General features: G+C 35.0%; 9 protein-coding genes across 9 annotated transcripts; 4 read left to right on the top strand and 5 right to left on the bottom strand.

Moving 5' to 3' along the window:
- The first annotated feature begins 104,300 nt into the window (after positions 1-104,300).
- LOC133324346 (protein phosphatase 1 regulatory subunit 14B) lies at positions 104,301-257,804 on the top strand. Its single transcript, XM_061533192.1, has 5 exons — positions 104,301-104,545; positions 104,851-104,925; positions 109,579-109,620; positions 109,697-109,740; positions 257,794-257,804. The coding sequence occupies exons 1-4, from the start codon at positions 104,330-104,332 to the stop codon at positions 109,736-109,738; spliced, it is 375 nt and encodes a 124-aa protein (XP_061389176.1). The 5' UTR covers positions 104,301-104,329; the 3' UTR covers positions 109,739-109,740; positions 257,794-257,804.
- LOC133324341 (replication termination factor 2) lies at positions 136,469-137,513 on the bottom strand. The gene is made up of 2 exons (XM_061533187.1): positions 137,423-137,513; positions 136,469-137,350 (listed from the first exon to the last, which is right to left on the bottom strand). The coding sequence occupies exons 1-2, from the start codon at positions 137,489-137,491 to the stop codon at positions 136,484-136,486; spliced, it is 936 nt and encodes a 311-aa protein (XP_061389171.1). The 5' UTR covers positions 137,492-137,513; the 3' UTR covers positions 136,469-136,483.
- LOC133324342 (nonsense-mediated mRNA decay factor SMG8) lies at positions 138,587-144,548 on the top strand. The gene is made up of 11 exons (XM_061533188.1): positions 138,587-138,636; positions 138,700-138,838; positions 138,906-139,180; positions 139,237-139,367; positions 139,728-139,993; positions 140,054-140,227; positions 140,296-140,397; positions 140,455-140,501; positions 141,964-142,063; positions 142,229-143,297; positions 144,181-144,548. The coding sequence occupies exons 1-11, from the start codon at positions 138,587-138,589 to the stop codon at positions 144,546-144,548; spliced, it is 2,721 nt and encodes a 906-aa protein (XP_061389172.1).
- Positions 145,081-145,401, bottom strand: LOC133324345 (protein dpy-30 homolog). The gene has a single exon (XM_061533191.1). It carries the CDS (start codon positions 145,399-145,401, stop codon positions 145,081-145,083), a length of 321 nt encoding a protein of 106 aa, XP_061389175.1.
- LOC133324344 (uncharacterized) lies at positions 149,560-152,236 on the top strand (the record flags this gene model as incomplete). Its single annotated transcript, XM_061533190.1, has 3 exons — positions 149,560-149,977; positions 150,444-150,578; positions 152,172-152,236. Coding segments are annotated over 3 exons (618 nt in total), but the record flags the coding sequence as incomplete, so codon positions are not given.
- Positions 153,840-154,725, top strand: LOC133324340 (ER membrane protein complex subunit 3). Its single transcript, XM_061533186.1, has 2 exons — positions 153,840-154,035; positions 154,110-154,725. The coding sequence occupies exons 1-2, from the start codon at positions 153,887-153,889 to the stop codon at positions 154,723-154,725; spliced, it is 765 nt and encodes a 254-aa protein (XP_061389170.1). The 5' UTR covers positions 153,840-153,886.
- LOC133324343 (uncharacterized) lies at positions 155,089-155,977 on the bottom strand. The gene is made up of 3 exons (XM_061533189.1): positions 155,894-155,977; positions 155,643-155,834; positions 155,089-155,577 (listed from the first exon to the last, which is right to left on the bottom strand). The coding sequence occupies exons 1-3, from the start codon at positions 155,975-155,977 to the stop codon at positions 155,089-155,091; spliced, it is 765 nt and encodes a 254-aa protein (XP_061389173.1).
- LOC133324339 (nuclear pore complex protein Nup107) lies at positions 157,166-159,839 on the bottom strand. Its single transcript, XM_061533184.1, has 2 exons — positions 157,595-159,839; positions 157,166-157,530 (listed from the first exon to the last, which is right to left on the bottom strand). Exons 1-2 carry the CDS (start codon positions 159,771-159,773, stop codon positions 157,166-157,168), a joined length of 2,544 nt encoding a protein of 847 aa, XP_061389168.1. The 5' UTR covers positions 159,774-159,839.
- Positions 171,778-186,423, bottom strand: LOC133324348 (lipase member H-B). The gene is made up of 6 exons (XM_061533193.1): positions 186,215-186,423; positions 172,890-173,038; positions 172,589-172,704; positions 172,189-172,507; positions 171,921-172,122; positions 171,778-171,844 (listed from the first exon to the last, which is right to left on the bottom strand). Exons 1-6 carry the CDS (start codon positions 186,421-186,423, stop codon positions 171,778-171,780), a joined length of 1,062 nt encoding a protein of 353 aa, XP_061389177.1.
- Positions 257,805-263,342: the final 5,538 nt, after the last annotated feature.

Raw genomic sequence — 263,342 nt, 5'->3', positions numbered from 1 at the left:
CACCGTCCGGTCGCAAATGTGTGGACTCAGTCATTCGGCAACACTACCACTGCACATAATATAAGCTCTCCATTATCTACTAACAACAATGACGCATCACCAAACAATTTATTCTCTGAGAGAGAAATTACGTCTCTTACGTTTGACATTATTAATGGATTACAAAATTGTAAAAATAAACAAGAACAATTTAATGTTATTGCTCAGTTAGCAATTAAGTATTTATATAATTCTTATAATTAATGTATGCAGAATCTTTAAATATTATGTTCTGGAACTGTCGTAGTATCCGAAACAAATATGCTGAACTCTTTAATTCTCTTCAACAAAATAATATTGATGTTTGCTTACTCTCTGAAACATGGTTGAAATACTCTTTCAAACTGTATCATCCAAATTTTGTTTGCTTTCGCGTAGATAGAGAACACTCAAATGGGGGAGGTGTTGCCATACTAATTAAAAAATCTTTAAATCATAAAGAGCTGCCTGTAATTCCCACAGAAATTATTGAAAATGTCGGTATTGAAATTTATAATAATTCTAGTAGTATAAAAATATTTAGCACATACTTCCCAGGAGGTCTGAGTTCTACTTCGCGGAAATTTCAGTTCAAATCTGATTTACGGAAGCTTTGTAATATCAACGGACATTTTTTATTATGTGGAGACTTTAATAGTAAACACAGAAATTGGAATTGTACGAGAGCTAATTGTTGGGGAAATATTCTAAATGAATTCACTACATTTTACCCGATTTCCATTTTACATCCTGATGAACATACATATATTCCAACTTCTAACAGGTCGTCGACATCTACTATAGATCTAATAATAACAAATGCGCCCAATTATATCTCACAACTAGCAGTGAGAAATGAGCTTAGTTCCGACCATTTACCCATTACATTTATGTTAAAAACTGATTGTTCTTCAAATTTTCTTGGTTTTGATTATAAAAAAGCTAATTGGAAAGGTTTTAAGTCGCAGTTGTCATCCGATTTTTCTGATATTCCAATGTTAGTAAACGATTCAATAACTACTGACTTTATTGATAATAACATCACTTATCTAGAAGAAAAATTAATTCAAGCTGAGGAAAAGTGGATACCACATAAAAAATTACCTCAAAATTTCATCAAATTACCTAAACAAGTAATACAACTAATAAAACTTAAAAACTATTTTAAACGACAATGGTCTACTTATAGACATGTATATGATTATAATATGATGACGGGACTTACTTTTATTATCAGTCAAGCAATCTCTCAACATCGTAACAAATATTGGAATACTCGTTTATTAAATCTCAAAAAAGGTGACAAACCTTTTTGGAACATAAGTAAAGTTTTACGGAAAAAATATTCAGTAATTCCATTCCTCTATAATGCTGATAATAAATTATTTTCTAGCAAAGAGAAAGCTCAAGCTTTAGCCGATACTTTCTCAAGAAATCATAATATAACAAATAATCTTGGTGACCGATCCCACAACCAAATGATTTCTATTTTCATGGATAACTTTCGTATCACAGATTCACCTGGCTGTACAGCTGATTTTGTTGATTCTGAAAGTGTATTCTCCTTATTACAAACTACGAAAAAGAAGCAGTCCATGGGGCCAGATAACATTAAATTGGTATTGCTTTTAAACTCACCAAAAAATGTTATAAATTTTATAGCTTTTATCTTTAACTGTTGCCTAAAACTAAACTACTTTCCAACAAAGTGGAAGTCGGCTAAAGTAATCCCAATCATGAAAACTGGCAAGCCTCCTAATTCTATTAGTAGCTACAGGCCTATAAGTTTATTAAATGTAATTAGTAAAGTTTTTGAAAAAGTTATTAAAGAAAAATTAAATTTATTTATTGAAAACCATTTCATAATCCCAGATGAACAGTTTGGTTTCAGAAGCTTTCATAGCACTACTCAACAGGCAAAACGAATATGTAATTTTGTAAAAATGGGCTTTAAAAACAAGAAGTCGACTGGCTTAGTTTTATTAGACGTGGAAAAAGCTTTTGATACCGTTTGGCATGATGCTCTAATTTACAAGCTTGTTCAATTTGGTTTTCCTTTATACCTAGTTAAGCTTATATATAATTTTGTGACTAATCGTAAAATGTATGTATGTGTTAACAATGTAATGTCTAACGAGGTTACAATTACTGCAGGCGTACCCCAAGGATCGGTACTAGGTCCTCTTTTATATATAATTTTTTGCTCAGACTTTCCCAATTTGCCCAATTGTTCTACATCTTTATATGCTGATGATGTTGGAATTTTCACCTCCGATGAATGTCCCCAAACCATCACTAGTAATCTTGAATTTGCTGTTCAGACCATTAATTCATACATGCATAAATGGAAAATTAAGCTTAATATAAGTAAATCGCAGGCCATCTTTTTTACTCGAAAAAGAAAATCCTGCAACTTACCGAGCACTTCACTACGTATCTCTAATAATTTAATTCCGTGGTCGACCAGTGTCAAATATCTAGGTATAATTCTCGACCCAAAATTATTATTTCGTGATCATATTAAATTTATCAAGGACAAATTTAATATTGCGATCAAATTGATGTACCCTTTAATAAACAGACACTCTAAACTCTCCCTTAGTAATAAACTTTTAATTTACAAATCCATTTTTCAAGCCATCTTAATGTATGGTTCGCCTGTGTGGGGAGTATGTGCAAATACACATGTCCAAAACTTGCAAGTTTGCCAGAATAAATTGTTGAAATTAATGATGAAATTACCATGGCATTTTTCCACTAAAAGACTGCATGCACAAGCTAAAGTAAAAATGTTATCTTTAAAAATTTCTGAAGCTCAAAACCGATTTAGAGATCATTGCAGTATGTCTTCTAACCAACTCATATATAACATGTACATTAATGAATTTACTTAAAAATTTTTATATATGTTAATTATTACTATTTTTATAAATATTATATAATTTCTTCTCCATTCCACACATCTACATATCTTTAATTAAAAATTATATCACTATTATTGTATATATTGTATCTTCGCTTTTTCAGCCTATACCTCTTACATTATAATTTACATCTAAATTATGTATGTCTGAGTTCAATTTACTTAAATTCAAAGGTTTTTGATTTGTAGTATTTTCCTTTGCAATCTTTACTTCCTCTTCCATTTTTTTCCTACTTTTAATTTTTATAATGTTATAGAATTAAGGTTAATTCCGTTTCTTTACTTGCATTTTGTGAATAAATTGTAATATTTTACTACTTGAATAATAAATAAATAAAAAAAATCATGTGTCTATCTCGTTTCCTTTTGCCTGTTACAAACATATGCACAAAAATGTTCATTTAAAAATCCACGCCTATGTGGAAGGCCTTCAAAAATATTCTTCTTTAAAAAATCCACGCCTATTTGGAAGGCCTCGAAAAATATTCCTTTAAAAAATCCACGCCTATTGTAAGGCCTCTAAAAAATTCCTTTAAAAAATCCACGCCTATTTGGAAGGCCTCTAAAAAAAATCCTTTAAAAAATCCACGCCTATTGTAAGGCCTCTAAAAAATTCCTTTAAAAAATCCACGCCTATTGTAAGGCCTCTAAAAAATTCCTTTAAAAAATCCACGCCTATTGTAAGGCCTCTAAAAAATTCCTTTGAAAAATCCACGCCTATTGTAAGGCCTCTAAAAATTCCTTTAAAAAATCCACGCCTATTGTAAGGCCTCTAAAAAATCCACGCCTATTGTAAGGCCTCTAAAAAATCCACGCCTATTGTAAGGCCTCTAAAAAATTCCTAAAAAAAATCCTTTAAAAAATCCACCCCTATTTGGAAGGCCTCTCAAAAAATTCCTTTAAAAAATCCACCCCTATTTGGAAGGCCTCTCAAAAAATTCCTTTAAAAAATCCACGCCTTCTATAAGTCTCCCAAAAAATTCCTTTAAAAAATCCACGCCTTCTATAAGTCTCCCAAAAAATTCCTTTAAAAAATCCACGCCTTCTATAAGTCTCCCAAAAAATTCCTTTAAAAAATCCACGCCTATTGTAAGGCCTCTAAAAAATCCACGCCTATTGTAAGGCCTCTAAAAAATTCCTTTAAAAAATCCACGCGTATTGTAAGCCTTCCTAACATATTCATTTAAAATTTTACGCCTACTGTAATGCCCCAAAAATATTTGGTTAAAAATCCAAACCTCCTAAAATGTTTTGCATTTTTGTTTTGAGAAAATCTTCTTGTACTGAGTGGCGTACGATTATGGTCATATCTTAACAACACTCATACGTCATACTTCAAAGTAGTCTGGAAAAATAATAACAAATTATTGTTTTCCAAATGAACAGCAACACCTGTATAGGCAGATGGTGTAGGTTATTTATCTTGGCTCTAGAAAGTAAACTTGTTTACAAGCAAATCGAAGAAAAAATACACCACGCTTATAGTCTGCAGGTATGTAAAGGTTAACGACTGTGCCACATGTCTCAGTAATTTCTATGCATTTTTGAATGGTTAAGTGGGGGAGATTCGTAGACAGTCTCGACAGTGTCCAAATATATGAATTATTTTGCTAACATGGCTGAGGATTACAAACATAGATTGCCTTTAAGAATCACCAATTAGGTATTTAATTAAAATGTTATTTTGGGAGACTGACAAAAACAATAATTTATATTAAAAGGAAGCCCATAAAAAATTACACCACTCTGGAGAATTAAAAAACAAAAATGCACGTTACAGATTGAAGTGCTTTTAACAAAATTCCCTTTCACGTCTCGCTGCCAGTAGTGTAAGATATGACCTCGGCGAAACCAATTACCTTTGAATTCGACATAAAAAAACAACCTTTTACACAATAAGGCCATTTCAATTTCGGGTGCGATTCATTAGAAAATAATTTCTTTAGAATTTATTTTATTTCTAAAGAAAACAAATTTCTTTTATTTAGGCAGTGAAGTGGTTCATTACATTATTCACTTACCATTGAAGCAATTTTCATGGAAGCCATTGTGTTTTTCTGAAAAGAGAAAAAAATCATTTATTTACTTTTTTTAAGAAAATAAGGTCAAAAGCGATGTAAACGTTGCTTTATTTGACGCACAAAGGCCTATGAAATTAATTAACTTCTAATTTTTGGAGGATTTTTTAAACGAATATTCATTAAGAACCAACAATAGGCGTGGATTTTTAAAAGAAGAATATTTTTGGAGGGCTAACAATAGACGTGGATTTTTAAAAGAATATTTTTTGGAGGCCTTACAATAGACGTGGATTTTTTAAAGAAGAACATTTTTTGGATGCCTAACTAGACGTGGATTTTTTAAAGAAGAATATTTTATGGAGGCCTTACAATAGGCGTGGATTTTTTAAAGATGAACATTTTTGGATGCCTTACAATAGGCGTGGATTTTTTAAAGAAGAACATTTTTTGGGGGCCTTACAATAGGCGTGGATTTTTTAAAGAACATTTTTTGGAGGCTTTACAATAGGCGTGGATTTTTAAAAGAATATTCTTCGAGGCCTTACAATAGGCGTGGGTTTTTTAAAGAAGAGCATTTTTTTGGAGGCCTTACAATAGACGTGGATTTTTTAGAGAAGAATATTTTTGGAGGCCTTACAATAGGCGTGGATTTTTTAAAGAAGAGCATTTTTTTTTGGATTTTTAAAAGAATATTCTTCGAGGCCTTAAATAGGCGTGGATTTTTTAAAGATGAACATTTTTGGATGCCTTTTTTAAAGAAGAACATTTTTTGGGGGCCTTACAATAGGCGTGGATTTTTTAAAGATGAACATTTTTGGAGGCCTTACAATAGGTGTGGATTTTTTAAAGAAGAACATTTTTTGGAGGCCTTATAATAGGCGTTGATTTTTTAAAGAAGAACATTTTTTAGAGGCCTTACAATAGGCGTGGATTTTTTTAAAGAAGAACAGTTTTTAGAGGCCTTACAATAGGCGTGGATTTTTAAAAGAATATTCTTCGAGGCCTTACAATAGGCGTGGATTTTTTAAAGAAATATTTTTCGAAAGCTTACAATAGGCGTGTTTTTTAAGAAATATTTTTCGAAGCCTTACAATAGGCGTGTTTTTTAAGAAATATTTTTCGAAGCCTTACAATAGGCGTGTTTTTTAAAGAAATATTTTTGGGGGCTACAAATAGGCCTTTTTTTTTGGTAAAGAAATATTTTTCGAAGCCTTACAATAGGCGTGTTTTTTAAGAAATATTTTTCGAAGCCTTACAATAGGCGTATTTTTTTAAAGAAATATTTTTGGGGGCTACAAATAGGCGTGTTTTTTTTTTGTGGAGGCTTTAAATAGGCGTGGATTTTTTAGGGAAATATTTCTGGAGGCTACAAATAGGGGTGGATTTTTTATAGAAATATTTCTGGAGGCTACAAATAGGGTGGATTTTTTAGAGAAATATTTCTGGAGGCTACAAATAGGGGTGGATTTTTTAGAGAAATATTTCAGGTGCTTACGTATTCATATATTATTTAGTAACCCATTACCCCACTAGAGGGCGAAAATATAGCGCTGATCGCTTTGAAATTTTCCATGAGGATCCAGGTATGGTCAAGGACAACGTCTATAATTTTCGATGATGATCAGATAATAATATTGGGATTAAGTGGGCCGAAAAGTTAATGTTGTGTATTTTTTCGAGTCGATCGATCCGAACATCACAACACAAACCTCGGTGAAGGGAATATGGATAATAATATACGGAAAATATGCCAGTGTAAGGAAGATGTGCTGTTGACCTCTAATCGGGAAAGAGGGTGCAACTATCACGAAATATTGCTCAGAAAGTTAGACTTCCTTGGTAGTTGTGTAGGGTATTGTATGGCCGGCCCGTCCGACTATACTGCTCCGCTCACTGGTTTTAAGAATAATCTTAAGAGGCTCAAATAGGCGTGAATTTTTTCAGAATATTTTTTAGAGGTTCCACATAGGCGTGGTTTTTTTAAGAATATTTTTTAGAGTCTCCACATAGGCTTGGATTTTTTAGGAATATTTTTTAGAGCCTCCACATAGACGTGGATTTATTTATGAATATTTGGATATTTTTTAGAGGCTCCACATAGACGTGGATTTTTTAAGAATATTTTGGTATTCTTTAGACGTGTGAAGAATATTTTGCTGGAGACTAAACTGGCGTGAATGTTTTAAAAAATATTTTTCTGGCGTCTAAGTTGGCGGCAATTTTTTAAAGAATATTTTTCTGGCGTCTAAACAGGCGTCAATTTTTTAAAGAATATTTTTTTAATTCAATCAAGTACTGAGTAAATAATATTTCTAGGGTCTAAGAAAAAAATACAATCATGTGAAATCTTTGGCTCTATAAAAATTGGTCATCTTCTATGAACAGCGGAGACCTTCGTCTTCTGTAGACAAGAAAAGCCTTCTTCTTCACAAGACATAAGATGTCTCTCACTTCTATTGAGACCTTTTCTGTAAAGGCCTTTCATTTGTATATTTAAAAACCGACTTCATCTTATATAGGGAGAGATCTTCCTCTTCTATACAATAGAAGAAGCCTAACTTATATATGATAGAAAGGACCTTCCATCGTTTTTATATACCTTCATCTTCCATTTGCATAAAAGGGCCTTATAGAGATTAGAAGAGCCCTTCGTATTATCTAGATGGACAGAGGCCTTATTATTTTTCTTTTAGATTATTAAAAAATAATAATAAATTCCTTTATCTGATATTTACAAAAGGGTCCATCCTTTGAGAAGACAGATAGGAGGGAACCTCCTCTTCAATAGACTAAAAAAGGTCTGTTTCATTAAAGACTTCCCCTTTTTAAAGACTTCATCTTTTTCAGATAAGAACATTCTATTTTACTATTGGTGGGTCTACTTCTTTCATTGAGTCCTTTATCTTCTCTATAGAAGAAGCATTATTACACTGCCATTAATGCAACTTTTGGTCCTGTATAACGTATGAGTTATATTTACTGTTATTATTTATTACTTATACGTAATTTGCTCAGATATCCGCCATTCATAGTTTGATGTCTGCCAGCTAACCTGCGTTCTCGTGCACAACCAACTTGCCCTTTCAACCGATTAACTATAAATCGTTGTTTGCAGCAATTAAATCAGCCATTTACGGAATAGCTAACAGCTAACTGATTTTTCATGGAATCTTTTAGAACAATTATTGATTTTTATATACCCTATACCACAAGAAGTCATATTTTGAATTGTAGCTTTGTGTATGTCCAATATGGAATAACGTGTCAGAATATTTATTCAAAATTTATAATTATGGACGTTATAATACCAACAAATCCATGTCAAGGTAGTTGGGTCTTGATGATGTATTTTTCAAATATTAAACAAATTAAAACAAAACCTGGTCGCAACGAAAATAAATACATTTGAATCATTGCTATTCTTATTGTACATGCTTAGAGTAGGGAATCCTGGTAAAAGTACGAAGGAATGCTTTTAAAGCTCCAAGCAAAGAAATCATAAAATTAAGTGTCTAGTCACAGGGGACTTAAATCAGGATGTGTGTTCATGTGGAAGGTACAACCACATAAATCAATACACCACCTATGGGGTGGTGTTGAAATGCTATAATTTACAGTGTAAATACGTAAGACTAATAGCTTTACTATGTAGGAGTGTGCATGTGCGTGTTTGTTAGTTGGTAGCTATGGAGAAAAGTGCGACAATTTTGTTGTTTAAAGAAATAAACAAAAAAATATTCTTTTAAAGGAAACTATTAAACGTGATAATGATGAGCCGATTTTTTTTATATGAAACTCTGTGAAGATTTTTAGATTAAAACATTTAGACTTAAAAAAATTAGAATATTTTTTTAAAAACTATTGAGAAATTTAGGATAATGATAATGATTTAAGATAAAATGTTTTTTAACTCTTTTAGAAAAACAATTTATAGTTTCCTTAGAATGAAATTTAGAGAAGAGTTTGAATGCGAAATTTTTTAGGTTTTATTTTCCATTTTAAATTTATACAACATACGTTGAAATTCCAATCAAAAATAATATCCTACCATTGAGTTCATCAATAGAAATCTCTGTGAGTTAATTTATGGAAACTTATTTTAAGTGCACAAATTAACGATTCTCGGATCAAATATTTGGGGATTCTTATTCCCGCTGTGATTTGTCTCTGAGGAACCAACTTAAATAAAATTTCTAACCTTCAAAATTGCGTTACACAGTATAATTTATACTTCTCTAAAGAGCAGCCTATTATGCCTCAATAGAAACGGGCCGACCATGCGATACCCTACACAACTAGGGATACGTAGTCGAGCGCAAAAGTCGACTTTTAGACTTTTAGATTTTTGCCTCTGACCAAAAAGTCGATTTTTAGACTTTTCGATTTTTGCCTTTTACTAAAAAGTCGACTTTTCGATCTTGGATTTTGTCAAACATTTTCAAAATCGATTTTTGACTAAAAATTTAATTTTTTATAAGATTCGTTCCCAACAGATGAAAAAGTTCTGGAATGTGTAATTTTAGGACAATTTCGGCTTTGATAATAAAACAGGAATTTATGAAGAAAATCGAAAGTCGACTTTGCGATTTTCTCAAAGGTCAAAAGTCGACTTCGACTTTTAGACTTTTCAATACAAAAACTCGATTAATCGATTAGTCGAAAGTTGATTTACTTATCCCTATACACAACTACCACGGTACTCTAACTTTATTTGCACCCTCTTTGCCGATTAGAGATCAACAGCACCTCTTTCTTACAATGACATATTTTCCGAACATTCCCAATATTCAGTACATCCCTTCTAATTACTTGTCCAGATTCCCTTCACCGTGGGTTGTATTGTGATGTTCGGCTTGTGGCCTTTAGATCGACTCCGAAAACACACAAAAAATTAAGTTTTCGGTCCACTTAATACCAAATTGCTTATGTGATAATCACTGAAAATTATAGGCGTTCTCATTGACCATAACTGGAACATTTTTAAGCGATCAGCGCTATATTTCTGTCCTATTGGTGGTAATGGGTCACTAAATAATATCTGAATACGTAAGCAGCTGTAATTGTTTAAGTGTAACTCTCACATCCGAGTACATACGACAATATAATTGGTATCAATTTAAATACCATCCACTCCTCTTGGATAGACTATCAACTTCTCGGGTCTGTGACCTTCAGGAGTAAATACATACCCTATAGAATACAAATTTTGTCATTTTTCACACAAAAGTCAGGGTCCATTTGACCCGCCTAATATTTACCGATCTTTATCAAAACAATCCTGCTTTTCTTTGGCCCGATAATCAGACAAAAATAAACTTTTTGGTCCATTTCGTCCCCTAAATATTAACCGATCTTTAATAAAAACAATAGGGGTCTTCATTGGCCAGAACACACCCTTGATGCAAAATTTCGTGGAATATTGTGGTCTGTATCGTGTTTACAAATTATAATGGACAGACGGACGGACGAACACAAATGTCTAGATCGACTCAGCTAGTCAAGATATGACGATCGGTATACTTACAGGTGGGTCTAGGACCAATATTTCGCGGCGTTTCAAACTCTTGGGGCTGCACAAAGCTAGAATATCCTGACAGCATAGCTGTGTAGGGTAAAATTAAATTATAAAATTAATTTCAGCAACATTTTGACAATTTTGTGGAGGAGCTACAAGGGGGTTGGTCCGATAATCCACATCTTTGAACTTGAACTATGTTTGGAAGAAATATTACGATGTGGACAGTTTTAATGCAATCGGTTACTCCCTTTGAGAGTTATCGTGCCCAAGAGCCAGCCAGACAGATGGACGGATTTGGTCCAAAAAACATGGGGTTTAAAATCCATGTTTCGATGAGGTAAATTTTTGCCGCATCAAAGTGTATATACCCTTATTAGCCATAAGTCTGAGGGGTATAATTATACTATTATCTATAAGAATCTGGTCAAGTAATGAATGAATAATGAATGGCGTTTTAATTGGTCAATATTAGGGGAATATGGAGGCTAGGAATATAGACCCGCAAAAAGTTAGAGTCGTTTCAGATAGTAAAGCCTATTAAAACATCGGAATTTGTATGGCCGTCTTCAGTATGTATGTGTGTTGCCACAGTGCAATAGTCGAACTATTTTCGATCTGGGTTCATGTGACAGCTTCCATTGGGGTTATTACCTGTAACATGATACGGAGATGTTGCCATTTCTAATTAGAAAAATTTGGCAAATTTGTCACCCCTTGGAAGTATATATTATTGATCCTGAAAAAAAAACTACCAATTTTGTAACCTGAGAGTCTGTACTTTGATATATTGTTTTCTTCTGGCTGCACTTTACCTTATCCTAGCACCCATATAAAACCCGCACATTGAACTTAAAAATTTTTTATTGGAGGGGCACATTCATTTTATTTGCAGAAAACAATAAAGATTTTCAATAGAAATTCTCTGTTAGGCTGATTCTAAATTAAACACAAATCTAATAATTCAGAATTTATTTACAAATATTAGGTTGGGGAAAAATAAATCTATTATTTTTATATGAACTATATGACTTTATTTAACATGCTTCGGAATGTCCGATTTGTGCCAAATATGCACCGTTTTATTGAATGATTTGTTGCCATTTTAAAGGTAACTTCGTAATGTCTCTCTCATAGAAGTCCTGCCTTATATTTGCAAAAAACTCTAGTAGTCGATTTTCACAATCCTCCCTAGATACAAATTTTATTATCATTAAAGAAATTTTGCAATGCAAGAAAAATGCTTGGTGCCAAGACCGGACTGTATGGCGGATGCATTAAAACTTCCCAACAAAGCTCCCGAAGTTTCTGGTGAGTCACTGTAAATGTGTGTGGTCTAGCGTTGTCCCGGTGGAACAGGACACCAATTCTGGCCATTTATGGTCAATTGTTATCTCCAAACGCTCCAGTTGTTGACAGTAGAAATCAAAATTTATCGTTTGGCTATATGGAAGCAACTCAATATAAATAATCTCCTTTACAGAACCTTCCTGGCCGTTAGTCCTGGTTTGGCAACCGTTGAAGGTGCTTCAACGCTCTTTGAACATGATCGTTTTCACACAGGGTTATAGTATGTGATCCATTTCTCATCTCCAGTTACTATCAGTTTAAGAAATGGTTCTATCTCACTCCGTTCGGCCAAGGTTTCGCAGATGGAAATTCGATCCATCCAATTTTTTTCTGGCACACAAACATCGGGTTTCTTTTTGAATACATCTTTGGGTAAATGGTTTAAAAAAGTTTTATGGTCGATTTTTAGCTCCTGGGCCAAGTTAAGACTGCTAACATGCCGGTCAACATCGACCATTTTTTCGATTTTATAGACATGTTCGACGATCGGCCTAATGGATTTCTTTTTCCTCAGCCCAATATATTTGTTTCGTCTTTGTTGGGCCCTCTCAAGTAGGATAAGGTTTGAGTTCCTCAAATTATTTTCAACTGACTTCTCAAAGACTCGTTGAGCATATGAGCATTTTGCAGAAACACATATAAGTTTTTCCTAAGAAACAATAACTCGGAAGTAATTTCAAGCTATCTTTATGTACTCTTTTTGGGGACGATTTTAAAATCATTTTCTTTGGAAGAACTTGAGTTGTAAATATACCCTTTAGCTATTGAAATCCATGCCTTCTCTTTTGAAGAGCAACTTTAGGTTCGTCGAAGGCTTAATAAATTCATTGTTAACCCCTAATAATTTTCTGGGGACAATATTGTCTATTTAAATGACAATGAGATTATATCTACAAAGTTTGTTATCGAAAAACGAATCCGTCATTAGCTCCCAAAAAAATCATATAATTTTATCACATGCATATCACATTTGTTTCTAATGATGACAAATCTATATCTAACTGAAATAAAGCGATAACAGTAAACATTTTACATTGTATATACAAAATTCTCTCTCTCTCTCTCTCTTCCACTCTCTACATTTGTATTTCTCAGTTAACAACAGTGACATGTTAAAAACCGCAGCGAGAATCTGTAATGTTACCCTAAAATCGTAAATCGAAAATCAACTGAGAAATACACCACCGCAGCTTCCGTTTCAATTTCAAATTTGGTATGAAAAATATTTTCAAAACACCCCGAAATGAAAAGAATGCAAAACATCAACAGCAGAAGCATTTTATGCAGCAAGTGTGTATCTATAAAAGAGTGATGCTCTTCTTTATATATATAGGATTTTGTATACTCTCATACAGTGACCCCAAGGATGAGGTTTTAAACAATCCACTTTGGAAAAAAATTCTTTAAAAAATCCACGCCTGTATAGAGCTCGAAAACAATATTCTTTAAAAAATCCACGCCTTGTATAGAGCTCGAAAAAAATATTCTTTAAAAAATCCACTCCTTGTACGGAGCTCGAAAAATTATTCTTTAAAAAATCCAGGCCTTGTATGGAGCTCGAAAAATTATTCTTTAAAAAATCCACGCCTTGTATGGAGCTCGAAAAAATATTTTTTAAAACATCCACGCCTTATATGGAGCTCGAAAAATTATTCTTTAAAAAATCCACACCTTATATGGAGCTCGAAAAATTATTCTTTAAAAAATCCACGCCTTGTATGGAGCTCGAAAAATTATTCTTTAAAAAATCCAGGCCTTATATGGAGCTCGAAAAATTATTCTTTAAAAAATCCACGCCTTGTATGGAGCTCGAAAAATTATTCTTTAAAAAATCCAGGCCTTATATGGAGCTCGAAAAATTATTCTTTAAAAAATCCACGCCTTATATGGAGCTCGAAAAATTATTCTTTAAAAAATCCACGCCTTATATGGAGCTCGAAAAATTATTCTTTAAAAAATCCACGCCTTATATGGAGCTCGAAAAATTATTCTTTAAAAAATCCAGGCCTTGTATGGAGCTCGAAAAATTATTCTTTAAAAAATCCACGCCTTGTATGGAGCTCGAAAAAATATTTTTTAAAACATCCACGCCTTATATGGAGCTCGAAAAATTATTCTTTAAAAAATCCACGCCTTATATGGAGCTCGAAAAATTATTCTTTAAAAAATCCACGCCTTGTATGGAGCTCGAAAAAATATTCTTTAAAAAATCCACGCCTTGTATGGAGCTCGAAAAATTATTCTTTAAAAAATCGACGCCTTGTATGGAGCTCGAAAAAATATTCGTTAAAAAATCCACGCCTTGTATGGAGCTCGAAAAATTATTCTTTAAAAAATCGACGCCTTGTATGGAGCTCGAAAAAATATTCGTTAAAAAATCCACGCCTTGTATGGAGCTCGAAAAATTATTCTTTAAAAAATCGACGCCTTGTATGGAGCTCGAAAAAATATTCTTTAAAAAATCCACGCCTTGTATGGAGCTCGAAAAATTACTCTTTAAAAAATCCACGCCTTGTATGGAGCTCGAAAAAATATTCTTTAAAAAATCCACGCCTTGTATGGAGCTCGAAAAATTATTCTTTATGAAATCCACGCCTTGTATGGAGCTCGAAAAATTATTCTTTATGAAATCCACGCCTTGTATGGAGCTCGAAAAATTATTCTTTATGAAATCCACGCCTTGTATGGAGCTCGAAAAATTATTCTTTATGAAATCCACGCCTTGTATGGAGCTCGAAAAATTATTCTTTATGAAATCCACGCCTTGTATGGAGCTCGAAAAATTATTCTTTAAAAAATCCACGCCTTGTATGGAGCTCGAAAAAATATTCTTTAAAAAATCCACGCCTTGTATGGAGCTCGAAAAAATATTCTTTAAAAAATCCACGCCTTGTATGGAGCTCGAAAAAAAATTCTTTAAAAAATCCACGCCTTGTATGGAGCTCGAAAAATTATTCTTTATGAAATCCACGCCTTTTTGGGACCATGAAAAAATATCCTTTAGAAATCCACGCCTGGTATGGACCTTGAAAGAATATTTTTTAAAAAATCCACGCCTTGTATGGACCTTGATAAAATCTGGTCCATAGAGCCACTGTACATTTTTCTCTCTCCTCAACATATTTTCCACAATGACATTTGCATTTTTCTTGTTTTGTCTATGACATTGCAGTGGCATCGAAACGTGATTGTCGGCTGCACAGCCTGGGGTTATAACCAAAAAAAAAAAAAAAAAAAACAACAGCAACAATCATATAAGATATGTTTATCATAGAAACATAATGGTTGTGTGTGCCACCAGTTACCTACCATGGCAGCTAGTCATTCAGCCAGCCACCAATCCAACCCAACCAGCCAAGCATAAGACATTGTTCTACTTTGTCAGACATCATCATCAGCTATGGCATCGGTCGGACAACTTACTAAACAAGCCTGGGTATACCATGGAGCTACTCGTGCCGCTACTATCCGGCACAAATGGAATCATTGTAATCTTTTCACTGTCATGGACACGCCGCCGTTCGCTCTTGGCCAAATTTTTGAGTGTTCTCATCAGCATAGAGATTTGAAAAATTCACCTTCCATGCATGCACCAAGTCTGACTCACACACAGGAAGGCAAGCAGGCAGGCAACCGGACGGAGGGATTGGTTCGCTGTTTTGGTTACACAGTATTTTAGTGGAGTGCATTATCGTTTCGTTTTTCCTACCAGTATTTCCATACACGAGTTATTTTGTTGGTGTAGTTGTTGTTGTTGTTGTTGTTGTAGATTTTGTTGTAACATCAAGTCATTTCAAGTCGAGTTTCTTGTTTTCATTCATTCATTTATTTGTTGTTAGGTGTTCTTATCGAAATGTTGTATCTAAAGTTGAATTCTTTTCTATTTCAGTTTTGAACATTTTTTTTCAATTTCTTGGTCTCAACTGGTTGGGTTTTTGTTGTCGTCATGGTTATTTGTTTTTGTACCCTACACGCTATTTAATAGATACAGAACTAAAGTTCCCCTTCTTCAAATGCACAGTGGTATATAAGGTTGGATTTTTTAAGGATTATTTTTTCTAGGACCCACTATTTTTTTTCAAGGCGTGGATTTTTTAAAGAATATTTTTTCTAGGGTCCATCTAAGGCGTGGATTTTTTTTTTAAAGAATATTTTTTTAGGGTCCATGTAAGGCGTGGATTTTTTTTTAAAGAATATTTTTTTAGGGTCCATATAAGGCGTGGATTTTTTAAAGAATATTTTTTAGGGTCCATATAAGGCGTGGATTTTTTAAGAATATTTTTTCTTGGATTTTTTAAAGGGGTCCATATAAGGCGTGGATTAAAAAAAATATATTTTTTCAAGGGTCCCTATAACGCGTGGATTTAAAAAAAAAATATTTTTTCAAGGGTCCTACCAAGGCGTAGATTTTTTAAAGAATATTTTTTCAAGGGTCCTACCAAGGCGTGGATTTTTTAAAGAATATTTTTTCAAGGGTCCTACCAAGGCGTGGATTTTTTAAAGAATATTTTTTCAAGGGTCCTACCAAGGCGTGGATTTTTTAAAGAATATTTTTTCAAGGGTCCTACCAAGGCGTGGATTTTTTAAAGAATATTTTTTCAAGGGTCCTACCAAGGCGTGGATTTTTTAAAGAATATTTTTTCAAGGGTCCTACCAAGGCGTGGATTTTTTAAAGAATATTTTTTCAAGGGTCCTACCAAGGCGTGGATTTTTTAAAGAATATTTTTTCAAGGGTCCTACCAAGGCGTGGATTTTTTAAAGGGTCCTACCAAGGCGTGGATTTTTTAAAGAATATTTTTTCAAGGGTCCTACCAAGGCGTGGATTTATAAAGGGTCCTACCAAGGCGTGGATTTTTTAAAGAATATTTTTTCAAGGGTCCTACCAAGGCGTGGATTTTTTAAAGGGTCCTACCAAGGCGTGGATTTTTTAAAGAACATTTTTTTAAAGGGTCCTACCAAGGCGTGGATTTTTTAAAGGGTCCTACCAAGGCGTGGATTTTTTAAAGAACATTTTTTTAAAGGGTCCTACCAAGGCGTGGATTTTTTAAAGGGTCCTACCAAGGCGTGGATTTTTTAAAGAATATTTTTTCAAGGGTCCTACCAAGGCGTGGATTTTTTAAAGAATATTTTTTCAAAGGTCCTACCAAGGCGTGGATTTTTTAAAGAATATTTTTTCAAGGGTCCTACCAAGGCGTGGATTTTTTAAAGAATATTTTTTCAAGGGTCCTACCAAGGCGTGGATTTTTTAAAGAATATTTTTTCAAGGGTCCTACCAAGGCGTGGATTTTTTAAAGAATATTTTTTCAAGGGTCCTACCAAGGCGTGGATTTTTTAAAGAATATTTTTTCAAGGGTCCTACCAAGGCGTGGATTTTTTAAAGAATATTTTTTCAAGGGTCCTACCAAGGCGTGGATTTTTTAAAGAATATTTTTTCAAGGGTCCTACCAAGGCGTGGATTTTTTAAAGAATATTTTTTCAAGGGTCCTACCAAGGCGTGGATTTTTTAAAGAATATTTTTTCAAGGGTCCTACCAAGGCGTGGATTTTTTAAAGAATATTTTTTCAAGGGTCCTACCAAGGCGTGGATTTTTTAAAGAATATTTTTTCAAGGGTCCTACCAAGGCGTGGATTTTTTAAAGAATATTTTTTCAAGGGTCCTACCAAGGCGTGGATTTTTTAAAGAATATTTTTTCAAGGGTCCTACCAAGGCGTGGATTTTTTAAAGAATATTTTTTCAAGGGTCCTACCAAGGCGTGGATTTTTTAAAGAATATTTTTTCAAGGGTCCTACCAAGGCGTGGATTTTTTAAAGAATATTTTTTCAAGGGTCCTACCAAGGCGTGGATTTTTTAAAGAATATTTTTTCAAGGGTCCTACCAAGGCGTGGATTTTTTAAAGAATATTTTTTCAAGGGTCCTACCAAGGCGTGGATTTTTTAAAGAATATTTTTTCAAGGGTCCTACCAAGGCGTGGATTTTTTAAAGAATATTTTTTCAAGGGTCCTACCAAGGCGTGGATTTTTTAAAGAATATTTTTTCAAGGGTCCTACCAAGGCGTGGATTTTTTAAAGAATATTTTTTCAAGGGTCCTACCAAGGCGTGGATTTTTTAAAGAATATTTTTTCAAGGGTCCTACCAAGGCGTGGATTTTTTAAAGAATATTTTTTCAAGGGTCCTACCAAGGCGTGGATTTTTTAAAGAATATTTTTTCAAGGGTCCTACCAAGGCGTGGATTTTTTAAAGAATATTTTTTCAAGGGTCCTACCAAGGCGTGGATTTTTTAAAGAATATTTTTTCAAGGGTCCTACCAAGGCGTGGATTTTTTAAAAGGTCCTGCCAAGGCGTGGATTTTTTAAAGAATATTTTTTCAAGGGTCCTACCAAGGCGTGGATTTTTTAAAGAATATTTTTTCAAGGGTCCTACCAAGGCGTGGATTTTTTAAAAAATATTTTTTCAAGGGTCCTACCAAGGTGTGGATTTTTTAAAGAATATTTTTTCAAAGGTCCTACCAAGGCGTGGATTTTTTAAAGAATATTTTTTCAAGGGTCCTACCAAGGCGTGGATTTTTTAAAGAATATTTTTTCAAGGGTCCTACCAAGGCGTGGATTTTTTAAAGAATATTTTTTCAAGGGTCCTACCAAGGCGTGGATTTTTTAAAGAATATTTTTTCAAGGGTCTAACCAAGGCGTGGATTTTTTAAAGAATATTTTTTCAAGGGTCCTACCAAGGCGTGGATTTTTTAAAGAATATTTTTTCAAGGATCCACACAAGTCGTGGATTTTTTAAAGAATATTTTTTCAAGGATCCACACAAGGCGTGGATTTTTGAAAGATTATTTTTTTCAAGGATCCACACAAGGCGTGGATTTTTGAAAGATTATTTTTTTCAAGGATCCACACAAGGCGTGGATTTTTGAAAGATTATTTTTTTCAAGGATCCACACAAGGCGTGGATTTTTGAAAGATTATTTTTTTCAAGGATCCACACAAGGCGTGGATTTTTGAAAGATTATTTTTTTGAAGGTGGATTTTTGAAAGATTATTTTTTTCAAGGATCCACACAAGGCGTGGATTTTTGAAAGATTATTTTTTTCAAGGATCCACACAAGGCGTGGATTTTTGAAAGATTATTTTTTTCAAGGATCCACACAAGGCGTGGATTTTTGAAAGATTATTTTTTTCAAGGGTCCATAAAAGGTTCTAACCACTGTGCCTTGCTTGTAGTCTATTTATCTATTCAAGTACATGCATTAAGAAATCTGCAACGTTTGTGTCTACTCTTGTCTATTATTCGGCATTGTTCTTGAGCTTTATTTAAAACAAAACCCCAACTAAAATGAAAACAAAACTTTGACGAAGAATTAGCCTGCGGACTTAAATACAAAAACAGAAATGAAAATGTTGGAAAAAAAGAAATCCGTAAGGATGTTTAAAAATAGGATAAGAAAGTGATTTATAAATATGTATGCACTTTTTTAGTACAAAACATTTTTAATGGGATTTAAAGATGAATTTAATTGCCTTGAATGCAAAAATATTCTTTTAATGAAGTGTTTCGCTTTAATGTTCCACAAGAGACTTATTTTTATATCTGTCAGTTTTTAAGGAAAATTTCAATATTTTTTCACCCTTCTATATTAGAATTTCTGTCAAGAAAACTGAAGGGGTTAATGAAAAATATTCAGGGGTGACTTTATTAAAAATTACTTTGATGACATCTACACCACCCAATTAGACCTTTGCTGATAGCTTTCTTATTTGAAAATCACACTCTATTCCACCCTAATATTATATGTATGTATGTGTATACATATATAAGAGATTTCCAGTGATGCCAGAGAGTAAACAAATGATGGAGATAATATCATCTCTTAGTTGTAAAGCAATAAACAAAAATATAAACAAATTCTTTGTTAATGCAAATGTTTGGGAGAGAAAGACAATGGAGATAACAGACATCAGAATGACTCTCATTTATTATAGGCCCTGCTATGTTATATGACAAACACCCCCTGATGTTATTAACATTTCTAGGAAGTGAAGTCAATAAAAGTGGATTTTTAGAATATATTTTTAAGGGACCTTCATTAGCGTGGATTTTAGAAATAATATTTTACTGGGACAATAATAGCTGGGGCTTTTTAATATTTTTAGGCAACATCAACATTTAGGGAGCCACATAGGTGTGGATGTTTTTTCAAACACCAAGGCAGGCGTAGATTTTTTAAAGAATATTTTTTCAAACACCAAGGCTTACTTACATAGCTGGTTTGCTACAGAACGGTTGTTCCATAAGCCGAGCTTAAAAAAGATTTCCAAGCGTGCCGGTCTTGTGCTCATCTCCTCCAATTTGAAAGACCTCGTTCTAAGATGTAGTTTTCTACTTGGTCTTTCCATCTGATTCGTGGCCTTCCCCTTCTATGGGAACCATCAGTAGGCTCGCTTTTATATGCCTTTTGAGCTGGGGCATTCTCATTCATTCGCACAACATGGCCTAGCCATCGTAGTCGCTGCAGCTCAATACGACTGACTATATCACTGTCCGCAGATCGGCCCTTAGATCTTTCGGAGAATTTTTTTTTTATTCAAACACCCCAAGAGCTGCCTCATCTACTTGTGCAAGTACCCATGCTTCAGATCCATATAATAGCACGGGTAGTATCAGAGTCTTGTAGAGTGTGAGTTTGGTCTGTCGGGAGGTGACCTTGCTTTTGAGTTGTTTGCTCAGACCATAGTAGCATCGGTTGGCCATCACAATCCTCCGAATTTCAAAACTGATGTCATTCGTTTTATTTATGGCGGTACCAAGGTATATAAAATCTTTAACTACCTCGAGGATGTAGTTCTCAAGTTCGCGTTGATACTATCAGCTTGGTCTTCTCGCAAATTTACTGCTAGGCCCACTTTGGCAGACTTCTTCTCAATTTGTTCAAATGTGGCTGTTACCGCTCGCAATGTTCGACCCATTATATCGATGTCATCGTCTTAGGCGAGTAACATGTGTTGTTTGGTGTACAGAGTGCCAGTTCTGTTCACTTTTGTCTCTCGTATGACCCTTTCCAGCAGGATGTTAAAAAGATCACACGAAAAACAGTCACCTTGTCTAAATCCTCGTTCGGTATTGAAGGGCTCCGAGAGGTCATTTCCGACTCTAACTGCTGATGGCTTTAAACACGTCTGAACTGTTAGGGCTGTCGAATGCGGCTTTATAGTCGACGAATAGGTGGTATGTGTCGATGTGTTTTTCGTGGGTCTTTTCCAGGATTTGGCGCAGAGTAAAAATCTGGTCAATGGTGGACTTGCCAGGTCTGAAGCCGCATTGGTATGGTCCAATAATGTCATTGACCATTGGCTTCAGTCGTTCACACAGCACACTGGATAGCACTTTATATGCGATGGGTAGGAGACTTATTCCTCTATAGTTGGCACATATCGTCTTGTCTCCTTTTTTGTGCACGGAACACAGGATGCTGAGGTTCCAATCATTGGGCATGCATTCCTCTAGCCAAATTGTACTAATCAGCTGGTGCATGCTCCTTACCACCATCTGACCACCAGTCTTGAATAGTTCGGCTTGAACCCGTCGGCATCTGCTGCTTTATTATTCTTCAGTCGATTGATTGCTATTCTGACCTCATCTTGGCTCATCACACTCTATACACTCATCTATTATTGGTTCTGGAGTATTCTCTTCGCCGCTACTATTTGATACCAGAAGTTTTTCAAAATGCTCCTTCCAGGTCCTCAGCCCGCTGTCTGTACCTGTCACCAGGTTTCCTTCTTTGTCTGCACCAAAGCCTTCGGTTTGGTGTTTTACCCATTGGTAAAATTTTCGGACTTCATATTGACTCCTGTACCGATTCTCGATTTGTTTACGCGCTCACGTTTTTCTTGTTCTTTCTTCCTTTTTCTGAAAATAAGTTTCTCCTCTCTCCTTTTCTCCCGATAATTCTCCATCACATTACGTGTTACTACTGTCTGCAGGGTTGCCCTATACGCTGCGTTTTCCACATCAGTAGCATTACGACACTCCTGATCATACCATGGGTTTCTTGATGGTGTTGTTTTTGCCACAGTTTGTAGGGTGTGAGCAATTCTTTGCCATTGTGCTTCTATACTATTACCGGTACAAGAAGTGCTTTCGTCAAGCAGATGGGTAAATTGAGCGGAGTAGGCCTCGGTTACCTGTTGTGTTTGCAGCTTTTCGACATCGAGTTTTCATGTTGTGTTATATCACACCTTTGCTGCTACATTAAAACGGGTGCGAACCTTGGCTGGTCCGAATCGATATTCGCTCCTCGTATCGATCGAACGTCTAAAACACTGGACGAAAGCCTTCCGTCTATTACAACATGATCGATTTGATTTCTCGTTGTTTGATCAGGAGAAATCCAGGTGTACTTGTGTATATCAAGATGCTTGAATCTGGTGCTGCTAACTACCATGTTATTTGCCCTTCTGATTTTTGCATTAAAATCTGCTAGCAGAATGTTAATGTCTTGGCCGGGGCAGCGGTCATATGCTGTTTCAGGCGCTCGTAAAATATGTCTTTGGTCTGCTCATCTTTGTCTTCGGTCGGTGCATGGGCGCATATGAGACTGATGTAGAAGAACTTCGCTTTTATGCGGATTAACCATAAGACCACAGCCAAATTCATGTCTCGTTTCATGGCAGATATAATACAGGGCGTAATCATCTGATTTATTTACGCCAGTCCCTTTCCATCGCATTTCCTGTAAGGCAATAATATCGGCTTTGTATTTCTTGAGTACATCCGCCAAAGCGAACACTGCGCCTGTTCTGTACAACGTGCGGACATTCCAAGTGCAGATCGTGGTCCTTTATACGTTTGCGGGGGTCGTCAACATTAGGGGGGTTTGGTTTTCTTTTTCTTTGCCTTTTCATAGTAGGAGGGGTTTTCCGAGTGTGGGCAACTAACCCGACGCCTCAACTAATTTTTTATAGTTCTTATGGGTGAACTCGCGGCACATATTGGCTCACTATTTCATCGGGCGATGAAAATAGCTACCCCAGGTGGCACCGCGGGAGTGTCCACAATTGAGATAAAAGAGGGACCATGATAAGCCTGGACTTCGCCATGTTAAAGCCAATCAGAGCAGTTGCTTCGTATCTTTCACCCCCTACGCCACCTAAAAATTTGTCTTTTAAATTATTTAATTAATAACTATTGTATATGCAATTTATTTTGTTGAATTTTTTGTCTTAGTTTGTCAATATTTTTATTTAATTTATTTTATGGGTTTATTAATTATAGTTTTTGTAAGATTTATTTTATTAATAATTTTATTTAATTTATATTTTTGTTTTTAATGTATATTATAATTATTATTAAATTTGATTTTTTTATTAAAATTTTATTTATATTTTAATGTATTTTTTTTTTAAATATTTTTATTAATTTTAATTTTATTTATTAGTATTTTTTATTTAATTTTTTTTTAATATTTTTTAATTTCTTTTAGTAATATTTTTATTTAATTATTATTTTTTATTTAATTTAATTCAATCACTTTAATCTATTATTTTATTACATTTATTTTATTATCATTTAATTTACATTATAATTATTATTTAACAGAAAAACTCTAAATTAGCATCACTATTTCTCTTCGTTAACATTGGGGGACAATATTTTAACTTCCTCTGTTTACATTACAGCGTTTCCCATATCTCGCTCTCCCTCTCTCTCTCTCTGTTAAAGAAATCCAATTGGAGAACAAACATTTATGTTTTCCATTATGTCACTGTTAACGGTTTAACCAACAACAACAAAGACAAGGCAATGCAATAATACAGCCCGCATACACAGTACACACAAACACTGATGTACCTAACACGAGTGAGAGAGAGCTTGTGAGCTCCAATTGTACCCCACTCACGGAGAGTAGCACAAACAACATAACCATACGGTTAAACAGGAATCTCACACACAACACAGCAGCAGCATAGCAAAGAACACGACCGTAGCCCGACAGTCTGTTTATGGTGCTCAACGGAGATTGTTGGAAATTCTTTTAGTCATTTAGCCAACGATTGAAATAAAACAAAACAACGGTGCGATTCTTGTTTTTTATACTCAAACAAATAAACAACCAAAAAGGAAAAAATAGAAAACATAAAAAAATATATGTGGAAAATCATATTCTTATAAGAATAAAATAATAACAACAAATTTAATAAATTTCCATTTTTAGTGGAAAGAAAAATAATAAAAGAGCAAAATTTTATACCAAAAAAATTGCATAAAATAGTAAATATATAAAAATATAAAATTAAAATAAATTAAAAATAAAAAAGAAACTCGCGTTACTTTTGATCTCAAATAGTAAAAAAAAACAAAACAAAAATATTACAAAATAAGTTTGTGGTTTTACAATTTATTTTTAAAAATACAGAAGCTCTCGGAGTTTAATGTTTTCTTTTGGCATTTGTTCATGGTGTGGATAATTAATGAAGTTGGTCATTTTTTTCTCCGTGGTGTTTTGAAATTGGTGTTAATTGAAATTTAATAGAAAAAAATAAGTTTTTTTCTCGACATCACAACATCTTTTTCAACTTTGGTGGTATAATATTGGAAATCTAATCGTTTTCTTGGAGTATCTACATGGCAGTGGAGTCTTAATAAAGGAAATTTAATTTTTTGAAGGTAAACAAGAGTTTTATAAAAATTATTAAATTTTAATTACACATAAAAACGTACAAAAATTTGTAGTGTATATGGTTTATGTATAAAAAATTGCCAGCTATGGATATAAAAAGTAGGTTATTGCGGCTCCATTCAGAATTATTTTTTAAATCTATTATAAAAATTCAAAAAATATAAAAACTGTTTAGAAGTTATAATTTTAATGGGAATGAATGAAAGTAACGTATCGCTTTTCTTAAAACTCATCGAAATATTCTACACATCCATGAAAGTCGCATAGGTTTATATTTCGTAACTAAAATCTTCCAATGGATTCTAATAAAATTAGAGCTCTAAAAATGTATAAAAATTCACGGGATTTAAAGCAACTTCTGGTACAATTCTGCATCTTTGGCAGAATCTAGATGAATCTAGATAGGATAAATTAAAATTATTACCATATCCATGGAAGTCCGAATAGATTTTCAAAAAAAAAAAAAAAAATAAATAAATAATGCGTGTTATATGAGGGTAATCCACAATATTAGATTAGGAAAAACGTTTTTTTTATTTAGAACGAATTTTCTTTAATAAGTCAAATATTATTGAAGTATAAATAATATTTTTGTAGTGCGTTTTCACTTTCAGAAAAAAAATATTTTTTAGATTAGTATTGCGTATAAATTTCTCCCATATCTTCCATATTCTACCTATATTAATTGTTCTAATCCTTGTCGGACCTCAAACATCTGTTTCGAATCCAAAAATGCATTCACTGCATACACAGCAAGCTAAATAGGCAAAAATTTCTTCGATTTTGAATTGGAAGTCATATGGAGTTCATAAAAAGTATTCAAACCAAGTGTCTATGGGCCAAATCCGTTTCAGACAATATGGAGTCGATTTTGAAATGTCCGCCCGTCCACAATAACTCTCGAAGGGAGTAACCGATTTCATCCGAAATTTGCACAACGTAATATTTATTTTAAACTTAGTTCAAGTTCGAAGATGGGAAATATCGGTCCATTCCTTCTGGTACTTTCCCCACAAAATGGTTAAAATTGTACTTAAAATTAATTTTCTAATATCATCATGCGAACTTTGTACAACATATTGTCTTTACCAAACCTAGATACAGTTTGAAGATGGGACCAACCAATTGGGCCACTCTTTCTGGTGCCTCCCCCACAAATTGCCAACATTTTCAATATTTATAAATTCAATATCAGGCGAATGGAATGTCCGATTTGAACCAAATTTTACACAACCTATTATCATTGGAGAGCCTAGATCTAGTCCGAAAATGGGACCCATTGGTTGACACCTTCTTAAATTGAATAACCTATTTGATCAACATAAAATCCGAAATCTCTTTGATAAAACATATACTTAATATAGAGCAAAGATCTACTTAAATCATAGACTGAGGGTATACATCTGTCGGCTACACCGACTGACACTTCTTTACTTGTTTTACCTAACATATGACAGGCAAAAACTATTCCTTCTTGTAACACACCTGCAAATGGTAATAACTGTAATAAACCTAGATCATATCTGATTATGAAAGAGAAAGAGTTGGTCCACCCCATCCAAAATATATCTACCACAAAGCGTGAACATATGGACAATTTCTAAATTGTGTATAAAGTGAGTGGAGTATGCAAGTTGATATAAACATCATGATATTATTATCACTCCACTCTTTATAGTACCCCCACAAGATGGTAAAGCTTTTTGGAATTGAACTTTGTAATATTTTTTATTAAACTTCTTCTGATATCTTCCCAAAAAAATTTCATTTGAAACAAATGGGCAGAATTCATCATAATATTTTTACCAAAATAATATTATATCATCTCCTACAGATGATATATATCGCACGATCTAGATCATAATCGGTATTTTGAAATGTTTAGCTGCATTCTTCACGAAGTTGCTGTAATTTGGCATTACGGGTTCTGGGAGGGTGAAAACAATTTTTGAGAATATTCCCCATAAAAATTTTCCGTGCTATTTGGAAGATTTTAGACGAATTTCTCTACAGAAGTGATTGTAATTTGGAATTCTGATGGAAAAAACTCTTCTATCCAGAAAATATGAAATATGTACCCTTACTTTTTCATAACGCCTCATACAAAGGTCCTGCTTAATATGCTAGCCCAGTTTTCCAAACTCAATGGCTATAATTTTCACAGAGCATAAACAAACTACCAGCAGACAATTTACAAAGACACAATCCCCATATAAAGTACACGAGTTCTTTTGCTTAATCTTCGACAATAGGGTCATTGTACGTAATGATTTCTTGACAAAGAATAGTACGATCTATAAAGAATATTGGATGCATGTTATGCTGAACATTTGCGTTAAGGGGACCCCCCCCCCATTCTCGGGGTCAAAATTTTTGTTGATATAATTCGAATCTACACTGATTAAAGAATGTCTCTACAAAATTTCAAGTGAAAATCTCAAGAACTCTTGAAGATATAGCCGATTTATTGTGTAAGCATCAAGTGACGGCTGAAGGGCCGCTCAAACTTTAAACGCGTTTTTCTCTAAATATTTTTTTGCGAATGGCGGGCACGATAACTCAAAAACTAATAATCCAATCGGTTCCAAATTTTGCAACGTTTCTCTGGGAGTGAATAGCTCTAGGATAAAGCCAATCGGTGAAGAACTTCCTTATTTTTACTTGGTTTTTGGTAAAAAATCGGCGATATTCCAAAAATATTTTTTCAAAGGTCCACCATTTTGTTAATTTTAGAGCGAGCGTAGTTCATACGAGAGCCAGACATGTACTCTTTCTAACACCGTTGGAATTTTCGGATTCCCATGTTCCTGTGAGGAGTTATCATGCCCGCCATCAAAAATAAGGACTTTTCTTTAATTAGAAAAAAAACAACAACAAAATTTTTTCGTAAATTATTTTTCTTCTATTTTAAGTCTTCAATTATATATGTGTAAAGTTACAAACCTTAACAAGCATTGGTATTGATTTACCAGCCCATTGAAAATCTTGAAAAATTAAAATCGAGAATGGGTAGGGTTCCCTTAAATAAATCCGCAGTTTAGTCTTTCTCAAAAAAAAAAAAAAAAAATCCCTATTTAGTGGTTCAAGAAAAAATATTCTATTGTTATGGGTCCTCTGGGTAGACCATATGATACCCTACACAACTACCAACTCCTTTTTCTTTAAACTACTCCTTTTGGATATACTGTCAACGTATCCGTTCTAGGTCCCTCTTAGTAATAACACAGAATGCAAATTTTGTCATTTTTCATGCAACTGTCTGGGTCAATTTGACCCGCTAAACATTGACCGATCTTCATCAAAATAGCCATACATATGTTCTGGTCATAGTTTACATCTCTATAGCGACCAGAATGTCGACAAAAATTCAAAAATAATATTTTTGGTCTATTTGATAATAATAGGCAACCCATCCTATATGCAAAAGTTCGTGACAATTGGTTCATGACTTTAGCCTTTATCGTGTTTAAAAATTTTAATGGGCACAAGTGTCTAGATCGACTTAGCTAGTCGAGGTATGACGATTGTTATACTAAATGTTGGGTCTAGGACCAATACTTTGCGGCCACACAAAGCAATAATACCCTGACAAAATATCTGTGTATGGTAAAATTATTAAGAATAATTTTTTAAGAAAAATGTATCCATTTTTTGTCATAGATCCCATATAAATTTCCCTAGTCATTTTGAAAGTTTTTGCCGTTTTTCCCCACCGTAATGATTATAATTTGGAATTCTGATTTTCTGATAAAAAAACAATATCCACTCAAAAACGTCCATACAAAGGACCCTCTGTTTTTCCTATCATATTTTTCCAAACTCAGAGCCTGTAATTTTTACAGAGGAAAAACAACCTACTAGCAGACAATTTACAAAAGCATCGTACCCATATAAAGTTACGACATGATCGTTGGTTTATAAGGAATGTGGTTCCTAATAATGTTCTTCAAAAATACAAGCTTTTTGTGGATCCTGTAAAAATGCTTTTAAAAAAATCTATTTCAGAAATATCCTGTTAAAAATCTACTCTTATTATGAGTCCCCAAAAAATATTTCAAAAAAAAAAAACCCCAAAGCTTATTGGGTATCCTTAAATATCCACCCTTAATGGAGATCATAACTATATTTTAAGAGTGCAATAATAAAAATATTCTTGAGAAGTTTTACGCTTATTGTGGCTTCCTAAAACAATATTTTTAAAAACCACGCATATTTTGGCTCTCTTAAAATAATCTTTAATAAATTCACAACATTTATCTATCTCAGAAAAAATTCTCCCATTTTGGTGGTTCAAGAAAAAGATATTCTATTTGAAATCATCGCTTATTGGGAATCTGAAAAAATATTCAATAAAAAAAAAAACGGAATGGGAATGTGAGAAATATTTTTTAACAAATTTTCCATAATTGTGAGTCCTCAAAAATTTCCTTAAAAAATCCAGATCATAAAAAATATTATTTATAAGGCGACACCTATATTTGTTTTTATTTATTTTTTTTTTTTAAATATCCCAAAAACGCTTTTAACGATTATTGTGGGTCTTAAAAAATATTCTGAAATAATTCACAGGTTTTGTTCTTTTCAGCAAAAATGATCACCTTTCGATGCTCCATGAAAGAGTCCGCTCTTTTGTGGGTCCTAAAATATGCTTTAAAAAGGCTACGCCTGTTGTGGGTCTTGACAATATTCCTTAAAAATATTCTTTACTTTTGTCCATCCATATGTCCATACATATTTATTTTGGATTCCACGCATGTTTTGGGTCCTTGAAAAAGTGTTCTTTAAAAAATCCACGCCTTTTTTAGGACCTAGAAACAATATTCCCTATACGCCTGTTTTGTGTCCTAGAAATGATATAGTTTTAAAAATCTACGCCTTGCATATTGCGGTTCCCAAAAAAAAAAAAAAACATTCTTAAAATCTAAGCTCATTATATGCCCCTGTTTTAATAAACCTTTGATATAACCAGACATAGAAAATATATTCCTAAAAAAATACTCTGACTTAAGGTCATACAAATTTGCTTCTTTAATAACTCCATGTAACACACACACACCTATTTTTTGTCATTTAAAATTCACACTTTTTGTGGGTCGCATAAAAAAATTTTTACAAAGATCTCTTTCATTAACCCATTGAGAACCCTAAGTACCCAATTATTAAAATTGGAGTTGGAAAAAATCGTTTCCTTATTTTCCTCGGGAGATATCCCAACTAGAAGAAATATATGTATACATAGTATGTATGTATATGTGTGTATGTATGCATTTCAAGTTAATGGACAAGTTCATGACAATTCTCTGTTTTTTGATAGACGACGAACTCCTGCTGCTGTTCACTAAGTGGTTGATTAGGTTAACGAGGGCTCAGGCCATGACACTGTCGCCGCCAAAGATTTTTTTCCTTTGTCTGGACAGTCATTTCGGATTTTATTTTCTAAATGCATTGTGGTTGTTGTTGTTGCTATTGACTTGTTTTTCGGTTGACCCATGAAATGCGTTGGTCTTATCAGAAATTCATACATATTCAAATGAATTCGGAAAGCAAAAGTGGAAGGGGAGGGAGAGGGAGAGGAGGAGGGAGAACTACATCATATTTTAATTATGTTATTAGTAGGGCAAATATATTTTTTCGGTGATAAGAAAATCTTTTGAAGGAAAAATATATACATATGATTATTATCAGAAAAAAATTAGAAAGTGAGTTTAATGTTGTGGGGGTTATAGAAAATAAAATGCCATAAAATATTTAAAAGACGAGTTTTGTAATAATCTACTTACATTAAATTTATGTATTTTATTATTATCAATATTTTATTATCTAGCGGTAGTTAATTTTCTTATTTTAAAAAATCTACCTAGTTTCCCCCTCCCCCATTCCTACATTTTTATTATATTCATAAAGAAACCAGTTGTTTCCTTTTATTTCATGTTTCAGATAAATGTTTATGTCATGGATAATTTAAATCCGCATATATTTTTTTATTATAGAAACATTTTTTTATATAAAGAAAAAAACGACTCGAAATAAAATAAAACGTTTGACACGGGTTATTTTTAGTACCGCGTCACGAAATGTTTATGACATTTTTGTCCTACTTACGAGCCGACGACTGTTTTGTTCTTTTCTTGTTTTTTGGCAAAAAAATAAATAAAAATGTAAATACAGAACCCCAGCAATAACAACAAAAGCGATGTAATAAAATATTCTGAACGAAATATAATCGAAACGCTTATGACATATATAAACAATTTTAATATTCATAGAATTTGTCATTTTCGATTATGTTCAAGGTGGTGTATATTTTAATTATTAATTAATGGCAAATTTTGTTTGGTGTATATTTTAATTACTTGAAAAAATATTCTTTAAAAATCCACGCCTGTTTTTATGTCCTTGAAAAAATACTTACTTAGGTGGCTTGTGACAGAACTTTCGTTCCATACGCCGAGCTTAGAAAAGATTTCCAGACGCGTCGGTCTTTTACGCAGTTTTTTCCAATTTGAAAGACCATTTTCGGCGATGTTATCTTCGACCTGATCTTCTCCTTCTGCGTGAACCATCAGCTGGTTCGCTTTTATGTGCCTTCTGGGCTAGGGCATCTTCATCCATTCTCACAACATGACCTACCTAACGTAGTCACTGCAGCTCAATACGTCTAACAATGTCGATGTCCGAGAATAGCTGGTACAACTCATGGTTCATTCGACGGCGACATTCACCGTCAACGCAAATCGGCCCATAGATCTTTCGGAGAATTTTTCTCTCAAACACTCCAAGAGCTGCCTCATCTGCTTGCGTAAGTACTCATGCTTCAGATCATTGGGCATGCATTCTTCTAGCCAAATTGTACTAATCAGCTGGTGCATGATCCTTACCAGCATCTGACCACTTTTCTTGAATAGTTCGGCTTGTAACCCATCGGCACCTGCTGCTTTATTATTATTCAGCCGAATGATTGCTATTATGGCTTCATCTTGGCTAGGTGGTATACACTCTATACCGTCATATATTATTGGTTCTGGGGTATCCACTTCACTGCTACTATTTGATACCAGAAGTTTTTCAAAATGCTCCTTCCAGATCCTCAACACGCTGTTTGTATCTGTCACCAGGTTTCCTTTTTCATCTCTACAGGTGGATGTGCCTGCACCAAAGCCTTCGATTTGCTCACGCTCACGTTTTTCTTGCCCTTTCTTCTTTTTTTCTGAAAATACGTTTCTCCTCTCTCCTTTCCTCCCGATAGTTCTCTATCGCCTATACGCTGCGTTTTTCATATCCGTAGCATTACGACACTCCTGATCGTACCATGGAATTCTTGATGGTGGTCTTTGGTACCCAAGTGTTGCTTTTCCTGCTGTTTGTAGGGAGTGGGCAATTCTCTGCCATTGTGCTTCTATATTATTATCGGGATAAGGGGTGCTTTCGTCAGGCAGTTGGGTAAGTTGAGCGGTAGGCGTCTGCAACCTGTTGTGTTTGCAGCTTTTCGACGTCGAGTTTCTGTGTTGTGTTAGATCGCACCTTTGCTGCTACATTAAGACGGGTACATACCATGGCTGCCACAAGGTAATGGTCCGAATCGATATTCGCTCCCCGGATCGATCGGACATCTAGAATACTGGATGAAAGCCGTCTATCACAACATGATCTGTAAAGCAATAATATCGGATTTGTACTTCCGCCAAAACGAACACTGCGCCTGTTCTGTACAACGTGCGCACATTCCAAGTGCAGATTCGCAGATCGTGGTCCTTTATACGTTTGCGGGGGTTTGCTTTTTCATAGTAGGTTGGGTTTTCCGAGAGTGGGCAACTAACCCGACGCCTCAACCCATTTTTTATAGTTCTCATGGGTGAACTCGCGGCACATATTAGCTCACTATTTCATCGGGTGATGAAAATAGGTTCCCAGATGGCACCGAGGGGAGGTCAGTGTCTGCAATTGAGATGAAGGAGGGACCAAGATAAGCCTGGACTTCGCCATGTTAAACCCAATCAGAGCCGATGCTTGGTATCTAAAATCCCCTACGACACCGTTGAAAAAATATTCTATAAAAATCCAGACCTGTTTTTAAGTCCTTGAAAAATATTCTTTGGGTCTTTGAAAAAATATTCTTTAAAAAATCCACTCCTGTGTTGGATCATTGAAAAAATATTCTTTAAAAATCGACGCCTGTTTTTAAATCCTTGAAAAAAATATTCTTTAAAAATCCACGCCTGTTTTTAAGTCCTTGAAAAAAATATTCTTTAAAAATCCACGCCTGTTTTTAAGTCCTTGACAAAAAATATTCTTTAAAAATCCAAGCCTGTTTTTAAGTCCTTGACAAAAAATATTCTTTAAAAATCCACGCCTGTTTAGGATCTTTGAAAAAAATATTCATTAAAAAATCTACGACATGGATGGACCTCGTAAAAATATTCTTTAAAAAATCCACGCATTCTAAGGACCCAGAAAAAATATTCTTGAAAAAATCCACGCCTTCTATGGACCTCAAAAAAATATTCTTTTACAAATCCACGCCTTATATGGACCTCTAAAAATATTCTTTCTGAACTTTGAAATGTTATTCTTTAGGATCTTAGAAAAATCATATCGTGGATTTATTTCCTAATTTGTCTAACAATTATATTCCAATTAAAATAATTTTGTTTCCATATCGAAGAAATCAAATATCGAAACTTAATGCCAATAATTAATTCTCCAACAAATAATTGACATTAATGGCACGCAATTGTTGTAAAGAAAATGAAACTAAGTTGTAAATCCCAAAGATGGAAATATGAGTTACTGGGGCTGGAGCAAGTTTCCTAAACATCCACACTCACACAAACACACCAACACATAGACAATGGCAGCCAGGTAATAGGAAATGAAATTAACACTTTTGCTGCTACGAAATTATCCATAAAACAATGACTGGATGATGGCTTATCCAAAAGCGAGAGAGTGAAAGAAAAATAATGACACATGACATCTAAAGCGTGGATTGACAAGATCGACAAAGACGAAATGACGTCTTGCCAAGAAGATGAAATCGACGAAGAAAAAAGAAACTAAAATGCCGTTTATGTTTGGAGTTTCGCTTTGGAATTACAATAAGTGAAATCAGATTATTTATTTTCTAGGCAATTATGAAGTCTATACGAAAAAAAAAAATAATTTTGAGACTTCAGTAAAGAAAGGATAAAACTGGGCCGGCTTTACATAATCCAAAAAGAATTTGAACTAGTTTTGCGGAAGCTACTTCTAAGCCATGTATGAGGTTGTCTCATACCCCCAGTCGACAGATCAACTGGCATTGGTCCTAAAGCCCACACCTGCTGTCCTCTGATAACTGAAATTTAAATTAATGGTCACAAAATAGCAGCTTAAAGAAGAAAACAAAAAACGACAACAACAACAAAATAAAAAAAAACAAAATTTCAAGTAGAATCAAATGTGGCCTTAAAAATTATTTCCAGAGGCCGGTTGGCTGACTGGCTGGCTGGCTAGTAGTAATTGTACCACAAGTACAGCCAAGTAATTAAATGTGTATACGAAAATATGCTGGCAGCAATAATTACACCGGCGATGATGATGATGACGACGACGGCGGTGACGATGACGATGATGATCATTATCATCTTAATCATGATAATGGTATTTGGGCTACTAACACATCTGCAGCTGAAGCAGTAGCTTCCAGTGGTCATTGCCCACAGATACCCATTTCACTTTGGACAGTGAGCAGCGACTTTCGGGCCCTGGCAGTGAAGCGGAACACCCGGCTTTATTTTTGCGATTTTAATGTAACATCAGTGAGGAGGAGGAGGAGGCGTTAGCGACAGGCACACGAAATTCAGCTATCCATTTGTTTTTGTTTTGGCTGAAAGTTTACGCTTGAAGTGTTAGAATGACGTGCTCTGTGGCCATTTCCATTATTCATGTTTTAGGATAGACAATCCGATAGCAAGAATAAGAAGTAGAATGCGTCTATAAAAAGTTGTCAGAAAAGTCTCAAAAGAAAACCAACCATATGCGTGGATTTTTAAAGAACATTTTCCGAGTTCCACAGAAGGCGTGGATTTTTAGAAGAATATTTTTTCAATGGTCCATTGAAGAAATTGAATATTCAAAGGCGTGAATTTTTCAAGAATATTCTTTAGACGATCAAAGAATATTAAAAAAATCGTCGTCCAATGTAGGTCAGGATTATAAAGAATATTAAAAAATTCGTTGTCCAAAGTAAGCCAGGATTGTAAAGACGATTAAAAAAGATTCGTCGTCCACAGTAGGCCAGGTTTTAAAGAATATTTTGTTTTAAATATTTTTTTTGTCGTCCACAGTAGACCTGGATTTTAAAGAATATTTTATTTTAAATAATGTTTTTCGACGTCCACGATAGGCATAGATTTTAAAATAATTTCTTTTCGACATCCACAGCAGGCCTGGATTTTAAAGATTAGTTTTTTTTTCGAGGTCCACAGTAGGCGTGGAATTTAATTTTTTTTCGCCGTCCACAGTATGAAACCAATGAGCGGAGCAGTATAATCAGATGGGGCCGACCATACGATACCCTACACAACTACCACGGAACTCTAGCTTTCTGTGGATTTTTATTCCGAGCCTGGGCAATATTTCGTGATATTTGCACGCTCTGACCCTATTATAGATCAACAGCACCTCTCCCTTGCACTGACATATTTTCAGAATATTTCTAATATTTAGTGCAGTCCTTCTAATTACTTGTCCAGATTCTCTTCACAGGAAAAAACACAGGAAAAAAAGTTTTCGGCGCACTTCATCTCAAAATTATTATCTGATAATCACCCAAAAATTATAGGCCTTGTCCCTGACCATACCTGGATCCTTATGGAAAAATTCAAAGCGATCAGCGTTATACTTCCGTCCTTTAGTGTGGTAATGGGTTACTAAATAATATCTGAATACGAAAGCACCTGTAAATATTTAAGTGTAACTTCCACATCCGAATACAATAGGAAAATATAATCAATATCAATTTAAACGTCAAAAGGTCCTCTTGGGTATACTATTCTCGGATCTATGTCCTTCAGAAGTAAATACAGTAGATATCGGATATAAGAAACTCCAAAAAAGCCGGAGATTTATTTCTTATATGCGATTTTTTTCTTATATAGAATTATCGGATATAAGAAAGTATAACCTCGGTTTTTTTGATAATCTTTCTTATATGCGATTTTTTATATGAGATGTGCTTATATATGTATATACGCTATAGAATACAAAAGTTGTCATTTTTTACACAAAAGACAGGGTCCATTTGACCCGACAAATATTGATAGGCATGCTTATTCTTTGGCCCGATCCCCTTCTCCTAGTAAAATTTCACAATGTTTGGGCCATAATTAAGGCCTCTGGGGCCTCTTTTTTGGATAGAACCCATCCTACATGCAAAATTTCGTGAAGATTGCCACATAACTGTGGCCTGTATCGTATTTACAAATTATAATGGACCGGCGGGCGGACGGACATACATGTCTAGATCGACTTAAAGGTGGGTCTAAGACCAATATTTCGCGGCGTTACAAACTCTTGGGGCTGCACAATGCTGTAATACCCTGACTACATAGTTTTATAGTGTATAATAATTTTTTCCGATGGATTTTGAGGACCATATAAGTTGTGGATTTTTTAAAGAATATTTCTTAGAGTTCCGTTAAATGCTTGATTTTTTTCTTAAATATTTATTTTAGGTTCAAAAGACTTTGATATCATTTTTAAATATTTTTGGAGGTCCAAGTCATTTTTAAGAAATAATTTTCGAGGTCCATAGGAGGGCAGATTTTTAAAAAGTATTTCTTCTTTGAAATCAATATTGAAGCATAAAGATTACAACCCATTATTATTAAAATAATCTATTATTGTGCCAATAAACCCAATAAAACATTTTAATGAGCGACCGCAATTCACGCCCCCAATTTTTTCTTAATAAAAAATAACTGCAAATAATTTTTTCTACTCATTATTGAGGCATTTAATAGATTTTATGTAAATTTTTAATTACAAAACTCCTCTACTTTATTAAACCGAACAATAACTATTTTTTGGCTAATGAAATCTATTGCAATATATTTTTTGTTATTGTTTAGTAGTTGTACTTCTTTTGATTTATGAAGCATTGAGAAAATAATTAACCGAAAAAAACACACACAAAAAAAAACAACAACAAGATATAGGCGAATGAATTTTACAAATAAACAAGCACTCAGTCGGAGCAATTCGATAAACAATAACACTAAAAGGCGATGATGGTGATGAAGAAGAAGAGAAGTAAAATATTATGATAAATATTTCATCAAAATTGGTCGGTTCGGTTGTTCGCTTGCTTGGTATGTTGGTGGCTGTTTTTGCGCTTTTTAAGCACGGCACGGTAGCCACGCCAAACCATGCCACCAACAATCCACCACCACCACTCCACCACAGAAATACCAAGCAACGCCATCACCACCAACAAAATAAAAGCTTCCCCCAATTTCGAAAAAATAATACCGAAAAAAAAACACCCAAATCGCATTCCCCCACTTTATGAATGGATTTTTAATAAACACATTTTTTTTTAAAAAGTATTTTAGGCTTTGTTTTGTTTTTGCTTTTTTCACTCATTGTTACGTTTGGTTTATTTGTTTTGTGTGTGAGTGTGTGTGTGTATGTGTGTGCGTTTCTTTGGTTGCATTAATTGTACCCCTCTGTAAGTTAGCTGCTGGCTGCCTTGCTTTGCCATCCAACCATCAAACCAAGCACCAACCAACCACCAGTAGTACCACCAGCTACTCTCCTGCCACATTTACTAGGTGCTTCGGTGGTAGTAGTGGTGGTGGTGGCTAACACCAACCGGCAACAGTGGTATTTCATTATTATTACCTGATTTTGCTTCGTTTTTTTTTTTTTCAAAACTCTCTGTGCCGGTTGGGGTTTTGTTGATGGAATTGGCGGTATCGTAACACAAAAAATTAAAAAAAAATATTTTGCCGTGCTTTGTACTGAAAATGTGATGAATGGCGGTGGGGGATGAGTTGTTGGTTGGTTGGATGGCTGACTGACTGTCTTGGTTGACTGTCTGCAAAAATGCTTTTAAGGTGTACACTCATACACACCTGTGTGTCGTGTATGACTGAGTGACTACCTGCCTGACTGAATTGTAACATATTGGTTCAATGGTTTTTCATTTTTAATAAGTTTTACCCACATTTTTCATGTGAAACATGGCATTTTATTTTGTTGTTGTTGTAGTAGTTTTGCTTTTAAGTTTTTACAAAAGCAACAACAACAAAAAAATGACATGAAAAATACACCAAGGGATGACAAATGGGGAAATTTTTAAATATTCTTTAAAAAATCCACCACTCTTTGTTGGAGCCTTGAAAAAATATTTTTTAAAAAATCCACGCCTCTTTGTTGAAGCCTTGAAAAAATATTCTTTAAAAAATCCTCGCCTCTTTGTTGGAGCCTTGAAAAAATATTCTTTAAAAAATCCTCGCCTCATTGTTGGAGCCTTGAAAAAATATTCTTTAAAAAATCCTCGCCTCTTTGTTGGAGCCTTGAAAAAATATTCTTTAAAAAATCCACGCCTCTTTGTTGGAGCCTTGAAAAAATATTCTTTAAAAAATCGACCCCTGGGGCATCTTCATCCATTCTCACAACATGACCTAGCCAATGTAGTCGCTGCAGCTCATTACGTCTAACAATGTCGATGTCCGAGAATAGCTGGTACAACTCATGGTTCATTCGACGGCGATATTCACCATCAACGCAGATCGCCCCATTGATCTTTCGGAGAATTTTTCTCCCAAACACTCCAATAGCTGCCTCATCTGCTTGCGTAAGTAGCCATGCTTCAGATCCGTATAACAGCACGGGTAGTATCAGCGTCTTGTAGAGTGTGAGTTTGGTCTTGCGGGAGGTGGCCTTGCTTTTGAATTGTTTGCTCAGACCATAGTAGCATCGGTTGGCCATCACTATCCTTCTCCGAATTTCAAAACTGATGTCATTCGTTTTATTTATGGCGGTATCGAGGTATATACAATCTTTAACTACCTCGAAGCTGTAGTTCTCAAGTTCCACAGTTGGTCCGAGCCTACTGGGGGTCTTGCGAGCTGATACCATCAGCTTGTTCTCCTCACCGTTTACTGCCAGACCCACTTTGGCAGACTCCTTCTCAATTTGTTTAAAGGTGGCTGTTACCGCTCTCAATGTTCGACCCATTATATTGATGTCATCGGCGTAGGCGAGTAACATGTGTTGTTTGGTGTACAGAGTGTTATTTCTGTTCACTTTTGCCTCTCGTATGATCTTTTCCAGCAGGATGTTAAAAAGGTCATACAACAAACTATCACCTTGTCTGAATCCTCGTTCAGTATTAAAGGGCTCCGAGAGGTGGTGTGTTGGTGTTGGTGTTGGTAGAATTTTCGGACTTCATTCTGACTCCTGTGCATCTCGATTTGCTCATTCTCACGTTTTTCTTGTTCTTTCTTCTTTTTTTCTGAAAATACGTTTCTCCTCTCTCCTTGTCTCCCGATAGCTCTCCTTCGCATTACGTGTTGCTACTGTCCGCAGGGTTGCCCTATATGCTGCGTTTTTCATATCAGTAGCATTACGACACTCCTGATCGTACCACGGATTTCTTGATGGTGGTCTTTGGTACCCAAGTATTGCTTTTGCTGCAGTTTGTAGGGAGTGGGCAATTCTCTGCCATTGTGCTTCTATATTATTATCGGGACAAGGGGTGCTTTCGTCAAGCAGTTGGGTAAGTTGAGCGGAGTAGGCTTCTGCTATCTGTAGTGTTTGCAACGTTTCGACGTCAAATTTCCGTGTTACATTAGATCGCACCTTGCTGCTACATTAAGACGAGTGCGTACCTTGGCTGCCACAAGGTAATGGACCGAATCGATATTCGCTCCCCGGATCGATCGGACCTCTAGAACACTGGATGAATGCCTTCCGTCTATCACAACATGATCGATTTGATTTCTCGTTGTTCGATCGGGAGAAATCCAAGTAGCCTTGTGTATATCGAGATGCTTGAATCTGTTTTTTGCTGCCGCGAAGTCAATCAACCTCATGCAGCTGTCGGATGTTCCTCATGGAGGCTGAATTTCCGATGGTGGGGCCAAAGATATTTTCCTTTCCGATTTATGCATTAAAACCTCCTAGCAGAATTTTAATGTCATGGCCCGGGCAACGATCATATGCTGTTTCCAGGCGCTCGTATATATCGGCTGTGTACTTCTTGATTACATCCGCCAAAGCAAACACTGCGCCTGTTCTGTGCAACGTGCGCACATTCTAAGTGCAGATTCGCAGATCGTGGTCCTTTATACGTTTGTGGGGGTCGTAAACATTAAGGGGCTTTGGTTCTCTTTTTCATAGTAGGTTGGGCTTCCGAGAGTGGGCAACTAACCCGACGCCTCAACCCATTTTTTTATAGTTCTTATGGGTAATTTGCGGCACATATTAGCTCACTATTTCATCGGGTGATGAAAATAGCTCCACAGGTGGCACCAAGATAAGCCTGGATTACTCCATGTTAAAGCCAATCAGAGCCGTTGCTTGGTATCTATTATCCTCTACGCCACCCGATCTGCAAATAATATTTTTTTTTAATATCCATGCCTTGTATGGAGCTGGAAAAAATATTCTTTAAAAAATCCGCGCCTTATAAAACCCTGGAAAAAATATTCTTTAAAAAATTCGCGCATTATAAAGACCTGGAAAATATTCTTTTAAAAATCCACGCCTACGATTGAGTTCAAAAAACTTTTCTTTATAAAATCCACACCTTTTATTGAGCTCCAAAAATATTCTTTTAAAAATCCACGCCTACGATTGAGTTCAAAAAACTTTTCTTTATAAAATCCACACCTTTTATTGAGCTCCAAAAATATTCTTTAAAAAATCTACGCCTTTAATATACCAATTAATATTTTTTTTATTTTTATATTTTCAGGTACGTATCTTTTTGTTAATATAGAATATGTAAGTAGTGAGTGTTACATCTTTTAATTTTGTAAAATGTATACCTTCCCCATACTACTGTGCAAGTTGGTTTTACTAAGAGTTAGCCTGCAACCAACAAAAAACAAACCTCATACAAACCTCTTTGAAAGCAATCCGGCTATAAATTTGATGGATGGCAGACCGATGGTTGGGCCATCGGACTACAATTCGTCGTCGAACGTCATAGGGGGAGGACAGGGGGTTTATTTGAATCACATAAAATAGATATTCTTGCTATGATATCGTATCGTTCTTGTTGTTGCTGTTGTTTTTATAGCCTTCCATTCTCAATCATTATTAATAATACCTTTCTCTTCACAAACATAAATGTTTCACTATTGTGAAAAATGTTGTTGTTGGTGTTGTTCTGCAAAAAAGTGCTTATTGTCAATACACCACCACCAACAACAACACAACAGACCACGTTAATTGTTCTTTGTTGTTCGCAAAGAGGTGATTTTAACGTCATCATAACTTTGATGTTGTTGTCGTTGTTGTTGTTTTTATCGACCGAAGACAATGATGGATGACGACAGCAGAGGCTATTCCTTGTCTATATAAATGAGTCCATTTAATGTGGCTAACAGAGATTTATTTTATGAAAGGTGGTATTATAGAAAAAAATTTTAAAAAATACTGAAATTGATTTAAAATCGCATTTTCATTTATCGAACTCTGGCAGCTATTTACAATCTCGGGGCTCTTGAGATTATTTCCCAAATCCATACGCCATCTCTCCGACAGTCATTTTTAAGCTCAGGGGTCTTGAGATTATTTCTAAGTTTTCAAAACCCATGTGACGTTTGAAATATGGTCTATGCCGCATATTATTCACTGAACTAGTTCCATCCCCTTCCATCCCTGATAGTCAAGAATTATTTATTGTTTGTAGTTCTCTCTTTGAATAACCATCATTGTTCAACATGTTTTGTTTGACTTTTAATGTCATCACTTTATTTTTTTATTTTTAGTTTTGTTTTGTGCTCCTTTCAAACTGCAAGCGCAGTGACTGCGTCACTTTGATGAAGAATTATGTGAAAGAACAAGTTCGCATTCAATCAGTCAACCATGAGCTAGGCTCCTAGAAATTTATACATTAGGGTAGTTCTAAGAAAAAATAATTTTTCAAAACAACTACGCCTTCAAAAGCCTTCACAAAAATAAGTTAAAAACCAGTGAGCGGAGCAATACAGTCGCGCGGCCTTATGATACCCTACACAAATACCACGAGAATCTAACTTTGTTTGGTTCTATATTCTGAGCTTGGGCAATATTTCGTAACAGTTGCACCCTCCTTCCCGATTAGAGGTCAACAGCACCTCTTCCTTGCACTGACATATTTTCCGAATTACTAATATTCCGTGCAGTCCTTCTAATTAATTGTCCATATTCCCTTCACCGTGGGTTGTGTTGTGATGTCCGACATTTAATTGTGGCATCTAGATCGAATCGAAAAAAACCCAACAAATTAAGTTTTCGGTCGACTTCATCCCAAAATTATCAAATCATAACCGAAAATTATGGACGTTATCCTTGACCATAACTGGAGCCTCATGGAACATTTCAAAGCGATCAGCACTATATTTCCGCCCTCTAGTGTGGTAATGAGTTACTAAATAATATATGAATACGTAAGCACCTGTAAATATTTAAGTTATCTTCCACATCTGAGTACAATAATATAATTGGTATCAACTATCAACTTCTCGGGTCTATGTCCTTCAAGGGTAAATATATAGGCTATAGAATACAAATGTTGTAATTTTTCGCACAAAAGTCAGTGCACATTTGACCCACTAAATATTGACCAATCTATATCAAAACAAGCATGCTTATTCTTTAGCCTGATCCGGATATCCAGGTAAAACTTCGCGATGTTTGGGCCATAATTGCGACCTGTGGAGCGACCAGAAAAACTGACAAAAATTAAGTATTTGGTCCATTTCATCCCCTTAGCATTAACCGATCTTTACCAAAAACAATAAGGGGTCTTCATTGGCCAGAACCCAACCTACATGCAAAATTTCGTGAAGATTGGTACATAACTGTGGCCTGTATCGTGTTTACAAGTTATAATGGACAGACGGACACACATGTCTAGATCGACTCAGCTAGTCGAGATATTAGAATGGTGTACTTAAGGGTGGGTCTAGGACAAATATTTCGCGGAGTTACAAGCTCTTGGGACTTCACAAAGCTATAATACCCTGACGACATAGTTGTGTAGGGTATAAAAATCGTACTTATGTAAATTTGGTGCAAGTTGGATTTAGGTGAACAAATATAGCTAGAGTCTTCAAATTGGGAATTAAAATGACTGGCGAATTGAAGTAGTTTAGGAAATTCGTACTTATTGGTACGAAAAGTACTATATGTGGTACTAACTTTATTACAATTTCGATTTTGCTTGAATGGATAGAGCTGAAAACCTGAAACTTGGAATTAAGGTTATTGTTGAAGATTGAGCTATAGATACATATTTGGAAGTTCGTATTTATGTGTACGAAAAGTACTAAACGGCACTAGATTTGGTACAATTTGGATTTTGATGAACGGAGAGAGCTGGAAACACTAAATTTGGATTAATGGTTGCTGTTGGAATATAGAATTGTGATATGGAAGCATAGTACTTATGTGTACTAAATGGTACTATATTTGGTACAACTTCATTATGTGTGAACGGATAGAGCTAGACTTCAGATGGAAAACTTAAATTTGGAATGAAAGTTACAGGATTTCGTACTTATGGATACGAGAAGCACTGTGTGTTGGAAATTCAAACTCATAAATACGAAAAGTACTAAATGGTACAATTTTAATGTATGTAAACGGATAGGGCAACTATCCTGAAATTTATGATTAAAATTATGTTGAGACCCGTAAACATTCAGAGTTTACGCGAAGAGCTTACCTTTAAGGAACAAATTCATTCGGAATTTTTAGAAACTCGTGCTTACGTCTACGAAAAGTAATAAATGGTACTAAATTTGGTACAATTTGGATGTTGGAGTACGGATTAAGCTGTAATTTTTAAATGTGGACTTAAAGGGTATTGATGGAGTGCATGACTGAGGTAGTTTTGGAAATTCGAACTTATGGGTACGAAAAACACAAAATTTTGTACAATTTGGACTTTAGAGAACGGATAGAACTCGAATCCTGAAAGTTGCAACTTAGGTTACTGTACAGAAAAGTACAGTATGGTACCAAATCTGGTACAATTTAGTGAACAGACAGAGCTGGAATTCTTAAATGTGGACTTTTGATTACTATTTGAAAGCGGGTTTGGAATATTGAGGTTGGTTGATGGAATATGGGTACGAAAAGTACAGTATGGTACCAAATCTGGTATAATTTGGTTTTTAATTAACAGACAGCGTTGGAATTCTTAAATGTGGACTTACGATTACTATTTAAAACAGGATTGAGTTAAATTAGGAAATTTGTACTTATGAGTACGAAAAGTACTCAATTTGGTACAATTTGGACGTTGGTGGAATTATGCTTACTGTTACAGTGTAGGATTAATGTAGTTTTAGAATTTTTTACAGATGAGTATGAAAATGGTACTAAATGGTACTAAATTTGGATAATTTTGGATTTGGTTCAATCATTACATTTTGAATTTAGATTACTGTTGAAGTGTAGTATTAAGCTATGGCGACAACTTTGGAGACTCGTGAGGTGGAAACCTAAAATTTGGAATGTGGTACACTGACGGAGAGTTAGAAAGAAGTACCAAAGTGGTTTTTGTACTAACTAAAACATATAATTGAAATGCCGATCTATTTTTAATCTGTGTAATGGAAGTAGTACTAAATCGAAAACTGTAGTCCAACAAATTTACAGTATTCACGATTACATATGCAATATTTTCTTTCTTTTTTTTGTATTTCCTTTCCGCATACGAAGTAGCGGGCACTATATACACATTAATACAATTCTAATTAAATCCAAGAGAAACTATTAAGTTTCATCTAACAAGCATATTTAATAACAAACTTCTACAAACTTGGCTCCTATTATTATCATTTTTTTAGATCATAACTTAAACAATTCTCCTCCATCATGGCAATGTCTTTCAGATTTTATTTTTTTAAAAGTTAAATATAATTGCAGGTTTTATTACAACCAATATTTAGCAATGAATGTTTGCTTCTTTTTATGATTTAATGATGATTTCGAAAAAACAACACACTCACACACAAACACAATTACACAATGCTCGCTTTTCGTTGAATGGCGAAGGAGGGCAGCATCCCCACCATCATCATCATCTTCATCGACATCATCTGCCTCGAATGGAGTTAAACTGGGTTTTTAGTTGCTTCTCTTGTTTGCGGAATACACAGAAGCTGGTTTATTGTATATAGATATATAATATTTCTTCTGCTTCTACATGACATGGCCATAATAACTGACTGGATGAATGACGTTGAATGTAAAGTCAAAACGGTGGGGTTTTCAACTGAAGAACACTGCAGTAATAACCGGCAGCTGGAGAGACGACATCGTCGTCATCATCATAACAATAATGAGAATGTTTGTCAATAGCAAACAGCAGATGTCTTAACAAGGTTATAATAAGGGATGGCAAATATCACATTTTTGCGACAAAGACCCTTTGAAGTGGATAAAAAAATAATTTACCTAAGAGTTACACAAGTTCGGACAATCCCAAGACGATTTTTTAAGAATATTTTTTTAAAGGTCTACCACAAGGCGTGGATTTTTAAAGAATAAGAACAAGGCCTACTACAAGGTATTTTTTCAAGGCCTACCACAAGGTGTCGATTTTTTTAAGAATATTTTTTCAATGCCTATAAAGAGGCGTGGATTTTTTTAGGAATATTTTTTCAAGGCCTATAAAGAGGCGTGGATTTTTTAAAGAATATTTTTCAAAGGACCATCAGAAAGCGTGGATTTTTTAAAGAATATTTTTCAAAGGACCATCAGAAGGCGTGGATTTTTTAAAGAATATTTTTCAAAGGACCATCTGAAGGCGTGGATTATAAAAGATTCTTTTTTCAGGGTCTACCACAAGGCGTGGATTTTTAAAGAATATTTTTTCAAGGCCCAAAACAAAGAGGAGTGGGTTTTTAAAGAATATTTTTTCAAGGCCCAAAACAAAGAGGAGTGGGTTTTTAAAGAATATTTTTTTCAAGGCACACGAAATTTATTCCACGCCTTGGTTAGGCCCTTGAAAAAATATTTTTCAAAGGACCAGGCCCTTGAAAAAATATTCTTTAAAAAATCGACGCCTTGGTTAGGCCCTTGAAAAAATATTCTTTAAAAAATCGACGCCTTGGTTAGGCCCTTGAAAAAATATTCTTTAAAAAATCGACGCCTTGGTTAGGCCCTTGAAAAAATATTCTTTAAAAAATCCACGCCTTGGTTAGACCCTTGAAAAAATATTCTTTAAAAAATCGACGCCTTGGTTAGGCCCTTGAAAAAATATTCTCTAAAAAAATCCACGCCTTGGTTAGGCCCTTGAAAAAATATTCTTTAAAAAATCCACGCCTTGGTTAGACCCTTGAAAAAATATTCTTTGAAAAATCCACGCCTTGGTTAGACCCTTGAAAAAATATCCAAAAAAAATATATTAAAAAATATTCTCTAAAAAATCTTTTTAGTCCTAAAAATATATATTTTTTTTAATCCTCTCCATTGTTAGAGGTTAAAAAAATGTCTTCATAAAAATCCATTAAATGTTTATATTGGATTTTTTTATAGCTTCCATTAAAAATCTTTATTTATACATTAACCGAATCGATTCCCAACGCCCCTTAGCAGAACTATCATCACAAAAGATGTCATTATCCAAAGACGACGAAGAAAAAATCCATCACAGTATTTAAATTCAATTTTGTTTACATTGTCACTGTCTGTCAATAGACTTCGTCTTTTCATCCATCCATCCATCCACCTCCCCCAAATCCATCCATCCATCATCGATTGGATTCAAGAAATCAAATGAAATCTTTTTATGTAAACATTGGCATCTTTAAGATGACAAAGAACTGTTTATTATCAAGTTTTACAAATACACCCTACACCTCGGGAGGGGTAATATTGGTTCGAGTGTGGGTTGGAAAAAAAATGAGAAGGGTTGGAAAAAGAATGAGATTGAAATGCTTCAATATGCAATACAATAATGCAATACTGGAATTTATTGCTCCAATGTGTCTTTGGGGTATTGAAGGTCAAAGCTGTCCACTTGTCAAGGTTCTTTAGACCCAGTAGGCATACCGATAGCCCAAGTTTTTAAAAAAAATCTTTAATTATTGCCAAGATCGTTTGACCAACTAAGAAACCCCATTGCGGATCGTCCTTCTTTTAGCCAAAATAATGGCAGCATCTGGACCATTTTTTTTTTTAATTCTATCCCATTTTATTTTTTGTAGGGTATTGCCGATGTTCGCGTTTTTTATGGCTTTTCAATTGATGCATCACCTCCATTATTTTGAAAATAGCCCAAGAAATTGTAGAGAAATATTTATTTGTATTACGAATTTATTTATACTTTCAATGAGCACTCGACACTCAGACAATCAAACACACACACACGTACAAAGAATTACAAAAATATACAAAAAAATCATCAGAAAAACTCCATTCCAGTCATTCAGCCATTCATTGGCCTGCTGCTGCCTCATCGCGCTGCCATGTAGATGGTGGATGGATGGATGCATGCATCAGTTGTAGACAAAGTGGAAAATCACATCACATGGGCAATGAAAAGTCAATGGACTTTCTTTATTTCTTCCATTTCCATTAAAGCGGAGCGGAGATGGGCCAATGCGCCGCGGTACATGATGACTCCATAAAGAAAAAAACAAAATTTAGCCTAGAATGAATGCCAACCAGTCAGCTAGCTAGTCAGCCAGCCAATTTGCCGGGGCTTTGTATTTATGGTGCATCTGAGCAATAATAACAACAACAAAATGCAACAATAATAACAACAAATAGAGTAGTAAACAAGTTGCCTGGTATACTATCGAAGTGAAGTAGATTGAGAAGGAGAAATTGCTGGAAAAATAGCAACAACAGGCAGTGGCAGAATGGGCAGTAGAAGTAGCAGTCGTTGTTCAAAATCGACTGACACATACAACGACCAATAATAAGACCATCATTTATAGAGACCCCATAAAATTGTGCAATAATCGGGATGTTATTGGGAGTAGAGTTTGGTGTGTCTCCTCGTTTTTTGGAGAATCCAAATACTGTTGCATTTTAGGTGTTGTCGAAATCATAAACAAACAAAAAATTGAAAATGTAATAAAAGTTAGTGTGAAAAAAGGAATATCATTTTTTTTGTGGTGTTGAAATTACTCAATTTTTATGGTTACACTGGTTTTTCATTGACAATGAAAAGCAAATTATGTGTTTATTGCAGGCGAGAGAATAATTTTTTGGGAGGATATTTTTAGCTATTGCATCATTGAGATGAGAGACATATAGCACCAATTTGAAATACATATAAAATAATAATCAGAGTCGGAAAAATATTCTTTAAAAAATCCACGCCTTATAAGGACCTGGAAAAATATTCTTTAAAAAATCCACGCCTTATAAGGACCTGGAAAAATATTCTTTAAAAAATCCACGCCTTATAAGGACCTGGAAAAATATTCTTTAAAAAATCCACGCCTTATAAGGACCTGGAAAAATATTCTTTAAAAAATCCACGCCTTATAAGGACCTGGAAAAATATTCTTTAAAAAATCCACGCCTTATAAGGACCTGGAAAAATATTCTTTAAAAAATCCACGCCTTATAAGGACCTGGAAAAATATTCTTTAAAAAATCCACGCCTTATAAGGACCTGGAAAAATATTCTTTAAAAAATCCACGCCTTATAAGGACCTGGAAAAATATTCTTTAAAAAATCCACGCCTTATAAGGACCTGGAAAAATATTCTTTAAAAAATCCACGCCTTATAAGGACCTGGAAAAATATTCTTTAAAAAATCCACGCCTTATAAGGACCTGGAAAAATATTCTTTAAAAAATCCACGCCTTATAAGGACCTGGAAAAATATTCTTTAAAAAATCCACGCCTTATAAGGACCTGGAAAAATATTCTTTAAAAAAATCCACGCCTTATAAGGACCTGGAAAAATATTCTTTAAAAAATCCACGCCTTATAAGGACCTGGAAAAATATTCTTTAAAAAATCCACGCCTTATAAGGACCTGGAAAATATTCTTTAAAAAATCCACGCCTTATAAGGACCTGGAAAAATATTCTTTAAAAAAATCCACGCCTTATAAGGACCTGGAAAAATATTCTTTAAAAAAATCCACGACTTATAAGGACCTGGAAAAATATTCTTTAAAAAATCCACGCCTTATAAGGACCTGGAAAAATATTCTTTAAAAAATCCACGCCTTATAAGGACCTGGAAAAATATTCTTTAAAAAATCCACGCCTTATAAGGACCTGGAAAAATATTCTTTAAAAAATCCACGCCTTATAAGGACCTGGAAAAATATTCTTTAAAAAATCCACGCCTTATAAGGACCTGGAAAAATATTCTTTAAAAAATCCACGCCTTATAAGGACCTGGAAAAATATTCTTTAAAAAATCCACGCCTTATAAGGACCTGGAAAAATATTCTTTAAAAAATCCACGCCTTATAAGGACCTGGAAAAATATTCTTTAAAAAATCCACGCCTTATAAGGACCTGGAAAAATATTCTTTAAAAAATCCACGCCTTATAAGGACCTGGAAAAATATTCTTTAAAAAATCCACGCCTTATAAGGACCTGGAAAAATATTCTTTAAAAAATCCACGCCTTATAAGGACCTGGAAAAATATTCTTTAAAAAATCCACGCCTTATAAGGACCTGGAAAAATATTCTTTAAAAAATCCACGCCTTATAAGGACCTGGAAAAATATTCTTTAAAAAATCCACGCCTTATAAGGACCTGGAAAAATATTCTTTAAAAAATCCACGCCTTATAAGGACCTGGAAAAATATTCTTTAAAAAATCCACGCCTTATAAGGACCTGGAAAAATATTCTTTAAAAAATCCACGCCTTATAAGGACCTGGAAAAATATTCTTTAAAAAATCCACGCCTTATAAGGACCTGGAAAAATATTCTTTAAAAAATCCACGCCTTATAAGGACCTGGAAAAATATTCTTTAAAAAAATCCACGCCTTATAAGGACCTGGAAAAATATTCTTTAAAAAATCCACGCCTTATAAGGACCTGGAAAAATATTCTTTAAAAAATCCACGCCTTATAAGGACCTGGAAAAATATTCTTTAAAAAATCCACGCCTTATAAGGACCTGGAAAAATATTCTTTAAAAAATCCACGCCTTATAAGGACCTGGAAAAATATTCTTTAAAAAATCCACGCCTTATAAGGACCTGGAAAAATATTCTTTAAAAAATCCACGCCTTATAAGGACCTGGAAAAATATTCTTTAAAAAATCCACGCCTTATAAGGACCTGGAAAAATATTCTTTAAAAAATCCACGCCTTATAAGGACCTGGAAAAATATTCTTTAAAAAATCCACGCCTTATAAGGACCTGGAAAAATATTCTTTAAAAAATCCACGCCTTATATGGCGGACGAAAAAATATTCTTTAAAAAATCCACGCCTTATATGGCGGACGAAAAAATATTCTTTAAAAAATCCACGCCTTATATGGCGGACGAAAAAATATTCTTTAAAAAATCCACGCCTTATATGGCGGACGAAAAAATATTCTTTAAAAAATCCACGCCTTATATGGCGGACGAAAAAATATTCTTTAAAAAATCCACGCCTTATATGGCGGACGAAAAAATATTCTTTAAAAAATCCACGCCTTATATGGCGGACGAAAAAATATTCTTTAAAAAATCCACGCCTTATATGGCGGACGAAAAAATATTCTTTAAAAAATCCACGCCTTATATGGCGGACGAAAAAATATTCTTTAAAAAATCCACGCCTTATATGGCGGACGAAAAAATATTCTTTAAAAAATCCACGCCTTATATGGCGGACGAAAAAATATTCTTTAAAAAATCCACGCCTTATATGGCGGACGAAAAAATATTCTTTAAAAAATCCACGCCTTATATGGCGGACGAAAAAATATTCTTTAAAAAATCCACGCCTTATATGGCGGACGAAAAAATATTCTTTAAAAAATCCACGCCTTATATGGCGGACGAAAAAATATTCTTTAAAAAATCCACGCCTTATATGGCGGACGAAAAAATATTCTTTAAAAAATCCACGCCTTATATGGCGGACGAAAAAATATTCTTTAAAAAATCCACGCCTTATATGGCGGACGAAAAAATATTCTTTAAAAAATCCACGCCTTATATGGCGGACAAAAAAATATTCTTTAAAAAATCCACGCCTTATATGGCGGAAAAAATATTCTTTAAAAAATTCACGCCTATTTGGCGGACCAAAAAATATTCTTTAAAAAATGCACGCCTTATATGATAGTTGAAAAAAAAATATTCTTTAAAAAATCCACGCCTTATATGATAGTTGAAAAAAAATATTCTTTAAAAAATCCACGCCCTTTATGGCGGACGAAAAAATATTCTTTAAAAAATCCACGCCCTTTATGGCGGACGAAAAAATATTCTTTAAAAAATCCACGCCCTTTATGGCGGACGAAAAAATATTCTTTAAAAAATCCACGCCTTATATGATAGTTGAAAAAAATATTCTTTAAAAAATCCACGCCCTTTATGGCGGACGAAAAAATATTCCACGCCTCTTGTTGACCCTCCAAAAATATTCTTTAAAAAATCCACTCCCCTCGTTGACCCTCGAAAAAATATTCTTTAAAAAATCCACGACCCTTGTCGCCCCTCGCAAAATATTCTTTAAAAAATCCACGCCTTCTATATTCCTGGAAAAAAATATTCTTTAAAAAATTCACGCCTTCTATATTCCTGGAAAAAAATATTCTTTACAAAATCCACGCCTCTTGTTGACCCTCCAAAAACATTCCTTAAAAAATCCACTCCCCTCGTTGACCCTCGAAAAAAAATTCTTTATAATATCCACGACCCTTGTTGACCATCGAAAAATATTCTTTACAAAAATCCACGCCTTCTATATTCCTGGAAAAAAATATTCTTTAAAAAATCCACGACCCTTCTTGACCATCGAAAAATTTTCTTTAAAAAGCCAGACCTTCTATAGTCCTTAAAAATTGTATGTAAGGGTCACCTAAAAATCGATGCGTTTGAGGCTCCTTGAAACATGTTTTATGCAATCAAGCACGTCCTTTTCCAATAAATTTCAATAATTTCCTTATATTGTGTTCATAATACCATTCAAATTAGATGATTTATTCAAATATGTTGCACATATTACTTTTGGTGCGGAATATTAATTAGAAGGATAAAATGGTGCCATGAACATGGAATATTTTCGTGACATCAATTAATCAAAATTATAATGAAACTCCATGAGGATGGAAAAGGAGGAAGAAATACAAAGAGGAGGGGGTGTTTGGTCATTTTTAACGTGCAATGAATAAATTAATAAACAAATACCACCAATATAAATTATAATCAAATTCGGTGATGAAACATTCATTTCCATAAAGAATATGTGAACAATGTGTGGTTCAAGGCCATTAGCATGGAATGCAAAGAATATTTTTTTGTTTTTCTATTTTTTTAAAAGTTTTTTAAAATATGCGGTTTTTAAAAAATAGTATTAAAAATAATAGTTTTAATATTTAACAATATGTATTGGGCCTCCAATAAGCGTGAATTTCTTAATTTTCTTAATGAATAATTTGCCGTAGTTATATTTTTACCAAACGTCCTTTTAGCACTTCCATACTTCATATGAAGCGAATGGAGTATCCGATTTGATCTGTTATGTACTCATCGTAGTATTTTTACCAAACTCAGATCAATGTAAAAGATGAGACCTATGGGCCCACTCTTTTGGAATCAGGTTTACATTCGATATGTCATAGTCTGTATACATCTGTCAAAAATACCTTCATATATTTGTAACAGCAAAAGGAAACGAGATATACCCATGGTTCCTTTTGAGAATATGCATAGAATCACTTTCTGAGTTGATTTTTGTATGTCCGTCCATCTGTGTGTCCATGTTAAATTGTAAACAAAGTGCAGGTCGCATTCATTATCCAAATGAGATCAAATTTGGCGCAGATCATTTATTTGTCCCAAGGATGAACCCTATTTAAATTAGAAAAAATCGATTCAGATTTAGATATAGCTGCCATACATAGTTCCGTCCGATTTTATCTAAATGGTGCACAAACTCCCGATTGTCCGATTGAGACAAAATCTTGCGCACTTAGGTTCAGATAGTATGCGAAGTTTTGTTGAAATCGAATTACATTTAGATATTAATGCCATGTATATTTTCGTCCGATGTAAATGGTGCATCGAAGAGCCAGTGTTTATTCGATTTACAGGTTTAGAGGGTTTAGAGTGATGTGTATTAAAGTTGTAAAAATCGGTTTAGATTTATATATATTTCCCATATATATTTGTCTGACAATATTGACAAAAACTTCACAAACGCATTTTTACTTTTAAAAAAATTATCAGCTTCAAGGCGAGGCTTTCTTTCATAAAATAATAGTGAATATTTAAAAATAAAAAATCAGGAAAAATTGCAAAACCCAATTTTTTATATATTTTTACATTTTTTGTCTATGAAATAAATAACAAAAATTTATCTATATTTTTATGGAAAAAAATATGTCATTACTCAGCACTTACCTTGATTTATGAAACTCCGTTGGCGTTTGTTTGTATGGTTGGTTTGAGTTTATTTATTTCTTTATGCCAAGTTCAAGCAAGTCATTGACTTGTGATACCGATCAAATGTCATTTAACTCTAAAAAAATAAACAAAACAACAACAAAAAACAAATTCACTTAGACATAATAACTAATTGTTTGAATAAAAAAATTATAACATCTAAATATAAAAATTAGTAAGTATGGTTTAAAGAAGCACTGTTATAGCCATACTAAAAAGTAGCAAATTTTGTAAATTGAAGATCTTCGATAACTAGGGGATATCTATAATAAAAATTGGTTTCACCAATAGAACCCTTCTTTCTTGTCTTATATGAATAAGATGTCTTCAGGAGATCTTTTAATGGAACTCATTTTATTCTTAAGAGAAACATATTAGTTTATAAAAAAGAATTGCAGGTGGGCATTCCACAAACCTCATTACACCGTAATTTGCATAAATGAATGGATCTTAATGTTGATGTCCTTTAAAATGCATCAACAAGATTCGGAATTCTATCGAAACATCATTTGGACGAATGAGGCCAATTTCCAACTCAGTATCTACACCAACAAGCAAAATCGCAACTGGCACTCTAAAATTCCAAGAAGTTGTATCGAGAAGCCTCTTCGATTGGGTTATTTATTCGAAAATCATGCTGAATTAACAATTATTTAAAATCGAGAAACGATTACTATTTTTATGGTCGACGTTGGATTGTATTTTTCTGGTCGACGTTTATTTTAAGGATTATTTTCGGGATCGTGATCATATCTTTCCACAAAAATTTTGGGATCAAAAAACGAGTTGTACAATTTTCCGTTTGGGCCAAGATAAGGTTTATGACAAATCCCAGCGTAGATTACAGAATTTTACAATAGAATTCGTGAGGCTATTGAGGGCACAGGACAGCCCTATACAATTTGCGTAGGTAGGTCTCCATAAAAACGAGATGGTCCTGATAATTTTTAATGACATACATTATGGAATAAACATCCGACCATATATATATATATATATATATTACCAAATATTAGGTTGTGGTAGAGAAAAAATACATTATTTTAATATGAACTATAGGACTTTATTTAACATTCTACGGAATGTCCGATTTGGACCAAATATGCACCGTTTTGCTGTATAATTTGTTGCTATTTTAAAGGTAACTTCATAATGTCTCTCTCATAGGTGTCCTGCTCTCTATTTGCAAAATCCTCCCTAGATACCATTTTTCTTTATCATTAAAGAAATTTTGCAATGCAAGAAAAATATAATAATAGCTTGATGGACAGTATGGCGGATACATTAAAACTGTGTGTGGCCTAGTGTTGTCCTGGTGGAACACAAAATGTCTCCTGTTGGCCAATTCTGGTCAATTGTTATCCTCAAACGGTCCAGTTGTTGACAGTAGATATCAGAATTTATTGTTTGGTCATATGGAAGCAACTCATAATAAATGATCACCTTCCAGTCCCACCAAATGCATAGCAGAACCTTCCTGGCCGTTAGTCCTGGTTCGGCCACCGTTTAAGGTGCTTCACCGCTCCACGATCGTTTCCGCACAGGGTTATCGTATGTGATCCATTTCTCATCTACAGTCACCATCCGTTTAAGAAATGTGTCTATCTCATTCCGCAGATGGAAATTCGATCCATTATATTGTTTTCTGTTAATTGGTGTGGCACCCAAACGTCGAGCTTCTTTTTGAATCCAGCTTTGTGTAAATGGTTTAAAACTGTTTTATGGTAGATTTTTAGCACCTGTTATGTTACGACTTGCTAACAACTTCGATCATTTCTCCGATTTTATCGACATTTTCGACGAACAAATTTTTCTTTTTCCCCAACCAATATATAAGTTTTCCATGGGGTATCTATCGATAGATGTCCGTTTATAAGTCCACAGTAGATTGAAATTTTTTATTGATCTTCAAACAAATATAAGTCGCCCTTCTATATTTCGGTCATAAATAGTAGATCATCTACTGGACTTCTATAGATTATTAAAAAAAATACCTCAATTTATATTCTATTGATATAATATTGTCTATTACTCTTTATCGTGTATTATCTTTTAAGGAGAGTGCTAATAGAACCCTCTTCTAAAAATTACTTGTGACTCCGAGGTGTTACTAGCCAAATATTTACCTACGAATAATGACGTCAAATATCATCTGATCCAAAAACCGCACAAAGTGTGACCTTTTCTAATTATTCTTCTGATTATCATTTTAGTAATTTCATATTCTGGCTATTTTTATTTTTATATATTTTTAAAAAAGCGTGCACAAATACGACCTTAACATTAAAAATCTCGACCATTGATCATCGAGTCTTTTCCTTAAGCCATGCGATTTTTTTTATTACTTAAAACAACAACAAAAACAACAGAAAATATCCAACAAGGTGTTAATTAGCACTAAAAAAAGGTAAATCGTTAACAGGGCAAAAAAATAGCATACGAAAATTAATGTTAAAGGAAATGAAAAAAAAACAAAACAACAATAAACAACAAATTAAATAGAACAAAACGAAAAAAAAAATAGAATTTCAAAAAAATATATGAAAAAATCATATAATAAAAACAAAGCAGAAACAAACGTGCATATAAGCAAAAATTCCTCATTTCGGTGGTTGTGATGCCGCAATAATAATTCTTGTGAAATTTTTGATTTATTTTTTTGTTTCCTTTGTTCTTTTTGGGAAATTGAAATTATTTTTAACAATTTAGCACAAATTTTATTTGTTAGCTCAATTTAAATAATTCAAATCTATTTGTTTGTTCACCGAAAAAATTTCATTTAATTTTTTGTGCAAATCGTCCTAGTAATATATAAATATTTACTATGAAATAAATGTTGACAATTTATGTAAATACAAAAATAATGCATAAATTCGATTTGAATATTTACATACATAAAAATTCACATATTTAGCTAAAGCAGCGAAAATTTGTTACCTTTGTAAATATGTGTAAACTACTAAGTGAACAAAGCATAATTGTGTTTGAATTACACCTAAGGTGGCATTGGAAAAAACATTTGGTATTACAATTTTTTTATACGTCAATGATGGTATTCAAAAAATAAGGTGATGATAAAAAAATATTTTGAAAAATCAACGACTATGGTGGTATTAGAATATATAATTACAAAATACGCCAATGCTGATATTAGAAAAAATATTTTCTAAAAAATCCACGCCACGCCTTCGAAAAAATTATTAAAAAAAAACAGCTTTATTATTGTATTGAAAAAATATTTTTTTAAAATAATTTTTAAAAAAAGGGAAGCGTTTTTTTTATTTTCAACAATGAAGGCCTTAAAAAATTATTTTGTAAAAAACCACGCTTTCTTTGGCCAATAAAAATATTTTTTTAAATAATTCCATTCCATTCATTTGATGGATTAAAAAAAACACGTCTTATTTAGGCCTTGAAAAAATATTCTTTAAAAATCCACGTCTATATAAGAGTCCCAAAAACTGTTATAAAAGAATCCACGCCTATATCAGAGTTTCAAGAAATATTAAAACAAGTCATGCCTATGTTAGAGTCTCAAAAATATTTTTAAACCAGTAAGGAAAGTAGTAAAGTCGGACTGGACCGACTATATGATACCCTTCACCACTTTGAGTATATCTACATTGTCTCCTCACAGACGTCGACTTTTCGAAATAACATTGGCATGAAATTGGACGAAAGATATATATGGACTTTGGTGCACCAATTACCTTAAATCGGACGAAAATATATATGGGAGCTATATCTAAATCTGAACCGATATTCACGAAACTTAGAACACATCATTATACACTCAATGCAGTACGTTATGCAAAATTTCGTGCAAATTGAAAGATATTTAGGGACTTTTTCGCACCATTCACCTTAAATCGGACGAAAAAATATATGGGAGCTATATCTAAATCTGAACCGATTTTCACGAAACTTAACACACATCATTCTAGACTTAATTCAGTACGCTGTACCAAATTTCGTTAAAATCGAAATGGTACACCATTTACATTAAATCGGACGAAAATATATATAGGAGCTAAATTCAAATCTGAATAGATTTTCAGGAAAATTAACACACATCATTCTAGACCTAATTCAGTACGCTGTGCCAAATTTCGGGGAAATCAAAAGATATATAGGGACATTGGTACACCATTTACATTAAATCGGACGAAAATATATATAGGAGCTATATCAAAATCTGAACCGATTTTCAGGAAAATTAACACACATCATTCTAGACCTAATCCAGTACGCTGTGCCAAATTTCGGGGAAATCAAAAGATATATAGGGACATTGGTACACCATTTACCTTAAATCGGACGAAGATATATATGGGAGCTATATCTAAATCTGAACCGATTTTCAGGAAACATAACACACATCATTCTACACCTAATTCATTACGCTATGCCAAATTTCGTGCAAATAGAAAGATATATAGGGACTTTACATTAAATCGGACGAAAATATATATATATATATATATATATTATATTTAAATCTGAACCGATTTTCAGGAAACTTCATTCAATTCGAATCAAAAAATGCGACCTGTACTTTGTTTACAATTTAACATCAACAGACGGACGAACGGACGGACGGACATAAATCGACACAGAAAGTGATTCTATGCATATTCTCAAAAGGAACCATGGGTCTATTATATGCACAAAGACATAATATTCTGTTCCACAGTGTGGTGAAGGGTACAAACAAAATTCTTCGCCTGTGATGGTCTTTGAAAAAATATTTATATGAACACATGAAGAAATATTCTTTAAAAAATCACGCCTTAGATCAAAACTCGCCTTAAATCAACCCTTGCAAAAAAATATTCTTTAAAAATCCACGCCTTAGATGAACCATTGAAATCCAAGCCTTATATAGGCCTTGAAAATATATTCTTTAAAAAATCCACGCCTTATATAGGCCTTGAAAAGATATTCTTTAAAAAATCCACGCCTTATATAGGCCTTGAAAAGATATTCTTTAAAAAATCCACGCCTTATATAGGCCTTGAAAAGATATTCTTTAAAAAATCCACGCCTTATATAGGCCTTGAAAAGATATTCTTTAAAAAATCCACGCCTTATATAGGCCTTGAAAAGATATTCTTTAAACCAGTGAGCGGAGCAGTATAGTCGGACGGGGCCGACCATGCGATACCCTACACAACTACCACGAACTCTAACTTTCAGAGGATGTTTATTCCGAGTCTGAGTAATATTTCGTGATATTTGCCCCCTCTTGTCCGATTAGAGGTTAACAACACCCCTTCCTTACTTTTTTCGAATATTCAGTACAGTCCTTCTAATTACTTGTCCAGATTACCTCCACGGTGGGTTGTGTTGTGATTTTCGGATTATACTCTACTCGAAAACACACAAAAAATTAAGTTTTCGGTCCATTTCATCCCAAAATTTTAATCTGATCATCACCGAAAATTATAGGCGTTGTTCTTGACCATAACTGGAACTTCATGAAAAATTTCAAAGCCATCAGCGCGATATTTCTCCCTCTAATGTGGTAATGGGTTACTGAATAATATCTAAATACGTAAGCACCTGTTAATATTTGACTGTAACTCCCACATCTGAGTAGATACATCACTATATTTGGTATCAATTTAAAGGCCAACCACTCCTCTTGGATATGCTATCAACTCCTGGGGTCTACATCCTCCAGGAGTAAATATATATGCCATAGAATACAAATTTTGTCATTTTTCACACAAAAGTCAGGGTCCATTTGACCCGCTAAATATTGACCGATCTTTATCAAAACATGTATGCGTATTCTCTGGCCCGATCCCCTTCTCCATGCAAAAATTCGCGGTGTTTGGGCCATAATTGCGGCCTCTGGAGCGACCAGAAAAACCGACAACAATTTAGTATTTGGTCCATTTCATCCCCTAAATTTTAACCGATCTTTTCCAAAAACAATAGTGGTCTTCATTGGCCAGAAACCATCCTACATGCAAAATTTCGTGAAGATTGGTCCATAACTGTGGCCTGTATCGTGTTTACAAATTATAATGGACAGAGACGGACGGACGGACGGACGGACGGACACACATGTCTAGATCGACTCAGCTAGTCGAGATATGACGATCGGTATACTTAAAGGTGGGTCTAGGACCAATATTTCGCGGCGTTACAAACATTTGGGGCTGCACAAAGCTATAATACCCTGACAACATAGTTGTGTAGGGTATAAAAATCCACGCCTTATATAGGCCTTGAAAAGATATTCTTTAAAAAATCCACGCCTTATATAGGCCTTGAAAAGATATTCTTTAAAAAATCCACGCCTTATATAGGCCTTGAAAAGATATTCTTTAAAAAATCCACGCCTTATATAGGCCTTGAAAAGATATTCTTTAAAAAATCCACGCCTTATATAGGCCTTGAAAAGATATTCTTTAAAAAATCCACGCCCTATGGGAGCCTTGAAAAATATATTCTTTAAAAAATCCACGCCTTATATAGGCCTTTAAAAATATATTCTTTAAAAAATCCACGCCTTATATAGGCCTTGAAAAGATATTCTTTAAAAAGTCCACGCCTTATATAGGCCTTGAAAAGATATTCTTTAAAAAATTCACGCCTTATATAGGCCTTGAAAAGATATTCTTTAAAAAATTCACGCCTTATATAGGCCTTGAAAAGATATTCTTTAAAAAATCCACGCCTTAAATAGGCCTTGAAAAAATCTTCATTAAAAAAATCCACGCCTCTTTGTTGGAAACTTAAAAAAATCTTCTTTAAAAATCCAAGGTTAGACCGTTGAAAAAATATTCTTTATACTCTTTAAATCTTAAAAAAAATCTTGTGATTTACCACGTGAGTTCCCCCCTGCCACATTTCTCCGCCTACGATTAATTTCCATGTCTAATTCACCATTCAAAATGGTTTTTGGAGTCTGAACGATCTTTTTATTTCCAACACACAATTAACATATTTAATTTAGAGAAAAAAATTCTCTAAATAAAATCTCACATTAAAATAAAACTGTTTCAATTTATTAGGCGGCGCGTTCAAAAAACCAAAAAACTCTCTAAACAATCAACCTTAACCTGCTGACAAACAACTTCTCCGACTTTTACGGTGACACTCCCAAAAAAACATAAAAAATACAATTTAATAGGATTTGAGAAACAAAACAAAGAAAAAATAAAAAATTAGAAACGGTTTACAAAACTATCTGGTTTTTCTATTCTTAGCTGGTTTTTGGTTTTTATGATTCTGATTTTCATGGTTGGATGGCTGGTTGGTTGGTTGGGCAATTGGGTGTTAAACTAACTGCTAGGCCTAATAGAATTCTTTTATTGTTGTTTTTTTCTCATTTTTGGGTTAAGGCATTGTTTTTTAGCTCTCCACCTGACGACAGACCACCTACATCAATTAACATCTTTGTTTTTTTCTGTGAATTGTTAAAAAGCCCCCCACTCGCTCTGCCTAACCTCTCGTTAGTGTGTCTAGTCTAACACTTATCAAACATTTCCTGTTGACCAACTTGAATGAGGGTTTTCTCCGAAGTGTCTCAGAGAAAAAAATTAAAAGTGAAAATCTAAAAATGTTAACATTTCTTGGCCCGTTTGTGTATTTTTTGTTTTAGTTAATATTTGGGATTTGTTAGTTTTTTCTTTCCTAACAAAAAACCAATTCCAAAACATTTCCCATGAATTTGTTTAGATTTTTTTGAGAATTCTGGTATTATGTGTGAACAGATGAAGATGTATTATTTGAAAATTGTTTACACGTTATAACAGTAATAAATAAAAATAATTTAACTGTGAGATGGGTGGGGAGCTTTGGTGGTTCCTCGAAATAATTGTGGATTCAAAAAAAGGAAAAAATAAAAACTTAATTTTTTTCTAAAAAAAAAATAACGAGACCTTCAAAAATATTATTTTAAAATTTTACGATTATTGATGGTTTAAAAAAAAATAAGTATACAAAATTCACTATAAATAATAGTCCTTATAAATCCATGCCTGTGATGGCCTTTAAAAAAATTTTACAAAAAATAATCTTTAAAAAATTCAAATTTTAGAGAAATAATAATATAACCACATGAAAGCAGTAAGGAAAGTTCAAAAGTCGGACGGTGCCGACAATATGTTACTCTTCATATATACAAAAGGTGCTAATATATACAATATCCTGTAGATAGAACACACATAACATCGTTGAAAGACCATTGAGATTGAATCGGGCGAAATTAAATGTGTGATCTACATAGATATTTAAATCAATTAAAAAAAACTTCACTCTAAACTCAATTTAATACATTCTGCCAAATTTCGTGTAAATCGAACAAACATTGGCTGTTCGGTGAGCCATTTACGTAAATTTGGACGAACATATATATAAGACCTATATCTAAATCCGAACCAATTTTAACAAACAATAACACACATCATTCTTGACTCAATTGCATTCGCTATGCAAAATGTTATCTCATTCGAACAAATATTGGAAGTTTGGAGGTCCATTTACATAAAATCGGATGAAACTATATATGGGAGCTATATCTAAATTTAAACCGATTTTTACAAATCTTCGCATACATCAATCTGAACCTAATTCAGTACGTTGTGCAAAATTTTGTCTCAATCGGACAAATATGCAAAGTTTGGTGCATCATTCACATAAAATCGGACGAAACTATATATGGTAGCTATATCTAGTTCTGAACCGATTTCAACAAAACTTAGCATACATAAATCTGGACATAATTCAGTACGTTGTGCATTTTTTTTCTCAATCGGACAAATATTAGAAGTTTGGTGCATCATTCACATAAAATCGAACGAAACTATATATGGTAGAAATATCTATATCTGAACCGATTTCAACGAAACTTCGTATAGACCAGTCTGAACATAATTTAGTACGCTGTGCAAAATTGTGTCTTATTCGGACAAATATTGGGAGTTTGGTGCTTCATTCACATAAAATAGGACGAAACTGTATATGGGAGCTATATATAAGTCTGAACCGATTTCAACGAAACTTCGTATAGATCAACCTAGATCGAATTCAGTACTATGTACAAAATTTTGTCTTAATCGGACCAATATTGGGAGTTTGGTGCACCATTTACATAAAATCGGGCGAAACAATATATGGTAGCTATATCTAAATCTGAACCCATTTTCTCCAATTTCAATAGGCCAAATATGTGGCATGTGCCAAATTTCATCCAAATCGGATCATAAATGCGACCGGTACTTTGTTTACAAAAATACATGGACTGACATGCATAAATCGACTCAAAAAGTGATTCTATGCATATTCTCAAAAGGAATCAAGGGTCTATCTCGATTCATTTTGCCTGTTACAAACATATGCACAAAGACATAATACCCTGTACTACAGTGTGGTAAAGGGTATAAAAAGTTTTGGAAAAATACGAAAGTTTTTTTTTTAATTTTAGAGCTGCTGTAATGTTATCATTTAAGGGGACCCCCCCCCCCCATTCTAGGGGTCAAAATTTTTTTGATTTAATGCGAATCTACACTAATTCAAGAATTTCCCTACAAAATTTCAAGTGAAAATCTCAAGAACTCTTGAAGATATAGCCCATTTATAACCCAATCGATTCCAAATTTTTACACGTTTCTCTGTGAGTGTATAGCTATCGTATGAACTAGGATAAAGCCAATCGGTGAAGATCTTCTTTATTTTTTAACTTTGTTTTTGGTCAAAAATTTCCCAAAATATTTTTTCAAAGGTCCGTCATTTTGTTATTTTAGAGCGATGTCAATAATCCTAGTTCATACGAGAGCCAGACATGTACTCTTTCTAACACCGTTGGAATTTTCGGATTCCGATGTTCCAGTGAGGAGTTATCATGCCCGCCATCAAAAATAAGGAATTTTCTTTAAATACAAAAAACAATAACAAAATTTTTTTTGTAAATTATTTTTCTTCTCTTTTAAATCTTCAAAAATATATGTGGAAAGTTACAAACCTTAACAAGCATTGGTATTGATTTACCAGCCCATTGGTAAACCCATTGGGGGTTCCCTTAAATGACAAATTTCGAATGTTTAATTTTATATAGTCCTGATTTACAATTTTAATTGTCTCAATTCTGTATATTACAGGTGGGCGAGTTGGGGAAAATGGCAACCCTTCATCTTTCTCGCCAACAAACTGATAATTGCACAACAAAATTGCCTAATGTAATTTTTGTAATAATATATTAGTAGATCTAAATTTAATTTTTTTTACTTCCATTTGTGTTCTTCAAATTCTTTCCATAACATGACTAAAGAATTGTGACTAAGTCCACTTAGAAAAATACAATAATACATTATATCCAAATGTTGTTGATTCAGTGTTTCAAAATTGTTTATATTTTCTTTTGTGTAGATAGAGAACATATACAGCACTTAATCATTTCAAATAGCAGATGCAGAACATACATGCTATATATATTTCTAAGTATATGTCTATATATTTCCAACAACAATAGAGAATTGCAATTTTCGATAAATTTCAAGCTAAAAGAAATACAGCTGCAAAAATATAATAAATAAGAAATTATATTTATAATAGTCTGCACAATCAATTATTTCAATATTCTAAAAAGGATTTTTACATTTACAGAATATGAAAGATACATTGTTAATATAATATAGTTAATATATTCAAGTCTTCTCACTTATTTTTTTGAAATAAATTAAAAACGTAAATATTAATAAGTTAACAAGGATTACTTTTTTAATATAATATTTTTTTACAACAGCAATTCATACATAAATTAAAAAATATATATTTTTTGTTTGCGTTAAGTTTTTAAAATATGACCTATTTTCCGAAATCTCTTTCTTTTTTCCATTACACAGATTAAAAAGTGAACAGAATTTCAATTAAATATTTTATCAAATACCTACAGTTTCCATATTTAGCACTTTCAGCACTTTTCGAACACATAAGTACACATTTTCCAGACTACCTCCATACCACCACTAAATTTTGTACCAGGAAGTACCAAAAACCCTTTGGTACTTCTGTTTAACTCTCCGTCAGTGACCCACAATCCAAATTGTTCCAAATTTAATGCATTTTCTATTCTATTTTCTATTCGTACATATAAATTCGAATTTTCAAAGTTGTCTTCATAGCTAAATACTACAATTCAACAGTAATCTAAATTCCAAATCTTAGGATTCCAGCTCTACCCATTCATCCAAATCCTAATTGTACCAAATTTAGTACCATTTAGTACTTTTCATACTCATAAGTAAACATTTTTAAAACTACATCACACTCTACTAACAGCAATCTTAATTCAACCAAAGTACAAAAATGTACCGAATTTAGGACTTTTCGTACTCATAATAAGTAGGAATTTAAAAAAGTACCTCAATCTTACTTTCAAATAGTAATCGCAAGTCCAAATTTAAGAATTCCAGCTCTATTTGTTCACCAAAAACCAAATCAGATCAGATTTGGTACCATTCTGTGAAACCTATTTCAATCCTACACTCCCACAGTACCCTAAGCTGCATCTTTCAGAATTCCAATTATTCCCGTTCATCATAGGCCAAATTACTCTAATTTTAGTGATTTTCGTAGCCTGTAAGAATTTCTAAAACTACCTCTGTCATGCACTCCAATAATAACCTTAAGTCATTTAAGGATTGCAGCTCTCTCCGTTCACCAACATCCAACTTGTACCAAATTTAGTACGATTTATTACTTTTTGTAGACGTAAGTAGGATTTTCCAAACTCCAACATTTATTTTAATCATAAGTTTCAGGATCGCATCCCTATTCGTTCACATAGATCTAAATTGTACCATATTTAGTACCATTTAGTACTTTGTCGATAAAATCAAAATGATCGAAGTTGACCGGCATGTTAGCAGTCGTAATATCACCAGGAGCTAAAAATTGACCATAAAACTGTTTTAAGCCATTTATACAATTAAAAGAAAAAACAAGTAAAACCAGTAAGGAAAGTAGTAAAGTCGGACGGGGCCGACTATATGATACCCTTCACCACTGTGGGTATATTAAACAGATGAATCGTAACAGACGTCGCATTATTGAAGAACCATTAACATGAAATTAAACATGTCATTCTGCAACCTATACTAAATTTTGGTCAGGTATAGAGTTGCTTCTTACGATGGGACAAAATAATGTAAATAAATTTAAAGCGAAATATCGAAATATAGGTTACACTTATTTCAGTATGGTTTTTGCATTCGGCCACATTTTGAGTTCTTTATTTACTTATAAATCCAAATTTACTTATAAATCCAAAATCGGACGAAAATATATATGGGAGCTATATCTAAATCTGAACCGATTTTCACGAAATTTAACACACATCGTTCTAGACTTAGTTCAGTATGCTATGCGAAATTTCGTGCAAATCGAAGGATATATAGGGACATTGTTGCACCATTTACATAAAATCGGACGAAAATATATATGGGAGCTATATCTAAATCTGAACCTATTTTCACGAAATTTAACACACATCGTTCCAGACATAATTCAGTACGCTATCCCAAATTTCGTGCAAATCGAAGGATATATAGGGACATTGATGCACTATTTACCTAAAATCGGACGAAAATATATATGGGAGCTATATCTAAATCTGAACCGATTTTCACGAAATTTTACACACATCGTTCTAGACTTAATTCCGTACGCTATGCCAAATTTCGTGCAAATCTAACGATATATAGGGACTTTGGTGCAATATTTACCTAAAATCGGACGAAAATATGTATGGGAGCTATATCTAAACCTGAACCGATTTTCAGGAAATTTAACACACATCATTCTGGACCTAATTCAGTACGTTATGCCAAATTTCGTGCAAATCGAAAGATATATAGCGACTTTGGTGCACCATTTACATGAAATTGGACGAAACTATATATGGGAGCTATATCTAAATCTGGACCGATTTTCTCGAAACTTGGCAGACATCACTCTAGGCTTAATTCAGTACGTTATGCCAAATTTCGTGCAAATCGAAAGATATATTGGGACTTTGGGGCACCGTTTACATGAAATCGGACGAAACTATATATGGGAGCTATATAGAAATCTGGACCGATTTTCTCGAAACTTGGCAGACATCTCTCTAGGCTTAATTCAGTACGTTATGCCAAATTTCGTGCAAATCGAAAGATATATAGGGACTTTGGTGCACCATTTACATGAAATCGGACGAAACTATATATGGGAGCTATATAGAAATCTGGACCGATTTTCTCGAAACTTGGCAGACATAATTCTAGACCTAAATGATTAGGCTGTACCAAATTTCGTGCAAATCGAAAGATATATAGGGACTGTTTACATTAAATCGGTTAAATATATATATGGGAGCTATATCTAAATCTGAACCGATTTTTCCCAATTTCAATAGGGTTCGTCCTTGGGCCGAATAAGTGACCTATGCCAAATTTCATCCAATTCGGATCATAAATGCGACCTGTACTTTGTTTACAATTTAACATGCACAGACAGACAGACGGACGGACGGACGGGCATGCATAAATCGACTTAGAAAGTGATTCTATGCATATTCTCAAAAGGAACCATGTGTCTATCTCGTTTCCTTTTGCCTGTTATAAACATATGCACAAAGACATAATACCCTGTACCACAGTGTGGTGAAGGGTATAAAAAGTGTCAGTCAATATTGCCGACAGATATATACCCTCACCCTATGGTTTGCGGAGGTATCAGAAGGAGTGGACCGATGAGTCCCATTTTTATACTTGATCTAGGTTTGGTTAGTAGAATAGGTGCAAAATTGTGTTCAAATCGGACATTCCAATCGACTGATATTGGATTTATAAATATTGTACTAAATATAGTACCATTAAGTATGCATAAGAACTATTCTTTCATATCTCAATTCCACACTTCAACAGTAACCATTATTCAAATTTTAGGTTTCCCTGTCTCTCCGTTCACAAAAATACAAATTGTACTAAATTCAGTAATATTTAGTACTTTTCGTACCCATAAGTACGAATTTCCAAAACTACCTTAATCCTACACTCCAACAGTAATTTTAGTTCCCAATTTCAAGACTCCAGCTCTACCTGTTCACCTAAATCCAACATGTACCATATTTAGTACTTTTCGTATATAAATGTTCGATTATATATAGTGTACTTATATAGGTCGAAAGCACTTTTCCACATCTTTCGAATTTCCCATCAGTGACCCATATTCCAAATTTCAGATTTCTAGGTCTTCTCGTTTGCTTAATACAAAGGGTACCATATTTAGTACATTTCAGTACCTTTCGTACTCTTCGAATTTCAAGCCTACACACCAACAACATTTCAAACTTATAGCTTCAGCTCTTTCGTCTGGGCGATGATCTGTCAGTCACTCACTCACTTAACACTAAGCTCTTTTATATATTAGGTTGGGGAAAAAGAAATACATTATGAAAATGTCGATAAAATCGTCTATCCATTATAATTTGTAAACACGATACAGGCCACAGTTATGTACCAATCTTCAAGAAATTTTGCATGTAGGAAGGGTTCTGATAAAGATTGGTCAATATTTATAGCGGGTCTAATGGACCCTGACTTTTGTGTGAAAAATGACAAAATTTATATTCTATAGCGTATAGAACATACACCAGATAAGTTTATAGTATATCCATGGGTAGTGGTTGACCTTTAAATTGATACCTTTTATATTGTCGTATGTACTCGGATGTGGGAGTTACACGTAAATATTTACAGGTGCTTCTTATGTATTCAGATATTATTTAATAACCCATTATCAAACTAGAGGGCGGAAATATAGCGCTGATCGCTTTGAAATGTTCCATGAGGTTCCAGTTATGGTCTAGGACAATGCCTATAATTTTCGGTGATGATTAGCTAATAATTTTTGGGATGACGTGGACCGAAAACTTATTATTATTATTTTTTTTTTTTTTTTTTGAGTCGATGCCAATAATAGGCCGAACATCACTTCACAACCCACGGTGAAGGGAATCTGGACAATTTATTAGAAGAGCTGTTTTATTATTTTTCCTAGAACCATTTGTCAAAGATTATTTTTTCTAACACTGTCTCATTGTGGATTTTTTTTAACCAATTGATATCTGGGACACAGTTGGTCAAAAAAATTCTATGGATTATTTTTTACGATTCCCTTAAGAAAATAAAATTTCAAATACATTTAAAATATATGTAGAACACCTATTAAAGCGGAAATATTTTATGGCAAGTCAAACAAACAAAACAACAAAGCAAACAGCAACAACATAATAAAATGCAAATGACACATTTAAATGATGACAAAATGATATTTTTATTATTTTAACAAAATCACATTGATGGTGATGTTGTTGGTGGTGTTCATGGGGTAGATGATCTCCACTGGTTGTTATATGTATTATTTTTGGCCCACAAAAACCAAAAATTCATAGCAGAAAAATACCAAACAAAATATTTTTTCATCTCTCTTTCTGACAGATGCATTGCAAAAGTAAAGAAAAGAAAACTCAATTTTTTGTTGTAAAATAGTTTATTTATTTTTCATTTAAATTTCATTTTGTGGTTGTGTGATTGTGGTTATTTTTACATGTGATTTAAAGAAAATCTGTGTGTTTGTGTGAGTGTAGGTGTTATTTACAATGATATATCGGGTCTATATATCGAGTGTATAAAGATGGGTCGAAGGCTAATTTTTATATGAAAAAAAATATTATTTATGTTATGGTTATAATTATGTATTTTTTGTATTGTTAATGAAATATTTTAAATATTTCTTTGTAAGCGTTTAAATATTTACATTTTTTCAATGACGTGTTTTTTTAAATACTAATTGGATGTTTTATTTATTTTTTTCTTTACAGGTGAGAAATTTTAATGAAATATAATAAATATAAATGCGAGAAATTCCACGGAAGGTAAATATATTTATTACAATAAGATAAATAAATAAAAAAGGAGGAACATTTTTTTAAAAAGAAATATTTTTCAAGGATCCACCAAAGGCGTGGATTTTTTAAAGAATATTTTTTCAACAATATTTTCTCAAAGGTCCTCCCAAGGCGTGGATTTTTTAAAGAATATTTTTTCAAGTGTCTATAGAAGGCGTGGATTTTTTAAAGAATATTTTTTTAAGTGTCTATAGAAGGCGTGGATTTTTTAAAGAATAATTTTTCAAGGGTCCTACCAGGGCTTGGATTTTTTAAAGAATATTTTTTCAAGTGTCTATAGAAGGCGTGGATTTTTAAAGAATATTTTTTCAAGTGTCTGTAGAAGGCGTGGATTTTTTAAAGAATATTTTTTCAAGTGTCTGTAGAAGGCGTGGATTTTTTAAAGAATATTTTTTCAAGTGTCTATAGAAGGCGTGGATTTTTTAAAAAATATTTTTCCAAGGCGTGGATTTTTTAAAAAATATTTTTCCAAGGCGTGGATTTTAAAAGAATATTTTTCCAAGGCGTGGATTTTTTAAAAAATATTTTTCCAAGGCGTGGATTTTTTAAAAAATATTTTTCCAAGGCGTGGATTTTAAAAGAATATTTTTCCAAGGCGTGGATTTTTTAAAAAATATTTTTCCAAGGCGTGGATTTTTTAAAAAATATTTTTCCAAGGCGTGGATTTTTTAAAAAATATTTTTCCAAGGCGTGGATTTTAAAATAATATTTTTTCAAGGGTCCATCCATCTAAGGCGTGGATTTTTTAAAGAATATTTTTTCAAGGGTCCATCCATCTAAGGCGTGGATTTTTTAAAGAATATTTTTTCAAGGGTCCACCTAACCAAGGCGTGGATTTTTTAAAAAAATATTTTTCCAAGGCTCCACCTAACCAAAGCGTGGATTTTTTAAAAAATATTTTTCTAAGGCTCCACCTAAGCAAGGCGTGGATTTTTTAAAAAAATATTTTTCCAAGGCTCCACCTAACCAAAGCGTGGATTTTTTTAAAAATATTTTTCCAAGGCTCCACCTAACCAAAGCGTGGATTTTTTTAAAAATATTTTTCCAAGGCTCCACCTAACCAAGGCGTGTTTTTTTTAATATTGTAAATCAAATGGAGTATCCTTATATTTTTAATAAATCTCCATTTAATGCGAAGATGAGCCAGTACGACATTTTTTTACTTTTTAATATCCCCTTTATATGAAAGTTCAAAGGGCAATCACAAACCATTAAAAATGAAAATAAAAAACTTTTTGTCTCTCCTAACATTTTAATTAAAATTCCAAATATCTGAATATGACATTTTTCAAACTACAAAAGTGTTTTTACCTTTTTTCACCATTAAAAGGAAATTTTATTTTTCCATTTCCTTATTCCATCATCCAACACCACTTCTTTCCTTTTTATTTTGAAATTTTGTTCACAAGGAAAAAATAGCCTTATGTTACCCAAAAAGGAAAATAACTCGAACTCTTTACCCCGCCAGCAATCTCCAACCATTTCTGCCGATCTCAGAGTAGATGTGCTTCGAACATGAGCTGGTTAAATATTTTATCAGTGAACTCAAAAGGAAAATTTACTTTTTGGCATACGATTAAATTATGTACTACAACACCACTACTCGCCATGCTCCATGCTACTCAAACTATTCCAAATGTTTGTTTAAAGCATCGTTGGTGCTGGCAGCTAGGAGATGATGTTTCTTCGGCTGCTGCTGATGAAGTGAATGTTTACCCTTATGTTTGTTTGCTTGCTTGGCCCGACCCGTTCGCCTGTCCACCCATCCATCCACTTCTACTCCATATAATATAAACTAACAATTTAGCTCTTTTTTATTTTGGAAAATGACTACTTCAGCTGTTTTTTTGCCCATTTGCCCAGCATTCCAGCTGACAAAATTCTAATTTGGTTCAAGTTTTGTGTAAATATAAATTTTGAGTATAAGTTTTTTTGCCTACGGGTGGGTTGTAGTGGAGGTTAGGTTATAATTTTAATGATTTGGAAATAATTACATAAAATGTTGTGCTGGGCATTTTTTGTTGTTGTTTTAATAAACTAAGCGATTAATTTGAAGATTTTTACACAAACAAACACACACACACCTCCATGTATATTTTTGTAATTGAAAAATAAGGCAGATGAAAAGATTTGTTGCCTTAAATGATGTTGAATTTAAGATTAACATAATACAAATTACTCTATTAAAAATGTTAACAAAAACTATTATTAAAGTAAATTGCCGATTAAGTAGGCATTTAAATAATAATGATTAGCAATAGGCGATACAAATGGAAACATATAAAAATAATCTATAAAAAATCCATAAACATTGTTGGACTCTTAAAAATATTTTTTTTTAATCCACGCCATAGTTAGGACCTTGAAGACAAATTCTTTTTCAATCACGCATTTATTAGAACCTAAAAAATATTCTTAAAAATTCATATCTTCTTTGAGCCACAATAATATTTTTACAAAAAATGCAACCATTTTTGGGAAATATTTTTGAAAAAAAATCTCCGACTCCATTTGACGACCCTTATTTTTTCTTAATCCACGCCTCTAATGAAGGACCCTTATTTTTTTAACCCACACCTCTTTTTTGGAGGAACCTTAAAACAATATTTTTTTTAAAAAATCCATGCCTAGGTTAGATCCTTGAAAAAATGTTTTTTAAAAATCAACACCTCTTTTTTTTAAAAAATCAAGCCTTAAAACAATGTTTTTTAAAAAATCCACGCCTAGGTCAGATCCTTGAAAAAATATTTTTTTTTTAAATCCACGCCTAGGTCAGATCCTTGAAAAAATATTTTTAAAAAATCAACACCTTGATTTGACCCTTGAAAAAATATTTTTAAAAAATCCCCGCATTGAAAAAATATTTTTAAAAAATCCACGCCTTGAAAAAATATTTTTAAAAAATCCTCGCCTTGAAAAAATATTTTTAAAAAATCCATCTTATGAAAAAATATTTTTAAAAAATCCACGCCTTGAAAAAATATTTTTAAAAAATCCTTGAAAAAATATTTTTAAAAAATCCACGCCTAGGAATCCACGCCTTGAAAAAATATTTTTTTTGAAAAAATCCACGCCTAGTTTAAATCCCTGAAAAAATATTTTTAAAAAATCCGCGCTTTGGTTAGACCCTTGAAAAAATATTCTTTAAAAAATTCACGCCTTGGTTAGAGCCTTAAAAAATATTCCTTAAAAAAATCCACGCCTTCGATGGACCCTTAAAAAATATTCTTTAAAAATCCACGCTTTGGTTAGACTCTTGAAAAAATAATCTTTAAAAAATCCACGACTTAGGTGGACCCTTGAAAAAATATTCTTTAAAAAATCCACTCCTTAGATAGAGCCTTGAAAAAATATTCTTTAAAAAATCAACGGCTTGAAAAAATATTCTTTAAAAAATCAACGCCTTGGTTAGACCCTTGAAAAAATATCCACGCCTTAGTTGGAGGACCCTCGAAAAAATATTCTTTAAAAAATCCACGCCTTAGTTGGTCCTCGAAAAAGTTGTCTTTAAAAAATCCACGCCTTAGTTGGTCCTCGAAAAAGTTGTCTTTAAAAAATCCACGCCTTAGTCGAAGGACCCTTGAAAAATTATTCTTTAAAAAATCCACGCCTTAGTTGGAGGACCTTAAAAAAATATTCTTTAAAAAATCCACGCCTTAGTTGGAGGACCTTAAAAAAATATTCTTTAAAAAATCCACGCCTTAGTTGGAGGACCTTAAAAAAATATTCTTTAAAAAATACACGCCTTAGTTGGAGGACCTTAAAAAAATATTCTTTAAAAAATCCACGCCTTAGTTGGAGGACCTTAAAAAAATATTCTTTAAAAAATCCACGCCTTAGTTGGAGGACCTTAAAAAAATATTCTTTAAAAAATCCACGCCTTAGTTGGAGGACCTTAAAAAAATATTCTTTAAAAAATCCACGCCTTAGTTGGAGGACCTTAAAAAAATATTCTTTAAAAAATCCACGCCTTAGTTGGAGGACCTTAAAAAAATATTCTTTAAAAAATCCACGCCTTAGTTGGAGGACCTTAAAAAAATATTCTTTAAAAAATCCACGCCTTAGTTGGAGGACCTTAAAAAAATATTCTTTAAAAAATCCACGCCTTAGTTGGAGGACCTTAAAAAAATATTCTTTAAAAAATCCACGCCTTAGTTGGAGGACCTTAAAAAAATATTCTTTAAAAAATCCACGCCTTAGTTGGAGGACCTTAAAAAAATATTCTTTAAAAAATCCACGCCTTAGTTGGAGGACCTTAAAAAAATATTCTTTAAAAAATCCACGCCTTAGTTGGAGGACCTTAAAAAATATTCTTTAAAAAATCCACGCCTTAGTTGGAGGACCTTAAAAAAATATTCTTTAAAAAATCCACGCCTTAGTTGGAGGACCTTAAAAAATATTCTTTAAAAAATCCACGCCTTAGTTGGAGGACCTTAAAAAAATATTCTTTAAAAAATCCACGCCTTAGTTGGAGGACCTTAAAAAAATATTCTTTAAAAAATCCACGCCTTAGTTGGAGGACCTTAAAAAAATATTCTTTAAAAAATCCACGCCTTAGTTGGAGGACCTTAAAAAAATATTCTTTAAAAAATCCACGCCTTAGTTGGAGGACCTTAAAAAAATATTCTTTAAAAAATCCACGCCTTAGTTGGAGGACCTTAAAAAAATATTCTTTAAAAAATCCACGCCTTAGTTGGAGGACCTTAAAAAAATATTCTTTAAAAAATCCACGCCTTAGTTGGAGGACCTTAAAAAAATATTCTTTAAAAAATCCACGCCTTAGTTGGAGGACCTTAAAAAATATTCTTTAAAAAATCCACGCCTTAGTTGGAGGACCTTAAAAAAATATTCTTTAAAAAATCCACGCCTTAGTTGGAGGACCTTAAAAAAATATTCTTTAAAAAATCCACGCCTTAGTTGGAGGACCCTTGAAAAAATATTCTTTAAAAATCCACGCCTTAGTTGGAGGACCCTTGAGAAAATATTCTTTTAAAAATCCACGTCTTAGATGGATGGACCCTTGAAAAAATATTCTTTAAAAAATCCACGCCTTAGATGGATGGACCCTTGAACAAATATTTTTTAAAAAATCCACGCCTTAGATGGATGGACCCTTGAACAAATATTTTTTAAAAAATCCACGCCTTAGATGGATGGACCCTTGAAAAAATATTCTTTAAAAAATCCACGCCTTAGATGGATGGACCCTTGAAAAAATATTCTTTAAAAAATCCACGCCTTAGATGGATGGACCCTTGAAAAAATATTCTTTAAAGAATCCACGCCTTGGTTAGACCCTTGAAAAATATTCTTTAAAAAATACACGCCTTGGTTAGACCCTTGAAAAATATTCTTTAAAAAATCCACGCCTTAGTTAGACCTTTGAAAAAATGTCCTTTAAAAAATCCACGCCTTAGGTGCACCCTTGAAAAAAGAATCTTTAAAAAATCCATGCCTTAGGTGGACCCTTGAAAAAATATTCTTTAAAAAATCCACGCCTTAGATGGACCCTTGAAAAAATATTCTTTACTTGTTTGTTGGAAAAAACCTATCCTCGAAGTTTCTTATTCCTTAAAGAGACAACATTTAAAAAATCAATTTTGTATTCGATTTTTGTATCCTCTCTATCTATATTTCGACTTGACATATCCATTCGATACAATCTTTTGGCGGTATGATGATGATGATGTGACGATACATTTCCTATTCATGGCAAATTTTGTTTACAAATAATTAAAAAGATGGCAACAAGCAACAGCAATATTTATTATTCACACACATATACATACATGATTATTTGGCCAAGAATTTACATTGCATCCTTGCCCCTCAGTCGGACACTCACGGCAATGGGTAAATATGTTCAGATGTTACAACGACGGTCTTGATGCTGCTGCCTCGAAGAAAGATATGGGTTGGGAGGAGGTTGCATTGCCCGCCCGGTTATCGTTGTTGTTTGACAACGACATTCGAAATAAATCAAATAAAAGCTTAAAATAAATCAAATAAAGCTTCAGAACTGCTACACAAACTCAAGTGGTAAATAAAAAAAAAACTGAAAATTGCCATCATGACCTAAATTGAGAATGGCGCACAGCATAGCGACGACGAACGAACGAATGACTGTGTAATGGACAGACAGAATCCACTTGATGCTGTTTTGTTTGCGTGGAAAACATATAAGGATACCAGGCTATAGTCTATAGATTTCCACACCACCAGTACCCATAGATAGAAATGGGGGATGGGAGGTAGGTGTCCCCTATCCATCCTTCCCATCTGCATGGCAATTAAAGCAGGTTTGAGAAAAGGTATTCAGTGTTGTTGTTGCTGTTCTTGCGATTGTGGTATATTGAGGAAATTTTCCTACACTCACACAAGCGCACACATACACCCGAACACACGAGTACGTTTGGAGCACACTCATATTGTGGTCAAGTACCATTTAGTAGCTTCATATATATTTCGATATGTAAATATGTACATTATTATATTAAGCAGATATCCTTGTGTGCATATGCGATATATTTACAAACATATACACAAGGATATACAGGTGTATGTGAGTGTGTGTGTTTTGTTAAATGAGAAATACAAACATGGTCATAATATTAATAACAATCAAGTAGAGGGATATTAATGCGAATATATATGTATGTATACATACATATGTGCGTGATTGTATATATACATACGTAACATATATATCCTAATTATTTATTTCCTGTCAGACAGCACATGTGTGAATATAAAATATTTTGTTTGTGGGTTTTTTAAAAGAATGTTTGGGGTGTTTTCAGATGCAGGTAAAATTAAATAGTGGGAGGGTATGAGGGAAGATCTAAATTTAAGATTAAGGGACCAACGAATTGAGTTTTTATATATTTTCGAATCTAAGTGACTTTTATTGAATATCAATTTTTAAATCGAATATTTTTCATCATTACACGTGGCGTGGACTTTTTAAAGAAAAAATTTTTCAAGGCATAGATCACCCATAAGAACTATTCTACCATAAGAACTGAGTTGAGGCGTCGGGTTAGTTGCCCATACTCGGAAAACCCCTCCTGCTATGAAAAAGCAAAGTTGGAGGACCCTTAAAAAAATATTCTTTAAAAGTCCACGCCTTAGATGGAGCCTTGAAAAAATATTCTTTAAAATACCACGCCTTAGATGGAGCCTTGAAAAATATACTTTAAAAAATCCACGCCTTGGATGGATCCTTGAGAAAATATTCTTTAAAAAATCCACGCCTTAGATGGACCCTTGAGAAAATAATCCTTGGAAAACCCCTCCTACTATGAAAAAGCAAAGAAAAAGAAAACCGTACCCCCATAATGTTGACGACCCCCGCAAATGTATAAAGGACCACAATCTGAGAATATACACTTGGAATGTGCGCACCTTGTACAGAACAGGCGATGTGTTCGCTTTGGCGGATGTACTCAAGAAGTACAAAGCCGATATTATTGCCTTACAGGAAATGCGATGGAAAGGGACAGGGTAGCCATGAAACGAGACATGACTTTGGCTGCGGATTTATGGTTAACAGGAGAATGAAAGACCTCGTCTCCAGATTCACTCCAGTAGATGTGCGAATTGCTATAATCCGCATAAAAGCGAAGTTCTTTTACATCAGTCTAATTTGCGCCCATGCTCCGACCGAAGATAAAGATGAACAGACCAAGGACATATTTTACGAGCGCCTAGAAACAGCATATGACCGTTGCCCTGGCCATGACATTAAAATTCTGCTAGGAGATTTTAATGCAAAAATCGGAAGGGAAAATATCTTTGGCCCCACCGTCGGAAAATTCAGCCTTCATGAAGAAACATCCGACAACGGCATGAGGTTGATTGACTTCGCGGCAGCAAAAAACATGGTAGTTAGCAGCACCAGATTCAAGCATCTCGATATACACAAGGCCATGATCATGATCATGAACATGATCAATCAAATTGATCATGTTGTGATAGACGGAAGGCATTAATCCAGTGTATTTGACGTTCGGTCGATCCGGGGAGCGTATGTCGATTCGGACCATTACCTTGTGGCAGCCAAGGTTCGCACTCGTCTTAATGTTGCAGCAAAGGTGCGATCTAACACAACACGGAAACTCGACGTCGAAATGCTGCAAACACAACAGGTAGCCGAGGCCTACTCCGCTCAACTTACCCACCTGTATGACGAAAACACTTCTTGTCTCGATAATAGTATAGAAGCACAATGGCAGAGAATTGTCCACTCCCTACAAATTGCAGCAAAAGTAACACTTGGGTACCAAAGACCACCATTAAAAAATCCGTGATACGATCAGGAGTGTCGTAATGCTATTGATAAGAAAAACGCAGCGTATAGGGCAACCCTGCGGACAGTAGCAACACGTAATGCGATGGAGAACTATCGAGAGAAAAGGGTAGAGGAGAAACGTATTTTCAGAAAAAGAAGAAAGAGCAAGAAAAACATGAGCGTGAGCAAATCGAGATGTACATGAGACAGAATTAAGTCCGAAATTTTACCAACGGGTAAAACACTAAACCGAACCTGTTTACAGATACAGACAGCATGCTGAGGATCTGGAAATAGCATTTTGAAAAAAACTTGTGGTATCAAATTGTAGCGGTGAAGAGGATACCCCAGAACAAATAATAGATGACGGTATAGAGTGTTTACCACCTAGCCAAGATGAGGTCGGAATAGTAATCAATCGGCTGAAGAGTAATAAAACAGCAGGTGCCGATGGGCCACCAGCCGAACTATTCAAGACTGGTGGCCAGATGCTGGTCAGGAGCATGCACCAGCTGATAAGTACAGTTTGGCTAGAAGAATACATACCCAATGATTGGAACCTCAGCATCCTTTGTCCCATGCATAAAAAAGGAGACAAGACAATATGTGCCAACTATAGAGGAATAAGTATCCTTCCCCTCGAATATAAAGTGCTATACAGCGTACTGTGTGAACGACTGAAGCCAATGGTCAATGACATTATTGGACCATACCAATGCGGCTTCAGACCTGGCAAATCCATCATTGACCAGATTTTCACTGTGCGCCAAATCCTGCAAAAACCCCACGAACAACACATCGACACCTATTCGTCGACTATAAAGCCGCATTCGACAGCCCTATCCGTTGAGAGGTGTATAAAGCCATGTCTGCGTTTGGCATTCCTGGCAAAATTAATACGGCTATGCAGGATAACTTTAATTGGCACAAAATCAGCAGTTAATGTCGGAAAAGACCTCTCGAAGCCCTTTATTACCGAACGAGGATTCAGACATGGTGACAGTTTGTCGTGTGAACTTTTTAACATCCTCCTGGAGAAGGTCATACGAGAGGCAAAAGTGAACAGAAATGGCACTCTGTACACCAAACAACACATGTTACTCGCCTACGTCGATGACATCGACATAATGGGTTGAACAGCGAGAGCGGTAACAGCCACCTTTGAGCAAATTGAGAAGGAGTCTGCCAAAGTGGGTCTGGCAGTAAACGGCGAGAAGATCAAGCTGATGGTATCAACGCTTGGTTGATGCCATCAGGAAATTGAGAACTACAGCTTCGAGGTAGTTAAAGATTTTGTATACCTTGGTACCGCCATAAATAAAACGAATGACAACAGTTTTGAAATTCGGAGAAGGATAGTGATGGCCAACAGATGCTACTATGGTCTGAGCAAATAAATCAAAAGCAAGGCCACCTCCCGCCAGACCAAACTCACACTCTACGTTGACTGTGAATATCGCCGTCGAATGAACCATGAGCTTTATAATTTATACGCTGACATCGATATAGTCAGTCGTATTGAGCTGCAACGACTCCGGCGAATGAATAGGAATGCCCCAGCTCATAAGGCATATAAAAGCGAGCCTACTGATGGTTCCCGTAGAAGGGGAAGTCCACGAATCAGATGAATTTTTAAAATAATAATTTGTTAAGGCCTAAATAAGGCGTGGATTTTTTAAAGAATATTTCTTAAGGCGTGGATTTTTAAAGAATATTTCTTGAGACGTGGATTTTTTAAAGAATATTTTTTTCAGGGTCCATGGATTTTTAAAGAATATTTTTAAGATTCCATGAGCTTTTTTTAACAAAAAAAGTTCAAGGGTCCTCCAACAAAGAGTCGTGGATTTAAAAATTCAATCAAACATTCAGTAGTATATATTTAATGTTTGTATGTATTAGTGTGAGGATTACTAAAATAATTTAAAATTGCTATCAGCAAATTGAGGTTTATTACTGCAGAGATTCAGCTTCGTTCTCCAAAAATGAAAATAAAAAGGATTATTTATTCAACAAATATCCTTTGCTGTGTTGTTTTGGCAATAAGAGATGCCTTTAAAGATTGTGTGTCCGTTTGCCACACACACACACACACACCAGCATAACTAAAAAGGATAACAGATAAAAATATTCTCTAAAACACAATCAAGTGCGACCAATTGGATTAAAATTTTAGAAAATTATATAAGTTTTAAACCCCTAGTTAAATCTGTTTTTCATTTTGTGTGTTGACCTTCGAGAGAGCGAGAGAGAAGGAACCCCAAACAAAAAACTATCGCAATTTTCTGGTCGAGTGTTTGGAAATAGATTATCCTTGTAGTAGTTTTGCTTGTTAGAAATAAAAACTAGGATTATAACCACCAGTTTCTTGTCACTGGGGGATTCCATCGCAAATGCTAGGAGAAGGGGCAGGGGGCATGAAATGTGTTTTTGGTTGGTGCAAATGAACGCGTTACAAGCATTGCATGTTACACGCCAAAGAATATCTATCAACCTTGAAGTGATATATATTTATTTATCAAAAGGGGCGGGGGCCAACAACTGAAACGTTGAAGAACTCCCAACAATTCTTTTTTAAAATCGAAAAGAAAAGAAACTAATTAACCAGCTGCAGAGTATTTATTTTATTGTTTGTTTCTGCTCGCCTGCATGTAACACTATAAACCGATTTTTTATTATTATTAAATGTAAAATAAAATTAAGAAAAATTATTTTAAATTAAATGAATCACAAAATTTTATGATCGAAAAATATTCTTTAAAAAATCCACGCCTTGGTTAGACCCTTAAAAAAATATTCTTTAAAAAATCCACGCCTTGGTTAGACCCTTAAAAAAATATTCTTTAAAAAATCCACGCCTTGGTTAGACCCTTAAAAAAATATTCTTTAAAAAATCCACGCCTTGGTTAGACCCTTAAAAAAATATTCTTTAAAAAATCCACGCCTTGGTTAGACCCTTAAAAAAATATTCTTTAAAAAATCCACGCCTTGGTTAGACCCTTAAAAAAATATTCTTTAAAAAATCCACGCCTTGGTTAGACCCTTAAAAAAATATTCTTTAAAAAATCCACGCCTTGGTTAGACCCTTAAAAAAATATTCTTTAAAAAATCCACGCCTTGGTTAGACCCTTAAAAATGTTCTTTAAAAAATCCACGCCTTGGTTAGACCCTTAAAAAATATCCTTTAAAAATCCTCGCCTTGGTTAGACCCTTAAAAAAATATTCTTTAAAAAATCCTCGCCTTGGTTAGACCCTTAAATAATTACGTTGTTGTTTTTCTTTTTGTAATAAAGACGTAATGGGTGGTGAGTGGACCGGCATAGAAAATTCAATCTCAAAAATATTAATGATCACGGTCAAGTGCCGCAAACTCGGCCCATGCCAAGAGTTTCCCCCACTACTTCTACTAATTGAGTGATTTTTTTACGCTTCAATATTTTTTAAATATTTTTTTGTATTTTGAAAACTACAATTATTTCTCATTTTGTTTTGATAACTCAAAAAGTTTCGAATCGATTAAACGTGCATGTGATTTTTTTCTTCTGAGTGACTGTGCCTTCGTTCGTTCATGCAGATCTTCATTAAGAAAAGTTATTAAAAGTAATTATGAAAAAATAATATTTTTTCAGAATTTAATACAGTGGGACTAAAAGAAAATGAGTTGGAGTTAAATATATTATTATTTTAATTTTTATTTTTTTTTAATTAGCCCCACTGTGAAAAGATAAGAAATAAATTGCAACTAGATTTTTTCCATCGCCGTGTCACTTGGTGTAAGGGGTGGATTTGTGGCTGTATTTGATTCTGATAAGAAAATCAATAGTCAGCTATGTTTTCCTCTCGAATCCGGTTAGGAATTTTCCGACAAGCCATGCAAAAGGCAGAATATATTATTAATCATAATGAACAGCTGCAAATCAGCTGATGGTCGGGATACCAAACACGTGTTAGTGTTGTCTTGCAAATTCAATAAGGGTTTGAAAAAAAAAAAAATCACAAAGACCTCAGTGACCTCTTATTGTTACTACAAACACTTTTCGAACTACAATTTAAATAATTATTTTCCAAAAAAAAATACTATGACATTGAAGTTTTGTGTGTATGTGGTATTGAAAATAATAACCGGTATTATAAAAAAACCACAAACATCCAAACCTGACTGACTGACTACCCAACCAAACAGCAGCAGCAGAGCCACATCTTGGCTTAAATTGCCAAGCAAATTGACCATATTTGAAATGAATGAAATAAATTGATTGTTTATTTGAATTTTAACGGATTTTTAAGCGTGGGAAACAATTTTGCTTAACATGGCTAATTATTATGCGGAATATAATGTTGTCAAATAAACACGTTTGGAAATATTAAAATACCTGCCATGATGGAAAACAATGGATTTTTAATCACCCAGCAAACATTTTTAAAGAATATTTCTTCAAGGGTCCATCCATCTAAGGCTTGGATTTTTTAAAGAATTTTTTTTTCAGGGGTCCTTCTCAGGCGTGTTTTTTTTAAAGAATTTTTTTGTCAAGGGTCCTTCTAAGGCGTGGATTTTTTAATGAATTTTTTTCAGGGGTCCTTCTAAGGCGTGGATTTTTTAAAGAGTATTTTTTCAAGGGTCCATCTAAGGCGTGGATTTTTTAAAGAATATTTTTTCAAGGGCCCATCTAAGGCGTGGATTTTTTAAAGAATTTTTTTCAGGGGTCCTTCTAAGGCGTGGATTTTTTAAAGAATTTTTTTCAGGGGTCCTTCTAAGGCGTGGATTTTTTAAAGAATATTTTTTCAAGACTCTAACCAAGGCGTGGATTTTTTAAAGAATAATTTTTCCAAGGTTCTAAACAAGGCGTGGATTTTTTAAAGAATAATTTTTCCAAGGGTCTAACCACGGCGTGGATTTTTTAAAGAATAATTTTTCCAAGGGTCTAACCACGGCGTGGATTTTTTAAAGAATAATTTTTCCAAGGGTCTAACCACGGCGTGGATTTTTTAAAGAATAATTTTTCCAAGGGTCTAACCACGGCGTGGATTTTTTAAAGAATATTTTTTCAAGGAGGAATTTTTTAAAGTATATTTTTTCAAGGGTCCATCTAAGGCGTAGATTTTTTAAAGTATATTTTTTCAAGGGTCCATCTAAGGCGTAGATTTTTTAAAGTATATTTTTTCAAGGGTCCATCTAAGGCGTAGATTTTTTAAAGTATATTTTTTCAAGGGTCCATCTAAGGCGTAGATTTTTTAAAGTATATTTTTTCAAGGGTCCATCTAAGGCAAATCAACAAGATTCTTCATGCGAAAATAATTCCAGATATTTTTGTTTGCCAAAGAATGCCATAACTTCTGAAACAATACAACTTTTCTTCATGCTGCAAAAAATAATCTATGTTCCATTTTGTATCTAAAGTTGCAAAAATTCTTCCCAAAAATAACTAAGAAAACATGTTTTCATCTTCTTTTCTATTTTCTTTCTTGTTTTTCTTTTCAGTCACAAAAATAACTTTCCCACACACAACAACAAATTTATGGACAAGTGAATGGTAAGGAATCAAAAAAAAAACAACAACAAAAATTATACAAAAACAATTACCTCTGTGATTAATTACAACATTTATAAACATAAACTTAGTTTTTCCGAACAATAACAACAACCTTAAATAATATAGAAAAAGACTCCGTAATGCTATTATATCATAATGCATAAGAGGAGTTCGCCTGGCATACAGGTTCCTTTGGGGGCAAGTTTCGAAATCAAAGCACAGAAATGAAAAACTGTAATAAGACATGACAAACAACAAAACTGCAACAACAACAACAAAAAACAACATTTCACATATCCCGGAAATTTCTGGCATTGTTACACATGTTTCTTAACTTTAGATATTATCGGTGGCAAATCTAACCTGGACTGCCAGCTAGTCAGCTCTAGCTGAAGCTCCAGCTAGCCACCTTCGTCATCATCATCATTGTTGTTGTCGTCATCATTATCATCATGCATACATCCATATAGCCATCCGAACATTTTTATTATTACTATTATCTGACAATAGTGGCGCGCTTCTATGCTCTCTCACAATTGTTGTTGACTTTATCTTTAACAGCCTTTAGTCACGGAGCGTTTATTTATATGTGACCATGTGAACGAACATTTTTTCGCAATAACCCAGTGGTAAAAAGTGTGGTTGTTTATATTTCGGAATCATAAATTGTTAGGAAAATAAACCCGAAGGAGCTTGGGGGATTATTTATAGATTTGCATAAAAACAGCATGGAATCGACAGGTTTGGAATATCTTCTACAGCCTGAAACGGCTGAACCTTAGATATATTCCGAACACTTCGACCGACCAACCAATTGTCTTAATGGCAATATTGTCTATGATAAAAAATTGTGCCTAATTCTTTTCGATCTGAAAGTCTTCTAGAGACAGCAGGACATCTATTGTTCCCCTATAGAAAGGAAACCTTTGATAAATTGTCTAGAGACTGGAGAACTAATGAAGGTTAGATATTATTCTAAAAATATCCATTAAACAGAAAAACTTCTTTAGACAGGACCTCTAAGGGTATTTTACAGACAGTAGGCCTTCTAAAGGTTCTTAATAGGAAGGATACCTTCTGGGAGGCTTATAAAGACAGAAAACCTTCTGACGCTGAAGGTCTTCTAGAGAGAGAAGTCCTCTCTTAAAGCTCTTCTACCGACAGAACACCACCTACAGACAAAAGACCTTCTGAATGAAGACAGATAAGCTTTTGAAAGATCATTTAGAGATAGAAGACTTTCGGCAAGTCTTAAAACTTCTTTAAATTATTTCATATAACGAAAACATTCTGAAGAAGATATGACGAAGACCTTCTGTCTATATCAGAAGAATATTTAAAAGAATTCAACAGGTTGAAGGTCTTTTAAATACCTTCTATATACAGGAGATCCTCTTAGAGACAGAAGATAGAAATACATTTTTAAAAATCTCCTCTCCACAGACGACATTGTGAAGGCCATCCATGGACAGTCTGAAAGCCTTCTACAAACAGAAGATATTTTAATCAAGAGAGCTTCTATAGACCTTCTGAGGGTTCTGAAGTACTTTTGTAGACAGAAGATAGAAGATGGTCATCCGTGGACAGAAAAACATCTGAAGACCTTCTATAGATAGAATAACTTTTAAGGTCTTCAGCAGGTCTTCTATAGACCTTTTGAAGGCAGATGAAGACAGATGACAGAAGACAGATGAAAGATAAACTATTCTTAAAATAATCTACGCTTATTAAAAAAATCCAAGCTTATTGTTCAGAAGATTGAAAAATATTCTTAAAAAAACCCACGAATATTAGATGGATGATCCTTGCATAAATATTCTTTACAAAATATAATCGTGTTGGTCGAATGGTCCTTGAAACAATTTTACTTTAAAAAATTCAAGGGAAGCTTTTTAAAATCTGATTATCAAAAAATCTAAGCTCATTGTTAGGAAGGAAAGTTCTGTAAAAAAAAACCTACGCAAATAAAAAAAATCCAAGCTTATTGTTCGGAAGATCCAATTTTTCTAACGGACGGATGGTCATTGAAAAATTCACGATTATTGGACGGTTGATCCTTGAAAAAATGTTCTTCACAAAATCTAATATATCTGGTCAATAGGTCCTTATTGTTTCTGGGGCTCTTGAAAAAATATTTATTAAAAAATCTAAGACTTATGGTCGTAAGAAATAGTCTTTAAAAATTCGAGCTCAAAGAAATATTATTTAGAAAATATAGGAAATATAGGTTCATTTGTCAGATGGTCCTTGAAAAAATATTCTTTCTAAAATCCACACTTATGAGTCGAATTGTCCTTGAAAATTTTTGTTTTTTACAAATCCAAGCATATATCCTTCAAAAAATTAATGTCGTATATTCGCCAGTCATATAAGGTTGGGTCTTCTATAAACATTCGAAATTCAGAAGACCTTCTAGGAAGAGAAAATATTTTCAGGGTTTTCTAAACACCTCAAAAGACCTTCATTGGTCTTCTATAGGTAGAACATGCCCAATAGGTATTCTATAAAGGCTCCTCTCAATAGAAGACCTTTATAGGTCTTCTCTAAATAGAAGACATACACAGGTCATCCATTGGTCTGCTATAAATTAAAGACCACAATAGGTCACCTATAAATAGAAGGCCTATTGAAAACCGGAGATCATTAATAAATAGAAGACCTCAATACATCTTCTATGTATAGAAGACCACCATATGATGTGCAAATATATAAGACATCCATATGTCCCCTATATATAGATGTTTTATGAAATAGGCCCCTTATAAATAGAAGACCTCAATAGATCTTCCAATCGTGAAAGACCTCCATAGGTCACTTTATAAAGACCTATACATATAAAACATTCATAGGGTTTCTTTGTAAAAGTACTTGGCCTGAGCTTAACAACGTTTTTACTTGGTTAGGAATAAATTTTCCCACTATTGGATCGACTACTCTGTTCCATTCATCAGACCATCTTTCACTATAAAAATGTGAAGTTCATATTTTTTTTGGCAACGCTGTACATCTCCAATTATTTATAATAGTCCGCCAGTGCATCGTAATATTCCTTCTATAATTATATCAAATTCCAAAATTAAGGCTACCGATCTACTCTACCACAAAATCGTATATCGTTCTTTTGTACCAAACCTTGATGAAGCCCCCAGGGGGTTAAATTTTTAAAACGTTTTAAATCACAAATGTAACTACCTATGAAGGTGTTCTTAGTATAAACGGCCTATGGAAATTATTTTAGTACAGGAAAATGAACTATGGAGGTATATCAAACTTTAAGAAGTTCCTCTGTCATTAGAAGACCTTCAGAAGTTTTTTATGTTTCTAGTAGACCTTTGTCTCCTGGAATTCATTTTGCCTCAAAAGATCTTTAGAAATATGTTCTGCCCTTTACAAGGCATTAGAAGACCTTCAGGATTCTGTATATTCTCAAAATATATACCCTGTATCTTTAGAAAGATATCTTTAGAAAGATTTTTTACACTATAAGATCTCCGCTTTTTGTCTCCAGGAAACTTTCTGGACTCTGTATATTCCCAAGATGTAAACTCCCTCCTATACATTCCCCCACATAATATCAAAAATGTGTAAAAATGTGTATATTTTCTTCGAATAGATATTTTCAGTACAGGAGAACTATTTAAGTATTTTATTTATCAGAGGCATTTAGAAGGTCCTCTGCCTCTAGAAGCTATTCAGGTATTCTTTAGAAGGGTTTTTTTTTACCTCGAAGACCATTTTTCTTGTCTCTAAAACCAATACATATGGGTTTTCTGTCCTAAAAGACCTTCAGAAGACCTTCAGGATTCTGTATATTCTCAAGATGGAGGTATTTTTAGTATGGACGACCTATGGACGTTTTCTGTATATAGAAGAACTTTAGTAGGTATTTTGTCTCTAGAAAGCCTCCATATGTTCTTCTGTCTTAGAAAACCCCGTGCCTCCAAAAGATCTTCAGAAGCGTTTTTTCTCACATAAAAAACATTTTGTCTCCAAAAGATCTTTAGAAAGGTTTTCTGTCCTAGAAGAACTCCAAAAGTTTTTTAACTCTAGAAGATTCTGTATATTCTCAGAATGTAAGCTTCCCCCATAAAATGTCAAAAAATGGAGATCTTTTTAGTATAGGAGAACTATGAAAGTCTTCTATGTATCAAAGATATTTAGAAGGTCATCTGTCTCTAGAAGACATTCAGGTATTCTTTAGAAGGATTTTTTGTCTCTAAACACAACTACATATGTTTCCTGTCCTAAATGCCTCCAGAAGTTCCTATAAGACCTCCAGAAGACGTTCTGGATTCTGTACATTCTCAAGACGGTATACTCGCGTATATTCTATGGAGGTCTAGTTAGTTTAGACGACCTCTAGAGGGTATTCTTTAGAAAGATTTTATGTCCTCGAAAGATTCTATAAATTCCTAGAAGACTTGCAGAAAACATTCAGGTATATTCTATGGTGGGATCCCCTTAGTGCAGGAGACCTATTGAAATTTTTTTATTGATATAAGGGCTTGATAATTTTTTACCACTGGGCTATATTTTCATAGCGAAACAATGTTCCGCCATATCAAACAAAGACCTACAGTCAGTCAGTACAATGTAACGAATTATTTTCGTTAGGCTTTTCTAGCCAGAGACTATATGTGTGTGTGAAGGTATGTCGAATTGAGTTACCACGCTTGAACATTTAAACCGAAAAGGCAAAGATAATTTGATTTTCTGCCAAGGAAACCGAAAATAGAGGAAATACTCGAACGCACTCAACGACAAATAAAGACTGGGCAATTATTGTAATAGTATGCTTTTTCGCATATTGAGGGGGTCAGTATGAAAATTAAGGTAAAAGCGGGATTAGAGTCTTTGGAAAACATCGAAAATGGTTAACATCACTAAAAATCCTGCTGTATATCGAATGCCTTTAGATGCTCTCAATGTATTAAAACAATTGTGTATGGAAGATCTTTAAAAAACCTCTCGTTTTTTATAAGGCCCTTAGAAGATATAAATTTATATAGCCTGACGGGGCCCAAGGGAAATATGAACCTCTAGCAAAAGAACCTCTGGGATCCGGTCTAAAGGAAAAATCTAATTAGTCTAAATATCTTATTTTAGAAAATCTCTGATGTCAATGAAATCTTCCCGGCCATAACACCCTCGCTCTCCCACCTAATAGTTCCATGTGATTCTTTAATTTCTTGTGATTTCTCAACTATGGTTTTATGTTTTTTTGCGCCTTTCTTTGCAAATTTTCCCCACATTTAGCAGGAAAAAACAACGCAATATTTATAGGCATGAAACATGTTGCATGCCATTTTACTGTGTGTGTGTGTTTCTGTTTGTGTACATAATTATGAACATCTAATAATTATCATTCGTATTTTTAGTTACTGCATACACACACAAATAGATTGTGGCATTCTTCTTTTGATGTGAAGTATATTAACAGCAAAAAAAAAATACAAACAGCAGTAACAACAACAAGGTATTTATGCAAAGTGGATTTGCGGCGGCCTCTATGTCGGTTGGTCGTCGCATGCCTTCACAGCAGGTTGCCAGCAATGCAATGTTGTTTGTTGTGGTCTTCCATTTTTAAATTTTATATTCTTATAAGAGAAAAAAAGATATAGATTGATAAAGGCAACGATAAACAACAACTATTTCTTCTACATAAGGTGAATTAGAGTGGGCATAAACGACCTGTAGGTGACCTATAGAAGATTCTTATACTATAGAATACAAAAAAGTTGATGTTCGGTTTTTAGAAAATCTATTCTATATACAGACAATCTGCGAGACCTTTTTAATTATGCTGTGCCTCGAAGAGATCTTCTTGTTATCGAAAACCTGTTCAGGTCTTCTACACACAGAACATATTTTTATGTATAAAATGGATATGGAGGTGATTTTATTTATTGGAGAACCTATATAAGGCTTCTTTTTATAGAGAGATAATAGAAGATCTTCTATGTATAGAAGATATATGGAGTCCATTGGAGGTCGTCTATGTGTAGAAGACCTATGGAGGACTTCTGACAATAAATGAGCTAAGAATAGAAGACATATGGAGGTCTTCTATACACAAAAGACCTTTGGAAGCCTTTCATTTTTAGAAAACCTATGGAGGTCTTCAATCTATACAAAATCTCTGCAGGTTTTCTGTGTATAGAAGACACCTATGGAGTTCTTCTATATATGGGAGACCTGTGGATGTCTCCTATGTAAAGAATTCCTATGGAGATCTTCTAAATATCAGCGAAGGTTTTCTACATAGGCCTTACCTATTTAACAATACTATTAAAGGAAACCTATGTATGTTATTTTTATGGATCTATACCGCCTATATAGAAAACATATGGAACTATTCTACAGATCGAGTACCATTAGAAGGTCTACGGTTCATAGGAGATCTCTACAAGATTGTTTGTGCCTTGAATAAATAAAAAGGGCCCCATACGGCCCTCCGACCTTTTAAAAGACTTCGACCTGTGGAAAGCCTTCAGAGGGTTTTTAAGTATAATTTTTCAAGGACCATCCGAGTAATAAGAGTGAGGAATTTTGTTCAAGGATTATTCGTTCAAAAAGCGTAGACTTTTTAAAAATCTAGACCACAAAAAAATCTAGATTTTTTGATTTTAAAGAACCATCCGACTAAAAATTCGAATTTTTTGAAAATTGTTTTAGAATATTTTTCAAGGACCATGCGACTGGATGTTTGACGCTTTTTAAAGGTTTTTTGAACCATCCGACCAATAAATTTGGATTTTTAAAGAATATTTTCTGAAGCTCATCTGGTATGGATATTTTGAAGAATATTTATTCAAGGACATCTGACTAACAAGTTCGAATTTTTTGAAAAATATTTTTTTCTGTCAATAATACAGGATTTTTAGAGAATATTTTTTCAAGGGCCATCCGACCACTAAGATCGGATATTTGAAGAATATATTTTCAAAGATCAACCGATGTGAATTTTTTAAACAATATTTTTTAGAACCATCCAATGTGGACCACCCGACTAAAAAGTCGGATTTTTTGAAGAATTTTTTTTCGAGGAGAATCCGATCCGATATATTTAATCCATGATTTTTAGGAGAATATTTTTTAAAGGACCATGCCACTAGTTTTATTGACGATTATTTAAGTTTTTGAGGACTATTTGTTCAAGGACCATCCGACCAATAATTTTGGATTTTTTAAAGATTTGGATTTTTTTTAAATTTTATCAAGGGCCATCCGACGTGGATTTTTAAAGAATAGTTTTTCAAGAACCCCCAACAAGCTTGCATTTTTAAACAATAGTTTTCCAACGACCATCCGACAAAAAAGTTCGAAATTTTTAAAGAATATTTTCCAGGATTTTTAGAGAAAAATTTCGTTTGGTTTATTTTTTAAAGGATCATCCTGCCAAAATTCGTAGATTATTGAAAAATATGTTTTCTATATCGTGTCTGTCTGCTGCAGAATCTTCAGAAAGTCGTCTCTCTATAGAAGCTATTTAGAGGGGTTTCCCTATATACAAGACATACATGAGATCAAAAACCTGTTGAGGACCTCAAAACGTCGAGTGTTTATAAAAGTCCAAAACGACTTTTTATCGAAGATCTTCAGAATGTCTTCTCTTTATAAAAGACCTGCAAGAAGTCTTTTGTTTATAGTAGATCTTTAGAAGACATTTTTATAGAAGATCTTCAGAAGGTATATAAAAAATTATTTCTATCGAATATCTTTAAAAAATCTTTTCTTTAGAAGACATTTAAATCCTACCCACCTCTATAAGGCAATCAGAAGATCTAGCAGACCTGTAGAAGATCTAATGTGTTTAGAAGAATTTCATGAGGTCTTATTTCTGTAAAAAAAAAGCTTGCGAAGGTCTCCTATTTTTAGAGCACCTTTTGGAAGCCTTTTGTCTCTAGAATACCGATAGAAGGCCTTCTGCATGTAGAAGAGCTACAGAATATATTTTATATCAAGAAAACTTTCAGATGATATTTTGTCTGCAGAGAACCACCAAGCTATAGAAGAAGTATATTGGTTTATAGAAGTCCGTTAGAAGGCATCCTGTTTATGGGTCGTCATACTAAAGAGTACCTTCATAGGGTCTTCAAAAAGTCTTTTGTTTGTTAAAGGTTTTAGGTGGTCTTTTACTTTGGTGGTCACCTGACTAGGGAAGGCCTTCAAGAGGTTTTCTGCCTGCAAAGACCATTAGGTCTTTGGTGAAGTCTTTTGGCTATAAAAGACCTTTCGCACATTTTTTATATGTAACTGACCTTTGGAAATCCTCTTTTTAAAGACCTTCAAAAGGACTTCTGTCTTTAGAAGACCTTCAGATTATAGAAGGGATTCAGGATGACTTTTGTATTTAGAAAACTTTTGTCTCTAGGTCTTCTGTCTGTATAAGATCACCCGGGGACATGTTTGTTTATGGTTTATGGGAACTTCTAGAAGGTCTTCTGTCTACAGATTACCTATAGAAGATATACGATATGTAGAAGACCCTCCGAGGGCCGTCAGGTTTTTTCTATATAGAAGACCTGTCTCTATAAGACATTTTAAAAGCCTTAAATTTATAGAAGATCTTCGGAAGAACTTTTGTCTCTAGAAAAATTTTAAAAGGTATTCTGCCTATAAAAGGTCCTAAGGGAACGTTCTGTTTATGGAAGGCCTTCTGGAGGTCTTCCGTCTATGGAAGGTCTTCCGAGAATATTGTGACTCTAGAATACTCGAGAAGAACTTCTGTTTATAGAAAGCTTCGTGTGGTTCTAGATAAATCTGTAGAAGTTCTTCTATCTATAGAAAACATACAGTCTCTAGAAGACCATCAGAGGGCTATATGGGTTCTTATAGAAGACCTGCTGTCTCTGGAAGACTTATTAAGGTCTGCTGGAAGACTTATTAAGGTCTGCTGTTTATGGAAGGTCTGCTGGAGGTATTCCGGCGGAGTAGAAACCTTCAAAATATCTACTGTCTCCAGAAGACATTCTGGAGTCCTACTAAAAAGTCTTCCTATTATAGGGTATAAAATTTAATTATGCTTACCCCAAAGCAAGTTATCAACTACTTAATGAATTTATACCCTTCTGAGATAGTATTATCTCCAATCTCAGCCATCAGCTGTCCACAAAGTCCCCCTCCTTTAACACCAATTCTAAGCCATAAATGTAGCTTTTTGTAGGTCTCCACAGTAGACACAATTTTCTTCGTTGTTTTTGTTATTGTTGTTATTATTAATAATAATGTAACACAGAAAAAATATAGGAGGAACATAAATAAGTGGTACACGCACACACACACACTCACTCACACCCATACGTAAATGCAGTCGCATTTATGTTGCATTATTGTGTTATTGCTATTGTTGTTGTTATGATTACACTATTGCGGCCACAAACGGCGGCAACAGTTGTTGCTAAACAACAACATAATTATTTATTTGTTGTTGGCTAGTTGTTTTGTTTTCTTTGATGTTGTAACTGTAACATGTTTTCCCTATTTCCAGTAGCAAAAACAGCGTTTTCCACGACTGCGCTTTTTTGTTGTTGGTGGGTAATGGTTTTGGTTTTTAATAATAATGGAAACCGATTTCATAAAACATTGAGAACTAAAGATGGGACGATTTGATTAGGTTTTTAGGGTGCACAGTGGTTTGAAGAAAATAATTTATAAATTAGTATAATTTTATAATAGAGGAAATAAAGTTTAAAAGTAAACTATAAACAATTGTCAAGAAACATGTAAATTTCAGATTAGGCTTTATCCATTTTTAGGGTGAACATCCATGGAGTGAATTATAGCCTCCAAAGTATAGTAAAAGTATGGAGTATAGAAAATCTATAGAAGACCTAAGGGGGGTCTACAATGTATGGAGGACCTCCAAAAGTCTTTAATAAATTGGGTATATGTAAAATAATATGGTGGTATTTTTATAGAAAACCGTTGGAGATCTTCTATGTACAGAAGGCCTATAGTGGTCTACTAATAAAAGACATATGGAGGTCGTTAATTTAGATTTTTTCAATAATTTTTTTTTAAAGATCAACCCACCTTGGATTTTTTTGAAGAATATTTCTATTCGACCAACGAGAGTCGATTTTTTAATACTTCTTTCAAGGACCATCCGACTAACAAAAAACTAATGCCTGAAGAATATTACTCAGAAACAATACGACCAATAAGATGGATTTTTTGAATACTATTTTTTTTCTTTCCTCTGTCTATAGAAGAACTTCAGATCCTTCAGAAGATATTCAAAAGGTCCTAGAACATGTTGATAACCTTAAAAGGTCGTCTGTCTATAAAGGCCTCCAGAAGGTCTTCTGTATATTAAAGAATATCGGGAGGTTATCTGTCTATAAAGTAACGTAATCGGTTCTTAATCATCTATGGAGTGAACTGTATTCTCTAAGCGCTACATCTCACGGGGTACTTAGGTGCCCATAACAACCTTCCAATTTTGCAAGTTTTAAACTCAGTATTAAATAAACACTCTCTTGTACCTATTGCAAATATTGATATCGGAGTCAAATGCTGACGACTTTCCTCTGGCACATTGTTTAGGTTTGCGTTTTTTATTGAAAAAAGTTCCCATAATTACCAGCATGCAGGCAAAGTATTAAATAACAGCGAACTAAATATTAGATCAAATATCATTAAAACATGGTATTGTTGATATGTGTTCAGCATTAATATACACTCGAGGAAAATTCTTTGTGTTTAAGAAATCGATCGATATACTCCGATTCATGAGGATGCCATCTATCGTTGCTTATAAACAACACCGACTTGAAATTTGTGCAGTAGTGGAGTCCTTGCTTATTTTTTGTTGCCATTATGGTCTGGGTGGAGTTCTATCATTGTTTGTTGTATTTTGTGTTTACCATTCTGAGGTTGGTTATTGGAGTGTCATCGGGCTTCCGATGAATTTCATATGGGAGGTAAAAGCCTCGTTTATTGGGACCAGAATACAGTACCTTCGGAAGTCATTCGAAGGTAATCCATGACTTTTCGACTTTGATTTCACACATAATTTTACAAATATTCGAAAACCTCTATGAAAGAATTCTTCCTCCTCCGGTTTGTAGTCCGACACGTAAAGTATCTGTGGAAGCAATTCGAAAGTAATTCATTGGGGTTTTATCAACGATTTTACCGATTTGTTCTCTGCCCTTTTCTTCAAATGCAGTCTTTTTTCTCCTCTTGGGAGAATATGGCTCCATAAAGCATCCTCATCTGACCAGATTAGCCCTTGTGCTATTTTCTTTAACCATTGCTTTATATTCTAGCTATGTAAATTATTGGTATGATGTAGTCTCTCCTAGGTGATGGGACAGCCATCTATGGTTACCTAGAAACAATCATTAATTTTGGAGAGAAATAATACAATATATGCGGAAGTCATTCGAAACCAATTCGTCCTGTTCTTTTTTGTCAAAGGCACTCTTTTCCCTCGATTCGTACAGTTCATTTCATTTCATTTTACAAGATTGTTTTTCAAAAGGCGGATTTTTCACCATAAAGTGGAAAGAAAATTATAATTTTCTGAACTTTATCTAAATTTGGAAGGAAACCGTCAATGTGCAATGTATGGACCAAAACGGTTACACCCTTTGCGAGTTATCAGACCTATCAACCTGACATACTCTTCTATATGAACTCCTGAAACGAATTTGGTCTATGGTCTATATCAAGATGACCTTGTGGCTAAGGGTATAATGAATAGGAAAACAAAGGATGCATATTTTAAAGCCTGAAAATTAGGGGTTGCTGATTTTTTACTTTATATACGACATTATGGCTCGCGAGACAATATATAGACTTTCCTACGTCAAAAATTTGACTAATTGAAATGTTCTTCGAATTTTTTTTCGACCAAAAGCGATTGAGACAATTTCATCTAATCACAATTATGATGAAACCATTTGGAAAATTTGTAAATCAATAAGTAACCAACTCTAAGTAGCGGAATCCATACCTAATAACTTCTGATTGGCCCACATTTTGGAAAAAAGCAAGGTGCAACGACACCACCGAACAATAAACCGCACAAAGCAGCAGTAACAAGTTAAGGAAGATAGAGAGGCTTCTTTCTCAACAATAACTGTTGGGGTTTCCGAGCCTCAGATGCGACAACTTCTTTTTGTTGATGTAGCCACGAAGGTAAAAATGGATGACTTCCGTCAAAAAGAAGTGTCGATGGAGTTGCAGATTATGGTCCTTGAAAACATATTCCTTAGAAAGATCCATGCATATTTATGGTCCTTGAAATTTACACACAAAATTTCACCATTCACCATTTACATGAGATCTGACGAAAATATATATAACAGCTATGTCTAAATCTAAACCGATTTTTGCCAATTTCAATAGAGGTTGTCATTGGACCATAGAAATGCGTGTAGCCAAATTTCAAATTACGGGAAAAATTTTTTCGAGTTAGGGAACAGGCCACATATTTCGCCAGAACTTAAATGATTGTAATTTTTCTTCGAGTGTAAAAATTATACCACTTCAGCTAACATTATTCCCACAAAAAATAATAATACTTATAAATAAAATTTGTTGCGAAAGGCAAAGGAATGAATATGACAATGGGAAATGAACATTTTGTAATTTTTATGTTTATTTATTATTTATTTTGTTGTTGTTCGTTTAGTTTTAATGTTGAAGTTATTAGCGCTTGAGTGGGTTGTCACAATAATTTGACAATTTAATTGGTTTGGTGACAGCAATATCACTGTTACTACTACCGAAGTGATAGCAATGTTTCGTCAAGCCTCAATGCAACAGTTAAGGTATATAATTCCGAAAAGAAAAAACAAATTAATAAAAATAATTGTAAATTTTTGTGGAGGTCAGTCACCGGGAAAAGAAGAAAAAATAGAAAATATAGTTATAAATATGTCCCTGAATTATATATAAGAAAATCGAAATTTCTTGATAACAATGGAGGTGGGAAGTGAATATCTTGAAAAAGATTTTTAATTGATCTGTTATGGTAGCTACTCCTTTCTATTCAAATGTCATCTAAGAAACCACATTTATGACCCTAATTTATTAAACAAACGTGTACGATATATAGTCACCATATATAGTTTCGCAGACGAGTACAGTACATAGTTTTGGGATCTGCTATGGTAGCTATTCCTTCCCATCGCTTCTAACATAGAGAACAACAAGGAAACCTGAACAAAGGACCTATTTCAGTTTAAAACGCTCTAGAAGAACGTGGAAGTTTTTAAAGCTCCACTAAGTGAACAGATTCAATAACCCCTGAAGATTTCGAAGTTGTATCTACGGCTCAAAAGCTCTCAAATGTTTGAATTCTCACTGGAAAAAGAAAACAACCCATCAACATCATTGTTGCAAACTTGCCTACAAAACGTGTCATATTTATTCTGCTAAAATGTCAGGTACATAACTTTGTGAAATATGACTTCGTCATGCTAATATTTTTTTTTGTTCCTCTAAAATCTTCTCACAAACTCTAACTGCATTTTTCCATACCTCCAAGAAGTCGAGTGCTTTTTCAAATCTGATCTAGGGTGGGAATTTCATGACCATTGTTTTTAAAACACAAAAGACCTGCTAAGTTAGACAACTTGTTCTCCGATGGCGGTAATATTATAATTTAGTAGTAATTATTATGCAACACACCGCTTGTCGAAGTTGTAAATTTACACATGATCATGTTGTTGTTGCAACAAAATCAGGAGGTGGAGGATGTACCACAAAGTTTTCCCCTACTGCAATATAATGTCACTTAGTCAATCATCAAGTCAAGTAGTTGTTCAGAGTTATTTAAGATTGATTTAAGAGGTATGTATGTGTGTGAATAACACATATATTTACTTTCCGGCATACTAGGAGATTCTTTTGCAAGCGGTAATTGTTGCAAGTCTTAATTATTCCAAAGATATCGCAGCAAACAAATCATATTTGTTGCTGCTGCCAGGCTGGTTGGAAGAGTGGGTAACATCATCATTTAAAACATATTGTTTAACATCATATCATCACACAGAGTGGCTGGTGGGTTTAGGGATGTCGATTAGGAATGAGGAAATTAAAAAGCTCCAGAAAGTTTTGGGATATAAAACAATTCACAAACCAATGGATTCCGGGTTCTAATCTCTGCTGAGGAAGAACAAATCTTTTATAGATTTATCCCATATTTGTATGATTATGAATTACATATTGCCCACAGTGGCATCCTGCCTACAAATGCATCCGAAGATCTCTAACATTCTAAATTTGACATAAACTTTAACACATGAGGATAACACAACATATTAATGACAAGACATAGCGCCACGCAGAGGAAAATTAGAACATTAAATAAGTAAGGACTCCAACCACTGCACACAATTCATGGAACGTTGTTTCTAGATAACGGTAGATGGCAGCAGCCCCGCCACCTAGAACAGGCTTCAGCAGACTAATCATCTACTTAACTGAAATAAAAATGAATGAAGTAGCCATAGAATAACTGTCGAACCAGTCACATGTTCAAAAGCGGTCTCATAGTAAAGTTGACTTTTCGATGGTTTTATTTTCATGCCCACGGGGTGGATAGCGGTGGATAGTATAAACACGAGTGATTACAATTTCAATCTTTACTATAATACTCTGGTGTTTACAATATGAATAATAGTTTGGATGTGAGATAAGCTTTTATGTTGGAATCTGCTAATCAGTAATGGTAGCTATGGAATGTTTTACGGCTTTTTTAGTCATTGAGTAAAAAATGATGTCTTCGTAAAAAATTATTTGGGTTTGTTGTGGTCGGCTCGAAGGTGTACGGCTGGTTACAATCGTCTCGAAGGTACTCGGCTAGCTGATTTCGTCTCGTTGAAGATCGGCTGGCTACAGTCGGCTGGAAGATATTCGGCTAGCTGATGTCGGCTCTTTGAAGATCGACTGGCAACTTTACTATAATACTCAGCTAGCTTGTCGGCTCGTATGAAGAATACAGTCGGATGTGAAGATACTTTAGCTGCTGTCGGTACGTTGGATATCGGCTGGCTACAGTCGGCTCGGAGATACTCAGCAAGCTGATGTCGGCTCGTTGAAAATAGGCTGGTTACAGCCGGCTCAATCTTCGGTACGTTGAAGATCGACTGGCTACGGACGGCTCGTTGTTGATCCGCTGGCTGCAGTCGGCTCGAAGAAACTCGGCTAGCTGATTTCGGCTCTTTGAAGAACGGCTGGCTGCAGTCGGCTCAAAGATACTCGGCTAGTTGATGTGGGCTCGTTGATGATCCAGTGGCTACCCTCGGCTGGTTGGTGATCAGCTGGCTACAGTCGGCTCGAACATACTCGGCTAGCTGACTTCGGCTCGTTGAAGATCGGCTGGCTATAGCCGGCTCAAAGATACTCGGATAGCTGCTGTCGGAACGTTGGATATGGGCTGGCTACCGTCGGCTTGTTGGTGATCCGTTGCAAACGTTGGATATGGGGCTACCGTAGGCTCGTTGGTGATCCGTTGGCTACAGTCGCTCGTTGTAGCTGCTGTCGGTACTAGGATCTACCGTTGGCTCGTTGGTGATCGTTTTTCAGAGTTTTTCAGGGTTTGAGGGTTCTGTTAGTGGTTATTAGTGTGGAGCTAGCTATGATCGATGAGCTGGCAAAGAACGAGGAGCTTGCAAAGAGCGGGGAGCTTGTAAAGAACGGGGAGCTTGTAAAGAGCTGGGAGCTGGCTATGAGCGAGAAAAGTGGAACATATATCTGTATGGTACTATGAAGTGAATGAGAATTATTGTGTGCTTCAAGAAAATTGTCTGTCGATTAATGCACTGAAGTTGAAGAACACAGGTAATGATAACGGCTTAGGTTTATTTATTCACTACTAAATATTGAGATGGGTTTACATTAAGGAATCAAAATCAACGCCTTGGTTAGACCCTTGAAAAAATATTCTTTAAAAAAACCTCGCTTATCATGGTTCCTTAAATTATTTTTTTCTCCATCGTCATCCCTATTCACTTCCCACAATCTTACTAACTAGGTGGCTCGGGAACTGCCTCCTTGGCTCCTCATTGTTGCTTCTTCTTACTGATATGCTTTTTAGTAGTTTGTAGTTTACTGTAAATCTGCATAACAATTAGCAACAACACTAAGGTATTTTACAACAACTACAACTTGTTGCAGTGTGTGAAGTGTTCCTTGACTGCAGTTTGGTAATTGTGGCTTCTTCTCCTGCGGTGGTTCTGTGATGTTCTTGTTGATGACTAGCAGCCTGCCTGCCTATGACGTGTTCTTGCCACAATTAAATTTGCATAAAAATTTTATATTCAAAAAAATATTATATTCTCTCATTCTGTAATGTTATGGGCTGAGAAAAATGCATGGAATTTTTCCAGGGAAAATAAAAAAAATATATCATCATCGTCATCATACACGACATGTTAACAGAAGAAGGGGTCTGGAGGTAAATTTTAAATACGCTATGTAATGGCACAACAAAATGAGGTATAATAATGGGAGAGAAGGTTATTTTTCATTATGTCTAGGAGTCGATTATCCTTGCCAAAAATCGGATCCATGTTTCACTCTTCTGTCATCCTCTTTCAATTTGCCCCACTGTCGCCTTTTGTTCTTTTAGTTTCGCATTAAAGGAGTTTCCCTCTTTGTTGCAGGAAACCTGTTGAAGATTTTTTCGGAATGACTCACTTTCTTATTGTTCTTAACACGCAGCAGCAGTATTGGGCTCCAGGTTAATTTCTCTCCGCCTTCCAAAAAGTAGCACATAAAATAAGAAATGATTCCTTATTTATTCTCGTAATCTGCTGACTTTTGTTTCTGGTTTCCATATTTTTTCTTTTTTGAATGACTTGTGAATATTCAAAATTTTAGGTTGGAAGTGAATCGTGTTGACCACAATTGTGATGGAGTGACTCATTTAGTTAATGCGTGAGGCATATCCCCCTTTCGGCTTTCTTAACGTCCACTTCGTCGTCACCGTCATTGTCTTGTGGCCGGCCACAAGACCACTTGGCGGTGTTGGTGGTGGTGACATGCGTCTGTCTGTTTTATGTCTTGGCTTAATGTTTGTCGTTAACATGTCGTTTGACAGATATCGGGTATTAGTCACTGAAGTGACATGACGCCAACAAAATCAACAACACTGCTGCGCATAGATTTGTAAATAGGAAAACAATTTTTTTATTACCACGGTTTATTGTCAGATTAGGAGGAAATGAGAATAACAAAGAGAAGGGATTATGAGAAATTATTTTTGAGATGATGTGAAAGAAATGAGTCAGATGGAATCTTAAGAATCCTAAAAATATTTAAAAAACCCACGCCTTTGGTAGAGCCTTGGAAAAATTATTTTAAAAAATCCACGCCTTTGGTAGAGTCTTGGAAAAATTATATAAAAAAACCACGCCTTTTGTACTTACTTACTTAGCTGGGTTGTGACAGAGCTTTCGTTCCATAAGCCGAGATTTCCAGGCGCGTCGGTCTTTTGTGTAGTTTTTCCAGTTTGAAAGATCATATTCGGCAATATTGTCTTCCACTTGATCTTTCTATCTTATTCGTGGCCTTCCCCTTCTGCGTGAACCATCAGCTGGTTCGCTTTTATATGCCTTCTGGGCTGGGACATCTTCATCCATTCTCACAACATGAACTAGCCAACGTAGTCGCTGCAGCTCAATACGTCTAACAATGTCGATGTCCGAGAATAGCTGGTACAACTCATGGTTCATTCGACGCCGATATTAACCGTCAACGCAGATCGGCCCATAAATCTTTCGGAGAATTTTCCTCTCAAACACTCCATGAGCTGCCTCATCTGCTTGCACAAGTACCCATGCTTCAGATCCATATAACAACACGGGTAGTATCAGCGTCTTTTAGAGTGTGAGTTTGGTCTGGCGGGAGGTGGCCTTGCTTTTGAGTGGTTTGTTCAGACCATTGTAGCATCTGTTGGCCATCACTATCCTTCTCCAAATTTCAAAACTGATCTTATTCGTTTTATTTATGGCAAGGTATATAAAACCCTTAACTACATCGAAGCTGTAGTTCTTAAGTTCCACAGTCTACTGAACGTCTTGCGCGTTGATACCATCAGCTTTGTCTTCTCGCCGTTTATTGCCAGACCCACTTTGGCAGACTCCTTCTCAATTTGTTCAAGATGACTGTTACCGCTCTCAGTGTTCGACCCATTATGTCGATGTCATCGGCGTAGGCGAGTAACATGTGTTGTTTGGTGCCATTTCTGTTCACTTTTGCCTCTCGTATGATCTTTTCCAGCAGGATGTTAAAAATATCACACGGCAAACTGTCACCTTGTCTGAATACTCGTTCGGTATTAAAGGGCTCCGAGAGGTCCTTTCCGAATTTAACTGCTGATCTTGTGACAGTTAATGTTATCCTGCATAGCCGTATTAACTTTGCAGGAATGTCAAACGCAGACGTGGCTTTAAACACCTCTGAACGGATAGGGCTGTCGAATGGGGCTTTATAGTCAAAGAATAGGTGGAATGTGTCGATGTGTTTTTCGTGGGGTTTTCCAGGATTTGGCGCAGAGTGGAAATCTAGTCAATGGTGAATTTGCCAGGTCTGAAGCCACATTGGTATGGTCCAATAATGTCATTGACCATTGGCTTCAGTCGTTCACACAGCACTGGATAGCACTTTTTATACGATGGGAAGGAGACTTATTCCTCTATAGTTGGCACATATCTTCTTGTATCCTTTTTTGTGCACGGGATACAGGATGCTGAGGTTCCAATCATTGGGCATATATTCCTCTAGCCAAATTGTACTAATCAGCTGGTGCATGCTCCTTACCACCATCTGACCACCAGTCTTGAATAGTTCGGCTTGTAACAAATCGGCACCTGCTGCTTTAATATTCTTCAGCCGATTGATTGCTATTCTGACTTCATCTTGGCTAGGTGGTATACACTCTATACCGTCATCTATTATTGGTATCTTCTTTATCGCCACTACTTGATACCAGAATCATTTCAAACTGCCCCTTCCAGATCCTAAGCACACTGTCTTTATCTGTCACCAGGTTTCCTTCTTCATCTCTACAGAAGGATGTGCCGGAACCAAAGCCTTCGGGTTGATGTTTTACCCGTTGGTAGAATTTTCGGACTTCATTCTCACTCCTGTACATCTAAATTTCCTAACAGTTTCTTGTTCTTTCTTCTTTTTTCTGAAAACACGTTTCTCCTCTCTCCTTTTCTCCCGATAGTTCTCCATCGCATTACGAATTGATAATGTCCGTAGGGTTGCCCTATACGCTGTGTTTTTCATATCAGTAGCATTACGACACTCCTGATCGTACCACGGATTTCTTGATGGTGGTCTTTGGTACCCAAGTGTTGCTTTTGCTGCAGTTTGTATTATCGGGACAAGGGGTACTTTCGTCAAGCAGTTGGGTAAGTTGAGCGGAGTAGGCCTCGACTACCTGTTCTGTTTACAGCTTTTCGACGTCAAGTTTCCGTGTTGTGTTAGATCGCACCTTTGCTGCAACATTAAGACGAGTTCGAACCTTGGCTGCCACAAGGTGTTGGTCCGAATCGATATTCGCTCCTCGGGTCGATCGGACGTCTAAAACACTGGAAGAATGCCTTCAGTCTATCACAACATGATCGATTTGATTTCTCTTTGTTCAATCTGGAGAAATCCAAATGGCCTTGTGTATATCGAGATGATTGAATCTGGTGCTGCTAACTACCATGTTTTTTGATGCGGCGAATTCAATCAACCTCATGCCGTTGTCTGATATATCTTTATGGAGGCTGAATTTTTCGACGGTGGGACCAAAGATATTTTCCCTTCCGATTTTTGCATTAAAATCTCCTAGCTGAATTTTAATGTCATGGCCAGGGCAGCGATCATATGCTGTTTCTAGGCGTTCGTAAAATATGTCTTTGGCCTGTTCATCTTTGTCTGCGGTTGGAGCATGGGCGCAAATAAGACTGATGTAGAAGAACTTCGCTTTTATACGGATCATAGCAATTCGCTCATCTACTGGAGTGAATCTGTAGACGAGGTCTTTTATTCTCCTGTTAACCATAAATCTGCAACCAAATTCATGTCTCGTTTCATGGCAGCTATAATACAAGGCGTAGTCATCTGATTTACTTACGCCAGACCCTTTCCATCGCATTTCATGTAAGGCAATAATATCGGCTATGTACTTCTTGAGTACATCCGCCAAAGCGAACACTGCGCATCTTCTGTACAATGTGCGCACATGCCAAGTGCAGATTCGAAGATCATGGTCCTTTATACGTTTGCGGTCGTCATCATTGGGGGAGGTTGGTTTTCTTTATGGTTGCTTTTTCATAGTAAGAGGGGGTTTCCGAGTGTGTGCAACTAACCCGACGCCTCAACCCATTTTTTATAGTTCTTATGGGTGTACTCGCGGCACATATTAGCTCACTATTTCATCGGGTGATGAAAATAGCTACCCCAGGTGGCACCACGGGGAGGTCAGTGTCCACAATTGAGATGAAAGAGAGATAAACATCAGCCTGGACTTCGCCATGCTTGGTATTTATCATCCCCTACGCTTCTTATGGAATATTGAAAACAATATTCTTTAAAAAATCCACGCCTCTTATGGAGCCTTGAAAAAATATTCTTTAAAAAATCCACGCCTCTTATGGAGCCTTGAAAAAATATTCTTTAAAAAATCCACGCCTCTTATGGAGCCTTGAAAAAATATTCTTTAAAAAATCCACGCCTCTTATGGAGCCTTGAAAAAATATTCTTTAAAAAATCCTTGAAAAATTTGTTTAAAAATCCACGCCTCTTATAGGGCCTTGAAAAAAATGTTTAAAAATCCACGCCTTTTATACAGCCTTGAAAAAAAAATTATTTTAAAATTCCCCCAATCTGCTATTGTTCCATTTAATCTGCACCATATTGCCTCCATCAATCAATCACTCAGTTAATTAAATTACCAACCCAATATCGAAACTCGAATTCAATTAATTTTAATTTTATTTCCTCTTGTTTTTTTTTCTTTCAATTTCAGTTGAAATACAAATTGAAGTGGACATAAATCAGCATCAGGCCGCCCTCCCACACACAGACACACCACGAAAAATACTCAGCAGAGATATCTCCCTCGGAAGACGGAAGACTTTATAAAATAACAACAACGCCAACTTCTTTTTTAGACTAGAATTAATAATAAAAACAACAACACCAACAACAACTAATCTAGTTGTTGTCAAATCACCCCCAGTCTAAGAACAACAACAACACCAACAACCATACCAAAGATGCAGTGCAGTCTTGAACAAATGAACGACACTGAACGTTCACCAAATCGGACCAATTTGCGAGTGAACTTCAATGAAAAGGGCTCCGAAGTCAAAGAGCGTCGCGAAAAGTTCCTCACCGCCAAATATGGTTCACATCAGATGAGCTTGATACGCAAGCGTTTGGCCGTTGAAATGTGGCTGTACGATGAATTGCAGAAATTGTTTGATCCGCCGGTAGGTTTCAAAAAAAAATTGTTTGTTTTTTTATTATTTCAAATTGAGAGACTGGCGACATTTATACTTCATTGTCGTCTGTTGAACTTATTGTTGTTGTATTTTTTGTTATTGTTAATTTTTTACGTAAAGTTTATTTATTTACTTTTTTCGAGTTTTAAATTTGTTTCAATTTTTTATAATTGTTTGTTGGTTATTTTCCATAGTTTGTTGTATTTTTTTCTTCTTCCTCTTCTTATGTTTTGTCGCTGATGAATAATTGCTAATTGTTGTTTTTGTTTGTTTGGTTTTTTTTTCAATTTCAGACCGAAGCCATTGATGTGGATATTGATGAGATTTTAGATATGGACACCGATGATATACGAAGATCTCATTTAATAGTAAGTTGACAAAATTTTCGAAAAATATTCTTTAAAAAATCCACGCCTTGTGTGGATCCTTTTCAAAAATATTCTTTAAAAAATCCAAGCCTTGTGTGGATCCTTTTCAAAAATATTCTTTAAAAAATCCACGCCTTGTGTGGATCCTTTTCAAAAATATTCTTTAAAAAATCCACGCCTTGTGTGGATCCTTTTCAAAAATATTCTTTAAAAAATCCACGCCTTGTGTGGATCCTTTTCAAAAATATTCTTTAAAAAATCCACGCCTTGTGTGGATCCTTTTCAAAAATATTCTTTAAAAAATCCACGCCTTGTGTGGATCCTTTTCAAAAATATTCTTTAAAAAATCCACGCCTTGTGTGGATCCTTTTCAAAAATATTCTTTAAAAAATCCACGCCTTGTGTGGATCCTTTTCAAAAATATTCTTTAAAAAATCCACGCCTTGTGTGGATCCTTTTCAAAAATATTCTTTAAAAAATCCACGCCTTGTGTGGATCCTTTTCAAAAATATTCTTTAAAAAATCCACGCCTTGTGTGGATCCTTTTCAAAAATATTCTTTAAAAAATCCACGCCTTGTGTGGATCCTTTTCAAAAATATTCTTTAAAAAATCCACGCCTTGTGTGGATCCTTTTCAAAAATATTCTTTAAAAAATCCACGCCTTGTGTGGATCCTTTTCAAAAATATTCTTTAAAAAATCCACGCCTTGTGTGGATCCTTTTCAAAAATATTCTTTAAAAAATCCACGCCTTGTGTGGATCCTTTTCAAAAATATTCTTTAAAAAATCCACGCCTTGTGTGGATCCTTTTCAAAAATATTCTTTAAAAAATCCACGCCTTGTGTGGATCCTTTTCAAAAATATTCTTTAAAAAATCCACGCCTTGTGTGGATCCTTTTCAAAAATATTCTTTAAAAAATCCACGCCTTGTGTGGATCCTTTTCAAAAATATTCTTTAAAAAATCCACGCCTTGTGTGGATCCTTTTCAAAAATATTCTTTAAAAAATCCACGCCTTGTGTGGATCCTTTTCAAAAATATTCTTTAAAAAATCCACGCCTTGTGTGGATCCTTTTCAAAAATATTCTTTAAAAAATCCACGCCTTGTGTGGATCCTTTTCAAAAATATTCTTTAAAAAATCCACGCCTTGTGTGGATCCTTTTCAAAAATATTCTTTAAAAAATCCACGCCTTGTGTGGATCCTTTTCAAAAATATTCTTTAAAAAATCCACGCCTTGTGTGGATCCTTTTCAAAAATATTCTTTAAAAAATCCACGCCTTGTGTGGATCCTTTTCAAAAATATTCTTTAAAAAATCCACGCCTTGTGTGGATCCTTTTCAAAAATATTCTTTAAAAAATCCACGCCTTGTGTGGATCCTTTTCAAAAATATTCTTTAAAAAATCCACGCCTTGTGTGGATCCTTTTCAAAAATATTCTTTAAAAAATCCACGCCTTGTGTGGATCCTTTTCAAAAATATTCTTTAAAAAATCCACGCCTTGTGTGGATCCTTTTCAAAAATATTCTTTAAAAAATCCACGCCTTGTGTGGATCCTTTTCAAAAATATTCTTTAAAAAATCCACGCCTTGTGTGGATCCTTTTCAAAAATATTCTTTAAAAAATCCACGCCTTGTGTGGATCCTTTTCAAAAATATTCTTTAAAAAATCCACGCCTTGTGTGGATCCTTTTCAAAAATATTCTTTAAAAAATCCACGCCTTGTGTGGATCCTTTTCAAAAATATTCTTTAAAAAATCCACGCCTTGTGTGGATCCTTTTCAAAAATATTCTTTAAAAAATCCACGCCTTGTGTGGATCCTTTTCAAAAATATTCTTTAAAAAATCCACGCCTTGTGTGGATCCTTTTCAAAAATATTCTTTAAAAAATCCACGCCTTGTGTGGATCCTTTTCAAAAATATTCTTTAAAAAATCCACGCCTTGTGTGGATCCTTTTCAAAAATATTCTTTAAAAAATCCACGCCTTGTGTGGATCCTTTTCAAAAATATTCTTTAAAAAATCCACGCCTTGTGTGGATCCTTTTCAAAAATATTCTTTAAAAAATCCACGCCTTGTGTGGATCCTTTTCAAAAATATTCTTTAAAAAATCCACGCCTTGTGTGGATCCTTTTCAAAAATATTCTTTAAAAAATCCACGCCTTGTGTGGATCCTTTTCAAAAATATTCTTTAAAAAATCCACGCCTTGTGTGGATCCTTTTCAAAAATATTCTTTAAAAAATCCACGCCTTGTGTGGATCCTTTTCAAAAATATTCTTTAAAAAATCCACGCCTTGTGTGGATCCTTTTCAAAAATATTCTTTAAAAAATCCACGCCTTGTGTGGATCCTTTTCAAAAATATTCTTTAAAAAATCCACGCCTTGTGTGGATCCTTTTCAAAAATATTCTTTAAAAAATCCACGCCTTGTGTGGATCCTTTTCAAAAATATTCTTTAAAAAATCCACGCCTTGTGTGGATCCTTTTCAAAAATATTCTTTAAAAAATCCACGCCTTGTGTGGATCCTTTTCAAAAATATTCTTTAAAAAATCCACGCCTTGTGTGGATCCTTTTCAAAAATATTCTTTAAAAAATCCACGCCTTGTGTGGATCCTTTTCAAAAATATTCTTTAAAAAATCCACGCCTTGTGTGGATCCTTTTCAAAAATATTCTTTAAAAAATCCACGCCTTGTGTGGATCCTTTTCAAAAATATTCTTTAAAAAATCCACGCCTTGTGTGGATCCTTTTCAAAAATATTCTTTAAAAAATCCACGCCTTGTGTGGATCCTTTTCAAAAATATTCTTTAAAAAATCCACGCCTTGTGTGGATCCTTTTCAAAAATATTCTTTAAAAAATCCACGCCTTGTGTGGATCCTTTTCAAAAATATTCTTTAAAAAATCCACGCCTTGTGTGGATCCTTTTCAAAAATATTCTTTAAAAAATCCACGCCTTGTGTGGATCCTTTTCAAAAATATTCTTTAAAAAATCCACGCCTTGTGTGGATCCTTTTCAAAAATATTCTTTAAAAAATCCACGCCTTGTGTGGATCCTTTTCAAAAATATTCTTTAAAAAATCCACGCCTTGTGTGGATCCTTTTCAAAAATATTCTTTAAAAAATCCACGCCTTGTGTGGATCCTTTTCAAAAATATTCTTTAAAAAATCCACGCCTTGTGTGGATCCTTTTCAAAAATATTCTTTAAAAAATCCACGCCTTGTGTGGATCCTTTTCAAAAATATTCTTTAAAAAATCCACGCCTTGTGTGGATCCTTTTCAAAAATATTCTTTAAAAAATCCACGCCTTGTGTGGATCCTTTTCAAAAATATTCTTTAAAAAATCCACGCCTTGTGTGGATCCTTTTCAAAAATATTCTTTAAAAAATCCACGCCTTGTGTGGATCCTTTTCAAAAATATTCTTTAAAAAATCCACGCCTTGTGTGGATCCTTTTCAAAAATATTCTTTAAAAAATCCACGCCTTGTGTGGATCCTTTTCAAAAATATTCTTTAAAAAATCCACGCCTTGTGTGGATCCTTTTCAAAAATATTCTTTAAAAAATCCACGCCTTGTGTGGATCCTTTTCAAAAATATTCTTTAAAAAATCCACGCCTTGTGTGGATCCTTTTCAAAAATATTCTTTAAAAAATCCACGCCTTGTGTGGATCCTTTTCAAAAATATTCTTTAAAAAATCCACGCCTTGTGTGGATCCTTTTCAAAAATATTCTTTAAAAAATCCACGCCTTGTGTGGATCCTTTTCAAAAATATTCTTTAAAAAATCCACGCCTTGTGTGGATCCTTTTCAAAAATATTCTTTAAAAAATCCACGCCTTGTGTGGATCCTTTTCAAAAATATTCTTTAAAAAATCCACGCCTTGTGTGGATCCTTTTCAAAAATATTCTTTAAAAAATCCACGCCTTGTGTGGATCCTTTTCAAAAATATTCTTTAAAAAATCCACGCCTTGTGTGGAAAAATCTTTAAAAAATCTTGTGTGGAAAAAATATTCTTTAAAAAATCCACGCCTTGTGTGGATCCTTTTCAAAAATATTCTTTAAAAAATGCACGCCTTGTGTGGATCCTTTTCAAAAATATTCTTTAAAAAATCCACGCCTTGTGTGGATCCTTTTCAAAAATATTCTTTAAAAAATCCACGCCTTGTGTGGATCCTTTTCAAAAATATTCTTTAAAAAATCCACGCCTTGTGTGGATCCTTTTCAAAAATATTCTTTAAAAAATCCACGCCTTGTGTGGATCCTTTTCAAAAATATTCTTTAAAAAATCCACGCCTGGGTTATACCCTTGAAAAAATATTCTTTAAAAAATCCACGCCTTGTGTTTACCCTTGAAAAAATAGTCTTTAAAAAATCCACGCCTTGTGTGGATCCTTGAAAAAATATTCTTTAAAAAGTCCACGCCTTGTGTGGATCCTTGAAAAAATATTCTTTATAAAATCCACGCCTCTTTGTTGGACCCTTGAAAAAATATTCTTTAAAAAATCCACGCCTCTTTGTTGGACCCTTGAAAAAACATTCTCTAAAAAATCCACGTCTTAGGGGACCCTTGAAAAAAAAAAATAATTTGAAAATATATTTTTTTGAAAATAATTTTTTATTAAAAAAATTAATTTAATTATTTTTTTCATTTATTCTAGCGATTATTGTCCGTCTGCAAACGCCCGCAATCTGACATATCTGTAAGTAGTAATTGTCAAATATTTGATATCGTATTGACTTTTAATATCCTCCCTCTCTCTATCTCTTTGTTTACAGAAATTCATCAGCGATCTTCTGGATCGGGCCAAAACGCTGTAAACATCTCATCCAGTCCTTTGTCGTCTACAAATTATTTTATTTCGCAACAACTGATAAAAAATTAATCTTAAAAACAAAATAAAATAGAAATGAAGAACAACAAACAACAAAAACAAAAAAACCCAAAATCAAAGCAGTGAAAACAAAAATCATAAAAGAAAATCTAACACAGTCCCCCCTCTAAAGAAAAATCATGTCTATATTCTAATCTAGTTTAACATACCTTTCGTACATAAATATACATTTTTTTGTTTTGTTAATTTATTATTTTTATAAAATTATTTTATTTTTTAAAAAAAGTCAAGGAACAAAGCTAATAATTTAAGGAGAAAAATAAATTAAATGGGGAACCTCAATATCTAACAGGAATATTTTTTCACTGTTAAGTAGATTTTACTCTCCCCCTGTCTCACTCCCTCTCTCAATCTCTCCACCCTCTGTGTCTCTCTGTAATTAAGACAAAATCAACAACAACAACAAAAAATTCACATTGAACACATACAAAGATAACCAATTATATATGATTTTTAATTTTATTATTTTTAATATTTTTTAACTTAATTTTTAAGTTTAGTTTTAAATTGAAACAAAAAAAATTAAATAATATTTTTATATTAATCTAATTATTTTTCGTAGTTGTAGTTTTTAATTAAAAAAAGAAAAAAAAATTAGTGTGCTTTTTTCAAATTGATTTCTGAAAATGTTTATTTGTAACACCGTGAAATTGAAAACAAATTTCAATAAAACAAAATTTCCGCAAAACGAAATAATAGAATTGTAATTGAAATTGATCGGAAAACAAATAATAAAATTTTACATTGAAAAAAAAAAATTGAAATTCTATGAATTTTTTTTTTAATTGATTGTTTCGTCACTTTTGGTTTATTCAGGTTTTGGCATTTCAGCAGCAGCCGAATTTCATTCTATATTTTCTCATAGGGGGGTTGTGTTTTAGCAGCATTTCTGGAGTCCTTTCTACAGGCTCTCCCTCGATCCGACTTCGACACTACCTTGCCCTCCTTCATTGTGGAGGATGGAGAAGTCACCACCAACATCGTCCTGGTTGTTCTCAGACGTCACCTCTTCAATTAAGAAGTCCATCGCAATTTCATTCGGATATTTCCGAGAGAACTTCCGAATGAATTCGAGGTTACTCATAATCAGAAAGAATTTCTTGTCGGTAATAAAATCCATGTCCCGTTCGATAAACCGGTTGCAGAAGTTAACTGCTCTCAGGTAAATCATTTTTTTCAAAGATTTCTTTGGCACTGACCCGTTTGGCAGTTTCGTGTTCTGGTGATTCATCCGTCGTTCCGATGGGAAGGTCATTAGCATTAGTATCTACTTCAAAAGCCAGTTGCTTGAGAAGTATCTTCGCTACACGCCGTGGAAATAGAGATGAGATCTTCATCATCGCCAGCCATTGTAAAAGGCGGCTCCATAGAAAGTTTTTGAAGTGAGAACTTGAGGTCAGCCATGACATAGCCTCTTACCTTTGTAATGACTGGGAAGTTTAGCCTGAAAAACTTATTGATGCGCCCCGAAAGGCTCCGTTCAAATGCAGTCAGGCCCTTACTTCAAACCGTGAACATCGATGGACCTGAGGTTGCCTAATGCTTCGTTAGGAAAGCCTCATAGGAAATAAGTGACCTACGACCTGAGAATTGGATATTTGGTGGCGCCATTTTCGTCTCGTCAATCCATGAATACATAGGCTCTCGGTCATTTCCTCCGAAACTCTCCCAGGACCCGCTGATTGTCCGCGACTGATAATAATGAATAATATTGGGATTTCCATTATCGGCTAAATGTGCACGCGTCCGTTAACATTCAGCTCTGCTCCCGTAGGTGGAAACCCCCTTACATTGTAATTTATTTAATATGTTGCATTAAAATATCTTTAGCCTATAGAAGACCCATATAGGAAACAATATATATATACCATTAAAGTAAAAAAAAACTGTAATATCTGTAAATCGACCTGGACGATTTTACGACTGCTAACATGACCGCCAAATTCGATAATTTCTCCGATTTTATCAACATTTCCGACGACCGGCCTATCTGTGCGAGGTGCGTCTTTAACATCAAAATTCCTGAACGAAATCTACGAAACCAAAATTGGATGTTACAGTATCGGAACCATAAACATCATTGCATTTTCGCCTTTGTCAAAGAAAAACCTAATTTTCTCTTTGTTCAATTCCATTTTTAAAACCCTGTAGCTCACAACACAATGCAAACAAAACACATCAATATAATTTTTTACTGCGAAATGTCATCCTTCCAACGTACAGCCATCTGCTGAAAAAATAATGGATTTCTTTTTCTTTTCAGTGAATTGTGAATATATTGTTTCTATTGGCAGTATATATATTTTCTAATTAGAATTCAACTATGTTGTGCATAGACGACATTTGGAAATTCCTATCTCCGTAAATATATACGCTTGTTTCCATAGTATATTTTCCAATAAGAGGTGTTACTACGTCTGGTATTATACAGCTTGCCAGGCTAGCGAACTTTACGCACTAGCCAACCCTATACTTTTCTGATGATATTTAAATCGGGAGAATATGGTAACCAGGATCTCTCCACATTTTGGCCATCAATCCAATCTTTGACGAATCGTGCTGTATGGTTTAGAGCTCCAGAAAAAAAAACCTTTCTAAAACTCCTTTGTACGTTATCGCATTCATTTTGGACGAACGAAATTGAAGCTCAAGTGTTCCATAATAACTATTAGCTCCCCACATCATAACGCAATTTTATCTGCATCTGGGTACTCTGAATAAAATGTGTTTACATCGGAGAAACATTACTCTACACTACTCTCTAGTCCATGTAATATTTTTACGGCAGTCCCTTGAAATTGAAGCTCCATAACTAATGGCTCTACCACACCATAACGTAACCTAAAACGACAATGTAAACGATTTAAATGGTGTTCTTCCGTTTGAATATCATGAACGTAGTAATTATATCAACTGTATCCTTTTCATCGGTGAAAAATTACTCTGTGCCACTCTCTAGTCCATGTAATGTTCTTCCTTGCGGATCGTATCTAAAGCGTTTTACTGTTGATAAACTTAATACCAGAATTTTGCTTAATTTTCGCAGCAGAATAATGAGAATTCGAATGACACCTGAGTATGACTCTTTTATCTGCATCTGAGGATACAGTTTCAATTATCTTTTTTAAGTATATTATTGTGGTTCTTATTATCGAAAGACCAGATTTTATTGTTACACCGCTCGAAGGACCAAATGTAAAATTCAGATATTGAAACCCAACCGTATCTTTAGATACTGAACACTGCTTGAGAAGTACACTGATTACACACATACATAGACATCTTAGGGTATCTTATTACCAGAACTACTTTTGTGTCCCTTGCTGAGCGCATTATTATTATCACGCCATATTAATACCATTCAACATCGATTATACAAATAAATCATTTATAATCACTAAGCCTAACCTCATTTTTGAAAAGATGCGAACTTTTCCGAAGCCATGAGATTTTTTCAGCAATTTGGTGAATTGACAACCCTGTAGGCTATCCTATAGTTTTTGCCCTTCCTTCGTACTCAATAATTTAGGTCGGCGGATTTTTGCAACTATAACTTCGAAAAATCTCCATGGCAAATTTTGATTACCTCTTCGAAAGTTTTTCCCGTAAAAAAGAGCAATGGTTTCGTCGTTTGTGTTTCACGCCACGGCCACTTGTTGGAAGAAAACGTTGTCCAAATTAATACCATCCAACATCGACCATAAAAATAAATCATTAATAAGCTCTCATCCTAACCTCATATTTAAAAAAACGTGAGATTCAATACCCTGCAGGATCATAAACAGTACGCTGTGGTAGATAAGCTTCTCAACAGTAACTCTTGAGGTTTGCGGGCCCCAGATGCGATAATTACTGAAATTTCCGGTTCGATCAGTTTTTTCAGCAATTTGGTAAATTGACAACCCGTATAGGCTATCCTATAGTTGTTGCCCTTCCCTTCGTACTCAATAATTTAGATCGGCGGATTTTTGCAAAAAACATTATCCAAAAAACAATATCAACATCGATCATAAAAATAAATCATTTACAATTCTCATGTTTAACCAGTAAGGAAAGTAGTAAAGTCGGACGGGGCCGACTATATGATACCCTTCACCACTATGGATATATTAAACAGGACTATTAACATGAAATTGGATGAAATAAAATATGTGATATTTATCTAAATGTGAATCTACCTACATATATATCCATAAGTTATATAAATCGACTTCAATCAAATATAAATAGGTTATCTGTTGGGCTATGTCTGTACTTCTACAAAACGCAACTACGTAATTCTATGCTCAATGTTGTATGTTGTGCAAAATTTGATGTCAACCTGACTAGCATGAAGAGTTTGATGTCCAATTTACTTAAAATCGGGCGAAAATATATATGGAAGCTCTATCCAAATATATCGAAGGATATATTATGCCAAATTTCCTGCAAATCGAAAGATATATAGGGACTTTGGGGCACCATTAACATGAAATCGGACGAAACTATATATGGGAGCTATATCTAAATCTGGACCGATTTTCGCGAAACTGGGCAGACATCATTCTAGCCTCAATTCAGTACGTTATGCCAAATTTCATGCAAATCGAAAGATATATAAGGACTTTGGTACACCATTTACCTTAAATCGGAGGAAGATATATACGGGAGCTATATCTAAATCTGAACCGATTTTCACGAAACTTTGCACACATCATTCTAGACTTAATTCAGTGCGCTATGCCAAATTTCGTGCAAATCGAAAGATATATAGGGACTTTGGTACGCCATTTAACAAAAATCGGCCGAAACTATATATGGGAGCTATATCTAAATCTGAACCGATTTTCACGAAACTTGGCACACATCTTTCGTGGCTCAATTCAGTACGCTATGCCAAATTTCGTGCAAATCGAAAGATTTTCAGGGTCTAAAGTCCGTAAATCGGGCGAAACTATATATGGGAGCTATATATAAATCTGAACCGATTTTCACGAAACTTGGCACACATCTTTCGTGGCTCAATTCAGTACGCTATGCCAAATTTCGTGCAAATCGAAAGATTTGCAGGGTCTAAAGTCCGTAAATCGGGCAAAAATATATATGGGAGCTATATCTAAATCTGAACCGATTTTTCCCAATTTCAATAGGGTTCGTCCTTGGGCCAAACAAATGAGCTGTGCCAAATTTCATCCAAATCGGATCATAAATGCGACCTGTACTTTGTTTACAATTTAACATGGACAGACGGACGGACATGCATAAATCGATTCAGAAAGTGATTCTATTCATATTCTCAAAAGGAACCATGGGTCTATCTCGATTATTTTTGCCTGTTACAAACATATGCACAAAGACATAATACCCTGTACCACAGTGTGGTGAAGGGTATAAAAAACGAGAGAACCAACCCTCAGGATCATAAACGCACCAAGCAGTCATACATTGATATAGATAGGCATCTCAACAATAATTCTTAGTGTCTGCGAGCCCCAGATGCAATAACTTTGCTTGCTGGCGCATTCAACGAGTTATAAATCGGACTCATTAGTCAAGATGTGCATATCGATGAAATTCCGGATCATTTTCATCAAGGACCCAATTCAGCAAAGACACGACGTTTTGGTGATCAGATGGATTCGGTAAATGTATTAACTTCATAAGTCATAACACCAAGGCCTGTCAAAAAAATGGTGTAATATCGTTGGCGGAATCGACGAGGAAGAAGTAGAACTGGAGTTTCTTCACATTTCAGGGCTTTTACGGCAGAAATTATATATTATCACTAACTTTATCCCAAACAGTCAATTTTCCAACAATTTCTATGCCGGTTTTCGATACTCCCCGTATTCGAACCTAAACATACCACTTGTGCCAATAGAAAAATCCTAAAATCTTATTTTAAAGTACAAACATTCATCAAGAAAAATCTCTTATCATAAGTGGACTGTATACATAAGTAGATCCCTGTTTAACAAAATGTTCTCCCTTTTACACATTCACTGTGTTTTTATATGAAAACCAGGTTGAACATTTTAATATTTTCTTCTTTTTTTTTTTGAGAAATACTTACAAATGATTTATTTTTGTTTCCATCCGGTGGAATACATACCTAAAAAGAAAACAAATGTGGAAAGGCAATTAGTAAAAAATGCTAAACAAAATTAAGTAAAAACCAGTGAGCGGAGCAGTATAGTCAGACGGGGCCGACCATACGATACCCTACACAACTACCACGAACTCAAACTTTCTGAGGATATTTATTCCGAGTCTGAGTAATATTTCATGATATTTGCCCCCTCTTGCCCGATTAGAGGTCAACAACACCTCTTCCTTACTTTTTCGAATATTCAGTACAGTCCTTCGAATTACTTGTCCAGATTAGCTTCACGGTGGGTTGTGTTGTGATTTTCGGATTATACTCGACTCGAAAACACACAAAAAATTAAGTTTTCGGTCCATTTCATCCCAAAATTTTAATCTGATCATCACAGAAAAATGTAGGCGTTGTTCTTGACCATAACTGGAACTTCATGAAAAATTTTAAAGCCATCAGCGCGATATTTCCCCCTCTAATGTGGTAATGGGTTACTAAATAATATCTGAATACGTACACACATGTCTAGATCGACTCAGCTAGTCGAGATATGACGATCGGTATACTTAAAGGTGGGTCTAGGACCAATATTTCGCGGCGTTACAAACATTCGGGGCTGCACAAAGCTATAATACCCTGACAACATAGTTGTGCAGGGTATAATTAGAAATTTAAATAAAAACTAGTTAAATCGTCGTTAAATTCCTTTTTATTTATTTCTCTTTCGAGATGAGCTATGATCGAAGTTGCCACCATTATGCGACGCGTTTCGCCGTTGTCTAAGCGCTCATTAGGCATATGGAGCAAAGTGGCTTACAAATGTCGTTATATGATATGTTGTATTTATGTCGAATATAATTGCGAAATTGCACCAACGAATTATATTCAACCGTGTCAAGGTTCGGACATTTGGCATCACACCAGAACATCCCTTTTATATCAGATTTTTCTTGTAGTGACCGAATTTTTGTTCCATACAGTCAATATTTGTTCTTCTATGGTATACAACTGCATATTGTGCAACCTTAAGAAGAAAAAGAGGTGGCTTTGAACCCTAAGGCGCCGGACAACAATCAACAGATGCCATGGAAACCATGGTTAAAATCCCAGCCGGTCTCAAGCTGAATTTTTGAATTCCGCCGCGGCAAACATTTTAAAATATAACAATCGAAATACCTAAAGCATAGTATTTTGACGAAGCCTATGTGAAGCATTTTTGGTCCACTCCTTCAGGTACTTCTCCCGAAAAAGGTCAACGTTTTGAAATTATTGATGTCGCGGCTGAAACATAAAATGCCCTGTGTTCAAAAATAAACGTATTGTAAGAATAAAACAGGATGGGGCGGAGGCACAATACCTCTTGTTAGATAACTCTTAAATTAAAACCTTCAGCCCATAGAAGGCCCATAGAGTTTTCTATTCATTGAATCCTCAAAAAATTCTTTAATTGGTCTCAGATATATTCTACATTTATTCAAGCTCCCTTTATGTCAAATAGTATAAAACTCCGACAAACTTTTCGTAAAAGAACATTACTAAGTAAATGGATTTTGAATTTTATTTAATTTTTTTCATTTTCAAAATAATTCTCAAAATACCACAATCAAGTTCAATTTAGTTATATATAACAAACACATTATACATTACATATTCAAAAAAACATTTACATATTAGGTGCTAATTAAGTACATACATCAACTAATTTACGTATCTTTAGTTCTCAAAACAAATATATATTTTTACAAAAATAAATTTATTTTACAAATAAAATTTTGGTTAAGTAGAAATTAAAAAAAAATATATATTACATACATACATATTACTTAAAATATTTATTTATAATAAACAAAAAAACAAATAGTTGTAACAGAAACAAACACTTATCTTTTTTGAAAACAAAGAACGAACCAAATTTTGTGTAATTTTGTCATAAAACAATGAAAAAAGAAACATTAAATTAATGGAATAAATTAAAAGCTTTGCAAAAAAATACAAAAACATTGTATTTATTTTTAAAGAAATAAAACAACATAAAAACATGGTTAAGTGTGGCCGGACTGATCTTTTCATATTCGCCACTATGAGGTCGACATTCAAAATTCATAAAATCCATCGGAAGTTTTATATGGGAGCAATGTAAGGATACATTTTTTGGCAGGAAAATTTGACTCCTAAAAAGAACCCACAATACTGTCATATCGGTTGAAACCCATGTTTGAAATCCCTTTAATACCGAATACCCAGAAATGTTGGTCAATTAGTTTAAAGTACCTTTCTTCCCCCAGAGAATAAAAAATACCAGTTAAATCGATTTCTGAACCAATGTTGAGCGCTCATAAAAGTTTTGTCAGTTTTACCTTAATAGCTTGTTCGGATATATGCGGAAATAATTTCATTTATTTAAAAAAATATGTCAGGTTACACAGTCTACTTAATGGTTACAATATAAAATTAAAGACACTCTCCAATGACATACGATTTAGATTAAAGGAGGCTACTAAAATAATATATATCTAGCGTCACATTTAGAATGTTAAGTAACATCAGGCGACCATATTCCTTCGTCTCGCAGTTTAAGCAAAGCTGTATGGGGCAGGCGTTTCCTTCTAAGGATGGACCAAAGGTGTTCGTTGTATTCTGATTATTCCTCAATAAAATATTTTCCATAAATTAGCTACATTCCATATTTCACCATACAGATATCGATACGATTAAAATTCAAGGTTAAAAAAGTTGCAATCTTGATCGACTGCATCCAAAGCGATTCCGGAGACAGATGACTCGTATTAGCTGGGCAAATGAAGAGATGCAACGTAAAGTCCAAGTTCACATACAGGGCATGTGTTTGGTATCGTGCGGTCAATTTGGGCTTAACACGAGGCGGCAGCACCATCCCGATCTTAATTCGTTTAAAACCACTCTCCTTTGTCTAGGCTTCTGTCATTTTCCGAATCTATATGTGTGGTGGTTGCACTCCAAGAACTGCATTCAATTATGATCTAAGGGTTCTCTCTCCCATATCGTTGGACTTCTCTCTCCCTAGATCATGTGCATATTTCTCTACATACATGGCTGGGTCGGGAATCATATCCATAAGGTGATTGCATGGATGATTGCAGCGATAGCACCCAAGCAGGCACTTCATCGATAACATCCTTTTGCGACGATATACGGGTAAGACCATTGCCTCCTCGTATGAAATGTCCACTGGTGTCATAAGGAGGCACCGTGCCATAGTTTTCAGGTCGGCATTCTGACACATTTGAATGTTCTTCCACTGCGTATCGCTAACATTCGCAGACCACACTGGCGCCGTATAGCTTACAACTGACCAATCTATAGCTTTGTAGGAGGCCAAGAAGGTATCTTTGTCAACACCCCGAAGATCTGCCGCTGAGCGACTTGAGGACCAAAAAGCGGTGGCTAGCACGGATGACTTAAATAAGTTATGAAACGTTAAAAAACTTTGGGGTAGTTTGTGGTCGGTCGGTACACCTTCGGCCATGATGTTAAGCGGGAACTTAACGGATATATTCAAATTCCTCAGAAGGAAGAACTGTACTAAATAAGCTACATAGACATTTGATCGATAATGATCGTACAATCGACTTCGATTTCAATACCTGCCAATTCGAGAGGTATGAACCCTACTTGAGGAACTCCCTGTTTCACTCTTCGCATTAAAAAAAAACGCCAAAAGTCGAATATTTCGTGCAGGTTGATTCCAAGGTATTTTATAGTTTAGGAGATCATGGAACGTATCTCATGCTAAGGTTAACTAATCATAACTTTACCTCCGAAGAAAGTCCATTCAGATTTTAAAAAACCTTTGGTAGGTGAAAATCATTAATTTGGACTTCGATAGTACATAATCCACATGCCGGCAGAAGTCGAATATATTGTGCAAGATGAATTGAAGTTACTTTATCCTGTCAGACACTTTGATAAATTAATGTCTAATGTTTATTGTTGGAATGTATGAGGATGATTGGCTCAGGCCTTCTGATTTGGTGGATGGGGAGAGTAGGCGGTACAGCACTATCCTTCGATTGTGTTGTTGATAGATGGAAGACAAGGTGGACGAACAGTGACAAAGGGAGGGTGACGTACGAAGTTATTCGTGACGCAACGTTCGTAGTGGACCGGCAAGACTAACTTCGGCTTAAGTACTGGTTTCTTACTGACGGGGCATGGTTCTCTCAATGCTGTTCTGCATAAGTGAGGCCTGTCCCAGACGAATTTATGTGGGTGCAGGATGACTGACGCCTGGAAGCATATTCTCACGGAATGCTGTTACTATGATGACATTAAAGATTTAGCAAGTATGGGTAAAGCATTTAAGAGAAGGACGGTACTTAGTGGAGGTGCTCATCGTGCATAGCCCCCTTGCAGTTGGGTTTGGTCGGTTGCACCGGGTGGTGGTGGGTTGGTGCGCCGGTTGTTATTGCTGTTGTTATTGCTGCTGTGGTCTACTGTCGTTCCGCATCGTGGGAGGTTCGCGGTCTCTCTACTTCGCAGAAGTCACTTCTGCGGTTGTGGATGGCGTGTAGGATGCCCGTGAGGGCAGTTTCGTTGATTGTTTTGTCTTGTCCGATGCCGCGGTCCTTTGGGCCCTTTGTGCAGTCCGTGAGGACAGCGTTTTAATTGTTTGTGTTATGTGTATTTGTTCGACGTCGCCACTGCTTGGGGTAAGGTTTTTCCTTGCCGCCTGCGGTTTTTGAATGCTGTTGTATTTTGCTTTGGGATACCAGCCCGGACTTGCGTCGAACTGGGAGAGGCTTCGGTCTCGAGCCTGAGCGGAGATTTTCCGTACCGCGGGTGTCAGGTGCCCCTGGATCTGTTGATCCAGCCTGACAGTTGGTGTGGCCACCTTGGGAGCTTCGCGGGGGTTGTGGTTTCGCCCCTCACGAAGGGGAAGAGTATGCCTTCTGCATGCTCTCCAATTGGTACAGCACTTCGGTGCTGGTGGGCGCATATCCGCCTGTGGCTCAGCCACTGCGAGGTATGCCTATGGGCACAAAACACAAAAAACACTTCAAGATACTGTTGGAATGTATGTTCGGAAGCTTTTCGCTGTAGACTAGGGTTCGTCCTGGAAAAACACTGATATGCATCTTTCAACTTCGATTTTGAGTCTCAATTTGTTGAAGTAGTTGGGAAGAATTTCCATAGCGTCCTCGCAGTGCCAGTAGTACATCATCAGCATATGTTAACAGCAAACATCCTTCTGATGGCACTGGTATTTCACATAAAAACAGGTTTTATAGGTTCAAGGTGGGATTCCTCTGACATCCCTGCATTGACTCCTTCACGAAAAACTCGATCCTTGAGAAAATTTTCCTCCATGCTACAAGTTTGTTGATCGAATCCGAACAATTAAATTTTTAAAGAATGTTACTGTCATACTGTGTCAAATGCTTTGTCGAGGTCCCAGACAATTTCGATGGTTATCTGTATGGTTTTTTTGGTTTCATAGTTCTAGTGAAGTTTTTCCAAAGCATCCTCGTAGTCCCATTAGCTCATCATCATACTTTAAGTGACACATGTAGTCCCAGACGAATATATAGTATATGGAACCGGTCACCGGTAGTGATAAGCAGTTTTCGACCTTGAGTTTAAATCCCCATTTATTGAAGTAGATGAGAAGTGTTTCCAAAGCGCCCCTGCTTTGCGTATGTTAACATCAATCAGCGTATGTTAACATCAATTATCCTTCAGGTGGCCGTGGTATATCGAATACAAACAAGTTATATAGAACCGGTCCGAACATCGATCCCTGAGGCACCCCTGCCTTAACTGGTCGATGTTCAGTCATCTTGCCATGATGAGATGTGATGTGACAAATCCGAACGATTCAATTTTGTAAAGAATGCTGTGTCGAAGATGCTCAAAAGGTCGCGCAGAGTGGGTTTTTGTTTTCGTTTTTTAAACCAAAATTCTTAAAATGTTTTTTCCATAGGATTGATGGTGGAAAGGTTGGAAAACTCAATTCTATGGTCTGAATATTCCCGTGACATTTGTTTATGAATACTTTACTTTATGGAGTTAGGTTCATGTCGGGTTTCACCGACGTACAGAAGAATAGATTTTTCGGATACTGTAAGATTGGATTTCCTGGATTGCATTTCCATCTTCTCATGTTTCTTTCTTACAATTTAGTTGTTCTCTTGTCTCTTTTATTTCGTCCACATATTCAGAATATTGTTGGCATTACTGATTTCTTCGAAATGTTCTCTCCATCTTTGAATTTGTTCGTTATTGTTTGTTAGTAGCCTAACATTACCCGAACGGTAACGGCTGCAATATTTTCTGTCGATGGAATATTTCAAAGACATTTTATTACAAATTTAAACTTGGAAAGGGGTAGTTATCATTACGGAACCCATTCATTTCTGGAAAGAAAAAGTCGCAACTAACTAAAATATCGGTTTTATGTGCCTCTTTTAAAATTGGCGCCCAAAGTTACATACGCAGTGATCGAGGGAATCGCTTCAATCAACTGTAGTGTATTTGTACTTTTTACTTCGATGTATTACAATCGAAATGACAAATTAACAAAACCATAAACTGATTATTCCTGAAAGGAGAAATCAAATCGAAGTTCATTTACCGCAAGGCATTACAAGTTAATTTCCAGCAATTAATTTATTAGCACACTTATGTCATTATACGACAAGTTAAATCCGAAACCGGTTACATAAAAAATCGTATTAACAAAAAAATCATTTTCAAATATTTCAGTATAGTTTAGTTGCTTCAGATTAAAGGAACATTTAGAAGAAATTTATTATTAAGTTCGGAATTTTCGATTTCAAAAAAAAAAAAAAAATAAATAAAAGATGTCCTTGATTGGAGTGCTATTTTTGTTGTTATTAATTTTAATAATTCTAATTTTTCTAAAATATTGTGAGCGTGTTCTGTATTGGCGTAGACAAAATGTAAAAATTTTGAATATTTACTCATTGCTGAGGAGAACTAAAGAGAAACCTCTCTATCGGCTAATACAAAATGTCTATCAGGATATGTATGCGAAGCAGGAAGCCTTCAGGGTTATTGAATTGGTTTTTATGACGGGCATATTTGTGCAGGACCAAAAGGCCATCGAACAAATTCTCATAACACAATATGACAATTTTCCCGATCGCGGATTATATGTTAATCCCAATGACCCGTTCCTGGCGAATATGGGTCGTTTGGATTATGATCAATGGAAACCGTTGCAGAGGAAATTCCGTCCATGCTTTTCACCCAACAATACCAAATATATGTATCCCTTAATGAAACAGGTGTGTGGAGAACTTGTCCAGGTCCTCAAAGAGAGAATGGTGGCGGAGAGAACTAATGTTTTCGAAATGCGTGATATAAGTTCCAGATTTTCGGTGGATGTCATAGGAAGTGTGGGTTTTGGTGTGGAATGCAATAGTCTGCGTGATGTGGATGCCAAATTTCGGTATTATGGCGATAAAGCAACGGCTGAACATTTCAGACCTCTTCTACAATTTCGTACAAAATATTTGGATATTCTGAAATTATTTAATGTGAAATATCATGGGCAAGAGACCATCGGATTTTTTACACAATTGGTTAAGGAGACTATCGAATATCGTGAAAAGTTTGGTATACAACGTCCAGACTTTATGGATATTCTAATACAAATTAAAAATGATCCGGAAGAATCGAGGAACTTCGAATTGACACTGGATAGAATTGTGGGAGAGGTTTTTCTCTTTTTTGCGGCAGGTTATAATTCAACATCGGTGGCTTTGTGTGAGGCTCTCTATGAAATGGCGAAAAATCCGGAAGTACAAAATAAGGCCCGCGGGGAAGTGAAGGAAATATTGGCGGAATACAATAACGAGCTAACATTTGAAGCTGTAAAGCGAATGCGTTATATTAAGCAGATTATAATGGGTAAATATTTGTTTAAATAATTTCAATATTACTAATTCATAATAAAATGCAATATTAAAAAAAAAAAGAAATTTGAAAATATTATATTTTTTAATTTAATTTACATTCTCCCCTTCAGAAACTATCCGAAAATATCCTCTACTCTTTGCCTCTTCACGATGTAGCCGCAATGCCTGCACGTTACCGACAACCAGTGGTGATTCCCTGCACATTGAACCAAATACATTGTTAATTATACCCCTACATGCCATCAATAATAATCCTGAATTTTATCCTGATCCAGAAGCATTTCGTCCTGAACGATTTGATAAGAATGTAAAACGTCCAGCTTGCACTTTTCTCTCATTCGGCGATGGACCCAAGGCCTGTCCTGCAATTAATTTCAGTTATATTGAATTGGTCTCCTGCTTAGCTACTCTATTGAGTAATTTTCGCTTTTCACCTTGCGAGAAAACTCCCAAGGAATTGGTGTTCGACAAGGAGATGCTGCGTTTAAGTATTGATCAAATATTTTTAAAAGTTGATCCATTATAATAAAACTTTGAATTTCAAAAGCCATGATTTTCATAATGTGACATACTAAATTTAAATAAGGCCGTGTGAGCCGTCCGATTTGGTGGGGGTCATATAGGGTTAAAAATATAGACCAGTGGTGGGCATAACTAAGTGAGAGTAAGTGCAGGTGAGCGTACCTGAGAATTCATCTTCAAAAATGATTGAGGAAAAGTAAACAACTGAGAGTACGTTTTTAACCATTTACGCTAGCGTATGAAGAAGCTAAAAACCTCTGGTACATTTATGTAGAAGATCCCTTTTGGTCCTGTTATGGTAGCAACTCCTTCCCATTCAAATTTCAATTTCAGAAACAACAAATTATGGCCTTTTTATACAATTCTATAATGCTTATGTGTACGGTACACAACCACCCTAAATAAGTCCATTCATAGGTGCGGCACACATCTTCTACATATTTCTTTGGGTTCTGTTATGGTAGCTACTCCTTTCTATTCAAATTTAAATTTGTAGGATTTTTCTGTTGCATATGATAATGCACCAATCATAAGTACATGTCAGTAAAATATTAAAAAATACGTAGTATAACTAGACGTTGTGTCAACCAATCCCAAAAGCTGGAGCAGAGGCTACTCTACGTGGAAGCTAATATCGCTCTTTGGAAGATTGCTGTCTACGACACATGAACTACGTTATTGATAAAAGGATAATCCGTAGAGATTGTCAATTTGGATTTTGAGCAAAGCATTCAACAGCTTTCTCTACTTACGCAAGGTTTCAAACTGAAAGAGCGAACCATTGCAATTGTCTTGGACTTCGTTAAAGTCTTTGACACAATATGATAGCACGGCATTCTTTACAAAATTCAATTGTTCGGATTCAATTAACAATCCTGTTGCGTGGTGGAAATTTTTATAAAATAAGATGTGTGAGGTACCTCGGGGATCTAAAAACCTGTTCGTTTGTGTCATACCAGGACCACCTAAAGGAGAATTGCTCTTAACTTACGATGATCCTACGAGGGCGCTTTGGAAATACTGTGGAAAGAAGTATTTTTACAACCACTTCAACAAAAATCAACGTTGGAAAAGGCAAACTCATGTCTACTGCGAAGAACTTCCGAAAATATATTTCAACTATAAAGTTGGAAATGAATGCAAACGAGTATCAGGCAGGATAAGTATTGTGAAATCATTCTGCACCTGGCGACTTCTAACGCCATGTAGATTTTGTGTTATCCAAGGCCAAAAGCATGAACTTCGCCTGAAGAAACTCCTTCGAATGCTTGGAAGACTTTTTTCGGTAGGAAAGATTCCGATATGCATGGATGCTGCATGAGCCCTAAGGAAAAGGATTAGGATGTGGGAAATGAATATATTGACAGCATGGTTAACAATTTAATCTATAGACACAACAGAAGTATATACAATGATCTACACAATGGAATGTCACCTTAACTTTCTGGAAGAAGCCAGCTTATGAAAAAATTGGATAATGGGGTAATATCTGAAATACAAAGGGGAACTCCGGCATTATCAAACCAAACTATTAAAACAAATCCAACAAAACTTATAAAATACTACGAGCGCAGCAGAAAAATCGAAACTTTTATTCAATAAAATCCGCGAGGTTAGCTACAAGGAAGCCGCTTTGTCAAAGGAATACTTGTGAAGCTTATTTTATTTGGAGAAGTGGAACACTCACTCCGACAACGGCAAACATCTTGAGATCAGTTCTAAAGAATGAGTCTATATAAATTAAGTTGACAACTCTGTCGGTAAATGTATCAGTATGCTCGATAGGCAACATGATCTACGAACTCTCTTTAATAACGTTGAACCTCACTCCCACAGGCAGATACTTCCTGCCACGCTTGGGTGGAGGATTTAGAAAGATTCTCTCTGAAGTACACAAGCAGGTACAGCAACAAAAGCAACGATCGTACGATAATCTGCGTAGGTAACGATCTCAATGCTGTCTGGAGAGAATGGAATAACGTAAAGGTAGATGTTTAGATGTTTAACAGCTTTTAAGTATTGATCAAATATTTTTAAAAGTTGATCCATTATAATAAAACTTGGAATTTCAAAAGCCATCATTTTCATAATGTGGTATACTAAATTTTAAGAAGGCCGTGTGAGATTATGACTTCTTATTCCGAACTCCACGTACAATAGTTAAGGTTCTGATCAAATCATAGACTTATATATGTGGAAATGACGTGCAACGCTGCTGTTGTTGTGCTGTGTTGCTTACGGAACCTGCCTCAAGAGTATTCGCTACTGGTGACAAAAGTTAGATCGGTATGTAATATTTAAAAACCTTGCCCATTGTCCATGCCATGGGAACGATCTAGGTATCTACCGACAAATTTAGGACTTTAGTCAGATACTTAACTCCAGGCTCATTTGACATTACCATAGACATTTCTTCAGGACCAAAGCCATTAGATGTCTTAGCGGTAAGGATGTCAAATGCAATATCACCTATTGTAAACTGTGATGTTACCTCCTCGGCGGGAAGAAATCTTATACGACGTAGTACTCTTCCCTTCTTCCTGTCACTCTCAGGATGTTCGTCAAACTGTCGGTTAAAATAACTGCGCATCTCTTAGGATCAGTAACAGTTTCGTTTTGAAAATGGTTAGGAAGCGAGACTTAATCTTTACTCACAGTTTACTCACACCTGTCCCGATCTTGCAATACTTCCTAGCTCCAAACATTTATTCTGCTTATGTTCCGCGACTAATCTACTGACATTTAACGTGAGTTGCCTGACTCTGAGATCTGCTGCATTAGATCGACGGAGATCATTACGATCATTTGCTAGATCAAACTGCCTCTGCTAGGAAATTATGTTTCATTTAAGGCTGCCGCGAAGTCTCGAAATTCCCTTTCTGCTGGTGAACTCTCTTAAACCTTGCCAATTTGCTTTCCTATGGTTAAGGAAAGTGTGGCTTGTAAAGATGATGAAATGAGGCGGCAAATCATACGGTTCACAGCTATTAATCGGCGGTATGATAGATATCAAGGTATATTAATAAGATCATCCAGAGAAACCAGATGAAGGAAGAAGCATGGCTCGATCAATATTTAGCGGGTCGAATAGACCCAAACATTTGTATAACCATATGATATATAGGAAGTAAAATGGATTCAAAACTTTATCTTTGTTTAATTTTCAAGTCGCTCTAGTCTACACTTATAAGCCGAACATCAAAACACATTACACGGAAAAGAGAACCAGGGCAACTAATTAGGAGGACTGTTTTGAGAATGATCGGACAAGACTTTTCCGTGTAAAATGAATAAATTTGCATCTTATGGCGTAAATGCTCACCACGGGAAAACCAGATTTGGAAAATATGCCAGGGTAAGAAATAAGATCTGGTAATCGGTCAAAAAGGGTGCAAACATGGCACAATAAATAGGTAGTACATTTAGCGCAGCTGATGTATCGATTAACTGTCAAAGTGAATAATTTCTACTCGTATTCGATGTGCAATGTTGCCAACCATGTTAAATATTATATGGAAAATTTTGACAGATAATCGAGACAAAAACAAATGTTTTGGTTTTGATAGTTGTGTAGGGTATCATACGGTCGACCCAGCCCGAATATACTGCTCCGCTTACTGGTTTTTATTATTTCTTTCGATGTCATAAAGGAAAAAATGTAATCGCTGTCAAAATAGTAGATTCTTGCAGTGCGGGAATAGGCCATAGAGAGATAGTTTTGATATATGAAACAAGTACGTTGTTATGTGAGATATATTCTTTTTTTGGATCCCATTGGCGTGATTTACTCGTAAAATTCTGCTTTTATTGTGAGCCACTCGAAGTTGAATTGAATTTTGCATGGCCTATAAATAAGGTCACCAAGATAGCAATCGAAATCGGAAAACAGCTGTTTTTTCTCAAGTCTAATGTCAAAAATTTCGACTTTGTTTACGTTTTCATAATGGAAGTCAATTCACAATAATGCATTTTGACAGCAAACTTGAGAGGTATGACCTTATTTATAGGCCATGGAATTTTGTATTTATTACAAGCATCGTTTTTGCAATAGCAAACATCCTCCCCTCTAAACATTTCATATGTTCATCGATAAATATTATCGATTAGCACCGTTATCGAATTCTATATCCCTACAACGAATTTGACAGCTCGCTGGCAACAACAACAACTATAAACAAAACAACCATTGAATCCTTTCTAGTTTAGTTTTGCTTGTATTTTGTTTTTTAATTATCTATTTTTAATGAATAAAAGAAGCCGAAGCGGATAAATGCAAATAAAGGAAAACGTGTTCTCGATCATTCGAATTGTGTAACGACAACAAAAACAAAGAGATTTATTTAATAATATGTGCAAAAACTCCGCAATTCCCAATGTATTGGGGATTTGTTAATTATAACAAGAACAGCACACACAAAAGGACTTTGCAAATTGAATTTATTGAATTTTTTTTTGGTTGGAGTGTATACCAAGAAATTTGTAATACACACATTTTTCGCACAGCACATGAAGTGAGTAATGCAAAATTGGATTTTTATTGTTGTTAATAAATGAAATTAATGTAATTTTGTTAAATATGCGGATTTTTGAGTAAAATATTAAATCAATTAATGGAGAGGGTGTGGAATGGGTGTAATAAATATTATATATGTAGGCATACATATTTAAAAATGTTAAGTATATATTTATATATTTTTTGGGGATAACTTGTTTTTGTGTACATGTATGTTTGTTATAGTGTATTTTGGACTTTGTATAAGAAATAGCGCGGCAAATTGCGAATTTGTGGTTAACAAAGGATTTTATTGTGGTATGAATTAGGGTCTCGAGAAATATTTAATTGAATGACCATATATTTCGATAATTTTATTAAAATAGAAATAAATAAAAAAAATTAACTATTTTTTTAAATAAGTATGCATTTCAAGATTATTAAAGTTAATAAAATAAATAAACAGGAATATTTTATTTTTATAAAAATAAAAGAAAAAAACTAAAAGAAAGAAATCATTTTTATAAAATGTAAGTTTTATGCAAATACAATACAAGAATTTTCGTGTTTTTTAATAAGAGGACAACATGTTTCGAAATAAATATTTTCAAAAAAAAAAAAATGGACCTGTGAATTACATTTAAAAAGTCACTTCTTAGCAAGATTTATTCATAAGTAAGGTCTATTCATAAGATTATCCCGGCAGGCGATTTCACACCTTAGTCTTCCTCTTGCTGTCGCGAAATACCAACCAGAGGAGAATACAAATTCAAAATATATTTGAAACAAGTAAAAAAGTGTTTTTCTTTTTATTATTAGTTTTATATAAGGTATACCTATGTTTAATTAAAAATGTTTTGAATTTATGTTCATAAAATGTGTAATATTGACGACCCTTTTTGTAGGATGTAGCAGAGGAGAGGGCAGACGGGTCCCGCCTTCGGACTTGATCTAGGTATTGTAAAGATAATAGGTTGTGCAATATTTATTTCAAATCGGTCATTTCATTCGCCTAATATTGGATATTTATAAATCCAATATTGGGCGAATGTAATGTCCGAAAATGTTGATGTTGTGTGGGAGATACCAGAAGGAGTGAACCAATGGGTCCCATCTTCAAACATGAAATATTTTTAGTAAATATAATAGGTTGTGCAATGTTTAGTTCAAATCGGACATTATAAATACTGGAAATTTTGACCATTTTGTGGGGGAGGTACCAGAAAGAGTCCCATCTTCAAACTTGATCTAGGCTTGGTAATAAAAATAGATTGTGTAAAGTTTTGATCAAATCGGCCATTCAATTCCTCTGATATTGGATTCATAAATATTGAAAATTTAATAATTTGTTGGGGAGGTTTCAAAAGGAGTGGACCCATGGGTCCCATATTCCTACTTGATCTTGAGGCTCGGTTAAGATAATAGGTTACTTAGTTCTCATTATATTGTAAAATTAATTTTTTTTCCACAATTTTTACCATTTTGTGTGGGTAATACCAGACAGAGTGGACGGAACTTGTACTAAGTTTGGAAGTAATAATAAGATGTGCAAAGTGTGGATGAAATCGATTATTCCCTTCGATACTTATCGTGCACACCAGCCGGACAACGGACGGACATTTGAAAATCGACTCTAAATTTTCTCTGAAACGGATTTGGCCCAAAGAAACATGGGGCCTAAAACCAATATTTCGACGAGGCTCATTTTTAACGTATACGAGGGTAGTTCGGAAAGTTCTTAGCCTAGCACAAAAAACGCGGTATAAATTAAAAAAAGTTAAATGTTTTGGAAACATCCATCTTTGTTATAAAAACATGTTAAATTTTGTTTCGATCTGGCAACTCTTTCATATAGAAACAGGTGTTCAAAGGCCTAAATGCGGGCTATATATAGTTCACATATAGTTCATTATCGAACCTTACAAAATGATTTACTTATGAAGGACTTACAGCCTGTTTTTGTAAAATTCAAAACGAACGAATTCGAGTGACTTACGACCAAACTTTTGTTTATGTAAACAAATATTTTTTGATTCAAAACAAAAATAAATGACATATTTTTCAAAAACAAGGAGTTTGGCAGTAAGTCACTCGAATTCGTTCGTTTAGAGTTTTAAAAACAGGCTGTAAATTCCGAGAAGTGAATAGTATATCCAGAGGAGTTGTTGACCTTTGATTTGGTACCAATTATAGTGATATATTTATTTGGATGTGAGAGTTATACTTAAATATTACAGGTGTAATATTTACAGGTGTAACCCATTACTTCACTGGGGGCGGAAATATGGAGCTGATATCTAGGATTTTTTAAGAAATTTTATTTTAGGTCAAGAACGACACCTATGGACCAAAAAAATTATTTTTCTAGTCTATCTAGAGGCCATAATTATAATTCAAACATTAAAATTTTACACGGGGAAGGGGATTTGGTCTACTATGGAGAATGACTACTTTTATTATGATCGGTCAATATTTAGCGGGTCAACGGGAACATATGATTCGAATAAGATGTCAGGGTTAGAAAGATGAGTTGATGATCTCTAATCAGTCAAGAGAGGGAACGTTTCGAAAAATATTGTACTGGAAAATAGACTTCAGTGGTAGACCGCTCACTGGTTTTATTATGTATTCTAATATAAATTGCTAATTGTATACATATTTGCAATTTAAAATATTCAAATTGTTTTTCATATTAAATACAATATCCTTTTTCACCTTATATACTCCCCTACAGATCACACATTCATTATGGCCTTACAACTTAATTCACATCATCTGCACACAAATCACAACAATAACATTAGCAACAACAACAACAGCAGCGTCAACATCAACACAGCAACAACAACAAATAATATTAATAAAAATGTAAGTCTTCCCCTTACAATAATACCCCTCACCGAAGATGTGCTACAGCGACAACAGGCTTCCGTAAAAACGGTGATAAAACAAAATACCCCCGACCTGACATTTCATTGTATGTGTTGTGAGGAGTATTTTGTTAATCCCTTTCATATGTATGAACATTTGAATACCAAACATGCTGATCTGCCAGTGCCACAAGAAGAGTCCGAAGAAGAGCTGGAGGATGGTAAAGATTATAGTTGGGTATTTGAACCGGTGTGTGAACTGGTGGCAGAGGATAGTGGTGGTGGTGGCGATGCAGAACAAAGGCAAAATGGTCAAGGAGTGATGGGAAACGGGGATGAAGATGATTCGTCTTCGTCAGATTCGGATTCAGATGATGATGACGACGATGATGATGATTCAAGTTCCACTTCAAGTTCGTCTTCATCAAGTTCCTCCTCGGATTCCAGTTCAAATTCTAATCCAACGCAGGATGAAACGACCCGTGATGCCCCCGAGTTGCAACAATTCAATGTGGAAGAGGAACAAACCACCATGGAGGGAATAGAAGAGGGTGCATATGAGGAGGTTGAGGCTGAGTCACAGTACTCATCGAATTCCCATAGTGGTGGGGGTTTGAATGGTATGGCCATAAATGTGGGTGAACAGAGGGAATCGGGTGCTTCAGTTCTGCTATTAAATCCTGCGGCGAATACCACAATTACCCCTGTGATACCTGCCGTGAAGAGGGGTCGAGGTCGTAGAAGTGCTGCCCAACAGGCAGCCATTGAAATGTCCTCCCTGATTAGTGGTGAGCCGAAGTGTTTCCAATGTAGCCACTGTGAGGCCTCCTTTCCCAGTGCTGGAGATTTGTCGAAGCATGTCCGCTGCCACATTAGCAATAAACCCTTCCAGTGTTCGATTTGTGAGAAAACCTTCACCCATATTGGTAGCTTGAATACGCACATACGGATCCACAGTGGAGAGAAGCCGTATAAATGTGAATTGTGCTCGAAGGCCTTCACACAGTCGAGTAGTCTTATGGTCCATGTCCGCTCCCATTCCATTAAGAAACCGCATCAGTGTCATTTGTGTGATAAGGGATTTGTGAATTCCACCTCGTTGGCGATTCACCTGAAAACCCATAGTACCGGTGAGGCACCACTCAGCTGCAGCGAATGTGATAAGACATTTAAACATGAATCGCAGCTTAAGGAACATATGCGGATGCATAGCCTATCGATGGTGTATCAGTGCTCCATATGTCGGCAGGCCTTTGCCACTTCATCGGAACTGGTGCAGCATATGAAATGCCATATGGGTGAGAAACCCTTCACCTGTTCCATTTGTGATCGTTCTTTTACCCAGTCCGGTAGCCTTAATATCCATATGCGAATCCATACTGGAGAGAAGCCCTTCGTTTGTAAATTTTGTAATAAATCCTTTACCCAGGCATCGAGTTTGAGTGTCCATTTGAAAATCCATTCAGGAGAGAAGCCATTCCCCTGTCACATATGTGGTAAGTCGTATAGTCAAGCGGCATACCTCAATAAGCATATCCAGAATCATATGGCGGAGGGTCAAAATGCGGGAGGAGGTGTTAATGGTGGTGGTGTGGTAATAAAAACGGAACCCAAGGGGGAAACCCTATTGTGTATTGTGTGTGGTGAACTGCACAAAGATTCCAATTCCTTGGCCCTGCATGTCACACAGAAGCATGCAGCCCTCTTGAATAATATGCGGGAAACGGAAAATCTGGAAATAAGTGAAGAGGAGCGTAGAAGGCAGGAGGAAATGTATATGCAACAGATTCAGGCCTTGATGATGTTGCAGCAACAACAGCAGATGATGATGAGACCTTCAGAGGGATTACCAAGTCCAGCAGCGGGAAATATGGAAAATGTGAATGGAACATCTTTGCAGACTCATGAAGAAGAGGTGGTGGAAAGTGAATCGGAAGATGAGGAGGAGGAGCAGCAACAACAAGAACTAAGAAATGCCGAAGGACAAGATCAGCAAAGGGAAGAAAGTGGTGGATCTGAAGTAGAAGAAGAAGAGGTAGATGATGGTAATGAGAGTCAGAATTTGGATCAAGATCAAAATCATCATGAAATGAGCTCCAATTACAACAGTGATAATGAATACAATAATGAAGAGCAGCAGCTGCTGCATCATGAACAGAATGGGGAGCAGGAGGAGCTGCAACAACAACAGGACAATCTCAATACTGAAAATCAATTAAATTATGAGAGTAATTTCAATGGGCCACAATTAAATTTCAATGAAAATCATATGGCCCCCACAGAGGAAGAGGAGGACTATGATGATGGAAATGATGATGATGAGGAGGAGGCCTCAAATTATAGTGATGGATCATCGGAAAGTGAGCCAGAAAATGACATACCCCAACAATACAATCAAGCTCCTCCTGAAGATCACGAAAACACATACTACAATAATGGAGGTCGCGGCAGTGATGAGAGGAGTAATGACTACTTTCAAACAAATGGCCTTACAACAATGCAGAATTTATCCGATACCGATGAGGGTGATGAATACACCGATGATGAAGATAACCACAACAATCCGAATGAAGATGATGATGATGTTGCTGATCTACAAAATCCCGTTATGTATAATAACAACATACAAAATGGCATGTCATCGCCCGTTACACATGGCCTACAACAAATGGAAACCGACCACCACGAGGATCTCAATCAAGAGGTTGATGATTTGGATCATGATATTGAAATGTCCGATTATCCATTTATTGATGATACAAAATTTGATTTTTATGATGATTATGCGGCCGAAGAAGAAGTTGAAACGGAAGAGTAAAAAAACACATCTACATATATATTTTTTAAGGTTTTCTTTTATAAGTATTTATTTTTTAATTACAAATTAATTTCTATCAGTATTGTGAAAAAAAAAACAACAAAATGTTCCACAAATATTCCAATTTTTTTAAATGGAATTTTTAATTTTTGTTTTTATTAAGGCTGCTATTTTTTAATTTTCCAAAAAAAAGTATACATTTTATTTTAAGTTTTTAAAATAAAAATATAAAACAGAAACAAAAAAGTATTGTAAATTTAAGCATAGTTTTTAAAAATAAAAAAAAGTATTTTGAAATAAAACTAAAAACTTGCCTTATTTTTCGGATTTTTTTTAAATAGAGAGATTACTTTGATTAAAAAAAAAACAGTTTAAAAAATCTCCCTATCCAACATTTTATTGTATGTGTTGTGAGGAATCCCTTTGTTAAAACCTTTCATATGTATGAACATCTCAATACCAAACATACTGATCTACCTGTTCCACAAGAAGAATCTGAAGAAGAGCTAGAGGATGATAACGATTATAGTTGGGTATTTGAACCGGTATGTGAGCTGGTGGCAAAGGATAGTGACCAGGATGGGGGATTGTTGTGATACAGAACAAAATAAAAAATAATAAAGGCTATATCCAAATATGGGCCTATATTAAAAATTTGTTGCGAACCAGTTTTTTACTATGAACCCGCAATGCAAAATTACAGGAAATTACAGTTAGGACCATCAATAATCCCGGTACCTTTATATGGGGGCTACATCTAAATATGGACCTATATTAAACATTTGTTGCGAACCAGTTTTTACGTGACAAAACCTAAAATTTGGGCTGAAACTTTATATGAGGGTTACATTTCGGAACATGCGAGACTAAATGCTGAATTATTTTTATTAAAAAGGATTTCTTCACAGCTGTTTTGGTCTTAGTCGGTACAGCATCCGCTTGGGTCGCCGATGTTTCGCAGACGCAATTCCTTCGGTAGAGTGTCATGGTAAAGATTCGGGCAGAGGTAGTCACTGCTCACAAGGAAGGTATTCCATAGAGACCTTGTAAGGTAGCCCCTCTCTCGTTTAGGAGTTCTTATTGGTTGGTTTACAGCGTTTGTGGCATTGGAGACAACATGTCAAGGTAGCAAAACCATCATAAGTCGAAAATTTTGTTTTTATTGTTTTGGGGCGTTGGGTGAGTGGAGGATCCGCGGTCGACTGGCAAAAGACTTGGGAACTAAATCTAATACTCATGGGCTTTTGGACGTCCCTCCCGCAATTGGGGTTCTTTGTGACATGCCTGAACTTACGCTTTTAGATTTTATAGAAAAGCCTAGGAGACTAAGTCACCGGCCACCCCATCGTCAGTCGAAGATTTTGTTTTGGTTTTTTTGCGGTTTTTAAATATCCTGAATCCATGGGCGTTGATAAAGTGGAAGACCTGAGTTCGATCATGGTGAGGATTTGGTAACTAAAAGGGCTTCGCACTATCCGCAACCTGGGAACGCGTCCGATAGCATGTGGCTTCAGTTCATGAGTATGTATATACTTAATAGCCCATCAATAACATCCACGAGCGTCGAAGTCCTTAAAAGGGCTGATGATTTTTTTTAATGGAGTCTATGTTAAAACATGGACCTATATTGAAGTTTTCTTTAAAATACCAAAAATGTATGTATTTGTACCCCCTACAAATACAAGTATAAGGGATATACCATTTCTTTATAAATACAAAAGATCCTAGAAAAAGTAGAGAGATCTATCGAAAATTCGAAAAAAAGACAGACGGACATAGCAAAATCGATATTAATTTTTTTCAACGCGAAAATTTCGAAGTATTGACTGCGAAATGAGAAATTTATTATGCATTCCACCTATATGGTGGAAAGTTCTAACTTCACATCTTTTCGGGCTGTTTGCGTCACATTTAGAAAATAAAAAAAAACTTATTTAAAAAAAAAATCAAAACTAAACTACATTAAAGCTAATGCTAGTTATAGAACGGATTATATGTAACCCAATGGGCACGATTTTGTTCCTTTTCGCTTTTGTGCGATGTAAACAATGACTTGAAAACATCACTGGCCTTGGGATCTTTGGCCACACTATAATCCGTTTTTAAACGTTTCAATTCAGGATCCTGCATTGCCTCGGAAGCGGCACCCAGACGTTTGGGATTTGCCACCAATTTGGATTTTACGCCATTTGTAGCCGCCTTAACTCCATTTGTGCCATTTGTACTACTTGCTGTTTTACTGGTCGATGGCACATCATCCTTATTCTCCTCTTTAACTGCCGCAGTTTCCGTACCCGTTACCTTCTCCTTATTTTCCTTTTTCTCCTTCTTACTGGCCTTCTTTTTGGCCAAACGCATTTCGATTTTAGCCTGCATTAATTCCATATCATCATCATTGCCATTCAATACGATGACATCCTCTACACCAAATGGTTGCTGACAAACGGGGCATGCTCCCGCTGAACTGCCCTTGATTTCTTTAAGTGCCCTCTCTGACATGACACAACCACAAGACCACATACCAACAAACCGAAATTTACCCGACATTTCCAGACCGGTTAATTTGCAAATATAGGGAGCATGACTTGTGTCCAAGAGTCCTTCGGTTTTCTCCGTTTCAGTATATGCTGGGTTGGGTGTCAAATTCAGTTGCTTGATATCTTTGAGATTTTTAATATGTTTCGCCACATCAGGCATGGTTTCTTTTTCCAGTAATCGTTCGATAACATTTTGTTTGGAATACAGCCGGCCGAGGCCACACATCACAATTGGTTCCTGTAGACGTTGCTGGGTTATGGCACAATGTCGCCAGCGGAATTCACGTTCGGAATCTTTATCTTTCTGCAAAATAAAACACAAAATGTTAAACAATTATTAATTTCATCATTCCATGGTACTTCCAATTATACATACCTGTTCGGGTTTTTTCTTCAGGCGCACTAATTCGTCACGTCTTGGTATAGTTCCACCATCACATCCCATGTTGAATTTTTTGTAAGATAAACAATTTGTTTAAACTTTTTCTTTATTTTTAAATTATTTTTCTATATCGTGAGTCGTCTTTCGCTCAATCTACAACACACAGCTCACTAAAATTAAAATCGTTCCTCCATACACGAATAGAAGAGAAAGTAGAAAATACATAATAAAAAGGGAACTCAAAACAAAATGGCCGAGAAATACCAATATTTACGAATGAGGTGTGATGCACACGAGGCATTTAGGGATCTAAAATATCGACCAATTTCAACGTGCGAAGTTTCACAATTTACAGCTTTTATGTGCATCACATGAGCAGCTGGAGATGTCCAGTTGAAAACCCGAAGAATTCGCAAATATTTATTTAAAATAGAGCTCTGAAATTTTGCACAGGTATTGCTGTTTTTGGCTTAACTCTAGATTAGTAAATACAATCAGATTTTTCTGAAATTCTTTCCAGAGGTAGGTATTTTTACCCTAATTATGGGGATATATTTCTTCTTGGGGAACGTAGCCGGTTACCAAGTTATTTGACCCGGAAGTTCGGGTATCCGGTTATATCCGGTTCTACGAATGTGTCTACGCGACAGAATTTCCCTGTTTTTGTAGGGTTCAAAGGCCCATATATTTTGATCCATAACAGATACAGACACATATCGCAAAAATGCCAAACCCAATTTGCTATTGTCAACAATTTTATATTAGGACCACAACTTTATCAGGAATTCATTTGGACCAAGAAGATCGTTAGTGTGCGAAAGAGGCTACCCTTACAAGGTCTCTTGCATTAGCGGGAATTTTGGCGATTATATTCAGCCAGCGATTTTTCTCCATTTCTCGTTTTAAAAATTCTTCCTCTTTTCCTATTTCCATGTTTTTCTTTGAATTGGCCTAGTTGCCTTGTGTCTCAAGTCTGTTTAGTGCAATGTGATTTCATAGCAACCACCTTTTGTATGTATCGATATGAATGTAAACAAAATCACCTGTTGTAAACAATTCTCGGAGGAGTTGACTTCACATTTAAAAAGCGGTCACTTCTTCAGGTTACTTGAAATACAACGTTCCGGTACAAAACAAAGGAGCTCACATCAACCAAATATGCCGGAACATTTACATTGGTCATATCCGGATATACCGGAAGAATTTAAGTAAATATATTTTCATTTAAAAAAAAGGACAGCAATATTTTTATATCTCTCATATTTCCTTAGTAAGATACTCTTCCAAGATGACAAAAAGATAGTGGTTGTTGGAGTTATTGGTAAATCTGCATTTCCGGATTGCAATAAAATGGCTGCATTAGATGTACTGGGTTGCCATCCAAGTATTTTGAAACATGAACCCCAGGAGGTAATGTAGAGGGTATTATTGTTCTTTATTTGTTATCTAGAAATTAATCGTGTTTTTCTTTTCATAGGGTCAAATTCAATTTTATTACAATTCACTGGAATCAATTTTGTATTTGCATTTTGAGACATCCTACGATTCAGCATGTATGCAAAAAATGCTATTAGAAGATTTGGAAAATCAAAAATTTGAAGATTTCTTAACATTCAATCAGAAGGTGCGTAGCCGCTTTGCCCGCATGTTCCTGTTTGCCACACAGGTTTGTCATTTAATTGTTTTCGTGGAGCTGAGTGTTACCTTTGATGCCTCACTGCTGGGTGTCTTCAAGGCACTCAAGATAATAAGGTAGGGAAGGAATTGGGAAATCATAAATCATGACTTAATTTTGTGTTGTTTTACAGGGACCGTCATGTCTTGAAATTTTTTCCAAAGCTGCTAAAGAATTCCAATACTGGATTTATTTTGGGTAAACCGTCACGCCTGTGTTCACCGCGTGTTATATTTTTATTTGAAAATTTACCCGATGGTCATGGTGGGTATAATGAGAGATAGTTTGAAGTTTTTATACCCTACACAACTATGTTCTAAGGGGGTTATGAGTTTAGGTGGCCCCAAAAGTTAGAAATGCTACGAAATATCGCCATTAAGAAGTAGATTTTTTAAATAATAATTTTTCGGAGGTCCATTATGACGTAGATTTTTAAAAAAATAGTTTTTTCTGGACCAATATGGCATAGATTTTTAAAAGATTTTTTCGGGGCCTCCACAAAGCGTAGATTTTTTAAAGAATATTTAATTGTTGTGTAGGGTATCATATGGTCGGTCCTGTCCGACTAAACGCTGCTCCGGTCAGTAGTTTACTTCTGTATTTATTTAATTTTTTGTTTTGTAGAAAAAACCAAAGATGCAATTTCTAAATTTGAATTCGATGTTGAAGATAATATTTACAAAATGCTACGCAATGAATTTATTGTGGTGAATAACAGCAATAATTCTCTATTTTCAATACCGGTCAATCTGCGTTTTGTCTATTACAATTTAAATGAAAAGCTACGTGAAGATCCTTTGTTAAAATCTGTAAATTTATTACAAGATTTGTTGCACAAACCAACTTTTACCCAAGATGATGATGAGGAGGAGGATTTACTGCCCTATAAGGTACGTTGAGATCCGAAGATATATAAATAAATTTCTTCATAATTGTGTGTTTGATTTTAGGGCTTTGGAAAACCTCTATCATTTCCCAATGTTCCCACAAAATCCGAATCCTCCGAGGATTTATATGTGAAAAATCGCAAATTTTTCGATTTACTCAAGGATCATGTGGAACAGGCTTTCAAAACGGGGTTCAATGATAATCTCACCAAATTCAAGGGTAAACATCATTTTGTGGTATGTGTCCTGAGGAAATTTTTTGTGTTTTTGTATGTTTTTAATTTAGTAATTGTATGTTATTTCAGCTTCTGAACTTCAAATCATGGTATGAAATATTTAAAATGTTACATAAATTATTCGTTGAAAATCCCGATAATGTCGATTTTGAGGCCAATGATCCGGATTATGTAAGCACTCATAATTTTTTTCTTTGAAAATATTTTTTTCACTTATTTTAATTTCAGAAATCGTATTTGGAAAACTTTGATAAAATCTTAAATTATGATAGCGAGTAAGTAGACGAGGTCGAAGTCTAGTTTAGGTTCTTGACCCATACCATTTTCTGAGAGTTTTCCAATCACCGCTTTAGGCAGCTGCCCATCCCTTAAAATCCTTAAATGGAATTTTCGGAAAATTGTCACTACTGCTGGCACACGCTATATATCTGCTGTAGGAATACCCGCAGTAAGACCAAACTTCCCATTAGAGGCGACAGTATTAGCCAATGAACGTAACGATCTTCGCCGCACAACCATTGGGTGAGAATATAGAAAATACCAGTCACTAGCCATGATCGAATTGTCAGATAATCTATTATATGGACAATGGTCGTATGTGGAATTCTGAAACAGAAATTCGAAGACTTCCATTGTGAAATAGGCAGTTCTTTCAAGGAGGTGTAATTTTTCCGCAACTGCTAAACCTCAACTTTAACGACATTCCGCAATCAACAGACGGCATATAGATCCTAATGGATGCGAATGATTATAAGATCAAGGTATCCGGTTCCATGTAGGTCTACAATACTGATTTCCTGAGTTTCTTTCATCTGAGGTATATAAAAAATCGTTGCCACTAAATCAATTCGAAGATTCCGGTCACTAATGAGCTCAAGATGTTGAGTTTAATGTTCGACACCCCTCTCAAGTCGGAAGTCAGTGTTATATGTAATAACATGAGTGGCCCACAAAGAGACCTTGACTTATTATAAAGCAAATAGGTTGGTCAGTGGTAAGCTATGCTCCACCAGTGTGGAGTGGTTTTCTATGAGGCAGAAGACATTCGTGAGGTCTGATGTATAAAGACAACTTTGGAGAGGTCTTTCCTGTACAAATTTTGGAGTGATCTTCTATAGACATAAGACGTACTATAGAGTGGGGGTATTTTATTGAAGAAAACCTTTGAGAAGACGTCAATAGACAGAATACCGTAGATAGGACTATAGACATAATTTATTGGAGTGGACAGAAGGCATTCAAGAGGTCTTCTACATAAGAAAATTTTCTAGAGGCCTTTATGGTCAGATTTCTCAAGATCTTCGAGTGGTCTTCTACAGACATACATATAACATTCTAGGGGTTTTCAGTAGGCATAGGGTTTTCTATTGAAGATAACCTTTGAGAAGAATTCATTCTACATATCTTCTATTGTAGATATGAGTCTTTCGAGTGGTATTCTATAGACCGAAGACATTTGAGAGGTCTTCTATATGAAGAAAACTTTAGAGGCAGATTTTCCAATTTTAGAGACAGAACTTCTTCGAAAAAAATTAAATATATGTTTCAAAATTATTTGTGTCCTGACATTAACCTAGGCATGTTCCTAACTTCAATGTGTATGATCTGATATCGGTAATGTAGAAATGTTTTGTAACCTCCTTTCACCGACAATTAGATTCGGGTTGAGTACCTGAACTAGACTTTAATTTTCATATTTCCCGTAATTCCAAAAAAATAATTTCAATCATTTTATAGATTTTTTAAAGCCTGCTGTGATATTGGACTTCAAAAAGCCTTCGCAATGTATAACAATCCTACTTTGACATATTACAGTGCAGCTGTACACAAGAAATTGGTAAGTTCCAAAAAACGGATAGAAGATTGGGAATACCTCATGAAAATTTGGGGTGAAATGAGACATATGAGAAAGTCAGAAGAATAACTTGGCACCCTTCTGTAAAAAAATCGGAGTTTCTTTAAGATTTTCTAATTTATTTTTGCTCTTCTCTCCAATCTCCAGGTCGAAGAAGCTGTGGCTTTGTATATGAAATACGCTCGTGGCAATGACAAGACAACAAATGAGCTTAAACTTCGTGAAATGTGTGAGGCGTGTTGGCGAAATGGCAAGGAGCAATGTGAATATCCCAGTTTGAGAGGTAATCCATGTGCTAGACCAAAACATATTGCCAAAGATCCTACGGAGCATTCCAGTGGCTTAATATTTATATCAGCTTGTAATTGTGGTAAACTGCAGGGACGGCGTGAAGATCCCTATAGTACGCGACATGCGAACTATGAATTTTATGAATATATGGCGAGTAATTGTAATCTATGTGCCAAAGTGAAGCGAATCAATTTTGCCGTCTTTGAACCTTCGATAAATGATTATCGGGCGGCAGAATTTGAGCGGGGATTTCCTAAATTACCCATGCGTAAAAATCAAGATCTACAAGATGAACATTCAATGCACCACGCCTATTCAGATGATGAAGAAGAACAATTTCCCATAAATAATTCACAACCTTTGGCGGCATCACAGAGGACTCTTACCAATCTAAGCCTCTCCACGTCGATTGATAAAATGAATAAAATCGATAAAGATCAAGATAATGAAGATGATGATGGTGATGAGGAGAATAGTTCAGATGAATCCTTGAATGAACTAATTCTCAAGGTAAAAGAAACGGATGCCCTAAATGAAGAGGAAACCACAGAGCGTACAATTTATCGCCAGCCATCTACAACAGAATATTTACCCGGTATGATGCATACCCAAAGTCCTGTGGGATTATTACCACAATTTCCCAGCTGGTCATTGTGTTGTGTTGGCGCTAGTTCTGTTTATAGTCACAATCATGGTTTGCAAGAACATTTCCAATCGGGTTTTTTGTCAGGTTCAAATTTCCTTTTACCCTGGGATGTTCAAGTGCGTTTGGAACATTCAGCCCAATGGGCATATGAAAAGACCCGCTATCGTAAAATGGGTGAAGTTTTTGTATTGAAAATATTCGTTGGCTTTGAGTACGAATGTCCGAGGGGTCATCGTTTTATGATGTCGGCACCGGATAAGATTCTGAGAGGTGGATCAGGTGAGTACCTTTAATTGTAATTTTAAATATTCTCCGGGAAAGGTATTGTGTGTAGATAGGGGACCTGTCTATGAATTGAAAAGTTCCCTGTTTATAAAGTCGGCCATCGAGAGATCTTCTGATGCTGGAGCCTTCGCACCCTCAGACTCGAACTCTTCAAGGTCAGACATCAAAGACATATCCTCAGGATCTCTCTTTTGCCTCTAGTCCTGTTACTCTCGACGAAACTACTGTGATTAGCACTACGGTGACAAACACGGTAGTGGCTGCGACGTCTAAGCCCTCAGTACCTCCCAAGTGTAAACTGAGTACTGAGACATCTCAGACACCAGCATCCACGAAGACGGAGGGTAAGGGACTGTCGAAGTCAGTCCGACGGAGAGCCCGTAAAAGGCCTCCCTGAAGGATGATAAGACACAACCTCCCTCATCATGAAAATCCTGACGACCTTGTTCGAAAGAAGTCTGCCTATGACGGGCGGCGTTCCCGAAGATAAAACCCAAGCAGGTAATGCATCGGCAACACTTCACATGCATTCTCAATCCACACTGGAACTGCATAGCTATCCACTGACCAGTATATTGCTTAATAGTTTGTTAACAAGGTCTCCTTGTCTGCACCAAAGTGTGTGCCGCCTGACAGCGACTTGAAAATGTTGTCGAATATTACTTCCTAGGATATAGCCCACTTTGGGGAACTCCTCGTTTCACTCTACAGGTCTCCGGTATGTTGAAGTTCTTTACCGAATATTCCATTATTACTTTTGTACTTCGTTTTCTCAGAGTACAAAAAATCTCCAGGCAGAAAATTTATAATTTTTTTACAATGGTCGGCCCTACCGAATTTAATACCATTCTTTATTGTTTTTCTTCATTCTTTTTAGGAATTCTTCGTGACAGTGGCAGCAAGGTTGTCTACAACAATATGCCCCTCTACTTCCCATGCCCCTGTCGAACGAAAAAATTCGATGTTGCCCAGCTGATGCGTATTCATGTTGTAACGCCAAAAGCTCCCGTCAATGTTTCATTAGATCCAAAAGTACGCACCGGTGATGGAGATTATGTTTTTGTATTGGGTTGTGAACCGAAATTGACACAAAGCGCATATTGGATGTTACGTCTTCCGTATATCTATGAAGGTGATGATGGTCCCATACCAACGCCAACGGAAATAACAGCTGCAAATGCTTTGAATTATGGTTGCTTAATGGCTGGCATGTTCGGAGTTAGTGAAGTTGAGGCCGATGAATAAGACTTGAATAATTTAAAGTTGTGTAAAATGAGAAATTAATAAAAAAAGATAACATTGAAGAAAACATATTTTAATGCTTCCAATTTCAATTTGAAATTACACGGGCACGTGTCCTAAAGAAAGTCAGTTGATAGCAGAGTTATAATACGCTTCTTAGTGTTTCTACATTATTTGTATTTTTATTATAAGTTTTATATTCATAGGTCTTTTGTGTTTTTTACTACTAAACAAACATAAAGGTATGTATATATAGTCTAAGAGGGAATGAAGATGTGGTTGTTTAATTTGTTCCAACATATAAACATCTGCATCCTCCCTATTCATTTGTGTTACTGATTTGTCGGTACGGCAATTTGTTATTATCTTATTCTTCCCAAACAATGGTAACGACCACCATTCACAAAAATAGAGAAAAATATCTTAGATCTATTCAAACAGAAATTACATTCAATTTTAGGTATGTGTTGTGTTCTTCAGTTCTGCAGGTGCTGCTTCTTTTTTTTAGACTAGTTGCAATCTGACGATCTGATTTTTATACATTTTCCGGTATAGCTTCTTCACAGCGATTTTTATTCTTCAGTAGATATGAGGCAAGGAAACTAATTGGATCTGGTGGCCGTTCGCGTGCCAATGTCTGTAGACCGTGCAGTAAAATGGGTGCCACAGTTTGATCCAAATATTGTCGCGTGGGTAAGGAATTTAAATCGGCCCTGGGTTTCTTTTGTTGTGCATTATTGCCGGTATTCGTATTATTGGCATTTGTTTGGTTATTCGCATTACTATTTCCAGTTAATTGTGGTTCGGCAGGCGGTGCAGCAGCATTTTGATTGTTTTGACCAGCTTCCTTGTCCATAATCGTGTTTTGATGCCGTTTTTGTTTTACTAAATTAATGTAGCTATATATTAATTATTAGAAATACTTTTTATTTTGTAAAATTTCTATTTACTTCGTTAATTATATTGTATTTCAATGTTTTCCTTCAGGTTAGCTTTTTCCAAAATAATCAAAAAAATATATAATTATTGTTTTAAAAAATCGGCAATCGAACAATTTGAATTATCGGAATACTATTCGATTATTTGCAGACGACATCTGGCACATTTTGTTATTGTGAATTATTTACGATTAGCCACTATTTAGACAGGGGAATTTTGTTGACAAGGATAAATACAGCTTTACGTTATGATTTGTTATTTTATCAAAATTAATAAGAAACTTGTAGACTATACCACTGTAAAATTCTGCCACTATGATTTTATCCTCTGAGATTATTGAAACTGAGGTTGGAAAATTTGGATATAAACATGTCCGTTGATAATACTTGGTTCTTTATTGAGCATTTATAGGAAATAGTTTTTTCAATAGTAATAATGAATGCCAAACTACAATCTCTTTATGTTGTTATATTCGGCATAAGAAGGCCTACTTATGGTAAAAAATTTCAAAAGGGTCTGAGAGGTGCATTTGTTCCCAAACTATTCCCGTATCATAGGCTGGGTTAACTATATGCTAAGGAATAGATGGATTAGCTATAGCATACATGAAAAAATAGGCAAGGGAACACCACAGGGATTTTGTCACCGCTCTTGTGGGTAACTACCATAAATGGACTCTTAAGGAACTTAACCGATGAAGAATTTGAACCATTCTGTTATGCAAATGACTTTATAATACTTCTTTGGGCAAAGACTCCTAACTTACTATGCAGGAAAGCCGAAATGGTGCTAAAAATCGCATACGATATGGCTAAAACCGGGCAAAACGGAGATATGTCTTTTTACTAGAAAGACAAAAATAGGTCGATATGAAGAGCCCATCTTTCAAAATAAAGATGGATCTAGATAAAGATGCTACCTGGTGGCTCTTACATATCACTGCACGATCTTACAGGCGGAGGTTCAAGCCATAACAGAGTGTCTTATCTGGATAAGTTCAAACCAAGGACAAAAAACAATAAGTAATACTACGTATAGCAAACAAGCTATAAAGGCAATATCTTACTTACTTAGCTGGCTTGTTACAGAACGGTTGTTCCATAAGCCGAGCTTAAAACTTAAAGCGCGTAATCTTGTGCGCAAGTCCACCAACAAGCTATAAAGGCAATATCTTCCGAAACAGTAAAATCCAAAACTGTACTGGAATGTATAAATAACATTAATGATTTCTCACAACAAGGACCTGTGCGAATTATATGAGTACCGGGAAGGAATCATAGGCAAAGAGATAGCAAATCAACTAGCCAGGAGTGCTACAGCACTACCCAAAATAGATGCGAATACCGCCAAAACCTTTAGCGAAACACACCAAGAAATGAGGAAATGGGCGAATGAGACCCACAAAACCCTTTGGGAAAATGAGGGAACAGGAAAAATCACCAAAATCTTATGGGGTGACCCAAGTGAATACAAAACTAAGCAAATCCTAACGCTAAATAAAAAAGAAAAGAGCCGACTGACGGGTATTCTGACGGGACACCTCAGCCTAAAGGCAAATCTACTCAAGATTGGATGCAAAGGTAGCAGCATTTGCATAGCGTGTGGGGAAGGAAGACAGTGAAACGCTGGAACATTTCCACTCATTGACACTCTTCACGGACTAACCGATCTGAGGGGGTGTGAATGGAAAAGACTGAAGGAGTTAAAAAAAAACACGTAATTCCCAGATTCATAGGACATGTTTCTCCGGTGGCCTCAATTGGCTTATGTGTATGTCCCTCTAATTTGGACATGTGGTGGTATCATCCACCCCTCTAACCATTCGCCTAAATGAGCACAACCATTTTTTGTTCAGCAGTAATAGGGAATGCCAAACTACAACCTCTTCTACAAAGCCATATAAACCGTGAAGACTTGACAAAATGTGTTTGGAGAAAATAGTTAAATAGAAAGCTTCTGGCATAACAGAGGCAAGTTAAGAATAAAAACGTCAATAAGCGAAAATGTAAATGAAAATGTCCTTTTCTTTTCGACAAAAAATCCGAAAACAAAATGTCAGCCTACTCGGAATATGATTCTTAAATAAAAAAAATACCAGAAGTTATTTTTATATAGGTCTATACCAATTTTTAATCATGTCCGAAAATACCACTCTGTCAAAATTTTGAATATCCTATAAAGTGTATTGAGTATTCAGTTTGATCCAAACTTTATAAATGTTAATATTTATAATATTAATATTCTGATAGAATTCCGTAATATGTGCATGCACAAAAATGACATCGTCAACAAAGACTCAAAGTTGTCGATAATTGATCGGCTTGTGTTCTTCTGCTCACTACACTTCAGAAGCCTTAAAACACAAGCCTTTATGCGAAATACGGTAAAATAACGTTTGTGTAATTGGCAATTACTAAGAATGACGAGGAATGATAAAACTTAATGATAAACGTTTCTTCAGGGGTAACAATTATGAGACCATCTGCAGGGGTAACAATTATGAGACCATCATTATATACAAAAATGTACATATCAATAGAAATGTATTTAAAAACCATTTAGAATTTAAAACCAAACAGACCTAAAAGTTATTTCGTGAAAGAATTCAATAAGCCGACAAAAACAAAGATTATGTCTAGTTTAAGGCTTGATCTCTGATCATTTGAAATATATATCCAACGAGATATAGGCATCCAAAGTCCCGCAGTGGCACTTGTATTTTCCCGTTGCAAACTACAAGGTTCTTAACGGATCTTGGATTTCAAACCGAACCCCGACTGGACCTTAAACTAGGCTTGCTGTGGATTTAATTGGTAAATACATTTTTTATACGAAAATACAGTTTTTACATGAAAAATTAAAACAAAAATTCGCTGTGATAAATACAAAACTTTAATAGGTATTGACATTTGGAAAAAATCGAAAAATTACTAACCTTTGATGCGATTCCGATATTCATCCATAGGAACGAGATGCCAAAATATGTACGCACTAATATCTTTGAACCACGACTCACTTGTTTTAATAAATTAAGAAAAAGCAAGAACTTTGAATTTGTTTTAACGAACGCGACGACCCCGACAATTACCGTTTATTGAAAACTACAACCAGGGCTGCCAGATTTGACGATTTATCGTCATTTTGACGATTTTTTAGTCAAAAATTGAAAAATGACGATTTGACGATTTTTGCCCAGAAAATGACGATTTTTGGTGATTTTACTAATATGGCAATATTTGGGTTCTTTTTGTTATGGCAACAACAAAAATGTATAAAGCGAAAGAAAAAGTAAAAAGAAGATGAATATTTGGCATATGTGTGTTTGCGTGTGAGGTATACTTTTTATTGTTACAAAGCCAACAACAGTTTATGTTTGGATGAAAATACCAATCAGCTGTGCCGTTCTCTGGATAGACAGCAGCAAAACAAACGAATGTTAACGGTTTTTGTTTTTGACACGGGCAAATGAAATAAAATTGGTGAACGGAAAAGTTGATATATTAAATTTATTTCAATTTATACAAAGTTTTTACAAGTTCTTAATATTTGCTGGTTTTAAAGGAATTATGGACAAATTTTTAAACAGAGACGGTGGTAAGTGTCGGCTTTGGCAGATATCAGGAGAAATATTATATGGTTTTATAAAACATTTCAGCAAGAAACTCGAATAGTTCGACATTGGTAAAATTTAATAAATGCATTTATGAAAACAAAGCATTCAAATTCCAATATTTACTTTAGGATTGCAGAAAAAGGCGCAAGTTAAAGAATGATTGGATGGAACATCCAGACATTAAAAACTGGGCGCAGAAAAAAACCAACCATATTTTCTGTGGATTCTGTAATTGTGACCTTAAAGTTTCATCCGGAATAGCTGACCTTTTAGCTCATTCGCACACAAAAAAACATCAAGCTGCGGCCAGTTCTATTACACCAAATCAGAAAAAAATAGATGAAGTGTTTGTTCCCAATCAAAACGTTGGTATCAAGAAGGCAGAAATACGATTGTGCCTCTTTATTGTGGAACACAACCTTCCATTTCTAGTTGCTGACCACATGACCAACGTTTATCATCCATCCTCATTTGATTGTAATTAAATGTATATGTCATTCTTTAGCTTTATGCTCTTCATATGCATGTCTGCAACTACCTTCAGCAGTTGAGACATTGGCAAGGAATATTTTTAATTACATTTCCAACAGTCCTAAAAGATCCAACCTATATAAAGAAATCCAAAAACTGTTGGACATTCGTCCAAAAAAAATGTTGCATCCAGGTCAAACAAGGTGGTTGTCTTTAGAATCAGTTGTTGTCCGGATTTTGGAACTTTATGAACCCTTAAAAATTTACTTTTCATTTGCGGCCAATGTCGACAAAATTGATACTGCTAATATTATATTTGAAAACTTAAATGATACTAATGAAATTTACGTGTCATTTTTAAAATATATTCTAGCAATTATTAATAATATAAACAAAATGTTTCAATTTTGTAAAACATGACTTTTTAAAGACTGATCAGATATATTTAGTTGATTTTAATAATAGAAACAATTTCTTAGACAATGATCAAATATATTTGGGCATACATGCAAAGGAATTGTTAACAAAAACAAAACTTAATTCAAGTGAAACGAGTAAAATATATAATAACTGTATAAATTTTTATATTGAACTTTGTACACAAATTTTAAAAAGATTCGATTTTGAAAGCATTTTTAAAAGTTTATCTATGATAAGTCCCACGTATATTAGAAATGAAAAAAATAATTCATTTTTCGATATCCTTAAAGAATTTCCACATTTTGTAAACGAAGATGAAAAACAAAAATTGGATTCGGAATTTCGCGAACTAAGGTTGTTTGATTTTAATAACATTTGTGAAAATAATGAAACGGATTTATTTCGCTTTTGGAATGCAATATTTGATTTGAAACGTGGCGATGGTTCATATGTTTTTCCTATAATAACTAAATTTGTTCGGAAGATAATGGTATTACCCCATTCATCAGCAAATGTTGAGCGTGTTTTCAGTCAAGTAAACCTTAATAAAACGAAAAGTCGAAATTCCCTCAATAAGGATTCAATGGAGGGTATACTTTATACCAAAGATTATTTGAAAATTAACAAAACAAATTGTTATGATACATTAATTAAAACCGACATGTTGAAAATGATTAACTCAAATATTTATTTACAAAATGAATGACTTTATAAAAGTCGAAATGCCTATTCAAATATTTATTTATAAAATAAATTAATTTCTTGATTAGCTTTAAGTACAAACGTGTTTAATAAATTGAATACCTATTTTATGTTCCTTTTAATAATAAAAATATATTTAAATATATCTAAATGTTAATTTAGAAAAATTTCAATTTTTGACGATTTTTTGACGATTTTATAAAATGGGTTTGACGATTTTTGCTCAAAAAATCGTCATTTTGACGATTTTCCAAAAAAAAAATCTGGCAGCCCTGACTACAACACCGGAACACACACGTAACCTAGTATTATGAATTTTTTTAAACGAACGCGAGTAAACAACTTTTAACGAATATTGAAAACTACGACACTTTTTGCAATGTTGATTTAAGCAAATTATTAAAACCCCGAACGCGAAACTCATACGGAAAAGAGAAAATATTCCAAGTTATATATTATTTTGTTTTTTTTATTGTAACCAAATTTTTTAAAAAATTAACACACACATTAAATTATATTTTTCCATTCATAATTCTTTAAATTTGCTTTTCCAATAATTTTAACATATAATTTTATAATTTTCTATTATTTGATACACCTTGGTGAATACAGTTGTTGTTATTCACTTTGGAACATTATTTTGTATTCCTCGTATACTCTTATAAATCAGATAAAGTAATTTAACCAAATCTGTGCATTTCCTTGGGAAGCACTGAATTTGCAAGTTTCTGTTCCCGCCTTTTTTTCACAATCAAGACAGTAGAACTTGCACACCAAAAAGTCTTGTTTGATCAAAAATGTCTGCCGTAAGAAAAAAAGCCAACAATGAAATCAAACAAAACCGTTAGTCGAGAGCAAATATTTTTTTATGTTAGTTTTTCTATAGTTTTAAGTTATATTTTATATTGAAATTTATTTGTATAATGTAGCACAGATTATTGTTAACACTTTTTCACAGTTTATATTTTTTAGAATATAATAAAACTTTAAAAATCGTATTAAAACATAAGCGCACAACCGACACGACCGAAACGAAGAAGAACGATAACAGATGTAGTTGAGAGGCTGTTGATACCAATCATTTATCGATGATAGTGATGTACGTCAATGGGAGTTTGGTAACGATTACTTGTTGCTTTGAAATTAAGGAATGTATGCATTTTTGATTAAATTATTGTATTTTATTTAATAACAATTTGAGATAAGTAATTTTAAATTTTTTAAACTATTCACTGCCTTTATCACATTTTCTGTTACATCTATGATTTGCAAATTTTTAATATTTTTTATGATAATTTTTTAATATTAATTTTTGTTGTTTATTCTTGAAAGAGGAATGCATGAAACAAATGTTTTTACACATTAGTTAAAAATAACTTTTTTTATTTTTAACATCTTCCACAATGAATAAAAATTATAATTTTAAATTAGTTGTTTTATTTTAAATATTTTTTTAAATTTGAATTTTTGTTTCACATTAGTGACACAGTACAATTTAAAGAAGTTTTTAAAAAACCGAGACACTACAAACGCCACCACGCATTGAACACCGATAACTGAATTTGCAAACAATCGATAGCAAATCCGTTGGCGCGCTTTTTTACATGCAACAAAGTTTGTCATACACATATAAACGCCGTTTGATTAAAGTCCGCCTGCGACAAGAAAACAATAGGTCAACACTGACAATTGGAAACCGTTATACGTGAAATAAAACTTTTAATGAAAATTTTTTAATGTTTTCAACTACATTCACATTAAATTGGATATATCTTTTGTTCCCAACACATTAATAAGCACTTTGCAAAAGCTTTTATTATTTAAAACACAGTAAAAATTATACAATTTGTTAAAAACCGAGACACGATGAAAGCGACCGCGACAAAGACCTACGATAACTGAATTACAAACAATCGATACAATAAACTATCGAATGTGTGTGATGTACAAGAATGGATGGGTAGAGTGTCGAGTACTTGTTTATTATTCGTTATAAATTTAACGTTTCATTCCATTTCCGTATTATTTTTCCAGTCAAAAACATAAGTTTAAGAATCGAATACTTATTTATTTTTATTATTGTTAATTTTAAATATTTTTACATATTAAATCAATTCAATCAATTTATTTTTATTATAGGAGGTATAACGATATTTTTAATATACGGGAATAATAAAGTACATAGCACAGCAGATCTATGATGCAATGAGTTAAAAATTATGAACAAAAATCCAATTGGAAAAGGAAATGCTTCCTCAATTTACATCTCTTCTATTATGTGTTATTTTAGTTGGTTCCATTTTAAAATATTTAAACGTATATGTGGCTACTTATATTAAAAAAAAATAATTTTTAAATTCTCATTATATTTATTGCAGTTTTTTTTCTTTCAAATAATAATCTTCACCACCACCATAAATTTCTCAAATGAGACTGCCTCTGTAATTATACCATGGAAATAGTATACAACTTAAGTCACTGTTAATGGTTAAATGGTTAAATTTGGTTGAATCTGCCTTCACTTCACCAAAAAGATTATTTTCCTTAATAATAATGAAGTAATGTATTTTTAATAGTAATGTATTATTAATTCCACACATTATTTGTCTTTTCCCGTACTGGAAGAATCTACAACTTTTTACTACGATAACGAATTTTCCTTTATGTTATTGAAGAAAATAGTAAAATCTAGTAGATTCTTGCAGTAAATGTTATTTTTAACACACATATCCCGTTTGCAAATAAGATATATTATTCGCGCTTCTTCTTCTCCCCTGACTTCTCTTTGGCATGCAAAGTGAGATGATATCCTTTTGTTATTAATACTTAATAATTTGATAGCCTAGCATCACTAATCGGTAGCCTTGTTGTTGTGTTTTTGTTTCGTTTAGTAATAAAAATCGCAAATTAAATATAAAATTAGCTCCCGTACTTAAGAAATGATAAAAATTGTCAAAAAATCATAATTTCCCTGATGTAAATGTACCATTAGGGATTCATTTTGTTCATATGTTCCCAACAACAAATAAAATCATTGGCAACCCTACACACCACCATAATTGACGTTTGCTATTGTGATTGACAGGGGCAAACGTCACATTTTTGACATTAATTAGTGACTCTTATTTGCTCTGCTCGCGGAAAAATATTGTATAGGAAAATTCTGTATATTTTTGACGAATTTTAATAAATAAATATGACAGAATTACTTATCGATCCCAATATTCGTGTTTGGGTATTTCTTCCCATTGTCCTGATTGCGTTTTTCATTGGTATTTTACGGCATTATGTTACGATTTTGATAGCCTCACAGAAAAAGGCTGAAATCACACAGATACAAGACAGGTAAATTATAAATTATACGAAACACAATAAATTGGACCTTGTGACCTGAATTCCATAAATTTTTCCCATTACAGTCAAGCCATGATTAGGGCACGTCTGTTGCGTGAAAATGGTAAATATTTGACAGCCCAATCGTTTGCTATGCGTAAAAATTTCTTCAACAACGAGGAGACTGGCTATTTTAAGACCCAAAAGCGAGCACCTGTACAACAAAATTCCACAGCGATGATAACCGATATGTTGAAGGGTAATTTCGTTAATATGTTACCCATGGTGATCATTGGTGGCTGGATCAATTGGATGTTTAGCGGTTTTGTTACAACAAAAGTGCCTTTCCCATTGACGTTGCGTTTCAAACCTATGTTGCAGCGTGGTATTGAATTGGCCTCCTTGGATGCCGCTTGGGTTTCTTCGGCCTCCTGGTATTTCTTAAACGTTTTTGGTTTGAGATCAATTTACACCTTGGTGTTGGGTGAAAACAATCAGGCTGATCAGACCCAGGCTCAGGCTGATGCTATGACCGGTGCTGCCATGACAATGCCCCAAGATCCTAAGGTAGCATTCAAGGCTGAATGGGAAGCATTGGAAATCACCGAATATCAAAATGCATTGAAAAATGTCGACAGTGAACTGTTGCAGTTAACCGCACCCAGTGATGCGGTGGCTCAAGAAAATAGCATTAGACACTAAGAGGAGACAATGGGAATTTTTTTCCTCACATTTATTTTTGGGAGTTTTTCATGTCATAAGAATGTGGCTTTGGAACTGAAATTCATTTCTTCTTGTTTTATGGCCACTCTTCTTTTATGATAAAGGGGAAACTTTCTAAAATAAAGGCGAACAGAGCATTTCAGTTTTTCTTTCTTTTAAATCTTATAGTAAATGTAAACTTTTGATAGCAAAAGTTGAGGGATAACAAAAAATTATGTTCTTTTTGTTTGTGTACTAGAATTTTAATTTTATTTAAATACAAAAAATATAATAATTTTAATAAAAAAATAAAATTAGAAAATATACCAAATATAAATCGTGGTATTTTCGGTAAACAGACTACTAATCACCCTTTTCAGAAGCTGTTGTTGTTTGTGGCAAATCAAGCAAACCATCATCTATTGTAGCGGTCATGCCGCCAATGCTCCTAGTTTCGTCAGTTGTTTTGGAAACTTGTGGCGGCTCATCTGTTGCCTGCATTCGATTTGATAGGGGCGAAGGTGGCCTGGCTGCTGGTATTTTCCATATTAATGACTTTTTCGTTTTTGGCTTTTGTATCAATTGATATTCATTGGGTAGTTCATTTTCTTGATACAGACGATCGGTGAAATAGATACGACGTATTCTAACATTGGCATGTATTTGTAAACGTACAGTTTCCATATAATTTGTGCCATAGGCCCGACGTGTAAAATCGGCTAAATTAAAGTGAATTTGATTCCAACCCGCAGACATGCCCATTGGCATTGAGGTGCAAAATGGTTTCACCGATGTCTTGCTTTGGAAATTTGACACCCGAAAGCGGCGTAAAAAGCGCTGATCATCAATTATCTGAGGATATACAATATGGGAATAACATTGGGGTTCCATATATTTAATTTTGAGAGTCTCCTCACCTTCACTTCAAACGAAAAACATTTATGCATATTTTTAATTAGCAAAACCAGAAATGGTAACTTAATTCCCAATTCTTTCCTGGGATCTCGTGGTGAACTGATATACATGGTGGAAACATTGGTACCCATTATTTCAATAACCATGGATTTGATATCATCGTCCAAGACACGTTTCACATAACCATTTTGGGTCTGAATGGACATAATAAAATTAAAAAAAAATTGGTTTGAAATTTTGAACCTCTACTTACATGAATTGACCAGTTATCCAATGGGCTACCTCCCACACTATATAACACCGAAAAACAACCCTTTTGATAGACCGTGCGATACATGGAAAAAAGTGAAGTTATTTCTTTTAAATTCCCCAGTCAAATTGATAAAAAAAAAATGTAGAACTGATTTTTGTCAAATTATTCTATAACAAGTAGGAGAGTCTGAACAAAATCTACCGTGGCGTGGATTTTTTAAAATATTTTTTCTACAAGACTCAAAATCGAGTGGTGGATTTTTTAAAATATTTTTTTCAAGGCGTGGATTTTTTAAATATTTTTTTTAAGTCGTGGATTTTTTAAATATTTTTTTCAAGGCGTGGATTTTTTAAATATTTTTTTCAAGGCGTGGATTTTTTTGTAAATATTTTTTTTCAAGACGTGGATTTTTTAAAAATTTTTTCAAGGCGTGGATTTTTTAAATATTTTTTTCAAGGCGTGGATTTTCTTAAATATTTTTTTCAAGGCGTGGATTTTCTTAAATATTTTTTTCAAGGCGTGGATTTTTTAAATATTTTCTTCAAGGCGTGGATTTCTTAAATATTTTTTTTCAAGGCGTGGATTTTTTAATTATTTTCTTCAAGGCGTGGATTTCTTAAATATTTTTTTTCAAGGCGTGGATTTCTTAAATATTTTTTTTCAAGGCGTGGATTTTTTTAATATTTTTTTCAAGGCGTGGATTTCTTTTTATTTTTTTAAGGCGTGGATTTTTTAAATATTTTTTTCAAGGCGTGGATTTCTTAAATATTTTTTTCAAGGCGTGGATTTCTTAAATATTTTTTTCAAGGCGTGGATTTCTTAAATGTTTTTTTCAAGGCGTGTATTTCTTAAATATTTTTTTCAAGGCGTGGATTTCTTAAATGTTTTTTTCAAGGCGTGGATTTTTTTAAATATTTTTTCAAGGCGTGGATTTTTTAAATATTTTTTTCAAGGCCTGGATTTTTTAAATATTTTTTTCAAGGCCTAGATTTTCTTAAATATTTTTTTTCGAGGCGTGGATTTTCTTAAACATTTTTTTTCAAGGCGTGGATTTTCTTAAACATTTTTTTTCAAGGCGTGGATTTTCTTAAACATTTTTTTTCAAGGCGTGGATTTTCTTAAACATTTTTTTTCAAGGCGTGGATTTTCTTAAATATTTATTTTAAGGTCTCATTAAAAATATTCAAATCCCTTTAACAATTACATATTTTATTAGAAAAAATTCTTAAAATGTATACAAAAAAAGAAAAAAATGAAATAAGACAAAATAAATTATACTGTTACAGGATAACCCCATGGATCCAATTTCCGATTTAACAATTCCAATGAAGATTCTGCCAATTTGGATAATAATTCAGCCAACTTATGTTTGGTATATACTTTATATAGCTGACGATTTTCGGAGGCAATTTCATCGGCCAATTTAACACATCCTTGATAATCCTCGGATAAATGTAGAACTTTATGCAGTAACAGCGTTATTTCCGGTATACAAATACTACGAATTTTATCCAATTGTATTTGACGATTTTCCCAGGTGATGTGACTAATATTTGTGGGATCTTTGGGTGTGTCGGGATCAATAAGCCAACCTTTTTCGGGGAACAGCAAGACATTGAAAAGGGAATCACGACAGACTGGAAAAAGAAAAAGTCAAATTTATATTTTCATTTAATTGGATTTTTTTTTGATTTTAATTACCTCTAGCCTGTTCCTCCAGCGACACTTTCCAACGATTCAATTCACCGCGATAAACCTGCTCCTTGTGTTCCGAAGCCATGCGTTCTGTGAAGTTCGCTCCAGCTGTAACCAATTGGGGTTCCTTGGGACGATTGTGATATAAACGCGACCATTCATTAAAAGAATCAATCGCGGCCAAATATACTTTATAGCTGAGATACTCTTTAATGCTACAATCTTCACGGCAGGGGAAATTATCTTTACTTCCATAGATATTCAAAATATGACTAAGCGAATCTTGTGGTATCATATCATATACCGCCCGAACACATTCCATTTTATTTTCAGCCAAAAAGGAGCGAATCATAGCATTTCCCTGCCACAGCAATTCACCACGCTGTGTGGGTAAGAAGGTTAACCATTCCAAGGCCTTAATTTTATGTTGATCAAATGCTGAAATGTCACCATGCTGCAAAGGTTCCTCCTGCATTTGTTGTAGATCAGTTTCGAGGGGTTCCTTTTGACGTATAGTTTCCACTGTGTGGCGGGTAATGTTTTCAACATCAAGATGGGCCTGCATAGCCTCTTCCAGGGCAGCTTGACGAGCTGGGGTGTCATGTAAGGTTTCTAAAAATTTGGAATACAATGACACCTGCATATTACTCGGTAGGGCGGCCGTGTAAAATGCAACCAATTGGGCATCTTTCATCTGTATTAAACATTCAACATAGGCGGCAATTATGCGATCTGCCGTTTCCTCTTTATCCACCCTTCCGATTTGTCGCATAAACAACACAATATGGGTTAAAAATCTTAACATATGTGATGATACCGAAGGATCTTTGCTATCCAATAGCTGATCCTCCTCAATCCAACGACGTATTTGTTGCAGTAACTCCGTGACATTATCAAGTATCAAATATTTTTGAATAATGCCAACTTTACTTTGAGCATAATCCCGGACAGCGGCATCATTGTGTACCAAAAGTTCATCGAATATTTGTTCCATGGACATTTTGGCATTCCAATATTCTTCGGGCATTGGGTGATAGGGTTTAGGACAGTTGGCTCTTATTTCACTTTCCACACGTATATCAACCTGGACTTTGAGATATGCCCATAGGAGATCTTCCCAGGAATTAATTAACAATGATTTCAAAGATTCCAAGTGGCCGCAGAAGGTTCCAGCAATTGCCCGGGTGTATTCATCAAATTTCTTTGAGTCAGCCATCATCCAGGCATACTTCTTCCATATATCCCTTCGCGGATTACCTTCAATGGGTACCTTTTCCTTGGAGTTACCATGCATGGGTTCATAATTGGGATCTTCATGGAGACGCCAACCCTCCAAAATAGCTGCACGCCATGTTTGTCCACAGTACTTACACAATGCCATAGCCTCATCAATGCGCCCTTGGCGGATTTCTTCGAATATGCAACGCGACAGACGCATATTATCCTCCTCATCCAAAGTGTGCAGAGGTTTCTTTTCCCTTATGGGTGCATCAGGATCTAGAGATTTGACAATTTCCCCACCCGAACTAAAAGCAATCTGCTGTTGTTTTTTCAACTGAAACAGTGTGTTTTCCCAGGCCACAGTACGATCAGTTGTATGCCCTATCTGGGGTCCAGTCATTTTCTTTTCATAACATGCCTCCAACCAATCAATAATTAGCTGATATTCTCTCAGGGTGGAATTACAATTGTATAATTGTGAAATGACTTCCTTCTCCGATCCACCCATTGTAGGCATTTCATCCATTCCTTGATCCGTAGATTGCAATAGAATACGATCTTGATACAGGGCATATAGAAGTTTCCATGTTTTACATTCCAAATCCAACCATTCCACTTTGGATTTTGTACGGTTGTCACCACTCCTTTGGACATCTTTCAAACATTCCTCCAGTATGGCGGAACAAGTGTGTATCAGATCTTTGATGGTATCAAACACTTCGGAATCATTAGTTCGTGCCTGCAATACTTCCAAAAATTGTGGAAACAATGTATCGGCCTTTTCCTTGAACACATCCATTTGCTCAATAACTGAGCGATCACAAAGGCTGGTTGTATCACCCGCTCCTCCATGAAATGATGAACTAAATAGACCACTGTTATTCATTTGAGAATTGTCCAGCATTCTCTGTAACTCTCCGGGCAATAGCGAAATGGAAAAATTATGCGAATCCCCTTCGCCCATGGTGTCAGCACGTTCACGTTGTGGTGTCCGGGGTTTGATATTAATCAAACCACGTTTACCAATAAATGGACTACCAGTAGACATTTTGACCAATTGATTTTGCGAACTATGTATGGCTCAATCTCGAGTTTTTATTGAATTTATGCAAATTTTAATACTAAACAAAATGAAAACAAAAACACGATAATAACACGGGAGTAAAACGCGCAAAATATGCTACCGGTTAGTGATGTCAGTCTATCAATTACTTAAGGTATCGATAACAAAGGGCAATCATCTCACTATGCATAGCAAAGATATATAAATAGAGAAGAGGAAGCAGCAACTCTCTCACAATCTGGGCAATATATATTATTTAAAATAAAATTTAAATTGATATGTAAAATTAAATGTAAACTTCTTTAAAATACATGTTGGAGATGCATTTGTATCTGTTATTAATGAGGAAGATGATTTTTTTTTTTTTTTTTTTTTTTGGACTCGACAGTTGATTTCTCCGTCAAGAAGTAGTTGGTACCCGATACCCGAAGTATTCATGTACCAGTTGCTAAGTTATCGGTTATCGATTGTTAGTTCCTTTTATTGGTATTTTCTTCTAGTGGTGTGTGCGTATTATAGTTGTATGTTGTTTTTCTTAATGAATTTGCACAATTCATTAAAGTGTTCGCTGGAGAAGGTTTTGAGAATCGCTGGTAAGTCCGAGAAAATCGTGAAAAAATTGTAATTTAACCGCTCACTGTTGTATTTAGGACATACAAAGATTTGGTGATTGTCGGTGTTTGGTATATTGCAGATTTCGCATATGTTGGAATTTACAGCCTTTATTAAAAACAGGTAAGTTTTGCCATAGGTGTGTCCTGTGAAAAGACGATTAATGAGTTTTATGTTACCAGGAGTGAGGTTAGTGCCATAAAACCAGTGACGAGTTGGCGGTTCAGGAAAAAATTGGGAGAAGTATGTGCCTTTTCTTGTGATGATATTTTTGTAATTTTCATTCCATTCTCTCCATAGGTGTTGATAAACTAATGAATAGCCATCCTTTATTGCCAGCTTAGTGGTTATGGATGCCCCGACTTGAGCTGCGTATTTTGCAAAGAAGTCTGCCCTTTCATTAGCAGGGATACCAATGTGCGAAGGAGTCCAAATAAAAGTGAGTAGAGATATTTTACTATTGTTGACCTTTTTGATGATATCATTGGCTAGGTAGTTTTGTACCGTATTGTTTTTGAGAATTTGACACGCATTCTTGCTGTCAGTTAGTATGGTTGCCTTATTGATGTTGTCTTCAATCATTATATCAATCGCTTTGTTTATTGCATGTAATTCACCCATCAGGGAAGACATTTTTCTTGATATTTTAAACAGAAAATTTTGGTCCTTGGTGATATTGCACACTGCACATCCGGTCTCATTTATAGAAACAGAAGCGTCTGTTGCCCAAATGGAATGACCTGTGCTTATTAGATTTTGAAGTTTTTCTTGCAAGATTGCTCTAAAGTATTCATTGGGTTGTGCGTTTTTGGAAGAATTGAATAAATTCATAAAATAGGTGATATTTTTCCTGGGATGTTCGGCTTTGTTGACCACAATTTCATCAAAAATATGTTTAAATTTGGTGTAAATTAGTCCCAAGCTCGTTTTGTTTGTGGAGTTTCTGGTTATACTGTTGTACAGTTGTGGATTGTGACATTTAAATTTTATTAATTCTTTTGCAGTTAAGTATTGACTTCGTTGCTCGGGTGGCAACATAAGTGCTAAGGCATAAATTGTGTGTGTAGGAGTAGATGGTGTTAGGCCAAGATTCCTTCTTAATAATTGATTCTGAAAGGTGGTGAGTTTCTTATTTAGATATGCAGGCATATGGGCCATTGATGAAATGCAATATTCAGTTTTAGAAAAAACTAGTGATTTTGCTAGATTAATTGAAATATTGGGGAGCAGGCCGTGTTTGTTGTTGTTGATCATTTTTAGAGCGTTAATTGACGTTGTACAGGAGGAAATTACTTCGTCATAATGCTCTTTCAGGGATAAACTGTTTTTAATGTGCCTTCCCAGAAATTTTATGCTATTAACTGGAGTGATTTGTGTGCCTTGTAGTCTGATGTATGGAACTTTTTTTGGGCCTTTGGCTACGTACATGACGGCTGTTTTCTCAGCATTGTATTTTAGATTAAGTCGTGAGAGTAAGTTGTGAAACTCGATGGCTTTTTGTTGTAGATTTACATTTGCCGAATCAAAGTCTTTGTGAGCAGATAATAAAATAAAGTCATCCGCAAATTGAAAAAGATAAGTGTTGATGTTGGAAATTCCGTGTAAGCCCAAAGTGTATATGTTGAAAAGAAGAGGACTTAGACAACTGCCTTGGGGTAGTCCATTGTAAATTTCGAGTGAATCATCTCCCATTACGAGTATTCGACGACTTAGAAAGTTGATTATCCAATCTGTAACATCGGGTGAGCATTCGATCTCCTGCAGAATTTTGTGGAGTATTTCTATTTTGACGCAATCATAGGCTTTTTCAACATCCAAAGAAAGAATAATTACTTTTTCACCCATATTTTTGTGATGATTAATTGTGTGCAGAATGTTGTTGATACACATAGACGAGGACATGTGTTTTCTATATGCGTAAGTTGTGTGGGGCAGTATATTATTATCATGAATGAATTTTTGCAAACGTTCTTTAATTATCAGATTAATTATTTTTAGAGGAACTGAGATGAGAGCTATTGGTCTATAGTTAGTAAAAACATCCAGATTTTTTCCTTTCTTTGGTATTGGTACAATTTTGATTTTTCTCCAGTCTTCTCTTATTTTACATGTTTTCCATAACTGGTTTATTGCATTGAAAAAGGAAGCTTTCGCAGATTCTGATAAATGATTTATCATATTATAAGAAATACCATCCAAACCAGCAGCGGAGGGCTTCTTTTTATTTTTAAGGACTAGGAGAAATTCATCGATTATTAGATCTGTACGATTTGTTTCAGAAGATAAAGCAAACTTAATTGGAAGATTGTCAGGGACTTGTTCTCTGAGGTGAGATAAAAACCGCTTGTTGTTGTCAGAAGACCATTTGCTTTTGCTTTGAGTTGATAAAAAATTTTTGCAGCCACGAACAAACTGAAAAAGTGATTTAGAACTAGGTTCTTTGTTTAAATTTTGTACTTTTTCCTTGAAGGAGTGTTTTTTGGCATATTGAACGGCGTTTTTAAATTTTTTGATCATTTTTATTAAGTTTCTAGCATTGATGTCATTGTTATGCAGATCGTAAGTTTTTTGAGCTGCTAATTGAAGACGGTATTGTTTCTCTACATATGAGTCCCACCAAATTTTTGGTGTTTTTTGGTTTTCCTTTAAAGTGTAGGTAGAATTTTTAATTTCCGCTGTTATTTTTGATTGAATTTCATCGAAGTTGTCATTCAGAGACAATTTCCCCAGGTTTCGTAATAATTGTTTTTTAGCTAAAAATTTTTGCCCTTTATTTTTGATACTGTTGAAAGTTAGTGTTATTGGGAAGTGGTGACTTCCTCCAATCATAGCATTGAAAATTTTCCATTGTATTTGAAGGTTGGAATTGGAAAATGAAAGATCCAAAACAGAACCATTCAAATCCGTAATATTTCTTTTAAAAGTATATCCTCCATCGTTTAAGCATCGAAAATTCGTAGCATCAAAGATTTCTTTTATAGTCTTTCCACGTTGTGAGACATATATATCTCCATAAGCAGAATGTCTGGCATTAAAGTCTCCGCATATGAGAGTATTTGGGCGATTTTCTACCAAGGATATTAATTTCACTAGTTCATTTTTAATTGTAGCACATTTGACAGAATGTGGAAAGTATACAGACACTAAAGTAAAATTGTTTGTTAGGTTGGTAGTTTGACAAATTAGTATGTCGAGAGGAGTTTCAAAAGGAATCTTTTTGTATTGGATATTGTTTTTAAAGAGTATAGCTACTCCGCCGTAGTTATCACTTCTTTTTTTTGATATTATTTTATAATCTTGAAAAGTTGATAAATTTTTGCTTTCATCGATATTAAAAATTTCACTTAAAAAGCATATGTCTATATTTAGCTTTTTAAGGTGGAATTCAAGGAAGTTTTTGTTTTTGGTTAAGCTTTGTACGTTGTATTGTAGTAGATTCATATTAATTTATTTATTTATTAAAAAATTGCAGGATGTGAGTCGTCTGTGGGGACTGTGATTTTGGTTCCTGTAAATAAACTGTTTGCTGCAAATGGAAGCAGTGATTGCTGGAAACTTTTTAAAACATTTAAGCCTTCTGTGCTATTAAGAGATGTGAGTATCTTTGACATTTCTTTTGCAAAAAGATTAAGAGTTTTTTCTAATTCTGTGACTTTAGAGAAATTATCTTGGCTGAAGGTGGGCCTGGAAGGCGATATTTGGATTGGATCGGCAATGGCATGACGTATTTGAATTCTGGGTGAAGCAACTTGGCTATATTTTGTTTTTGTAACTCTTTTGTTTATCTCTTCATAAACACTTCTTTTTGGTGCACTGTTTTTTATTAGAGGGGGGAATGCATTATTGTATTTTTCTTCTGAGAGAATTTGGAAGCGATTTTGTGTTTCAGGGTACTTCTGAACAACTTCCTTTCTTGACAGATTGGAGAGGGCCATGATACTCCTTATATTTTTTTCGGATTTCCATTTTGGGCATTTATTAGAATCTGTAGCGAAATGATCAGTACTGCTGCATAGGATGCAACGCGGGGAGCTGCATATATCTTTGCATGTAGTACTTGAGCGACAATCTTGACATTTTTGTTCCTTTGGACAGTTATTGGGACAAATCATAGTTTTACCGCAACTTAAACATTTTTTCATTGACCTGCAACGAATAGCTATGTGTCCTAGACGTCCACAGTTCAAGCAGAGACGTACTAGTGGCACATACAGTTCCGGGGTTATTTTGGTACCACACATGAATATTTCGGTAGGTACACCATCGTATATGACACCGATTTTGATAGTTTCTGTATATTCCAGAGTATTATTTTCATTTTTCCTTGTGAAACGATAAACTGAGACAACATCCATATCGTTATTAGCTTCTATTTGTTGCTTAATTGTAATGGCTGAGATACTTTTTGGTACGTTTTTAATGATGTAAGAGCGCTGAACAAATCTTTCAGGAATGAATGCTTTTAGGCCTATTTGCTTTAAGTTCTTATTTTGCGCAAAATTGTTCGCTGAGTTAGCATTATTAAAAGTTAATCTGAATGTGTTATAACCAATGTTTTTGCAGGCATAATCCGTAATATTAATTTTTTGGAATTTGGCATAAAGGTGCAATTCGCAATTTTTCCTCCTTGTACTTATTGGAGTTTCTGAAGAAACTAGAACAAAAAAAGGGCCAGGATGATACGTTGGATACAAAATGGATTCCTTGTTTAGAGAATTGTAGTTGTATTCATTTTCATTGTTTGTAGGTAGTTGTGCGTTTGCATTAGTGTTAACAGTCTTAACTGGGGATCCATAATTGTTTTTAAAGGCTTTTGTTTCTTTGGCAATACTGCTGGCTTTTCTTTTGTTTTGCTCCCCCGGTGGAGGAGGTGGCGGAGGAGGAGGTTCCCCTACTCCCCCCATTTTAAAATTATTAAAATTATCTTTTTAATTTAAAGATGATGTAAAACACTTGTTTTAAATTAAAAGCGAAAACCGCGAAAAAAGAAAAAAAATTGTAAGTGTGTGTGTGTTTGCAGGTATTGGTTTGTTGTTGTTGATGTTGAAAATGAAAGTTAAGCGACCAGCGCGAGAAAGTAGTCTAATGTCAACAAAAGTTGAAGAGCGACTGAAGATGATTTTTTCAATGAAGTTAAAGCAGAGTTTAACAAATGTAACCATTTTACTGTGAATGATATTGTGGACTACTACACTACATTTTTAAGCTTATTTAAAAAAAAAAAAATATATAAATGTAAAATAAAAAATTACTATTAAAACACATTTATTTATAATATAAGTAACACTATAAACAATAAAATCTCTTAAAAAACAGAAAAATCTAAAAATAATAATAAAATAAAGTTAATTGGAAGCAGCATTTCCTTTTCCAATTGGATTTTTGTCCATATTAACTCAATGTTCTTGGATCGACAGTACAATGCATTTGATATTAAAAGAAAATTGATATTAAAAGTTCTACTTTTCGGCTAACGGTTTCGTGAAATTACAATGTTGGGCATTTGTTCTGTAGACGCAGTCTGGCTGTAATCAAACGCCGTTTGTGAGAGTACGGCCAACATTGTTATTTATATAAAAGTGCGCCAAAGGAAGTGCAAAATAAAGAGATAACAAATAAAATGTATTTAAATTCGCATTTTAAGGAAATGTATAGCAAATATGGTAACAATTAATAAAGAGAATAAAAATGTAAAATTATGTTTATTACCAAAAAATAATAAAATAATGTTTATTACCAGAAAAAGTTCTAACTCAGTAAAAAACAATGTTGTACAACAATAAAAATTTTAAATTATGTTTTAACTATAAAAAAATAAAAAAAAAAACATATTAAAATGTGCCTTTAGATTATTATCAATCTCATTGTCATCATTATTCATAGCGGAAACGGTAAAAAAATACGAATTATTAAAATTAATTATGATTACCAATAAACAAGTACTCGCCACTCTAACCGTCCACTCATATACATCATACAATCGATGGCTTATTGTATCGATTGTATGCAATTTAGTTATCGGAGTTCTTACTCATGGTCGCTCTCATCGTGTCTCGGTTTTTAACAAATTGTTTAAATTATACAGTGTTTTATCTAATTAAAACTATTGCAAAGTGTTTATTAATGTGTCGGGAACATAAAACGCATGAAATATAATATGAAATGTAGTGCAAAATATTAAAAAACTTGCATTAAAAGTTCCATTTCACGGATAACGGTTTCCAATGACCAGTGTTGGCCTTTTGTTTTGTTGTCGCAGGCAGACTTTAATCAAAAGCCGTTTATAAGTACATGACCAACTTTGTTACTTGCAAAAAAGAGCGCGAAAAAAATTGTATCGATTGTTTGCATATTCAGTTATCGGTGTACTTTGTCGGGTCTCGGTTTTTAATAATTTCGTTAAATTGTACTGTGTCTTATGTTAGGAAAGCTATTGCAAAGTGTTTATTAAAGTGTCGGAAACATGGGAATTGTGAAATTTAATACGAAATGTTGTGAAAAAGACTATTAAACTTGTATTAAAAAATGTATCCTTCGGCTAACGGTTTAGTGCAATTCCTATGATGGTGTTTTTTGTTCTTGTCGCAGACAGTGTTTAGCTTTACGCCGTTTATGCAGTTAGCGCCACCAACATAAATATCAGAAAAAAGTGATCCAACGGAAGTGAAGTGCAATAAAAATGGAAAATATATATTTATTTCCGTATTTTAATAAATATATGAAGGGAAACATAAATTCAAATGTAAAAAAATTAAGATAAAAAATCATACATTCAAATGTAAAAAAATATGTAAGCTAAAAAATCTAATTTAAAAAATTCTTCAAACCAATTATATTGTTTATTCATAATGGAAGCAGTCAAAAACAAAAAGCCGTTTTTAAATAATGTGTAAAAACATTTGTTTCATTCGTCCCTTCTCTGTAAAAATTACCAACAACAATTAATCATAAAAAATTAACAAAAATCCAAATCATAACGGTAAAAAAATAAAGGCAGTGAATAATTTAAAATTACTGATCTTAAATTTTTATTAAATAAAATATAATAATTTAATTAAAAATGCATACAATTCATTCATGTGCCGTCTTCAGCTTTAAATTTCAAAGCGACAAAAAAATCTAAATTAATTATATTGTTTATTCATATTGGAAGCAGTCAAAAACAAAAGCTTTAAATTTCAGAGCAACAGGTAATCGTTACCAAACTCCCATTGACATACATCACTATTATCGATAAATGAGTTATCAACAGCCTCTCAACTACATCTGTTATTGTTTTTCTTCGTTTCGATCGTGTTGGTTGTGCGCTTTTGTTTTAACAAGATTTTTAATGTTTTATTATATTTTAAAATATAAAAACTGTGGAAAAGTGTTAAGAATAGTGTGTGGTACATTTGAAAAATAAATTTCAATATTAAATATAACTTTAAACTATAGAAAAATCAACATAAAATAATACTTGTTCTCGACTAACGGGTTTTGTGCCATTTCATTGTTGGCTTCTTTTTTCTTGCGGCAGACATGTTTGTTCAAACAAGAATTTTTGGTGTGCAAGTTCGATTTTGTTATTTGTAACAAAAGGCGGCATGAAAATTTAGTGCTTCCTGGGGAAATACAAAGATTTGGTTAAATTACTTTACTTGATTTGTAAGACTATTCCGGGAATGATGTTACATACAAAACAATGTCTTAAAGTTCATAAAGCTGCAACAAATATTTGAAAAATATAAAAATATTGGAAAATAAAAAATTCAAGATTTTGAACAAAAAATTTTTCAAACTAATTAATGTGTGTGCTAAAATTTTAAATCCTTTCTTTCCAAATGAAAGTTGCAAGAAAAAAGATTACTTCGATTATCTCGTGTCGGTATAAGTATCGCGTTCGGTTTTTAAAAATTCGGTTAAAGGAACAAATAATTAATGTGTCGTAGTTTTCAATAATCGTTAAAAGTCGTCCGTCGCGTTCGTTTAAAATATGATTACATAATTTGAAGTTTCGTGTTCCGGTTTATGTTAATTCGTTGCATCAAGTGAGTCGCCGCGATTCGAAAACATGGATATCAACGGTAAGACATTTGAATTCTTTTTTTTTTCAAATTTCAATATTAAATTCTTTCATATTTTTTTCACAGACAATTCTTTTTGATGGGAGGGGCACACAGTATGTATGTCGATCTGGTTTGGGTATAAAAGTATATTTACCAATAAAATCCTACCGAAAATCGGTACTTCATTGTTGTCAAGCCTTCGGCCCGGACGCAAACCTTTTTGAACATAAGTAATAGTTCTAGGCCCACTGATTACAATGGTATACTTGTTTCGTATCCATCCGGAGATATGGTTTTCCAATATTCCGTTGAGCCACATGTATTTTCCCATGCTTTTTATAATTTCCTTGAGGCAATATGGTTCTTTTTCAATGCAATTGAAGTCCTGATTATGAGAACGTAATTGTACTATTATTGAAGAAGTAAATTTTAATATAGTTATTGTGTTCAATATTAACTATATCGTTAAAATCAGGGACTTATGACTATCTGTGATAGAAATTTCAAAGCGATGCCCGACCGGCCTCTAAACAGGACTTGTTCCGTCCTAGCAACACAACAATTTAGGGGTTTCCTTTAGTCGGCATATGGGTGAAGAACAAACATCCTAATTCTCAACTCAAAGTTGGGAAATAATCTTTAAAAAGCTCCCTAAAGTCCGATTAATATATACAAATGGATTTCGAAACAGATGGGTCATAATTTTTTGATCCTAACGATTTAATACTCCTACTTCCGGCTAAATGACTTTGAGTCAAAAAGCAAAAAAGTACCACTGGGTTTTGTCTCACCTTTTAAAAGTACAAAATGGTGGTCTCACAATTACACCACCTTTATTTAAAAGGCATACATGTTGATAAGACATAAAATCTAAATGTGAGTTTTAGACTCAAGTGGCATCGGACCATATACGTTCCTAATAAAGTGGAATATGCACAACAAGGATTTGATATTTGTTCAACAAGATCGATTGTAGTGAATTTCGGACCACCCTTCCCTTGACAAAATGTCCAACATTTTATTTAAATATAATTTTTTATCAAATCAGCGGATTTGACCCCAACATCTCACAATTTAATATTATGTCTGGATTGAAGTCGGGACTTCATACTAGCCTCAGCGTTTATTGAAAAATCTGTTCACCGTCATGCTCGAAATAACTTCTTCAACAGTATAGGCCTTATTATCCACAAAAACCGGATAATATAATTCTTATTATTTTGTTTGCATCGGTCCATGGTCCCACAAGTTAGTCACCCCATACCATGACGTTTACTCAACGTTCGTTCATTTGGCGCCTTTGAATTTTTTTGTCTGGAATTTGATTTGAAACATTTTAACCTGACTGCTGATATAACCAATGTAGGGAGGGTTCTTCACGCCGTCCACCTACTAACAGGTATGACGAGTACTAACGAAGCATATGATTATTATTTAATGACTAAGAAGTTAAGGAATGATAGATGTGAATTTTGTAAATATTATATTTATCAATGTCTATAAACATAAGAGAATAGGCGTGTATTCTTTAAGAAATGATTTTTTCAATGCCAATGACCTTCTGCAGAATGGGCGTGAATTTTTAAGGAATTATTTTTTCATAGTCTATGGCCTTCAAAAAATAGTCGTGGCTTTCTAAAGAATATTTTGTCAAGACCAACAGAAAAAAGGCAGGGATTTTGAAGGTATATTTTTTCAATACCTATGAATTTAAGAAAAATCGTTTTTCAATACAGTAAAACATTCGTGGATTTCAGTAAAACAGTCGTGGATTTTGAAAGAATATGCTTTTCAAAGCCTATGAATTTCAGAAAAATAGGCGTGGATTTTTTAAGGGAATATTTTTTCAATGCCTATGAATTTCAGAAAAATAGGCGTGAATTTTTTAAAGGAAACATTTTTCAATGCCTAGGAACTTCAGAAAAATAGGTGTGGATTTTCTACAGGAATTTTTTTTCAATGCCTAGGAACTTCAGAAAAATAGGCGTGGATTTTTTACAAGAAAATTTTTTCAATGACTAGGAACTTCAGAAAAATAGGCGAGAATTTTTTACAAGAAAATTTTTTCAATGCCTAGGAACTTCAGAAACATAGGCGTGGATTTTTTAAAGGAATATTTTTTCAATGCCTAGGAACTTCAGAAACATAGGCGTGGATTTTTTAAAGGAATATTTTTTCAATGCCTAGGAACTTCAGAAACAGGCTTGGATTTTTTAAAGGAATATTTTTTCAATGCCTAGGAACTTCAGAAACAGGCGTGGATTTTTTAAAGGAATATTTTTTCAATGCCTAGGAACTTCAAAAACAGGCGTGGATTTTTTAAAGGAATATTTTTTCAATGCCTAGGAACTTCATAAACAGGCGTGGATTTTTTAAAGGAATATTTTTTCAATGTCTAGGAACTTCAGAAACATAGGCGTGGATTTTTTAAAGGAATATTTTTTTAATGCCTAGGAACTTCAGAAAAATAGGTGTGGATTTTTTAAAGGAATATTTTTTCAATGCCTAGGAACTTCAGAAAAATAGGTGTGGATTTTTTAAAGGAATATTTTTTTAATGTCTAGGAACTTCAGTAAAATAGGCGTGGATTTTTAAAGGAATATTTTTTCAATGCCTAGGAACTTAAGAAAAATAGACGTGGATTTTTTAAAGGAATATTTTTTCATTGCGTTTTAAAGGAATATTTTTTCAATGCATAGGAACTTCAGAAACATAGGCGTGGATTTTTTAAAGGAATATTTTTTCAATGCCTGGGAACTTCAGAAACACAGGCGTGGATTTTTTAAAGGAATATTTTTTCAATGCCTAGGAACTTCAGAAACAGGCGTGGATTTTTTAAAGGAATATTTTTTCAATACCTAGGAACTTCAGAAACATAGGCGTGGATTTTTTAAAGGCATTTTTTTTTCAATGCCTAGGAACTTCAGAAAAATAGGTGTGGATTTTTTAAAGGAATATTTTTTTAATGTCTAGGAACCTTTGAGAATTATTTTAATAGGTTGTATTTTTTATTTCTATTTTTTGAATTTCTATTACAAAAACATATTTTTGGTTATTTTTATTTAATATTGTAATTCTTATTTTTATTTCTTTAAATATATTAAAATAAATAAAATTAGACTATTTAAATAACATTAACAAATAATATGGAAAAATACTTAAAACAATTACAATTAGCATGGTACAATATGTCAATGGAAGTCTGTTATTTTTTAACTCTATTAATACTAGTTTTAAAATCCCGGCTACGTCACTTCACTGAAGGGACAATGTCTGGCAAACGGCACATCGATGCAAACGCAACCTTGGGCACTGGACATGAAAAAAATTATTTAAATTGATTTAAGAAATATTTGAAGAAAACTATTAAAGCAAAAGTTTTTCTCACTTGTCTGGCGCATCATTTCCCAAATAGTATTCACGAATTTGTGATATTGCACTGAAGGGATTAGCACTTGATACCGGTAATCGTTTGGGACCCGTTACATCTACACAACCATTCGGACAGGGTACACCCAAATAGCGGCGATGTTTAAAAACGGCCGATGCCAGATAGCATATGCTTAAAAAGTGGGAACAGCGGGATCGTCCTGTGGAGATAGAAGGATATTAATTAATTAAAAATAATTTTTATTAGGACAATATGTTTTACTTACTTATCGGACTACCCTTACAGTATGGCTGAATTCTTCCACCATTTACACAATAATTCAAATGGCCGGTATTTTCTTGCTGTCCCAAATATCCGGCATTGGTGTGTATCACTTGAATGACATTGGCATCATCCAATGACAAGCGAAACTGATTACTTTTCTTGCGTTCTATCAAAGGTCTAGCCGGATCAAGACCAATAATGCGATATTGCTTCACATTCAAATGATTACTGACCATACCACAAATATGGGCGCCCAATGAGTGGCCAACACAGGTGATTTTCTCTCTGGCCGCACCATAATGTGTGAGGAATGAATACATCTAAAAAAGATTTATTTTGTTATTATATATTTTATTTAATAAATTTCACTATTTTCATTTTTTAATTAATGATCATCCTACCTGGGCCGTACACTGAGCTGTCAATCGTGTATTTATCAACGATTGCAAATAGCATGGATATTCAGTCAATGGCCTCCAGTCGACGGTAATGACATTAAAATCTCTCGATAGATATGCTTTAATAAAAATCATAGAAAAAATCGTAAATTTTTAATGGTTAGCCATCATCATTTCAAAAAAAAAAAAAGTTGTTTATTTGTTAAATTAATGAAAAAATAATGACAGTTATTTTGTTTAGCTAATTTGAAATATATATCACGCATCAGTGATAGCCATTGTGGCTTAAAGTTTACTCACTAACCATCCCTTAAAAACTGCAAATGTTTATCGGTGGCCGTCCCATTGAAGCCATGCACGATGAAAACAGTATCACGCTTACTGCTGAAACCACCTTGGAACAATGTCAACGGATTATGGATATTAATGGCAACACCAAAGCGTGACGTTTTCCTGAAATGCAAGAAGAAATGAAGAGAGAGAGAATCGTAATAAGTAATATGTCATCTGGAAAAGTGTGTGGTGGTTTATGTGATAATATTTGGAAAAATATAAATATATACAGAAAAATGGTGGATTTTTTAAAGAATATTTTTCAATGCCAAGGAACTTTAGAAAAATAGACGTGGATTTTTTAAAAGAAATATTTTTTCAACTTCAGAAAAATAGGCGTGGATTTTTTAAAGGAACATTTTTTCAATGCCTTGTCTATGGACTTCAGAAAAATAGGCGTGGATTTTTTAAAGGAACATTTTTTCAATGCCTTGTCTGTGGACTTCAGAAAAATAGGCGTGGATTTTTTAAAGGAACATTTTTTTAATGCCTTGTCTGTGGACTTCGGAAAAATAGGCGTGGATTGTTTAAAGGAACATTTTTTCAATGCCTTGTCTGTGGACTTCAGAAAAATAGGCGTGGATTTTTTAAAGGAATATATTTTCAATGCCTCGGCTATGGACCCCATAAAATTAGGCGTGGATTTTTTAAAGAAATTTTTTTTCAATGCCTCGGCTATGGACCCCATAAAATTAGGCGTGGATTTTTGAAAGAAAAATTTTTTCAATGCCTCGGCTATGGACCCCATAAAATTAGGCGTGGATTTTTTAAAGAAATTTTTTTTTCAATGCCTCGGCTATGGACCCCATAAAATTAGGCGTGGATTTTTTAAAGAAAAATTTTTTCAATGCCTCGGCTATGGACCTCATAAAATTAGGCGTGGATTTTTTAAAGAAAATTTTTTTCAATGCCTCGGCTATGGACCCCATAAAATTAGGCGTGGATTTTTTAAAGAAAAATTTTTTCAATGCCTCGGCTATGGACCCCATAAAATTAAGCGTGGATTTTTTAAAGAAAAATTTTTTCAATGCCTTGGCTATGGACCCCACAAAATTAGGCGTGGATTTTTTAAAGAAAAATGTTTTCAATGCCTCGGCTATGGACCCCATAAAATTAGGCGTGGATTTTTTAAAGAAAAATTTTTTCAATGGCGTGGATTTTTTAAGTGGACCCTCCCATTCTCGGGGATGAAAATCTGAATGAAAATCTCAAGAACTCTTGAAGATATAGCCGATTTATTGTGTCAGCATCAAGTGACGGCTGAAGGGCTTCTCAAACTTTAAACGCGTTTTTCTCTAAACATTTTCTTGCGAATGGCGGGCACGATAACTCAAAAACTTATAACCCAATCGACTTCAAATTTGTATACGTTTCTCTGTGAGTGTATAGCTATCGTATGAACTAGGATAAAGCCAATCGGTGAAGATCTTCCTTATTTTTTAACTTGGGTTTTGGTAAAAAATCGGCGATTTTCCAAAAATATTTTTTCAAAGATCCACCATTTTGTTAATTTTGTAGCGAAGTCAATAATCCTAGTTCATACGAGAGCCAGACATGTACTCCTTCTAACACCGTTGGAATTTTTAGGATTTCGATGATTCCGAGTAAGGATTTATCATGCCCGCCATCAAAAATAAGGACTTTTCTTTAATTACAAAAAACAACAACAAAACAATAACAAAAATTTTTTGTAAATTATTTTTCTTCTAATTTAAATCTTTAAGTATATATGTTGAAAGTTACAAACCTTAACAAGCATTGGTATTGATTTACCAGCCCATTGAAAATCTTGAAAAATTAAAATCTTGAATGGGTGGGGTTCCCTTAAAGAATTTTTTTTTCAATGGCGTGGATTTTTTAAAGAATATTTTTCCTCAATTTTTAAGGATTTTTTTTCAGAAAAAAGTCGGGATTTTTAAGGAACATTTTTTTGAGAAAAATAGGCTTGGATTTTTAGAGGAATTTTTATCTGAAAGAGGCGCGATCTTTATGTAAAATTAAGTAAATTAAGGCGTGAACTTTTGAATAGTATTAGGCATGGATTTTTTAAGAAATATTTTCCAATAGAGAAAAATTGGCATGCAATTCGGGCTAGGGTTACTGAAAAATAGGTGTAAATTTTTTAATGAATATTTGTGCTCAGAAAAACAGACAGGGATATTTGGGTCTATGGCTCCCGAAAAATAGGCGTCGGTCTTGGTCTATAACCTCCAGGAAAACCGTCATTAAAATTGGCGTGGCGTTAGTTGTATGGACTCCAGAAAAATTGATGTTGAATTTTTGAAGAAAATTTGGTTTTCAGAAAAATTGGCCTTGATTAGGATCAAAAAAATAACGTATATTAAAAAAATGATTAAATTGACATTGATTTGGGGCCTCCAGAAAAATAAGCGTAAGTTTTAAAAAAATATTTTTTTTTTAAATATGCCGAGGATTTGTGGGCTACGGCCTCCAGATAATTAGGCGTATTTTTTTAAGAAATATTGTTTTTTCAGAAAAATTTGCGACGATTTGGAGATATAAAAAATTGACGTGGAATTTAAAAAAAATAGTTTTTCTTTAGAAAAAATTGTCTGGATTGTTTAAAAGGAGATATTGGTATTGCAATTTGGTAATACATTTTAGTATAGCTCTCATACAATTGTAGCGCCCCTTTTCGTTATTTTGAAAAATGTCCCAACCGAAGTGTAATTTGTTATTTTAAGTTTTGGACGGTGAAGAAAATATTATAGATTTTGACACATTTCGGTATTATTTAGAATTTAATTTGGGAGAATTACAAATATTTTTGCTAAAACTATTTAGATTCGTACATAAATAAAAAAAAATCAGTTACGAATTTGGACTTCTGTCGATCAAGCCTTAACAAAAATAATATAAAAAATAATACGCGGTTGTGAGTCATGCTACAATTAAATTATATAAGTAATTGTTTTAAATATTTAAATTAGGGGGCAGGACGTATGCCATAATATTTTGAACAAATGCGCCTCCAATTTTGTTTGCAATATTAGCCGTTTTAGGTAATACCTTATTTCCGAACTACTGAAGCATAGCATGCTTCAAAAGCCTTATTTGATTTTCTCTTTTGCCAATTGTAATAATATGTAAATTTTTCTAAGCAAAACATGTTTTTATGTTCGGTTCAATGAGCTCAAATGTCATGAACTCGACATTGAAAGAAGGAATACAACTAAAAGAAATCGATTCACGTTTTCATGAATGGGCTGAAACATGCATTGCTTCTTAGTATTAAAAAAATTACAAGGAAAAAATCAAGCTACAGATGTGAGTGGTATTTTTTAGGCCGTTTTTTTAAATAAATATTTCTTTAAGCTATTACATTTCAATTACAATATAACACACCTTTACAATAAAATCTGTTAAATTCCGAACAACGATTAATTTTATGAGATACCCAATTTTCCTCTTACAGGTAATTGTTATTTGAAAGATATTTAACTTTTTCCAAACACCTTCACAACTTTACTTTTTTTCTCTTCAAACAACTTCCTAAAGCCATTGTCGCAAGTTTGTTGTTGCTGTCGTTGTTTTCATTGAGATTAATCGCTGAATTTGTTGTAAACATTACATTTATTTGCAATGAAAGTAAGGCCATGTGAAAAATCGCCATGAAAAACTTGATTTTTTTCCTTTTACAAAGGAGCTAGTATGCGGCAGTCAGCCCACCAGTAGCTTTTTTCAGCGGCAGATATAAGAGACACATTGCAATTTTTTTAGGCAAGTGCGCTATAACCAAAAGGAGGAATATTTGTGAGATGTAAAAGTTGAAGAGACAGCTTCCAGATGTTTGAAGATTTGTGGAGGTTGTAAAGAAAAATTAGTATTCTCTAAACAACAGGTAGGATTTTTTGTAAGAAAATTCTCAGCACCTCTTTTAAAAAAGCTGAAGGCCATTTACTTTTTAAAAGAAGAGGTAAAAATCGTTTGTATAGATGTAATCTTCTTTATAGAATACTATCAGTCTTCTTCTTATAAAACGGACGCGGTTTTAAGAAGACCAGAAAGTCCTATTCTTCAAAAAATACAAGAAGGGCTTCTCCTCCAAGAAAATCGGAAATTGTTGTTCTTTAAGATATACCTCAAGGTTTTCTCCTTCATAGAAGACGGGAAGATTTTATTTTTCCAAGACGCCCAAAACCTATTTTTTCTGAAAGGCCCGAAGGTCTTACTCATGGAAGTTCACAATATCTCTTATTTTATAATCCTTTACTATTATTGAGCACTTATTAAGGTATCTTGCTGTATAATCTTTCCCTAATGTTGTGTTTGCATATTCTTAAGTAAATATCTGAAGGTCACATAATTCCAAATTGAAAGGCTGAATTTCTTATTATTTATAGAATATCGTAAGGTCTTCTTCTTCACAGAAGAACTGAAGATATAGAAGAACAGAATGTCTTCTTCATAGATCTTCTGGAGGTCTTATTCATATTAGAGCTGATGTTTTTCTTCGTCACAGAGTTTAAGGTCTTCTTAATAGAAGAGTTGGAGATCTTCTTAATAGAAGCGATGGAGGTCTTTTTAATAGAGAGCTGAAGGTCAACTTCTTCATAGAATAGCTGAACGTAAGCTTCTACATAGAAGAACTGAAAGTCAGCTTCTTCATAGAAAAGGTCTTCTGTATAGAAGACCATAACGTTTTCTCTAAAGAGTACAGAAGGTCTTTTTCATAGAAGATCGGTAGATTTTCCTCATAGAAGAGCTGGAGGTCTTCTTCATAGAAGAACATTACGGACCAAAATGTATATTTATAAAAAAGCCAGAAGTTATTTCGTTACATTGACAAAGAGCAGTTAATCTTCTAATTTAGGATCAGAAAATTTTTATCTTCAAAATACTTAGGTATATAGAACAAGTGAGGGCTTTAGAAAAAGGGGATATATATCTTGACCTATCATCCAGTAACATTTTGTTATTTCCCGCCAAGATTTCTTAACCAAGGCTTGACTAAGAAGAAGAAGAGCTGAAGGTCATCTTCTTCATAGAAGAGCTGAAAGTCTTCTTCTTCATAGAATATCTGAAGATATTCTTCTTCATAGAAGAGCTGAAGGACTTCTTCTTCATAGAAGTGCTGAAGGACTTCTTCTTCATAGAAGAGCTGAAGGACTTATTCTTCTTCATAGAAGAGCTGAAGGACTTCTTCTTCTTCATAGAAGAGCTGAAGGACTTATTCTTCATAAAAGAGCTGAAGGTCTTCTTTTTCATAGAAGAGCTGACGGTCTTCTTCTTCAAAGAAGAGCTGAAGGTCTTCTTTTTCATAGAAGAGCTGACGGTCTTCTTCTTCAAAGAAGATCTAAAGGACTTCTTCTTCATAGAAGAGCTGAAGGTCTTCTTCTTCATGAAAGAGCTGAAGGTCTTCTTCTTCAAAGAAGAGCTGGAATACTTATTTATAGGAGAGCTGGGATATTTATTATAGGAGACAGGCCAGAAAGTATTCGTCATAGAAGGCCCAAAGGGTTTCCTCCTTGAAGACCAGTTGGTCTTCTTCATTAAAGACCCGGAGGTCTTCATAGAAGAGCAGAAGGTTTTCTTCCCAGAAGAAGAGGTTCAGGTTTTCTTCATAAAAGAACTGAAGGTCTTCTTTATAGAAAATATTCAATATTCGTCATTATGGACCAGAAGACATTTTTCTTTCATTATTTTAATTGACTATCGCAAAATTTTTTATTATAAAAGACCTACGTAAGTGAAACAAGCGAGGAATCCTCCAAAATTTTTTTTTTGGGGACCGCTAAATGAGGTCTCAGATTTGCACCTTCCACCAAGGCCTTTGAAATCGCATATATATAATATATATATATATATATATATAATGGGGCCTTCACTGCCTTCACTGCCATCACCAGGTTGAGCCAGGTGGACTCTGCTTTCAAAAAAAGGGGTAAATTGTTTTTAAGCAATATTTTTTTCATTTGGCACCCCCTTACAAAAAATAGGCGTGGATTTTTAAAGAATATTTTTTTAATTGGCCACCGCCTTCAGGAAAAATAAGCGTGGATTTTTAAGGCATTTTTTTTCATTTTGCCACCGCTTTCAGGAAAAATTGGCGTGGATTTTTAAGGAATATTTTTTCTTTTTGCCACCGCCTTCAGGAAAAATAGGCGTGGATTTTGAAGGAATATTTTTTTAATTTGGCCACCGCCTTCAGGAAAAATAGGCGTGGATTTTTAAGGAATATTTTTTTTCATTTGGCCACCGCCTTCAGAAAAAATAGGCGTGGATTTTTAAGGAATATTTTTTTTTTCAATTGGCCACCGCCTTCAGAAAAAATAGGCGTGGATTTTTAAGGAATATTTTTTTCATTTGGCCACCGCCTCCAGAAAAAATAGGCGTGGATTTTTAAGGAATATTTTTTCATTTGGCCACCGCCTTCAGAAAAAATAGGCGTGGATTTTTAAGGAATATTTTTTTTTCATTTGGCCACCGCCTTCAGAAAAAATAGGCGTGGATTTTTAAGGAATATTTTTTTTTTTCAATTGGCCACCGCCTTCAGAAAAAATAGGCGTGGATTTTTAAGGAATATTTTGTTCATTTGGCCACCGCCTCCAGAAAAAATAGGCGTGGATTTTTAAGGAATATTTTTTTCATTTGGCCACCGCCTTCAGAAAAAATAGGGGTGGATTTTTAAGGAATATTTTTTTCATTTGGCCACCGCCTTCAGAAAAAATAGGCGTGGATTTTTAAGGAATATTTTTTTCATTTGGCCACCGCCTTCAGAAAAAATAGTCGTGAATTTTTAAGGAATATTTTTTCATTTGGCCAACATTTCTCATAAGCCCCTTCTATTTTAATTTTAGAGTTCTTTATAGTGTACATTATAAGCTCTTCATTACCAATATCACACACACAAACTTTAATTTCCACAACAGCTGCACAGGACCACTCACTTTCTTCTTCAGCCAGCTGCTAAGCCGCTCACAGATGTTCAGTTCACATTGACCATGGTCAAGTTTGTTTTGTTTTCGTTTCGTAAAGTCGTCGATGCCATAATTATTAAACTATTTCGCTACTAATATTTACCCCGCCATATATGTCTGACTAGTTATAGATATATAAATTTCATTAAATACAAAATATTGGAAATACTGGTTGTTGATGGTAGTCGTGATGAAGAAGAAGTTTAAACGGCAATTGGCGGTTTTTTTGTCACACATCGCGTTGAAGTTGCCAACACAACTTTCCGCCTAGTTGTCAATTTTTGTGGGTCAAACAATTGAGAAGAAACCTGTTGAATTGTGTTTGGCATCGCTTTTTGTCGCCGAGACCGTGTGGATCCTTGCGTAAATTATATGACCTAGATTTGGAATTTCCTGAAAGATACTCATACACACAAGACTCTCGTGAGAGAGAAAATATTTTTTTGTTGTGGTTTGATTTGGAAAAGTTGTTCCGCGTTTTTTGTTTTTGTAGAATATAGAATTTGGTGAAAATCTAATTTTCATTTTTGATTTATGAACTTTCATTTCAATGATCTGCTGCTTAAGTTATATGTCAAAGATGATTTATGGCAAAATAAATGTATTAGGTTGTGGATTAAAATTTTGCAAATTTCATATTTCGTAATTTTTAACACGTTTCTGTGGGTAATTATCACTTTTTTAATAATTTTGAAATTTTGCAAATCAAATTAACTAAAATATTCACATGATTTATTAGCAAATATAAATAGTTATACCATGGATATTTATATCACATTTATGAACTTGTTAAATTTTTTTCAAACCTGATCAGAAGTTTTTTAAGGTCAGAAACAAATCATACATCAATTGGAAACATTACTCCTATACCCTCCCATTTTTATACCCTTCACTGTGGTACAGGGTATTATGTCTTTGTGCATATGTTCGTAACAGGCAAAAGGAATCGAGATATACACATGGTTCCTTTTGAGAATATGCATAGAATCATTTTCTGAGTCGATTTATCCATGTCCGTCCGTCCGTCCGTCTGTAGACGTTAAATTGTAAACAAAGTACAGGTCGCATTTATGATCCGAATTGGATGAAATTTGGCATAGGTCACTTATTTGGCCCAAGGACGAACCTTATTTAAATTGGGGAAAATAAGTTCAGATTTAGATATAGCTCCCATATATATATATTTAATGTAAACGGACCCTATATATCTTTCGATTTGCACGAAATTTGGTACAGCCTAATGATTTAGGTCTAGAATGATGTGTGCCAAGTTTCCTGAAAGTCGGTTCAGATTTAGATATAGCTCCCATATATATTTTCGTCCGATTTATTGTAAATGGTGCACCAAAGTCCCTATATATCTTTCGATTTGCACGAAATTTGGCACAGCGTAATGAATTAGGTCTAGAATGATGTGTGTCAAGTTTCCTGAAAATCGGTTCAGATTTAGATATAGCTCCCATATATATTTTCGTCCGATTTTAGGTAAATGGTGCACCAAAGTCCGTATATATCCTTCGATTTGCACGAAATTTCCTAAGTTTCCTGAAATGCTAAGTTTCCTGAAAATCGGTTCAGATTTAGATATAGCTCCCATATATATTTTCGTCCGATTTTAGGTAAATGGTGTATCAAAGTTACATTATTTCCTTTGATTTGCACGACATTTGGCACAGCGTAATGATTTAGGTCTAGAATGAAGTGTGTTAGGTTTCGTGGAAATCGGCTCAGATTTAGATATAGCTCCCATATATATTTTCGGCCGATTTTATGTACATGGTGCGAAAATTCCCTATATATCCTACAATTTGCACGAATTTGGATTTATAAGTAAATGAAGAACTCAAAATATGGTCGAATGCACAAAACACTGAAATAAGTGTAACCTAACATGTGACAAGTTTCGATGAAATCGGTTTAGATTTCGATATTTTCTAATTTTATCCTATTGTAAAATAGCAATGAACAAAATTTATTATTGGTTTCAGAATGACATGTTTAATTTCTTCTTAATGGTCCTTCAAAAATGCGAAGTCTGTTAGGATTCCATCTTTTGAATATACACAAAGTGGTGAAGGGTTTTATATAGTTGGCCCCGTCCGACTTTACTACTTTCCTTACTGGCTTTATGTAGGTTCGATTTCGGTCAGCCTGTTTTCTTAGTGGTTCTAGAGTCCAAGAGTTATGACTCTAGCACCACGAAATTTTACATTCTAAAACTTAGCGACGGTACCAGAAGGATTGGTCCGAATTTGGTCTAGGTCTGTTAAAAATACGATGTTCTAAATTTAAATCGAATCGGACTTTCCATACAGTAAAAATTGGATTTACAATTTTCAAAATATTGAAACTCTGTTGGAGGGGTACCTGAAGGGTTTGATCCATCTTCGGAGGCTTTGTAAAAGTATTGATCAGCCAGACGAACAGAATTTTTAAATTGATATAAAATTGCCTGAAACGAGCCAATATTTCACATTAAAATCGTCGCTTACAAAACTACAACTAAATAGGGTTATGGTTTGGGGTTGGAAAATTCCATTTGAGATTGAAAGTTCTTTTATAATTTATTTTTTAATAAAGGAGCGTTTTCATCATTTATTTTTAAGCGATTTCATATTCGGCTATTTTTAACCGGATGAACTGCTGTTTTTCTTCATAACTAATTTTCCATACAAAGTTTTTCTACAGCAGCTCTTTTTCCACACTTTCAATTCGTTTTGCTCACGTAGTTATCCGTCTATCTTAAGCTGATTAATCAATCATTTGCACTTAAAAATATTTCAGCTAAAGTGTTTAGAAAATACCTACTATTAAAGAAAATCCAAAGTAAAGTCAACATTATGACCTGCAGGAATACATCTGTGGAGGACTACTAATGCAGTTGGGCAGGCGATTAACCGGTTGACACAAACGGATGCAATTCAGTGCCCAAAAACGTTTTGGCTATTTATTTAATCTGCTTTTTTGTTGTTGTTGTTTTTTATGTCGTCTGAGATGTGTTTTTTGTAGAGACAAAAAGATTTGATGTTGAAAATTGGCAATGGTATTTGAGAGTGGCTATACTTTCACAAGACACAGTCATGGCATTGTTGTTGTTGTTTTACTTAAATTGCTTTGAATATGTTTTTCCCATCAGCGGTTACGAATAATATTATAAATAAATACTCCTCGGGATATAAGAAATACATTTGAGAAATGTTATAGTAAATGTTAAAGGGCTGGAGTAAATAGTCACAAAAATATAAGCTTTTGTAATCAATATAAAAAATCCACGCCATTCGTAATTTTCGGAAAAAATATTCTTTAAAAATCCACGCCATTCATAATTTTAGAAAAAATATTCTTTAAAAATCCACGCCATTCGTAATTTTAGAAAAAATATTCTTTAAAAAATCCACGCCTTTCGTAATTTAAGAAAAAATATTTTTTAAAAAATCCAAACCCTTCGTAATCTTCGAAAAAATATTCGTTAAAAATACAAGCCTTGTATTGGTCCTTTAAAAAATTCACGTCTTTCGTAATTTTCAAAAAAATATTCTTTTGAAAATCCATGCCTTGTATTGGTCCTTCAAAAATCCATGCCTTGTATTGGTCCTTTAAAAATCCATGCCTTGTATTGGTCCTTTAAAAATCCATGCCTTGTATTGGTCCTTTAAAAATCCATGCCTTGTATTGATCCTTTAAAAATCCACGCCTTGTATTGGTCCTTTAAAATCCATTCCTTGTATTGGTCCTTAAAAAATTCACGTCTTTCGTAATTTTCAAAAAAAATATTCTTTTGAAAATCCATGCCTTGTATTGGTCCTTCAAAAATCTACGCCTTGTATTGGTCCTTCAAAAATCCATGCCTTGTATTGGTCCTTTAAAAAACCATGCCTTGTATTGGTCCTTTAAAAATCCACGCCTAATTTGTGTTAATCCTTGAAAAATATTCTTTAAAAAAATCACGCCTTGTATTGTTTTTATTCTTTAAAAAATCCACGCTTCTTGAAAAAATATTCTTTAAAAAATCCACGCCTTGTATTGGTATTCTTTAAAAAATCCACGCCTTGTATTGGTCTTTAAAAATCCACGCCTTGAAAAAATATTCTTTAAAAAATCCACGCCTTGTATTGGTTCTTTAAAAAATCCACGCTTCTTATAAAAAATATTCTTTAAAAAATCCACGTCTAAAAAATATTCTTTAAAAAATCCTTCTTGAAAAAATCACGCTTCTTGAAAAAATATTCTTTAAAAAATCCACGCTTCTTGAAAAAATATTCTTTAAAAAATCCACGCTTCTTGAAAAAATATTCTTTAAAAAATCCACGCTTCTTGAAAAAATATTCTTTAAAAAATCCACGCTTCTTGAAAAAATATTCTTTAAAAAATCCACGCTTCTTGAAAAAATATTCTTTAAAAAATCCACGCTTCTTGAAAAAATATTCTTTAAAAAATCCACGCTTCTTGAAAAAATATTCTTTAAAAAATCCACGCTTCTTGAAAAAATATTCTTTAAAAAATCCACGCTTCTTAAAAAAATATTCTTTAAAAAATCCACGCTTCTTAAAAAAATATTCTTTAAAAAATCCACGCTTCTTGAAAAAATATTCTTTAAAAAATCCACGCTTCTTGAAAAAATATTCTTTAAAAAATCCACGCTTCTTGAAAAAATATTTTTGGTCCACGCTTAAAAAACCGATCATTATAAAAAATCCACGTTGAAAAAAATATTCTTTAAAAAATCCACGCTTCTTGAAAAAATATTCTTTAAAAAATCCACGCTTCTTTAAAAAATCCACGCTTCTTGAAAAAATATTCTTTAAAAAATCCACGCTTCTTGAAAAATATTCTTTAAAAAATCCACGCTTCTTGAAAAAATATTCTTTAAAAAATCCACGCTTCTTGAAAAAATATTCTTTAAAAAATCCACGCTTCTTGAAAAAATATTCTTTAAAAAATCCACGCTTCTTGAAAAAATATTCTTTAAAAAATCCACGCTTCTTGAAAAAATATTCTTTAAAAAATCCACGCTTCTTGAAAAAATATTCTTTAAAAAATCCACGCTTCTTGAAAAAATATTCTTTAAAAAATCCACGCTTCTTGAAAAAATATTCTTTAAAAAATCCACGCTTCTTGAAAAAATATTCTTTAAAAAATCCACGCTTCTTGAAATAATATTCTTTAAAAAATGCACGCTTCTTTAAAATATTTTCTTTAAAAAATCCACGCTTCTTGAAAAAATATTCTTTAAAAAATCCACGCTTCTTGAAAAAATATTCTTTAAAAAATCCACGCTTCTTGAAAAAATATTCTTTAAAAAATCCACGCTTCTTGAAAAAATATTCTTTAAAAAATCCACGCTTCTTGAAAAAATATTCTTTAAAAAATCCACGCTTCTTGAAAAAATATTCTTTAAAAAATCCACGCTTCTTGAAAAAATATTCTTTAAAAAATCCACGCTTCTTGAAAAAATATTCTTTAAAAAATCCACGCTTCTTGAAAAATATTCTTTAAAAAATCCACGCTTCTTGAAAAAATATTCTTTAAAAAATCCACGCTTCTTGAAAAAATATTCTTTAAAAAATCCACGCTTCTTGAAAAAATATTCTTTAAAAAATCCACGCTTCTTGAAAAAATATTCTTTAAAAAATCCACGCTTCTTGAAAAAATATTCTTTAAAAAATCCACGCTTCTTGAAAAAATATTCTTTAAAAAATCCACGCTTCTTGAAAAAATATTCTTTAAAAAATCCACGCTTCTTGAAAAAATATTCTTTAAAAAATCCACGCTTCTTGAAAAAATATTCTTTAAAAAATCCACGCTTCTTGGAAAAATATTCTTTAAAAAATCCACGCTTCTTGAAAAAATATTCTTTAAAAAATCCACGCTTCTTGAAAAAATATTCTTTAAAAAATCCACGCTTCTTGAAAAAATATTCTTTAAAAAATCCACGCTTCTTGAAAAAATATTCTTTAAAAAATCCACGCTTCTTGAAAAAATATTCTTTAAAAAATCCACGCTTCTTGAAAAAATATTCTTTAAAAAATCCACGCTTCTTGAAAAAATATTCTTTAAAAAATCCATGCCTTTTATCGGTCCTTTGAAAAATATTCTTTAAGAAATCAACGCTTAACTAGTCCTTGAAAAAATATTCCTTTAAAAATCCACGCTTCTGTTAATCCTTGAAAAAATATATTTTGAAAATCCATTTAAATTTTATCCTTAAAATATATATTTTTAATCGAAGTTTCAGTAATCTTTGAAATCCACTCTTTTGTTTATCTTTGAATATATTTTTTTTAAGTCCATACTTCTGTGGGTCCTTCAAAATATATTTTTTATTTCGAAAGGTCCGTTCACTTCAATCACTTACGGCGCATATAGACGATACATGATATATGGACTAGGACATATCCGATTATTCCTCAGCATGCAGCGTAAAACATTAACATCCCAGACACCACTTTGAACGAAATTTTTTAAATCCGTTTGACTGAATATCAACCCCTCCGAGGAGCTGCAGCAGAACATAAAGGTCAATGCCAGTGTTAGGGCACAGGAAAAATAAAATTTAGTTTGCATTTTAATTTTTTCGTTCACTCTTTAAATATTCACTATTTTATTTATTAAATTTAAATTTTTTCGCATATTCTTTCTACTTATTTTCGAAATTTCGAAAACAATAAACACCCCTCAAATCCTTTCACACTTTCATAATTTTCACTTTTAAATTTCGCATCTCCATTTTCTATTTATTTATTTTTTTTTCTTTTTAAATTCGAACGTTGTGATTTTTTTACGCTTGACTTCTAAAATTAGCTTGCATTTTTTTCCCGTTTAAATTTAGTTTTGATACCGCGTAAAGAAGCTTGCGCGCGCCACTTTCAAAGAGACTCGCTCGCTCGTGTGTGTTTCTTCCTTGAGCTACGGCTACGTTGTGTTGTTTACATTTCAAATTTTGTTACGATTAGCCAGCCAGGGAGCTAACCAGCCAGCCATTCATTCATCCGGCCGCGAGTCAAGCGCCAACCAGTCATTCAGCGAACCATTTATTCTGCAGTACTTGTCTTAAACAGCGCACTGTTGCTGATATCTGTTTGTTGTTGTTGTGTGTTGCACTTGAATTCCTTACAACTTTTGCGAGCCAACGATGGTTGGTTTGTAAATTTTAGGAAATTGACCAATTTCGAATATTACATAAATTTAATCGGCATATAAAAGATATGGGTCACCAAAGTATAAGGCCTATATAAGCTGTATATGACCTATCATTACCTATTGTTGACATGTAAACAATGTAAATTGGTTATTTTTGACTACATTATTTTTTGGCAAATAATAAATATTTGCTTGGGGAAATCCATTATTTTATATGAACTATATGACTTTATTTAACACGCTTCGGAATATCGGAAAGAGGCATAAAACTCAAAAATTCAGCTTGAGCCCGCTAGGATTTGAACCCTGGTTCCCATGGAATCTGTTGATTGTTGTCCGGCGCCTTAACGTGCAAAGTCACCTCCTTATCTTGCTAAACTTGCACAATATGCAGTTGTAGACCATTGAAGATTATAGTCTGCATGGAAAAAAAGTGCGTCACTACAAGAAAAATCTGCTCTGAAAAGGAATGTTCTGGTGTGATGCCAAATGTCCGAACCATGACACGGTTGAATTTAATTCGTAGATGCAATTTCGCAACAATATTCGACATAAATACAACTTATCAAGTAACGACATTTGTAAGTCACATTGTCCAATATGCCTGATGAGCCGCTTAAACAACGTTGAAACGCGTCGCATAATGGTGGGAATATAGTATCTCCCTGGCTTCCCTTTTCATTGCAACTTCGATCATGTAGCTCATCTCGAAAGAGAAATTAATACAAATATGCTCTGTTAGTTGTATGATTTGTTGCCAATTTAAAGGAAACTTCATAATGCCTCTCTTCACATAGAAGTTCTGCTTTCTATTTGCAAAAAAAAACTCTAGTAGTCGATTTTCCCAATCCTCCCTAGGTACCAATTTTTTATCACTAAAGAAATTTTGCAATGCATGAAAAATATGATAATCGCTTGGTGCCTAGTCCGAACTGACTGGCGGATGCATTAAAACTTCCCAACCAAGCTCCCCAAGTTTCTGGCGAGTCACTGTAGATGTGTGTGGCCTAGCGTTGTCCTGGTGGATGACGCCTCTCCTGTTGGCCAACTCTGGCCGTTTTTGGTCAATTGCTATCTTCAAACGGTTCAGTTGTTGACAGTGGAGATCAGAATTCAGCGTTTGGCCATATGGAAGCAACTCATAATAAATAATCCCCCTCCAGTCCCCCCAAATGCATAGCAGAACCTTCCTGGCCGTTTTTATTGGTTTGGCCACCGTTTGATGTGCTTCACCGCTCTTTGACCATGATCGTTTTCGTACAGGGTTATCGTATGTGATCCATTCCTCATCTCCAGTCTGTTAATTGGTGTGGAACCGAAAAATCGAGCTTTATTTTGTATCCAGCTTTGTGTAAATGGTTTAAAACAATTTTTGTGGTCGACCTTTAGCTCCTGAGCTATGAAATCTGGAAAGATATACAAAATGGGTTTCGGAAATACGACCTTTAAGTGTACGAAAAGTACTAAACTTTACTAAATTTAGTTCTAATTGTATATATGTATTGTATATAACCACAATCTTGAAATATAGGTTGTGATACTAAATTTGGTACTATTTGCGTTTAGTTGAACGTATAGATATGAAATCTTGAAAGTAAGAATTAGGATTGTTATTGTTGTACAGGATTGAGATAATCTTAAAAATCGTACTTTGGTGAAAAAACTACTAAATGGTACTAAATTCGGTACAAGTTAAATTTGAGAGCTGGAGTCTTGAAATTGGGAAACTGTTGGAGTGTATGATTGAGGTAGTTTAGGTAATTCGTATTATCGGTACGAAAAGTACTAAATGTAGTACAATTTGGATTTTGGGTGAACGGATAGAGCTAAAAACCTGAAATTAGGAATCAGTATTACTGTTGAGGATGAATCTATAGAGACAGATTTGGAAATTCCTTTTTATGTGCACGAATAGTACTAAACGGCACTAGATTTGGTACAATTTTTATTTGAGTGAACGGAGAGAGGTGGAGAGATGGAAGCATAGTACTTATGTGTACTAAATTGTACTATATTTAATACAACTTAATTATGTGTAAACGGATAGAGCCGAACATCAGAATTTTGGTATAAAAATTACTGTTGGAGTATCGGATTGTGGTAGTTTAGGAAATTCTCAATTATAGAAACAAAAAGTTCTAAATGGTACCAATTTGTTTTGGGCTGAACGGATAGGGCTGAGATCCTGATTTGAATTAAAATTACAGTTGGAGTGCAGGATTGAGATATGTCATTAGTTTTGAAAATTCGTCACTATGTGTTCTAAATGGTAGTAAATTTGGTACAATTTAGATTTGATTGAACGGATAGATATGGAAAACTTAAATTTGGAATGAAAAATTACAGGATTAAGGTAGAATGGAATGTCGTACTTATGGATATGAGAAGCACTAAAATTTTGGAATTAAAATTAAGACATGGATATAGTTATGAAAATGCGTAATTATGTGTACTAAATAGTACTAAGTTTATTACAATTTAGATTTAAGTGAAAGGAGAGAGATGGAAAACTTATATTTGAAAATAAAATTACTGTTGGAGTACAGTATGGAGACAGTGTTGGAAATTTGAACTCATAAGTACGAAAAGTACTAAATGGTACTAAATATAGTACAATGTGGATTTATGAGAACGGATAGGTTTTGGATCCTTAAATTTCAAATTGATATTACCGTTGGAGTGTAGACTTGTGGACGTTTTGGAAAATCGTACTTACATTCACGAAAAGTAAAAAATGGTACTAAATTTTGTTAAATTTGGATGTTGGAAAACGGATAGAGCTGGAGTCCGTAAATGTGGACTAAAGATTATTATTGGCGTGCACGACTGAGGTAGTTTTGGAAATTCGTCCTTTTGGGTACGAAAAGTACTAAATTTGGTACAATTTGGACCAAATTTAGTACTCCAAATTCACAATTTGGAGTGAACGATTTAGATAATTTTGGAATATGGGTACGAAACGTTCAGAATGGTACAAAATCTAGTACAATTTGGATTTTGGCGAGCAGATAGAACTTTGAAAGCATTTGAAAGCATGATTAAGATAGATTAACATAATCGTACTTATGAGTACGAAAAGTATTACATTTGGTACAGTTTGGGCTCTGGTGGTATTATGATTATTTATGAGTATGAAAAGTACTAAATGGTACTAAATTTGGTATTATTTAGATTTGGGTGGATGGATAGAGCTGTAACATAGATGTGATTTGTAACATAGATTAGTGTTGAAGTGTAGAATTGAGTTATAGAGACAGTTTTGGAAATTCAAATTTATGTGTACGAATAGTACTGAATGCACTAAATGTCCAATGTTAGGCGAATGGAATGTCCGATTTGAAACTAACTTTGAAAACCTTACCTAACCAAACCTATATAAAGTCCGACTATGGGGCTAATTGGTTCACAGCTTTTAGTACCGCCCCCCTCAAATGTTAAAAATGTTCAGTAAAGCGAAAGGATCGGAATTATCTTTACCAAGTCTAAATCAAGTCATCTTTGGTATCTCCCTCACAATCGGACACAATTAAACAAATAAATAATTAATTCACTAAGAAATCGACCCTACTCGACTCTCTGGACAGTTATTCCGTAGATCTCCACAAACTACATAACATATTCAGACATAAAAATATCATAGAAGACCAAAAGACTTTTCTCTATGTAAGACAGAAAATCAGTAGAAAGGATTGTGTGGGCGTGGATATTTAAAAAATTTATCTTTTTTTTCGGAAGAGAATGTTGTTTTCTAGGACTAGTAGGCGTGGATTTTCCAAGAAATTTTATTCTAGGACCAGAATAGGAGAGGATTTTTTAAGTTTTTTTTATAGGACTAGAATAGCCGTGGATTTTTAAATCATTTTTTTCTACGACTATAATAGGAGTAGATTTTCCAAATAATATTTTTCTGGGACTAGAATAGGCGTAGATTTTTCAAATAATGTTTTTCTAGAACTATAATAAACGTGGATTTTTAAAATACTTTTTTCTGGGACTATAATAGGCGTTGATTTTTCAAATAATTTTTTCTAGGACTGTAATGGGCGTGGATTTTACAAATAAAATTTTTCTGGGATTTTTTAAATAATTTATTTCTAGGACTGTAATAGGCGTGGATTTTTTAAATAATATTTTTTCTTTGACATTTATAGGGGCCAGCTGTCGATACATAGTGACATATATTCGACTAAAGTGTGTAATTTTTCTAGTATTACCATGTGTTATAAGTCACTAAAAACAACCATCCCTCGTAAAGTGAATGTTTGGAATGGAATAATACCTCCAACTAATTATAGTTTATTCATAATTTCCAATTGATTGATTGCTTGCTAAAACTTCCACAGCAGCAAGCGGTCGAATTGCCAAAATCACGTTATTCATAAACAGCAACTGTGTCATATTTTACTCTTTGTTATTTTGTTTTGACCACATCTTAATATACTTCCCCCCACTCGCAAGATTCGCAAATATAAAAATAAATATGTGATACACATGACCGACTGGTGCCAACGGGGGTTTGAGCATGTTTCCATTTCGCGACTCTGAAAACAACTTCAACTCAATTTCGCTTAAATTGGCTCAAATCGTTGTCTCGATGATCTTTCAATGGCTTTTATTTGACTTCTGAGTGAAGTTTCGTTTTTATTTTTTGTTGGATTTTGATTTAATAAAATCATGACCATAGGCAATACATGAAATGTTGAGTGTCTCTTGGGCATGATGACAGCAGTTGTTTGGGGTTGTCTCTGTGGCTTCTGTCATGTTTTTTAATTATTACATTTTGGTGTGATGTTGTGTTACTTTGCTCTTTAGCATGTTTGTAATCGGTGTACCTCCACAGTAGCTTTATGCTTTGTGATTTTATGTTTTAATTCAAATAGACATGTGTTTTAATTATGTTTCTTTTGTTGTGTCGGATTACATTCTTCTTCTTCTTCTCATTTATATTCCAACAAATGTGAATTGTAATTGAAAATGTTATTACGTGGGTTGCCAGCATTGGAGCCGCAGCAGCGCATATGTTGTAAACTATGTTGCTGTTGCTCCATATCAGGGTGGGAAATCGTTGTTTGGCTGTTGAGTGCATGTTCGTGTCTTAAGTCTTTTGATTTGCATTGTTACAACATTCGGGGTATATGTTATAAATTAATTAAAAAAAATTGTTCGAATTTAAAAAAAAAAATCGATGCCTAGCACAAGGCTTGGATTTTTAAGGAATATTTTTTCAAGGAGCAATACAAGGCGTAGAGTTTTTAAAGAACATTTTTAAGGACCAATACAAGGTGTGGTTTTTTTGAAGAATATTTTTTCAGGGACCATTAAAAGGAGTGGAGTTTTTAAAGAATATTTTTTCAAGGACCAATACAAGGCGTGGATTTTTTAAAGAATATTTTTTCAGGGACCATTACAAAGCGTGGAGTTTTTAAAGAATATTTTAAGGACCAATACAAGGCGTGGATTTTTTAAAGAATATTTTTTCAAGGATTAACACAAGGCGTGGATTTTTTAAAGAATATTTTTTCAAGGATTAACACAAGGCGTGGATTTTTTAAAGAATATTTTTTCAAGGATTAACACAAGGCGTGGATTTTTTAAAGAATATTTTTTCAAGGATTAACACAAGGCGTGGATTTTTTAAAGAATATTTTTTCAAGGATTAACACAAGGCGTGGATTTTTTAAAGAATATTTTTTCAAGGATTAACACAAGGCGTGGATTTTTTAAAGAATATTTTTTCAAGGATTAACACAAGGCGTGGATTTTTTAAAGAATATTTTTTCAAGGATTAACACAAGGCGTGGATTTTTTAAAGAATATTTTTTCAAGGATTAACACAAGGCGTGGATTTTTTAAAGAATATTTTTTCAAGGATTAACACAAGGCGGGGATTTTTTAAAGAATATTTTTTCAAGGATTAACACAAGGCGTGGATTTTTTAAAGAATATTTTTTCAAGGATTAACACAAGGCGTGGATTTTTTAAAGAATATTTTTTCAAGGATTAACACAAGGCGTGGATTTTTTAAAGAATATTTTTTCAAGGATTAACACAAGGCGTGGATTTTTTAAAGAATATTTTTTCAAGGATTAACACAAGGCGTGGATTTTTTAAAGAATATTTTTTCAAGGATTAACACAAGGCGTGGATTTTTTAAAGAATATTTTTTCAAGGATTAACACAAGGCGTGGATTTTTTAAAGAATATTTTTTCAAGGATTAACACAAGGCGTGGATTTTTTAAAGAATATTTTTTCAAGGATTAACACAAGGCGTGGATTTTTTAAAGAATATTTTTTCAAGGATTAACACAAGGCGTGGATTTTTTAAAGAATATTTTTTCAAGGATTAACACAAGGCGTGGATTTTTTAAAGAATATTTTTTCAAGGATTAACACAAGGCGTGGATTTTTTAAAGAATATTTTTTCAAGGATTAACACAAGGCGTGGATTTTTTAAAGAATATTTTTTCAAGGATTAACGCAAGGCGTGGATTTTTTAAAGAATATTTTTTCAAGGATTAACACAAGGCGTGGATTTTTTAAAGAATATTTTTTCAAGGACCAATACAAGGAGTGGATTTTTTAAAGAATATTTTTTCAAGGACCAATACAAGGCGTGGATTTTTTAAAGAATATTTTTTCAAGGATTAACACAAGGCGTGGATTTTTTAAAGAATATTTTTTCAAGGATTAACACAAGGCGTGGATTTTTTAAAGAATATTTTTTCAGGGACGGTTACAATGCGTGGATTTTTTAAAGAATATTTTTTCAGGGACGGTTACAAGGTGTGGATTTTTTAAAGAATATTTTTTCAGGGACTCAGACAAGGCGTGGATTTTTTAAAGAATATTTTTTCTGGGACGGTTACAAGGCGTGAATTTTTTAAAGAATATTTTTTCAGGGACGGTTACAAGGCGTGGATTTTTTAAAGAATATTTTTTCTGGGACGGTTACAAGGCGTGGATTTTTTAAAGAATATTTTTTCAGGGACGGTTACAAGGCGTGGATTTTTTAAAGAATAATTTTTCAAGGGTCATTATATAGCGTGGATATTTTAAAGAATATTTTTTCAAGGGCTCCAAGGACCAATTCAAGGAGTGGATTTTATAAAGAATATTTTTTCAAGCTAAATATAAGGTGCGGATGCATTAAATAATTTTTTTCATGCTACGTATTAGGCGTGGATTTTTTAAATAATTTGTCATGCTGTATGTTATGCATGCTGTTAGGTTAGGGTGACGTAGGGGATGACAGATACCAAGCAACGCCTCTGATTGGCTTTAACATGGTTAAGTCCAGGCTTATCTTCGTCCCTCTTGCATCTCAATTGTAGACACCGACCTCCCCGCGGTGTCACCTGTGGTAATTATTTTCATCATCCATTGAAATAGTGAGCTGATATGTGCCACGAGTTCACCCATAAGAACTATAGCAAAATGGGCTGAGGCGTCGGTTTAGTTGCCCAAACACGGAAAACCCCTCTTACTATGAAAAATCAACGAAAAAGAAAACCAAATCCCCCAATGTTGTACCCGAGAAGTACAAAGCCGATATTATTGCCTTACAGGAAATGCGATGGAAAGGCGTAAGTAAATCATATGATTACGCCCTGTATTTTAGCTGACATGAAAAGAGCCGTGAATGTGGCTGCGTATTTATGGTTAATAGGAGCATAAAAGACCTCGCCTCCAGATTCACTCCAGTAGATGAGCGAATTGCTATAATCCGTATAAAAGCGAAGTTTCTTCTACATCAGTCTCATTTGTGCCCATGCTCCGACCGAAGATAAAGATGAACAGACCAAAGACATATTTTACGAGCGCCTAGAAACAGCATATGCCCTGACCATGACATTAAAATTCTGCTAGGGGATTTTAATGCAAAAATCGGAAAGGAAAATATTTTTAGTCCCACTGTCGGAAAATTCAGCATACACGAAGAAACATCCGACAACGGCATGAGGTTGATTAACTTCGCAGCAGCAAAATACATGGTAGTTAGCAGCACCAGATTCAAGCATCTCGATATACACAAGGCCACCTAGATTTCTCCTGATCAAGCAACGAGAAATCAAATTGACCGTGTTGTGATAGACGGAAGGCATTACCGGGAGAAAAGGAGAGAGAAGAAACGTGTTTTCAGAAAAAAGAACAAGAAAAACGTGAGCGTGAACAAATCGAGATACACAGGAGTCAGAATGAAGACCGAAAATTTTACCAACGAGTAAAACACCAAACCGAAGGCTTTGAAGCAGGCACATCCTCCTGTAGAGTTGAAGAAGAAAACCTGGTGACTGATACAGACAGCGTGTTGAGGATCTGGAAGGAGCATTTTGAAAAGCTTCTGGTATCAAATAGTGGCAGTGAAGAAGATACCCCAGAACCAATAAGAGATGAGGTAGCAATTAATCGGCTGAAGAACAATAAAGTAGCAGAAGCCTATGGGTTACCAGCCGAACTATTCGAGACTGGTGGTCAGATGCTGGTCAGGAGCATGCATCACCTGATTAGTACAATTTGGCTAGATGAATACATGCCTAATTATTGGAACCTCAGCATTCTGTGTCCCGTGCACAAAAAAATTGACAAGACGATATGTGTCAACTATAGAGGAATAAGTCTCCTTCCCATTGCATATAAAGTGCTATCCAGCGTACTATGTGAACGACTGAAGCCAATGGTCAATGACATCATTGGACCATACTAATGCGGCTTCAGACCTGGCAAATCCACCATTGACCAGATTTTCACTCTGCCCCAAATCCTGGAAAAGACCCACGAAAAACACATCAACACATACCACATATTTGTCGACTATAAAGCCGCATCCGATAGCCCTATCGGTTCAGATGTGTTTAAATCCATGTCTGCGTTCGGCATTCCTGCAAAATTAATTGGGCTATGCAGGATAACTTTAACTGGCACAAGGTCAGCAGTTAAAGTAGGAAAGAACCTATCGTAGCCCTTCAATACAGAAAGATGATTCAGACAAGGTGACAGTTTGTCGTGTGACCTTTTACATCCTGCTGGAAAAGGGCATGCGAGACGCAAAGGTGAATAGAAATGACACTTTGTACACCAAACATGCTACTCGCCTACGCCGATGACATCGATATAATGGGTCGAACATTGAGTGCGGTAACAGCCACCTTTGAACAAATTGAGAAGGAGTCTGCCAAAGTGGTTCTGGCAGTAAACGGCGAGAAGACCAAGCTGATGGTGTCAACGCGCACGGCGTCCAGTAGTCTGGGACCAACTGTGGAACTTGAGAAATACAGCTTCGAGGTAGTCAAACATTTCATATACCTTGGTACCGCCATAAATAAAACGAATGACATCAGTTTTGAAATTCGGAGAAGGATAGTGTTGGCCAGCCCTCCTCCCGCCAGATCAAACTCACACTCTACAAGACGCTGATACTACCCGTGCTATTATATGGATCTGAAGCATGGGTACTTACGCAAGCAGATGAGCCAGATCTTGGTGTGTTTGAGAGAAAAAATCTCCGAAAGATCTATGGGCCGATCTGCGTTGACGTTATCTCCGTCGAATGAACCATTAGTTGTATCAGATATTCTCGGACATCGACATTGTTAGACGTATTGACCTGCAGCGACTACGTTGGCTAGGTCATGTTGTGAGAATGGATGAAGATGCCCCAGCCCAAAAGGCATATAAAAGCGAACCAGCTGATGGTTCACGCAGAAGGGGAAGGCCACGAATATGATGGAAATATCAAGTGGAAGACAACATTGCCTTGCAAACTGGAAAAACTGCACAAAAGACCGACGCGCTTGGAAATCTTTTTTAAGCTCGACGGAACGAAAGTTCTGTCACAAGCCAGTTAAGTAAGTAAGCGATAATCGTTATAAATAGACAACAGCACTATTTTCTGAAAATTTCGATATATCGACATTTCGTAATTGTTCATTTAGAAATTGTGCGAACATTTTTTTGTCTTGTTTTTTTTTTATTGCAGAATGCTTTTTTTCGATATTTCCATTGATTGTATTTAATTTATATAATTATTTTTTATTATTTGGTAAATATAGAAACTTGTTCATTCATTTCACATATTTTTTCCTATATAAAATTTGTACAGTTTATCTCACGAAAATCACTCAATTGTGCGAGACAACAGACCATCATTTGAACAACATGGTCGTGCTTGTGTCTTAAGTCTTTTGTTTCGTATGTGATTTTGTCGTTTACCGTAAATCAGTTATCTATCTTAACGTAGCCAACTTACTTGGAATAAAATTGAAACGTTAAATATTTATGCGGACATGCATCCGTTCTTAATAGCTGGCAATATAGCGGTTCGATATTTAAATGACGCTGTAGAAAGATATTCCAATCGGAACGATTCCAGACATAAACGTGAGCTGCAGACGACCACGGCGATGATGATGATGAAGATGTGAGAAAATAAATAAAGAAATCACACACAATAAAAATAAACTTTCTTTGGAGGATTATTTTTTTTTTATTTTTTTACCTTCCGCATTGAAAATCACAAAAAATGTAAAAAATTTCCACATTTTTTTCAAAATTATTTAAATTAATTTTCTGCTATATTGTAACTGCACATTTGTACTTTTTCTTCACACAGTTTATTGTTGTTCTTGTTCGATGTTTCACTGGTTATGGCAAACTAAAATCGTAATCCGCTGTTTTCTTTTGCTTAGAACAGATGGGAAAAACTTCTTCTTCTTCTGCTTCGTTGGCTGGTATTTGAATTCTTGTCAAGCCAGTTGTTGTCGTTGTTGGAGCGTTTTGAGAATGCGGACCATTGCGTCGGACAAGACAGGTAGTTCATGCCGCCTATGATTCCATGAAACTAAATTTTCAATGAAAGCGACTATGACGACGACGCCGTTGATGTTGGTTAACAGGACAACATGGGTTTCGCTGCGCTCCATTTTCATTTACTTTGTTTTGATTTGGAGTTTCACATGATCATTGCGGCGTGGTCATCGTTTGCATTTTTCTTTTGCATGCCTTCATTCCATTTCCTTGTAGTTGTTGAAGTAATAAATTTTGTTGTTATTTCATTGTTTTGTTCCTTTGTTCCCTCATTTTATTTGTTGGAAGTTGGTTCGTCTTTTCATAATTTAATAATTTACCTCATAAACCAATTATTCGGCAGGAAAATCGCAACAAGGAAAATAACAAAATTCCGAAATGCATGAACGATTTGTTCAAAACATATTTTTGTAAGTATTTTTTATGTAATATTATTTTAAAGTACCATTAAAAAGCCTATTGTATGAAAAAAAACATGTGCAAAATTGGGCATGTAATAAACAACAAAAATATTTGTTTTTTTATTGCATTACAGTTACACATTTCTTCATGGCAAAGGTCAAAAAAATAAAAACAAATCGTAAATGTTATACAAATTATGTGATGGTGCTTAGACGGTCTAATAGGCGAAAATAATTTTTTTTATATTATCTATGAAGTCATAGAAATGAAAAGTGTTGCACGATGTAAATCTATGCCAGCAGACATATTATCAACTTATCTATTTTTAAGTAATTTTACGCAAAAAAAAAACACATTTCTAATAACTCTATTTTTTTTAAAACTAAGTTCAAAGTACATAATTGACAATTTACAGTGGGGGAAAAGGGGGAATTCATTTTGAAATTAAAAAGAAATAATAATAAAAAATATATAAAAAATTGAAAAATTAATTTTATAATAATAATAGCATATGCCCGCTACTTCGTTAGCGAATGCAGGATATATTTAAACATGTATTAATATATTATTTTATTTTCACAGAAAACTGAATTTTTTCGAAAAACTAAGCTATCCACACATTAATATCGACCATAAATTAAATTTGAGTACCATTTGGTACCGAATTTCATGATTCGAACTCTAAAGGTTCACCCAAATTCAAATTGTACCAAAATTACCACACATTATTTCCAAGACCATCCAACATAACTTCCTGCATACCCCGATCCTACGCCCTCACAATGATTCCAAATTCAAATTTTAGGATTCCAAGTTTATGGTTCACACACAATTTAAATTATACCAAATTCAGTACACAATAGTACCCAAACCTACACCCCCTCAGTGATTTATTCTATCAGGATTCCAATTCTATCGGTTTACCAACAATTCAAATTGTACCAAATTTAGTACACAGTAGTACCAATTTCCAAAACTTCCTACTTAACCCAAACCTGCACCTTCACAGTGATCCTAAATCCAAGTTCCAGGATTCCAATTCTGTCGGTTTACCAACAATTCAAATTGTACCAAAATTAGTACACAGTAGTACGAATTTCCAAAACGTCCTACTCGAACCGAACCTTCACCCCCACAGTGTTCCTAAATAGTACGAATTTCCAATACTTCCTTCTTAACCAAAAACGTCACCCGCACAGTGATCCTAAATCCAAGTTTCAGGATTCCAATTCTATCGGTTTATCAACAATTCAAATTGTACCAAATTTAGTACACAGTAGTACCAATTTCCAAAACTTCCTAGATACCTCAATCCTACACCCCCACAGTGATCCTAAATCTCAATTTCAGGATACTAACTGTATCGGTTCACCCACAATTCAAATTGTACCAAATTTAGAACACCGTAGTACGAATTTCCAAAACTTCCTACTTAACCTAAATCTACACTCCCACAGTGATTCTAAATCCAAATTTCAGGATTCCAACTCTATGGGTTATCCCACAATACAAATTGCACCAAATTTAGTAGACAGTACTACCAATACAAAATGTTCTACATACACCAATCCTACACTCCCACAGTGATCCTAAATCCAAGTTTCAGTTACATATTTCGTTTCAGTTACATATTTCAATCTTACATCTAAACAGTGATCATGACTCCAAATTTCATGATTCTAGCACAATTGGTTCCCCTAAAAAAATTGTACCAAATTTAATACCATTTAGTTCCCATGAATATAAATTGCTTACACTGAAAATCCAAATTGTACCAATTATAGTACGATTTAGTACTTTCCGTACACATCAACAAACAATTTCCAAAACTACGTACATATCCTATTCCTACACTCCGACGGGATTTCAGGATTCCAGCTCGATTTATACCTCCAAAATAAATTTGCACCAAATATAGTACCATATAGTACTTTTCGTACACATGAGTACACGGTTTCAAAACCATCTGCTTAAATGAAATCTCATTTAGTACTATTCGTATCGTTCTAGTACGACTTTCCAAAAACCCAGCCTTACCAAAATTTCAAGATTCTAGCTTCAGCCGTTTCGTCTGGGCGTTGATGAATCGTTAAGTCAGTCAGTCAATTACTTCACTCTTTTATTAGCATAAATTTTTTCAAGGCCTACCAAAAGCGTGGATTTTATAACATTTTTTTTCGTGGACCAACACAAGGCGTGGATTTTTTAAAGAATACATTTTTCAGGGACTGCGATAGGCGTGGATTTTTTTAAGAATATTTCTTCAGGGACTGTGATAGGCGTCGATTTTTTAAAGTATATTTTTCCAGGGACTTCGATAGGCGTCGATTTGTTAAAGAATATTTTTTCAAGGACTGCGATAGTCGTCGATTTGTTAAAGAATATTTTTTCGATTTTTTAAAAAAAATCATTTTTATGCAGCCCCAATAGGCGTGGATTTTTTAAAGAAGGCGTGGATTTTTTTAATAAATTATTTTTAATTGTTAATAATAATTTATTTGTAAATAATTTTGAAATTATTAAAATTATGATATTAAACTTTTTTACATTATTCAACGTTACATTTGACAGTACATAGACGTCATCTAATTGTTTTGTTTCTTTTTCGAATTATATAAATTATAAACCTTCGTTTTTTGCATACCGTTGGTCTGTCATTTCCCCATATCCTCCTTGAAAATTATTATCTTCATATCATGAAATACTCTATTATTCAGCATTTAACATTATTGAAAAATGATCCAATTATATATTCTACTACTTCACAATACCAAGCGACTACTATCTTCTGGTAGGCTTTGTTTTCGTCGTTATTTGTAATTTGGCAAAATTTGTTTTTACAACAAAAAAAAATCACGCAAACAGAAGTGGGGGAAGGTAGTCGGGATTGGGTGTATGTTTTGTTGTTACTTTCGTGAGATTCACACACACACACACACACACATTTGCTGGGAGGCATCAAAACATTTACCACAAACATCACCAGTCCCGCTCTATAATTTAGAGCTTAATTTTCTGCACCCATTGTTGTTGGGGGAACGGCATTTAAGTATACCCTACGGTACTCTTGATAAATGTTGTAACTAACAAAACACGTAAGAAGAAATACCGGAGACTATAGGCACTTAGTCGAACGACAATATTTGCGAACATCAGACGTGGGAACAAAAATAGAGTCAAGATTTATTAAATAATATTTTTTAAGGAACACCAATAAGTGTGATTTTTTTAAAGAATATTTTAAAGACCATTCCAATGCGTGGATTTTTCAATGACTATTTTTTAAAGACCATTCCAAGGCTTGGATTTTTTAAGAATATGTTTAAGGCTCATCTAAGACGTCGTTTTTTCAAGACCATTGCAAGTTGTGGGCTTTTTAAGACTTTTAACCTTTAAAGACTTTTTCAAGGCGTGGAAATTTTGACAAAATACTTTATGATATTGTTACGTTCTTGGATTTTACTTAATCCCGTGTAGACGTTGTTTTATTTCCCAGTATAGTTTGTACCAAATAAAATGCGGGTTCTTTCTGATTACGAATATTACAATGATTTTATTGACTCAACTTTACTTTACTCGACGGTTTCAATTCGCGATCTGATTCACAACTGACTAACTGCCTTGCCATTTCCTCTATTTATATGAGCCTTGCCTGTCGCTAGAGAAGTTTCTAGACGATCTGGTAACACCTAGATTACGAACAATCTACCAATGCAACAAACACATACAAACTTACATTGATTGAACAATAACAACAACACATATACAGGCGAGGGGGTAACAAAGAAAGAGGAATTAAGCGATCATCCATGATGACGTTTAACAAGAATTGTACGTCAATAACAAAATAGAAAATGAAAGAGGAAATGGAAGGATGTAGAAAAATCTATACAGTAGTTGTTGTTGTGAAGTTATTCGAATAAACTGCGTAGTAGAAATTTACGTTACAATTCAAATTCTTAAATTAACGGAATTCATCTAAATTAACTTAAATCTAAAGTTATATTCGTAACAATATTCTATTAGACGAATAGCTAGTCTAGTCTAGGCCGGTCACCCCAAAAAAAACTATTCTATTTAACAAGAGATTCTGTCGCCTAGCCGATGTTGGTATCTGTCCATAGGAGAAAGTCTTAAATCCCCGGCCAAAGGCCGAATACAAAAAAATAATGCTATTTAAAAGGAGTTTCTGTCGCGTAGCCGGTGTATGTATCTGTTCATAGATGAAAGTCTTAAAATCCCGGCCGACGTCCGGCCACCCAACAAAAACCATGCTATTTAAAAGGAGATTCTGTCATGTAAATTGTGGTCTATCATTTGAGTCGGCATTGGAGAGGGGCTATAATGGACCCAAGTACGACGTTTAGGAGTTTTTCAAAAAAAAAAAAAAAAAAAAGAAACTGGGACCAAAACCCAGTTTTTTGACTGTATCTCCAAAACGGTTTGAGGTAACCCCATTATATCACCACTCAATGGAAAGGTATTTTTATAACCTTTAAATTGATTTTTTATTAACCGGGTCCGTAGAACCGGATATAACAGGGTACCCGTACCCGAACTTCCGGGTCAAATAACCGGGTACGTCCCCCAAGAAATAAAGATATCCCCCAAGAAATAAAGATAAATCTGAGTCGGGATTGGAGAGGGGCTATAATGGACCCAAGTACGATGTTTAGGAGTTTTTCAAAAAAAAAAAAAAAAAAAAAGAAACTGGGACCAAAACCCAGTTTTTTTACTGTATATCCAAAACGGTTTGAGGTAACCCCATTATATCACCACTCAATGGAAAGGTATTTTTATAACCTTTAAATTGATTTTTTATTAACCGGGTCCGTAGAACCGGATATAACAGGGTACCCGAACTTCCGGGTCAAATAACCGAGTACGTCCCCCAAGAAATAAAGATATCCCCCAAGAAATAAAGATATCCCTACCTCTGGAAATTCAGAAAAATCTTATCGTTTTTACTAAACTAGAGTTGTTCCGTCTGGACTTCTATGAACAGAATTTCTGACCTTCTATATGAAATGTCTATAATAAGTTTCTCCTTCTAGTTTAACTGAATTCTACAAGAACATGTTCGGATCTGCATTAATAAGACTTTCAGAACTTCTATACGGAGTGACGTAGGGTTTGATAGATACCAATCAACGGATCTGATTGGCTTTAAAATGGCAATCACTTACACTTCATCATCCGTTGAAATAGTGAGCTGATATGGGCCGAGAGTTCACCCATAAGAACTATAAAATTGGGCTGAGGCGTCGTGTTAGTTGCACACAATCGGAAAACCCCTCCTACTATGAAAAAGTAACGAAAAATACATTGTCTTCATTCACTATAGTAGATGAGCGAATCCGTATAAAAGCGAAGTTGTTCTACATTAGTCTTATTTGCGCACATGCTCCGACGGAAGAAAAAGATGAACAGACTAAAGTAATTTTTACGAACGCATAGAAATACCATATGTCCGCTGCCCCGGCCATAACTTTAAAATTCTTCTGGTATATTTTAATGCAAAAATCGGAAGGGAATATATTATTCGCCCACCGTCGGAAAATGCAGCCTTCATGAAGAAACATCCGACAACGGCATGAGGTTGATAGACTTCGCGGCAGCAAAAAACATTGTAGTTAGCAGCACCAGATTCAAGCATCTCGATATACGCAAGGGCACCCGGATTTCTCCTGATCAAGTAACAAGATATCAAATTAATCATGATGTGATAGAAGGAAGATATTCATCCAATGTTTTAGACTTTCGATCGATCCGAGGATCGAATATAGATTCCGGCCACTACCTTGAAGCAGACAAGGTTCGCACCACCCTACACCGCTCAACTTACCCAACTGCTTGACGAAATCACCCCTTGTCCCGATAATAATATAGAAGCACAGTGGCAGAGAATTGCCCACTCCCTACAAACTGCAGCAAAAGCAAAAAAGACCACCATCAAGAAACCCGCACTACGATCAGTAGTGTCGTAATGCTACTGATCTGAAAACTACTGATTCGCAAGTATGAATTTGTTAAAGAACATTTGTAAGGCCCATCGAAGGCGTGAATTTTTTGAAGACAATTTCAAAGGGTGGATTTTTTTCTAGACCATTTCAAGGCGTAGATAATTTCAAGGCAGATATTTCTTATAGACCAATTCAAAGCGTTGGTTTTTTATATACCATTTCAAGGCGTGGATTAAAAAAATGTAATGGGTCAACAAGAAGCATGGATTTTTAAAAAAAAAACTATTTTTCGTGGGTCTACAAATAACACATTCCTCAATTCAGATCTTTCTCAGTAGAGTGTTTTAATTTCGTCGCCTCCTCACATTGTGTTTTACATCTAGCTTGAGAAAAGTAAGAGTGATATTATCACTACCAAGCCCCCCAATTGTATAAAGCACAGGTGAACTTGACTTGAAAAGAAAAATGCAGCGTTTACAATTTAAATAGCGCAGCGGAAATAACGTCTTGGTAAACAATAGCAGCGACATCGTTTTCATGATAACAGACAAAAGAATGGAAATTGTTTTATTGTAGGTTTACCACTTACAAGAGACATTGACATGTGTTAAATTATCCGGAAAAACTGTAACATTGAAATTGAAATTTTTTGAAGCCAAAATAAGTGATTCAATGGGTATTTTTTATTTTATTATGTATATTAATTTTCAAGATATTGTTTTTTTATTTTTAAAATATTTAAAAAAACCTTTTTTTACAAACAAATTTAATTTTTTTCTTTCAGGTCCAGGCGCCGTTGAAATATCTCGAGGTGAGTTGTTCAAAGTCATATTAAATATCTCCCTTATTTCGTTTTATATTATGGGAAGGTTTTTTTTTAAATTTTTCAAGAACTTTCAATTTTAAAACCTCTCTTCCATATCGACAAGCAAGTTACTGACAAATATAATTATCCATTGCATTGGGAGTTTTGCATTAGTATTACAGGTGTGCCGCCACAATAAATCGGACCACATATCATACCCTGTGGGTATGCGAACTGAACATGATTTAGTTTTTTTTTCTTTGAGGAGAAAGGTCTTCTTATTTTTATAACGTTTTTTGCTTTTGTTTCCTTCCTTCTTTGGTTTCTTGGTTGGTGTTGTACTTGTTATTGACGACTTTTTAGCTCTACCAGCCAGCCTGCCCCCCCTGCTGTTCATTCATTCGCTTGTTCGCGCTCCATTCATATTTCTTCTCTGGTCTCTTGATTTTCATTTCGCTTTGTACTTTCAGATGAGGTAATTGCATTCATTGCCATGAATTATGAAATTTGTTGGTTACGCTGCAACAACAAAATGTGGATGGGTGTTATTGTTGTGTTACATCGTTGTTGACGCGTGATATTGAACTTGTTTCAACTTGTTCGACGAAATTGCAACAATCCGGCATGGAAGCCCAAAAATGTATATATGAGTATGCGGGAAATACTTTGACTTTTTTAACTAGACCTTAAAGGAAATATGGGTGGATAGATGTGAAATTATAGGGAATTTGTTAATGGCATTTAAGCGTTGTGTTGTTGTTGTTGTTGTGGTATGTTTGAATAAGGATGAAGGTATGTTATTTTGATTTGAATTTTAGAAGACCATGTAACGCAAAGATAGCGATGGTTTTTTCAAAGTGAATGGATTTTGAGAGCACAAACCTTCCACCCATAAATTGTTTACCTAAATTGTAATTTTTGTACATTTGTAGTACAGATTTTCAAAAACTATTGCAACTTTTTTTAAGACAAGAACCTCTTCTTGACCAAAAGGTATTCTTATAGAAAAGAACCCGAATTCCTATAGATAACCCAGTGGGATTCCTATTTAAGACCAAATTGTCTTGATTTTTAAGACCCGACAATAAGAAGATCCAAATAAGAAGCCTAAAGGACTTCTTACAGAAGACCCGACAAACTTCCTATTGAAGTACAGAAGGTCAACCAATAGAAGACCGATAGATATAATTGCAGGAGCCAGAAGTTCTTTGAAGAAGACAAGAAGGTTTTCTTAATATGAACCAGACAATCGAAGAAGAGGAGCTCGTCGAAATCCTCGTAAGGAATTTACGTCCTGATATACGACACGAACTGTTATACGTGCCTATTTTGTCTGTAGCTCACTTGCGAAGACTCGTTCAAATGCTTGAAAATTTGTTATCTGCGGATTCGTATAAAAGCATTTATATGAACAAATCTCAAGTAGGTCCTAATTTACTAGCTCGTAGAAATGTCGCTGAAGTAGGAGAAGAGAATTTTCAAAAAGATTCCCCTTTTGATTGCGTCGAGGCAGTAAATCAACCGACTAAGGTCTATCATTGATGGAACTGTGACGGAACAGATCATTTTTGGGGTGATTGCGTTCAGGAACGTAGAGTTTTCTGCTATGGCTGTGGGGCCAAGAATATTTACAAGCCCAATTGCCATAAATGTTCCGCTAAGAAGGTCTCAAAAAACTTCATGCGCCAGAATTCCACAATAAATCCTTCATATACCACAGCTCTGAATATCCTTCAAATTCCAAACCCCCAGATGAGTCCAAAATTAATATTCTTCCTCGTGAACCCAGTACTGGTTATCCAACCAAGATATCCCTTTACCCAACTAGACCATACCACGAACGATATTATGCCTATATGAAAAAACGAAATGAAATTTTTAGTGTCGGAATTTGTGCTTTAATTAAGCCTCAGAAACGTTCCACCATTCGACTACGAAATTATTTTAAAAGGCGTTAAAAGTCCTCAAAATATCCTCTATTGTCAATAATCCAGCTGATCGTACATTTTATGCCAAAATCCAGTTTTTGAATTTCACCGAATTAGGATTGCTAGAAACAGGGGCTAATATATCCTGTATTGGATCCACTTTAGCTACCGAAGATTTTTCTCAAATTGTTGGATTTAATCCCTCAAAATCCTGTGTCCGTACCGCGGATGGTAACTTCCAAAGGATTACAGGATCCATTGACGTAGATGTTAATTTTCGTAACCAAACGAAACGTTTAAAAGACCTAGACCTAGAGGCCTTCTTATAGAAAACATGTCTTAATATAGGTGACAAGAAGATCTTCTTATAGGTGACAAGAAAAGTTATTTGTATACCTGTAGAGCTACTGAAAGCATTCTTAACCCTTTGAGCCCCGAATTGTTTTCCGTAATCGTAGAACAATTTTCTATTCACAGATTTAATGCAACTATCCTAGCTAGGATATGGACAAAATTTGACACGCTACGTCCTTGCATTCTGGAGATACAGTGCATTCTTTCTGAAAAATAAAAGTCCAATATCAAGAAAACCAAATACAAAATCGACGAAAAAATCGACGTTTTAAATTATTCTTTATATTCTGTTTTACAAGAATCAAAAATAAATCGGATGGAAGAATTCGTTCATTTCGAATACGGAGCGATTGAAATAAATTGGACTGTATACACAAATTTGTACTGTGCACATTTTTACCATCTTCTCTTGATTAAGAAGCTCACTCAAAACTTTACCAAAAATTTATTTTTTTAGATTTTTCTTGTGATAATCCGTATATAAATATAAGCTATGTATATCTACTAGCCGTATAATAAATATAAGCTCTGAAACATTTTGTTGCCTGTGGGCAACATTGGACCATAAAGTGTTAAAGAAGATCGGTATATCTACTTGTAGAAGGCACAAAATCTTCTAAATAAGATCGGAAGGTATATTAAAAACCAAAATGTCTTTATGGAACACAAGTAGGTAGGTTCGGTTCTTTTACAGAAGAGCAATAATTGTTATTTTCATACAGAACACACAGAATGTTTTCCTATGGAATACCACAAGGTCTTTTCTTCTTACGGAAGACAAAAAAATCCTTTAATAGATGTTCAGAAGGGTTTATCAATGAAGAAACATCTATATGATTTCTTATGGAAGACACTCGGTTTTTCTTTTAAGAAAAAAATACATAGTCATCATACAGAAGACTTCCTATACAAGACCAAAGACTCGATTAGTCATTGAGTTTAACAATGTTTTTTATTTCAGCTATGTAGATATAAACATATTATGGACTGCTGTAGCATGTCCTTGATGAAGGGTCTGCCATCTATCGTAGTCTAGAAACAACACCTTCATGAATTTTGTACAATGACTGAGGTCACAGCTTATTTAGTGTTGATATTCTCCTCTTGGAGGCGCTCCTCCAAGTCATTCCTATTTTTTGCTATACTCATATACTGATACCGAAGTTGGTTATTAGAAGTTATTTCACCACTAGAAATCCTTATGGAAGATCAGAAGACTTCACATAAAAGATTAAAGCCTGCTGAAATCCTAGCTTATTTAGTGTTGCTATTTTCCTCTGTGTGGTGATATCTGCTTCTATTTCTATTTTATGTTATCCTTATGTGTTGATGCCGAAGTTTGATATTAGAAGTTAGACTAACGATTTTTGAAGAAAAACACAAAGAAGAATAATGTAGAATCCTTATTACAGAAGACTTATTATAGAGAGATGATTGACTGCTGTAGTCTATCCTAGTAGGAGGGTTTCCATCTATCGATGTGTAGAAACAACGCCTAATTTTTTGAAATGGTTGGGATCATTGCTTATTTAGTGTTGCTATTTTCCTCTGGGATATGCTATCTGCTGCCATTTCTATTTCATGTAATCCTTATACTCGTATGTCGATGCCGAGATTGGTTATTAGAAGTTATCTTATGGAAGACCGAAAAAAGGGTTTCTCAAAGAAGAAATACCAATAGGACTCCTTATGAAAGACCAACGATTTTTCTTGAAGAAAGACACAAAGTCTTCATATAGAAGGCTACCTAAAACGCTTCCTAGGTGATGGTTCTGTCATCTATCGTTGCCTAAAAACAACGCCTAAATTTGAGTATAGACTTCAATAAATATTTAAATATTAAATAATATTTAAAAATAAATATTTAAAGCTACAGCAATTAGCAGCACACAATAAATATTGTTTACAAAACTCCACGCCTGTTTTTAAATCCACGTCTGAGGATAGACCACAAAAAATATTGTTTTTATACCACGCTTGAGAATAGAGCTATTTTTTTATAAGCCTATATAGTACCTACTATAAGACCTTAGACCTTAGTTTCTAAAAACATAATGCTTCTATGCTATGAAATCCTCGTCTACAGTAGCTGTCTTGTAAAAAATACTCGTCTATATGTAGACCCTAAAATATAGATTTTAATATAAATTAGCCTGCGATTTATTATTAGAAACTTAATTAGTTTTAATTAACAGATTTTGTTCCATAAAACAGCTTGCGCTTATCTGGATTAAATTGTATTGATAATACATACATCCAAAGCGACATCTATATATGAAGTGGTTTATAAATCAGTATATGTATATCTAGCTAAGACATAAACCTAAGTCACAATAGTACTGATTGTGAATGGAAACATATTTTCATCGACGTTATTTTTCAACATTCATGACAATATATTGAAAAATTTTTAGCAAAGTCCCGCTCCATAAATAACTTTTTACATTTACCAACACTTAAGGCAAATGGTGTATATCGTCCCCTTGCAATATTCGCAATTTTGGAGATGTTGAACAAGAAAGACGTGAGCGGGAGCAAATCGAGTGTCAGAACTAAGTCAAGGAATTTTATCAACGAGTAAAATACCAAACCGAAGGCTTTGGCGCAGGCACATCCTCCTATATAGATGAAGATGGAAACTGGTGACAGATACAGATAGTGTGTTAAGGATCCTGAAGGAGCATTTTGAAAAGCTTATGGTATCAAATAGTGGCCGTGAAGAAGATACCCCAGCACCAAAAAGATATGACGGTATAGAGTGTATACCACCTAGACAAGATGAGGTCAGCGTAGCAATTAATCTACTGAAGAACAATAAAGCAGCAGGTACCGAATTATTCAAGACCATTGGTCAGATGCTGTCCAGGAGCATGCACCAGCTCATTTGTACAATTTGGCTAGAGGAATGCATGTCCAATAATTGGAATCTCAGCATCCTGTGTCCCGTGCACAAAAAAGAAGACAAGACGCTATGTGCCAACTATAGAGGAATAAGTCTCCAATCGCATATAAAGCGTTATCCAGCGTGCTGTGTGAACGGTTAAAGCCAATGGTCAATGACATTATTGGACCATACCGGCTTCAGACCTAGCAGATCCACCATTGACCAGTTTTTCTCTCGGAGCCAAATCCTGGAAAAAATCCACGAAAAACATATCGACACATTGCACCTATTCGTCGACTATAATGCCGTATTCTACAGCTCTATCCGTTCAGGGGTGTTTAAAGCCATGTCTGCTTTCGGCATTCCTGAAATTTAATATGCAGGATACGTAGGATAACTTAACTGGTATAAGGCCAGCAATTAAAATCGGAAAGGACCTCTCAGAGCCCTTCAATACCGCACGAAGATTTAGACAAGGTGACAGTTTGTCGCGTGATCTAACATCCTTCTGGAAATCGTCATACGTGAGGCAAAGGTGAACACAAATGACACTCTGTACACCAAACCACACATGTTATTCGCATATGACGATGAAATCGATATAATGGGTCGAACATTGCGAGCGGTAACAACAACCTTTGAACAAATTGAGGAGTTTGCCAAAGTGGGTCTGGCAGTAAATGGCGAGAAGACCAATCTGATGGTATCAACGCGCAAGACGTCCAGTAGACTCGGACCAACTGTGTGAACTTGAGAACTTCAGCTTCGAGGTACCTCGGTACGGCCATTATTAAAACTATTGACATCAGTTTTGAAATTTTGAGAAGGATAGTGTTGGGTAACAGATGCTACTATGGTCAGAGTAAGAAACTCAAAAGCAAGACCACCTCTTGCCAGATCAAACTCACACTCTACAAGACGTTGATACTGCCCCTGCTGGTGTATGGATCAGAAGCATGGGTACTTGCGCTATCAGATGAGGCAGCTCTTCCAATGTTTGAGAGAAAAATTGTCCGAAAGATCTACGAGCCTATGTGCGTTGACGGTAAATATCCCCATCGAATGAACCATGTGTTGTACCATTTATTCTCGGACATCGTCATTGTCAGACGTGTCGAGCTGCAGCGACTACTATGGCTAGGTCATGTAGTGAGAATTGATGAGGATGTCCAACTCAAAAGGCATATAAAAGTGAGCCAACTGATGGCTCACGCAGAAGGAGAAGGCCACGAATTAGATGAAAAGATCAAGTAGAATACAACATCTTGGAACATGGTATTTCTAATTAGAAAAGCTGCGCACAAGAACACATGAAAGATCTCTGTATTTTTGTCAGATAGATGCATATATTTCGAATCTGAAAGGTGTTAGGAATGATTTCTTTATCAACCTTTCAATGATGATCCCCTGCTAAGTGGGTAGCAAGCGTTAAAGAGTGGTGTGGTATTAAAAATGACCGTAAATGGGATGACTTATTAATGGTTCTAATGATTGTCATGCCTTGCTGGTAGGTGGTCATATAATAAATATAGGCGTGATGGTTAACTAAAAAAAACCGTAAAAAGGAAGGACCCTGAATTCAAATCTGAAAATATTTGAAAGGTATATCAGATTTTTTTTTATCGGAATGGAGACTTAAAGTACCTTGCAACAATGATTTTTTGGTAGATTATATCGAATGATTATTGAGTGGTGGTTATAGCAAATTCGGATGGAAATGTCGGATAATGGATCTTGAATATGTTCCTTAAAAAATCTTACTGGGTAGGATTTTTTAAGGAACATATTCAAGCCGCTTAAAAATACCCTCTGTCTTATGGCAAATTAGAGCATTTACACTTAGATACAGCAAAAATGTACATAATCGAAATATTGGTTTTGATCCCATGTTTCTTTGGGCCAAATCCGTTTTATGCAATTTGGAGTCGATTTACAAATGTCCGTCCATCCATTTGTCTGGCCTGCTGGTGCGGATGATAACTCTCCTCATTATTATTTTATTTATTCCAAACTTAGATCAATTTTAAAGATGGATGATATCGGCTCACTCCTTCCGGTACCTCCCCTACAAAATAGGCAAACTTCTCTATTTTTTTTTAGATATCATGCGACTATCCGATTTGAATAAAACGTTGCACAACATAATATTTTAACCATGACTGTGTAATGTTGAAAGATGGGACATATCGATCCAATCCTTTTAGTACCTCCACCACATAGGATCAAAATTTTTAAAACTTGTACATCTCATATGAAGCGAACGGAAATGCAATTTCATCGAAGTTTTTTACGTCATAATATGTTTACTTTACCTTGATTATGCCCGAAGATGGGACACTTCGGTCTACTCCTTCTGGTACCTTCAAAATTTTTCAAATTTGTTAATCCAATATCAAGCGAATTGAATTATCCGATTTGATTCAAACTTTGCAAATTGCAATACTCTTACCAAACCTAGATCAAGTCCGAAAATGGGAATCGTTCCACTCTCTACCTCCCAAAAAACCTGACCTCTGCAGACCATATACCAGTCGGCAACACCGACACATACTTTTTACTTCTTTTTGGCCCTTTTCTTTGTAAAATGCAAGCTCTTAAAAAAATAAATTCGAAATATTTTTTTTATATTTTTTATCGTAAATCCCACTCCACATTTAAAATATTCCATGCAATTCATAAATCTTGGGGGAATGAAACATTGTTGAACATATCGTTTTGAATTAAACACGCCATTGCCCAAAATGTGCCCTTTCATTTCTTTTCCTTTTTGTTTGGAATTTTCAAAAAGTCATTTACAATTACCTAACACAGAAAAAGGGTTCAGAACCACAACAACAGCAACAACACTTAACATATTGTCCTTGTAAATATTGATCAGAACAATGTTGATGGTATCTGGCAGCAGAGGCATCAACAACACACAAGTGATTGCACATAAATCTAAGGAATTTTTTGAAAAGGCGAGAGAGAAGGAGGTCAGTGGTAGAAATAGACAGCAGAGAGAATTACAAAGTTAATTAACACTGACTTACATGTGCTTGGTGTTGTATGGATGCGAGTGGGTGTGTGTATGTGTGTGTTTGAATTTTTCAAATTGAACCCTTTTTCTGGCCCCCCAAAAATAGATGACATTGACAATAACATTGCAACAAATAAATACATAATAAATTTATCCAGGAGATTCTGAGAGGGTTTTGGGGAGAGAGAGTTTTCACTTTCTGGAGGTAACATGGAAATATTTTTCATGTCTGTTGGGCCATTTTGTATTTACAGCCCCCCGCCATCCTATTCATATTTTTTGTTGCCTTTTTGGTTGTTACTTCTTTTTTTTGCATTTTAGAATTGAATTGCCCTTTGGGTATCTTTTTAGCCATTCATCCACATCCATGTCTGTGGATGTTCAGCTTAGTAACAACAGCTCGGCTCAGGTTTGATGCTGTCTATGTTAAAATGAAAATGTCACTACAAAGATTTATTGGATATTATGCCATAAAATGGGATTGAGATTTTGAACACAGGAATCCCAGCAGTTGTTTATCTGCGTTGGCAGTCGATGCATGGGGATGTCGAAAAATCGGAAGGGAGAAGGATGTGATATACATTTGAAATCTCCAACAAGGGGAAGGAGGGTAAAGGCAGGTCGTCAGTTTGAGTAACCCATTTTTAAAGGTCTATGACAAGTAACCCATTTTTAAAGGTCTATGACAAGGCGTGGATTTTTTAAAAATATTTTTTAATGTCTATGTCAAGGCATGGATATTTTTAAAGGCCTATGTCAAGGCGTTGATATTTTTAAAGGCCTATTTCAAGGCGTGGATATTTATAAAGGCCTATGTCAAGACGTGGATATTTTTAAAGGCCTATGTCAAGACGTGTATGTTTTTAAAGGCCTATGTCAAGGCCTGGATATTTTTAAAGGCCTATGTCAAGGCGTGGATATTTTTAAAGGCCTATATCAAGGCGTGGATATTTGTAAAGGCCTATGTCAAGGCGTGGATATTTTTAAAGGCCTATATCAAGGCGTGGATATTTGTAAAGGCCTATGTCAAGGCGTGGATATTTTTAAAGGCCTATAACAAGGCGTGGATATTTTTCAAGGCCTATATCAAGGCGTGGTTATTTTTAAAGGCCTATATCAAGGCGTGGATATTTTTAAAGGCCTATGTCAAGGCGTGGATATTTTTAAAGGCCTATAACAAGGCGTGGATATTTTTCAAGGCCTATATCAAGGCGTGGTTATTTTTAAAGGCCTATATCAAGGCGTGGAAATTTTTAAAGGCCTATGTCAAGGCGTGGATATTTTTAAAGGCCTATGTCAAGGCGTGGATATTTTTAAAGGCCTATGTCAAGGCGTGGATATTTTTAAAGGCCTATGTCAAGGCGTGGATATTTTTAAAGGCCTATGTCAAGGCGTGGATATTTTTAAAGGCCTATGTCAAGGCGTGGATATTTTTAAAGGCCTATAACAAGACGTGGATATTTTTCAAGGCCTATATCAAGGCGTGGTTATTTTTAAAGGCCTATATCAAGGCGTGGATATTTTTAAAGGCCTATGTCAAGGCATGGATATTTTTAAAGGCCTATGTCAAGGCGTGGATATTTTTAAAGGCCTATGTCAAGGCGTGGATATTTTTAAAGGCCTATGTCAAGGCGTGGATATTTATAAAGGCCTATGTCAAGGCGTGGATATTTTTAAAGGCCTATGTCAAGGCGTGGATATTTTTAAAGGCCTATGTCAAGGCTTGGATATTTTTAAAGGCCTATGTCAAGGCTTGGATATTTTTAAAGGCCTATGGCAAGGCGTGGGTATTTATAAAGGCCTATGTAAAGGCGTGGATATTTTTAAAGGCCTATGTCAAGGCGTGGATATTTTTAAAGGCCTATGTCAAGGCGTAGATATTTTTAAAGGCCTATGTCAAGGCGTGGATATTTTTAAAGGCCTATGTCAAGGCTTGGATATTTTTAAAGGCCTATGTCAAGGCTTGGATATTTTTAAAGGCCTATGTCAAGGCGTGGGTATTTATAAAGGCCTATGTCAAGGCGTGGATATTTTTAAAGGCCTATGTCAAGGCTTGGATATTTTTAAAGGCCTATGTCAAGGCGTGGATATTTATAAAGGCATATGTCAAGGCGTGGATATTTTTAAAGGCCTATGTCAAGGCGTGGATATTTTTAAAGGCCTATGTCAAGGCGTGGATATTTTTAAAGGCCTATGTCAAGGCGTGGATATTTTTAAAGGCCTATGTAAAGGCGCGGATATTTTTAAAGGCCTATGTCAAGGCGTGGATATTTTTAAAGGCCTATGTCAAGGCGTGGATATTTTTAAAGGCCTATGTCAAGGCGTGGATATATTTAAAGGCCTATGTCAACGCGTGGATATTTATAAAGGCCTATGTCAAGGCGTGGATATATTTAAAGGCCTATGTCAACGCGTGGATATTTATAAAGGCCTATGTCAAGGCGTGGATATTTTTAAAGGAGTATGTCAAGGCATGGGTATTTTTAAAGGCCTATGTCAAGGCGTGTATGTTTTTAAAGGCCTATGTCAATGCGTGGATATTTATAAAGGCCTATGTCAAGGCGTGGATATATTTAAAGGCCTATGTCAAGGCGTGGATATATTTAAAGGCCTATGTCAACGCGTGGATATTTATAAAGGGCTATATTTTACGAAGATCTACTAAAGGTTTCCTATGTATCTGAAATCCAGGTTCTTTAATCTTCACCTCAATAAAAAAGTACTTTGAAGTGCAATAAAAATATGAAAAACTACCGCATCTGTTAAAAATGGCTCCGCCATTTCCTTTCTGGCCACAAAACAAAAGTCATGGCAATATGCTGCTAAATTTTGTCACAGATACGCGTTCCGCAGAAAAAAAGAAAATAAAAACCAAAATGGAGAATTGTCACACCATAAAGTTATAGTCACCTCAATAATGGCAACGACCAGGCCAATGGCCATTCATGGTACTCCTTGTTACAATGCAATGGAGTTTTGACACCCAACTCAACTCTCGACTGCTGCAAGTCCTTTTGGAATCTATCCTTCCTTCCATGAGTATGGAAATATTTATTTATTTGTTTTTTTCCCTGCACCACAGCATTGACGATGTGCTGCGGTTGTTCTGTTATCTTCACATACATACGTCTACTGTGACTATGCTTGGAGCTTTTGGTTTCTAACGTTATCACACACACACAAACACGTAGACACGCATACAGTCATAAAAAAGGGGGTTTAAAAACAAAGTTTTGTATATTCAACAATCAGCCAGGACAACAAATCCTGGATACCAGCATTTAAGCGCAGAAGGTCACAGTCGAAGGCAAGGTAGCCGATTGGATGATGCAAATTTTACAAAACAGTGGTGGTAGTGGTAGTCTCAGGAAAAAATATTCTTTAAAAAATCTACGCCTTTGGTAGTCTCAGGAAAAATATTCTTAAAAAAATCTACGCCTTTGGTAGTCTCAGGAAAAATATCGCCTTTGGTAGTCTCAGGAAAAATATTCTTTAAAAAATCTACGCCTTTGGTAGTCTCAGGAAAAATATTCTTTAAAAAATCTACACCTTTGGTAGTCTCAGGAAAAATATTCTTTAAAAAATCTACGCCTTTGGTAGTCTCAGGAAAAATATTCTTTAAAAAATCTACGCCTTTGGTAGTCTCAGGAAAAATATTCTTTAAAAAATCTACGCCTTTGGTAGTCTCAGGAAAAATATTCTTTAAAAAATCTACGCCTTTGGTAGTCTCAGGAAAAATATTCTTTAAAAAATCTACACCTTTGGTAGTCTCAGGAAAAATATTCTTTAAAAAATCTACGCCTTTGGTAGTCTCAGGAAAAATATTCTTTATAAAATCTACGCCTTTGGTAGTCTCAGGAAAAATATTCTTTAACAAATCTACGCCTTTGGTAGTCTCAGGAAAAATATTCTTTAAAAAATGTACGGCTTTGGTAGTCTCAGGAAAAAATATTCTTTAAAAAATCTACGTATTTGGTAATCTCAGGAAAAATATTGTTTAAAAAATCTACGCCTTTGGTAGTCTCAGGAAAAATATTCTTTAAAAAATCTACGCCTTTGGTAGTCTCAGGAAAAATATTCTTTAAAAAATCTACGCCTTTGGTAGTCTCAGGAAAAATATTCTTTAAAAAATCTACGCCTTTGGTAGTCTCAGGAAAAATATTCTTTAAAACACCCACACCTTTGGTAATTACTAGCTTAGCTGTCTGGTAACCGAACGGTTGTTCCATAAGCCGATTTCCAGGCGCGTCGGTCTTGTGCGCATCTCCTCCAATTTGAAAGACCACTTTCCAAGGTGTTGTTTTCTACTTGGTCTTTCGATCTGATTCGAGGCCTTCCTCTTCTACGGGAACCATCAATAGGCTCGATTTTATATGCCTTTTGAGCTGGGGCATTCTCATTCATTCGCACAGCGACTGACTATGTCGATGTCCGCGTATAAATTGTAAAACTCGTGGTTCATTCGATGCCGATATTCACCGTCGACGCAGATCGGCCCGTAGATTATTCGGAGAATTTTTCTCTCAAACACCCTAAGAGCTGCCTCATCAGCATGCGCAAGTATCCATGCTTCAGATCCATATAACAGCACGGGTAGTATCAGCGTCTTGTAAAGTGTGAGCTTGGTCGGTCGGGAGGTGGCCTTGTTTATAAACTGCTTACTTAGACCATAGTAGCATCTGTTGGCCATCACAATCCTTCTTCGAATTTCAAAACTGATGTCATTCGTTTTATTTATGGCGATACCAAGGTATATAAAATCTTTAACTACCTCGAGCTGTAGTTCTCAACTTCCACAGTTGGTCCGAGTCTACTGGACATCTTGCGCGTCTTCTCGCCGCTTGGTCTTCTCGCCGTTTACTGCCAGACCCACTTTGGCAGAGGTGCTCCGATATGTCCTTTCCGACTTTAACTGCTGACCTTGTGCCAGTTAAAGATATCCTGCATAGCCGTATTAATTTTGCAGGAATGCCGAAATGCCGAAAGGGCTGTAGAATGCGGTTTTATAGTCGACGAATAGGTGGAATGTGTCGATGTGTTTTTCCTGGGTCTTTTCCAGGATTTGGCGCAGAGTGAAAATCTGGTCAATGGTGGATTTGACAGATCTGAAGCCACATTGGTATGGTACAAAAATGTCATTGACCATTGGTTTCAATCATTCACACACAGCACACTGGATATCACTTTAGATGCGATGGGAAGAAGGCTAATTCCTTTATAGTTGGCAAATATCTTCTTGTCTCCTTTTTTGTGCACGGGCACAGGATGCTGAGGTTCCAATCATTGGGCATGCATTCATCTAGCCTCAAATTGTACTAATCAGCATGCATGCTCCTGATCAGCATCTGACCACCAGTCTTGAATAGTCCGGCTTTATTGTACTTGAGCCGATTAATTGCTTTTATGACCTCATCTTGGCTAGGGGTATCTTCTTCACCGCCACTATTTGATACCAGAAGCTTGTCAAAATGCTCCTTCCAGATCCTCAACACGTTGTCTGTATCTGTCACCAGGTTTCCTTCTTCAACTCTACAGGGGGATGTGCCTGCACCAAAACCTTCGGATTGGTATTTTACTCGTTGGTAAAATTTCCGGACTTCATTCTGACTCCTGTACATCTCGATTTGCTTATGCTCACGTTTTCTTGTTCTTTCTTCTTTTTTCTGAAAGTTCTCCATTGCATTACGTGTTGCTACTGTCCGCAGGGTTGCCCTATACGCTGCGTTTTTCAGATCAGTAGCATTACGACACTCCTGATCGTACCACGGGTTTCTTGGTGGTGGTTTTTGGTACCCAAGTGTTGCTTTTGCAGTATGTAGGGAGGGGGAAATTCTTTACCATTGTGCTTCTATACTATTATCGGGACAAGAAGTGCTTTCGTCAAGCAGGTGGGTAAGTTGTAGGCCTCGGCTACCTGTTGTGTTTGCAGCTTTTCGACGTCGAGTTTCCGTGTTGTGTTAGATCGCACCTTTGACGAGGTCTTTTATTCTCCTGTTAGCCATAAATCCGCAATCAAATGCATGTCTCGTTTCATGGGACACCTCTCCTTTTCCATCGCATTTCCTGTAAGGCAATAATATCGGCTTTGTACTTTCTGAGTACATTCGCCAAAGTGAAAACTGCGCCTGTTCTGTACAAGTTGTGCACATTCCAAGTGCAGATCGTGGTCCTTTATCCGTTTGTAAGGGTTGTCAAAATTAGGGGCCTCAACCCATTTTTATACTTCTTTTGGATGAACTCGCGGCACATATTAGCTCAATATTTCAGCGCGTGATGGAAATAGCTACCCAGGTGACACCTTGGGGAGGTCATTGTCCACAATTGAGATGAACAAGGGACCAAGATAAGTCTGGACTGCGCCATGTTAAAGCCAATCAGAGCCGTTGCTTGGTATCTATCATCCCCAGGAATAATATTAATCAGGAATAATATTTTTTAAAACATCCACGCCTGCGGTAGTCTTAGGGAAACTATTTTTTAAACGCCTGTGATATTCTCAGAAAAAATATTCTTCAAAAAATTCACGCCTGCGGTAGTCTCTGGAAAAATCTACCATTTTCGAAGATCCTTAAAAATTATAATTAAAAATCCTCCATTGTCCACTGTGCACCAATGATACTTAAGCTCCAGTAGGACTGACTACTGGCATCTGTAACAAAATGCCATCACCAGCCAGCCATCATATCCCGAGTCATGCTCATCATTTGGTTTATTTATTTTTATAAGTTTTTTTGTTCTTGTTGTTGTTATTTTTTGTTGCCGTATCACAAACGTGTGCAATTGTCATCCAGCCGTATTGCTGCTTCATGGCTATAAAGTCAGTTTACCGGTGTTTACTTGACAACTCTGCTTTCTGTCTGCCAGCCAAACAGCCAGCCGGTCCGGACTGTTGAATGTGGTTCATTATACCCACCTAGCCTCCCAAATTCGTGAACCAGTTAAACGTGTACTTAATGTCAAGGTTTAAGTACCTTTAAGCGTGTTTTTATTTATAATTGCAATGCAAAAATAATTAAAAACATTTTCATCCCGGGCGTGTGGCAGATAGACGGTGACAGTCACTGGAAAAAGGAGCTATAATGGATTTACTTCGCTACGGGATGCGGCTGCTACTGCTGAAGTAGACGGGGCACATTTTTATCATCCAAAAGGCAGTCGGCTCCTCTAATGTCGCTGTTGAAGTTCCTGGGAGATGACAATGCTCTACTACCGATGTCATCAACTCCCAACCTGATGATGATGATGTTGACGAGGAGGACTACCATCTCCACCTCAAGGCAATGAAATTAACGATAGTTTAAATAGTTTCATTTTACCAAGGAGCTGTTGTAAACTTGAGATGAGAGAAATATTTAATAATGGCTTTCTTGTCATCATCTTCATCATTATGTCCCTCCATCAAATTCATCTTCTTCTTCTCCTCTGTCTCCACTTCTTGTTGATGACTGAGTTTGTCGTTAAAACTTCCTTAATGACTTTTCGTTAAAATATTACTTGTAAGTTTGTGGGTGCGTTTCTGTTGATGTCATGTTTTTCGTGTAAAGGATTGTCCTGTGTTTTCCAAGGATGTTAATTAGAATATCTACCAAAAGAATTATTAGTAGGTTATTTTGGGGGCGAAGCAGGGAAGAAGCCGAAAGATTTAGATACTTTTATTAGTATCATGATGGAAAGTGATGAACTTGAAGGATAAACTTTCTCAGATTTCAGCTTTGCAATGATGATCCTTTATTAAGGGAATTTTTGGCAGGGTAAACTATTTGGGAATTTTGTGAAAGTTTTTAATAAATAAAAGAGAACGTAAAATAAATATGGAATGAAGAATGTAATATACAAAATTTAAAAATTATAAGCTATAAATTATGAAAAATAAACTATTAATTACTCTAAACTCTTTTTGCAGGTAGGGATGATAAAGTTCTTTAAAATCTAAGATTTTCGTCAACCAGCTTTGTTTAAGAATACATGCAACTTTTGTGATGGTGTTAGACACAAGTCCATAGTTTTTTATGCTAATTTCAAGTCCAAAATTGCGAGTGAGTCTCTTCAGGTCTTTTAATCTTGCCTTCATCTTGGATATCTTGTGAAAGAAGACAGATATGAACCACATTATCTACAGGGTTGCCCATATTCGACGTACCCATAACTTTTGACAGATTTCACCTCGCTTAATGACATACCGCGTTTGAAGCGACAGTCCAAGCAGATTTTTACCATGAACCAATGCACGCCACGCGAGCTCTATGAAATATTTGAAATTTACATTCAAAAGAAGAAGTCAATTGTGAAAACTCAACGTGCTTTTAAAACATTAAAAAATGTGAGAGGAGCGTCGTCTAAGAACACCATTAAGCGTTTATACGAAAAATTTTTGACTGGTAAGGCTCTTTCTAATCCGAATAGGCCATATAAAAGTCAACCAAGGCGATCGGCCGAGAATATCGCTGCAGTACGAGCCAGTGTTGAGAGGTCCCCAAGAACATCCCAAAAACGCCATTCTCATCAGTTGGGCATGTCTCGGTCCACTTTACAACGGATTATTCGCATTGATTTGCATTTGTTCCCGTACAAAATTCAATTGACGCAAAGAATGTTGCCTGCGGACAAGCCTCGTTGATTGGAATGGGCCCAAAGAGTCATCGAAATGGCCGAAGATGACGAGCAATTTTGGAACAAAATTATCATGTCCGATGAAGCCCATTTCACATTGATTGGAACCATAAATAAGCAAAATTGCCCTTTTTACGCCACTGAAAATCCTCAGGAGATTCAAGAATTGCCTCTTAATGTCGAAAAAATCACAGTTTGGTGCGGCGTTAGTGCGAAAACGGTCATTGGGCCGTTTTTCTTCCAAAATGAAAATGTCCATGCTGTTACCATCAATCAGGAGCGTTATCGCGACATGATGACCAATTTTGTGATGCCAATTATTCGTCGAAAGCGCATGAGGCAGTTCTAGTTTCAACAAGACGGCGCTCCACCGCACACAAGTCGCATAACAATCGATTTTCTGAAGAATTTGTTTCCGGGCCGTTTGATGTCGAAAAGTGGTGATTTGGACTGGCCACCGCGTTCGCCCGATTTGACTGACGCAAAGAATAACTTCTTCTTCTTCTTGTGGGGATATTTGAAGTCAAAGGTTTACGTTAACAAGCCAAAGACCGTAGAAGAGCTCAAGGACAACATTCGTGAAGAAATAGCTGCTATTCCGCCCGAAATGTTGGCAAAAACGATGGAAAATGCAGCAAAAAGGGCACAATAAGTAATCAACGCCAGAGGCGGCCATTTGAGAGATATCATATTCAAAAATTGATGTAAACAAATCTACTTGGAACAAATTAAATGATTAAAATTGCCAACCGCCAAATTTTTATTTTTTTCTATGATTTAAAAAAACATGGTCGAATATGGGCAAGCCTGTATGTTGTCGCGATATACTCCTCTTTTCTGAGAGCAGACGTCATTCATTATTTCATCCAGTACACTTGTGAACAATAGGGTTGACAGCGGGCATGCATACTTTACTCCAGATCTTGTGCAAAATGGATGGCTTATGTTCCTGTTGTGAAGAACTGAGATTGCTGCATTTTCGTATATCATAGTCCAAGTTTTATTTATATTAATGAATAAGTCCAGCATTTCGAGCCAGCCTCTACAGGTTTTTTAAATTTTCATTTCATGTTCGATACCTTGTGAGTGAGAAGAAAAATATCATCCGGCTAAGCCTTCGAGTTGTAGAAAGACACACCATTGTAACGTTCAAAAGTTGTGAAAATTCATTTTTGACCACAAACTTTTAACTTTCATTAAAATTAATTTGTAATCGAACGGTCAAAAGGCCCCCTAGTGGTCATAAAAGAAACTGATCTTCAGTTACAATGTTGAGAACCTCTAGCGTCAACAGTCTACATTAAAACTTATTACTGCGTCGTGTTATGAGGTGGTGAAGTGAGGTTGTGTCAATGGTTTCAAAAAAGAAGGAACCGTAGCCATTAGACTTCGCCAAAGCCTTCGACACTGTTTGCCAGCATGCACTGTTTGCCAGCAAAATGCAATCGTTTGGATTCTATTGCATTTTGCATGGTAGCAAGTTTTCTCAAGGATCGATTTTATCGCGTCAAATTACAAGATAAAATGTATGAACAGCGACCAGTTAAGGCAGGGGGCCAGTCCTATACAATCTGTTCATACGATATACCAGGATCACCTGAGGAGGATTGCCGCTTTGGAAGAACTGTGGAAAGAAGATTGAATGTGTACATGGAAATACTTCACAACTACTTCAACAAATGTGGACTTAAACCCAATGTCGGAAAGTAGTATGTATCGGTGTTCTTCAAGGACAAGCCAAAGTTCACTGCATTCAAACTATTGAGATTGGAAATTAATTCATAGGAGTGTCAGGCAGAATGAAATACCTTGGAATCATTCTGCACGAAAGATTCGACTTCTGTCGCCCTGTGAATTATGTGCTTTCAAATACCAAAAAAATAAACTTTGCCTATCAGATGCTCTTACAAATGCGGGGATGACTTTCTTCGGAGATAAAGTTGCTAATATACAAGCAAGTGATTCGTCCCATCCTCACCTACTCCTTTACTGCATGGGCAGACATATCGTCAGCCCAAATGGAAAGGATTAGAGTGTGGGAGAGAAGTATATTGGCATCATGCGTAGGAATGAGACACTAGATAGCAATGGAATTTATAGACATCCGGCCAGTATCTGAAAGTGTTTTATGCGAGTACCTGCCCATAGGCCTACCTCGCAGTGGCTCAGCCACAGGCGGATATGCGCCCACCAGCGCACCAAAGTGCTGTACCAATCGGAGATCATGCAGAAGAAACCACAACCCCGCGAAGACATCCGGCCAATAGGAACATCTACAATGCAATAGACTTCAACCGAATCTATGTCTGCATGATGAAATACGCCCGAACGCTCGAAAGGAATCAGCTTGTGAAAAAGCTGATACATAGAAGGAAACACCTCCCCCTGCAGCTTTGTTGAAGCTGCGAGACGCAGGCATCCTATAGGATGAAGATGACCTCTGATGTACTATAATCGGAGGCTCCACAGATTTGACGCCGATATTGAGCGTGTATATAGCACAACTCAATGAACCAGAAATTGTAAGTAATTTAATTGTAAGTTAAGATTTAAGGTAGTTTTAATTTAATTTAAGTTTGACCTATTTTATAATTCTTTAAAGCATGTGGAATTTTAAGAATATCTGTATAGGTACTAGTTTGTTTAAAGATTTACCTAGCATTCGAAATGCGGCACTAAATATAATGGATTGGGGTTGCGAAACGCGCCCCGACTACCAGTGGATGTAGGTGCGGAGATTTCGCGGTCTAATCGAGTGGGGTTGAAAAACGAGCCGTCAAATGGAATAACGTTAATGCATCGTAGCCTATAGAAAACGTGCTTTAAAAGTTCCTAGCAGTATAATAGGTCTCGAGTATTGATGAGCATATCCTTACTTTTTTTTAAGATTGGGAGATTGTAGATTTTTCCGGGAGAAACTCGTATTGCCTTTTAGAAAATATCCTGTTACGCAAATGGCTCCACTGAGTCAGCATATATAGTCGCTTGTAGGAGGATGGTGATGCGGATTTTGTTTTGTTTTCAAAAGCTATCACATGGCGCAGATTTTTTAAATAAGGTTTTAGAGATTTTTTATTCAAGGACTACTTCGGTCGTAGATTTTTTAAAGAATATTTTTCCAAGAGCGTGGATTTTTTAAAAAATATTTTTCAAGGACTTGAACCGCTGGACTTTACATTATCTAGATCATGAAGGTCTTTTCTGACGGGTCTGGAATTTCGTACATAAGGCTATGATACTTACATCCTCATTCCACTAAGAGCTCAAAACGGTGGCGACCGTTACAACCAATATCATCGGGTAGTTGGGGGTCGTTCTCCATCGGTCATTATGTTCAGCGGGAGCTTCATTGCAATATATAAGTTATTATAAAATATACGCTTATAATTTATGACTGATTGTCTGCCACAATTGTTCGACTCCCAAATTACACCAATCATCTTTAAGTTTATCTTCCGACTTCCGCTGGACAATAGAGCGACAAATAGCTGCATCTAATTTTCATTCAATTTTTGTAACTAAGACTGGAGGAAATGCTTTCATCCTTTGTTTGATTATTCCACAACAATTGATGGTATCTCCCCATACCTCCCCAACGAATATGGGGGCCAATGAATGAGATTTTTCTAAGCTCATTTAAAATTCCATTCAATTTCGTGTTTGAAATACCAAAACCGAAAATGAAAAATATTATTTTGATGATCAAAGCAAAGATTTCGAAATTATGATTTTGAAAAATAAATGCGTTGCAGTTCGTAGGAAGGAGCTGTTGCTGTATGCAGTAAATCTCCAAAAAGATAGAAAAAACTGATTGTATGGGTGTGTGGGAGGTTTATCAGCAGCAATAAAACATAAACGGCAATGAGCCGTATGCATCATAGATTTCCGAAAATGAGCTTTTTACTAGCACACAGACCACCTCTCCTTCTCTCCTCCCTTGCTGCACCGACAACAGTATTCCACAGCTAAGCAAGAATCGAATAAACGAAACGGTAATTTATGCGAATTTCAAATGCAATTTATTATCGAAAAAATGCAACAACAATAGCGAAAAGAATATGAAATGAAACGAAAAAGTAATACTGAGGTTTACCCTCTCTTCACGTTCTATGGCTATAAAACGGAGCAATTCTTTTAGCCGCATCCAAGCAGCCAGGCAGTTAGCATCCCAAACATACAGCTATGGTAATAAGAGTTGTTGCATTTTTATGCCAAATATGAATTATGTTCAGTAGTTGTAGCTCCCGCTGCACCCCTCCCCCGCTCTCTATCAGTCGGTGTCTATTGTTTGTCGCTAGGTTTATATATTTTTAGTGTTGCTTTCCTGCATTTCAAGTGGAAAATAAATGTTATGAAGCAGGAGGAGGATACAACTCAATTTAAATGCATGAAAGAAAGCTTCCTGAACAAAGGCATAATGCAAACCGAGGGGTTCTCGGAGAGGTCCATAGGTTTTTCAAGGTCCGAAACAAGGTGTGGATTTTTTAAAGAATATTTTCTCAAGGCCTACCATAAGGCGTGGATTTTTTAAAGAATATTTTTGAGAGGCCTACCATAGGGCGTGGATTCTTTAAAGACTATTTTCTCGATTCCTTATACAAAGCGTGGATTATTTAAAGAATATTTTTGAGAGGCCTACCATAGGCGTGGATTCTTTAAAGACTATTTTCTCGATTCCTTATACAAAGCGTGGATTCTTTAAAGACTATTTTCTTGATGCCATATACAAAGCGTGGATTCTTTAAGGACTATTTTCTCGATGCCTTATACAAAGCGTGGATTCTTCAAGGACTATTTTCTCGATGTCTCATACAAAGCGTGGATTCTTTAAGGACTATTTTCTCGATGCCTTATACAAAGCGTGGATTCTTTAAGGACTATTTTCTCAATGCGTTACACTATCGTAGGCCTCAAGCTCTAAGAAGGCGTGGATTATTTAAAGATTCTCAATATAAGATCGTATGATCTTCAATATAGGATCTTTTGATCTTCAATATAAGATCTTATGATCTTCAATAAAAGATCCTATGATATTCAATAAAAGATTTTCAATATAAGATACGGTGATCATCAATAGGTGTGATGATCTTCAATGGAAGATCTGGTGATCTTCAATAAAAAATCTGATGATCTTCAGTAGAAGATCTGATGATCTTCAGTAGAACATCTGGTGATCTTCAGTAGAACATCTTGCGATCTTCAGTAGAAGATCTGGTGATCTTCAGTAGAAGATCTGGTGATCTTCAGTAGAAGATCTGGTGATCTTCATTAGAAGATCTGGTGATCTGCAATAGAAGATCTGGTGATCTTCAGTAGAAGATCTGGTGATCTTCAGTAGAAGATCTGGTGATCTTAAAAAGAAGATCTGGTGATCTTCAAAAGAAGATCTGGTGATCTTCAGTAGAAGATCTGGTGATCTTCAAAAGAAGATCTGGTGGTCTTCAAAAGAAGATCTGGTGGTCTTCAAAATAAGATCTGGTGATCTGCTTTAGAAGATCTGACGATCTTCAAAAGATCTGGATTTCTTCAAAAGAAGATCTGATGATCTTCAAAAGAAGATCTGGTGATCTTCAAAAGATGATCTGGTGATGTTCGAAAGAAGATCTGGTGGTCTTCAATGGATGATCAGGCGACATTTAATAGATCTGGTGATCTTGAATAGAAGTGTTGGTGTTTTTCAATAGAAGATCTGGTGATCTTCCTTATAGTGATCTGGGGATCTTGACTTAGGAGACCTGGCGATCTTCTCTCTTTTGATGATCTTCTCTGGAAGATTTTGTGATCTTTTCTAGATCCTGGAAATATTCAGTAGAAGAGCTTGTGATCTTTTATAGAAGTTTGGAACTTCACTAGAAGATCCAGGCATCTTATGACCACCACCAGAAGATCAGAAGTTCTTTACCGGAAGATCTGGTTATATTCACTGGAAGAGCTAGGCATCTTAGGATCTTCTCCAGAAGATCAGGATATCTTCACCACAAGATTTCGATTTTCTCTCTCGAAGATATGGTCTCCATAGTTTATGTAAAGATCTTCCTTAGATGATGTGATTATCGTCTCTAAAAGATCTGGTAGTTATGTTGATCTTCTCCAGAAAATTCTGTTGACATTCTTAAGAATATATTTTAAGTTTTCTGTGAGATCAGATGGTCCTCTTTAGATGATCTGGTCATTTACTGATATATTATTATCTTCCTGAGGATCTGGCTTTCTTTTAGAAAATCTGGGGATTTTATCTGGTGGATCTGAGAATAAACTCTATTAGATCTGATATTCTTCTCTAGAAGATGCGGCGATCTTTTGTAATATATCGCATTATCATCGATAGCACGTCTGCTTATTTTCTCTGGATTGCCTCTAAGAGGTTTGAGCATCATCTGCGGGAGGTATGTAGATTTTCTTCATAAGATCTTCTTTAGAAAATCGGACGATATTCTAAAGCATGATGTTCGTTCGTTAAAAATCTGAAAATTTTCTACACTTCTTATTCAAAAAATCTCATCTGTAGAAGATGTGATAAGTTTTCGAGGAGATCTTTACTAGCAGAATTCTTTCTGGGGGATCTGATAATCTACTTTAGAAAATTTGACGATCTTTTTCAAGGGAAGTGATGATGGGGACGTAGTTTCAAGATATTTTCTGAAGGATTTGAGCTAATTTTCTTCTCTAGAAGACCTTCCTTAGAAGCACTATTTTTTAATTTTTTGTAGAAGTGTTCTGTAGGACTCCTCGTAGAGATCTGCCCCATTTGTCGTTTCATATAAAAAACGCATCTTCATGAAACCCTAAATAATAAAAATTGCCAGTTGTTGCTATTTTCTGCACCCTCAAGAACGAGAGGAGAACAAAAAAGACGGATAACGGGATGAAATATAAACAATAATGATTCTAGCAGAAGATAATATGAATTTTGTATTATTTGATTAACTGTTATTGCCACAAAAGGAAAATAAGTGGAAAGGACCCAACAATCGAAATGAAACGATGGCAGACAAATATTCCTGTGATGGCAATAACCATGACGACAAAGGATGTGGAGTCCTGGCATCGAAGTAATTTCTCTTGCTGCAAATGCTAATTTCAACAGAAAATTATAAACGCTGATTTATCAAAAGCTTAGACATGATAAATACATTTTAAAAATTGCTGACACTTTTTGGGTAAGGACTTTCTTGGTGGCAATAGGTTAGGCAGGATATTTCTGATCGGGAGGGAAGGAAGAGTTTTGCACAAAAGTGTTGCTGCTTCGTTTGTCTAATATTCGCACTTAAAGTTCGAATTTGTTTGTGTACTCCCTGGAGTACACTAAATTACATTTGCCTTGATTAAGTTGGAAAGCGTTCATTCATTCCAAACACCAGCCAGGCAGACAGACAGTCAGCCGGACAAACAAAAGTATACGGTGTTTGTGGTAATTAAGTGTCAAACGGAGGTTTTTTGCGTAGAACTTTTCACAATGAAGGCATTGGATTTTGCGGAGGGGGGTTTTTGTTTTTTCGCATGGAAATCAAATGAAATGGAATAGCACCTTGCCCCAGCTCCCCAAAAAAATGGAAAGCTTTATTTTCAATTCCTCTTTCTTCCCGAAAAAATTCGTTGGAACAAAAATAAAGTTTGGCAGATTTTTCCCTTTCCGGCTTTTTTCTTTGTGAGGAGATTCTCACTTTTTTGTGTTCTGCTAGCTTGGCAATTGTGCATCTGGGGAGCATTTCCGAACATTTACCTTTCAAACTGCCGTTAACACTCTGCCACTGTGGTGTACGGTTTGTGAAATTCATGCAGGGGTTTTTTCTGTGACAGTCACGCATTTCGAGGTGAAACTTTGTAACGGTGATGCGGCGGCTGTGTGTTCTGTAAAAACTGAAAGTGGTTTTTATCAATTTTTTAACGGGTCTCAGAACCTGCAGATTTTTTTTTCCCGAATGAAAACTTTTAACCGTGGAAACTTTGTCTTGCCTTTCTACCTCCCTTTGGGGGCTCAGGGAGGCTATATTCACGGTATCTGTGTGAATCTCCTCCAGCCATTTGCTGTTATCCTGTGGAAGAGGACACCGTATGGCTGAAAAAAAAACTCAATTAAACTTAAACATGCAACAGAGAGTTCTGTGGCATATTGGTGGCTTTTGTTTGTAACATTCACAGTTTACGCAAAATTTTCCAATCGAAGGATGTGTGATGGGGTGTGCTTGGTGCAGATGGATGGATGGGAACATGCATCCACTAATGGCCAAATTTCATGTCTGCATTTAATTGTTAACAAATTTAAGGATATACGAAATCCACAGGCGTGGATTTTTTAAAGAATATTTTTCCTGAGACCAACACAGAAGTGGATTTTTATAGAATATTTTTCCTCAGACCAACATAGACGTGCACTTTTAAAGAATATTTTTTCAGGACTAACAAAGCGTGGATTTTTTAAAGAATATTTTGTCAGGGGTCACAAAAAGCGTGCATTTTTTAAAGTATATATATTTTTTTAGGGGTCACAAAGGGCATGGGTTTTTGAAGAATATTTTTTTAAGGGTCACAAAAGGCGAGGATATTTAAAGAATATTTTTTCAAGGGTCACAAAAGGCGAGGATTTTTAAAGAATATTTTTTTCAAGGGCCACAAAAGAATATTTTTCAAGGACCAATATACCAAGCAACGGCTCTGATTGGATTTAACATGGCGAAGTCCAGGCTAATCTTGGTCCCTCTTTCATATCAATTGTGGACACTGACCTCTCCGCGGTGCCACCTGGGGTAGCTATTTTCATAACCCGATAGTTAGCTAAGTGCGAGTTCACCCATAAGAGCTATAAAAAAATGGGTTGAGGCGTCGGGTTAGTTGCCCACTCTCGGAAAACCCAACCTGCTATGAAAAAGCAAAGAAACGACAACGGCATGAAGTTGATTGACTTCGCCGCAGCAAAAAACATGGTAATTAGCAGCATCAGGTTCTTCTAGCATCTCGATATACACAAGGCCATCTGGGTTTCTCCTGATCAAGCAACGAGAAATCAAATTGATCATGTTGTGATAGACGGAAGGCATTCATCCAATGTATTAGACGTTCGATCGATTCGAGAAGCGAATATCGAATCGGACCACTACCTTGTAGCAGCCAAGTTTCGCACTCGTCTTAATGCTGCAGCAAATGCGCGAACTAACACAACACGGAAACTCGACGTGGAAAAGCTGCAAACGAAACAGTTAGCAGAAGCCTACTCCGATTAACTTACCCACCTACTTGACGAAAGCACTTCTTGTTCCGATAATAGTATAGAAGCATAATGGCAAAGAATTGCCCACTCCCCACAAACTGCAGCAAAAGCAACACTTGGGTACCAAAAACAACCACCAAGAGTGTCGTAATTCTACTGATGTGAAATTCGCAGCGTATAGGGCAACCCTGCAGACAATAGCAACACGTAATGCGAGAGAGTATTATCGGGAGAAAAGGAGAGAGGACAAACGTATTTCCAGAAAAAAAGACAGAAGAAACAGAGCGTGAGCAAATCGAGATGTACAGGAGTTAGAATGAAGTCCGAAAATTCTACCAACGAGTAAAACACCAAACCGAAGGCTTTGGAGCAGGCACATCCTCCTGCAGAGATGAAGTAAGAAACTGGTGACAGATACAGACAGCATGTTGAGGATCTGGGGTAGAGTGTATACCACCTAGCGAAGATGAGGTCAGTAATCAATAGTAATCAATCGGCTGAAGAATAATAAAGCAGCAGGTGCCGATGGGTTACAAGTCGAACTATTGAAGACTGTTGGTCAGATGCTGGTCAGGAGCATGCACCAACTGATTAATACAATTTGGCTAGAGAAATGCATGCTCAATGATTGGAACCTCAGCATCATGTGTCCCGTGCACAAAAAAGGAGACAAGACGATATGTGCCAACTATAGAGGAATAAGTCTGCTTCCCATCGATTATAAAGTGCTATCCAGTGTGCTGTGTGAACGACTGAAGCCAATTGTCAATGACATTATTGGACCATACCAATGCGGTTTCAGACCTGGCTAATCCACCATTGATCATATTTTCACTCTGAGTCAAATCCTGGAAAAGACCCACGAAAAACACATCTACACATTCCACCTATTCGTCGACTATAAAGCCGCATTCGAAAGCCCTAACCGTTCAGAGGTGTACAAAGCCATGTCTGCGTTTGGCATTCCTGCAAAATTAATTCGACTATGCAGGATAACTTTAAGAGGCACAAGATCCGCAGTTAAAGCCGGAAAGGACCTCTCGGAGCCCTTTAATACCGGACGAGGATTCAGACAAGGTGTTAATTTGTCGTGTGACCTTTCTAACATCCTGCTGGAAAAGGTCATCCGAGAGGCAAATGTGAACAGAAATGGCACTCTGTACACCAAACAACACATGTTACTCGCCTACGCCAATGACATCGGTACAATGGGTCGAACATTGCGAGTGGTAAAAGCCGACTTTGAAAAAATTAAGAAGGAGTGTGCCAAAGTGGGCCTGGTAAAAAATTGTTATAAGACCAAGCTGGTGGTATCAACGCGCATGACGTCCAGTACACTCGGACCAACTGTGGAACTTGAGAACTACAGCTTCGAGGTAGTCAAATATTTTATATACCATGGTACCGCCATAAACAAAACGAATGACAGTTTGGAAATTCGGAGAATGATTGTGATGGACAACAGATGCTACTATGATCTAAGTAAGCAGTTCAGAAACACGGCCACATCCCGCTAGACCAAACTCATACTTTACAAGACGCTGATACTACCCGCGCTGTTATATGGATCTGAAGCATGGGTACTTGCGCGAGCAGATGGGCAACTCTTGGGGTATTTGGAAGAAACATTTTCGTAAAAATCTACTGGCCGATCTGCGTCGACGGTGAATATCGGTGTCGAATTAACCACGAACTTTACAATTTATACGCGGACATCGACATATTCAGTCGTATTGAGCTGCAGCGTCTACGGTGGCTAGGTCATGTTGTGCGAATGAATGAGAATGCCCCAGCTCAAAAAGCATATAAATGTGAGCCTACTGATGGTTCACGTAGAAGGGGAAGGCCACGAATTAGATGGAAAGACCAAGTAGAAGACAACTTTTTGGAATGTGGTCTTTTAAATTGGAGAAGATGCGCACAGGACCGACGCGCTTGAAAATCTTTTTTAAGCTCGGCTTATGGAACAACCGTTCTGTAACAAGCCAGCTAAGTAAGTAAGTATAGAGGCGTGGATTTTTTAGAAAACTTATTTTTTAAGGACCAATCAAGGCGTGGATTTTTTTAGAAAAAAATATATTTTCAAGGATCACAACAAAAAAATATAATTTTTTCAGACTATCTATCTTTGACTATAAAATTTCATTCCGAATGAAAATATTAAAAACCAATGAAAAATTACTTTTCATTGTTTCACCAACGTTATGAAAAGAAAATCGATTTTCCACATCTTAATTTTGCAGTAACAAAAGATAAATAATCACATCATGTCGTGGAGGATGAGTAATCATTAGACAGCTTATGGTTAGAATTTAACAAAAAAAAAAAAAGACACATTTTCTGATTAAAATTCTTATCATATTTGCTTGCAGCAATGGCGAGAGACAATAAAGCTCAACAGCAAAAAATCCATATCATACCCAAACAATCTGCCAGCAAGAAAAAAAAAAACGAAACGAAAATTAAACAAAACATTTCCAAAAAAATGTTTAAAAATAGTGACACGTTCCTTAACTTGCCACAATCTCCATACTGGTGTAGACGCCAAGTTATGTTGCAACGTTTGGTTTATTTTTTCATCCAACATTGACTTCAATGTTTCATGAGTGTTAACAAAACATTCAGCAAGTCATCATCATCATCGTCGTCAGTGTGGAGCTGCGACTGGTGCCCGAAAAAAAACCTCCAACGTTTTTTAAGGTCTTGTCCTTGTCCTAGCCCCCCCAAAAAAAACTCCACTACATGACAGTGTCGAAAAAAATTGAAACGCCAAAAATGTAGTAAAAAATGATATCCATAAAAAATTAACACAACAGAACGCAACAAAAATTACAAAAATGTTTTGTCACTTTGCATCCTCCAGCCCAGTCTATTTGATATGGATTGAAGCTATCGTTTGGCATATGAAAAAGGAGGATGTTTAAAACGGCGTTTTGTTGTGTACGACCAAAACAAAAAGGTTTGATAAAAAAATAAACTTGGAACAGGAAAATAATTTCGCTAACATGACCAACTGGAATAACTGCGCGTCTCCCGACGAATGATTATAGAGTGGGGGATCTGTGTTTGCCAACAGAAATGTTTTTGGAAGATTTTTTTACACATAAAGTATCTCGAATTTATGACATTCACGATGGACATCATTGGATGGTCCTTAAAAATCCACGCCTTATATTGGCCCTTGAAAAAATATTTTTTAACTAGCATATGCCCGCAACTTTGTTAGCGAATGTGGGAAATATTTAAACAGAAAAAACAACCCACACATTAATATCGACCATAAATTAAATTTGAGTCCCACTTAGTACCAAATTCATGATTCAAGCTCTAAAGGTTCACCTAAATCCAAATTTTACAAATTGTAGTTCCATTTAGCACTCATTATTTCCAGAAGTACACTCCTCAACCATCTAACAAAACTTCTTGCATGCTCCGTTCCTACACCCCCACAATGATTCCAAATTCAAATTTCAGGATTCCAACTTTATCGGTCCACCCACAATTCAAATTGTACCAAATTTAGTACACAGTAGTACGAATTTCCAAAACTTCCTACTTAACCCAAACCTACAACCCGACAGTGATTCTAAATCCAAGTTTCAAAATTCCAACTCTATCGGTTTACCCACAATGCAAATTGTACCAAATTTAGTACACAGTAGTACGAATTTCCAAAACTTCCTACTTAACCCAAACCTTCACCCCCACAGTGATCCTAAATATATGTTTCAGGATTCCAAAACCACCTACTTACCCAAACCTTCACCCCCACAGTGATCTTAAATCAAAATTTCAGGATTCCAACTCTATCGGTTCACCCACAATGCAAATTGCACCAAATTTAGTACACAGTAGTACGAATTTCCAAAAAATCCTTCTTACCCCAAACCTACACGCCCACAGTGATCCGAAATCTAAATTTCAGGATTCCAACTCTATCGCTTCACCCACAATTTAAATTGTACCAAATTTAGTACAGATTTCTAAAACTTCCTACATATCTCAATCTTTCAACTCATCGGTGATCCTGACTCCAAATTCCCTGATTCTAGCTCTATTGGTTCACCTAAAATTCAAATTGTACCAATTTTAGTACCATTTAGTGCCCATAAGTAATAATGTCTTAAACTTAGTCCTCGCCCCAAATCTACATCCCTAAATGATCCTGACGCCAAATTTCACTGTTCGTGCTCTATCGGTTCACCCAAATCTAAATTGTACCAATTATAGTACTATTTAGTACTTTTCGTACACATAAGTAAAACATTTCCAAAACTACGTACATATCCCAATCCTACACGCCGACTTACATACTTACTTACTTAGCTGGCTTGTGACAGAGCTTTCGTTCCATAAGCCGAGCTTAAAAAATATTTCCAGGCGCGTCGGTCTTTTGCGCAGTTTTTCCAATTTGAAAGACCATTGTCGGCGATGTTGTCTTCCACTTGATCTTTCCATCTTATTCTTGGCATTCCCCTTCTGCGTGAACCATCAGCTGGTTCGCTTTTATATGCCTTCTGGTCTGGGGCATCTTCATCCATTCACACAACATGACCTAGCCAACGTAGTCGCTGCAGCTCAATGCGTCTAACAATGTCGATGTCCGAGAATTGCTGGTACCGCTCATGGCTCATTCGATGGCGATATTCACCGTCAACGCAGACAGGCCCATAGATCTTTTGGAAAATGTTTCTCTCAAAAACCTACAAGAGCTGTCTCGTCTGCTTGCGTAAGTACCCATGCTTCAGATCCGTATAATAGCACGGGTAGTATCAGCGTCTTGTAGAGTGTGAGTTTGGTCTGGCGGGAGTTGGCCTTGCTTTTGAGTTGTTTGCTCAGACCACAGTAGCATCGGTTGTCCATCACTATCCTTCTCCGAATTTCAAAACTGATATCATTCGTTTTATTTATGCCGGTACCATGTATATAAAATCTTTAACTACCTCGAAGCTGTAGTTCTCAAGTTCCAAAGTTGGTCCGAGTCTACTGGACGTTGATATCAGTTTGGTCTTCTCGCCGTCATACTGCCAGACCCACTTTGGCAGACTCCTTCTTAATTTGTTCAAAGGTGATCGGCGTAGACGAGTAACATGTGTTGTTTGGTGTACAGAGTGCCATTTCTGTTCACTTTTGCCTCTCCTATGACCTTTTCCAGCAGGATGTTAAAAAGGTCACACGACAAACTATCACCTTGTCTGAATCCTCGTTCGGTATTAAAGGGCTCCGAGAGGTCCTTTCCGATTTTAACTGCTGATCTTGTGGCTGTTAAATTTATCCTGCATAGCCGAATTAATTTTGCAGGAATGCCAAAAGCAGACATGGCTTTAAACACCTCTGAACGGTTATTGCTGTCGAATGCGGCTTTATAGTCGACGAATAGTTGGAATGTGTCGATGTGTTTTTCGTGGGTTTTTTTTCCAGGATTTGGCACAGAGTGAAAATATGGTCAATGGTGGATTTGCCAAGTCTGGCCCAATAATGTCATTGGCCATTGACTTCAGTCGTTCACACAGCACTTGATATGCCATGGGAACGATACTTATTCCTCTATAGTTGGCACATATCGTCTTGTCTCCTTTTTTGTCCATGGGACACAGGATGCTGAGGTTCCAATCATTGGGCATGCTTTCCTCTAGCCAAATTGTACTAATCAGCTGGTGCATGCTCCTGACCAGCATCTGACCACCAGTCTTAAATAGTTCGGCTTGTATCCCATCGACACCTGCTGCTTTAATATTCCTCAGCCGATTGATTGCTATTCTGACTTCATCTTGGCTAGGTGGTACCGTCATCTATTTTCGTATACATGAGTTCACGCTTCCAGAACCATCTCCTTACATAGACTCTACATCTCAACCCTAATTCCAAATTTCATGTTTTTAGCTCTATCCATTCACATGCTACAAAATTGTACCAAATTAAGTACATTTTTGTACTTTTCGGATAGTTTTATTTCGAATTTTCAAAATAACTCTTCAAATTTCAGAGTTCTAGCTCTACCGATGGTATCACATTTGGTGCTTTTTAGTACATTTCGTACCGTTCTAGTACGAATTTCCAAAAACCCAGCCTTATCTATCACCTTTTGGACCAAGAGTGACCCTCACAGAAAATTTCAAGATTCTAGCTTCGTGTGGGCGTTGATGTATTGGTCCTTAAAAAAATATTTTTTTAATAAATACACGCCTTGTATTGGTCCTTAAAAAATATTTTTTAATAAATACACGCCTTGTATTGGTCCTTAAAAAAATATTTTTTAATAAATACACGCCTTGTATTGGTCCTTAAAAAATATTTTTTTAATAAATACACGCCTTTTATTGGTCCTTAAAAAAATATTTTTTAATAAATACACGCCTTGTATTGGTCCTTAAAAAAATATTTTTGTAATAAATACACGCCTTGTATTGGTCCTTACAAAATATTTTTTAATAAATCCACGCCTGGTATTGGTCCTTACAAAATATTTTTTAATAAATCCACGCCTGGTATTGGTCCTTAAAAAATATTTTTTAATAAATCCACGCCTTGTATTGGTCCTTAAAAAAATATTTTTTAATAAATCCACGCCTTGTATTGGTCCTTAAAAAAATATTTTTTAATAAATACACGCCTTGTATTGGTCCTTAAAAAAATATTTTTGTAATAAATACACGCCTTGTATTGGTCCTTACAAAATATTTTTTAATAAATCCACGCCTGGTATTGGTCCTTACAAAATATTTTTTAATAAATCCACGCCTTGTATTGGTCCTTAAAAAAATATTTTTTAATAAATCCACGCCTTGTATTGGTCCTTAAAAAAATATTTTTTAATAAATCCACGCCTTGTATTGGTCCTTGAAAAAATATTCTTTAAAAAATCCACGCCTTGTATTGGTCCTTGAAAAAATATTCTTTAAAAAATCCACGCCTTGTATTGGTCCTTGAAAAAATATTCTTTAAAAAATCCACGCCTGTGGTAGTCCCTGAAAAAATATTCTTTAAAAAAAATCCACGCCTGTGGTAGTCCCTGAAAAAATATTCTTTAAAAAAATCCACGCCTGAAAAAAATTTCTTTAAAAAAATACACGCCTGAAAAAAATTTCTTTAAAAAAATACACGCCTGTGGTAGTCCCTGATAAAATATTCTTTAAAAAAATCCACGTCTTGTATTGGTCCTTGAAAAAATGTTCTTCAAAAAATCCACGCCTTGTATTGGTCCTTGAAAAATATTCTTTAACAAATCAACGCCTTGAAAAAATATTCTTTAAAAAATCCACACCTTGTATTGGTCCTTGAAAAAATATTCTTTAAGAAATTCACACCTGTGGAAGTCTCCGGACAAATATTGTTCAAAAATCGATGCCCTAGTTAAATTAAATAAATTGATTTACTTTCCCATTTCCTTTCCCAATCACCCCTTAGGCAGGTGTCGAAGATACATCCCCGTGAACCAACAAACATTGTGTCCACGAAGGAAAAACTAATAGTCATTGTTAAGGAATTACCCGAACATCTAATAGCAATTAACAATCATTGCAAATCATTTTACCTTCGGGCGGAAGTAAAAACACTGCTGCTTAATCTCCTTAAGCCTCTTGCTTACTCCCCATTACTTTCTTCTTCGTCTAATTCCTTAGTATCAATCATCCACCCCTTTGTTGTTCGCACACAGAAGCCATCCAGCAGCCTAATGGTGGATATTGCCGAGTAATAAATAAAACGAAATCAATGACTGTGTGTGGCGTGAGTCACACTTTGTCTTTGGCGATTTTTGCCTAAAGCCGTGTCTTCGTTCGTATTTTCCCATTTGATGATTATTTATTGCATACCTTAAGGCAGTTAAGACCCCCGTTTTCTTTTTTTTTGCATTTGTCGTAGTCCCAACCCAACACAAGAAGGAAGGAAAACTACAGCCGCCGATATTTACTTACCATTACTTTTTTCTTGTTTTCTATTACTGGATTTTCCCTCTAAATATTTAAATGCCATATTCCCTCAATATGTTATGTATGTGTGGGGGAAGATGCTTTTAAAGACAGTGGTTTACCTGTCTTGTCGAGGAATACACCAGTCATGGATTTTAAAACAATATTTTTTTCAAAGCCCAACACCAGGCCTGAATTTTTAAAGAATATTTTTTCAAGGCGTGGATTTTTAAAGAATATTTTTTCAAGGCGTGGATTTTTAAAGAATATTTTTTAAGCCGGGAATTTTTAAAGACTATTTTTCCAAGGCGGGAAATTTTTTAAAATTTTTTTTCAAGACGTAAATTTTTAAAGAATATTTTTTCAAGGCGTGGATTTTTAAAGAATATTTTTTCAAGGCGTGGATTTTTAAAAAATATTTTTTCAAGGCGTGGATTTTTAAAAAATATTTTTTCAAGGCGTGGATTTTTAAAGAATATTTTTTCAAGGCGTGGATTTTTAAAGAATATTTTTTCAAGGCGTGGATTTTTAAAGAATATTTTTTCAAGGCGTGGATTTTTAAAGAATATTTTTTCAAGGCGTGGATTTTTAAAGAATATTTTTTCAAGGCGTGGATTTTTAAATAATATTTTTTCAAGGCGTGGATTTTTAAAGAATATTTTTTCAAGGCGTGGATTTTTAAAGAATATTTTTTCAAGACGTGGATTTTTAAAGAATATTTTTTCAAGACGTGGATTTTTAAAGAATATTTTTTCAAGGCCTATCACAAGGCGTGGATTTTTAAAGACTAGTTTTTCAAGGCCTATCACAAGGCGTGGATTTTTAAAGACTAGTTTTTCAAGGCCTATCACAAGGCGTGGATTTTTAAAGACTAGTTTTTCAAGGCCTATCACAAGGCGTGGATTTTTAAAGACTAGTTTTTCAAGGCCTATCACAAGGCGTGGATTTTTAAAGACTAGTTTTTCAAGGCCTATCACAAGGCGTGGATTTTTAAAGACTAGTTTTTCAAGGCCTATCACAAGGCGTGGATTTTTAAAGACTAGTTTTTCAAGGCCTATCACAAGGCGTGGATTTTTAAAGACTAGTTTTTCAAGGCCTATCACAAGGCGTGGATTTTTAAAGACTAGTTTTTCAAGGCCTATCACAAGGCGTGGATTTTTAAAGACTAGTTTTTCAAGGCCTATCACAAGGCGTGGATTTTTAAAGACTAGTTTTTCAAGGCCTATCACAAGGCGTGGATTTTTAAAGACTAGTTTTTCAAGGCCTATCACAAGGCGTGGATTTTTAAAGACTAGTTTTTCAAGGCCTATCACAAGGCGTGGATTTTTAAAGACTAGTTTTTCAAGGCCTATCACAAGGCGTGGATTTTTAAAGACTAGTTTTTCAAGGCCTATCACAAGGCGTGGATTTTTAAAGACTAGTTTTTCAAGGCCTATCACAAGGCGTGGTTTTTTAAAGACCAGTTTTTCAAGGCCTATCACAAGGCGTGGATTTTTAAAGACTAGTTTTTCAAGGCCTAGTAAACACTGTACATTTCTGTATTTACCTTCCAATATTAATACGAAAAATAAAACAATCTTCAGGTTCCTAGTTATGTTTGAGTTAGATACGCTGACAATTGCAAGATTTATGGTGTTCACGATATCCATGTGTACAATGGCTATGGGCGCATATGTCACATTCGCTACAGTTCCATATCTCGGTATTGAAAATTCACGTTGTTTTTGGAATTGTTTTTTGTTGTTGTGATGCTATTTTCTTATTTGTTTGACTTAGTATGGGTGATTGTTCTAAAAAAGTAAGGAGTACTGCATATGTTTGTGAGGACGATTTTTTTTTTCAGAAGAAGGGAATTAGTTTTTCATATAGAAAAAACCCGTTCCCATTTACTGAGGACTAATTTTCTATAGGAAAAAATTATCTTTTGTACTGAGGACGATTTTTTCTGTGTAAAACGGTCCTCGTTTGATGTCCGTGAAGATAAATTTTAAATTTAACTAGCAAAGACACAAACCACAAAACTGGTTCACATAGGGTTAAGACAGAGAGAGTGAGAGAATGCGAAATTGCAGATCTAAATCGAGATAGAGAGTGTGTGAGCGTAACTGAGAATGTGCCACAATTTGCAGAACAGAATTGTGCGCAGTATGTGAGCGTATTTGACAATGCGCCACCAATTTGCAGAACTAAATTGCGGCCGGCCTTATGCAAATTTCATATAAAATACCCCATTGTAAAAAAATTAAAAAAAGCTTCGGGGTTGAGGGTGGGGCTCAAACGAAAGGTCTAAGAGTGTACTTTCAGAATATGTGGACCATATAGGCAAAAAGAGTTTCGGAGATGGGAATTTTTCCGATTTTCTGAAAATTTTTAGGGTAACTTAGTTTGATTTAGTTCTGCAATTTCGCATTCTCTTACACTCTCTGTCTTAACACTATGTGAACCAGCGAAAAAGGTCTAAGAGTGTACTTTCAAAATATGTGGACCATATAGGCAAAAATAGTTTCGGAGATGGGAATTTTTCCGATTTTCTGAAAATTTTTAGGGTGACTTTAGGGTAATTTCCGATAAAATCGGCCACTGTAAAAAAATTAGGAAGGGTTCGGGGTTGAGGGGGCCTCAAACGAAAGGTTTAAGAGTGTACTTTCAGAATATGTGGACCATATAGGCAAAAAGAGTTTCGGAGATGGGAATTTTTCCGATTTTCTGAAAATTTTTAGGGTGACTTAGTTCGATTTAGTTCTGCATTTCCGCATTCTCTTACTCTCTCTGTCTTAACACTATGTGAGCCAGCGAAAAAGTTTGGTGGTTTGTGTCTTTGCTAGTTAAATTTTAAATTTATCTTCACGGACATCCTCGTTTGTTGAGGATGATATTTTTTTTTGGAAAAAAACAGCCCACATTTAGTCAGGACGAATTTTTGTTAAAGAAAAAAGTCCTCATTTACTGAGTACGATTTTTTTTCTATAGAAAAAACGTCCTCATTTACTGAGGACGATTTTTTTCTATAGTCCTCCGTATCTGAGGACGATTTTTTTCTATAGAAAAGACGTCCTCATTTACTGAGGACGATTTTTTTCTATAGTCCTCCGTATCTGAGGACGATTTTTTTCTTTTGAAAAAGTCCTCCGCTACTGAGGCCAAATTTTTTTAGAGGAAAATCGCCGATTTACAACATACAAATTCAATACATATTACCACACTACAAGTGATTTAAGCAGAACGCTTGGTTACCAATGCAATACATATCAGACGAGAATAAATACACAACAACAAAAAACTACTTCCTCCAAAAAATATTCTTCACATCTTCAACTAAGTCAAAAACATTGTACATTTTTCTTTAGCTGAAAAATAAATCCGACAACACCAAGTCAAAATCTTAACAGGGAATTTTAAATGATAACAACTGCTGTTAACGTCTTTTCCAGCAGCGAATGCATCTTGAACACATCTTCATACAAACTCACACGCTTTAAGACGGGAAATTGCTTTTGAATACATATCCTCGAAGAAAGCATCATCTCCTTCAACAGCTATAGTGAACTCCTTCGAGTAGAGTCCTTATGTTAGACATATAACACCTGAAGTGTTTGTATTATTGTTGAGAACCTGATTTTTTTTACTCATGTTGGTGTTTTCTTCTCTTCTATTTTTTTGGGATACCAGCTAATCTTTATTGGTAAAAACCAAGCAGAAGCAAGCTCTGTAAGTCACATCCGATACTAAGTAGCTTATCACCGAACAAGTGAATACCAAATGACTTTTTATGCACATCCACAGAAGAAGAGGATGGTGACGAGAAGAGAGCTCCAGCTTACAAATGGAGATATTTGTAAGACACGATAACTACTAGGTGTTTTAAGTATGTGTAGTGAAAAAAACACACACACACATATGTTTGTGTCTCCTACACATGGATAATGATTACAGGAGTTTAACATAAATTTTGAAAACAAGGATGTGATAACATATTTGGTGTAGCATTTTTTGTTGAGATAGTTACTGCAGGATTTAAATGACATTAACTGCACATTTGTGAATTTTTTCGGATTTTCTTTTTAATTTTCTAAAAATATATATTTCCAGGACCATATATGCGTTGACTTACAAAAAGTCAAGGGCCATAAAAGTGTAATTTTTTAATAATCATTTTTTCAAGGACCTTTTAGGCATGGATTTGTAAAATATTTCTTTCAAGGATCATAAAAATGTTTGTTTAAATAAAATTTTTTTAAATACCACATAAGCGTAAATTTTTAAAAACAGTTCTTAAGGACCATTGTATATTCTCAAAAATGATTGTTTTAAAGGGCATGGAACGGAGGACTTTTTTCTTTAAAAAAAATTCCACTTCAGCAAAGGGGGAAAATCGTCCACAGTAAGGGGAAGGACTTTATATATAAAAAAATGGGGATTTCCTATAAAAAATCATCCCCAAAAACGTCCTCAGTAACGGATGACTTTTTCTATAGAAAATAATTCGTTCTTAGTAAAGGAGGGAGAAAAAAGTTCTACCGTACTAAGAACGAATTATTTCCTATAGAAAACCAGTAAGAAAAGTAGTAAGTCGGACGGGGCCGACTATATGATACCCTTCACCACTGTGGGTATATTCAACAGATGAATCCTAACAAACGTCGAATTTTTAAAGGACCATTAACATGAAAATGGATCCATAAACATGTAATTCTGCAACCTATACTATATTTTTCATTTGGTCAGATACATGGTTGCTTCAAGCTACGTTATATCTACTTCAGTACGCTGTGCCAAATTTTTTGTCAATCAGCCTACCTTGGGGTCTTTGGTGAACCATTTATATATCGGACGAAAATATATGTGCGAGCTATATCTAAATCTGGACCGACCCACATCATTCTAAACCTAATTCAGTACGCTGTGTCAAATTTCGTGCAAATCGAAAGATATATAGGGACTTTGGTCCACCATTTATATAAAATCGGACGAAAATATATATGGGAGCTATATCTAAATCTGGACCGATTTTCAGGAAACTTAACACACATCATTCTAGACCTAATTCATTACGATATGCCAAATTTCGTGCAAATCGAAAGATATATAGGGACATTGGTACACTATTTACCTTAAATCGGACGAAAATATATATGGGAGCTATATCTAAATCTGAACCGATTTTTCCCAATTTCAATAGGGTTCGTCCTTGGGCCAATTAAGTGACCTGTGCCAAATTTTATAATCGGATCATAAATGCGACCTGTACTTTGTTAACAAAAATACATGTACGGACGGACAGACGGACATGCATAAATCGACTCAGAAAGTGATTCTATGCATATTCTCAAAAGGAACCATGGGTCTATCTCGATTATTTTTGCCTGTTACAAACATATGCACAAAGACATAATACCCTGTACCACAGTGTGGTGAAGGGCATAAATAGTCATCCGTTACTGAGAACATTACTGGAGATGATTTTTTATAGGAAATTTCCAATTTTTTTTTTGTAAAAAGTCCTTCCGAGGACTTTTCCTCAGTAGAGGAAAACTTTTTCTATAGAAAAAAATTCGTCCTCAGTAGAGGAGGACTTTTTTCTATAGAAAAAAATTCGTCTTCAGTAGAGGAGGACTTTTTTCTATAGAAAAAAATCGTCTTCAGTAGAGGACTTTTTTATAGGAAAAAAATTGTCCACAATAACACAGGAGGACTTTTTTCTAATGATAAATTTTTTCTGTAGAAACGAATTCGTCCTCAGTAACGGAGAACTTTTTTCTATAGAGGACTTTTTTCAGTAGAGGACTTTTTTATAGGAAAAAAATTGTCCACAATAACACAGGAGGACTTTTTTCTAATGATAAATTTTTTCTGTAGAAACTAATTCGTCCTCAGTAACGGAGAACTTTTTTCTATAGAAAAAAAAATCGTCCTCAGTAACGGAGGACGTTTTTTCTATAGAAAAAAATTCGTCCTCAGTGACAAAGGACTATATTTGTCCTCAATGACAGATAACGTTTTTCTGAAAAAAAAAGACTGGGGGACTCCTTTCTATAGAAAAAAATTGCCCTCCGTAAATGGGGAATTTTTTAAATAGAAAGAAATTCGTCCTCTGAAACAGAATACACTCTTCTGCGGAAAAAAACGTCCTCAGTAACGGCGGATTTTTTTCTATAGAAAAAAATTCGTCCTCAGTAAATGAGGAATTTTTTTCTATAGGAAAAAATTGTCATCAGTAAATGAGAATTCGTCCAAGAGGAGGAGGACTTATTTTCTATATAAAAAAATCGTCCTCAATTGAGAGGGACTTTTTTCTATAAAAGAAAATTCGTCCTCAGTAACAGAGGACTTTTTCTATTGAAAAAAATTGTCATCTGAAAGGAGGACTTTTTTTCCTATAGAAACAATTGTACTCAGCAAAAAATCGTTCTCAATAACGAAGGACTTTTTTTCTATAGAAAAAAAATCGTCCTCAGTAATGGAGGACTTTTTTTCTATAGAAGAAATCGTCTTCAATAAAGAAGTATTTTTTTAAGGAAAAAAAATCGTCCTTATTAACGGAGGACTAATTTTGGTTAAATTAGAACTTTTCTGTATAGGAAAAAATCGTCTTCAGTAAATGAGGACTTTAAAAAAAAATATTTTTTTAGAAAAAAAATCGTCTTCCGTAAAAGGAAAGCGCGAATGTAGAAAAAAATCGACCTCTGTAAATTATAACTGTTTTTATAGAAGAACGGTCCACTATTGCTTCCAATTTCCATTTTTATTTTCTTTTGTTTGTGGCCGACCATTGTTCTGTTTTTTGTGCTCCTTCATTGTTAACTATCCCGTCTGATATTCGAAACTATGTTTTGTTTGCAACATCTTTTGTTTATTTTTGCCTCGGTGGAGGTATTCTGGTCAAGTGCACCATAGATCGCAATAAGCAAATATGGACCAACAGTTTGTACTTTGTGTGGGACTGCATTTGCCGTTTTTTTGCTCTATGCTGCCTTCATGTGCATATGTGTAGAAGCTTATGTGGCTTTTATTGTTTTCTTCCCTAAAGTGCTAAAGTAATTTAAATATTTTATGAGAAAACCAACTGACGTTAACAATGGGTCGTACCGGAAAAATTAATAAACACAATTTTTTCTCAAATAAAAAAAGACCCGTTCTTCTTTTATAGGGTATATAGAAGCTCCATTGGTCGTCTATAAGAAGATCTATTGTCCATCTGTGCGAATACATATTATAGACTTCGAAAATAAAACCTGAGGTTCTTATAAAAAGTATTATATAAGAAGATCCATTGGTTTTCACCAAAAAGACCGAGGAAAAAGTCCTTATTTACTGACGGCGAATTTTTTTTATAAAAATGTCCTCATTTACTGAAGACGTTTTTTCTATAGAAAAAAGTCTTCGTTTACTAAGGACGATTTATTATAGAAAAAAGTCCTCCGTTACTGAGGAATCGTGAAAACGATTTTTTCTAAGAAAAAAAGTCCTTCGTTACTGCAAGAAGGACCGACCTATTGATTGACCCATAAGATTGCCCATTGGTCTTTTACATTCTTTACATCCCAATATTATTCACCCTTTTGTTGTCTGTTTTCTCTCTATAATGTTTTGTTTTTTTCTCTTTCGTACGGTCTACTTATGCAAACTATTCAAAAGTAATGTCTCTGTTGGTGCAATGAATTTTTTATTAGAAATTTCTATATTTTCAGATGTTAGTTTTTCTGTTCTCTATGTGGAAATAAATACAAATGTTTTTCCAGCATATTTACATTTTTCCACACACACACATTCATATCTATATCTGTGTTAGTTTTATGTTCTTATTTTTATTTTTCTGCTAAACGAATGTTCATTTGAATATAATTATTATAATTTTGTTTGTTTTCTTTTTCTCATTTCAGCAATTGTACTCAAGGTAAGCCAAACTTTTTTAAAAACATTTATTACTTAATAATATTAAATTAAATTTGCATTAGTTTTCGTTAATTGGATAACAACTAACAAATACGGAAAATGGACCTGACTCTTATATGAGTGGTATGATAAAGCATGGATCATATATGATTTTCTGCATTCATATACGAGTATTTTTACCCCAATGAAACCGAAATGTCATATTATAGCCACTTTGGTGGGAACAAGCGACAAAAATTTCAAATATCCGAAAATTGCCAGCGGAACCTAGAGAAGAAAATAGAAAATACATATTGAGATTGGAATCCCTATACTTTTAGGAAATCTGCGCTCCTACTGAAGACTTTCCGTCTTTGTCGTCTTTGTAAGAATGAACAGTGGCATGAGAAATGCTCAAATGTTCGTTGTCTTCCCCGCCACAATGCCTGTTAGCAGAGACGTAAGCAGGGGTGTCTAAACTTACTCGAAGGGAGTAACCGATTTCATCCAAACATTGCACATCGTAATATTTCTCCCAAGCATAGTTCAAGTTCGAATGTGGGAAATATCGGCTAACTCCTTCTGGAACCTCCCTCCCCCACTATAATGTCAAAATTGAGCAAAACAAATTCGAAATAAAAAAATGACAAATGACTTCGACATTTGTAATACCAAATCAGTTGCTCGAGTAAACAAAAATTGGATAGAGGGTCAACATACACCAGTAGAAGTCAATAGGACACTGATAAGATATTGCTGAAATAATCAGGTTAATTAAAATATGTTTTTAGATAGAATGATGTCCATTTAATCGATTCAGCCTATTCGAAAGAAAAACTTTACATTCGGTCAAAATTTAAACAATTTGAGTCGATCAGCAAGATCTTAGCTGTGTGCTATAGACTTATCCATGATCCATTTATCCATGATCAAACTTTAAATGGTAAATAAATCGAAAACAAATTATTTTTTTTTTACAATTCTCCCTTAATACTTTTTCGTAGAACTATAAGTGGTAAAAAAAAAATTTAGAGCCTCCAGTTTTTAACTTTTGAGATAAAAGACACAAAAGAGAGGTCACTCACGCGACTTTAAATACACATGACTTTAGACACCATTGCAGTTGGCATTTTTTCAAGGTCGTGAATTTATTAAAGAATATTTTTGAGGTGTGGATTTATTAAAGAATATTTTTTTGGATTTTTTTAAAGGAGTATAATAGGCGTGGATTTCTTTGGGAATATTTTTTCAAGGACTATGAAATGCGTGGAGTTTTTAAAATATTTCTTCAAGGACTATCAAAGGCGTGGATTTTTTAAGAATATTTTTTCAATGGCTATCATAGGCTCCTTTTGATTTGATGCTCCTTTATTACATTTTTATTTAATCTATTTATTATACCCTTCACCACACTGTGGTACAGGAAAGGAAACGAGATAGACCCATAGTTCCATTTTGAGAATATATGCATAGAATCACTTTCTGAGTCGATTTATGCATGTAGGTCCGTCCATCTGTCTGTCAGTCCGTCTGTTGGTGTTAAATTGTAAACAAAGTACAGGTCATATGATTGGCCCAAGGACGAACTCTATTGAAATTGGAAAAATCGGTTCAGATTTAGATATAGCCCCCATATATATTTTCCTCCGACTGGTGCACCTAAGTCCCTATATATATTTCGATTTGCGCGAAATTTGGCATAACGTACTGAATTGAGTCCAGAATGATGTCTGCCAAGTTTCGTAAAAATCGGTCCAGATATAGATATAGCTCCCATATATAGTTTCGTCCGATTTTATGTAAATGGTTCACCAAAATCCCTATATATCTTTCGATTTGCACGAAATTTCGCACAACGTACTGAATTTAACCTAGAGTGATGTCTGCTAAGTTTTGTGCAAATCGGTTCAAATTTAGATATAGCTCCTATATATGTTTTCGCTCGATTTAATGTAAATGGTGCATCAAAGTCCCGATATATCTTTCGATTTTCACGAAATTTGACAGTCTTTAAATTAGTATTTATGCTAAGAACAACAGGAAAAAATGACAAGAGTGGTCTTTCTTAGTATTTTTTTTCCTTTACTTTACGTACTTAAGCACAATTAAAAAACAAATTCTTCGACATTGGTTTACCTTTTGCCGGAAATGTCCATATGCAACATTACAAGGATCATTAAACGCACAAGGAAGTTAAATATTCCTGATCACTGGAAATGATGAATCTCTGTGGGAGGTTGTCCTTTTTTCCTTCTCTAATTGTATACATTTCGCATGTGTTTGAATATAGATTGGGGAACAACTCTAGTTTAGTAAAAACTATCAGATTTTTCTGAAATTTTTTTCCACAGGAATGTATTTTTACCCTTATTATGGGGATATCTCTTTTTTTCTTGGGGGATGTACCCGGTTACCCGGTTATTTGACCCGGGTACCCGGTTATATCCGGTTCTACGGATCCGGAGATATATTCATTTTGGAGATATATTCAAAAAACTGGGTTTTGGTCCCCGATTTTTTTGAAAAACTCCCTAAACGTCGAACTTGGGTCCATTATAGTCCCTCTCCAACCCAGACTCAAATGATAGACCACAATTTGCCCTTTCCAAAATGGTGCGATATGGGGCTGTATCTGTTGTGTATCAAAAGGTATAGGCCTTAGAACCCTAGATTGGAAATTGACCCCTTTCCTAGTGAGTATTTAAACATTTATGAGCTTTTTCGTAGTCATTCAGAGCCATCGATAGATCATTAAAATCTTTAGCTGACAGCTGATAAGAATGGTATGATAGGTCTTTGCAGACTTTTGGGATCTGCTGCAAATGTGCCAAAGAATTTTCACTCCTCCCAATGAAGTGGCGAAAGATACGGACATTAAAACAAATTAGAACCTTTAAGTATACCGTCATATCTCGACTAGCTGAGTCGATCTAGACATGTGTGTCCATCCGTCTGTCCATTATAATTTGTATAAATTTTGCATGTAGAATGGGTTCGGCCCAATGAAGACCCCTATTGTTTTTGAAAAAGATCAGTTAATATTTAGGGGATGAAATAGACCAAATACTAAATTTTTGTCAGTTTTTCTGGTCGCTCCAGAGGCCGCAATAATGACCCGAACATCGTGAAATTTTACATGGAGAAGGGGATCGGGTCAAAGAATAAGCATGCCTGTTTTGATAAAGATCGGTCAATATTTAGCGGGTCAAATGGACCTGACTTTTGTGTGAAAAATTACAAAATTTGTATTCTATGGCGTATTTATTTACTCCCGAAGGACATAGACCCGAGAAGTTGATAGCATATCCAAGAGGAGTGGTTGTAACAATTATATACCAATTATATGGTCGTATGTACTCAAATGTGGGAGCTACACTTAAATATTTACAAGTGCTTACTTATTCAGATATTATTTAGTAAACCATTGCCACAATAGAGGACAGAAATAAAGCGCTGATATCTTTGAAATGTTCCATTAGTTTCCAGTCATGGTCATGGACAGCGCCTATAACTTTAGGTGATGATCAGATAATAATTTTAGGGATGAAGTTGCCCAAAAACTTATTTTTCCGTGGTAGTTGTGTAGGGTATCGTATGGTCGGCCCCGTCCGACAATACTGCTCCGCTCACTGGTTCGTACAAGTTTTTATAGTTAAGTATCAGAGGACAATAACAAGCCATAACTTTTTTATATATGTTGAATAAGTACTGACATATAGAGCTCTAAACATAAAGAGCTCCATGTGCCCCAGTCTACCCTACATATTTCCAAAACAACTTCCATATCTCAACATTACACAACATCAGAAATTTAGCTCTATACTAATTTTGGTACAATTTATTACCATTCGTACTCTTGTATTTACAGTAATTTCCAAAACTAATTCGAAATTTCATAATTCGAGCTCGATAGGTTCACCAAAAATTCAAATTGTACCAAATTTAGTACACATAAGTACGAATCTTCAAAGCTACTTATATTATACAATCAATGGAAATCTTATTTCCCGATTTCAGAATTCCAGACCTATCAATTTGCCTGCATCGAAATTCAAGATTCCAGCTCTATCGGTTCAACCAAATCCAAATTTGGTACCATTTAGTACACAAAATTAGTACGAAATTTCAAATCTTTGTGCATACCCAAATCGTACACCCCAACAATGATCCTAACTTTAAATTGAGGGATTCCAGCTCGATCGGTTCACCGAAAACCAATATGTAATAAATTTAGTGCACATTTGCAAAATATTCTACATACCTCAATTCCTGCAATGATCGTAACTCCAAATTTTAAGATTCTAGCTCTATCGGTTCACAAAAAATTATAATTGTACCATATTTAGTACCCATAAGAATGAATTTCCAAAACTACATTTATACTCCATTACTTATTTCCAAATTTTAGTGTTCCAGCTCGTTCGCTTCACCCAAATCCAAATTGTATCCATTTGCAGTAAATGTACTAAAACTTTTCGTACACATAAAATAAAAAAGTTCCAAATCTACCTACATATCCCAATCCTACACTCCGACGGTAATGTTAATGTAAAATTTCAGGATTCCAGCTCCATTCGTATCTCCAAATCAAAATTGTACCAAATATAGTACCATATAGTACTTTTCGTATTCATGAGTACATACTTCCTAAACCTCCACCCTACTACTTCGACACCTTGATTCACATTCCAAATTTCAAGTTTTTAGATAATTTCCGTTCACATGCTACGACAAATTTAGTACATTTTAGTACTTTTCAGATACTTATAGTTCCGTTGGATCCGACCGTGAAAACTCGTGGGATTATGAATTAAAAAATAAAATTAATAGATTACAAAAATTCTATTTTTAATTTTAATACATTAATTTATCGGCTCAAGAACAACAAAGCAGCAGGAGCCGATGGGTTACCAGCCGAACTATTCAAGACTGGTGGCCAGATGCTGTTCAGGAGCATGTACCAGCTGATTAGCACAATTTGGCTAGATAAATGCATGCCAATGATTGGAATCGCAGCACCCTGTGTCCTGTGCACAAAAAAAGGAGACAAGACGATATGTCCAACTATAGAGGAATAAGTCTCCTTCCCATCGCATATAAAGTGCTATCCAGTGTGCTGTGTGAACGATTGAAGCCAATGGTCAATGACATCATCGGACCATACCAATGCGGCTTCAGACCTGGCAAATTCACCATTGACCAGGTTTTCACTCTGCGCCAAATCCTGGAAAAGACCCACGAAAAACACATCGACACATACCACCTATTTCTCGACTATAAAGCCGCATTCGACAGCCCTATCCGTCCCGAGGTGTTTAAAGCCATGTCTGCGTTCGGCATTCCTGCAAAATTAATACGGCTATGCAGGATAACTTTATGTGGCACAAGGTACGCATTTAGAGTAGGAAAGGACCTATCGGAGCCCTTCAATACCGAACGAGGATTCAGACAAGGTGACAGTTTGTTGTGTGATCTTTTTAACATCCTACTGGAAAAGGTCATACGAGACGCCTACGCCGATGACATTGATATAATGGTTCGAACATTGCGAGCGGTAACCTTTGAACAAATTGAAAAGCAGTCTGCCGAAGTGGGTCTGCCAATAAAAGGCGACATGAGCTGGAACATGAGAACTACAGTTTCGAGGTAGTTAAAAACTTTATATACCTTGGTACCGCCATAAATAAAACGAATGACATCAGTTTCGAAATTCGGAGAAGGATTGTGATGGCCAACAGATGCTACTATGGTCTAAGTAAGCAGTTTAGAAACAGGGCCACCTCCCGCAGACCAAACTCACACTTTATAAGACGCTGGTACTACCCGTTCTATTATATGGATCAGAAGCATGGGTACTTGCGCAAGCAGATGAGGCCGCTCTTGGAGTGTTTGAGAGAAAAATTCTCCGAAAGATCTACGGGCCGATCTGCGTCGACGGTAAATATCGGCGTCGAATGAACCACGAGCTTTACAATTTATACGCGGACATCGACATAGTCAGTCGTATTGAGCTGCAGCGACTACGGTGGCTAGGCCATGTTGTGCGGATGAATAAAAATGTCCCAGCCCAAAAGGCATATAAAAACGAGCCTACTGATGGTTCCCGTAGATGGAAAGACCAAGTAAAAAACAACATCTTGGAACGTGGTCTTCCAAATTGGTGGACTTGCGCACAAGACCAAACCGCTTGGAAATCTTTTTTAAGCTCGGCTTATGGAACAACCGTTCTGTAACAAGCCAGCTAAGTAAAGTACATTAATAATTTTTCTAATATATAAAATCTAAAGCATACTTTCAAGCAGTTGTATATATTAATATATCATTGCATACTTTTAATGTATGTGTGTGTGCGTGATGATGTGTGATGACAACATTTAAAATTCATGTTCTACCATATGTTAATTTATTTGTTTAACAAACAAAAACACAATCATGTATAATTATGATATCATTATTTTTATATTTAAACAAAACTTGATGATATTCATGGTCATGTATCGTTCCCCCTCCCCCTTCTCCGCTCCCGTCTTTCCGGCCATCAGCCAATAAATAAAACAAATAAAGGCCGGGTTTTTGCAATGTGAAAGGACAAACAATTTTAATACAGCTAACAATGACAAGAACAACAACGACAACAACAACACCACCATGAAGAATATGAGCAATTATAACAATAACACGCATGTCATCTGTCAGTGACAAACGGTCATCAATCAAGTTGTAGATGGAAATCCCTTTGGTCCTTTCGACTTTTGCGGGTCATTGCAAATCGTCAGAAATTGAAACGTTTAACCCCACAAAAATATTGGAACATGAAAAACGAGGGTGTGGGGTGGGTGGCCGAGTGAGTGAGCCAATCCCAAACTGTTCATTACAGAACAACCATTGATATGTAGTCGGCCGTCAGTAAAAGTCATTTAGTTAAGTTTTTGACCATAACCAAAAAAATGTTATACCCTTCACCACAGCGTGGTACAGGGTATTTGTCCATATGTTTGTAACAGGCAAAAGAAAACGAGATAGACACATGGTTCCTTTTGAGAATATGCATAGAATCACTTTCTAAGTCGATTTATGCATGTCCGTCCGTCTGCCCATTTTAAATTGTAAACAAAGTACAGGTCGCATTTATGATCCGAATTGGATGAAATTTGGCACAGCTAGTCTATTTGGCCCAAGGACGAACCCTATTGAAATTGGGAAAAATCGGTTCAGATTTAGATATAGCTCCCATATATATTTTCGTCCGATTTCATGTAAATGGTGTTTCAAAGTCCCTATATATCTTCCGATTTTCACGAAATTTGGCATAGCGTACTGAATTGAGCCTAGAATGATGTGTGTTAAGTTTCATGAAAATCGGTTCAGGTTAAGATATACCTCCCATATATATTTTCGTCCGATTTTATGTAAATGGTGTACCAAAATCCCTATATATCTTCCGATTTGCACGAAATTTGGCATAGCGTACTGAATTGAGTCTAGAATGACGTGCGCAAAGTTTCGTGAAAATCGTCCGATTTTATGTAAATGGTGCCCCGAAGCCATATATATCTTTCGATTTGCACGAAATTTGGCATAGCGTAGAATGATGTACGATAAGGTTTGTGAAAATCGTGAAACCGTGAAAATCGGTTCAATGAAATGAAATTTGGCATAGGTCCCAGAAAGGCATAAAGATCTTATAATCAAGTTCGTTCAATTTGATGTCAATGTTCTTTCGAAAAAGGCGGAGTCTGTTAGGAGACATATGCAGAATATACCCAAAGTGGTGAAGGGTATTATATAGTCGGCCCAGTCTGACTTTACTACTTTCCTTACTGTTTTTTTTTTCTCTGATAAATCTCTCCGAATAGAGAAGGCCATTTAAGGTTTTTGGGTTGAATAAGTTTTCGTATTTTTCGGGTGGGGTAAATATACAAACACACATTTCTAGAAAAGATATGACCCACTTTTTGATAAAAATAAAACTTTTAACAATTTATTCATGCCATTTACCACAAAACAAAAACAATGGAAAGGAAATCAAAAAGTTTTGTTCCATATTTTCTCTGGCTGGTTGATATGAAATATTTTTTGTCGTCCATAAACAACTATGGCACATTTAATTGCCACTGGTCAAAATTGTTGTTATGATTTCTTTTTTGGAAATCTCTCTTTTATTATTTCTCTTATCTGGTGGTTACTTAAAAAAAAAAACTCCGAAATGTCCCATATATATGAAACATATATTTTTGAATCATAAATAACAACCGAGGTCGAACGTCATCATATGTGTCGTAGTTCCGTTTGATGTTTCCTTTCTACGGCCACTACTATCTGTCTATCCGCCTGCCTGCCTGTCTTTCTGTCAGCAGTTTCTTGTTCGTCATAACTCTGACGACGAACAGATTGCCAAGGGGATTTCGGAATGAAATTGTTGTGAAATGTTAATACATTTGGGAAATTAATTGTTATAAATTCACACGGACACTCACACACCCATCCGTACACCTACACAACCACAGCAATTAAACATTTAAGGAAAACCAACAGCCGCCGCTACACACAACAGAGACAAATGACATAAATTGAAATAAATGACATTAAATTAATTGCATGTGTGTGTATGTGTTTAGGCTTGTTAATTATACGTGCTGAAACTGGACATTAAATAATATTCCAATTAAATTATTTAAATATATAAGAATTTAATACAATTTTTATTTTTTTTTATAATAAATGGAAGTTACTAAAAATAAAAAACAGTCGAGGAAGCATCTAGCCAAAAATCTCCACCAGACAATAGATAGCCTCACAAATAGAAGGTATACCAGGAGACAATCCATAAAATATCGTATCTGGCAACCTTTGAAAGAAATCAATAACTTAAAAAATGCCAAGAAAATTATCAATAGCAGAGATACTTAATATTATGTGGGTACCTACCATGCGGCCATACTCCACGGTGCTGTAAACACCAGCTAAATACAAAGCGTCAACCAACGTCCCCACACCAAAATGCAGGTACCAATCGATCACATGTATTTGGACGTTATCATGAGGAGCGGAGTCCAAAAAAAAAACTCCTGCCTTTCAATGGGGTCAAGCACCCGGTTGTAATGCAACTCCACACCGAGCCGAAGCTCTTCCCTCGATTTGGCTATAAACCACTCACAGTGCGATGCTCCCTGAATGGCCAACACCAACTGCCAGGCTAGATCCGCAAACCTAACACTTGTGCTACGGAAACCTTCGATCAGGTTCATAGTCGAAGCTGTTGCGAGTAGAACCCCAAACAGTTCGAGAGGGGAACCCTCATACTATATAGCCTCCGCCCAGCTGCATAGCCGAAGCTACTACCATTAGAATTAATATTTCAGGCTCTATACAATGGAACATTCGCTGAAAGGGGCTTAAAAGCAAAAGTGACCACCAACATTGGATCTTATCAATGCGGTTTCAGTCCTGGCAAATCTCTGCGCCAAATCCTGAAAAGGCCCACGAAAAATACATAGACACATTTTTGTCGACTACAAAGCCGCATTCGTCAACCCAATTTGATCAGAGGCGTTTAAAACCATATCTGCGTTTGACATTCCTGCAAAATTAATACGGCTATGCAGGATAACTTTAATTGGTCCAAGTTCAGCAATTAAAATCGGAAAGGACCTCTCGGACGAGGTTCTGAACACAAACAACACATGTTAATAGCCTACGCCGACCACATCAACATAATGGGTCGAACATTGCGAGCGGTAACAGCCAATTTTGAACGAATTGAGAAGGAGTATGCCAAGGTGGTACTGACAGTAAATGCCGAGAAGACCAAAATGATTGTATCAACGCGCAAGACGTCAAGTAGACTCGGACCAACTGTGTAACTTGATAATGACAGCTTCGAAGTAGTAAACGATTTTATATACCTCGGTGCCGCCATAAACAAGCTTTGAAATCCGGAGGAGAATAGTGCTGGCCAACAGATGTTACTATGGTCTGAATAAGCCACTCAAGAGCAAGGCCACCAGACCAAACTCACACTCTACAAGACGCTGATTTTACCCGTGCTAGCATGGGTGTGAAACAGGGGTACTTGCGCAAGCAGCTCTTGGAGTGATTGAGAGAAAAAATTCTCCGGAAGATCTATGGGTCGACGGTGAATATCGCCGTCGAATGCACCCTGAACTGTACCATATATTCTCGGACATCGACATAGTCAGACGTATCGAGCTGCAGCGACTACGTTGCCTAAGTCATGTTGTGAGAATGGATGAGGAAGCCCAGCACAAATGGAAATGCCACGAATTCGATGGAAAGATCAAAGTGAAGACAACATCTTGAAACATGGTCTTTCAAATTGGAAGAACTGCGTATATATTCGACGCGCTTGGAAATCTAATGGAACAAATGTTCTGTCACTAGATTTGTGATTAATATAAAGATAACTAAGACCATGATAATGTATAACATCAGTACAGAAAACATCATGCTACAAGGCCATTTTCTTAACGATGACAATCCTCACGAAAGTTCATTTTCATGCTAAGGCTGGAAATCTTTACCAAAAAATTCAATCGGTTTAACATCATCACAAGAATTTTATACAATAGGAATGATAGGAGATAGCGCAACGCAGAGGAAAATTGCAACACTACAACTACACAAAATTCAACCACTACACAAAATTCAACCACTACACAAAATTCAAGGATCACTACGCAAAATTCAAGAATGCAAGGATGCCACTAGACAACGATAGATGGCAGAACCATCACCTAGAACGAACCACCACAGACCAAATATCTACTTAGCTGGAATGAAAAACCACGTTAACACAAGGACTAACCGAGCCCTATACCACCAAGGACGAAACAAACTAATATCAAATTTAGAGATTTTAAATCTGTTCGTTCATTTGGAATTTCGTTTGAAAGAATTCGAAATATTGGTCTCATACTAATGTTCAACACTCCGTCTCAATACCAAATATACTAATTTTAGTACAAATTAGGTCTTTTAGTACAAATTAGTTTTTTTCGTATTCGTTAAAAACGATGCATTTCACCCCTTTCATTCTTATATTTAGTGCATATAGGAGTTTGGTATTGAAGAATATTAGTCCACGGTCCCATACAACTGTGCCACTTAATTTTCCATATTTTGGGGATCGATCTTTAGGTATAGAACCTCAAAAAAAAAAATCGAGTACTTTTATAGATATTTTGATGGTCCTTAACGAATTTTCCAAGAAGATTTTCTTTTTCTACATAGCCTCCACACAAAGGGCACTCGTCATTTCTGTTACCCATTTTTCAATCTCATCGATTTAAGATATTTTGAATGTTAACCTCAGGTATAAGAATGTCGGGTCTGTCAAACTAAACTTTCTTTTTATATATTAAGACTTTTATTTTTTATAAATTATAATTTTTATAATATATAACACACACACATTTTCTCTTATATGACTTCCACAACTCGACTCTAATTGAATTGAATCTGCACCCAACTGGCTACCAATTTTTATTTTTATTGTTTATTTTGTTAGTTGTTTTCCGTTTTTATTCTTCTATTTAAAATTCATACTCGGAACAACTGAACATTTAAATAAAATTCATACCAACCCAAAAAAATATGAATAAACAAAAAATAACATCCGTTTGCCGAACTCTGTACTACAACTTGACTTGAAATGAAATGCAACTCGGTCGGCCAAAAATTCACAGTTGGTGCCCGATATTTTTTGTTATTAAGTGGTGGGAAGCCATTGACATCAACAGCAAAAATTTCGGATGCTCACAGAATGGTCATTGGCATAGTCATGCCGAAAATGACGACAACGCCATCTAGAGATGGTTGTATACAAATATTGATGACGAGGGTTGGGTCCGGATTTTAAAATTTTGTATTTTCAAGCCCTTATACAAGGCGTGGATTTTTTAAAAGTATTTTTTCAAGGCGTGGATTTTTTTAAAAATATGTTTTCAAGGCGTGGATATTTAAAAGAATATTTTTTCAAGGCGTGTATTTTTTAAAAACATTTTTCCAAGGCGTGGATTTTTTTAAAAATATTTTTTCAAGGCGTGGATTTTTTTAAAAATATTTATTCAAGGCGTGGATATTTTAAAGAATATTTTTCCAAGGCGTGGATATTTTTTAAAATATTTTTTCAAGGCGTGGTTTTTTTTAAATATTTTTTTCGGGCGTGGATTTTTTAAAAAATATTTTTTTCAGGCGTGGATATTTTTTTAAAAATATTTTTCAATGCATGGATTTAAAAAAAAAATTCAGGCGTGGATATTTTTTAAAAATAGGTTTTCAAGGCGTGGATTTAAAAAAAAATTCAAGGCGTGGATTTAAAAAAAAAAACACAAGGCGTGGATTTAAAAAAAAAATTCCAGCCGTGGATTTAAAGAAAAATCCAGGCGTGGATTTTTTGAAAAATATTTTTTCAAGGCGTGGATTTTTTTAAAAATATTTTTTCAAGGCGTGGATTTAAAAAAAAATTCCAGATTTTTTGAAAAATATTTTTTCAAGGAGTGGATTTTTTTACATACTTTTTTCAAGGCGTGGATTTTTTTAGAAATATTTTTTTTTCAAAGCGTGGATTTTTTTAAATATTTTTTCAAGGCGTGGATTTTTTTAAAAATATTTTTTTCAAAGCGTGGATTTTTTTAAATATTTTTTCAAGGCGTGGATTTTTTTAAAAATATTTTTTTCAAGGCGTGGTTTATTTAAATATTTTTTCAAGGCGTGGTTTATTTAAATATTTTTTCAAGGCGTGATTTTTTTTTAAATATTTTTTCAAGGCCTGAATTTTTTTTTAAATATTTTTTCAAGGCGTGAATTTTTTTTTTTAAATTTTTTTCAAGTTCCTATTTTTAGGCGCTGAAGTTGCACTTCATGTTATTTAATATTCATTTATAGAATTTTGTTCTAGAACTACCTGATCGTACCCCCTAAAATATCGATTAAAAAATAGTAGCTTCAAAAATTTGTTTTTATTGCTCCGCTCAATTTTTGCGGAACATTTGAACGCCTGTAGTCCATTACAAAGCAGCCATTGATATGGATTTTATTTTGCAATTAGTTTTGTTTTTCGATTTTTTGTGGAACATTTGAGCTGTTAGTCCATCTGGCCTCAAGTGGTTTTGGATAAGTTAAAGATGAGAACGAAAAAAAAACAACAATAACTACAAAGCCAAGTAAAGTTCATTTAAACAAAAACAACAACATTGTTTAGTTTAACATTTGTTTATTCATGTTCGTGGTACTGCTGCAGTAGCAGCATCATCAACAGGATCCGCATAGTTCGTCGTTCAATGGCACCTGTATCCTTGACTAAAAAAGAAGAAGAGAGCAGAAAAATAACAAACGGAAAAACTCGGTTATTATTTCATGAAACGGTCATTGCCTTGGCTATTTATTGCGCTCTCCACACGACCAACACCACCACAGGGCAGGCGGGTAGGTACTCATGTCCTATTCGCTGAATTCTGTAGTAGCTTAGGTCAGGTTGGCTGGTTGGCTTGGCTATTGGACTTAATGTTATTGCAGCACTACAACTTTAGAACAATTTTATAATTGCCTTAATACAAAAAACCAACAACAACAATAACTACAACTACAATTGTTGCCGTTAGTTAGCTATTAGTGGGATGCTCTTGACTTCTTTTTTTGCGCAATCGGAGCTTTAAATCCTCTTCTTGCCTTGTTTGTTGTAATTTTTTGAAAGTTTGTTGTTGTTGGAACTACTACTGCTCCATTTCCTCCTCCTCCTCCTGATCAACCTCAACCACAAAGTACCACTTCCACTTGACTTGATTTTGTGACTAAGAAGCATAGCCAGAGCCTTCAATTATCTGCCATAGCATAAACAGACCGGACCTGCCCTCAGGCAAATGCTCTTAATTAGTAATCACGTTCATGTGCAGAGCCATAAAAAAATTATTAAAGGTTCCACTGTCGCATGCCATGGCATTCCATTGCAATTCGAATTTCTCATCACCATCGTCATCATCGTTCATTATCTCTTCGGTCTGTCCCACCTGAGGCGGCAAGTTTTCCTTTAATTGAGTGATAACAAGACAAGAGCACTATGTTATCGTGTCGTTCTCGTTCCAGTTCATAGAGGATAAGTTGCTGCATCACCTCCCAATTTGTTGTTGTGTGTGTGAATATCAGCATGACCACCATGCTGTGCATCGGAATCAGGTAATTGGAAAAGCTGTAAATGTGTCAAATGTCGAAAAGTTTTAGCATGACAATTTCTTCAACAATTATGCACGGAAATCAATAAAATTCCAATTAAGGGCATTAACCATGGCACGCACACACATAAACATACATGCAAATAACCAATCACACATACACACTAACTCACAAATTGGCATACATAAATACAGGTGTTCACTCCCATAAATTCATGTCAGTGTGGTGTAGTTACTAAGGCTTCCACAACAGCTGGAAGTAATGACATTTATCCTATGTGCAGGATAACAAGAAGGATAAAATTGCCAAAAGGAGAGAAAATTAAATCATGACAAAAGTTATAAGGACTTTTAAATGAATAAAAATATTTTTCAAGGATCCAACGAAGGCGTAGATTTTTAAAAGAATTTTTTTTCAAGGACTACCAAAGGCGTGGATTTTTAAAAGAATCTTTTTTCAAGGATCCAACAAAGGCATGGATTTTTAAAAGAATCTTTTTTCAAGGATCCAACAAAGGCATGGATTTTTAAAAGAATCTTTTTTCAAGGATCCAACAAAGGCATGGATTTTTAAAAGAATCTTTTTTCAAGGATCCAACAAAGGCATGGATTTTTAAAAGAATCTTTTTTCAAGGACTACCCGAGGATATTTTGTCAAGGACCATCGTAGCAATAAGCGTTGATATTTTTTATTGTCTTAAATTTTAGTAGGTTGCGCTGATTTCCATTTAACTTGAGTTTTAATTCAATCATCGCATAGTTCAATTTTATTCCGGCTTCGGCCTGTTAACCATAGAATCAATGGCCACAATGGTTTCTATGTAGTGTGAAGAAGGTATTTAATTTACAAGAGATGAATTAGTGAATGAATGGCTGAAGTCATACTTCATCGATGCATTGTATGCCATTAAGAGGATTCATTGTGGAGATTGGAAATGCGATGGGTTGCCAGCTATTCAGCCATTCAAACAAATCCTTTTGTAGGTATTTGTAGTTCAGTTGCCCTTCCGGCTTCATGGAAAATATTGTGCTTGTAATTGCAGGTTAAGAACGATGGTCGGTTACATCGGTAATTAATTGTGGAGAACGTTGCTGTATCGGCTGTTTGGTTAGGCAAATGTATGTGCAGGTCGTTCCTATGGATACCATTTATTTTCTTCTCTTCCCTTAGGCGATTTTATTTTATCAATAATTTTTAGACTTCCCCCTCACCAGTGTGCCACATGTCATACCTTGTTTTGTGAATATACACCTGTGTCCTATCCTAATGGCATAAATTAGAATTCCATCATTTCTACACATGCTGTTTGCCTCAAACTTCCCCCCTCTGTACTCATCCATTAAAATTTTAAATTTGATCAATGCCATCGATTTATTTATTACTTTATCGCCAGCGCCGAACATATTTTAGAACAATCAAAATTTATCAATTTCCATTTTGCATAAATGGAACATTTTACTCGATATTATTGTCAATAAAAAGCAATTTGCATCTGATATTCATTCATGCCACACCGGCGGCATTTTATTCGCACACACACACACACCAAAAGCAGCTGGAGCAGCATATTTAAAACTAGATGTGTGTGTACATATTATGTTACGAGGTTGGTGTTATGAGAAACGGATGTATTGGTCCTTGAAAAAAATATTCTTTATAAAATCCACGACTATTGAAGGTCCTTGAAAAATATTCTTTATAAAATCCACAACTGTTGAAGGTCCTTGAAAAATATTCTTTATAAAATCTACGCCTATTGAAGGTCCTTGAAAAATATTCTTTATAAAATCCACGCCTATTGAAGGTCCTTGAAAAATATTCTTTATAAAATCCACGCCTATTGAAGGTCCTTGAAAAATATTCTTTATAAAATCCACGCCTATTGAAGGTCCTTGAAAAATATTCTTTATAAAATCCACGCCTATTGAAGGTCCTTGAAAAATATTCTTTATAAAATCCACGCCTATTGAAGGTCCTTGAAAAATATTCTTTATAAAATCCACGCCTATTGAAGGTCCTTGAAAAATATTCTTTATAAAATCCACGCCTATTGAAGGTCCTTGAAAAATATTCTTTATAAAATCCACGCCTATTGAAGGTCCTTGAAAAATATTCTTTATAAAATCCACGCCTATTGAAGGTCCTTGAAAAATATTCTTTATAAAATCCACGCCTATTGAAGGTCCTTGAAAAATATTCTTTATAAAATCCACGCCTATTGAAGGTCCTTGAAAAATATTCTTTATAAAATCCACGCCTATTGAAGGTCCTTGAAAAATATTCTTTATAAAATCCACGCCTATTGAAGGTCCTTGAAAAATATTCTTTATAAAATCCACGCCTATTGAAGGTCCTTGAAAAATATTCTTTATAAAATCCACGCCTATTGAAGGT

This window comes from Musca vetustissima, unplaced genomic scaffold (genome assembly GCF_032173495.1).
Source record: "Musca vetustissima isolate MV318-11 ecotype Yass unplaced genomic scaffold, APGP_CSIRO_Mvet_v1 utg39023, whole genome shotgun sequence".
NCBI lineage: Eukaryota > Metazoa > Arthropoda > Insecta > Diptera > Muscidae > Musca > Musca vetustissima.
This window is presented reverse-complemented; position numbering and strand designations above follow the sequence as displayed.

Coding starts and splice junctions, on each gene's coding strand:
- LOC133324346 (XM_061533192.1), top strand. CDS start 104,330: ATGCAGTGCAGTCTTGAACAAATGAACGACACTGAACGTTCACCAAAT. Junction 104,546..104,850: donor AGAAATTGTTTGATCCGCCG/GTAGGTTTCAAA, acceptor TTTCAATTTCAG/ACCGAAGCCATTGATGTGGA. Junction 104,926..109,578: donor TACGAAGATCTCATTTAATA/GTAAGTTGACAA, acceptor CATTTATTCTAG/CGATTATTGTCCGTCTGCAA.
- LOC133324341 (XM_061533187.1), bottom strand. CDS start 137,491: ATGGGATGTGATGGTGGAACTATACCAAGACGTGACGAATTAGTGCGC. Junction 137,351..137,422: donor TGAAGAAAAAACCCGAACAG/GTATGTATAATT, acceptor TTTATTTTGCAG/AAAGATAAAGATTCCGAACG.
- LOC133324342 (XM_061533188.1), top strand. CDS start 138,587: ATGCCGGAACATTTACATTGGTCATATCCGGATATACCGGAAGAATTT. Junction 139,368..139,727: donor AAATTTACCCGATGGTCATG/GTGGGTATAATG, acceptor TTTGTTTTGTAG/AAAAAACCAAAGATGCAATT. Junction 140,502..141,963: donor ATCTTAAATTATGATAGCGA/GTAAGTAGACGA, acceptor ATCATTTTATAG/ATTTTTTAAAGCCTGCTGTG.
- LOC133324345 (XM_061533191.1), bottom strand. CDS start 145,401: ATGGACAAGGAAGCTGGTCAAAACAATCAAAATGCTGCTGCACCGCCT.
- LOC133324340 (XM_061533186.1), top strand. CDS start 153,887: ATGACAGAATTACTTATCGATCCCAATATTCGTGTTTGGGTATTTCTT. Junction 154,036..154,109: donor ATCACACAGATACAAGACAG/GTAAATTATAAA, acceptor TTCCCATTACAG/TCAAGCCATGATTAGGGCAC.
- LOC133324343 (XM_061533189.1), bottom strand. CDS start 155,977: ATGTATCGCACGGTCTATCAAAAGGGTTGTTTTTCGGTGTTATATAGT. Junction 155,835..155,893: donor TGGATAACTGGTCAATTCAT/GTAAGTAGAGGT, acceptor ATGTCCATTCAG/ACCCAAAATGGTTATGTGAA. Junction 155,578..155,642: donor GTTTTTCGTTTGAAGTGAAG/GTGAGGAGACTC, acceptor GTATATCCTCAG/ATAATTGATGATCAGCGCTT.
- LOC133324339 (XM_061533184.1), bottom strand. CDS start 159,773: ATGGGCGAAGGGGATTCGCATAATTTTTCCATTTCGCTATTGCCCGGA. Junction 157,531..157,594: donor GCTGGAGGAACAGGCTAGAG/GTAATTAAAATC, acceptor TTCTTTTTCCAG/TCTGTCGTGATTCCCTTTTC.
- LOC133324348 (XM_061533193.1), bottom strand. CDS start 186,423: ATGCAAACTAAATTTTATTTTTCCTGTGCCCTAACACTGGCATTGACC. Junction 173,039..186,214: donor ATGTATCGTCTATATGCGCC/GTAAGTGATTGA, acceptor CTTGCATTTCAG/GAAAACGTCACGCTTTGGTG. Junction 172,508..172,588: donor CAGCTCAGTGTACGGCCCAG/GTAGGATGATCA, acceptor AATCTTTTTTAG/ATGTATTCATTCCTCACACA.